The sequence below is a fragment of the Esox lucius genome, chromosome 15, assembly GCF_011004845.1.
Source record: "Esox lucius isolate fEsoLuc1 chromosome 15, fEsoLuc1.pri, whole genome shotgun sequence".
In the NCBI taxonomy this organism is placed as follows: Eukaryota; Metazoa; Chordata; class Actinopteri; order Esociformes; family Esocidae; genus Esox; species Esox lucius.
The window spans coordinates 23,529,850-23,779,062 of NC_047583.1; the positions used below are offsets into that span (position 1 = coordinate 23,529,850).

The following is a 249,213-nucleotide window of genomic DNA, read 5'->3' on the forward strand; positions in this document are numbered from 1 at the left end:
ACCAAGCTCCTGCTTCGGTCGTACAGGGACCTGACAGCCCTTAGCAAAGGACCCAGGACCCCATATTCCCGAAGCACTCTCCACAGGATGCCGCGAGGGACACAGTCGAATGCCTTCTCCAAATCCACAAAACACATGTGGATTGGTTGGGCAAACTCCCATGAACCCTCCAACACCCCGTAGAGGGTATAGAGCTGGTCCAGTGTTCCACGGCCCGGACGAAAACCAGACTGTTCCTCCTGAATCCGAGGTTCTACTATCGGCCGTATTCTCCTCTCCAGAACCCTGACATAGACTTTCCCGGGGAGGCTGAGAAGTGTGATCCCCCTGTAGTTGGAACACACCCTCCGGTCCCCCTTCTTAAAAAGAGGGACCACCACCCCGGTCTGCCATCCCAAAGGCACTGTCCCCGACCGCCACGCGATGTTGCACAGGCGTGTCAACCAAGACAGGCCCACAACATCCAGAGACTTGAGGTACTCAGGGCGGATCTCATCCACCCCCGGTGCCTTGCCACCGAGGAGTTTCTTGACCACCTCAGTGACTTCAGCCCGGGTGATGGACGAGTCCACCTCTGAGCCCTCATCCTCTGCTTCCTCAATGGAAGATGTGACGGCGGGATTGAGGAGATCCTCGAAGTACTCCTTCCACCGCCCAACGACATCCCCAGTTGAGGTCAACAGCTGCCCACCTCTACTGTAAACAGCGTTAGTAGGGCACTGTTTCCCTCTCCTGAGGCGCCGGACGGTTTGCCAGAATCTCTTCGATTCAGAGTCTTTCCACAATATTCATTGAACTGCTATTTTAGCATATTTTTCCATGGGCCCCTTGTTTATCATTGGCAGCATAGCTAGTCTTTTGTATACCTTTTTCTGTCTGCTTTGTGTTACCCATGTTTGTTGTGCCCATGTCTGTCTGTGGTCCTGGGGGAGGCCAATGGCCATGCCGTAAGAGCGTGCAGGACACATTTCCCCGACATATCATACAGCCTAGTCTAAAACCACCGGAGGGGCTACTCCAAAATAAATTTGAGTAAAGTGTTGACATTTGAAATGCCCTCCATTTGAAATGACCCTGTAGGGGCGGGGCTGTGTACTATATATAGCCTTAGGGTCACAGGATGCCTGAGGCGTTCTGAGCAGGGTGTGGCTGCTTCAACAGGCATGATCCCACCTGTAGTCATCAGGTGCACTTTTGACAGGGAGATGATTCATTGGCTGTTTAATCAAATAAGCCCTTGTACGCCTCTCAGGCCACAGTTGTGCTGTTTATTGTTACATCCTGGTTAACACCCCCATTGGCACCCTGTCTAGTGGTGGCCAAATGTCACCCTTCCAGCATGGCTCAAATTGGGGGGTACATGGGGGTTTTCATTGTTGTAAAAGGAGTTAGCTTATGTTAGCTTGCTTAAAATTGTGGCATTAGATAGTCAATAGTAATGGTAGCAGTGGTGAAGGCCCTAGTCAAAATGAAGGCACTAGATAGTCAATAGTAATGGTAGCAGTGGTGAAGGCCCTAGTCAAAATGAAGGCACTAGATAGTCAATAGTAATGGTAGCAGTGGTGAAGGCCCTAGTCAAAATGAGGGCACTAGATAGTCAATAGTAATGGTGGCAGTGGTGAAGGCCCTAGTCAAAATGAGGGCACTAGATAGTCAATAGTAGTGGTGGCAGTGGTGAAGGCCCTAGTCAAAATGAGGGCACTAGATAGTCAATAGTAATGGTAGCAGTGGTGAAGGCCCTAGTCAAAATGAGGGCACTAAATAGTCAATTGTAATGGTAGCAGTGGTGAAGGCCCTAGTCAAAATGAGGGCACTTGTATTGGTCATGGTCCGTTAAGTTGAGCTTCTTTGATTGGGTTGTTAAAGCGGTTTTGTAAAAGCGAAAACAAAAGTGTTTGCTCTGCTCCTCCCTTAAACCTTGTTCTCTTGATAAACTAAAAGTGTGGAAAAAGCATACAATATGACTTTGGGACAGTAGAGGGCGATGAGCTGGTAGTAGGCATACATGGCTTTACCGAGAGGAAGGAACTAAGGTCATTGCCATCCCTTCTGGAGTTCACCAAGCACGATAAGTGCTCAGACATTGGGTGCTAGACTTTGAGTTGCCGTAAGGGAAAAATGTAACACGCACTAACACCCGAAAAGAAGACTGAATGAACCCTATTCCCTACAAAATGTTGTCACAATACATTCACACACTGTTGCAATTGGGAAGGATGCAGTCAAAAGGAGAAAACCCCACTGACCCTTTTACAGGAATCACAGGGAATGAACAAGCTTTATCTCTCACCTCCTCTCTCTCTGGATCTCTACCCTTTATTTTCCTCTCTCCTCGTCCAGTTCCCTCCATTCTATTCTCCAACACAAACACAGAAAGACACAGACAAACACACGCTCTGTCTTTCTCTTTCAAACGCACTCACACACTGTGCCATTAAGCAAATTGCGAGAAGGTTCGTTCTGGCACTCTGAGTTGCATCTCATCTCATAACTCATCCAGCAAGCCCCCCCCCCCCCCCCCCCCCCCCCGCCCCACGCACACCCCTGTGACCCCAAGGCCCTCCTCACATGCACATGCACACACACATGCACACATATGCAAAGCCCGCCCTGCTCATTCATTGATTAAACAACTGTTGTCACAGTAGGACCGTAAACCAATGGTAAGGCAAATAACATTGTTGTCTTCTGATGTTGTGATGGTCGTGGCGAATGCATATGGTCCAGGGGAGGAAATGACCGGTTCAGGAACTGTTATGTAAACATTTAGAATTGTGTGTGTGTATATATTTTATATGGAAGTGTCTTCTCACCTCAGCTGGCATGACGGTCTCTGTTAATCACAGCCAGGAATGTCGCCATGACACTGTCACCACTTAAATTTTGTTATCGGAGGCAGGCCAGGATGGAGGGCACCTTTAAACCAGATTAACATTTGCCTGTGTATTACATAAGCAAACACAGGGCCTTGATCATGATTAAAATAAGAGGAAAAAGATTATCGCTCTGTGCCTGCCTGCAGAACGATGAGCCCTAAGCAATGAGAGGAGAGAGAGGGTGAGAGTAAGGTTTTCTAAACTGTTTTCAGAGGAAAGCTGATTCTCTCGACTTTCTTTGTTCTGATAAATGTGGATGACACCATGTTGTGTGCCTGCTCCAAACAAACACCAAGTGGAGTTTACTTTGTCCTTCAAGGTCACAAGCGTTCTATTAGGTTTCTTGTCACTCAGAGATTCTGCACGTTCCCTTTGGTCCCGTTCTCCTAATCTTACATTTAGGTTGTGTACTTTCCCCTTTCAGCCTCTGTATGGGTACATGTCATTGCCCTCATTGTCAACCAGAAGCATAATTGGTTAATTGATGCATCAGGTGACCATTCCAGACAGCCGCCCACAGGAAGTGAAGCAATCTGGAAGAATGGTGGATCCTTTTATTCAGAACAGCAGCCCAGCTGTGTTTGGTGAGAGCACATGCTTCCGTTTTGATTTCTGTCGGTTTTGTATGTTTGAATTTAGCTTGAGTAGTTTAAAAAAGGAATAGAAATGTACATATAAAAGTGAATTGAAAATGTTAACTATGTGAATATGGAATAATATAAATATCTTGATTGCCATGTTTGAATACAACCATGCCTCGTAATGAATACGTGTTGGAACTGTTCCTTTGGCTGTCTGCCTCCGCTTCACTCTGCGTGATCAGTCCCAGATCCAGAACCTGTTGCTTTCCCAACTGTGACATACATTTTAAAAACCAAACTATGTACACAAAACAACTGAATGTGTCATAATGCTGGCCCACACTGCACAGGCATTTGCGGCGGCGGTCTCCTCGTCCTCTGGGTTTCGGTCTATCACTGACCCCCTAACACACACGACACCCTGCGCTCTCTCCCCTTATGCTACCTAGCTCCAGCAGCGAGTCCCACCCCCGGCCCAACCCTGTCTGGCATTCCCCCACACAGACCCCTCCACCCTGGACCCCTCCAGCAGACACTGCCCCCTCCCTCCACCCTCCGTGTTAATGATTACCCGCTAAGGCTCCCGCTTTGTGAATAAAGGGGATAATTGGCTATCATTGTCTCCCTCAGCCCTGGTGCTGTTCAGAGCAGTCATGGTGGAGGCTGCGGCCAGATGCCCAGCGATCACACTCAAAGCTCCCTAATTAGAGTGAACCTGAGGACCACAGCGCCACACAAAGCAGGAAAAGGGCAATTAATGCTAAAGTCCTCCCCCCTCCTTATTTCTCTTCACTTCCTTCTGCAGCCCACCCCCCGCCCCCCCCCTCTGTCCATCTGTCAGAATGTGCAGGTGAAAGGATGGCCAAGGAGGCTGATCTACTTTTTTCTCACACACACACACACACACTCACAAAAAAGAGAGGTCCATATGGAGAACCGTATGGCCGACAGCCCGATCTCCACCCTTTATCACACACACACACACCACACACACACTCTACACTTAAACACAGCTTAACAATTATTAGGGTAATATCCCATAACTTTCTAACAAACATATCCCTATCCCTTTCTAAATATCAGTCATCCCACATACATTAGATAACGGTCATTGCGTTTGTTTTTTGAAATCCATGTACACGCAAACAACATGCTAACAGGAAGATTACAGATTACTAATTTGCATCTTCCCAATGCAGGGGTCCATTAGGTATTATAATGACTATGGAATGGAGATAGGATATGCCTGGGGGAATAATTGCTATATCCATGAATTAATTCAAACCTCCATAAGGTGTATTTACTTAAGCAATTTAAAAGCCTTAACAGTATGCCATCAGGTATCAGTGATATTCAAATGACCCATTTGTACCTTCTTATTTTTTATTTAAAAAAATTGGGGGATGACGGAAATACACAGAATAGTGACATATTTACCTCCGTACTCATTTAAATGCATTTCAGATTAATCTGTAGGAGCGGAGCACGTTCACCATTAAAAGAACCTTTTAGCATGGCAGCGACGTAGCAAGCGTCCTAAATGTATTTACATTATTCATGAGACTAGATTTGGATAATGCTGTCCTCCACTATTCATTCCCTATGGTGAGTTAACATGTATTAAGAGCGATTTGGGGAGATGTGGGTTCACAGTGAATGGGTTTACATTACCCAGCCAGCTAATAGGGTTGAGTGAACAAATTTCATGCAGTTCATACCCATGTAACAATAATGGAATTCTATGGAGGCACAAGACTTTAAGATCCCTGGGTATTCAGGCCTTTATTGTGAATATCTTGGTAATCAATTTCATTGGGTTTTAACAGAAGCTGATGACCTGTGCTTGAACCGGCCACATTTAGCAGATTTGCTTTAAAGACTGCACTAAACACGTGTCCTGATGGATAAGAGTACAAAGAGGTGCTGATTATTCTCGGTGTTGTGTTGCGGTAAACAGGACTTTTCACAGACTCACGCTAAAATCCTGTGTTAGCCACAGGAAAATGTTGTAGAATGGCTGAGAACTGTAGTGTCTCATGGTACAATTAATGAGCGACTGTGTGAGCATTCCTGATGGCCCCATGTTCCCCTCGAGGCCTTGGTCTGAGCTAGTGCACTTCTCAGGGAGTATTCCGTACATCTGTGTTTAGCTTTGTTGCCCTCTTCATCTTCCTCTCAGGGAGTCTTTTGTCCTTTTCCTCCTGACATTTCCTAGCAAGTCAATCAACACCTCACAATGGCGGCGTCACGACAGCGACGTATGTGCCAGGAAACAACAGCGTCTTTGTGACTTTAACAAGTTTAACAACTCCGCCGCCATCGGGACAGGCGAGATGTGCTGTGATGACAGTCAGTCAGAACAGAAGACCTGCAAACAACGGCGTGTCGTGTGATGCAGGACCTAACACCGGGTACACAATGGATCAAAACAGTCCCATCCCAAGCCTATTAGCTTTCATCATTTCGTCGTCATGACATCTGTATTATCTCGTTGTGTGACCATTACATTAAAACGTCATTTTTATAATGGGAATGTTTTCTGTAAGACGCGCAAAAATAGCAGAATACTGTATTTAATAGCTGCATGGACAATGTGGGAAGCGTTCCCAGTGACACCCAATGCATTACTTTCGACAACAGCCTATGGTTGATGCCATATGCACTACAGTACATAGGGAGCGGAACACGCCCTCAGGCTCATAACACTTGCCTGGACGAGAGCGACTCTTTTAATCAGTCCCTTTGAAAGTGTGGAGAGAGTCCCTAGAAAGGACAGTTGTTCCCTGCCCGCGCCACAAACGGCACTCCATTCCCTCTGTAGGGCACTTCGTTTGTCATGGCTCACCGGGCGATAGCAGTGCCCTACGCAGGGACTAGGGGGAGGTTTTGGATACCAGCAGTGTGCTGTGGTATCAATGTAATCTGCTGCCAGATGCACAAGATCGTTATCTTAATAATGACCATCAAAATTATATTTTAATGCTGAGATCGGCACTGGCAGGCACGCCATTCCACCCCGGGGAGAGAAGGGCTTGGTGCAGACAGACACACTGCTCCTGCTAGATGTTATCGCCAGGCAGCCAGCGCTATCAGATCTGCCTCCGAGGATGAGTGGCTTACCAAAAAATAGAGCTGGCGAGGAACAAAAAACATCGGAGAGGAACTTGCAGGACAACGAGTAGAGGATGGAAACGCTGCGGAAACGCTGCGGAAACACAGCCCAGGCCATGAAGATGTTGACAGCGTCTCTGTCTTCGGCCCTGTATCTCCGGCTGTCTGTCTGTCGATCGTTTTGGTCTCCATCTCTTTCTTGGCTTGCAGGATTTCTTTGTACTATGACTTGCAAATCGTCCAACCCCTTTTATTTGCATGTCTAACATATGAGTCTATAATCTCTGTGTGGATCTTACAAAGAAAATCACACGCACACCCTGATAAACCTGCCAATAGAAATGTGCATTAGTGTGCTGAGAGAAAGAAAAATCCCAATTACACAAGTCTTGACTTGATTGAAGCTGCAGTAATACACACTGAAATATAGGAGTACCTTACATATTGTGTTACTGGACAACTATGTGTCCAATATCATCATCATGATTTTATAATGAGAAAAAGAGAACGAGAATGAACGGGAGAGCGAGATGGCTAGAAAGGGAGAGAATGAGAAGAGGGGAAAAAGAAGGGAGGGAGGCCTATTTATCACTCTAATTACGGGAGGCATATCAGAGGCCCGGTGCGTTGGGACGGTCTGACTCAGGGAAACGTCTTCTGCGGAGGTCGCAGACCAGCCGGGAAGCCTGCTGAATATTAATAGAGGGACGGAGGGAGGACGGCGAGGGAGGACGGCGAGGGAGTAGAGGTGCGGACAGGGAGATGCCTTTTATTAGAGAGACTAATGGTGCACTTGAGTAAACATCCTTTCCAATATCTAGGATGTTGCTCTGACCCCCTCCCCCACCCTCCCCCCACTCCCACCCCCACCTCCACCACCACCATCTATCTCCCTCTCTCCCCCTCCCTCCCTCCCTCTCTCCCTCTATATATATCTCTCTCTCTCTACCTCTCTCTCTTCTGGCCTGTTTTAAATAAAGCGTGGTGCAGACTGGATGTGGGCAGGTCAGGTGGTTCAGAATCCTGATATTGCACGCTGCCGTTCGTTATGACGCGGGGTTAACCCCTCACGTGCCCGGGACTCCGCGACGTACCAGGGAGAGCCTGCCCCTTGTTCCAGCGCTGTTTCAGCGTTCTTTCAGTGGTTGAACACGCGTCGGGTACTGTTGATGTGTTTGTGAGGCGTATGTGCTTTTAAGTCATTTGACTCTTCATAGAGGCATCCATTCTCATACTCAGTCGGTGCTTAAATCTGGACTGCCTTTCTCTTTGTGATGTAGGCAATTTACATAGCAGAAGACTGTCTCAAGTCATGGCAGTACATAGCTTATTCATAATTTAGCTTAAGGAATGGCCCCTTATTCCCTATGGAGAGACAGAGAAATATGTGTTCAACCTGTCTGGCATACATTTGCCTCTGTAAATCAAGGTACCACTGTCTGGTCTTGTTCCACTGGAATGTGGCCGCTTTTACCAGACCAAACGGCATTCATGGAGAGAGGGAGAAAAAAGAAAGACAGAGAGAAAGACAGAAAGAGATACAGAGAGAAGCTTGAGGGAGCCCACCCCTTTATAACGTGTACAGTAATGTCCAAACGGACCTTTTTATTTTTTCATCTACATAGGAATATTGCAATAACCATTCAATTTGATCGCGAGCCGAGATTTCCAAAAGGTCAACTTATCTCGCAGACGCACATACGCAAGCAATGGAGGGAGAGACAGAAGAAGAGAAGTCTGTAATGATAATTCACTGCTCAGACAATGAAAGGAAGAAGATGTTATCATTAAACAACATCTACACACGGGGGGGGGGCATGTTTTTTGCAGGACTGGCAAAGGGGAAAGGCTTATCAAATCCAATCTGCATGATTAAAACCCACCATTCCGGACTGGGTGCCCCCCCCCCATCAGGCCATCACACCTTGTGTCTCCCTCAGCCCAACCTTTCATCGTTGTGCTTGGTTCTGTAAGAGAAGGTGAACAGCCTGCCCCTGTTAGTCTGAACCTTGCTCAAGTGGAGTTGATTATCTGTCAGTCCTGTTTCTCCAGCTCTTTCCCTCTCTCTCTCTCCCTCTCTCTCTCTTTCCTTCAAGCTCTCTCACCCCCCTTTTTCTCAGTCTCTGTCAATCTCTTCTTCTTTCCTCTCTCCTCCCCTCTGTCCTTCTCTCCTTCCATCTACTTCTCTTCTTCCTTATTCTCTCCATCCATCTCCTTCTATCTCCCTCCCTCCCTCTTGCTCTCCCTCTCTCCTTCCCCTTCTGTGAAGCCTCATCTAAGGTCAAATTTAAATGTAAAAAGCCTCCACTCTTCTCAAAGAGTAATGAAGGTCTCAAGGGTGGTGTGGATAAGGGGTTTGAAGGGAGGATGTTTTGGAGAGGAAGAGATGGCTGCTTTTAGAGCTAAAGAGCCTGGCATTGACCACAGGCTTGGGGCAATACCACAGACCCCTGCCAGAACCTCTGGGTGCTGAGAGAGAAGGATTGGATTGCTTTCTGTCTCTATCTCTCTCCATCTCCTCTTTCGCTCTCTCCTTGTCTCTCCTTGTCCATCCTCACTCTGTATCCATCTGCTCTCACTCTCTTCTCCTCTCTTCTCCTCTCTTCTCCTCTCTCTTCTTTGTCCTCTTTCAGGCCCTGAACTGGTCTAGCTGTTTGGCACAGTGAGTTTTCGGATTCTTCAAGAACTGAGTGGTTCTGACAAACGGAACAAGCTGGCAGCTTTAACCTCCACGTTTCTGGACCAGGTGAACCACAGAACAGCCAGAGAAATGAGATTCAAAGAGAGGCTACATGACAGCCAAAATGAATGCCAGATACTGACAAGAAGAGATGGTGAAAGACTAGTTCTATATACAGGAAATACCTGGGCAAGGCCAAAGAGAAGGGCTTTAGCTGGGGAAGGTTCCAAGTTCCTGGAGAAGATAGAAAAAAAATACAAATTAAAGGTAGAAAATAGAGGGGAAAACGAACAGCCAGCTATTGGACAGAACCCCATAGGGAATCCAACATAGGGCGAGACAACAGCAGAGGAAGAGCCAAATATGGGTCAAATGAGTTCTGTAATAGAGACTCCGGAGAGTAAGAGGAAATAAACTGCTATTTTAATCAGAGCAAAATCATAGAAGAACCATCTTAAGAACAATGGACTCCAAAAGGAGGAGCAAGGATAGGAAGGAAGGTTTGATGAGAGGTCAGCTTGGGAAAAGAGCAAAAGGTTCAAAGAGTGACCATGGCTGAGACAGAACCTGAGTGAAACAGAAAAAGGTTGCGAGAAGGACAGTTCATTTAAGATGACAGCTGGCTGAAGGCCAGAGGAGAACACATGCAGGCTCCAGCCTGATTCCTTAGACATAAGAACCAGCGCTCATGTGTGGTCTGGTATTCAAGGTCATTAAGGACGTTTGAAAAGGTTATTGTTAAAGTGGACTGAAAAGAAACTGGGAATGGTCAGAGTGTGAGTACAATGAGCATTTGTAATATTTCCTTATGTGGTAACTTCAACCGCTCCCACCCTATAGCCCTCTGCCAATCAGATATCATATCAGGATCCATATCCAACCAGAACTCAGATTGGTCCTGTCTGCCTGATTCGTCCCATCCATCTTTCCCCGTGAGTCAATAGGTCCCCATGAATTCTGTCTGGTCAAAGCCAGTGGTCACTAAGCGGCTCTTTAGTAACCGGATAGAGGGTTTTCTCTGGGGCATAGCAGGGCTTTTCACAGCAGCCAGATGAAACGGAAAGAGAGCTGTGTGAAGCCGTCTGGAGGTGATGTGCGGCCTGGCCCCACACCGCAGAGCCCAGAGACACCGCGTTCGGCAGGAGCCTGGTTTTACCCCGCTCTTTCATTTTGGTGTAACCCCCATGCATCCACTGCCCTCCAGAGAAACCATTGATTAAGCCTTTTTGGGGGAACGGAAAAGTGCTTTTTTTCCTCATGCTTTCTCTATTGCTTTTTTTGGTAATATAGCTGGTTCCTGTCCTCGATCATACTCGGCCAGCATAGTACACTGGTTGTGGGAAAAGGGTTTTACTAGGCTCAGAGGGTTGGGCACACAAAGCCAGACTCAGATGTAACAGACTAAATAAAGAACAGGGCTCCTTTTCATGTGTTGGGTCATGGTGAATTCTCAGTGACACAGGCTTTTTTAAGGCGGTGATAAGTCGTAATGTGCACCGTAGTGTAGCCAGCTAGCGTGTTTCATAACGAGAGTCTGACAACCTTCAAGTGAAGCAGCGGCCAGCTGAAGCAAAGTCTCCCATTCCACCCGGAGATGCTCGGCGTCCGAAGCGGTAACCTTTTCTCCGCCGTGGCGCACTGCGTTTGACCAGGGCCCGGGCAGGAGTAACATACCACACGCTAGACAGAATGCAGTTTGGGACACAGGCAGTGTCAGGGCAAGTGATAGCGTCACCCATCTCCACCCCCCCCCGGGGCATTCCCAGGATAATTGCAGGCTACGACAATACAATTAATGTGTCTGACTGAGGTCTGAAAAGGAAGGGGAAAAAAAGAAATAAGAAATGTAATATTTTAATTGAGGTGGATTTACGTTCGCCGCGTTTCAGCGGCGGAGACCGAGCCGCTTTCCCTTGACAATAACACTTTGCAGCCCTGACGGCAGAGCTGGAGGCATTCCCATCCCTGACCTCAATTTGCGGACTTCGTAAAAAGGTCTGTGGAAATGTAGCCCTTTAGTGCAGTAGGTAATTACTAATGTTAGGATTTCTCCTTGGGGAAGAATGCAATACCTCTGTCACTCGAACAGCTTCCATACTGCAGGCCAGGCAGAGGGCCAATCGGCTCCTGTGGAATCCAGCGCATTAACCTTTCGGACATGGACTCATCCGGCTGTAAATTAGAGACTAATTAAAACACGCTCATCATTTTGCCGTCATCACACCAGGAAAATCTTACTGTCTCACGTCGCCTTCTGACGTTTGTTTCAGGGCAGCTGCAGATACACTCATCATCTCGCACATGCACACACGCAAACACACACCTACACACACGCACAAACACACTTCGCACACACGCTCATCATCTTAACGCTGTGCAACGCCGATGAGGAAGAAAGGTACATGAAGCCATGGCTGTTACACTGGAGGTGGGGCCAAGGGGTCATGTTTAGGTGTCATTTATCAAGGTGTCATATTTAGGTGTTGTTTTTCAAGGTGTTATGTTTAGGTGTCGTTTATCAAGGTGTCATATTTAGGTGGTGTTTATCAAGGTGTTATGTTTAGGTGTCGTTTATCAAGGTGTCATATTTAGGTGGTGTTTATCAAGGTGTTATGTTTAGGTGTCGTTTATCAAGGTGTCATATTTAGGTGGTGTTAAACAAGACGTTATGTTTAGGTGTTGTTTATCAAGGCATTATGTTTAGGTGTTGTTTATCAAGGTGTTATGTTGAGGTGTCGTTTATCAAGTTGTTATGTTTAGATGTTGTTTTTCAAGTTGTTATGTTTAGGTGTTGTTTATCAAGGTGTCATATTTAGGTGTTGTTTATCAAGGTGTCATATTTAGGTGTTGTTTTTCAAGGTGTTATGTTTAGGTGTCGTTTATCAAGGTGTCATATTTAGGTGTTGTTTATCAAGGTGTTATGTTTAGGTGTTGTTTATCAAGGCATTATGTTTAGGTGTTGTTTATCAAGGTATTATGTTGAGGTGTTGTTTATCAAGGTATTATGTTGAGGTGTCGTTTATCAAGTTGTTATGTTGAGGTGTTGTTTATCAAGGTATTATGTTTAGGTGTCGTTTATCAAGTTGTTATGTTGAGGTGTTGTTTATCAAGGTATTAAGTTCACGTGTCGTTTATCAAGGAGTTATATTTAGGTGTTGTTTATCAAGGTGTTATATTTAGGTGTCGTTTATCAAGATGTTATATTTAGGTGTCGTTTATCAAGGTGTAATTTTTAGGTGTTGTTTATCAAGGTGTTATGTTTAGGTGTCGTTTATAAAGGTGTCATGTTTAGGTGTTGTTTATCAAGTTGTTATGTTTAGGTGTCATTTATCAAGCTCTTAACCAGTTTCAGAGCAGAGGACATGTCATGCTTGAGATTACCTGGGATATAGGGGACTGTGTGTGCGTGTGTGTGTAAGCGCATGTGTGTGTTGGTAGAAAGACAGACCGACAGACGTGTGGATTATGTGTAAATTGTTTAATCCACTGCTATGATGCTCCAGTTCCATCCTAGGACTTCTTATCTACTCCCAGGAGTATATCTCTCTCTCTCCCATGTAATGCCTATGGACTATATCTCTCTCTCTCCCATGTAATGCCTATGGACTATATCTCTCTCTCCCATGTAATGCCTATGGACTATATCTCTCTCTCCCATGTAATGCCTATGGACTATATCACTCTCTCTCCCATGTAATGCCTATGGACTATATCTCTCTCTCCCATGTAATGCCTATGGACTATATCTCTCTCTCCCATGTAATGCCTATGGACTATATCACTCTCTCTCCCATGTAATGCCTATGGACTATATCTCTCTCTCCCATGTAATGCCTATGGACTATATCACTCTCTCTCCCATGTAATGCCTATGGATTATATCTCTCTCTCCCATGTAATGCCTATGGACTATATCTCTCTCTCCCATGTAATGCCTATGGACTATATCTCTCTCTCCCATGTAATGCCTATGGACTATATCTCTCTCTCCCATGTAATGCCTATGGACTATATCTCTCTCTCCCATGTAATGCCTATGGACTATATCACTCTCTCTCCCATGTAATGCCTATGGACTATATCTCTCTCTCCCATGTAATGCCTATGGACTATATCACTCTCTCTCCCATGTAATGCCTATGGACTATATCACTCTCTCTCCCATGTAATGCCTATGGACTATATCACTCTCTCTCCCATGTAATGCCTATGGACTATATCTCTCTCTCCCATGTAATGCCTATGGACTATATCACTCTCTCTCCCATGTAATGCCTATGGACTATATCTCTCTCTCCCATGTAATGCCTATGGACTATATCACTCTCTCTCCCATGTAATGCCTATGGATTATATCTCTCTCTCCCATGTAATGCCTATGGACTATATCTCTCTCTCCCATGTAATGCCTATGGACTATATCTCTCTCTCCCATGTAATGCCTATGGACTATATCTCTCTCTCCCATGTAATGCCTATGGACTATATCTCTCTCTCCCATGTAATGCCTATGGACTATATCACTCTCTCTCCCATGTAATGCCTATGGACTATATCTCTCTCTCCCATGTAATGCCTATGGACTATATCACTCTCTCTCCCATGTAATGCCTATGGACTATATCTCTCTCTCCCATGTAATGCCTATGGACTATATCTCTCTCTCCCATGTAATGCCTATGGACTATATCTCTCTCTCCCATGTAATGCCTATGGACTATATCTCTCTCTGTCACCCAGGTAATAACTCAGGACTATAGCTGTCTCTCTGTCTCCCAGGTAATACCTCAAGCCTAAAGCTCTTTCTCTTTATTTCTCTCTCTCTCCCTCTCTGCGTGTGTAATAGAAAGGTAATAGACAGAGTGAAGGATTACTTTGAAATATGTTTAGAGAGAGAAGAGGAATGAAGAGACCTTCTAGAAGATCTAAAGTCTTAACTTTATGGGCTCTATGGCAAAATGACTGTTATGATTGAAAAGGATAAAGAGAATGAAGGAGATGGACACTGTTATGTATTTTCTGCAAGACAGGTTTGTGCCTATCAGGCCATCTGCTTCTAATAGAACATCAATTGATGTGAACAGGAACAGAGAGCAATTTGTTTTCTCACCAGGGGGCGGGAGAGAGGGAGGGATAAAGTGGGGAGGGGACTGGTTAAAGCCCCTCCCCTTGTCTCCTTCTCTCTCCGTCTCTTTCTTAAACACAGAAAAACACACACTAAAGAAATATATGTACACACAGAATTGCAGAGACCCTCACACATTCAGAAATGTACACACACACACACACCACACAGAAATGTAAACACACACACACAGAACTCCACACACACACACACACACACACACACGCTCGACATTGGCACTGCTAAGAGACTGCAGTGTCTCTGAAATGGCCGAAAGTGTATGTCTGTCTTTGTATGTGTGCGTCTGTGTTTGTCGGGGGGGCGGGGGAGGGTGTATGCGTGTGCATGTGTGTGTGTGTGCATGAGGAAATACGTGTGCATTTGTGCTAATTGCGTGTGCATGCATGCGTGTGTTTCAATGTGTGTATTTGTGTGTATTGGCTACGGCTGGGCTGGCTGGCATTACAGAGGGGGGTTGAGTAGAGGGAGAGGAGAGGGTTAGTCCAAATAGCCTGATTGGGCCAGCTGGCAGACTCAGTCCTTTGTACAGCCCAGCCTCTCATATTGTCTGCTTGGTTTACAAATAAACATGGCAGGCCCAGGACTCGGGCCACGTTTAAAGTCACTTGATTGGTGTTGCGCTTAGCATCTCATGAGGACAAACCCAACCTGGCTATATGTCCATCATCCTTGTTCGATCCTAACCCTGACCTTACCCCCAACCTGACCTCCAGTGATCCTAACCCTGACCTTACCCCCAACCTGACCTCCAGTGATCCTAACCCTGTCCTTAACCCCAACCTGACCTCCAGTGATCCTAACCCTGACCTTACCCCCAACCTGACCTCCAGTGATCCTAACCCTGACCTTACCCCCAACCTGACCTCCAGTGATCCTAACCCTGTCCTTAACCCCAACCTGACCTCCAGTGATCCTAACCCTGTCCTTAACCCCAACCTGACCTCCAGTGTTTCACTGCTGACCCTACCTCCTGGATATATCTGAGCTGCATCAGAGTTCACAGCTGAGGAATTGGCTGGAAACAAAATAATACATTCCATATAAATCTCTCTCTTCCTTTTCTCTCCCATGTTCCTCTTCCAGTCCCATCTATCTCTCACTTTCTCTCATTCCCTCTTTTCCCCTCCTTTTTAAAGATAAATAATAGCTGCCTTATTGCATAAATCCCTCTCTCCCGCCCTGCTCCCACTCCTCCCTCATTCTCTCCCCTCTCTCCCTCCCTCCCTCTGGTCCTGGGAGCTACTTGGTCTTAATTACCTCAGGTTAGCCCCTAAAGCAATCATCTTTGTTTGTTAAAACGGCCGTTATCTGCCACAGTAAGGTCCATAAATAAAACATGGCCAAGATTACAATGTCATGTTCCTAAGGACTTTAGGACCCTGCTTTACAGCTACTGATCACAACATAACCAACTAGCAAATCCTCCCTGAACACCACAGAGCAGAGCACAGCACTGACCCCAGCGGTTCCTCTCTCCCTTGCCATTCTACATCCCCCTTTCATCTCCCACCCCCCCATCTCCCCTCTTCCATTCTCTTCTGTTATCTGATGTGTACTGGTAGGACCTGTCATGGCTGAGTGATCTAGCAGGGGCACATTGTAAGTTCCCAAAGATGTAAATAACCTCCTCCTCTGGTTCAAGGTGGGACGTCAGTTCACTGTCATTTGTTTACTTTATTACCACCAAGGGGAGGACCCACCCCCTGCCCTTACAACCCAGAGGGAGGGGATTAGGGAGGTTTGGGGAGTAGGGAGAGGGAATCAGATGGGGGAAAGCTGTAGGATAGGGGATGATGGCCTAAAACAAGAGAGAGAGGACAATAGAAGGTAGGCAGGGTTAGATAGATATGGTATGAGCAGTAAGTTGGAGAGGGTATGAGGAGTTAGGTGAAGAAGATAGGAGGGGTTAGGTGGAGAATGTAGGAGGGGTTAGGTGGAGAATGTAGGAGGGGTTAGGCGGAGAAGGTAGGAGGGGTTAGGTGGAGAATGTAGGAGGCGTTAGGCGGAGAAGGTAGGAGGGGTTAGGTGGAGAATGAAGAAGGCGTTAGGCGGAGAAGGTAGAAGGGGTTAGGTGGAGAATGTAGGAGGCGTTAGGCGGAGAAGGTAGAAGGGGTTAGGTGGAGAAGGTAGGAGGGGTTAGGTGGAGAAGGTAGGAGGGGTTAGGCGGAGAAGGTAGGAGGGGTTAGGTGGAGAATGAAGGAGGCGTTAGGCGGAGAAGGTAGGAGGGGTTAGGTGGAGAATGTAGGAGGCGTTAGGCGGAGAAGGTAGAAGGGGTTAGGTGGAGAAGGTAGGAGGGGTTAATGGTGGCTAATTAAGAAATGAGGGGATGTGGGGGCAGGGCATCTTGAAGAAAACATATTCTATTAAGAGCATTTGTGTCCACCACATATGGACCCTGCTCTGGCCTGCTACCTACGAACAACCAGGATGGCTGATACATGTGGACAGATACAGATACAAACACTACAACAGCCTAACTACCCAGCTTATAGTCATTATACAGTATGTCTAACATAAAGATGCACTATGATAACTTATGGGAATCTGATAAATGGTCCCTGGTTTGAAGAGAATTAGCATTTGGGATGGATAGTGTGATTTTACTATTTACTTATCAACTATACAAACACTATAATTTAGGCTAAATAGCCTAAATGAGAGAACTTTCATTGACAAATAACCTGCAGAGTCTTTTCAATAACTGGATGAATGTGATAACAAAGAGGAAAGATAATGAACAAGACAGGAAGTGGGAACAGGCGACTAGCAGGGTATGTGTATAATGATTAATACACTGTAAATAAAATCAAAATGAGATATGAGAAAAGAATAAAGGAAATCCACAGGAAGCCGATAAATATTGACGCTGATACTCTCAATGGTTCTATGTTCTCGCCCAATCCTCTCTCTCGCTCTCTCTAGTGTTTTATCTCTTTTTCTCTATCTGTTTGCCTCTCTTCCCCAACTCTCGCCACTCTCTCTCTCTAGGCATATAATCTCCATTTTACACTAACCTCCTCTCTACTTAAAAAGAGAATCGCCTTCAGTGGTCAGATTCTGATCCAATCTGCTGGCTTTAATGTAAGCAGATTTACAATCAGGGAGGAGGAATCCAATCAAACCAAGGGGACAGAAGAGAAGGGAGGCGGAGGGGGGGAGGAGGTGGGAGGAGGGAGGACGCACAACCATCTAGGTCAGTTTGGGGAACAACTGCTACAGGCGATAAGATTAGAAGTGAAAAGGAGGCCCATGCTTCGTATTTCACTGGGAGGAGCAGTCAAAGATGCACCACTAAATCACCCAGCACTGAATACCACGCTCCTCAGCACAGTCTCTTCGTTTCTCTTTTTTCTTAACATACAGACATGCTAATGCTCATTCTTATCCTCCCTCCTCTCTCCCTCTTCACTTTCTTCTTTTGGTTTTTCACTACGTGGACGCCGGAGAGAGAAACGCGCCGCATCGACACGACGCCGGGTGATTTCCAATGAATAAAACTTTGTTTTCATCTTTCCGCGTCCCTTCCGTCTCTTTTTCAGCTCCCTAATTTGCCTCCTCCTTCCCTTCTACAACCCCCCCCTTCCGCAGCCCCCACCCCGATGCCTCCGTCCCCTCCACCCCCTCCTCCACCACCATGGCACTCTCCTCCTCCTTCCTTTCCCATTTCTAAAGCTTAACTTCATTGTCTCAAACCTCCTTTCTTTCATCTTAAGACAAAGATTTATGTAAATCTTTGGGCCTGGCGTTAATGCGAGGCGCCGTGTGAGAAATAGCATCCCTAAATCGGCGTATTGTTGTTGGAAATGACAAGGCTGCCTGCTAATCCCACAATGCGATCATCCAAATGTGTCATAATGCTGTGTGTAGGCAGGCCAATCTGAATATCAAAAAGACGCCGCTCGCCGCCACGCACCTCTCCTCTGCTGCCTGCGCCTAGCTCCCTTCATTCCTTCACTTCTTTACAGACATTGTTTTCCTTTTTTTCCCTCGTCTCTTTTTTCTCGTACAGCACTCGCCCCGTTTGCTAAGAGAAAGGAAACGTGGTCAACTCTGAAGTTCTACTGTTTCTGTAGTTTGTTTACAACAGGATTCATATTAAACGTACGTACTTCTAGTTTTACTTTTTAGACATTTTTTTTTTGGGCCTTGTCGGCCCCAAGAGGTGCAAGTTGAGGGCGAGGGGGAAATAAAGGACTGCCCGTCTTTAAATGTGTCTCAAGTGGCAGCGTATGTACTAGTTATTAGGGGACACACTAACGTCTCAGTGGGTTAAATTACAACAGCAGATTAATCGATCTGTTTACTAAAGTTCAGACTGTCTTCATTTGCATTATGCGTTTGTAATTCAACCACACCAATACCATGACTTCATGAAATGGTTCTAATTACCTGAGTCAGGTTTTCTATAGTTCCAGCATTAGAATTGTAGTGGTGTCCTTGTGCCTTCACTACTCGTTTAGAATGAGTGATCAAAACGAGTAGCATTCAATAGACACATCTGATAAGGGAAATGTGTCAAACTGAATGCCTCGGCTCTCCACATTTCAGGCGTCAAATTCTCTCAGTAAAACTTTGATTAGTCTTGTTGGCATTTTACATGCTTCTGAAACTGTCAGAATGAGAGAGACATGCACACACACACACATGCACGCACACATGAAAGAAGCAACAGTGAGTGATACCAGTGCTGCTTTTGGAAATACCCATGAAACAGGCATGCCAATCAATTGGACAAGGACAAGACTGGTGAATAATAATGTTAATAATTACCACAGAAGTCTGGGGACTCCTCTGATTCGCCATGACACCCTCATTCAAACCCCCTCCACAGAGACAAGCTTGTTCTTTAACCATAATTAACTACAGCCCCTATCTCTTTTCTCTCCTTCCCTTCCTTTCCCGTCTGCCTCCCTCCCTTGCCTGGTCTCCACCGCAGGTGCCTGACTGTGACACCACCTCCCTCACCTCCTTTCCGCCACCTCCTTTCCGCCACCTCCACTCCTACATTATTTGCCGCACACCATGTGTGTCTCCACCCTTCCGCCTGTCCTCCGTCCCTCTCCTGTCGCCGCCACGTTCCGACGGCGTGGTTGCAGTCTTCCCAGGGGGTTTGTCAGAGAGAATAGCCGTGTTGATCTTGAAGCCTTAAGACCTACTGTACCTGTCAACGCCGTGGCTTTACGCTGACGACCCACCGCGGCTTAAGTCATTTGAAGTTGCATTCTAATGAGTGGAGGAGAGAGTTGGAAAGGGGGAGAGAGAGAGAGAGAGAGAGAGAGAGAGAGAGAGAGAGGGAAGGAGAGGGTAGAGAAAGCCTGCCCACCCTGACAGGCAGAAGTGTAAAAGAGGACAGCAGAGCAGAAATAATCCTCCATATCGTCGGTATTACCCAGGGTGTGTGTGTGTGCGTGCGTGCGTGCGTGCATGTGTGTGTGTGTTTGTGCGTGTGTATGTGTTTGTGTGTGTTGTGTGTGTCAGCCGTCTTAATTCCCAGAGTTTCTGATAATGGAAATAACAAGGCCGGTTGTTAAGAGGGAGATGTCAATGTTGTGTACTGACATTAGTATTTGGTTTACTATATCGTACCCAAGGAGAACCATTGATCTCTGTAGTCTGACAATGTTTGGTCCGGTCTGGGTTCAAAGAACCAGGACCGTCTGTGCCTTGATCGGTCTACCCCGGTACCTCTGCATATCTGTCTTAGGCAGTGGATTTAACCATGTCTAGACACGTCTTCAGTTCTGTCAGCGCCGGCCTGCCCGCCTGAAACCATATTTCAGTTTATTAAGAAATACCTTACCATTTTACTGAGGAACAACTTCTTAGTATTTATTTATTTCTCCAATTCACTTCTTGTTTTATCCCCCCGCACCTCTCTTTCTAACCCTCATTCTCTCCCCACCAGTGATAATCCCTCCTGTAGGGGACTTGAAAGTATGTGCCAGTCATGGGTTGGTTTAATTAACCGTTTGCCTTGAAACTGATGCCAACAACCCAGTCAGTCATTCAGTGTCTGTTGCACTAACTCACTCTCCCTTAACCACCAACCTTTTTCAGGCTACATTTATTTGAAACAGAGCATGAAAAATGCCATATTAAATAAAATAAGATTTGGAATTAGGAATATAAAACACTGGTTAAGGAGAATATATAACACATTACTCCTGCTCTGAGGATTGGTCTTGGTCTCTGGGTTTCTGGTGATTTGTTGTTTCCAGGTTTCTGATGATTCTTGTCTGGTCTCTGGCATGTTGATGCAAGGTAATATCTGAGGAAAGTTCTGGAAAATGTTGCGCCGTCAAAGTAATCTGGTTCATGATAATTTTTCTAAATGGGACCTCCATTTTGATGACTTCTTGTTGGTTCGTTGTCATTTCTTTTGAATGAATTCTCGATTGAGAACACGCATAATATAACTAGCATCCAGTTGATCTCCATCATAACCTAGTTTAGCATGACAGTATTGTTTTTCATTGCTTTAACAAATAATGCAAATGCTACGATTTGTTGTTGCAAAACAGTAAACACAACTGTTTACAAAAGTCTAACAAAATTGACACATTTGGTCACAGCTGATACAACCTTCCCTTGAATGTGAAACTCTTGCATTTTTGCAAAACATCTTTGCACAATTGTTTAATTAGCAATCAGTCCTGAGTCATGCATGAAAGAGGTCACCTTTAAGTTGTTAATTGTCAGAATGGACCAAGTAAGAGGCTGAGGGTTAGGATAAAAGAGAGGTAGAGGAACGAAATAGAGGGGGGTTTCAGATGCAGAGTGTTGTAGTACCTCATTGTTGTCAGTCATGTCCTTCCATTTCAGAGGCTGGGCAGAGATCAGGCCTAATGTCAGCAGATACACTGTAGCATTGACTGTTAGAATAATCAAGAATTCCAATGGGTAAAGGCTCACTTAGACCACAACACTTGTTGTGAAAACTATTCAATTGAATGTAATTACAACTTTCCATTCACAGTGTCAATGAGAAATTCTCGCAGTGCCGTAAGGCGCAACACAAATACACGAGCAACTCTTTGCCAAGACCCCTGACCTGGAAAGCATATAAATTCACTGACAATGTTGTTTACCTGGTAACTAACTCAACTCTCCATCGAATAAGCTCTGATGCTGGTGATATTAGAATTCAGTGCCAGTGTGAGATGTTTTTAGTTGCCCCTCAACAAAAATTTTTTTTGCTGGAATGACCATCAGAACTAGCCATCCTGCAACAAAGCATAAAACAACAATGCTTCACCACAATGTATTTCAGTATCACTGTAATGCATACTGTACAATATACAGTGGGGAGAACAAGTATTTGATAACCTGCAAAATCTGGAGTGTTTCCCATTTACAAAGCATGTAGAAGTCTGTAATTTTTATCTTCAACTGTGAGTGACGGAATCTAAAACAAAAATCCAGAAAATTACATTGTTTGATTTTTAAGTAAATAATTAGCATTTTATTGCATGACATAAGTATTTGATAATTCAGAAAAGCAGAACTTAATTTTTGGTACAAGAACCTTTGTTTGCAATTACAGAGAACATACATTTCCTGTAGTTCTTGACCAGGTTTGGACACACTGCAGCAGGGATTTTGGCCCACTGTCACTGGGCAATCTGGACTTTCAGCACCCTCCAAAGTTTTTCTATTGGGTTAAGGTCTGGAGACTGGCTAGGCCACTCCAGGACCTTGAGATGCTTCTTACGAAGCCACTCCTTAGTTGCCCTGGCTGTGTGTTTCGGGTCGTTGTCATGCTGGAAGACCCAGCCACGACCCATCTTCAAAGCTCTTACTGAGGGAAGGAGGTTTTTGGCCAAGATCTTGCGATACATGGCCCCATCCATCCTCCCCTCTATACGGTGCAGGCGTCCTGTCCCCTTTGCAGAAAAGCATTCCCAAAGAATGATGTTTCCACCTTCATGCTTCCCGATGGTGTTCTTGGGGTTGTAGTCATCCTTCTTCTTCCTCCAAACACGGTGAGTGGAGTTTAGACCAAAAAGCTCTATTTGTGTCTCATCAGACCACATGACCTTCTCCCATTCCTCCTCTGAATCATCCAGATGGTCATTGGCAAACTTCAGACGAGCCTGGACATGTGCTGGCTTGAGCAGGGGGACCTTACGTGTGCTGCAGGATTTTAATTCACGTCGGCTTAGTGTGTTACTAATGGTTTTCTTTGAGACTGTGGTCCCAGCTCTCTTCAGGTCATTGACCAGGTCCTGCCGTGTAGTTCTGGGCTGATCCCTCACCTTCCTCATGATCATTGATGCCTCACGAGGTGAGATCTTGCATGAAGCCCCAGACTGAGGGAGATTGACCATCATCTTGAACTTCTTCCATTTTCTAATAATTGCGCCAACAGTTGTTGCCTTCTCACCAAGCTGCTTGCCTATTGTCCTGTAGCCCATCCCAGCCTTGTGCAGGTCTACAATTGTATCCCTGATGTCCTTACACAGCTCTCTGGTCTTGGCCATTGTGGAGAGGTTGAAATGTGTTTGATTGAGTGGACAGGTGTCTTTTATACAAATAACGAGTTGAAACAGGTGCAGTTAATACAGGTAATGAGTGGAGAACAGGAGGGCTTCTTAAAGAGAAACTAACAGGTCTGTGAGAGACGGAATTCTTACTGGTTGGTAGGTGATCAAATACTTATGTCATGCAATAAAATGCAAATTAATCATTTAAAAATCATACAATGTGATTTCCTGGATTTTTGTTTTAGATTCCGTCTCTCACAGTTGAAGTGTACCTATGATAAAAATGACAGACCTCTACATGCTTTGTAAGTAGGAAAACCTGCAAAATCGGCAGTGTATCAAATACTTGTTCTCCTCCCTGTATATGTAAAATACATTCTTTATGCATTGTACAACTTCGCTAAAATCATTTTAAAAAGAATACAGCCCATGCTGTGATAAAGGTTAATTGCCTTTTATGGTACATAACATAATTATACAGAAAATAGGGTTAACCATGTTAGGTTCAATTGATAGTCATAGTTATTATTTATTGGGCCCTTGTGTTATAATTGAAATAACTTTACATGAGATAACAAGTTGTAAGTTTTAGTGCAGTCAGTTGATTTTGTGTCATGTACTTACGGTTTTGAGAGTCATTTTGGCAAACTATGTTAAAACATGTATTCAAAAAATGTGTGCAAATGTGGTCAAGAAATTGAGAAAAACTGCTTTATAAAAATTACATGCTAACATGGTCCATGCTCTTTTTTATATCTTTGCCATTTGTTGATTCGAAAATTATAATATTTTCCATAAAATGCAAGTAAACATTACGACAGAATGGACAATATTCTTTGTCCCTAAAATTATTTAATCAAAGATGCCACTCAAGAGCATTAATATCCAGAAACAAAAAGCTTTAGTTAACCTTTTATCCATTTTGTTCTTTACAAATCTAATGATGATGTATATACAAACAATAAATATGAAATAAACCAAGCTAAAATTTCTGTGCAAAACAAAGCTACTGTATATAGTGCAGTAATACTTAAATACAGTGTGGTATAGCATTGTAGCTATATTAATAATATAAAATAAATATAACTAATTAATTTCATCAAAAATTATAGTTCTATTTCTCTGAGCTACTCCACCACAACGCATCTGAACACATTCTCACTTCTGCTTGCTTGGTCTGTTTTTGCGAATATCAAATCAAAGGTGATCTCTTTTATGCCTGAATAAGGATGGATTGCTTAACAAACAGTTTTGCAAAAACATTGTGCAGATGAGGTTCACATTCAACAGAGAAGTATCTGTTGTTTGGCATGCTTTACTCAATAGAGTTTTTAGTAATTTGTTCAGCAAAAAAAAATGGCTAGCATTGAAATTGTGTGTGACATTTTTTATTGTCCTAGCCATCCCAAAAAAATATAATGGAAGTGTGTTTTTAAGTAAAATATAATGGATTCAGTGTCCGATTGTTTTTATGTGTTTGTACAGTATGAATGTGTGTTGGAATGAGTGTGTTGATATTTGAAGGTGTTGGTATGACTATGTTATGATATGTGTGTATGTTGTTATGATTGTGAGATTATGAGTGTGTATTGATTGTGTGAGTTTATTTTAATCTGTGTTTGTTTGACCGTGTGTTGGTATTTGAAGGTGTTGGTATGAGTCTGAGATTGAGTGGCATGAGTATGCATTTATTCATATAAAGTGTGTATTATTAGTATGACTGTGTGTTTACTAGCATGTGTTGGTATGAGAATATATATGCGTGTTGGATTTTGAAAGTGTTGATATGATTGTGAGTTTATGTGAGGGTGTGTTGGTATGAGAGTATAAGTGTGCGTTGATAGAAGTGTGAGATTATATGATTTGCAACTGTGAGTTCATTTGAGTGACACGTAGAAGTCTCTTTATGGGGACTCAGTGAATTCAGCAGTAACACAAACTAATTCAGGTTAAAGAGCCTTGTTGGGAAACTGGCACCAGCAGTGTTAGCCTTCAGTCAGTCAGCTTAGATCCATCCGTAGGACCGCAGGAGAGGGCCTGTCCCTGTATCCCCCAACATCCAGCGCTCCTCTTTGATCCCCAGCCAGTCCCAAACAGTCAGCAGGGATCAGGCCCAGTGACAGGGATCAGATGCCTTTATGTATTCAGGCATTTTGTGTTTGTTCATAAGTGATTTTTTTTTATGTAATGTAATTGATGGTATTTCATTTGTGTTTTTGAATATGGAATTGTAGTAGCGGTGCAAAAATGGAAAGTGTTATCTCATAGTTCCTCATAGGTCCTCATAAGTATATTAAACCATAGAACATATTACAAAGTGAGGACATATGACCATTCCTCAAAAAGCAAAAAAGGCTGTTTTAGAGTTAGGAATAGGTTAAAGTTACAATTAGGGGTAGGTTTAGATTTAAGGGTTAGGATTAGGGTTTTGGGTGTTAATATTAAGGTTAGGGAAAGTTGTTTATTTGAATGATAATCAATTTACTCAATTGTTGGTCCACAGAAATATGTGACACCAATGTGTGTGTGCGTCACATAACGTGGTGACCGTTCATCTTGGCGATGCGTTTCAAAAAAAGAGAGTAGAGACAGGCCACACGATGTCTGAATGTCATGTTTACTGGAACCAACCAAATGGCACTGGGCTCATTAGGCCTGAGAACGACAGAACGCTGTCCTCACCTCAGTGATATCACAGACAACACAGCCAATCGCAGCCTAAAGAATCAATTCATGTATTTAAATTAAGTGACATCACACACAGCATAACATCCCTAATCAAAGGCCCCAGCCCCTCCCCCTGTATGCCCGGACCCCCCTCCTTTCTAGTTGAACATTATTACATATTAAAAAAATGACAGATTTCTCCATGTCTTTATCCCAACCCTGTATTTGTCTTTAAATACAAACATGAAAAAAATAGATTTAAAAAAAGTCAAAGGATGGATTTTGAAACGTCAAGTGGACAGCAGCAAATACATTTTTCTAAGTTACTTCCAAATTTGTACCTGCGTACTAATGTCTCTCTCTCTCCAACTCTCTCTGGTAAGGGCTATCTGAATAGCCTATTACACCTGAAACTTTGTGAAGGAAAGAAATTAATGTGCCCACAGACAAGGCAGTGTTTTGTGAACATTACTATACAATGTGAACAGCATCAACAGCTTAGCCCCACAGACAGTCCATCTACGGTGCCTATGGATGGACAAACAGTGCAGCCAACAGGACGTTGCTCTCAACACATTTTAAAGCACCAATATTTGAATGGAAACATAAAACCTTTTTTTACTGAAGATACATAAACAAGAGTTCTATGCTTATAAACAGTTAGAGGACAGTTCTGTACTGAGTGAGCAGGTTTAAAATCCACACCCTGGTTCTCATTGATTGATAGGTGTCCATATGATTGTGGTCAGCTACAGTAGCTACTTACTGCCTGTAATTATAGCTTATGGTTTGAGGCGAGTGCAGTTTTTATCGTGTCCAGCCTTGGATGCTCCATGCATCATACATGGATCTGTGAGCTGCATGTATAGGAGTCAAACTACAATTTTAACATACTGTATAATCTCCCTTCACTTTTTTTTCTTCCGTGTGTGTATGTGTGTGTGCGTGTTTGTGTTTCTCTTTTTCTACACAGTAAATGACTGATGGCCTTCTCTGCGATTTTCTTTAGCATGGCCACATCAAAATAATTAGCACTTGCAAGAAACAAAATCAGACAAAAGATCAAGAGATAGGGAATTGTAACGGCTTGTATTTGTGCTCTATTCTTCTCATGCTGAGAAACCTGTGGGGAGGCAGTCAGATGCCTGTACAATTGACACACAGGTCACAAAGTTCAAGGGTCGAAGGGCAGTTAGATGACCCAAAAGAGGGGAGGTCACTGCCAGTGCCAATTAGAACACAAATAATAAAATGATATCAAAAGAAAAACAAAACATATGTCAAGAGTAATCATAGAAAAGTATGTACAACCAATAAAATAGTAAACAAAAACATCTACTTGTGTATTTTGTTGCTAAAATGTTGTCAAACATTGTATTTCCCTTCTGTACAATAAGATTCATTTCAACAATACAAATTCATCAGGTTTTTTTGCACAATTTTATCCTGCCAAATTAAACAAAATATATTGTGGCAGCCTGTGAGTTGTAGCTTGAAGTTGCAATGTTTCCCCCCCTCCCTCAAATAAGATAATGACATACAGGTACTTAAAGTACCCCTTTCACAAAGGATGCACATACAAGTTAAAAAATACAAGCTTCTGTATAAAGACAGCAAGTGCCTACACATGTATTTCAAACCAGCCATGAAGAATATCCATTCCAGAAGAAGAAAACTAGATACAGATCAGGAATGTCAGTATTTTCCTGCAAAGCAATAACAATGTTCCATGGTTTCTAGCAGGGAAACCTTCAGCCATTGTGCAGCTGGCCCCGTCCCCACCCCCCATCCAAGTTTGTTACAGTTCACTTTTTTTAATTCATTTATTTTTATTTTATTACACCCAAGGCAGAATAAAAGTTACTAAAACTTAAGACTTTTACAGTTACAGTGACAAAAACATTTTAAGAGACCCACAATTTAAATTGGACTGCAAAATAAAAAATAAAAAAACAACCTTTTTTTATATTTTTGTAAAATGCCCAGGCATTCTCCAATATTACAAATACTGGTATACTTTTACAGTAAACAAGAAAAATGTAATATATATTCATATATATTTATATATATATATATACTAAAACCCCGTCACCAAAAACCAATATACACACCGCCACTATGGCATTCAGAGAAAATGTATAAGCAAAATTGGAGAAAAAAAATACTCGTTTAAAACACACATACCCACATTATTTTACCCTTGTACTTGTTTCAATACTGTAAACGTATTTTAAGACAGAGTGCACTAAATTATTAATTTTGTTTCTGCAGTTCCTGATTTTCTGTCCAGTCTCTTTCTTGACTATTGTGTGGCATAACAATCCACCGTGGCCATGTTTCTGTCGAGGGATGCAGTCTTGTCCTGAAGTGAAGAATTTGATATATATGGTATCTATATATAGGTTTGTGCCTTTATATGTACATATGCATACATATATACACACACAGACACATCAATATTGTGCTGGGTACTCCTAACCTAAATTCAGCTTTGTTTTAGTTTTAAGAAGAAATCTTTGATTTTCTATTGAAATTTCATTAGCAAATTAGAAACTAAGTCGACACATAAATTTGACACATTGTTTTCATTTCGTTCAATTCCTTTGCTTCACAAAAGTGTTGCATTTGCAAGAGACGGTGAATAGGAAGATCAGTATTCAAGGCACACTCATGTCAAATTGAATGGCAGTACAAAAACTGTCCCAATAAATACATTTTCATTTTTTATAGTGCCAGCATTGGGAAAGCCAAGCCTATAGCAACACTGGCACTTCAATCTCAGCTGATCCAAAACTCTAGAACACTTTACCCAGGCCAAGTAAATCCAGTCAAAGTAATTTCTTGCTCAGAAGCCGTATTTTCCATTTTCTTTTTTCTTTTTCTTTTTTGTGTGTAAAAAAAAAGACAAATCATAAAGTGCGTGTCAACTGCAAAGAGCTGGTTATGTTTTTCTCTTATTTTTTTTCTCAATGACAGATTTTTACCTAAATTTAAAAAAAAATGCTTGGATGTCAAAGGTCAACTTGAGGGGGATCGGAACAGGGGGGTAGGATGGGGTACATTATTCAAAATAGCAGGGTGTGGTGATTTGGGAAAATGTTGGTGCTTGCTGAAGGCCGAAAAATCTTTCCTAAAAATCTCACTCAGCTGTGCATTCTGTGTGTGTCAGAGTTGCTACTTCTCTCAGAATGGGTTCAACTACACATCACAGGGAGCCCTGAATGAGGAAAGAAAGAAAAAAATAGTCTTACTGTTTGGGCACACGCTCAACAGACTACTACAGACACTGGATGTTTCTAGAACTGTGCAATGTACTGGTCTGCATATCACTAACTGGCACTGCTTCTTTCTCACAGGGGAACCATATTAACCAGAAGTAAAAACTCAACATCATAAACATTTTGACTATGGCACACTATACAATCAGACTTTTTAACTATACAGTATAAATTCATTTTTCAAAACGATAGATATTTCTAGAAAAAAATGCATAGGGCTGTTTTCAAAGTGATATCATAAGCATTGTCACTGAATGTTCTGTAAGATTTCTTAACAATAACGTAGAAATTCAATTTAATATCATTCTAATCTGGTTAAAGAGGTGACATCTGCAATGTCTCAGACTACCACTACCCAGCCCATTCCTAAACTGAACAATGCAGTAGATGACATGGACTGATTACAAAAAAAAAATGATTACCAAGAGTAAAGTTACATATGAATGGTGATCAAAACGGAAATAGAGGAAACTGAAAAGATCCCAAAAGTATGTGTCTATATCATGCAGTTTCAGATGACTGCCGGGTATTTGCACTGACTGAGACTGAGGGTGATAAGACTGTAATTCTACTCTGTGCCGAGTGTCCGATAGGGAGTTGGGGATGGTACTGGGAGATGTGATAGTTAGCTGGCAGTGGAGTGGCAAGGAGTGTGTTTCAGAGACAAGGGACTTGGGAGGGTGTAATCTGTGGGCACGGGCGACTGTGTTAAACTCACTCGCGGAATGATAATGAAGGGGTGAATGGGTGAAGGAAAGAGGCCCTATTGCTCACCCTAAGATCTCCCTGCTCTCTCTCGCTATAAAGCTGCGCAGTTTGGCTCGACGGTTTAGCCATCCTACCACTGTGTGATAAAAGACACAACAAACATCAGTACTTTCATTGTCACAGCACACAGGTTGTGTTTAAGATGAGCTAGGGTGAGTTAAGGATGGACTTGCTTACATGTAAACAGTGTGAGAGTACAACGAGAGGCTTTTATGGAAATACACAAGCAAAATGTGGTCTAGCATTGTCTGATAAGGTTGGTACTTGGGTACCACACCACTAAGCAGCTGCCTTTAACTTTTAATTTATTTATTTACTCCGGATGAGGCTGGGTTTCATTCCTCTTTATCCTCTTTAGATTCACAGTCATGAATGACATACCCAATTAGACTGACATGTTCAAAGTTCATTCATGCTATAATGCCAAAGGATTGTTGTCCGCATACGTATATCCTAACATGATTAAAAAACCAAACTAGCTTTGAAAAAAAATTTAAGATTAAATTCGGCTTCTCTTCAAGAAATTACAAGTGTAGCTTAAATATACAATTTCCCTATAAGCAGCGGCCTAAAGAGTATTCAATTGTTTTAGTTAATTTTTTGTCTGCTTAAAAAAAATCTCAGGATATTTTCTGGGATTTTCAAATGAAATAAAATCCCAGCAATTAAAATAAATGCAACAAAATAAAAAATAAAATGACAAAATTAAAAATGTACTGTACCTGCACATGCCAAAATATTACAAAATCCAATAAATACAGAAATTATTGCACAGTTAAAGGCTCCACATATGTTATCATTTAATGAATCCTCTGATCGACCATCAAAAAGGTTCTTTAGCCAAATGAGGCAGTTTAGACCAGCTTCAATTGGTGCTGTTAATATCTGTTTTGTTTGTTTAATAGTTTTTCTCAGTTGGCAGTTAGTTTCTTAGGCAAAAAACATAAAATTAACCCAAAATTCAATATTTAAGAAAAAGAGTATCCAGCTACCCCCTTTTGTATTTTTAGTTTTTTGTAAGTCAATGTGTGGCGAAAGAAGCAAAATTGGAAAATCTGGCTTAGCTTCTCTCGGCTTGTTCAATTTTCACCTCGTTGGAAATCAAATGTTCCCCGTGCCACTTTTTCATGTGTTTCTCAAGAGTGCTGTACACGCTGAAGGGCATTTGGCAAATGTCACAGCGGTACACTTCCTTACCCATCTGGCCGTGGGTCTTCATGTGGCGGGTGAGCTTGGAGCTCTGGGCGCAGGCGTAGTTGCACAGCTCGCACTTGTAGGGCCTCTCCCCTGTGTGGCTGCGCCGGTGCACCGTCAGATTGCTGCAGTTTTTGAACACCTTGCCGCAGTACTCGCATGTGTCGCTTCGCCGACTTTCCTTGGAGCTGGGCCGGCCCGGTCCCGGTCCCCCAAGGTGAGGTGTGCTACCCCCACTGGCTGTCCCGCTTCGCCCCGACAGGCCACCGTCCAGGAGGTCCCCAGGAGGTGTGGAGAAACGCAGGCTGCCGTTTTCGGACGAGTGCTCCGAGGAGGTGCCGAAGGGAGATTGTCTGGAGTCGGTGAAGCCCAGGAAAGGGTCTTTGATGAAGTGTCGCGAGGCGGCGTATCCCACCAGCCACTGGGAGTAGACGTTCTCGGAGGGGATGAGGGGCGCCGGGGGCATGTCCAGGTCCTTCTCCACCTTGATCCTCTTGTTGGAGGAGATGGACAGGCTGGGGCTGGTGATGGGTGTGGGCTTGCGTGGGAACAGGCCTGAGAAAGAGTCGCCGGAGCCGCAGTTCCTGCCGTTGACCACGGGCCTCTGGTGCTCCCTCTCCATCTGGTGATGGTGGTGCTCCCTTTCCAACTCCCCCACCACAGAGTCCTCGTCCCCAGTGTCCCGTTGCCCATCGGACCCCCTCTTGGAGAAGGGCATCCGGTTTTTACGATTGTCGACTATCAAGTTATTGTACTGCTGTATAGTGCTGAGGCCCACGCTCTCCACTATCTTGCCCAGGGATAGGGAGCTCTTCTCATCCGACGGCGGCTTGGAGCCATTCTCGCGGTTACGGTAGAACTCCATGTTGTCCATGCTGAAGTTTGACTCCGGCCGGCTCTCGTTCTCCAGCTCCTCTTCCTCCTCCTCCTCTTCCTCCTCTTCGCCCTCTCCCCTGAAGTCACCGTCCCGGTTTTTCATGCCCTCTCCTGTCACGTCGCTGGTGCCCGGCTCCGGGGAGCTGGTGGTGGAGAGCCCGTCGTCCGACCTCCCAGTCATGGAGCCGGACTTGTGCATGTGCGTCTTCATGTGCCTCTTCAGCTTGCTGGCCTGGGAGCAGGCGTGGTCACACAGCTGGCACTTGTAGGGCTTCTCGCCGGTGTGGCTCCGCCTGTGGACCACCAGGTTGCTCTGGAACTTGAAGGTCTTCCCGCAGAATTCACACGACTTGGCCTTGGTCTGCGTCTGGGGCGGCGTAGTGCTGTTGGGGGGCATGGGAGGCAGAGGGGGTGTGCTGAGGAAGGGCGACTTGGGGCTGGGCTGGAAGGGGTTGGGGTTGAGCAGGCGGTGCATAGGGTTGGACCGGCTGGGCGACAAGGGGGGGGTGGCCACGTTGTTGTTCCCCGCCAGCTCCCGGAGCCGCCTGGAGAAGTCCATGGACTGGGACTCAATGGCCATAGGCGTCAGCCGCATCACCCTTTCAAAGGCACTGGGGTGCTGGGAGATGAGGCCCATTTCCTCGGCGCTAAGTCGCTCCAGCCTGTGGGGGTCCAGGTGGTGGCGGGGCGGAGGGCTGACAAAGGGAGGCGTGTTGGGGAGGCCTCCGCGGTTCTCCATGAAGCCCGGAGGGGGCTCCCGGAGCATGGGCCCGGTCATCCTCAGCAAGTGGAAGGGGTTGTTCTCTCCCAGGAAGTTGGTGAGGGGGGACTGGGGTATGGAATCCTGGCCCATGGGGGGCCCGGGGATGGTGATGCGGGGAGTGAGCGACGCGTTGGATGGGTTGGACTCCAGGTAGATGCGGATGCCGTGGGTGTTCTGGGCATGCTGCAGAAGGAACCAGGCGCTGGGGAAGTGCTGCTTACACGTGGTGCAGATGTAACTGGAAGGCTCATCTCTGCCTCCTGTCACAAGAGAGAAACACAGAGGGAAGACGGTCGTTAAAACACCATCTTCTACACAAAACATTTAGGAATTAAGCAAATGACAAAATATACATGGCCAGTTATTGTTGCGTATCGAAGTATTCGGAAGACATAAAAAAATACAACATTTAGTGTTTTCTTATGATAAAGCTCTGAGGGGGATTTTATTAGGGTGCGTTTGCCGTAGCTTCCTTCCCATAACCATATTTCACATGTATGACGAGAAAATGAAGACAGAGTTAAACAGCCTAAACCAGTGGTTATCTGACAGCTGAAATGTTTCGCGGGTTTAAAGTTGCAGCAGATAAACAGGGTTATCACCCGAGCATGTGTTGATTTATACAAAGAGAGGAACTTTGCAGAGAAAGAGCCGTCGGACACACTTTTGTTATCCGTCTCATATTTGCCTAATACCTCTAGTAGCGGAAACAGTCTTCGCACATCATGTTGTCACATAAATGGGACAGACTTATCAGGCTTTTGACAAGTGCATTTCCATAGTCACTGAGGATTGGCCACCGTGGAGGGAACACTGTACACTGGTTTAAGTGCTCTTTAATCTCTCCTCCGTACAAATCGCTGAATTATTACACCATGTGTGTGAATGTGTGCGTGTGCGTGTGTGCGTGTGTGTGTGCATGTCAATGTTTTAAACCCGGGAAGCCCTCCAAGCAGAGGGACTTTAATAGTCTCAGAGATAGAGAGACGCCAAAGTAATATGGCTCTATGTAGAGAAAGTACAACTTAAAGTGTGATTTAAGAAACCTTATCCCTGTCTAACAAATAAAGGCACTATGCCTCCAGGAAACCAATAAAAAGACAAAAAAGGAGGACAGAAAAATTAAGGCTAATTCGGTGGTGCATCAAGATAAATGACTACTAATAAAGAGACCCCGGACAGAGAGGTTCAAACAGGAGTAAATAATTACTTGTCTTGGGGTTGTAATTTGGTATTTAAAGATGCATTCCGGAATGTAAAGCACAGCAATTCTTTGATATTTTTGTAACATATGAAACAATTAGCTTTTTTCGCGGGGCATAACATCACATATATGATATAATACACAATTGGATGACACAGGTCACAGAAACATGGATCTGTTTTGGCTCATGAGCAACACAACTCCTGACTAAAATCCAACAACATTTCTGCCGTTGATCTTTTTAAGTCGTTGGTATTTATCTCACAACCACATGGTGTTTTTTGTCATTCTAGACACATACATTCCAATCCGTCATAGCTGATGATACTACATACTGTAGGTTTTCAAGGAAGATGTAGCAAAGCTTTAGATTTTTTTTTATGTTTCAGGCCCATGTCCTAAAATACATCTTCTGACTCAAAGTCATTTCCTGTATAAGTGAAGGTTGATTCAAATAAATAAATCCTAATAGAATAATAATTTTTCTATGAGTCTATATTCTTCAGCCGTACTGAAGGAGAGGCATTTAAATGACGAGTCTCTGTTCTCTCTATATAACCAAGGCCATAGTTAACAGTCCTTAACATGTGAGCATGTGCCCTAGTCAGTTACTGCCACAATGACACTTTCCAACCAGAACAGACAGAACTACCGCATATCTAGAAAATCCACTGTAATGAAGGGTGTCTTATTTCGGGGATCTGCAGCGGTTCCGACCATCATTTCTGTGTAAAACCCGTCTGTGGGTCGAAACATCCATTCCCCCATACTCAGTGAAGCAGCCCGGCCTCCCCATTCACCTCCCGCTGTGAGCTTAGCAGAAGAGCTTAGCAGCCGCAACAACAGTGGATGCATCTCGCTGTGATGCTCCGAGGTGGATTTATAGCTCTAAACAGGAAAGAATACTACATATTTTTGCTGAAGCAATACTAGTCTCTCTTGGTCACCGGGGGGACACAATCGCTTCGATCTTAAAGGGGGAAGTTGTGCAGGCAGTTAAATGGTGTCAGTGTATCGCTCTGAAGAAGCAAGTCAAACCAGTCTGTCGTCAGTACCGGAAACGGTTCCAGTTTTGTACTGTTACAAAGTTTGATCATATCTATGTTAGTCAGAAAAAAGGTCAAATCTTACAGTCCGTCATTAGTTTGACCAACTATATTCGTAAAAAAAAAACAACAACACATAATGCCAAGCCTCATTTGTTGAATAGTAAATAAATATATAAATAAATATATGATATTTCATATTTTCACTCCTGCAATTTATTGAGAGGGAGAAAAGAGAGATGGAGGGAGAGGGGGAGTGGGAGAGTGGGGGAGAGAGTGGGAGAGGGGGAGAGCCCAGGCACTTGGCATAGTTGTGTACATGACTAATTGAAGGCCGGGCCTCACAGGTACACATACAGGTTGTTTAATGCATAGGGGACTCGTTACTGTGGCGACACAAACAAGCAAAACATACAGCACATACAGTGGAAATGGATGCCTAACACAGACTGGCATGCTCCTAGGGGAACTGGTGAAAAGCACACACACGCACGCACACACACGCACGCACACAAACGCACACACACGCACGCGTACACGCGCACACACACACACACGCTAGTGGGAAATGGTAATTGTGCTGTTGGAAATGGGTTTCATTTATTTATTAAATGAAAGCTTGCTGTTTTGACCTAAAGCGGCAATTCAGAATGCAGAAGAAAACATATGCTGCTGTTATTGTTTAGGTATTTGACTCAGAGGCTTGTGTGGGTGTGTGTCCATAAATAAGGTGTGAAAAACTTTATACACAGAGGATCAAGAAACCCGTTTCCCAGCTCAAGCATGGCAGAGTTTGTCCCATTGTTTTAGAATGTTGTGTGTGTGTGTTTAATGCTGCTGTCTAATGTGTCTGACCTGTCATTAGTCCACAGAGGGGAGAGTGACTAAAAGGCTATAAAAGGACAGTGAACTCACAGTCAGCATAGCCTGTGATGATATGTAGAACACCAGAAGACAAAGTCTATGAAGGTCACAAAACTAATGGCCAAAATTCCTCAAAGGGTATAAAAGGTTGTAGGTCTGTTGAATTAAACCATTCATATTATTTCAGAATTGAATTACAATTGGTGTTATTCAATTTGTGTAAAGTCATGTGCACTTAGTAATAACTACCAACTAGCGTGCACATTTATTTTGCTTTGACACTGTAACGTCCAGTGCTTTATAAAAAGAAAAACCCCTTCATTTTGTTCCTTTAACACGTTAACATGTACATCCCATCCATTACTGTTCTCTGTGTGCCAGCTCAAAGAATGTCTCAATCAATCCATCTGGACGGAAAATGTTCAGACCCTGCCGATAATCACGGCACTGATCGGGGGGGGGGGGTGGAAACAGCAGCTCAGTACTGAACTCGGACTACTGTAGCCCTTTAAACACTTTGATTTAATTACAGTGAACACAGCATACACTCACTCTCCCTAACACACACACACACACACTTATCAATAATAGATACAAGCACACACAGTCTCCCACCCTCCTCCATGTTGTTTTATGGGCTCCATGTAGGAAAGACAAAACACTAAAGAAACAAGGACCTAGATTTTTACACCCGTCCCCCTTTGCCCCTCCCTTCACCATTTGGATGTACACAACGCCTCCCTCAACTGTCCAGAGTGACTCCTTCAGCTTCTTCTTCCACAAACGTCTTTCATTCTTTTCCAGGCCCACGACCGAGGAGAAGGAGCGTCCGTCTCTCCTCCACCCCTGGGCCGAAGGGAGGGATCGGAGTGGCCGTGGGTTTATTGAGGAGTGTTCAGTGTGTGCCCCCGGGGGGAGGAGTCCAACGCAGATGGCAAATAAAGTATGCAGCCTGAGGCGAGAGCACATTATGCTAATTCTAATGTCAGCTGTACTTTAATATACAGCTCTATTTAATCACCCCATTATTTCACATTTCCATAGAAAAAAAAAGAGAGAGAGAGAGAGGAAAAATACATTGTACCCCCCCCCACCTTCTTTCTCCCCCCTCCGTAGGTGTGTCTGTGTGGGACTGTGTGCGGTTGTGCAGTAGTGAGGAAGACGGTACCTGCACACACAACACACACGTTCTAAACGCGCTGTACATATACATCCATTTGATCAATGACACGGTAACGCAAATGGCCGCACTTGAAGACCTGATTCGACTTCTATGAAGACGCCACTTCCTGATCCGCTGCACTGATGCTGGATCATCATTTGATCGTCCTGTCGTTACGAAACACAAGCTTTTAGTATGTTCAAGGTACATCTGAAATCTGTCCTCCTCCCTTAAAAATGTCAAGTCCTGCCAGAACATGTGTCAGTCGAGCAAATTCTAATTCTCATAATAAATCTACTTTTCCACGGGAATATTTTCCTGCCAGTTGAAACTCTGTCCAATTAAGACACAACATCTGTACTGCCATATCAACCATTCAGACATACACCATGACACCATAACACTTCCATGGACACACTTCTCCATCTCCGGCCAAACAAAGAGAAAGTAAAGAGCAGAAATCCAAGAGAGAAAAGTTCCTTAAGTGTAATGAGTGGAGACGGTGGGCTTCTCCCTGAGCGGTAGTGGCGTTAAAGAAGGAAGTAACGATCTTGTTTTCCACCAGACACACTCCCATTGTGAAACAGCTGCTGCATGGAGAGGAGAGAGAACAGGGAGAGACGGGGAAATGGGGGAGGGTTGGGGGCCAGAGAGGACAACACAGTGTGTCGGTCTTCCACGGACACTGCCTCTCACCAGGCTAAGCCCCCTGATTCAATTAGGCAGAAATTATGGCTAATAACGATCTTAGGTTTCCAAACAGGCAGTGTCAAATGCTGCATGCCAATCTGGGTTTTAGGAGAATACACGCTCACTGGTGCAAACACGTCGTAATACACAAGTGAAAAAGCACACGCACTCCCACACACACACACACACAACAAAGAGTCCTTACAGTCTCAACCCAGATGACTCGCCAGCGAGACATTGACCAAACAGTGTCCGGGCTACTCCGGCCCTCCTTTTTCCCGAAACAGGTGATTGGCCTTGTCTTCTCACGCAGCTAGTTTCCTCCTTTCTGACAAGCCTCATTGCTCTCTCCGAGCATTGAGAAGAAGCAAGAACGTAGCAAGTTGGTTGGTGCATGAATCACAGCGAATTACAGCCACAGTGTTTCACCACTATTGGGGTTTCATTGTTGTGAGACCGCGTTTATGAGATTAAAATAAAAGCTCAGAGTCATTATGCCATCTTGGAGGGAGACAGAATACTTATTTTCAGTGATTTGGCAAATTGGCATTCACTTGTCATTATAATGTGTTGTGTTTTTGTTGACTTGAAAGCAAAAAGATGCGACAATAAAAACAGAGAGAGAGAGAGAGAGAACATATGACAGAAAAAGGGAGGGAGGGTGAGAGAGAAGGAGGGAGGCAACCATATTTTAATGGCTCTTAACAAAGGGGGAAGCACTATTTGCCAAAGAAACTCTCCTGGAATTTGCGATTTTCTCCAACAAAACAATAACTGATCTGGGTGCTGAACTGACGAGGGAGCATCGTAGCGGAGGAGGAGAGGCCTATAGGATCTTCTAATGAGGTGATCATTTGCTGACATTGGTTTTTACTGTGGGGACTTGATTTAGGCTGTCATTAAGCCATTATCCAGGGTAAAGAAGACTGCCGTCCTGTAAGAGCCCTGTTTGGGTCTGGAAGCCCTTTCTCTCTCTATTAGTGGAAGCGTGCCGCGCTGGGCTGGCCCCGTGCCTGTGTTTGGTTTGGCCCGCGTTCACACACATCTTTGGCAGGAAGGCTGTTGGATGGCTTACAGAGAGAGAGAAAGAGAGAGAGAGAGAGAGAGAGAGTGAGAGAGAGAGAGAGAGAGAGAATGAGAACTATAGGCAAAGAGGGAGGGAGGGAAAAGCGTGCAAGAGCAACTTAGAGAAAGGGAAAGAGACTAAGGAAGGGAGGTAGAGAACAGGAGAGAAGGAGAAATGGATTATGTGTGGTGAGCTGATGGATCTATGAGGGGGATTTTTTACAGTATTTTTTGTCACTGTTAAATCAACTGAAATAACTTTTCAAGGGTCCACTTTTCTTCAGTAAATAACCAAAAATACCCCAGACCTTCAAATATCCATTTATTGAATAACAATGTGATTGAAGTAAATTCCATAATTTTTTCCCATCCTTCTAGGCGATATCTTTTTTAGAGGTCATAATAATTCATAAATCTTTTTAATATATTTAATTTATAAATTTAGGCAGAAATTCCAGGAATCTGAACCATTATAGTATATATTGAAAACATTACATTTTATGTAACAATGTAATTATTTTGCTTCAAAAGCAAGTTAATATATAACAGCCTTCAGAAGAGCATTTGGAACGTGATAGTGGAAGGTAATGGAGTGAATTAATGAAGGTTTTTGCCTGTTCAGATGAAGAGAAGAAATGTTCACAGGTGTCTGTAGGGAAGTAACACCTCATATGCGAGCACCACACATATGCTGAGTGTGTGTTTGTGCGTGTACATGTTTGTTAGTGCATTTTATGTGTGTATATTTCCACCTATAACCACCCTATATTTCTCTCCCTCACACACACACACCCACTCACACACACACACAAGGTGGAGTTTCGACACTGTAGCCTATCTGTGTTTACCTCACAGAGCCTTGTGGCAGGGCGAGAGACAGAGACACAGGATCAATCAGGTCCGCATCCCAAATCACACCATTCCTACACTATGTACATGTAGTGACTTCCTTCTCATCAGAGCCCCTGGTCAAAAGTAGTGCTCAGGATAGGGGACAGGGTTTCCATTTGGGACACATGCAGGCTCTCCAGCCCAGCATCCTGCTATGATGAACTCCATCTAATGTTCCGCTTCAGCCGGGAAGGATGGAGGTGGGTGGCTGCCTGCCTGCCTGCCAGCCTTTCTGTCTGTTTGTCAGCCTTTCTGTCTGTCAGCATTTCTGCTTTTCTGTCTGTCTACCTGCCGCACTGCATTATGGGAGCTCCCCTGCTGCTGGTCCCCAGAGTATCGTGATGTGTTTCTCTTCAAAAGGCCTCATCTAAAGGCAGTCTCCTCCCATCTGCATCTCCCAGCACCTAACAGGAGCAGCCATATGTCGTCAAGACAACAACAAAAAAGAAACACGAGATGATGGTGACAAACCCATCCCCCCTCCCTTTCCTTAGCCTGTCAAAAAAAGAAAGAAATCAACATCTGAAGAAGGAAGGAGAAGGGGGAAAGAAGGATAGAAGGGGGAAGAGACGCGACTGGGTTTGGAGAACGGCCGGTACACAGCAAATTCCATCCCCGTCCACACAAATGAAACAAAGCAGCAAACAAATGAGCTGTGTTGGAAATGTTCAGACACGAGGCAGAGGAATGACGATCTGAAGAGAGCAGTATTCAGTATTTGTCCGGAGAAACATGTTGACACCACATTCACAGACCACATCCCAAATAAAATAAGTTAATTTACAATTTTCTAGTTCATACAATTAATCACACTCTATCTCTCACCCTCTACCCCCCACTCCTCTATCTCACCCTCTACCCCCCCACTCCTCTATCTCTCACCCTCTACCCCCCCACTCCTCTATCTCTCACCCTCTACCCCCCCTCCTCTATCTCTCACCCTCTACCCCCCTCCTCTATCTCTCACCCTCTACCCCCCCTCCTCTATCTCTCACCCTCTACCCCCCCACTCCTCTATCTCTCACCCTCTACCCCCCACTCCTCTATCTCTCTCCTCTACCGCCCTCTCCTCTGTCTCTCTCTCCTCTACCGCCCTCTCTTCTATCTCTCAGGAGTCGTCCACCAGCCCTGGCACTGAGAGACGCCTCGCCACTAAACAGTATTCCGGCCATTAGAGTGCAGCAACGAATAAATATGCTCATTACAGAATGATTTCAGTTTTCACTATGATTCAATTTGCAGTAATTACTGTGGCCGGCGCTAATAAAAAAAGGGCTACCAAACGCGAAGGTCAACTACCAGTTAGGAGTGTTCATTTTCATCTCAATGTATTCATCCTCGCCCCGCTAATGGCCCAATTTTCTCTCCTCGCTCCTCAATAAATATTGCTGGAATTACAGGTTAAATAGCTAAATTAAATCACCGCTATTATGGTAGGCTGTAGTGCACCCGCTTGGCTTGGCTGCATGAGGTTGGGGAGGGAGGGAGAGAGGGAGGCAGGGAGGCAGGGAGGGAGGGAGGCATGGAGGGAGAAACGGATGGGGGGGCTAGCCTCATCATGTACAATTACTGGGGAAGTGCCAATCGCCAGACAGTGTGCGATTAATGTCACGAGTGCCGGGGCCATCAAATTATTACATTCATTCTCTCACCGGGCCTTTTGGAAATAAGACAGATATAGAGAGAGGCCTGGGTCATAGCAAGATCACCGGGCTCTATGTGTTACACTTTGTGAGCCGAGGGAGGGAGAGAGGGAGGCGAGAGAGGGAGCTGAGGGAGGTTGTAGGGGGAGGACAATATAAAAGCAAATTATTCTTTGAATCAGACAATTCACAGCCCTTTCCTTTAAGGGGAATTGATTATGTTGTTCTCATGATGTACAATTGGCACTAAACGGCTTTCTTATGCGAGTAGGAAGCAGTTGACATTCTGAAGCTGGAGTTTAACACTGTTGTCACTGGGATACAACGGGTCTGAAGTGTATGACAACCTTGTTTTCCATTAACTGTTACTACACACCGTTCCTGCCACCTTTCGCGTCTACATCCAAAACATTCAACTGGACCTACAGAGATTTAGTTGTCAATAAGAGAGTATTCTGCAAAGGTACAATGCATTTCAATGATCACCAAAAACTCCCAAGCGGAAGTGAATCATAACTCAGCCCCTGTCCATCCTGTTAACCAGAGCTTAGAGAACTTGTCTGTTCTAAGAGTTGTTCTAACCAGGCTGTCTAAAAAGCTGAATGACACCAGGTTCTCACACTAAGGTCTTCTGATACTATCCATTATGTTTCCCTTGGCTTCTACTACCCTCCTAACTCTTACTCTTATGCTTTTACCTTTCTCTTTATCCCCCACCCAATGACACACACACACACATGCGCACGCTCTCTCTCTCTCTCTCTCTCTCTCTCTCTCTCTCTGTCTGTCTCTGTCTCTCTCTCTCTGTCTGTCTCTGTCTCTCTCTCTCTCTGTCTGTCTCTGTCTCTCTCTCTCTCTGTCTCTATCTGGCTCTCTCTCACTCTCTGTCTGTCTCTCTCTCTGTCTTTCTCTGTCTCTCTCTCTGTCTCTATCTCTGTCTCTCTCTCTCTCTCACTCTCTGTCTGTCTCTCTCTCTGTCTTTCTCTGTCTCTCTCTCTGTCTCTATCTCTGTCTCTCTCTCTCTCTCTCTCTCTGTCTGTCTCTGTCTCTCTCTCTGTCTGTCTCTGTCTCTCTCTCTCTCTCTCTCTCTCTCTGTCTCTATCTGGCTCTCTCTCTCTCTCTCTCTGTCTCTATCTGGCTCTCTCTCTCTCTCTGTCTGTCTCTCTATCTGTCTCTCTCACACATGCATGTCGTCCTCTGTAGCATCTATTCCACCGAGACACATAAACAGCAGCACTGCAGCCTAAGACAACACCAAAGGACTGTAAAATCAGTAAGCTGACTACAGTGATATCCTTATCCAACCAGAAGCGCCGTAAGCATCAGTTAATTTACATACAGGAAGTTGAGCCGTCGAACCAACACAGCCAACCGGGCCAAAGTGTGTGTGTGTGTGTGTGTGTGTACATCTGGGCGTCCGTGTTCCCAGGGCATCCTCTCTTGATCCCCCTCAAAACACACACACACACACATGCACGCACGCACGCACACACATTCACTGGAAGGAGTCAATGTCACCACTCACTCATTTGCATTTAGAACAAAGATAACATGGGGCTGGGAGGGGGGACTTCAGGTTCCGCCTCCCAGCAGTCCGCTGTGCTTGTGGAAAGTTTCCTGACATTTGTTCATTATTAAGCTCTGGGCTTCATTACCATGTCTATGATCTGGAGAGGTCTCAGAGCTCCTGCTACCTCACCTTGAATCACTAATGTCTTGTTTAGGAACGTAAACATTCAAAACAGATCATCTCCAGGAAATGAAGTGCGTTTGTGTGCGTCTCCAAAATGTGGAGGTGCCTGCAATGATACACACACTAATTTGGGGTAGTAAACATATGCTGAAGTATGTACGACCCAATCCTAAAGGAAATACATTTCTTCCTGTAAATCTACTCAGTGTCTCCGTTCCCAGTGTGTGGTCGGAGAGAAAGAGTGTGAGACAGAACCTGTGTGTGTGAAATAGAGAGATGCAGGGAGAAAGAAATCGTGCGTCTGAGAAAGACATGGAGGGAAAAGGCGAAGGAGAAGGAGAAAGAGATGGAGGGAAAAGGGAGAAGGAGAAAGAGATGGAGGGAAAAGGGAGAAGGAGAAAGAGATGGAGGGAAAGCAGAGGAGACGTGTTCGTCCTCTGCAGCGCCGAGGGTAGCAGAGGATCATGGGTGATTTACTAAGTGGAAATGAGGCAGAGAAATCTGCCACCAGCTATTTTTTACTTCCTGTTTGACACACTCATCTCACTCTCCGTCCAGAGAGTGAGGTGGACAAACACGGACACACACACACATGCGCACACACACACACACACAGCAGACATCTGCTTCCCATTCTCAAGCCGAGACCAGACCAGCTAAATCCTCCTGTGGACAGCTTCACGTCGGGAGGATCAACACACTCTTGCACTCACACACCCTCTATCTGTCATTTGCACTCTTCCATTTTTCCTTCAGCGTACCTCTCTCATTCTCTCTTTTCCTCCCCTGTCACTCCATTCCCTCTCTCCCTGCCCTAGTTCTGCCTCTCTATCAATATTTCCCTCTTTTAGTAGTATGGGGACAGCCACAGGTTTTTAGTAGTATGGGGACAGCCACAGGTTTTTAGTAGTATGGGGACAGCCACAGGTTTTTAGTAGTATGGGGACAGCCACAGGTTTTTGATGTACTATTAAAGCACTCTGTTGTTTAAAACCAAGGGGTTTTAGTGAGTTAAGTGTGTCGTTTTGAAGTGGCTGTAACATCTCAATTTAAACCCAGCACCACCCAGAAACTTCACTGAATGCATTGTTATTCAACGTCATAAATAAAGCCAATTTGAAATTTGAGCCCAGTAGGTTGTCGATATACGAAATATCCAGGAGCAATGAAAATAAAACAGCATGAAGTAGCCAGCTGTTGGTAAACTTAAATGTAGACAAATTCCCACAGAGACCAAGTCAGACGTCTACACAGCTAGCCACACCACAGAAGCATCTCCAAACCAGAGAGGTTTCACACGACATGCAGGCCTGAAACACTGCTCCTACCCGTGTCAACATAACCCATGTTATAGTGTTACGCCACACATTCCTGGGCGGGATCTTCTTCATGTGCATCCATGTCATCCAGCGAGCGGGGGTTAGGGCTGAGTCTGACAATCGACCTGACGTTGTGTATGCCTGACAGGGACAATCCCCCGTCTCTTCACATGACAACGTAAAACAGCCAACCTTCACGTCTTCTTTTTTTGGCTGTATTTTTGGACACATGCCATGATCGCGTCCCGGAGTGCGTTGCAGTGGCTGGTCCCCATCTCCTCACGAGATTAGTTAACTAAAGGATTAACAGGGTCGGAGAGAGGCGGGGGGGGGGGGGGGGGGGGGGGGTTTGCCCTGGCATTATTTCTTATGAATTTTAAAATAACACTGAGCAGCTTAACGAAATCAGAATGAATTAAATTCATTAGCTGAGGCTGGTGACAGTAAGCAACATGGCAGAGGGCTCAGGCTGAGGCTGGAACAGGCAGCGGTATTAAGACTCGCTCTCCAATAAAGGGCCATCACTCCAACCTCGCCCTAGGGAAAGACGCAGAAGACGGGAGCAAAGCAGGAGAGCAGGGGAGGAGGAGTGGGTGTCACGACTTTTAGAAGTCTAAAGATCGCGGTGTAGACACCTGGCGCCGTAACGCCCACCGTCACCGATGAGGAACTGAGACGGAGAGAGAGAGAGAGGAAGGACTACTTTCCCAGTTTTCCAGTAGTTCCGGTAGGTTGAATCATAACCCAGTGCTAACCCTAAAGCCACACAAACAAGCAGGTTTAGGGTCAGTTCCATTCGAAACGTCAGTAAATCCTGAAATCAAATTCAAAATCACTGAAAGATTTTCAGGGTACTTCCAGATTAGACAGGAACATATATCGTAAATGTGACCCATGTTGAGTTCTCGACTTAGTAGCAGTACAGAAGCGGTACCAGTAGTAGATGGGCCCTTTGTCTGAGGCCTATTAACACATCAGATGGATTAACAGAGTGCCAGGACGCTAATCCCACTCCTGGCATTGAACGGACCACAGGAGGGGGACGAGAGGGGACAGGAAAGGGACAGGAAGGGGCCTGGTTGGGGCGTAATCCCCTGTCCTCCACCACACCCCAGGAAAGGGGTACAGGACGGGAGGTGAACACCAGGGTACCCGTTACCTGCCAAGGCCAACTTGGCTGGATGACATGGCCTATAGGCTGGAGAGAAACTGTTCGTGATATTGGTCAGTGGGCCTTCATCTGTTTAATTAAACGTGTTGTTTCGCGTTAATGTACTGAACTGAAATGTGGGTATTCGATTTTGAATTGGTACTGAAAAACTGATGGAATCACACTGACAATTTTCTTTTTTGCTTTCAACATATCTCTATCGATGACCAGACGCACTGTCAGGTTAGGAAATGGAAGAAAGTCTTTCTGTGTGTTTATTTGTCACTGTAACACTGTCGAGGCAGGCATATAGATTGTGCCATGAAGATGATTTGCACAGGAGCACGATCCAACAGATTTTTGGACAGTCTCTCTTGTCCATCCCTCCCGCCAAACCCCTCCCTTAAGGAAGACTGTCCAAGTGCTGTCGGCCAAGTTTGAGTCTCTTGGAACACACACACACACACACACACGTGGTTGTTTTTCTCCCTCCGAGCTAAATGCATCAGACAAGCCTTTACCCTTCAGACACAAGCACAAACACACAAACAAACACACATGCAGACACAGTGTCCTTTTGAGTCTTTTCCCAGATTGTGATGTAATACCGCTCTTCTGAGTAAGACGTGTTAAACAGACAGACAGACAGACTTTCTGTCTTTTCTTTTTAAATGACAGCACTCACGTCCAATATTAACATACGCTTCCACCTGGTTTTCCGTGATCAGGAATGTTTTAATATTCGATTCATGTGAATTTTCATCTACGCTGGATTGATATAAATGAACATGGCTTCATGTGAACGTACCACAACATAGATGTCCATATTAGCCCTCTCCCTCCCCCCCGTTCCACACCTAGCCTGCTGCCTCACTCACCCCTCCAAGTGTCTCCACAGAGCGCCATGTGAAACAAATTAGGTGAAGAGAGACTCTCCTCAGACGGCGAACAGGGGAGAAAGTTATGGCACTCTTATTTGCACGGTAGTCAGTGGTAATACGATACCGCGACAGAATTTCAGGAATTTCAGGAGAGTAGTCTGTGGAAGGAGGGGGGGGGGGGGTGGTGATGTCATGGCTAAAAATAAAGCCAGCGTTTCTTTCCTGCCTCCTGGTGACATTAATACAAAGGGCTTGGAGTTTTACCCCTAGCTGACGTTAATACTAGAGTCTGGAGTTGGGATCGTGTTCCTGTCATTAGCGGGACCTGTGGTGGATGTGGAAGAGTGTGGGGACAGGACGGAGAGATGGAGGGAGAGAAAAGGAGGTGGGGAGGAGGGGAGAAGGGGGAGTGTAGAGAACGGAGACGGGAGCCAGGCAGGGTCGGACTGTTATGGTCAGGCTACGGGTGTTTATACAGGGATGGCAGAAAGAAAGAGAGAACGAGGGAGCTAGTGAGAGAAACGGCCTGCTTTGGCCTGTAAGAGCAGATCCAGACCAGATGGGGGTTAGAGGGGGGCATGGGGGAAGAGGAGGAGAGGTTGAGGAGGAAGGAGGAGTGGAGGAAGAAGGGACATGTCTGTTCCAGAGGACCTTATAAGGTTTGGATCACCACAAAGGACTCTTCCAACAGGACAGAAGACTCCAGAGGATCAGCTATCAACAAAAGCCTCCACTCACGCTATATCAGAGGAATAAGAATGAAACAACAGTAATACAAGAAATATGTTTCATATCACAGGTTCTGAGTGTTAAAACATCTCTTTAGACAAAACCCTTTTCAAATGTCCTTTTAGGTCTCCTTCACCTGGTTGTTGGGACACTGATTCACAACCATTGAAAAAAAGATCATATTAAAAAAAGAACATAACATGAGTCCCATTGACTGTTGGCTGCCTTTTTAGAGGTGTGAAGGCTTCTTTTAACAAGCACCTGTAAAAGGTAATCAGGCGTACCGAACACAGTCAGTAACAGTACCAGCTGGGGTGTCCCATCGCCAGCTCCAAACCAGGGGAACGGCCCACAAAGATAGACTAATTACACATTCAGCGCCACGCTACCCAGTCCAGCCCATCCATAGACACTAACGTTACTTCACGACAAAGCACACAAATCCCCACCCCACCCCCTCCCTCTCCCTCTCTCAAAAACAAAGGTATTCAAAGGACGTCGCGTAAAGGAGAACAAATCCCACAAAATCGGCGATGGGGAGAGCGCGGGACAAAGAGAGAGAGGGGAAGTGCAGAAAGAAGTAATAAAAATGTGAGGAACAGAGAGAGAGAGAGAGAGAGAGAGGCTGAGAGAGAGAGAGAGAGGCTGAGAGAGCGGAGTGGGATTGAGTGAGGCCACGAGGCCAGGCGTGCTGTTCTGAATGCTCTGCTATGCGGCGAGGGGGGAGGGAAGGGGGAGGGAAGGGGGAGTTCGTTGGGGCAGCGCGTCTGGACAAGATTACACAGACATCTTAACACATACAGTCGGAGGCTCCCACTCCTCTATATGAAGCCTGTCCCCTTTTGGTCAAGGCCACGATCACTCGGCTCGCGTGAGGAACCACAGACCAGGCAGACGGACTGTTCTGAAAGCAGCGTCGCAACGAAAACACACACACACTCTGACTTGACGGTGAGAGCCAGGCATGGCCGTCAGGTGCCTTTCACATCCTTTCGGCGGGGATGGATAAATGGCGGTCATTGAGTGTGTCAAAGGAGTATTAACACTTCTGAGAAGGACGGGAGGTTAGGTCTGGTACACAAACAAAGGGCCCTGCTCATGGCCAACCATAACGTTTCCCTGAGTTTCCCTTTCTGGAAGGAGAGTGATCCTAGGTGGTCTTCTTAGCGATAAACGACAACCCCCCCCCCACCCCCCACAGACCCCATCCCTATTTCTTCCTGGGACGATAAAAACAAAGTGTTTAAGATCACGATCGGATTAGGTTAGGAAAGCAGCGCTCTCTCCGTCGTATTCCCAGGCGGGAAAGGAGAGGTGGCCCGAAAAAGAAGTCAAAGAAAAAAACTTCAGGAGCGAGCGTGAAAGGAAGAGAGTGAACAAGAGAAATGGAGAGAAAAAACCAGGGAGAGAGAACGCGGGAGAGGGAGGGAGGCAAGGAGGAGAGATAAAGAGCGTATGTAGTGGTGGAAAAAGTCTGTCAGGCCTGTAAAGTGCGGAGAGCATGGTGGTAGTGGGGGGTATGGCATTCACACAGCACGGCTGTCTCCACGCTAACTCAAACCAGCCCTACTCCCACAACCAGTCCAATCTGTTTTCATTTGACAGAGTCCCAAAGCCCCCCATTCTGGCATACACACACACACACACACTGAGACAGACACACACATACTCACACACCACTACCCGACCCACCCGCAGCAGAAGAGGGACTTCAAAAATGTAGCTGGCCGCCTCGTCTCTTAAAGAGACAGTGTTGTGCTATTATAACTTTTACACACACACATACACACACACACACACACAAAAGACGCACCTACTGTATGGCATGTCAACTGTAGAAATCCAGATCCATATCTAGGGCATAACCCTATATCCATATTTAGTACAACCCTACATCCACACATATTCTATAGTTCTGTGTCCATATCCACAGTATGAAGTTGAGGTGTAACTTCTCGAAACCCGAGTCCTTGGCACAGTACAACAGAGGAGGCTCAAACATGCAGAGACAAGACCCCTGCTCTCCGTTTACATGGCAGCCTTTCAATGGTGGCCTGTGGGTCAGATTCGGGAAGGTGTCCAATAACAAGTGAAAAGGTGAAACTACAAAAGGGAGAAATGGGTCCCCCAGCGCCTTATCCTGCCAAATATGAGGGTTGTGGGGGAGGGTGGGGGGTGGTGGGTGGGGGGGTGGTGGTGAAGAGAAGGCAGGGGTGGTGAGGAGGGACAATGAAAAATAACTGGAAAAACATCTCTGTCATCTAAAGCTACGACTTTTGGCATCACTCCGGTGAAACGAGAGAGAGAGAGAGAGAGAGAGAAGGATGGACTGGATTCGGAGGGGGGAAAGGTATTAGCAAGCTCTTCATTCTCATTAGGTGAATCATATGTTCTAAGCAGCAGTCCACCGTTAAATAGCTGACTGTGATGGTGGCCCTCGTTGGCACCCTGTCATTCCCCGCACCGCACCAAATAAAATGACATTTGGCTGAGGGGTGCCTTAGAGTCTGGCACAAGAGAGGTGGCACAGAACAAAGGCCCGAAACAGATGAAGAAAAGGAAAAGAAAAGAAGAAAAAAAAAGTGTGAGAGTTGGGAGAATGCAATGCAATGTCGATCCGTTCTTTACTCCCGTTAAGTTTCTATCATCTCCTGGTTTTTCGCTATACATCTAGGCCTGTACACACACACACACACACGCACACGCACACACACACAGTAGAGGGAATTCCCAGCCCAGGTGTGCGTGTGCATGAGCGTGAGTGTTTCTGCGTGTGTGTCTGTGAGTAGTGTATTAATTACATGTGAATATTTGGATGGTCTTCATCATAATAGCTCCCAGCTGGTCTAGTCATCCTACTTCAAACTCGACTATTAAAAGCTGCCTGGGCATCCAGAAAACAGGCTACTAGAAAATGTACCTTCTGATGTGTTGTACGTTTTGGTTGCCCGTGTTTGTGTTTTCTCTTTCCCTCACGTCCCCCTTCCTAGATGCGAGCCGGTAACAACCAGCCCTGTCGCACACAAACAAACACACACCTGTGTCGTCTATCACTGGCTGGCTGACATCACGGGTGTCTGGTCCAGAAGTCTGGTCACCCACACAGACCCATCCATTCAACATTCATCCATCGCTCATTACACTTTAACTATTCCCATTAAGGCCAACGATTCACATCTGTGTGTGTGTGTGTGTGTGTGTGTGAGTGTGTGCGCGTGAGCGCGTACAGCAGACCACTTCCTATCTCTCCGTCTCTGTCTCAGCTGCTCCAATTAGGCCGGGCCGCCGGGCCGCTGGGCCGCTGCTCTGGTGCACTGGCCGCGGTCTGATTAGATTTATCATGCTACCTCTCACTTTACAATTAGGCAGATGGCCAGTGGCCGCCAGAGGACACAGCGCATGCTAGCTCTGCCCGGAACAAACCGCGCCGCGCACACCGGGGCTGAGAGGGACCCTGGCGATGGCCGGGGGGCGTTAACGCTGCTTCCACTAACCAAACCCAACATGGCTAACGGTGGCAGTCGGCGCTAACGTTTGGCGTACAATAGAAGTGATATCGGACGATTGGATCAGTTTTGTCGGGACTATTAAACGTTTCACAGCGCAAAGGGGCGAGGGCCTTCCCCCGCCACCGTTCGGGACGTAGAGCTCACAATGAAAGGAGGCTGTGTCTGTGTTCTGCGCGGGTGGCCCGGCTTTCGCTGTACTGTAGAGCTAAAGCACAATGCCTCCCCTAATACTAGGATCTGGGTGGAAGGAGGAAAAAATGAAATATCCAATAGTAATTAAGGGTGGGGAGAATGTAACCATACAGAAACGCTCTCCAACCTGCAATTTCCTCCGAGGTATTCCTTTTATCTGCCTGATGCCACCGACTAATGCCAGGTGTGTTAAAACACCTCGACATTCACGGTGCCAGCTTGAAATAACATGGCTTTCACCCTTCTCCTTCGCGCTCTCTCTCTCTCTCTCTCTCTCTCTCTTTCTCTCTCTCTCCGGGAGAAGGGGATGCAGAGAGGGCGAGATTTAGAAAAAAGGAGATAATTATATTGAGAGAGAAAGGGAGAGTGAGAGTGGTTGATTCTCCTGTCCGTCTCTAATCAGAATGATGTGTATTGGAGCAGAGTGAGTCTCTGTCTTGGCAAAGTGCCAGCATTGTTTGGCTCCTCCACGCTAGCTCTCTCATTAGCCCGCCAAGGGGCCAATGAACTGCAGGCCCGCAACAGGTACACACTCCAGCCTGGATGCGTGTGTGTGCGTGTGTGTGTGTGTCCATTCTATGGACCCTGGTAATATAAACACTGAAAATACATAGCCTAAATACATGAAGTGGTTTTTATTTTTGTTGAGATAGGGCAAGAAATGCTTTCTCAGAAAGAAGGAATAAGCATTGTATTGATTCAGGGAGAACGAACAGCTCCTCTGGTGTATTTGGTTAACTGTGATGTTGCCTTGATAAATCAATAGAAATGCTGTAGCTAGCCGGGCTTGTTTTCTTTCTGACTGGATAACTCTGGTAGTAGCTAGAGCAGAGCTAGCTTTGATAAGGGCCGGGGTGTGGGTAAACCTGGTCTCAGCCCCCTGCCTCCAAACCCTGGGGACAGGAGATGAAATTGCGTCCAGAGTCTGGTTCTCGGTAAAGGGAGACACACACACACACACACACACACATTTTACAGCGCAGCCACCCAGAATGTCCCTCACATAAAATACATAGAAAAATACAACCACCGAAGTCAGTGCCACCGTCCCGCCAAGAAGGGCGTGTGTCCGTGTGTGTGTGTGTGTGTGTGTGTGAGTGCAAGGGGGACTGTGTTGACTTAACCACACTAACTCACTGGCGGGAGCCAGACAAGACGGGGGAGGGACAGGAATGATCTCATGATACTGTAAACAACACAGATCTCTTTTGCTGACTCTGAGGGAAGAGGCTGATCCTGTCCCTGTTAACATCAGACCATCACCGACTCTAATGGCAGACCTCCGCCTCTCTGAACCTCCACCCGGTCCAAACCCTCCGCCTGGGCCTTCGAGGAGGTTCTAGTCCATGGATTTATGGACCTTATGAGGCTTCCTACAGACTGGAGATGTGCTAGCTTGAGGCCTGATTGCAGATCTGCCATGTCTCTCTAACTGACCGCCTGGGCAGACAGGCACTTATCAGTCCGTTATAAGATCGTTTAACATCGACACGCCAACATATCATACGCTGTGTAGGTCAACTCTTTGTTGTGCAACGTTTCTTTTTTTAGTAGAGAGAGAGAAGGGAAAGAAAGAAGGGAGACAGAGAGTGACAGGGAGAGAATTGGACTGAGAGGGAGAGGAGGGGACTGAGGGGGAGAGAAGGGGACTGAGGGGGAGAGAAGGGGACTGAGGGGGAGAGAAGGGGACTGAGGGGGAGAGAAGGGGACTGAGGGGGAGAGAAAGGGACTGAGAGGGAGAGAAGGGGACTGAGAGGGAGAGAAGGGGACTGAGGGGGAGAGAAGGGGACTGAGAGGGAGAGAAGGGGACTGAAAGGGAGAGAAGGGGACTGAGGGGGAGAGAAGGGGACTGAGGGGGAGAGAAGGGGACTGAGGGGGAGAGAAGGGGACTGAGGGGGAAAGAAGGGGACTGAGGGGGAGAGAAGGGGACTGAGGGGGAGAGGAGGGGACTGAGAGGGAGAGAAGGGGACTGAGAGGGAGAGAAGGGGACTGAGGTTCATTTTAATCAGTCCTCCTGTTTGCACGGGGCTGCCATGTGTTGAAAGCCATCGCAGTGCAATCGATGTCTTGTGTACTGTATGTAGCGTGTGTGTATCACCTCTGTAGCAAGTGTGTTGCTCCTGTGTAGCATGTGCATAGCGTCTGTATAGTGCCTGTGTAGCGCCGGTGTTGCTCCTTTGTTGCACCCATGTAGCGCATGTGTAGCTCGTCCCGTGAACGTTAATATGTGAAATTGCGCAGGCTTAAACCCCCCTAAACAAGGGGATAAACACGCATTCATCAGGCTGTGTCGCCCTTGGCCACATACACACATAGGAACACATACAGTCACACACACACAAACACACACACACCCCGAAACAAACACAACACACACAGCTGTGGTCACAGATGACGAAAGCCCCACCTACTCCTTTAACAACCAGCCTCCCTCGGTTCTTGTAATTGAGGTTTAAATCCTCTCCTAACACCTTCTCCAGCATCCCTCCATCCATCCCTCATCCATCCCTCATCCATCCCTCCATCCCTCCGCAACCAAACATGCATTATTCCAGTGCAGGGCGTCTAATCCTCCCAGTGGTTAACAGAGGGAGAAATTAGCTTTAGTTAAGTGGTGATTTCAGATGGCTAAACGGCAGCGCTCCTATTGTACTGTCAGGACTCCTGCAGGCTGGGGGGGGGGGTCCGGCTCAGCCTAGTTCCAGCAGGTCTGGAGGATACAAAGCAACACTCTCAGAGCTGGACCCAATCCTGGGCACGCTGCAGGAAGAATGGAACAGGGTTCTGGCATTACGTCTTTCCATCCCAGGAGAGGGGAGGAGAGGGGAGGAAGAAAAGAGGGGACGGGAGGAGATGGGAGGAGGAGAGAGGAAAGGAGAGAGGATAGGAGGAGAGGGGAGACGAGGAGAGGCGACAGCGGGCAGCCAATCAGAACGAGAGGCACGGGTAATCCCATTCTGTCCAGCACGCCGGCCTAAAACACAACTCTCCCTCTTTTTCTCTCTCTCTTCCGGTAAAGAGGCTTTGCAGTGTAAATGTGTCCCCTCGCCTTAGCCCTGGCCCTTTATACAGGAGCCGGAGGGGCTTACCATGTGGACTACCTTCCACAAGCTCTGTGTGTGTGTGTGTGTCTGTGTTTATGCGTGTGTGTCTGTGTTTGTGTGTGTGTGTGTATGTATGTGTGTGTGTGTGTGCCTAACGGCACGTGTGTGAAAGTCGCCCCACCTCACCCGACAAATTCTAATATTTTACGGAGACTACTTGTAGAAACAAAGCATGTCAGGTTGCTCCTTACACAGAAGGAGCTTGACTCTAAATATTGCTGGGGATTCAGCTCTCAAAATCACAGAGAGACGCCTGATGCAGAAAAAACCATGTGTCGCCTTTACATTCAAATGTAAAAACCCCTGAAGACTGTTTTAAAATTTCACATAATTCTAAAAGCATAGATTAACCTTCATAAAGAATTTCATAATACCAGAATCTCTGTGACATTACCTCTGTAGGCCAACCTCCACCAGTAAAGGAGAGGAAAACTCCTCGGTAACAGAGAAACTGAAAAAGACAGAATGCAACCAGCGTGTGCCAACATTTTTCGCCAGCGTTCACAGTCCAAATTAGTGTCAACTTTATTCCCCTGCTGCGGTAGGAAAATACCAAATCAGACGCCATGTGACTACCATGAAGGCGCAGGCAGTAGGGTGTTTGATGTCTTCATGTGGGAGACTTTAACTCCATACACATTTCACTTTTTACTGTGCTGTGTGTGTGTGTGTAGACACAATTGCCCCCCCCCCCCCCATAGAAAATGCTTCCCCTCCCAAAAGAACTCTCCAGAAACACTGCAAACCAGATGGGGCCTTTTCAATCCCCAAAACGATGAAGGTGTGCTCACTTTTAAAAGCTCACCTTGGTTAGCTAGCTAACTTTAAAAGCTCACCTTGTTTAGCTAGCAACCGGCAGCATGCGAGCTTCTCAAGGGCCAATTACTACTGTGGTTCGCTGTCTAAATGTGCACTTAAGATCAATAGAAGGCTCAGGTGTTTACAGTGGCAAACATGTGGGGCCACAGTTAGACAGGGCTCGCTGTGCAACTCCACCCAAACACCTGACCAGAGACAGACAGGGAGAGACAGACACACTTAGAGAGACAGACAGACCGAGAGAGAGAAAGAGCGGGAAAGGAGTGTTTCAACAAGTCACCAGTCTCCACCGGGCCTGTTTTCATTTATTTGTCTCTGTCACTCACTCATTCTCTCTTCCTTTGTCTCTGTCCCTCTCTCTCTCACACACACACACACACACCACACTAAAACAAAAAACAACTGTATGGAAAGCCACTTTGGATAACAATGTCAGTTAAATGATGGAAAATGTGACAATCACTAAAGCAAACATTAAGAAGGACTAAGGGATCAAATACAATCAGATATCATCTAATGAATATGATACTATCTTTGCTTTAGTTAGCACAAAGCCATTGTTACCTTGGCAATGCCAACAGAATGTTGTGGATGTTTTAACATTTTTAAACTTTTTTTCACAGCAAAAAAACACCTGCTATACCAGTGGAGGGGTTAGCACACGAAACTATATCACTTCATTCTACCATTTTCATTTAACACAAATCATTTTGTGGCCGACCATAAAACAATATAAAATATGATACTGTATTATAATAACACGTCTAGACGATTAAATAAAAAAAAAAGAGAGAAACGATCCCCAGAATTACCCGCCGAGGCCCTGTGAATTGAACTCGTTTTCAGGGATCAAATTTCATTCGGCACAATTATCTCTGGGCTGATGACAACGCGGTTCGAGTGAGGCCCTTTTAAAATCTCCGAGCCCCATCTTGCCAGAGCTGTCAAGCGCGGCCTGGTTCACTGCTGCACTCCACTCCTGTGCTGCACGTCTGCCGGCGCTGAAATGTCTTTGTTTTGGCCGAGGCCCCAGACTCTCCACGCTGGTAACAGTTCTGGGTTTAATTCTGTTGTTATGTTCACATGACTAGACCCCCAGATTCTCTCTCCCTCCCAAGGAAACACTTTCTCCATCTCTCCATTTCTCTCTCAATGCATTCTCCCTTGCTTTTGTGCATCTAGAAACCCACACAAATACACACACACACACACACACACACACTGCTGTGTGAAGCCTTTGCCAAAGCCACCAATGAAAGGCCAAAATTCCATGAGCAAACGCCTGAAGTCAGAGGGGCTATGAACAGAAATTCAGACCTGAGTAGAGCTGTTTTAGTAAAAGGTGTATGAGGGGAGCTGTGAACCCAGTCAATAGGCCCTGTGGGGCAGTTAAACAGGCTGAGTCTGCAGGGAAAATACTGAAATAAAACCAGGGCGCTTAAACAGCGTTTCTTAAAAAGACTGTTGACTTTACTGAATTATTACCACACTGAAACCAAAGAGAACACTACAAAGTTGTGATGTCACTAACAATGCCCTGAAGAGAATCTAAATTACCCAGAGATTCACTAACTTACAACGCTAAGATGAAAACAATCCAATCGCTGAAAGGTTTCAATATTGACCCGAGACAAGATTCACTCATAATGATTCTCATACAGCCAAAGGCAAAGACAGAAATCACAGAGAGAAAAAGAAATGCAAGATAATAAAAGCCCTATGAAGTATAATGTATTTTCAAGACAATATCTTTTTTATTCAAGGAGATATTATTCAACATTGACAATACCCTTCCATTCATTTTTCATGGAGCCAGTTTCAACCATGTTGTTCCAAAATAAGTGGCTTGTTTCGAGATGAATCAGTGAGCAAAACAATAGATTTGAAATGGCTGTCTTGGAATGCCAGCATTTAGTCAGACTTCTCTCTATTGTCTCATCACACATAAGGCTCCTTGTTATTCCCCAATTAAAGCAGATTTTTTAGGAGAATAGTAGAGGAGCGACACAACGAAAAATAAGCTCCTACGAAACACACACATTTCTGCAATCCATCCATAACTCCGTTCTCTGTCTCTCAATAACACCCCCACCCTCCTTCTGACCCACCCCCCCCACCACCCCCACCCCCCCACACCCCCCCAACCCCCACCACCCCTGCTTTGACAACCGCCCTCTTCCACCAATCACATTCCTGACGCCAGGACATCAATTCTCGCAAGTCGCAGAAAATTACCATGCATGAATGCAAAAAAGCCTGATCAGGAGTAATTAACACGGCTTCATATGCAAATTTTATTAATGCAGAACTACAAAGTCATTATGCAAATGAAACTTTCGTCAAGCCTCTTGACAAATATTCAGAGCACCAGACAGAGAACAGGTTTTCTCCCTCCCTACTCTCTCTCTCTTTCCCTCTCTCTCTCTCTCCTTCCCTCTCCACCCCTTCTTTCTCTCTCCTTCTTGCCATTTTCTCTCTCTCCTTTCACTCTCTTTTCTCTCTCTCCTTTCCCTCTCTCCACTCTCTCACCATCTCTCTCTCTCTTCCAGCCTTCATTTTTCTAGCAGGGAAAATGTATAACAGGTCTGTTAAGTTATTTTAGACTTGAGGGATGGATGGGCTTGTAGTGGAGTTGGAGCGGGTTAGCATGGTTAGCGTGCATGTGAGCGTGTGTGTGCACGTATGTGTGTCTGTGTGAACAGAGAGCTGGCTGTGGCTAATGGTTGTTTGGCTGTTTGGCTCTGGAGCGAGGTAATGAACCTGTGATGTGTAGGGGGGATGGGGAGGGAGAAAATATGAATATGCATGAGGCTCACTGGCTTTGATGATTAAAGAAAATTTTAATATTTAAATGAGTGCACGCAAAGTGATTAACTCGAAAAAAGGCAACGAGGCAAAAATCTAAAAAGGATTTTGAAGATGCTAAGAAGTACATAAGATGCAGCTTTCCCTTTTTATGGTCTATTAATGACTAAAACTGTTTTCTCCGCTTCCTGCTCCATTCTCCCACTGCTGCTGTCGTTCGTTCACCCCTGTATCCTCCCTCTTCCCTGGCTGTCGTTGGAGCTGTTCCAGGAGGCTGGATTTAAAAAGCATTTCAAAACCTGGTATGAAGGTAGCACTTTCCTAGGTCTGGAAGAAGTGGATTAGGGAGGAGAGAGAGGGACGAGGAAAAAGGAAAAAGGGGGGGGGGGGGGGGGGGGGACAAGAAGCTAGCCAAGTGCTCCTCGTCAGAGAGGTCTTCCTATGTTGCATGTAAGACCAGCTAATCGCTGCAGGAGCAACTCTCTACGCATAGCAGACCAGGCTGGCCAATGCATTGCCGATTAGTGTGTCTGAGTGTGTGCCTTAGCATGTTTACATGGGCTTTGATGAAAGCTTACAGGCAGAAAACATGGGCCGGCCACCGACCAGTGCTGGAGAAGACCGGCTCATTATAAAGATAACTAATAGATCAGGCATAAAGGATAACAGCTGATTCAGATCAGAGTCAAATGAATAAAGCCGAGTATCTCTGAAGATCTGGGGGCTATTGACAGGACCAATGGTATTACACTTCATACACAACACTAAACAGTTAGGTCGATGTGATTACGCACATGTGCGTGCGTGCGTGTGTGCATGTGTGTGTGTGTGTATCCTCTACCACTCTCTCAGCTTGGCAACAGCAGCTGGTTAAAAATGCATCAGGTCTACATCGCTCACTCTGACACTATCTGAAATGCATGTGAACAAAACCCCTCTCATCACAACTTCAACAGCAGCACTACAAAACTAGGGAAGAGAGCGAGAGAGATGTTCAGTGTGCATTTGTGTTTTTTCGCGCTTGTGTGAATGGCATGCGGAAGAGAGAGAGAGGGAGAGAGGGAGAGAGAGAGAGAGTGAGAGAAAGAGAGAGAGAGAACGGAACGAGACAAAAGTGGGCAATTACCACTTCAAAGAGGGGCCGCTCGGTTCCAGACACTGGTGGCTTTATTGAAACAACAGAACAACGCGAGCAGCCGCCCTGGTAATGGCACCAGAGCAACACTTTAAATCAAACACACATTGACTTCCAGGCCTAATCTCCACACATCGATCCTGGCAGGGCCACAGCCACGGCCCCCGTGTCACAACAACGCTACGAACCGCCGACAAAGCCTTCGTGCATTTTAATAAATCCGATAGAAAACACCCCCAAAAAACGGTAGTGTTATGGAAACAGGTTTTTAATGTTCTACTGCTTGTGTTGTGTTATTATTTATTCATTGTAGTGTTCTGCACCGTGTTTGCTGCGTGTGTGTATACGTGCGAGTGCGTGTGTGTGCGTGTGTGTGTGCTCAAGGCATTTGATGTATTATCTCGAGAGGCGTTCCCTGACATCTGTGTTGTTTCTGTCCACGCTGCAGCACTCAAACAGTGTTGCCTTTTCCAATATACTCATTTATTATTTAAAATATTAAAGCAGCATATTCAAATACTGAAGAGGTATTTAAAAAAAATAAAGTGAATGCCTGCCTGAGCAGGTGTGTATGTCCTTTGAAACACACACCGCTGTGTGTTTGTACAACTGATGCAACAAAACCACATAGCCCATCTGTGTGTGTGTTTGTCAGAGACAAAGAGAGAGAGAGAGAGAGAGAGAGAGAGAGAGTGAGTGAGAGAGAAAGATGTCCCCCCCTCTGAAAGAAGATGAGTTAGTCTGGGGGTTAAACCAGTCAGAAACATCAGTCAGATGATCTGTGATAGGAGAAGAGGAGAATAAGAGGCTGGCAGGAAGGGCAGACAGCTGGCTTAGGAAGCCTTTATGATGCAACAGCAACACTCTCTGGGCATGGCCTCAAATATATTGTATGTAGGCAGGAAGTGGAACTGGCGGGCCTCTATATGTGTGCGTGTGTTTGTGTGTGTTCATGTGTGTGTGTGTGTGTGTGTGTGTGTGTGGCAAAAAGGCCAGACGGAGTGAGAAGATACACTCTGCCTGCCTGTCTCTCTTTCTGAATGAATGAAGGAGAGTTTAAAATGTTAGTATCAAACACTGTTTGGTGTAGTGAGGTAAGAGTCTTTTTTCCAAGGTGTTTAGTATAGTGAGGTAGGAATCTCCCCTCTTGTCATATCTCTCAAAGCTACAATGGAACTCAATGGGCTCTTAGGTTCCAATGTTATTTTGAGTTGTATTTCCCTTCAATCTCAGTGCAACACCAAAAGTGCTCCCCAAAAGCTAGGTCCTCCCTGATGAACTAAAAACCAAATGTAGCAGGTAAAAACAAGTAAAAATTTCTACTATACAAATTCCAAGACAACACGCCAGCCTAAGCAGATAGTTATCTAGTGAGTCCTCTGACTGATGAGAGCGAGCGACTGTGGCCCATTTTCTGACGGCATGCTTTCTCCACTCCTGTCCAACTGGCCTAAGTTAAAATGTCTGAATTAAACCCTGAATGACAAGTGTTTAAGAGCTGCACACTATAGTGTCAGATGCTGTTCCACCCTCCGCTCTGATGAGGTGAAAGCAGAGGACTGGAGGGTTGTCTCTCCTCACTAGCTCTGAACCAGTGAACACCCTCGTCCAACCACCACTTTCCAACTCTTTCTTTTCCTCCTTCCTCTTGCTCGCTCTCTCTTTTTCTACTTCTACCCTTTCTCCTTGATCCACTCTCTCTCTATACTCTTTGTCAACCTCTCTCTTAGTCCCTCTGTCAGTCTTAGTCATTCATTGCAGGGGCCAAGTCTTTTCTACCCCAACTGTCACCGTGCCACAATCGGGGGCTTATGGTCAAAGTGACTCTGTCACCTGAATGTTCTAAGGCTACGACACTTCCTACAAGATCTCCCAACCTCGTCCTGAACTCTCTCCAGAACACAGTTACATTCACACAGTTGGTGGCTATATGCAGTCCCTCAGCTGTGAGACAGATTATGAACTGCACAACACTTTCATCTCTATTGGATTAAAGACGAGACTATTCTAAGCCTATTCATGAGGGCCACATGAAATGGTACGAATGCACAGCACAGATAAATACCTCTGATTGGTTTCAAGATGGGTAATTTGGTTCCCTTATCCAATGGATTGCCCCTGATTGGACTTACGTCAGGCGAAGTAAGAAATAGCGGCACTCCAATCTGCCCCCATCACCCTCTCTCAAAGACCTCCAATCAATCCATAATTAAATAATGTCAGGACAGGAAGGACTTAAATGCTCTCTCTCCCCGACTCACTCGCTCACCCACGCCACTAAGCGGCGGAGGTGGAGGTGGCGAGGACTTGATATAATTCTCTCACCTTCCCCCTTCTTCCGTTTTGATCGTCTAATGACATGCAATTTGACTCGGTCAGTGCAATCCCACGTCCGTTTCCACAGACAAGAGGTTCTCCTCCGGCGTGTAAACCACGGCTCCAGCCGCAGGGAAGCTGTTGGGAATCCGTCCACCCGCCCGCCCTCCCAAAGGACACCCTAATCCCTACGCGGCGCACTACTTCCCGACCAGGGGCCCCCGGGCCCCTGTCCCCCCCGCTGCAGTGCCCTCTACGGCAGGTGCACCTCTCGCCCGCAGTGCGTGTTCTGCTAGCCCGTGGCTATTGCGGGAATGTCATATTTTATTTAATTAGGGTCTATTAAACGTAATTAAATTGCGAAGGAACTTAAGATGGCTAAGTGGCAATATGAGGCAGTCGCTAAGCAAAGCTCCCATGCCCTGCTGACACGGTGGGGCAGGAGAAGTACTGAATTCTGTCCTGGAGTGGTTCCTTTTACAATGGCCGTCCTACGCACTCCTAGATAATGTTGACTTCCGCTCCCAGAGTCGGGCAGCAGGATGGATTACAATTGATGTAAAAGGGAACACAATACACGGTGTTGCGTGTTTGAGGAACGTTCCCACACAGTGTTATTCCCCTTATTTCTGTCTCTTTTTTTTTTGTTTTGTTTGCCCTTGATATAGATTTTGGAGATCAAAGCGTTTGCGTTTTGTTCCTTTAATCAACAGCCTGAGGAGATGTCGGGCTGTTGCTTTACCCTCCGTTACGGGACATTCTCCGGGTTCCATCTCCTACCCAGGTACACGGACTGAGAACCCAGGCTAGGCCTTCCCAACGCGGTGGCCCGGCGTGCCGCGAACACTCTCCAGGCGGCTGCAGTTTACCACGCGCGTACAAAGGAGAGGAGAAATGGATGGGTCACGTGACAGGAAGTGATCACCGAATCCCGGCCTCTCCCCTTCCCGTGCGAGGGCTTTCAGTCACAGCGCAGGTGTGGCGATGTGATGGGGTCTGACAGCCAGGTGAGACGGAGGACTGTACCGCCTGTTAAAACCACCTTCCCATGTCTGCTAGGGAGCCTCCTCTCCGCCGCTCAGACACACAGCGACTCATCAAACCGCCATTTGGACGGGACGACGTAACAAAGGAGAGACGCGTTCTGCTCACAATCAGCTGCTGCTATTGGTATGGAAAACGCCTCGTTCCCTCCCTCTCTCACTCTCTCTCTTCTCTCCCTCCTGTCTGTCTCCTCACTCCGTATATCCCGTTTCTCACTCACTTTTTCTCCACTGGAAGCGGCCAGATGGACGTATTATATTAAAGGAGAGGGGGGAAAAAACATTCATGAAAAATGATTGGTGCTCGAAGAGCAAACATACCACTTCTATTTTTAAAAAAGCAAGCCGGCTGAGTGTGTATGTTTCTTTTTCTCTCTCTCTCTCTCTCTCTCTTCCATTTCACGTTGAGAACAAATGGCAGTGGAAAGGTTTAGCATAAAAGAATACTTTACCCTGCTGGGAGGCAATTATGAATGGTGGTCGGCTGCAAGCTCGTGTTTAGCCCCACGCACAAGCTGACATTCAAGCTTCTTAATCACTTTCTGAGGACGTCTCCTCCTCTCCCTCTCGCCCTGTTTTCTATCCCTCACACCCCATGCTCCCTCTTTCCCTCCCTCGCTCTCCCTTTCTCTTCGCCCTCTCTCGCATTTTACTCCAAGAAAACCCTAATATAATTGACAAAGCCACATTTCACCTGTACTTATTTTTATCCTGTTGAAATTGGAGTAGATTTTCTAAAATATGCTAGAAATTAAACGCCCGCTAAAATACTTTTTTTTAAGTTAATATTTTTCAGTTTAGTCAAGCACACTTGAAAGAATTTTATGTGTAAATTTAAAAGACTCAGAGGGGAATTAAAAAGATCCAGTCCTATTGCTAGTTTGAATTTACTGTTGATGTGCTATACACGTCCAATTTAAACTCTAATATGTTTTTGCCTTTAATGTGAAAATAATTTCTATGTTCTGGTAATAAAAATAAATATTGTGCAATTAGATTTTTTACAAGCAGAATTTCCTTAAGTGTTGAGCTAATTTCACAAAAAAAATGCAGTAAGATAGTTATTTAGTACAGATGTACACCATATTAAAAACATTGTATACAAATGTGAATATTAAATCTGCTTAACTTGACCTCAAATTAACAATACCAATCAATTAGTGCATATGCCTGAGTACACTTCTCACTGCATGCTGTACATGTCAGCTGTGAGATGTCATTAAGAAGTGGCCTATTTGCAACCTATTATGTTTTTGTCCTTGGAGAATAAGAGCAGAAAATTTTATCGTGGGGTGGGGGGATAAAGCGTCAATTTAAGAAAAAAATGTAACCTCCCAAATTACCATATCAAATATCCAATTGCAATTTTGTGGCTTCTCATGTATTAAAGTGCACTGGGAGTTGCTGTGGAGTGTCAGAGGGGAAGGGCTGTTCTCAGAGGTGTAACATGCTGGTAAAATATTGATGAAGGTCTACTAAACACTAGTGTTTTACAGAAGCAGCCAGCCCACTGAACCACATACACTCAGGAGTCAGTAGCATATGAACACAATTGAAGACTAACCAGTGCAGAATTGAAAATATTGAATTCCCAACATCACACCCCTCAAATGTTTTATAGAAGCTCCAAATCCATTGATTCAAATGAACTACTGCATTGGAGAGCAACATTCAAAACTATATACATCTGTCCTATGTGTCTAATCACAACAAGTAGGAATCAGGAAACAGTGGGGATCGGTATGGTGGTTGATGGGAATTTTAGACACTTTCTGATTATTAGGGGACATTTAAATATGTTACGTATTGTGGCTGTGGGGGTGAGGAATAAATCCTCTGTTGCCGTGGGTTACCTTCAAAAACAACAATTGCAGAAAAGAAGGAATGGAGAGGTAGGACCGAAAGAAGAAACGAAGAAAAGAAGAAAAAATAGCTGTTGTGATGAAGACCGAGTGAGCTGGTGTCATAAACCGTTCCCGTATGTTGGTTTCCCCCGGTAACTTTGTCCATCCCAGAATATTATTTTATGAGAGCCATTTCCTCCGCATTCCCTGTGGGTTTCTTTGTGGAAGACTTGACTTGGTTGTTGTGAAAGATAACTATGAAGAAGAGTCTCTCTCTGTGCCTGTCCCTCGCCATGCCTCCAGCTGGTCTAAACTGCCTCTTTACCCCACTGAATAGGAAACTGGCTCTTTTAATCCTGATATGTTTTTTTCCCTATTTGAATCTTAATGAGCTTTTCACCTTTTAAGCAGATGGCTCAGGCTGGATTTCTCCATGAGAGTAGGGGCAAGTCTCTCTGTCACGTTTTGCACAATTTGTTTCAACTAGCCGAGTCCTTGAGGGGGTTTAGGTCTTTGAGTGGGTAATGTGCTGTTTCTCCCCTCTCCTCACTCTGCACGGCACCCGCCCTGCCCTAATGAAATCAGCTGAAGGAAAAAACTGCTCCTTTCTTTCTTCCTCTTTCATTTTATTCTTTCTCTGTCATGCCTTGTTGCTACAGAGGTAAAATGTTTGTGTGTGTTTGACCTACCGGCCAGGACGCTCTCCTGCTTGGGGCAAATTCCTTTGGTGGGCGTCACCATCAGCCTCTCGTCCTCCTCCTCGGGTGTCACCTGGATTCCGATTTCTACCGGTTCCACCACTTTCCTCAGCTCGCCGTGGCCGTGGCGACCCTGCTGCTGCTGGGGCGGGGAGGGGCTGCTTCGGTCAGCGGCCATCTTGTCGTAGCAACCGGGGCCTTGCAGAAGGGCCTGGCACTGCTTCTTCTTGTGCTCGATGAAGAGCAGGATGTCCCCCAGGGGGAAGTTCATCTGACACTGGCCACAGGTGAGAAGGTCGTGGTCCCCCAGTCCCATGGCCAGGCTGTCTGATAGACTGGGGTCCAGCAGGGCCGGGTGGGACAGCAGCGGGTGGGTGTGGGTGTGGGGGTGGGGGTCAGACACGGACAGTCCGCCGTCCACATGGTCAGCCTCTGCCGCTGCAGGAGAGAGGAGGGGGGGGGTGTTATAATAGTGCGATTTGTTCTGGGGAGGTGTCGGGGTTAAGGACTCTGTGTGCATTGCCGCAGAGTCAGTGCTTTTCTGCTCTCCCTGATTGCAACAACGACCACACACCTGGCAGAGTCCTCCCCGGGTGTTATACCACACATGCACACGCACACGCATACACAGAACAGCAGTGGCTGAACGTTTTGATAAATCTGTATGTGTAAAGCTGGAAGCAAGTAGAAGAGCAGAAAAGTCAGCACTATTTATTTCCAACGGTGAACTGTAGACGATGGAAGAGAGACAGACAGAGGGAGAGAGAGAGAGAGAGAGAGAGAGAGAGGGAGAGAAAGAGGGAGAGAGAGAGAGAGACAGACAGAGGGAGAGAGAGAGAGAGAGAGAGAGAGAGAGGGAGAGAAAGAGGGAGAGAGAGGAGAGAGGTATTTGCCATGATGACCACGAAAGCATGAAGCGCTGCAGATCTGTCGTCTGATTCTGTCACCTAGATAAACAGAGACTGAAAAAAACCACAGAACACCCCCCCCTTCCTCTCTCATTTGCCTCCATTTTGAAATCTCATCCTCCGCTTTCAACATGCAGCCACAATCGGCCCTTTGTAGTCTGAGGCGCTCGTGTTGCCACGCTCAGCGGAGGCGTCAGAGCCCTAACCGAAAGCCCACCGGGAACGTCCCGCACCGATCGACAGACAGACACCGCTGCTGTTCCGTTTGACAGCTTCCCCCCACCGCTCCCCACCCCGCTTGAAAACGTCGTGGTGAACCTGAAATGAGGAACACCTTTGCGAGCACCACTTCTCGGCACACCTCCTGGCCCTCTTTCTGTCAGCCACCTGACGCGTGTCCTCCTCTGCACCGCCGTTGGCCTGGGCTGAGAGCGGGCCGTCTCTGTGGTGCCGCGCAGCCTCACCGGTGTTCAGGGTCAAGAGAGCGGAGAGCATCTTTGTAGATACCCGTCGCTCCTTATGAACTGTGATTCTATTGACAGGGCAATCACAGCGACGATGTTATCCTCGCTCGCTCACACACACACACACACACACAGACACACACCAGGAGCGCAGGGGAAAATGGGAAGGAGACCGAGGGGGAGTGTTGGAGTGACAGAGAGTACTAGGTAGAGAAGGAGACGGTGGTGGGGGAGCCCCTGGAGCTGTGCTCGGGGAACCCTGTTTACATGTCCTCCAGGTCTCTCTCCCTCCTCTACTAATTTTAGATGATGGATCACCGGCAGGCTGGGCATCCTTCTGCCATTTCTCTGCTCTACAGATTATAAATGCAGACAGATTTCTAATGTCAAACTAAACACAGGCCTCTGGATACGCGTTCGCACCTTTAGCGTGTTTCTTCCGCTACCGGAAGAAACAGACAGAACAGACAGACTGAGCTGGAAGCAAATATTGTGTCTCTTTTTTTATTTGATTTGATTAAACATATACATCTATCCTGTAATGATATCAATATGCCCAGGGGTACCTGAAGTATGTGAATTGATTGTATTGTTTAACTGGGACATGAAGTAGCCATTGTCAGATCAGGGTAGGATGACCCTGTTATAGTGGAGATGTGGACAGAAGGCTAACATCATGTCTACATGCACGGCGCATCAATGTTCACATGCGACCGTTGTGTTGAATGATCATACTCAGGAGGATAACATCAGCTGTTTCGTGTGTGTGTGTGTGTGTGTGTGTCATGGCCTGATCCTAATGACCCCCCCCCCACACAAACACACACACACACTCACAAAGGGATGAAGTGCCCTGCAGGCATAGGCAGACCATCTGTGCATCAAATTAGGCTGCAGTGGTTCTCCTATGTAAATGAACAGGCCACAAAGATCAGCCAACACACACACACACACACACACACACAAACACTAGAAACAATCTAGCTATCAGGCACTGCTGACCCAGTTGACCATCTCGGGCCTTTGGTCCTTAACTCTCCATATGATGGCCTGTTTCTATTTAATGAAGTAAGATGTATTCAGAAGTCAAGCGATTCTAAATTCCTTTCTATTTAAACTCCTTTCTATTTTTTCCTTTCAATATATATGGAAAAACTTCACGTGGCATGAATCACTTTGTGGTGGTCACAGTGGAAGTGTGACGCAAATACTATAGATGCACTACGCACCAAGCTTCCACCTGCATTGCATTGTTTCCGGATGATAGTATACCGGTATGTGTGAAATCACAAGTGACAGCCCAACACTGATTTACAATGTCTGTGTTCCAAATGATATATTATTCCCTATATGCACTCCATTAGACAAAGGCCCAAAGTGCAATAGGGTGCTATTTAGGATGACATCAATAGCTAAGAGAGCAAATCCATCATGGAGCTTCTCCTTATCAGAACCTAACTTGATTGAGATAAAAATAGACAACAGGGAGTTTTACTATGATTTTATCAGTGTGTGGTTGCACAAACCCAGCCTTAAGCCAACTCCTTAGCAACTGAGAGAAAATCGTGCAACTTAAAAAAAAAAATACATTTGTATATGTTTAAAAAAATGGGTGAATGCAAGACTATTTGGGATGAAAACATAAATAGGGGGTGTACTGTTGATACCAATATCTGGGTGTCAATTAATAGTATTACGCTGTAGCGGTTTTGGCACCCTCTAAACCTATTCCATGTATTCATTGGCCAAAACAAATGAATGAGGGGGAAATAGCTGTAGAGCCCAGTTTGAGAACCATTGTTTCAGACAACAGAAGGACATCAGTGTTGCTAGAGTGAATTCTACATTAAGAAGTGCATTAAGACGCCCTACACTGTCAGATGGAGTGGGATTGAAACAGTGAACTGTGCTAATATTCTAGGACGAAACTCTAGGACAACACACACACTCACACACACTGCAACGCTTTCCAAAATAACCATGCTGTCACCTAGGTAACATTACGTCTCCTCATTCCCTCTGATCCCTCAACAAATACATCCTATAATTCCATCAGAGCCGCACAAATGTCAAATGTTATTCATCTTCATCCAGCACGCTCTGCGGAGACCTGAAGTCTGTGCCACAAATACCACCCTCTTCTTTTGTTAGTGCACTACTTTGGACCAGAGCCAATGGTTCGAGTAGTGCACTATACCGGGAATCGGGTGTCAGTTGGGACATACATTACAGACGATGGGGTAGGAAGGAGTGAGACAGAGGCAGAGAAGCTGACATATCCATTGTGGGTTTTGAAGACAACATAGACCATATAGTCACTTACATACAATAAAGCAATCTAAAGACTCCTCAGTTACATTGAAGTGAGCGGGACGAAATGACAGATTCTGACAGATTCTGACTGATTCTTTGCGGCTTCCACTCCCCGAGACACAGAATTAGAAGGTATTGATGATGTCACTAGGTTGCCGCCTAGGACGTGGCCTGGGTCTTGTTGCAAAGTGCAGACGTGAAAGGCAGGAAGGAAGAAGCCTCAGACTTCAGCTTAATTTACCTAATAAGGCGTGTTGAAGCTGAAGAAGCCTTGGTCAAACGTACAGCACTATTCAGTCAGCTCAACGTAGCGCAACACGTCTTCTTTAATTTCCGAGAAAACACCAGTTCAATTGTTTTTCTCAAAGGAGAGTGCAATCGTTGTTGACAGGTATTTGGCCAATCAGATTGTCCCAGCTGGCAAGCCCAGAAAAAAAGGGCCTACAGAGTTCTGTTTCTTGCAGTGTTTGGTTATATAAGATTGCCACGGGGAGTGTAGTGTTTCTCAGCTAACTTTCACCATGGTCATCATCAGGCAGAGGAGAGAGTAGGGATGGCGTGTTAATGTCATGAGGTGAAGCGTCCTCGCCGAAAACATTCGCTTTAATGAAGCGAGACGTTCACATTCTAAAACACTGAAAACATGAACGCGATATCATCTAAAATCTCAACCTTTCTCTTTTTTTCGCTCTTTTTGTTTCCTCCCCACTGTTTCAGACAGGTGGGGGGGGGGGGGGGCTAATTAGAAAATGCACGTCATTTTTTACTGATTTCATTTTGTTTTTTGTTTTTTTTACTGGCACCATAAATTTGCCCATTTAAATCATGAAAGCTCCTGTAATGCTGTCCAGATAGACAGACCTACCCTGCCAATTAAGATCATTCTTATTGGTGCTGCTACATATGGGCTTCATGAGGAGTGGGGAGGGGGTGGGGTCTGGGAGGGGCGGGGCCTGGGGGCGGGGTATGGGGGGCGGGGTCTCAGGCGCTGGGGTCTGGGGGGGCGTGGTCTGGGAGGGCGGGGTCTGGGGAGGCAGGGTCTGGGGGGCGGGGTCTGGGCTAGGAATGTAAGACAGAGAAAAGCTATAATCACAAAACAAAATTACATTTTGTTACCATTTCCCACCGCGCCCGTCTATGCCAAGCAGACAGCTCACAACAAGGCTGCATGTTTGTGACTGACAATGCAGACCACACACACACACACACACACTGCGCGCGCGCTGATACGCTTACACACACTCTTGCAGGGACACAAGGCATTCAGACATACACAGACATAGAGAACCCACACCTTCCTTGCTTACGAAACAGATAGCAACTGAAACTCACGAACCTCTCCGACCCCCGCGTACTGTACATTCAGAGACCTCACACAAGGTTCAGACAACTTGACAGCTATTGTACTCTCATATACACACACACACACACACTCACACACACACACATACACACAGAAATTTGGCCTAGATGCACATGCAAACATTAAAGCAAAGAGACACACTTATACCGAATTACAGGAGTTATATGGGCAGAGGGAGCGCACGAGAGAAGCGGCGTGACAGAAGGCGTCGCTCTCACAGCCGCTCATCCAGCGCACAACAAACAAACAGGCCCAGAGCACCGTGGCGAGACCCAGAAGAGACCCCCCCCATCTGGGCACACACCACGCTGGCCCAGGACCACAACCAGAAAAACTAGCATGATTGCACAGTTCACATCGGAGTGGACATCAGGGGGTTCATTAAACACAGTCAACATACAGTACGCTCCCTCTCTTCTTCTGAGGGATTTTCTCTCTCACTCATGCTATTGTCACCAGTCAGTGTGACTACTTCGGTGCTTCTCTAAGGGTCTTGCAGGGATGATGTGTGCTGAGTGATTATGCAGTAATTCAGCCACACAGAAGCTGGGAACATTCGTATGGGTTGGAACATGCACTGTATGTATGTCCAGTATGTATGTCCAGTATGTATGTCCAGTATGTATGTCCAGTATGTATGTCCAGTATGTATGTTCTGTATGTACTGTATGTATGTATGTCCAGTATGTACTGTATGTATGTATGTCCAGTATGTATGTTCTGTATGTATGTTCTGTATGTATGTCCAGTATGTATGTTCTGTATGTATGTTCTGTATGTATGTCCAGTATGTATGTTCTGTATGTATGTCCAGTATGTATGTTCTGTATGTATGTCCAGTATGTACTGTATGTATGTATGTCCGGTGTGTACTGTATGTATGTCCAGTATGTATATCCAGTATGTATGTACTATATGTATGTCCAGTATGTACTGTATGTATGTCCAGTATGTATGTGCTGTATGTATGTCCAGTATGTATGTGCTGTATGTATGTCCAGTATGTACTGTATGTATATCCAGTATGTATGTCTTGTATGTATGTACTGTACATATGTATTGTATGTATGTCCTGAATATATGCCCAGTATGTCTGACATACAGACAGACAGCAGACATGAGTTTGTCTCTTCCTGGCAGGTAAACTGAGATGAACACATAGCATTGTCCATAGGGAGATACTGTAAGCAGGGTTAACCCTCACTGCAATCTCACCAGGGAAACACTACTTCACCAAGAGAGAAACACAGAAACAGACAGAGAGGGAAAGAGAGAAAGAGAGAAAGGAAGGTGGCCTGTACTCTATCTGGTATTCACTTGTAATAAAGGGCTAAATAGGACAATGATGTTTAAGAAATAACGCAAAAGAACATGTGGTATGTGGCCTAAGCTAAGAGCAGTTCTTAGACACCACATTGTGGAGTGCTTGGACACTATTGGCAACATACCACAAACTCCTGAGATGCTTAATTGCTAATATAAGCTGCACGCATATATGAATGGCATTGACATGGTGAAATGGATTGAAGAGAGACACTGGAACACAATACTGTGTCCCGACTGCAGGAGACAGCACACACACACACACACAAAGCCAGAGACAGGTACTTCACACACTCATCTGTATGTTGTCCAGTGGATCCAATCCAGCTGTAGAGGTAGCGGCAATTCACACACTTCTAGCCTGGTAAATCAGCCTATAAAAGCCTGCAAGGCCATCTTGGTCACGGACACGGCTGATACCTAACCAGAACCCTACAGCCTGAACCCAGCGCCACAGTCTTCTGGGACAAGGCCCAAATAAAACCCCTATTGGCTTATTTAGTGCACTGGCTTTTTGGTCAAAAGTAGCAAACTCAACAGGGAATAGTGTTCTATCTGGGCCACAGCCTCTGTCTTCTAACCTCTCATTGATAGACAAGCATGGCCGTCTCATGGAACATCAAAAGCACAGAGCGCAAAAGAGTCAGAGAGGGGTGAGGGATACGGAGAGAAAGGGAGGCGGGGAGAGAAAGAGAGAGAGGCCGAGCGAAAGAGAGAGAGATGAGGCCTTACACCAGAGGAGAAAACAAAGGCACAGGACATGCAGGAGAGGAGGAAAAAAGAGAGAATATGCAAGCGTATTAATCAAAGCGACCAGGCAGACATTTTGTTAAATTGCTCTGGGGAGAATGCCTTGTCTGAGAGAGGAGAGGATTTATTTACACTGCATAAATAACATGCTTCTTGTTAGAGGTACATACCACTTCCACAGTACCAAACTATCTGCTAACATTCTAAATATCATCATCCGTTTACATTACATATGGATCTGGGTTGATTCTAAATGATTATGGCAACAAGGTGACATCGACTCAATGTCATATTCTTTAGAAAATCTAAATTGCTGACTAAAATACTAACAATTCCCCGTTTTAAAAATAAAATGTGTATGACAAGTATGTCTCCTAAATCTTCCATTTAAATGGATCTGACATGCGGTAAAAGATCTATCTAATTTCTTGCTAAGTACCTTATAAAATGGAGATTATTCAAAATGTTTGAAAGAGAGTAGAGCTAAAGGGAGCGAGGGAGAGAGAGGGGAAGGCTTTGCGGATGTTGTAAAGACAGATGCCAGAGAGAGGTGTCGACAGTCTACCCAGAGTGTGATGATGTCCGTATCGTCAGGAACATCCACACGGAGTCGTCCAAAAGACTCTATCTACTACCTAACCCCACCCCCCACCAACAACAACAACACACACACACGCACACACATTTAAGACGGCTTCTCTCTCACTCAAACTTCAAGTGCTGCATGCCACCGGCACACACAGCCTAAGAGCTCCCCCTAGCAGGTGAAATGAAGCAGATCTGGAGAGGGAGAAATGGAGAGAAAAAGACAGGGGGGGGACAAAGTGAGGTTTAGAGGGACAGAGAGAGGGAGACTTCAGTGGAGAGAGAAGTATATAAACAGCTGACATCAAGTGGAAGACGGTGTTGAGAGACCCAGTAGCGACAGACCTTTGACCGTACCTAAAGCAAGCAGACCAGGTCTCTGGCATGCAGGTTATGTAGACGTACGGGCGGGGTGGTGGTTTCAGGGATAGTTTGGGTTCTTCGGGTTGGTATTAGCAGTAGGGAACACAGCGCAGTGCAGAAGCCTTTCAGCTGTGCAGTTGGAGGTACAGTACGACAGGCGAAACAACAGCCATCTCATCAAGAATAATTACTTTAGACGTGCTGCTTTCTGAAACCATTGTCTTTCACTGAATACTGAATTATTCACTACTCTCAAGATGCTTTTTGTGTTTCTCTCTCACACAAACACACACGCAAACTCTCTCTCTCCTTCCTCTTTCTCTCTCTCTCTCTCTCTCACACACACACACAAACAAAACAACATCAGTGACATCACACTTGAGGTAAATAACATTCCTTAATCAACAACAATATTAGGGACTCCGGTCTGACTCGTTCAACCAAGCTCTGGGGATTTTAAGTGCCATTTCAAGTTACCTAAAACTAAATTATAATATTCAGGCCATTGATGAAATTCAGAAATTAGAGCCATGTAGGAATTTAAAAAGTTTGGGTCTGAAAATAGGTTTTCAGGCTTTAGACTGATTGAAGGAAAATGCCCACAGCATTCATAGAAACACATCCGGTTTTTATTTTATGTGATAATGTGTTTCCTTTTATTCAGCTCCATACAGATGTTCCTTTTCTCAGAGACACAGTAAGACGAGCAGCGACACCTCCATCACACCTTAGAATGAATACTGTCCATTCCTCTGCCTGTCAGTCTGTCAATCGGTCAGTCTGTCTGTCTGTCTGGACTCTCTACTAAACAAAGGCCAGTACAGAGGTGTTCTCCTCTAGTTCCCCTCATTCTCAAGTAGTGTCAGCTGCAATTACATGATTTTTCACACACCGTGCATGTGTGTGTGCGTGTGTGTGAATGTGTGTGTGTTTGTGTGTCAGACGCTACAATAGGACATCACCTAGAAATCCCAATCACTAAATACTTTTAATGGTTGCCAAATATTTTATGACAAAATGATATACCTTAAATTTTAATGGTTTAGGTTTAAACACAGTAAAACGACTGGGAATAGCTTGTTGAAATAGTGTAATTATTTTGCGTAAATTGAATTAAATAATTTTAAAAAGATACCATTTTTTTATTATATTATTTCTTGAAGAAAATAATTTATCAATTAAATGACACATAAATATGTTTTTGACTCCACATCAACATAGAGTAAGAAAATCTCTCAGCGATAATTGACCTCCGAAACTAACACACCTTAAGTTAGTGTTTTAATATCCCTGTCTGAAAACAAGCTTAAATTCAAATGTTCCTAACTTAACTCACTCAAACAAATATATCCATGTAGTGCTTGGAAGTGTTTCAATGTGTCCCACAAACAGAGCAGCAGTCTGTCGTTAAGCTTACAGAGAATGCGTGCTATAATGTGGCACACACAACCCCAGGCCTGCAGCCCAGCCAGTGAAACTATTGAAGTGCAACGCTGCAAAGTTTGCACTTTTCCCTGCCTTCTTTTGTGACAAAGAACCCATCTGAATGATCTAGTGCAACTGAACCTGTAGAAGCCGACTGTCTCTAAGGCAGGGCTAATCCAGAGGAAGACCTACACTTAACTCCAACTGAACAATATGGACTACGTGTAGATTAGCAGACAGACAGACAGACACACACACCCACACACACACACACATACACACACATTTTTACTGCTTTCTCGAGACCTACCCTTGAGTCAAAAATGAAGGGCGGTAAGAAAAGGAGTAGCTGACACATTATTTCACCGTCATACATCACAATCATTAGAAATGTATTCATGCAGGTAAACAAAGCACCAGAATCTAGTGGTAAATATGTTTAATGGATAAATCTCCTTTTTGCAGCATGAAATGTGGGTTACTTACAATTTATATTGTCTTATAGTGCGTAAAAATATATATGTAAATTGTGGCGATCATCATATGTGCATGTTCATTTGCATAAACTGTACATGCTTGTATTGTATGTGTGTGTGTGTGTGTGCGTCCGCGCATGCACTTGCATTCAACCATAAATCCAAAATAAATGTTACGTCTCTGATCCATACATTATTAAATGTATCCTTCCATAGCCATGCCTTCTGTAACATACAATCATCATTTAGATGTGAAAATCCCCACCAGACAGGTTTCACCTGTTAGATATTCAGACTGGTCGGGTGATGGTGGTCTTGGGGTGTAGCGTACAATTCTACTGTACCTTTCACAACTCACACCAACACTCATGCTGTATCTGTAATATGAAAATGTGTTTTGCACATTCACAAAAAAACATACACACACACAGACACACACACACACAAACAGACAAACGTGGATTCAGAGCAGCTACTGTTAAAATGCAGGGTCATTAGGCTGTGTGTTTGTGTGCATGTGAGTGTGTGTGTGTGTGTTCGATAACAGAGAGGCAGGATCCACTAAGAAGCCGTTTGCATGTTCATATAAACTAAATGGTTCTCTTAAAGGTAGATTGACACTCAGATTGCCATTCAGACACCAGTTTCCTTCCAAAATGTGTGTGCTTGTCATTTTTCTTAAATCCCCTCAGTTATAGTCTACATTAGATCTGAAGTGGAGACAACACTAAAACAGCCCTAACTCCAACCCTACTCCTCTCACACACACACACACACACACACACGTACAGACACATAGACAAACTCGTCCTTGCAATTAGATCTAGGTCTGATAACTTGGAAAATGTCCAGAACGTCCACCATATGAGGAATGCCAATATAAGTGTGTATCACATAGGGCAATTTGAAACGTTTAACAGCCTAGTGGCCTGCAGAGTTTGGTCAGGGTGAGATGGCCGGGCTTGCCCCTCTGCAGGCTAAACAAAACATTGCTGTTATTTGAATCAACGTGTGTGCCAACGACAACACTGGTGGATGAAGACAGGATGGGATGACTAGCAGAAGGAAAAATCTCTGCGTGTGATAAATGATGGTAGGATGACTGGAGCTGCAGCCATCACAGACAGAACTGAGTCCAGAGGACCGACTCAAGAGCCACACTGGTATAGACACACACACACAGAGCAAAACACACACAAAGATAGAGAGAAGAGAGAGACACGCAAACACACCATGCATCACACACACAAATAGACATACACACAAAGATCAAGACAAACACAGACAAAGATTGGCATGCCTGTGCATACACACGCACACACTAAAATGATTAGGCCATAAAAGTAAGAGTGGTGTGTGGGAGAGAATGTGCAGAGTACACAGTCCTAACCCCAAACAACACAAAACATATTGGACTCAGATGACATCACTCTGGAAGGCCTCTGTTCTAAGTTAGCTGGCTGGATTAAACAAGACTTCAGAACACCATAGAAGAAGAAAATGTAGATTATTTAATTGTTTTGAACGTGGTCTCTCATATGCCGACTTTTTAAAATGTGACCAGGCTATCTTTGTTTCACAATACTTCTTGTGCTTTGTAGTTTTCTGGGTATCTGACTCTAGTTCACGTTTAGAAATGGTTGTGAATAACACTAGGCGATTAGACTACCATAAGTTAATTACGTAATAAATAATCAATTATTAGGTGCCCCATACACGCGAAAATAGACAAATAGTAGGATAATTATTTTCTCATAAAATGTCCGCATTTCCTGCTAAATCATTTCTCGGTTCTAGTCTACCTTGACACGACTCTATGCAGGCTGCGTTCCTAAAACACTGTCGCCCCTTCTCCTAACTGCGATGTTTCTGCCAGCCAATACACTTGTACTGTAGTGCTGGTCGTCTATAGTATCCTAGGCTAAACGTATCTACAGCTGTACAAGTCAAAAACTAGAACATTTGCAATACATTGGTAGAAGACATTAAATAGACTACAAAGACGTGTGGCCACACACTTTTTACAAACAGAAATGTTTTGGGGAACTCGTGCTGAATTCAACATCTTGAATTTAGAGTAGCCTAGGCAAGCACAAAAAGCAACGGAGATGTCCACCAATCATAAGACAAAAACGACAGCATGAAAAGCAGACCCTAGAAAACGAAACCTTCAGATAAACATACATATATAGCCTGCCAAAACAGAAAGTAGGCTACATACTTTCAATTATCTCATCCTATCTTGAGAAGTGTTTAAAAAATTATAAATGACTGGAGGTTACATACATCATGTCAATGTTTTATTAAATGAAATAAACTCTCAACATTGCTTTGTAATAATGCAATTCAGATTAAAAGGCGTGAAAACAGAGACAACGAGTACGGTGGCATCCGTTGGCTTACGTAGATGGCACGAGGATGTCTAACTGGTGCCCCAGCAACCGGAGAAGAAAACTATACAATATTTATATATTTAAATCATATTTTGGAATTAAACATGTGCGCCTATTCAGTTTGTTGCATGAAAAAATAAGTCATAACAGTTTTGGATGTTCGGTAAAAGTTTGGGTGGTTTTGTAAAATGTTATGTTTTTCATTTATTAGTAGACTAAATTAAACGCATTTCTCTGTTTTGGTAGGTAACACGATTTTCGGCTTCAATCATGTGTCGTTTCATTTTAAAATGGTGTGTCAATGCATAACCAATCATTTCTAATTATTATTATTTTCACTTTCTTAGAAATGCAAGTCTTATAGCAGCAAGTGTATGACTGGGCTACTGGAACATGAAAGCGTGTTGAAACTGAATAATGTTACTATACAATGATACTTAGTGAATTCCTCAGTTTATGCACTAATCGATATTTATAATCTTTTTAAGTACAGAGTAAGATAGCAATTGTCCCAAAGATGTCAGAGGTCCATCCCCAGACGCAAGGTTGTACTTGGCATTCTACTTGGCTGTGCAGCCAGATACAGTACCTGACGGCCTATAACTTGCACCAACAATATAGCACGTACACTAAATTTACACAGTTCAAATATCTGTTCTGAAAAGAATACTTGTAATGATGACATTTCAGTGAAATAACATGTATTTAATACACTTTTTAAAATGGGAATGCTGTTTTAATTCAAGCAGCTTTAGCCTGTTCAAACTATTATGTCATGCATAAAGTCCAGGCAATTTAATTTAAATGTGATAGGCCTACATAAAAGACGTGTTAGCAATATAACATGCTTACTTTTAAGTATTAATTTTTTACATTGAATTTAATTTATTCGATTAATTACAGTTTAAAATGTAATTCTTTGCTAACTACTAAAACGTATCACATTTGATATAGTTTTCCAAACGCTAATTAACGCAGTTGAAGAGTTGACTAGGTACTCTCACTGAAGTTGTTTAAATTAGCCAACTGTGAATAAAGACAAAATGACAAGAACTTCCGCTGAATGTAAAAATGAAAAAAAAATAGTGTGGAATTGTCAGTAGACTAATATTGAAAACAGGTAGGCTACTTACGTGCTATTAATTCTCTTTGTGACACGTGCTGTGGGTTCCCCTGCTTGCGACGGGACATTGCCCTGGCATTTACACTGGCATTGCCCGGAGACCAGCACTCTGAAGGATGGGCTCGCTTCCCTCCTATTGCCTCTTCCTGCTCCGGACTCAACTTTTCCCGAGACCTCCACAAGACGGAGGCTCCTGCGCTCGGACCGCCGGCCGGGGTGGGTGGTTGATCGGGCGTCGTGCTGTAGGCTAGTGTTCCCCTCGTTTGGAGATGCGAAAATGTATTTTGCGTTTCGCCTCGTCGGTCCGCTATGCCCTTCTCTTTGCGTGGAACAGCCCGGGCTATAGCCTACCTTCAATTCACCTTCTCACTGTAGGTTACTCAAACCATTTGGCAAGAAGTGAGAGAAGTGCGATCTGTCCGAGTATAAAAAAAAGACAGAGATAAGCAGTGGGGAAAATATCCTTGGATGTTTGACGGTTGTTGTGAGTGACAGTTAGGATCAAACCCTAGCGACTGTCCCTCTACCTAGCGAAAGAAGAATCAGAACGCGATGGTCAGTGCGCGCGCTGACAGCTCGGGTACGCTCGGTATCACTGTGTCCAGTAAATGGCTCAGCCTTAACTGCGATTTATTTCGTTTCTTCTTTTGGAAAAAAAGAAATGAAAAAATTGCTATGACATACAGTTGCAGTAATTGTTGATTCAATTTTACAAAATTATGAATCCATTTTTTCTTCTCTGGAACTTGGGTATCGCCAAGTGATGGGCACTTCTGTTGGTGCAGCCTTGAGCATGCAATGCCAGGCAGGTACTTTTCAGTGTCCTCAACTCCAAGTGTTCTGTCCCTTTGTATGGCTCTGTGGAGACCGGGTATACAGGCTGCCACCTCCTTTCTCAATAAACCAAGACCTACACGCTTTTTTTCTCCCCTTTCTCAGTGTAAGTGTGAAGATGGCGGAGTGAGTCCTGCTTCCCCCGAGCTCTCTGTCTCTCTGTGGCTAGTGCTGCCTCCGTACAATGGGATAAAATTCAAGTTCAAGTGCGGACGTGACGTTAAGTCTACAGTGAGAAAGAAAAATTGGAGACTGCAAGAGCACTGGGGGCGACTAGTGGTGGCTTTTCACAACTATCGGATCACCAACAGCAAGCAATGGACAGCGCGCCGTCACCGTCTCAGAGAGAGCAGCAGTGGACGGTGCGGTTCGCTCTCAATGCCTCAAACAGACACGCGGAAGAGAAACTCGCACTGTTCAGAAAAAGTCACGTATTATTTGATTTATTGGAAATAGTATTCAACAAAAAAATATCTATTGACCCAATGACTCATGACCTAATTGCCTGAGACATTTACATCGTGGATTTTGTTTTTGCTCAGACCTGCTGGACAGTAAAAATGACCATTTGAAATGCGTCTATTTTCACCAGTCAAATAACAATTATTGTATATAATTTTGGATGTAGTTTTGTTAACATATAAGGGCAATTATTTTGTAAGTGGATGGCCCTTGTTAACATGTGGTCACAAAGGTATTTATTTTATGTGCGTAATTCTGTCTGAGCTTTTCACGTCTTATTCCAGTATGACATATTAAGGGGTGGAGGCACTTGTCAGACGAACTGATATTCATTTAAAGTTCTTAGAAACATAATTTATTTTATAGTCTATCTTGCTACATTATCCATTTAGATAACATTTTACCCATTTTCTGGAAGGCGTCCCTTTGCGAGGTAATTTGACGGTGGAATGAGACATTTAAATAGCTCTTAATTTGTTCAGATATGCTATCATAAAATACCAGAATATCTTAACTCACTGGGAATTTAAAAAAGAAAAAATACTGGATGTCATTTTGAAGTTGATTAGTCATAACTGTCTACAACATTTGTTTAACGTTTTAACAAAAAAACGTTGCCTAGTGCACATTATTTATCTTAGAACCTCAGTTCTTCGCAGAGATTAATTGATATACGTAGACTAGATTTCGATGTATTCAGAGTTATAGTATCTTCCGTTATAAACGTAACATGACCTAGAAGACGCAAAGCAAATTCCAAGCATCATATACCAATCAGAGGCCGATCAAATACAAAATGTGTCTGTGCACATTCTTGCGGGGTTACAAGACACCTGACAATAACTGTTTCGTTATTTACAGGTTTTTGCCTCCTCATGATTCCGGTAGCCTAATGTAAAAAGTGTCAAATTATTGTAATATTAATTAATAAATATATATAAATATATACTTTAAATGATCCGGTTCGTGAACTATTCATAATAATATGAGCCATTCATGATTCCTTATTTATGAGTTCCAAATCGGAATATATTAGCAAATGTCCAGATATTATTTCCAGGTATTATGTGTTTGGTATCACGCAAGCATTTCATATTAAACAAGCTCCTTTGCCCTAATTCTGCACACTGGAGTTCATTTCCATCACCAGGGCCTTATCAAACTCATTATGCCCAGAAATTAGAGAAAAACACTTCCAAGTGAAATTAATGTCAAGCTGAAAATGAGAAACAGATACTGGGGCCAAGAATGAGAAACAGATCCTGACCAAACTGTGTTTTCAGTATGTCATGTGCAATGCAGATGATCCAGTCATCATACTCTGCTCTGCACCTCCACTGCCTGTGTGTGTGTGTGTGTGTCATTTTTCTGGTATGTGTGAGACTTGGAGACAAAGTAAAGTAGTGGGTTTTAGCAGAGTGTCTCCCTTCTCCATACACAGGGCTGTGGTGCTAATCTCCTACATGTCTTAGAGGGAGCAGGCTGACAAGACAGGAAGATAGGCAGTAAGGCAGGCGGGCAGCCAGGTATGAGAGTGAATGGAGAGAGACAGACAGTTACATCATTGTTTAGTTCTGATCAAGATCTTTGGGATTTTTTCAAACAAATTAATTGAATTTAAAATGATGGCAAATAATTGTAATTCTTGTCGCAAATTAAAAATATTTGAAACAGTACAGGGCAATGTCTGCTCATATTCAAATAAGCACACCTGGGGAATAGATTGAAGGTCAACTCTTAGACTACATTTGTGCTGTAGCATCACATGCATCTTGGTTTGATCCATTGTGGCTTAACTGCATGTTTTAACTCAAACGCCCCTCTACTACCAACCCAAGCATGTTATCAACCTAGGCTTTCAAAAACATTACTCATTCTGGTGAAATGGATTCTCTCTGACAAAAACAAAACTTTGCACATTATTTTCTAGTGGAGGGAATCACAAGTGAGGATTTCTTTCTTCTAGACACAAAAGGTCTCAATCAAATCGGCTGGCCATCCTTTGCACCACCCATTTCTATCACATTCATTGGCTTAGCTGATGCCAACTTCTATAGCTAATTAACAGCCATCTTCACATCTCAGTAGCTGGATTGGTGACACTCTGCACAACCTCTTCATCAACTTCCCTATCCTCTTCCTTTGGCTGGGGTTTTAATTCGTACATCACGGCATCCCACCACTCCGTCTCAAGATGTTTATGCATATTTATCTCCATGTGTTGCCAGGTCAGGTATTCATCCACCTGCATCCATCAACATCTTCTCCATCTCTCTGTTGATCGTGGGGGAATCCAAAAGGCCTGCTATTCCAGGGTTTTATCCCCGGTGCATTCATGATGTTGCCTATTGGCTGAGCCTCTCTCTCACAGCTAGATTAGGGGGAGAGAAGAGTTTGTTCCTGTGCCAGGTGCTGTCTGCCCCACAGATCTTCCTGCTGAGGAACCATGAAATATGCCTCTTTAAGCCTTCGATGCCCACGTACTGCTCAGTGCTGGCTGAGAGAGCCGTTACCCCAAAGCGTCGTGTAACACCGCCACCACGACATGTTGAATGGACTTAGTTACTTTGTTCAGTCCTCCACACTGCCTTGAGTGCTCTTCCATTCTCCGCTCTCTGTCTATCTCTGGGTCTCTGTTTCTCGATACCAGTCCCTTCCCTTTCCTCTCCTTTCTTCACGGCTCAGTTTGGCTGGGGCCCTTAGTTTCAGCTGTCTTCAGTAGCAGCTTGACAGACTCTGAGCCAAGCGCTTCCCTCCTTCTCCTTTACCAGCAGCAGTGGGAGGATATAAATAGACATTTTCATGCTCATTTACAATAAAAAGAAAGATTGCAGGTTCTTCCAAATTATGTTTTTGTTGTACATATAACAGAACATCCACTTCCTTTGTCCTCACATGACTTAGCTGAAGGCATTAAGTTGAAATGTAAATCATTGTCGTGTTTAAGACTTTAAGTATATGCAAACAGTTTTCGGTTTTATAGAAAGTAATGTAAGGGATTAAGATTAGTGTTGATTGGTCGGCGGATCACTGTGGTGGAGGCAGTGGTCAGAGAGAAGTATTAATTGTAATGGACAGATGCAAACAATCCTGTTGTCTCATTAAAAGTGGAATGGTCACCAACTGTCAAGCAAAGAGAAACGTTCTCATCATCAGAACATTTCATAATCATCATCAACCAGTTTAAAAAGAAAAAGTCAATTTGTGAGTTGGTTAGCAAGCATGGTTTAGTGGGGCTCTCGGAATGTGCTCCTTGTCCTTCTGCTTTCTGATTGGCTCATTAATCAGACACACATTGGGCAGGTGCAGTCCCCTCAGTATTGCATCATATCCCCCCATTCCTCTCTGAGTTGTGGACCATCAGTGTAATAAGTTATGGGTACGACGTCGCCACACCGACACTTCCTGGATGTAAATGTTGTGTTTTTGCCCCCTCATTTCATTTGCATATATAGTATATGCAGTGTTTGGGTTTTATGCTAATGCTAAATAAGCCATTTCTATGGGCTAATGATTCTAGCTAGCGATTAGAGGATAATTAACGGGATATAGAGATGTCCTTAGGATTCTTTAGATCACTTGGTTACTAAAGACCAACTTTATAAGGACTTGTTTTCACTGTCTGTTGTTTATGCAATAACAATGTATTATCATCAACTTTCTGTCTATTTTTACTCAGAGGACTTGACGTTCCCTCCAGAAAGTAATATGAAACAGTTTGATGTTGGCAGACAGAGGGAGAGACAGAGAGAATGGGGGGAAGGAAATACGTCAGAATTCATAGCTCTATAGTTTTAGCTTGAGGGACTACTTAAATATTAACCCCTATTTGATTTTTAATTGAACTGGTACCAGTGCTGGGAGATATGAATGTGATAGTGCTAATTCCTCTATAGCCCTGTAACGTCTCCAAGGCAGACTTGTAATGCAACAGTACCCTCTGTTGGCTAATAGCTGCCACATGCAAATTCCTGGCCTCTATCTACACACCCACTGCTCAGAGGCTTCACTCACTCATCGCAATTTGGGCCCCTCCTCTCTACCCCCTTATCAACGTTCCTGGTTCCACACACCCAACGCCTTCTCTCTGGAGACGTGGGAAGACGAGAGAAGTCTCGTGTCGTCTTCCGTAGAGTACCACTGTTTCTTTTTGTTCTAGAACTGTCTGACTGTCTCAGTCCATTTGAAAGTCAATGTTAAGTATGATTGATCACTTTCATTTGTCTGTGTTTGCCTGTCTGGTCTGTCTTACAGCTACATGTCTTTGCATAGGCTCATAGCCCGTCTCTACGCTCTGGCCGAATGAATATATTAGGTTGATGTTAAACATTACCTGCCCTGAAATAATATTAATTCAAGGTGGCCTGATTTGGGTGTGTAAATGCTTCATTAAAAAAGTTCATGTTGGCTCTCATTGTATCTTCACACCAAGCTTTTACAATAGATGTTGAGAGTAAAAGGCAACATTTAAAGTGCTGAAGAGTTCTCTCAAGACGTTCTCCACATGGTTGTAACTGAGATTCCCAAGTGTTTGAGGGGGAGTGAGCTAGCAGCGAGCAAGCCCTTAAGCACAATTAAGAATATCAAAGTTGAAATTATTCCTTTTAAAGGGAAATGCTAATGATAGGTTTATTTAGAACAAGTTAACCCATTCCCAACTCTGCACTGCTGAAGCACAGGCACTCATTATGAGCTCACATTGCTTCTTCCCTCTACTCTTTATCAACAAGGGTTAGGGTGTTTTTCATTTTTGAAAGAGAACCTTATTGTCAGAATAAATCATGTTTTTACAATTAATGCTGGCATCCTTAGTTTTCAACAAAATTTTTCTATTTATAAATGAATGATACATAAACATTGATTCTTGAATAATATAACCTAAAAATGCCACACAAGCTTAGTTCAACTGTTACTACGCGCCTGAACGTAAAAAATACAGATTTCTTATACCATTGCTTGTATTAAAATGCAAAAGATTGAAACGAACACTGTATAGCTTTAAAGTATTTGCTCTTATTTGTGATGTCTACTAAGCTAAAAGAAGTTAAGAAGTTAATATGGATCATTTAGCAATTACATTTTGAGTTTTAGGACCCATGAAGATAAAAGTGCATTGGAAAAGTATTCAGACCCCAGACCGATTGTCATATTTTATTGGATTTTATTATCTGGATTCTTCCTAAAGACTTTGAACACAGCCCACTTGTTCCTCCACCTGACTTTACTGACCCACTGGTCATTTGACTTGTGTAAATAGCGTGTCCTTAAAAACTCACATAGTCATCTAATCAATTTTGCACAGGTTCCGACCTAACTAGGTCGTTTTTTCATGGGTATCTGTATAAACTCTTTGTGACAACAGCTGATGTCAAAATTGCTTTATAAATTACAGTACATTTGACTGATTCCATTTATCCAAGTCCACAGTTTCTCATCTCTCATTTTACAATGGATGTAGACTACGGACTATCGGTAGATAAACCCCATTCACAACAAGAAACCAGGCAAGCCTAGTTCAGCTGGCCCGTAATGAAAAACTTTGATTGTTGTTGCCCTCCCAAGATTCAAACTCAGAATGCCCATGTGAATGTCTGTGGTTTTAACCACTACGCCACTAAGCTATTCATGACATTAGCAATTGAGTCTGTACATTTTATTTTTAATGTCCGCTACAATGGTATTCTTGTCTGTTTTTTTTTCACAGACTAGATTGTTAATTACATTGCTTTCTACATTTCAATTACGGCTTTTATTGTGATAAAGAAAATCTGAGTGATGCCAGCATAAAAGTCATAGAAATAGTTGCAATACTGTATAACCATAAACATTTTTAGTTGAGGCTTACTGTAACGTAGCTACTGAATGTTGTAGCCAGCTAAGTTTTTTTCTATCCTGACCCAAAAAGCATGCCTGAATGTGTCCTTTAAAATCTACAAGAAATAGTCACACTATAACCGTAAACAGTTTTTCTTTCATTCATGAATGACATTGATACAATAACTAAAAGCTGAAGATAACTGACTTTCTCGTCAAGTGAAAAGATGACAGAATCGTGGAAACCCCAACTCTTTTACTGCCCATGGGGTTTTGAAAAAGCCTATATTATTAACCCCAAAAGCATGCACAGATGCGTACCTTTGAAAATCGACCAGAAACAAACGCAATATAACCGTAAATGTTTAGGCATACTACAACGTAGCTACTGAATGTTGTATTTAGCAGATACATTTTTGTCTATCATGACCCAAAAAGCATCCACAGATGCGTACTTCGAAAATCCCCAAGAAATAGTCGCAATACTGTACAACCGTAATTTTTTTTTTGTTTAGGCTTACTATTTGGTAGATACTGAATGTAGTAGCCAGCTAAGTTTTTGTCTATCCTGACCCAAATCTAAATGCATACTTTGTTTTGACTGTGAGGATATTAGGTTGTGGAACCTATAGCTTGCAGGTCCGCTTCTCTAACCACAATGCCATTTAACAAGGTAAGTCAGTCAGTCACGAGACATTCGCTCTTCTAGGCCAGCTCCACTTACACGGTTCGGCAAAAACCTTGAGATATGTCTATAAACTTTGTTTCCTGAGGGAGGGAACTAGGTGCCACAATGGGGACATGCAAGTTATAAGCACATCAACGCATAAAAATACAATCAGTCCTGATAAGGCCCTACAGGTGTGATAGCCCCACCTCCCCTGTTATAAAATACCCAGCTACACTTGTATTTACTGATTTCAGAATCGCTTTTTATAACGACTCAAACGGTGTGGGGCCCAAAATGTGTGCCCACTCATTCCCACCCCCAGTGAAGAAGGTTATAGACATAAACCAAGATTCCCTTTCAGTAGGTTCCACAATGGAGACAATACACAGTGCCGGTAAGCCGGAATACAGACGTGAGATGCAGAGGAAGCCGACCCAAAAAGACAGGCCATAGGAAAACAGATCCGATGGGCAAGGCTGCCAGGCCATCCGTCCCAAGCTGAAAGCACCAAAGGCACCAGGCCAGAGGGGTTAACATAAAGGTGCACACAAAAGACATGAAAGGTCCACACAAATATCAGCCATAGATAAATCTACCAAGAACACCCAGGGGCAAACACCCCAGGAAGTGGCACCTGTCCCTTGCCACTGCCATAGAAATTAAGGTAAGGAGGGCAAACTCCAGACCCGATAAGGAATACGGCACTATAGTTAAAAAAGAAAAAAAGATTGCTGTGATACCATGGAGTTACCAATCACGACAGAGAGCACGATGAATGGCTCGAAAGCGTGTGGGAAAACTTACACACCAGTCCAAAGCCAGGGCCACAAAACAACACTGTCCAGAAGATAGAACCAACAACCAGTACCCGACAGCGAAATGCTCAAGTGGGGCCCGCACACGGTGCATCAAGCACCACCAGACATTTTCATGAGAATGACCAGCAACGGTGGAAAAAGAATGCTCCCCACCCCGAAACCCCTGCAAGAAAGCAAGCACATCTGCAACAGACCTATGAAGAGCAGACATCCCTGCCCCTGCACCAAGAGTCAAAGGCCTACTGCACATACACATAAAGGGACCTCACAGAGGGAGCCCCAGTGGCCTGAAGCATAGCCAAGACTCTCAGGAGGCGGCCCTACAGTTTCACTCCAGAAGAGGCACCCGATTGCTGGGTAGGGACCAGAATGGGCGTTCCTGCCACAGGGGCTGCAAAACGAGGCCAGGTGTCACCTGAGGGGAACAGCTGCAAAGTGACCGGATGCGGACATCACACTCTCAGGGGGAGATGCTGAAATGGGAGTACACCCAGGGAGGCCTACTCAATCAATCAATCAAATGTATTTATAAAGCATTTGTCACAAAGTGCTTTACAGAGACACCCGGCCTTAAATCCAAAGGACCAAACAACAGTAGTGTTGGATTTCAGTGGCTAGGAAAGATTCCCTAAGAAGGCCGAATTTTAGGAAGAAACCTAGAGAGGACCCAGGCTCAGAGGGGTGACCAGTCCTCTTCTGGCTGTGCCGGGTGAGATATTAATTTCTCTGGGCTAAATCCAGAGTCTATTTGATTCTAGACTAGATCAAAAGTATGACCAGGTGGACAAGGACAGGGACAGCAACGGGCCCCCCAAACCAGGTACTCCGCAGGTGTGGACCAGAACCTCATCTCCTCCTAAAATGTAAAACTGGAGGAGAATGAGAAAAGTTAGAAAATGTATTCCTCATATCCACCAGCACAATAATATAGCAGCGTAACACCTTGGAACTGAGATGGGGGGGTCCGGCAACACTGTGGCCCTACCCGGGGGAGGCCCCGGAGAGGGCCCAACAGGCAGGAAATCAATCCACCCACATTACCAGGTATCAACCAAAGGGACACCCACCAACCGCAACCTACTCCCACTGATACTCTCCCATTTATATGCCTGATGCATGCACATTCCCGTTGTGGCACCTAGTTTCCTAACTGACTGGCAGAAAGGGAACCGAATGCTCCTCCAGACAGTGAGTCACATGGCCTTTGCAGGCGAGAATAAAAGCATCCAGTTACTTTTCGGGGTTCTCAGAATGTCTGAATGGACCAGATGAGCAACTTAAGAGTATGTCCAGTCAGCAGCAATCCTTTGGGTGAAAACAGCTTGTTAATGAGAGAGTTTGATGGAGACACATGAGAATCGTGCAAGCTGTCAGGCAAAGTACGCATAGGCACAGTAAAAATAATAACGACGCAGTATAACAGTGTTTTGCAGACCAGCATGTCAGAACCCACATCTCGTTAGTCCTTCTCATGGATGGCCTACTGTAACAAAAGACCACATTGGGTTCCAATCCTAGTCAGTAAAAAAAGCACAAAGTCAGGATGTGGTGTAAGCAACATGCGTCAATAGACACCTTATTGCCTTCAGTTGTACAGGTTGGTATCATTTGTATAATGATCTGCAGTGTCGGATCACACCTTTTTCGGGGCCCTAGGCAAAATTTTATTTGGGGCCCCCTCTCCCCTAGCAGTAGAGGTCTCCCTAGCTGTCGGGGGCCCTAAGCGACCGTTTGTGTTGCTTATGCCTAGAACCGGCCCTGATGGTCTAGGTAAGGTTTTCCTGGCCCACAATAGGACCCTTGATCGAGAAACGTTTCAAAGGTGAAACGGATTTGAACATTATGGTTGGCCATGCGCATTCTTTCATGGCTACAGTTTACACTTTATATACTTCCAGTAGGATAATGTGTCATGTCAAATAGCACTTATTGTCTCAGATGGTTCCAGGAAAATGACAGCTAGCTCAGTTTGAGCAGCCAGCCCAGACCCAGGGGAAGATAGGCTTGATTTTTAAATCCAATTAAGCAAAATCTGAAGAAAAAAAAATACTTGTTTATGTTTCACAATGTGACATTTAAAGGCATCAAAACTGCATTACTCATGCGCATATGGGCAATATGCATGATGGTTCTGATTTACTATGCATTTCTGCATTGTCAAAAATATGAACACTACCAGCACCAGGAATTTTTCACGGGTGGAGCTAAGATTGGGCAAGGTTGAGGCCAGGGGGCACCGTGGACACAGGGCATTCACATACAGTGAGGAGAACAAGTATTTGATACACTGCTGATTCTCCCCACTTACAAAGCATTTAGAAGCATGTAATTATTATCATAGGTACTCTTCAACGGTGAGTGACGGAATCTAAAACAAAAATCCAGAATATCACATTGTATGATTTTTAAGTAATTAATTTGCCTTTTATTGCATGACATTAAATATAATAAGTATTTGATACATCGGAAAAGCAGAACTTAATATTTGGTCTATTTTTGTCTCATCAGACCACATGACCTTCTCCCATTCCTCCTCTGGATCATCCAGATGGTCATTGGCAAACTTCAGACGGGCCTGGACATGCGCTGACTTGAGCAGGGGGACCTAGCTTGCGCTGCAGGATTTTAATCCATGACGGCTTAGTGTGTTACTAATGGTTTTCTTTGAGACTGTGGTCCCAGCTCTCTTCATGTCATTGACCAGGTCCTGCCATGTAGATCTGGGCTGATCCCTCACCTTCCTCATGATCATTGATGCCCCACGAAGTGAGATCTTGCATGGAGCCCCAGACCGAGGGAGATTGACCGTCATCTTGAACTTCTTCCATTTTCTAATAATTGCACCAACAGTTGGTGCCTTCTCACCAAGCTGCTTGCCTATTGTCCAGTAGCCCATCCCAGCCTTGTGCAGGTCTACAGTTGTATCCCTGATGTCCTTACACATCTCTCTGGTCTTGGCCATTGTGGAGAGGTTGTAGTGTGTTTGATTGAGTGTGTGGACAGGTGTCTTTTATACAAGTAACGAGTTCAAAAAGGTGCAGTTAATACAGGTAATGAGTGGAGAACAGGAGGGCTTCTTAAAGAAAAACTAAAAGGTCTGTTAGAGCTGGAATTTTTACTGGTTGGTAGGTGATCAAATACTTATGTCATGCAATAAAATGCAAATTAGTAATAAAAAAATCATACAATGTGATTTTCTGGATTTTTTTGGGGGATTCTGTCTCTCACATTTGAAGTGTACCTATGATAACAAATACAGACCTTTACATTCTTTGTAAGTAGGAAAACCTGCAAAATCGGCAGTGTATCAAATACTTCTCCCCACTGTACCACGTTTTGGACTCGAGTGACATGTGCTCATCTACCTATTGTTGGTCAACGGATAGCCGTCTACTCAACTGATGTACATCGACACGTTCCTGAATCCTTCTTGGGGGTGCGAATTGGGCTGCTAGGCATATTCTCATTGGGGCTTTAGCCCCGGCACCGCTATTAACTATAACCAACTCCATTTTTGCTAAAGCTTAAATATCTGTACCTGTATTGCCTGAAATTAGCCAGAGATCCATTTCCACCTCAACTATCTGAGAGCAGGCAAATGGACCCAAAACAGATAAATGACCAATCCATCCTCAAAAGCAGAGGGCGACTCAGTTTGTAATTGCACTGCCTTAATGTTCTTGGTCTCAAATGATATCCTACTGACTTTATGGTGGACATGTGAGACATAGACCATGCTGCGGTTTTAAAGCTTTGTGAAATAAAGCTGTCAGGATGCTCCAAGAGGCTCCAGGATGCTTCAGGCTTTCAGCTTTGTGTCAGTATCCGGATAATCCACACTCAGACCAAAAGGCCGAGAGGCCAGGGCAAGGAGCACTCTGCAACCCCATTAAATGAGAAATAAACTGGGTTGGGGGTGACAAGGGGCCCCTAGATCTCTTTAGGAAGACCCCCGCTCCTTTAGGGGAACCCCAAAGGGACATAGCACAGTGCTGAGAGGCATGGCCCGCATATAGAGCCTGACTAAATGTGATTGTTGAAGAAGAAAAATGGCAACGAGTGTGACTAAATCAGTTAGTTTGGCAGTTGCGAAGTTGGAAGAGCAAGCTTACTTCCAATGCTCCCATGACAGAGAGGAGAAAAAGGGGAGAAGGAACGAGAAAGGAGAGAACTTGTGCACAGCCCCCAAACAAAACAAGCAAACGACCAATGCTGAGGATATGGATTTTAAGACCACACTTTTATTAGCCAAGCTTTTGCTTTTTCCATGTGACGTGTGTGTTCTCAGCTCGACAAGCATCCTCTCCTGTCTTGGAATGCTGGTTACATGAACACAGATGAAGTCTAGCCCGGGACAACAACAAAAATCAACCTCAATGGAAATCCTGTGCTAACGGGCTAGTTTAGTGTATTATGGCTGCACAGCAAACATGTGGGGTTTGACACAAGATAGCCTCTTAGCTAGTCAGCTGGCATCTACAGTAAACTGAAGCAGATCTGATTCTAAATTGATTTGATTACCAAGTTAAACATGTTGACCATGATCAAGTGTAAACAAGCATCCAACATCAATCCAATGAACAACTACTCACTTTCTTAAAATGTGATAGTTGGCTAGCAAGTGTGAAGAACAGCCAAATAAGTCTTAGAAATTGAACTTTGTCCAAAATAACTGTCTGGATCAAACTTAAACACAAAACGTGAATAGAAATTGATGTTTGACATGCTAAAAACTGAAATATTCCTTTAACTCTACTACATGTGCGTGTGTGTGCAGAAAGAGACCGATTGCTGCATCACCGGTATGTACAGTGATGGATAGAATTGCCAGCAAGTCTAACGCAAAAGTCACCTATAGTTCAACCTAACACTTGATAACAGTCACCTCAGAGCTTAATATGGACTTGATTTACATGGAACAGAGCTCTGTTTGTGGGTGTGTGAGAGAGATCAAAAAGTGTATGCCATTGAGTCAAAGCATCAAAATGAAATGATAAGCAATCATTTCACTTCCATTTTAAATCTTGTTTTATTCAAAGAGACACACAAACACACAGTCTGTCAAGATGGCTTTGTTCCTACACTTAAATTCTAGATTCAATTAAACATTTCATTGTGAATTTCACCAGTTCCAATTCAACAGCCAATTCCATTTAGTAAACTCCAAATTATTACATTAGTTCGTTGCCCTCTATAAATACACTGTTCCAGCAACCCTTCTAAACAGGCTCTTGGCATTGATGAGGAATCTTATTGTAGTTCTGGAGACCCCAATATGCAGAGATGTTCTGCAAATGTGTCCTTTGTTTCCCAAACCATGTAGCTTGTGTGATCGGACGATCGCTTCGATACCGTGGCTTGGTTTCTGACATGCACTGTCAACGGTGGCACAGGAGTGTGCCTTTCTGAATCCTGTCCAATCTCTTGAATTGACCATAGGCCAGGGTTTCCCAATCCTGATCTTAGTGGCCCCTTGGGGTCCCAAGGACCAGGACTGGGAAACACTGCATAGGTGGACAAGTTGTAGATACATTGCAAGGATGCTCAAGTGTCATATCAAAGGATCGGGATATTATGTAAATATAATATTTGGTGCGGGGGTTTACAAACTCTAAACATTTTGGGTTATTGTTCATACATTGCTAACGAAAAACATTTTTGTAATCCATTTTGGAATAAAGCTGTAATGAAACAAAATGGGACAAAAGTGAATTTGTTTGAATACATTCTAAAAGCACTCTAAATTTCTCATTTTCCTCATGTTTCAGAGCCAGTGAGTCTTACTCTACCTAAAACATTATTCCTACATTTTGTCAGGTCTTCCTTATTGTTTTCCTCAACTTACCAAACCATTTTGATGCATTTTATACCATACCATACTTTATACAAATATCACTTCTTGAACATATATTTTTGAAATGGTGATACCAAAGTTGGGTAATGGGTCCAAAAAGCTTAGGAGACCCTACTCTAGCAGGTATAAAGCAGGTTAAAATTGGATGTGTACACGGATCTGGTACAGTGGCAGTCCTTTGAATCCCTTCACCATATGTCCCCAGTGGCTTACGCCCTAACATGACTTCTCTCTGTACTAATATATTTCCACTTTCATTTTTTTCCACGGAGGCATAGAAACTGAATGGAGAGGCTGAAGGGGGGATGTGATTATTTTAGGGGTTTTACCTTACATGACCTGGCCTGCTGCTGCTTCTGTTCGGACAGGATGATTACCACCAAGAGGTAGTGAGGGACAGTTTAAACATGTACACACACACATACACACAATACCAAAACACGCACACGCACGCACACACACACACACACAATACCAAAACACACACATGTACGTACATACGTACGCACACACACACACAATACCAAAACACACGGATGTACGTACGTACGCACGCATGCACACACACACACACACACACACACACATATCTGATGGTGAATAATGGTGTTGCCATAGGAGACGGGCAGTTTCAGCGCTCTCCGAACCTCATCCAGCACCATCAGCACTTTGGAAGATTAAGTCTTCCTACCTTTCCTTATCTCATTCCCCTCCATTCCTCTCTCTGTGTCCTGTTCTCAGTCTCCCCCTCCATACCTCTCTCTTCCTTTCTCCCTTCACACAGCCCCCCCCCACCCCCCATCCCGTCTTCCTGTCCCGCTCTCTGCCCCCTTCAGCCCCTATCTGCTTGTTTCACATTTCCTCCACTCCGCTTGCTACCCCGTCTCTTGCCGACCCCGCGATTCATCAACAGCCCATCGGCTGGCAGCGCCAACAGCAGCGCCACTACGGCAGAGGGGCCAATGGCGAACGGCCGTTCTGTCATTGGGTTTTATCTAGCATCTCAATGTCACTCCTGCAACGCTGCTAACCATGGCCTGAAAACCACGCCACTTAGACTGGATTCACCAGGCACAGACACACGGCCCACAGCCACGCCATTTAGACTGGATTCACCAGGCACAGTCACACGGCCCACAGCCACGCCATTTAGACTGGATTCACCAGGCACAGTCACACGGACGCAAAGTTTAAAAGTTGGTCCCATACAGCGAGCAATTAGTGTGTGTGAGTGGTACAGTGTGTGGGTGAGGGTGGATGAATAAACACATGTAGTTTACCTGCCCGGTAGTGGGACCAGATTCTCCCTATCTCTGGGAGGTGTATGTGTGTGGGATAGGGACAGGGAAACAACACAGAGACAACCAGACAGACAGGGATACAATACAATACAGACAGACAACCAGACAGACAGGGATACAACACAGACAGACAACCAGACGGACAGACAGACAGGGATACAACACAGACAGACAGACAACCAGACAGACAGGGATACAACACAGAGACAACCAGACAGACAGGGATACAATACAATACAGACAGACAACCAGACAGACAGGGATACAACACAGACAGACAACCAGACGGACAGACAGACAGGGATACAACACAGACAGACAGACAACCAGACAGACAGGGATACAACACAGACGGACAGACAACCAGACAGACAGGGATACAACACAGACAGACAGACAACCGGACAGACAGGGATACAACACAGACAGACAACCAGACAGACAGGGATACAACACAGACAGACAGACAACCAGACAGACAGGGATACAACACAGACAGACAGACAACCAGACAGACAGGGATACAACACAGACAGACAGACAGACAGGGATACAACACAGACAGACAGACAGACAGGGATACAACACAGACAGACAACCAGACAGACAGGGATACAACACAGACAGACAGACAGACAGACAGCCAGACAGACAGGGATACAACACAGACAGACAGACAGACAGCCAGACAGACAGGGATACAACACAGACAGACAGACAGACAGACAGACAGACAGCCAGACAGACAGGGATACAACACAGACAGACAGACAGACAGACTGACAATCTAACAGACAGACAGACAACCACACAGACAACCAGACAGGGATACAATACAGACAGACAGCCAGACAGACAGAGATACAATACAGACAGACAGACAACCACACAGACAGAGATACAATACAGGCAGACAGACAACCAGACAGACAGGGATACAACACAGACAAACAGGGATACAATACAGAAAGACAGGCAATCAGACAGACAGGGATACAATACAGACAGACAACCAGACAGACACCCAAACAACCAGACAGACAGGGATACAACACAGACAGACAGACAACCAGACAGACAGGCATACAATACAGACAGACAACCAGACAGACAGGGATACAACACAGACAGACAGACAACCAGACAGACAGGCATACAATACAGACAGACAACCAGACAGACAGGCATACAATACAGAGAAGTCACTTAAACAAGCCCCGCCCCTCATAGTGCTGCATCAGTCAGGGAAGAAAAAGTGAATTCAGTCTGCAGTCTGTAATGACATGGACAAATGGACACTATACACCCTTTGCTAACCCCTCTCCCCTAATACCCCTCTCTTTCTCAACCTCTCACCCTCTCTCTCCTAACCCCTCTCTCTCTCAGCCTCTACAAACCCCCCACTCATCTAACCCCTCTCTCCATCTCAACTCTCGCCACCCCTCTCTCGTCCTAACTTTCAACACGTTTCTCTCTTTCTGCGATAATCAGAGTTACTAATTAAAGCTATGACTCCATAACTGTCCACCGCTGCCCTCTCCTGGCCAAATAAACCCTTCTTGTGAGTCACAGCACTCACCCTCTGGAGAGTAGACCTGGAGCAAATACAATCACACTGGGATCGGCATTCTCATAGAACAAGTTACGATTCAGTGTTAAATATTAATTACATAGTGAACAGTAGATTAGTTGTGTGTTTGTGTGTGTGTGTGTGTGTATCTACAGTTCAGCAGCCTACCTGGAAAACTAATCCTATATGTCAACAGGACCTTGGTTTGCTGCCATATCAGAAAGCATATATTGGGAGAGAATTAACCAAACAGTTCTCTATGAAGAGTCTGAATGACTTAAATCCACTCTCAATGTAATTACACTTCAATAAGAAGAAATCAAATATTCATTGAAGACAGTAGCGAGAGTGGTTTGGATTCCATTATCATAACTCAATCACCTGAGAGAGTGTGTGTGTGCATGCGTGCGTGAACAGGTGATATACTCTAGTCTGTCCATTGGTCTGGCTAGCCGACCGCTGCAGAGAGTTTTCTCTCGTCCTGTCACTCTGGGAGAAAACAAAATCAGCTTCCATCAGGCCTGATCCCCTGACATCTCCGCTCCTCAGTCCAGGCTGTACTCTGTGTCTCCTGGGCTGTGATGTTCCAGGGCCAGGCCTTCCATAAAGGGCCATTGCTGCCCTGGTGTCCCTGCACATCTCCATCAGACCCCACACTGGTCCCTGACCTAGAAACCATAGACCTGGCTGCCACCAAGCGCAGCGCTGTGTGTGTAGGCGTGTGTGTGTGTGTGTGTGTGCAAGAGGCGGCGTGTGTGTCGAAGGCCAAGGAGGTGATGAGATGACTTGTGGCTCTCCTGCCCGCCCAACAGCCTGACTGTCAGGCCCAGTGTCTGATCCCAAGGAGATGGAGGATGGAAGGATGGATGAAATGGAGGGAGGATGTCGGGGGGACACAGCGGAGGATAGGTAACACGTGAGAAATGGAGGTCAAGGGACAGGAGGGATGAAGAGTGAAGGTGATGGGAGGTGGAGGATGGAAGGATGGAACTGAGAGCCCGAAGAAGAGTGTACCTGGTATATCAACCTGACATCACCCCCTCTGGCCACTGCCCCACCCCTCCCTCGATTTTACCAGGCAGTATGAGTATGGCCTCTGGAAAAGCTGCAACCCCTTTAGAGTGGACACTAAGACACCCAACCTCCTGGTGTTCCACTGGAACCGGACTGAAACACTCCATGGGGGGGGGGGGGGGCACTCCCAGGGGGACAAATAGGGACCCCAACTACTCTCTACATTTAGATACATGTTTTTTCTGGTCCAAACATCGCTCAGACGGAGACCCAATTCAGTTTTATTTACAAGACAATTACCCTTTGGTTATTACAGAAACAGAGTTTAAAATAAATGCTCACACACACAAACACACAGTAATTATATTACAGCAATCCTGCACCAGATACAAGGAAGTATTTCCAGGGGATCATGAAGCAACAAAGTCTATAAACTATAAAATGCTATCAATAAAAGATGGAGGAGCATTTTAAGAGCATTAGAAGTTTGATCTGCTTCGGGTGGGACCGCCAGGGACTTCAGGATCTGGAATTATTTATCAAAATGAAATGTCATATTAGTTTGTCTCCTTCTAATTAGATTTGGGCTTTAATGGTGGGTTTGTTTCATCTTGGCGTCAGTTTCAGTTTTATTTGGGCGCGAGCGGTGATATGTAAATTACTCACTGGTCTTATGCAATATTGAGGATAAACATTGGATTTAAATAATGTCTTGGCTTAAACACGAGACTCAGGTGACTATTGAGATGATCACTGCCAAATGTGTACACACACACAGACACAAGTTTGTACAGCTACCCTCATTGCATGCTCCCTTGCCCTAATCTTAACCCTAAACCTAACCCTAATCTAACCCTAAAACTAACCCCTAACCATAACCCCAATTCTAATTACAAAAAATAAAGTTTGACCCTAAACCTAAACCCTGAGACCGAAATTGTCTTTTGCCTCACAGGGACCGGCTAAAGGTCCCAATGAGTCAAACATTTTCTGGTTTTACTATACTCATTGGGACATCTGGTCCCCATGAGTTTAGTAAGACCTAAAACACACACACACACACACACACACACACACACACACCACTAGTGTCCCTGTCTCACACACACACACCACCAGTGTCCCTGTCTCACACAAAGACACACACACACAGGTTGCCCTTGCTTTGCATGTGACTCTTGTGTTTGGCGGCGGCTGGTGACTGTCTGTTTGATGGATTTGGTGAGCTGGGGTTGTGGTCCAGGTTTCTACCACACACAGTGATAGCCATGAGCAGAGTGCTGCTCTGTCAGATATGCTGTGTGTGTGTGTGTCTGTGTGTGTGTGAGACAGGGACACTGGCGGTGTGTGTGTGTGTGTGTGTGTGTGTGTGTGTGAGAGAGACAGGGACACTGGCAGTGTGTATGTGTGTGTGTGTGTGTGAGAAAGGGGCTCTGGCGGTGTGTGTGTGTGTGTGAGAGACAGGGACACTGGCAGTGTGTGTGTGTGAGAGACAGGGACACTGGCGGTGTGTGTGTGTGTATGTGTGTGAGACAGGGACACTGGCAGTGTGTGTGTGTGAGAGACAGGGACTCTGGCGGTGTGTATGTGTGAGACAGGGACACTGGCAGTGTGTGTGTGTGTGAGACAGGGACACTGGCGGTGTGTGTGTGTGTGAGACAGGGACTTTGGCGGTGTGTGTGTGTGTGTGTGAGACAGGGACACTGGCGGTGTGTGTGTGAGACAGGGACTCTGGCGGTGTGTGTGTGAGACAGGGACTCTGGCGGGGTGTGTGTGAGACAGGGACTCTGGCGGGGTGTGTGTGTGTGAGACAGGGACTCTGGCGGGGTGTGTGTGTGTGAGACAGGGACTCTGGCGGGGTGTGTGTGTGTGAGACAGGGACTCTGGCGGGGTGTGTGTGTGTGAGACAGGGACTCTGGCGGGGTGTGTGTGTGTGAGACAGGGACACAGGTGGTGTGTGTGTGTGTGAGACAGGGACTCTGGCGGTGTGTGTGTGTGTGAGACAGGGACTCTGGCGGTGTGTGTGTGTGTGAGACAGGGACTCTGGCGGGGTGTGTGTGTGTGAGACAGGGACTCTGGCGGTGTGTGTGTGTGTGAGACAGGGACTCTGGCGGTGTGTGTGTGTGTGTGTGGACAGGGACACAGGTGGTGTGTGTGTGTGTGAGACAGGGACTCTGGCGGTGTGTGTGTGTGTGAGACAGGGACTCTGGCGGTGTGTGTGTGTGTGTGGACAGGGACACAGGTGGTGTGTGTGTGTGTGACAGGGACACGGGTGGTGGTAAGGGCAGACCCAGATGTCCTCTGAAGACACACCTTGTTAAGGGTATTAGGATCAACACAGTGATTGATCTACATGTCAGGTGCTTAAGTGGAGCGCCGGGGCTGTCCCCACACACCTTGTTTTACATCACAGGGTCAATTAGGACCAGCTGAGCTAGGGGGTGGGGTGGATAGAGGAGATGGGGGGGGGGGCAGAGAGATAGGATCCGGGGAGAGAAGGTGACAGGATACCGGAGAGGCGAAGCAAGGCTGTTAAACATACCGGAAACCCAAAGGCTGTGAGAGTGTGAAGAGGAGGGCTTTGTTAATCAGTAACCACAGAGAAAGAGAAACGCATTGTGAGAGATGGAGAGACCAAATCAGAAATAGTATGAAGTAGTGGAAGAGGCAGAGAACGAGAGAGAAGAGCGAACAACGTTCTCTACCAAAACACTACCGCAGCAGGACTGCTAGAGGTGTTGTTAGATGGGCTAATGAACTCCCCATCACTGACTCAGTCCCAGATAGTTCACAGTCATTTCTCAGTGATATCCGGCCAGCTCTGCTCTCCACGGCTGTGCACAGGAATCTACTTCACAGACACGCTGTCACTCCCACACATCTCTATTCTCAGAAACACACACACACAGCAAACCTCCCACTCTTACGTATCCAATTGTAGAGTGCGCCTGGTGCCGGGTGTTAAATATAGATGATGTTGGAAGAGAGGGTAGCGTTATGAGAAAGCATGATTAATGTAAGATTGGACTGGATATTGGCCCCTACTTATTCCATCACTATTAGACTAATGGCCTTCATTTGATACTGATCATCCCTTCTATTCTGCTCCATTATCAGCACTTCCACTCAACACATACTACAGAGAGAGACAGCAGTTGTAATAGCTTAGAATTACATAGAATACACAATGTTACAGACTCACTTTACAATTGATTAAGTATAGTTTTTTTTTGCACAATACCGCATAATGACAAAGAAAAAACATCTTTAGAAATGTGGGCTCCTACAGTGGGGTCCATCGTTGTGAAATTGAAGAGGTTTGGAAGCACCCCGACGTCCAAGAGCGGACCGCTCTGAATTCCAGCTGCTACTCCTGGAGAAAACAAGGTACAGCCTCATCGCCTGGCTAAAACCATCACCATTGGTGAAGCATGGTGGTGGGTGCATGATGATCTGCTTCTCAGCAGCGGAGACTGGGAGAATCATTATTCAGCACGACAACAACCTAAAGCACACTGCCATGACAACAACCAGAAGCACACTGCCATGACAACAACCAGAAGCACACTGCCATGACAACAACCTAAAGCACACTGCCATGAAAACACTGGATTGGCTTCAGGACAAGTCTGAAGCAGCTCAGCCAACTCCTCGAATCCTACTGAACATCTGTGGGGAGAACTGAAGATCACAGTTCACCCACACTCCACACTTAATTCGGACAGAGGAAGGATAGCGGAAAATGCCTCAAATCCTCATGTGTAAAGCTGGTAGAGGCATACCTGAGAATACCTGAAGGTGTGATCACTGCCAAAGGGTCTGAATACTTCTGTACATTATATATACATTTTATTGACTTAAAACCTTTTATTTAGGGGCAGTAATGGCCCCATTCCAAGGGGAAGAACTGATGATTCATATAAAAATCTTCAGATTGTTTACTCGGGGTAAATTCTAAGGGCTACTGAAACTAGAAACATTTCAAGAGGGAAATCTGAAACATAAGCTAGTTACAATAACAATAACTGGGCGTTTGAGTAAAGGGCCAGCACCGTTCTTGTGTTGCCCCACATCTCCGGGACAGTGTAATCAGCCATGGCCAGTTGAGCACTGTTATCTAGAAGATTTCTTGATTTCACAGCAAAATAAGTAGCTTATTAGCGAGAATACCAGAAGTAACTACTCTTGCCATAACATTAACAGTGGGAAAACAATGCTCATCAGGCATCTACAAAATATACATGGTGCCAGTGTTCTAGATAGCCTCACTCGTTATGTGAACTCTTCCCAGTTGGGTAGCCACACATTCAGGACCAAAGCAGGAAGCATTCTCCATTAACACAAACGAACGAACCTCCTCTTCTGGGCCGGTGGGAGCTCTCCTCTTCCTCCTGTCTCTCTCCTTTCTCCTTGGAAAGAAGGATGGAGGAGGAAAGGGCTTGGAAAGGGTTAACCCAATCCCCCCCCCCCCCCATCTTCCCTTCCCCCTCACATGTCCCTGACTTTCACTCTCCCGTTCTCTCTCGCCTTCCCCCCCATCTCCCTCGCTCTGTCTCCCTGCATCCATTTGCAAATGATCTCGCTTGTCTGCATATTGTCACTTGCAGCCTGCCCGGCCATTCATCAGCTGTCGGCCAGCTAGCAGTCCGCTCCCCCCACCTCACCCCACCCACCGCTCCTCTGCAACCCTCCAACCACGCTCCCTGTGCCCTACACGCTTAATTGTTCACTCTCTGACCTGGGAGAATAGAGAATGATGTTTCCCTCTCTCCCTTTCTGTCATCTCTTCCTCTGTCCCGTTCCCTCTCCCTCGTCCTCCTTCCCTCTCTTTCTCCCCCCCAGCAGGATGGACAACTCCGTAGGGATGGGCGGTCCACAACGCGGTCACACTCTAATCCGGTCTCTCTTTCCCATCCTCTCCGTGGCGTTTCTGGGGATGAGTCCTACCCTGTAATGAAGGATGGAGGAATCTTGGAGAGGAAAATAGAAGCAAATACATTTTGGAGTTTAGATTAGGTATGGTCCCCCTCCCGCCTTTACAGCAGAGCCCTCTCGGTCCCCCGTGCGGGGGCATTGCTGCTGGGGAGGGGCGTGTACAGACAGCTGACCTGAGCGTGTTTCTGTCGGGGTGGGTGTGCGAGGACACATGGGGGAAATGGTATAGGGAGACATGGGGCCCTGGATTTATGGGTCTTATCAGCATGCCATTTGCATCTGCGTTCAGCTGGGCTGCACAGGCCCATTTTCTCCCTCTACCTGCTCTCTCTCTCTGCTTATTTTCTCCTTCTCTTTCAGTTTACATTTATCTCCCCCCTCAATCTCATCCCGTTTCCCTCCCTCTTCCTCTGCTCATTGTATCTTCCTCCAATCCACCACTCTTCTTTACTTACCTTTCTGTCGGTCCCCATCCATCCCTCTCTCCCAGTGCCCATTTACCTTTGTCTCTCCATCTGTCAATTTGTCCTTTTCTGTTGTCACGCCACCGACTCCTCCCTTGCTCCCTCCCTTCATTTCTCTCCCCCTCTCCTCACAGTCTGACTGGGTGACCAGCCCGGGTCTGTGTCCACTGGGTCCTCCATGCATCACACTGTCTCTTCATGCTGCTGCGCCAAACATTCCCACTGCATTAGCCAAGACAAGGCATCCATTATACATGCAGTGGTTTATATGTTGAAAAATACTGGTTTCCAGCTGGCTTAAACAGGATCAAAAATTAAATGGGGCTTGCTGAGGAGGAATACCAAATCAGCTCGAACTCCGGTGACTTTGGGAGAACAGTATTACTTTACGTGTGCGAGCTTCCCGGTGTCCACATAACACAAGGAGGTTCACGGCGCAATAAAATGGCACCCAGTTGACACGTCTATGAAGCAACGGAGTAGCATACTTACAGTGCGTCAGAGGGACACACCGTTTTCACTTCCTTCGCTTGTCAATCACTTCCCCCGAATGTCGCTTCCATGAAGCAGGCCGGTGGAGACCATAGCATGGCCGGTCACGCTAGGCCAGCGCCCCTCCCACCTCCCCCCTCTTCAATAATAAATGGACCCTCCCATTATGAGCTCTGATGCTGCCTGCAGGGTTAGACAGGTTCGCTTATGCTACGAAGCAGGGGGTCGGGGGGGGTAAAACTAAACTCTCGAGGAGGACCGGGCCAAATGGGCCTGTATATGCTTTCACCAGAGTTCACCCACCAGGTGGGATTTGTAACATAGATCTGGCTGGCTAAAAACATTTATAAGGGTAACATTTTTCACTTTTCCCGTATATGCAATAATGGCACCATTAAATGTGCAAAACTAACAGGAGTCCATGCTTCTACCTGACGAGCAAACTGTTCAGCAACAGCAGCACTAGAATTTTTTTCCTCCAAAAAGGCCCCTAAATCATACCAGATATAATATGGATTGTATCTAATAACTTTATAACAAGTAAGCCAACAGTATAACACGTTACTTTGACAATGCAAGGTTGTGATAATGAAGTCCTCCAGTATCATACTAAACTGGTTCTTCAAAGGTGTCCCACAATTCATAATTATGAATTATATTTCTTTTTGCATTTTTATGCTTTACTGCACAGGAAGTGGACAGGAGTAGTGACAGACTGGAGCCCCCACTGAAGGAGAAGGCCAGATTCAAACCCACGCCACAACACGTACATACCGGAGACAGAGACCCACAGATCTGGCCACTCCAGGCCACTCAAATCATTTTTTAAGTTACTTTATCCCCTTTTTTCCTCATCTATTTCAGGATATCCAAATCAGTTCTGTCTTCTGAAGCATATCTGATGCAATTCTTGTTCCTACCCCTCTGCTCACTCAACCAGGAAAGGTTGGCATCGAACCAAAGGTGTTTAAGGAGTAGTTGATTATTTTACAACATGATGTTAGACGATTCCTCACTTCGTAAGCAGTTGTTTAAACAACAAATAATAAAAAAAGCAAACATGCTGGGTCATACACAACCAGTCGGGGTCAACAAAACCAGTCGTTGTAAAATGATTTTCCAAGCCTCGCTCCTCATTGATACTCAACGTCAAAGAGATTAATGTTAGGATATATTGAACACATTTTGAAATTGTGAAAACACCAGACCACTTACACCTTCTCCCTGCCCCCACAAATACAGAGGGTTTAGCTCACGGCCAGGGGAAACACCCTGCAGTCCCTCAACGATTGATATTTGAAGTTCTGGCACACGTACAGCTGTTCTGATCCGAGCCGGGGTCTGAAAAGCAAGACCACTAGTGGGCTCCTTTCAACAGACTCCTACTGCGATAGGCTGTGGCACATCCCGCAACAAAATCTGACTAAACGTGCAGAGTTGCATTTGTTTTCATGTCGCATTGAAAAGTGATTGCTAGCATTTTGATTCCAAAATAAAATTTAAAAAAATGTAATGTTCTACACAAACTAATAGGGAGACTTCAGTGAAGGTCAGTGTTGTGCATCCGCATGAGCTGGCATTTTCCAGGGCAACAACATTAGTGACATTCTAGCTCTTTTAAATAAAGTTTAACTCCTGGAAAAAAACACTGTTAAAAAAAAATGAAGGGTACACTTAAATCACACAACGGGTCTCGATGAACGGAATATATTAAAGATCTTTAAAGTGCATTGTGTAATTCGTTGAGCATAAAAGGAAGCAACAACGGTCAATGGAAACCAAAATCATCAACCGATTGAGGGCTGGATTCAGACTCACACCGAAATCCAAAGAAAACAATTGAAATCACAGGCTGTTCCAACTTGAGTGAATTTCATCACAGCAACTCATTATGTCACTCAGTAGTGTGGACAATCTGTAGCGCTACTTGGCTGCATGATACATAACTTACCAGAGGTTCTCAACTGGACTTACGTCTGGGGAACGTAAGGGCCAATCAATGGCATCAATGCCTTTGTCATCCAGGAACTGCCTACACTCTCAGGCCACATGAGGCGTTGTCCTGCACCAGGAGGAACCCAGGGTGCACTGCAACAGCGTAAGGTCTGACGATGGGTCTGAGGATTTCATCCAGGGACATAACTGCAGTCAGGGTACCGTTGGCTAGCACGTGGAGGTCTGTGCAACCCTCCAAGGATATGCCTCCCCAGACCATCACTGACCCACCGCCAAACCGGTCATGCTGGATGATGTTGCAGGCAGCATAACGTTCACCACGACATCTCCAGACTCTTTCACGTTTGTTACATTTGTTCAGTGTGAACCTGCTCTCATCTGTGAAGAGAACAGGGCACGAATGGCGGACCTGCCAATTCTGGGGTACTCTGGCGAAAGCCCATTGAAATGCACGGTGCTGGGCTGTGAGCACAGGTCCCACTAGAGGATGTCAGGCCCTCATGCCACCCTCATGGAGCATGTTTCTGACAGTTTGGGCAGAAACATGCACCCCATTAGCCCACTGGTCATTGTATAGGGTTCTGGCAGTGCTCCTCTGTTCCTCCTTACACCAAAGAGCAGATACTGAATACTAGAGGTGGGGGGCCCTAAGCGGCTGTCTATGTTGCTTATGCCTAGGGCCAGCTCTGCATTGCCCTATATAGACAAACAGATGTAGCCATGCTGCTTCCACTCACAGTTGTTCAGCTCCTCTTGATCTGAGAAACACTTCAAAGAGACAGACAGCGATAATGGACAGACGGCCTACAGAGAAAGTGTACTATTTACTATTGTGGCTTGTGGCACAAACATGACCGTTGACTGACTGTAAGACATGCTGCAGTCATCTTTAAGGTCCCCCATAAGGGCCTGCAGTATCCACCGAGGTTGGGGGGGGGGGGGGGGCGGGAAACCACAAGACTGTAGCTGTTGATCTCCCACAGAGCGCTGTCCCACACATACTATAAAACATTTTGTGTGTGTGGGCGCTGATGTTAGACTACTATTACGAACAAGTTAACCTCTAGCCAAACTGCTGCACCTCTGAGCGTGGACAGAAAACGGTTGACAGAGTAGCGTAGCTAGTTATAGCAACGTTCTTGCCTGAGGAGTGTAGCCGCTGGTGCTTTTAGCACTACGCAGTCCGAGCCCCTCCAGTTCATGTGGTCGAATAAGCTCACAACCACGGTGAGCTTGTTACCATGGTGAAGTCGAATGTCTGGGTGTGCGATACCCCACTGCACAAGCGACGGCTCGTCTGTGTACGCGTGTAAACATGCGTGTCTGAGTGTTGAGTGTCTCCATGAATTTCTGTGTGAGAGTGTGTGTAGCAGTGCTCCGAAGAACTTATTGAATAAGAGCAGCCAACCTCATCTCCAAACTCGGCAATCACCTGACCCCTCCAACCCGCCAAACATCATCCAAAATCTCCTCTCTCCGACCTCTACTCACATCAGCTCCGCTGACGAGGTTGGGATGCTACTGGTAAACAAACACTTGCATAACAATCGTCCGTTGCGTTGGGCCGGGGCTGCCATTGTGTATTAATAAAGGTGAGTTTATAATTTATGGGAAAGGATTACGTCGGAGTCGCCGGTCCCCGGCGTGCTCCGCTCCAGTCCCTCTCACGCTTCCCTCCTCTCTACAGTAGGCTACTGACACAGCCACTACTAACAAAACCGGACATGTGCAGGACTGCTCCTCTCTCCACTGCCCACCCCCACGCCCATTATAATAATATATTCAAGGATTAAAGGGGTTTTATCTTGGCGCTCCCATGCATTATGAATAGGGAATTTCAAAATTTAATTGCCCCGAATTAAATGATTCAAGATAATGTTTCTTTTATAAATTCGTAATCGGGCCAGGGGGCAGAGAAGGGGGAACTACATTTAAAAAAAAAAAACGTTTTTCCCCAACAAAGGCGAAGAGAAATAAGGGCTAGAACAAGAGAAGGAGAGAGGAGAAAAAGGGATGGTGACCTTGTGTCTCTCGAGTAAGGGCTGATCTAAGAAAATCAAGACAATGAAAGACTTGTCAAAAGAAAGAAATAACAAGCCTGTACACGATTAGGTGGTGTGAAATAAGAGGAACTTTAATAATCTATGGTGTTTCCATGTGGACAGTTTTAGGTCTGTTTTGTCCTAAGTGCTCATATGCACTTCAATCTCCCGTCTCTTACACAGGAAGAACTCAACCCAAACTGCAGCATACGCTAAAGTGGACTGATCCCAGATCGGAATTATCTGTTGTACTTACATTGTATTTATGCTAAAGGTAAGGTGAGTATCTGTCGGAATGACAAAATGGGAGCAGCCTGAGTTGGCGTTACTGTTGACGTGTACACGAAGGAGGAAGAATCATCAGTTGTTACTGTGCTTACACTTATCGTCACAGAACACTCAAATCAAAGATGACCACCAACTAGCAATGTCAGAGGAGTTAGCTCGACCACCGCTATTCCAGATCCGAGACCAGGCTACAGAGTAGCCTGAGTACCAGTCTGTTTGTGGCCTTATGCCGGCTCCTAGACAATTACGGCGGTTGAGATGACAAAAGCACAAACAGACGTGGGCCCAGGCTAAAAGGTGAGCTGATAAAGGTACTCCACTGTGGGTGGATACAACAAAGTGCTGTGAACTGCTTGGATAGTGTAACCGTTTCAAGCCATTGATAAATTCTCTAAATATACAGTAACTATAAACAGTCTTTAGAAAAGCAGCAGATGTAGACTAGTACAGAATGGTACAAGTGACAAGTACAGGTTTAAGATCTTCATTTGACCAGTGTTGTTGCTGCCAAATAATCCTGTAGCCACGTCATTTGTAACGTATAGTCTGATCATGCGATCGGTGGTTAAGCAATTAGATGGCCAAAGTTAGGCTACATGAAAACTGCAATACTGTTTCATGCATTAATAACATGTGTTCAGTGTGAGGTCAGTAGATTTATGTCAATCACAAAGCTCATCTATATTCTCGGCAGCCTAAGTTTGGGCAAATGAAGATAGTAGATCTGTAGCAGTAGTCTATGATGAGTAAATCAAGAACTCAAATCAAACCAAAAATGTTGACACTGACAATATAACAATGCAACATTTGCAGCAGAAAACAACATGGTTGTACCTCAGCAGCAAGAAAGGTACAGACTAGCCCCATTAGTTACATTATACATTTGAATAGGCTCCGAAATGCGCTTCATTTTGAGGTCATTAACAGCATCAACAGATGGATTCTAAGAAGCAGCGTTAGCTAACACCGTAGTATACATGTAACACATCCTGCTGGTGCATTGTCTCGCAAAATGGCCCGTCATATTTCCCATCGATCATGTGGCGTATTTACATGGAGGAAAAGGTGATAGACACTACAGTTCCGAGTTCGCTACCTCCCTGTCCTGACATGAACCTGTGCTAACGGATGAAATAACAGCTACGGAACTGGAGCTATAAGGGCTTATTTGACAAAGGCTTCCAACAGAGAGCTAGCTACAGATTCTTTTCATCATGTTTTGCTGCCGTGAAATGTTAATACAAAACAAAAGTAGGCTGAAAATACATATCCGACATCATAGAGAAAGAGTTACCTTGAGAATTAGCGCCTTGATCAGAGATTGCATTACCAATGTTTTGTCTTGTTTCTTTTGTGGTAGAAAGACGATTAACGGAGGGAAAACAAAAACAAGATTGGTTTGTTTAAGGCTGTCCAACAACAAAACCATAATCTAAGTGAAATGAGTAGTCCTTTGTGTGAATCAAAACTTGTCTTGTCTTGCCGATGAAGAGGTTTGAACTCACCTCCATTGGAACATATGGCTTTCGCATAATATGGACTAGCATTATTCATTCTTCATTACAGCGGCAACACATCCTTGGATGACTCAACTGCAACTCTGGGAGCTGAGATACATTCATAATAAAGTTTAACATTTTAAACTTTTACATTATTCACACTTCTCAAAAAAATTTACCAAACCACCTGCTTTAAGTCATCTCAAGTCACTCAAATGCACATATCCTAACCTTCAATCATATTTAAAAGGGTACATTATACTCTGTGTAGAAATAAAATTACTGATTGTTCCCAGAAGTGCACAGGACATTTGTTCGGCATTTGGTGTCGGCAGTTTCCTTCAGTTTTATTTAAAATGCTAGTGAATGAAACCAGGAAGTGCAGTGCGGTGATGGTCGCAAAAAAAAAACAGAAGAACAAAAAAAAAAAATCCACACACCAGAGAAAAGGATTGTAGAGTGAAATGATAGCAAGCGTATACTGAGACAGATGTAACAGAGTCCGAGAGGTAAGGGGCATAGGGTTAGGACGAGATGGCGGCTTGCTGGAGGGAACATTCAACTAAATTCAATCTTGTTTCTTGCTGTCCACACTGGTGTAGTGGACCTGAAACCAGCACCGTCCCCTGCCTGGGTTACACCCTACCATTAACTCACAGCGCGTATGTCAGTGAACTCAATGTAAACCAGTGAAGCACTATTAGAAACTCAGAAAAGCCATAAAAATGTCAAAGTTTTACTGCTCAGGTTGAAGGCCGATAGGAGAGACACAGACTGTCACTGTGCAGTCTGCAGCCGTAAGATGGTAGGACTAGCAAAGCCATGGAAGGGACATACCAGCGAACGGACAGCGAAAAGTTCTGCTATTTTATTTTTTATTATCAAATTCGGTTTAGTTTTCTTTATTCTTGGTTCCTTTATTTCTGTGAGTCACTTAGGAGAGACAAAAATAAATAAATAGCAACAGGGTGCCTTGGCTGGCTGGCTGACTGGTGCTTCTCCTCTGCAATAAGGGCCAGCTAGATGATAATGACTCCGTCTAGTCACTCTTTACTTTGGGCTCGCCTTCAGTTCGTTCTGCCATGAAGTCCTTGAGAGAAGCACTACCTTTACCTCCTCCGTTCTCCACTGGGCCTCCCTGTTCCGGGGTGGTTGCTGGGATAGCAACATCCACAACATCAGCTCCCTGAATCAGGCTAGCGTCCCCATCAGCCTCCAGGACTGGGCTAGCGTCTAGGCCATTCCCGTTAACCACCACCTTCCCGCTATCCCCGTTGACTATGAGGGGGGCTAGTTCCCTGGCTCCGTCCGCTCGCCCCAGCTGCTGTACCTGGGCCAAGACCTGCTCCACAGCGGCTTGATCTCCCTCCTCATCCTCCTCTTCCTCCTCTAGTTTTCTCAGAATCAAGGGCAGTTTGGCATCCGCCTCAGCATTCTCCAGCATGGCGATGTCGCTCTCCTCGTAACGGGGCAGCGGCGCTCCCTCTTCCCGCTGCTGCTGGAAGTGCAAACGTTTGGCCTTGCCGCTGGCAACCACCCGCTCCAGGATCTGCTTCTCAGCCAGGCGCAGCTGGATGGCAGTGCGGGAATGGAGGGAGAGGTCGGGCTTCTCCAAAGCACCCTGGTCATCCTGAAAGACGGAGGGAGGTCGAGGGACATTGGGCAGAAGGGATTGGGAGACAGTGACGGAAAGGATTAACATCCAGGAAATAACAATAACAAGAAATCAGACAACGTGTCAGAGGCCTGGCCGTTTCCGCACAGACCTGGGAGCTGGTTTTGTAGGTCTTCAGCAGTAGGGCAGCCCTGGTCTCCAGGAAGGTCCACAGTTTGATCTCATTGTCCCAGCTGACCGGGAATTCTGTGTTCCCCAGGGTGAAGATCTTATTGATGGCATGCTCCCCTACCAGGTAGTCCTTCAGCTCCTCTGTCCATAAGAAAAAGATGGTTAACTTAAATGCCAGGACCGATAGGATTGTTAGGACCACCCATTCCTGGTCAATACAGACAGGAATGTACAGCAAAACAGGTTACAACAGCAAATAAAGACACAAATGTAGTTCAGTCAGATGAAAAGGTGAAACCTTGAACATCACAGTTAGACAATGTTCAATGGAACTGAAAGTAGTCTTCACGCCAACAGTGATCCATTCTTAAGGTTTAATGAAACAGACACTAGAAACCTTCTTCAGTCTAATTACAGTTATTACACGTGAAGCCTGGTCTGCCTTACACAGGCCCAACCAACCCTGTTTCTGCAGAGCCACCATCCTGAATCAAGCCTGGGGATATACCTAGGCCTAGACGAATTATCACAACTAGTGTCTTAGTGACATCAGGTGTCCTGCCTTCAGCATGAGACTGGTCTTGAGGCTGGGTGGGAATTGATTCATTTAGGCTATTGTGTGTGTGTGTGTGTGTCTCTTACCCTCAGTCATGCAGAAGACTCTGAGGAAGGCTAGTAGCTGGGCAGAGATTGGAGGATTGCTGCAGTGCAGGGCAAATATACTGGACCTGAAGACGGGGACAGATGAACAAGGAAGTAGCAACAGTGAACCCCCGACCACCATACAGTCACAGTAACTTCTCCAATTCCCCCTTGCACACATACGACTTCAAAAACTATACCAGTACACAACATTGGGTTAATCGTGTGAAGTGAAATGGCAGGTATTGTATAGTAGGAATGAATTGCAACCAGTCCCCCATGACTAACTCCAGACCTCAGTCAGTTTAACAGTTGTGGTTACCAGACGAGGAAAGTGAAAGATCTGGTGCCCCCTCCGAGGCATCATCAATGGCCACTACATCCATTACAACATCAGTCATTACCACAGGATATCCCCGGCGCAGCCGGGACCTAAGGCCTGGTGGGCTGATGTAGGCGCGGCCTTTTATTCCAGCCAAGCAGAAAAACTGTTTCTTCATACTTACTACTAATTTGATATCCACCCAGGATAAATGTTTCAGCACTGTGTCATTTGAACAAGAAGGGAAGCATTCTACCTCCGCTGCGCATGCACAAACACAAACACCATTCTATCCCCCTACGCTGACACTCCCATCACCATGAAGCTTAATCATTTTACCATTACCCTTACATTATGCAGCCTTCCCTCCCTGTCATTTTAATAAGGGGCCTTTTAATGTCTTATTGATGGAGCATTCTAAATCAAAATGAGATTACAGATGGCCTGTTGTGTTGCTGCTGTTTGGGGCTGTGTTGTTTCCCTGACAGATATAGTGATGTATGGTGTTCAAAGGCACACAGAGACAACGGCGCGCTCCCTGTCTGCCTGACGCCTCTCGGCCTGTCTGTCCGTCCATCTGTCTGTCGGCTTCTCAAACACATGAAGGAGAGAAGATGAAAGGAGCAGTACGCCACATGAAACTCTGGTCAAATGTGCTCCACTATAAATGTTATAGACAGCGATCCTGAAGAGGTCTCCCTGGATTAGTGTCATTTGAGATGGTCTCCCAGTGTAGGCTTTGTTTTAAGAGTAAACTGTCCTCTACTGGACTCCCTACAGTTGTAGCGATTGGAGGGGGGGGGGGGGGGGTAATTGAATAGGAATTCTGCTAGACTAGAACAAGGCTCAATAATGCGTTTCCAGTGTAATAATGTCAGCCATGTCCTGCAGATTGTCACATTGATCAATTCACTGAAATGCAGGAAAATATTGCCCTCCTGAAATTACCTCTGTCTCTGACATAATGGAGAGATAGAATATATTTCTTTCTCCCTCGCTCCACTGCTTTTCTCCCCTCCCTCCCCCAGGATGCCAACGGGGGCCAGTACCTCCGTTTTCATCTCATTCAGTGAGTGCTCTGTGTGTGTGTGTGTGTGTGTGTGTGTGTGTGTGTCTGTGTGTGTGTGAGAATTTCTCTGCTTACGAGGGGATGCCGGCGCGGGCCAACACCTCAGCCTTCATGGCGTACAGCCGCTCGCTCTTGGAGACGCCCAGCTTAATCTTGACCCTGTCGTGGGCATTCTCCGGAAAGAAGAAGCCGTTGTGGATGACAAACTCTGCGTTGGAACGCGTCCCATAGAAGATGTAGATCTGAGACGGAGAGAGGGCCAAAATGAAACAGGGATGTTCAGGACACTGCGACAGCCGCTCGGTGGTTCCTCGCCTCCACGAACATGCACCGCATAAAACGGTCGTCGGAAAACCAAAACGCACGGGTCCAAGAAAAAACAGCGGCAGGAGTTGCGCCTGACCAACTCAACCTGTAGGCCGAGCGTACAAGGCCACGCTAGTCCTGAAATGATTTAGTCAGTCACTGATCGAGCGGCTCAGTCGGGCAGAGGTGGTGCCCTGGAACGGGGTTCCCTCTCCTTACTCTGGAAGGTTCCAGTAAAGCTGGATGGGTGAGTTTATATAGATGGGAGGAACGCAGGGAATTAACCTCCCCCAATTACCATTCTGGTATCAGTCCAGACCTAAGGGGAGAGTGGCCACACTGCATCACTGACATATGGCTGCAATACATCACCTCCACATCTACAGATAGCACAACCAAGCCAGGGAGAGGAGATGGGGGATTGATAAAGCTTAGCAGGGAATGTAGCTTAGTGGTTAGTGTCCCCGTAAGCTCAGGTTGGGTCAGTGTCCAAAAAGGGAACCTATGACACATGGTAGTGTACTAGTTTTGACGACGGCCTATTCGGGAGACAGGATAATGGAAGACCTGACGTCAAAGCGGAGGTCTAGACATTATACCACTGGACATGGGCCTGTCAGTCAGGGCCTGTCAATCGTAAGTGATAATGCGTCTGGGACGATAAAAGGACACACCTACAGCATTTGGTGTGACGGTCATCCCACAGACGGGGCTAAGGAAATGGAGACCGGCCAAGAAACAGCTTCTCCATCGCAATTCAGGTATTTATTCAGATGAACTGGGCACCTGAAAGCGAAACCGCGGTCATAAAATCAATGACGCAAGGATTCTGCAAATTCCCTGGATGAGCAAGCGGTGTTAAAAGACGCAAGCCCCGATCTTCAACTCTCCCAAGCATGTTGGGAGTTGCGCTAGAATAAGGTCATAACTGGAAATGGGACATTAGGAGGAAGTTACGTATAAATCGCTTTGTCCAGCAGCTTATCGAGTTTGTTTAACAACCAAACATGGCAGAATACGACAGTGATCGAGGTGATGAACACAGCCTTACCTGTTGGTTCTCTTTGTAGTCCTGCAGGGCCACACACTCACACCGGTCGTCCTCCAGGTTGTAACCTGTGGTGATCTGACACACAGCAACCAGTCATTGAAACTAACTGACGGGTTAGTGACAGTTGGAAAAGCTCATCAGGGTTTGTTGTGGGCTGGTTTAAATTTAACACAAAGTGCATGTACAATGTTTTTGGTTGTTTTCAATGCTGCACATTCAATTCTGAGCTCCTTCACCATCTGACTGACAACACAATTTACGGCCCGTTTACATACGTACATAGCATTTAAAAATGCAATCATACATAGCATTTTTTAAATGTATCTTTTTCCCCTCTAGGTATTTACAGAGTTGTACATCAGTTGTACATCCATTCCTTCAGTAACAATCTCTAGTGACTGAGAAAACAATAAGCTAATGCCAAAACAATAGAAAAAGTATATATTTAACATACAAGGATGTTATGAACAATCAGGAGTATAACAATAAATCGCATCCGCAGATTCTGAGTTAGTGTGGGGTTTACAAATTGTCTGAAATTAAGGAAATTTAATAAACCCACACATCTCTCACCAGTGAGTCACAATGCAGGAACTGAGGTTGAAGAGCAATAAAATTAGGAAATGTGTCAGAGGAAGTTGTAACCCATTTTTATTAAACTAAAGCCAAGGGAATACACAGGAAGACATTTTATTATGCGGTTTTAATGACTCGCTTTGTATACGTATCGGGCATTCACAACTGAAATCTCATTTTAGGGGCGTAAATGCAGTTTACATGCATATGCAAGTAGGCAAAATTATTGCTCTGTTCCAATCAGCCACTGAACACAATCAAAGCCAAATGATTGCGATAAAGAAGAGCCCATGAGATTAGCGTAATCAACTGAAGAACACATTCAACAGTGGAGTTTCCTTCAAAACGACCATTCTCTGCAGCACGTCTTGACATTGTTTGTGGGTTGATCTTTTGATGAAAACGTTACGATTTGAAAACTTCTTAAAGCATTATTTTACAGGAATAATTGAAACCTTTTGACAGCAGGAGGTTGACACAGGAATTGGCCTACCGGGCCCTGCGGGATTCTTTCAGGAATGGGAGTGGAATTCAAATAGTGTCCGGACGGGACAGGGTCAACCGTGAAGAGGAACGTTCACTACAGGAATAATTCAACTTTTGTATATTATTTTATACATTAAATATATATTTTATCTGATAATAGTTTGTTGGACGGCAATCTCCCCCTCAAGCTGCTGTTTGTACTTTCTCTAATGGAAAACGTGACTGAAACAAGGGTTTAAATTGGTTTACTGGTATTAGTACTATTTTGTAGAGTTGCCACTGAAAAGTGGACTTCACACACATATTAGAGATGTGAAAAATTTCACAGATGTTCAAATGGGCATTTTCGTAATCCAATTTCTGTTAAAACAATAAGAAAATCATAATTAATTCCCGCGTGCAGCTTGTAGTTATGGTCCAATCACAACATCAAAGAGGCACGGAACTAAGTTCACGTTAGAACCTCAGTGTGGTAATTAGGAGATATCTGGCTACTGAAACTAGTTGTCATCTTAACATCATCAAGTTAAAATGAGAAGATGCAACAGCACTAAACAGGTAGCCTTGCTATTTAGCTAATCATCTCAATGTAGTTCGAGGGTTGAAAACACAGTTTATTCTTTCTTAATTATTTCACTTGAAGTTACTTAACAAAACATTATTAAGATTTAAATGAGATCCCTTTTTTTTATTAAAAGGGATCTCACTGTTACCACTCAGACCCCTAATACATCACTTTTCCCCCCAAGTGGAGATGCACACAGGACGGGAGGCATTTATCTGGAACAGGACAACAAACTTTGGCGGTTATATAATCTTTGTGAGATGAGGACAGTAAATATTTACAGGACGGGAATGAGACTCCCTTGTCAACTAACCAATAGCGTGCAGTAGCATTACAGCCATGTAACAGGCATGTTTAAGCCATGGACAATACGTTCAATCCATAGGTATTCACAACCGTTGAGTACTCACCAGGCCGTTGGTATGGTTACACATGTCCCACAGAGGGATGAGGGCGAGGGTGACACGGCTACCATCCTCCGTGGGGATCTGGTTCTGACGCGTCATCACTGAGGAAACCGCCCACCTACAGGGATCAACACTTAAGTCAGTTAATCAGAACTTCAAGGACTTACCCATGATGCATTTCACCTGGAGGTGTTAGTTAATGCTTTGTTGTATGGACAATCATTCAACTTACAAAAGGTTTCAGGAAGCACCAGTGTTAATTTCGTTAACGAAAAATACCTGTCAACAGCCCTTTTCCCCAAAGAATGACAAGATGAAAATAGAGCTTGGAGGATAACTGCGACTGAATGCATTTCGATTTTTGTTAATTAAAAATGATGAGACGTAAATGTTAGTCACAGACTAAGGAAAGTAACATTGCCATTAAGATGTTTTTCCCGTTTCCCCTCGGCATACAATCATGTGCATTCATGGGCCTCTTGTCACTGCGTGTCCATGTCATTGTGGGGATTTACCCACTACACCTGCATACACACACAGGCCCTCCCTTATCTGGAACCAAACACACCAGACATTCAGAAATAATGACGCTTACAAATAATTCTACATTCTGGCTTCAACTTCAACACGTGCCTAGTGAAGAAAAGTATTTGACATGGACCCACTCAACCTACAATGCAAAATGAGAAACACTATTGTAATAACGGAGGAGAAACTTGCAGATACCATACCACAGGACCCGTGTGCTCCTACATCACATCACTTGGTAATGTCACTGGTAGCCATTAGTTGAATTAATGATTAACATTAGCTGCATAAAGCCACTTGATGTGGGGTTATAAATGGCCGATTGCACAGGTGCCAATCATCAGTCCATACGGCCCATTGTAGACAGCTGTATTTTCACCCCTTTCTAGTCCTTAACACTGTAGCTAGTTAGCTGTAGTTCTAGAAGTTTGCTAAAATGATTGCACAGCAATTCACCCAAATTACGGTGAGTTTGATTTAGCTTTGTGCTTTGAGATGGGAAATAAAATGGGTCGAAAATACATAAAAACCTTATTATAATGTCCTTAATATTCAGTGACTAAAAAGTAGACAAACTAAGGAGGGTCAAAATCTGGTTAGGAGAAGAATTGTTTTTTATATTGGTCTGAAGGTTGTTCTATTGGTCACTAGGTTGTTCTATTGGTCACTAGGTTGTTCTATTGGCCACTAGGTTGTTCTATTGGCCACTAGGTTGTTCTATTGGTCACTAGGTTGTTCTATTGGTCACTAGGTTGTTCTATTGGTCACTAGGTTGTTCTATTACTAGATTGTATCCTGAACATTCTAAACATTTTAAACTGGACTAAATGGTAAATGAGGTTCTCCCAGAAAACCTTGGCGCACAGCGCCCCTGCATCTTTGGTCTCAGAGCACGTTGCCCAGTGGGAGTGAAGGCTTGCATCACACTCAACACATTGGTAAGATAAAAGGAGGACGCAATAAATTATTCCCTTAAAGATAATTTGGCTCTAATGAAAGAACAATGAGAACAAACGCTCTGTTTTAACAGGCCATCCTGGATGCCGGCAGTTGTTCCACATTCTGTCTTAACACACACACCCACCCACAACCGGGGGCCGACACACACCAACCTGTAGTCATCGAACGTAAAGGCGTCCTTCAAGGGCAGTTTACTGGTGGTCGGATGAGTCTGGAGATTGAAGGAAAGGAAAAGAAAAGGAGAAAGAGAAATTGAGTGAAGGGGCTGGGAAATAAAAAAAAAGAAATCAGCATGTGGGATTTCATTATGTGTCTGCCTAACAGATCTTAACAAGAGAGTGAGTGTGTGTGTGTGTGTGTGATAGTGTCCTCGGTGTGAGGCTAGGATCACAGTGGCGTTAGCCCCCCCATACATCACTGTCAACTTAATTTGTTGTGCCCAGCAGCCGTCATAAATCTGCTTCATCAATTTGGGTGACAGAGAGCCACCAGTGCCACAGAAATCTACATTTAAATCCACACACTGGACGCCTCCAAGGGCTCATTTACAACCAGCAGGAACTGGAGGTAGAGGACTATACAGAGTGAGAGAAAGAAAGACAGAACGAGAGCCGGGGTGGAACATTTGTGCTTCCCGCGACCCCTTGTCTCAACATGCAAAGTGGTCTGTAGTAAGAATAGACTGGAGTACAGTAGGAGGCCACGTCAGACACAGACACAGCTTTATTCCAACCACACCACAGGGTCCGGGGTGCTCTCCGCAATAACGCCATCCACCCAGTTTGTTTAGAAACCATATGATAAGCCAGCATTTACCACAAGTATGACATTTTCTACGCTGCTAATTCGGTTGGTAACCGGTTTATAAATGCAATACGGCACCTTTGGGATCTGTGGTAAATACACCATGGCTAAGAGCTATATCTAGGCACTCATCCAGGCATTTTGTCATGCCTACGAAAAGGGCATTTTGGGCGTACACCACACCAATTCATTACTAAATGATAATAGGGAGTGTTGGGTGAGACGACACACAGACATATTGGCCAGAGTCGTGGTGAGAAGAGGTCACCATATTCCTGGACCTGGGCGGACGAACGGTGTGGCAGGGCCGTGTGTTGCTTAATTATGTCAAGGTGTGGGGCCAGGCATTAGGGTCACGTTATTAAAGTTAAGAAAAAGTAAAATAAATACTTTCTTTCTAGGCAATCAACTTTGGTGTCTATTTAAATAGCTATGTAAAGGTGCTTTTGTAACACAGAAGTGACAGTGATTCATCCCTACAGTAAAGTGAGCAGAATCAAGCTCACTAGGCCACATCACACGGTACGTACAAACACATAAGTATGGAACCAAAATAATATTTATGCCTAAACTTTACACAGTCCTAATGCAACCAAAAAGGAATATCAATTCTAACAACCAAACTCCTAAAACTGACGGTTCTCGTGGAGATCGGCAAAAGGTACACACACACACACACACACACACACACACACACACACACACACACACACACACACACACACACACACACACACACACACACACACACACACACACACACACACACACACACACACACACACACACACACACACACACACACACACACACACACACACACACACACACACACACACACACACACACACACACACACACACACACACACACACCACTTGGATGAAGGTCAACCAGGAGTTCCAGAACATTGAGGAATAGGGGAGAGGATTATATACTAGGTAGAGATTGCAGTTTGACACTCCACTCCTCTTGGTGAAGAGAAGGTGGTGTTGGTATGGAGAATGTGTTGAGCCTCGTCCTGCTCTGCTCTGACAGCCATTAAAAGATAAGAGCCCAGCACAGCGTCTGGTTGCTACAGGAGAAGAGGCGTGGGTCCATGTCGAGCCCAGCAGCCAGACCTGATCCGGGACAGGGCCCTGCCGGCTGCCTGTCTGCAGTGGTGACAGGGGACCGGGACAGATCCCCACATGGACGGATATCTGCCCCATCCTCCAACCCAAGTGTCCTTCGGAACAGATCCAAACTCCTTACAGTATTCATTACAGAACAACAGTACTGTCGCTTAAACCAAACTTAAAATTGCACAATGGTAAGTCAAGTCCTGTCATCAAATCTCTAACTAAGATTGTAAATAAGCATGCATTGAGAAATAGATCATTCTTTCATGCTGTGCCAACACAGAGGCCTCCCTCATAGTGAGGCGAATCCATCTTCCTCATCTTCCTCCTTGGAGGAGGAGGTTCGACAGACAGGTAGGTACGTGAAGCCCCTCAGAGGGAAAGGAAAACGATATCACTGGGACACTAAACCATATCTCATCACGCCACACAATCCAAGGTTACTTTGCATTCGCTGCATACAGAGGTCACAATATGAGATCTATGAACACACCACAATTACAAAACACACACAGTCAGTTACATATCAGAAGACCTGCTACACTCAGCCTATCACATCCTACCTGAACAAGAGGTTAATATGTATAGGACGCCCAGAACCCGAGGCCAGAACCCACTGACAGTCTTCCCAATTCCAAGTAAACTTGTTGTCGTATGTGTATATACATATATACACACACACACACACACACACACACACACACACACACATCACAAAGGGAAGGGCTGTGGGATGGACAGGAGAAAAGGGAGGTAGAGGGTCGATTCTATTTTGTCAGTCTCCCAGCCACTCAACATGTACGGAAGGTACAATCAGGTCAATTCAATTCAAAGCCAATGCGACAAGCTAATTTTCCAGCCCGGTCATCTGCGGCCGCCTGCCTTGGAAAAAAGAAAGCGAGAGGGATGAAAGCGGGAGAGGCTGACATTGACAGTAGTCATTACACTGACACCAGCCCCCACCTGAGTGGAGGACAGGAGAAAGGGATGAGGAGGAGAGGGCCACAGAGAAGAAGGGATTTGTAAGGGAAGAAAAGAAAAGGGAAGGAGTTGAGGGTAAGATGACAAAATAATGAAAGAGGGAGGAGATGTGAAAAGGAGAAACACATACAGACACCTTTCACGACCATGTCCGGTTAAGAAAACAGTGCTCAAATCAAGCCAAGGGGAGAGTTGACAAGGTGAGGAGTCATCCCCGAACCTAACCTTTAACTGTCCAACTCTAGATGGTCACAGCTATGAGAAGTCTTCATGACCACATGGTGGAATAGAATAATGGGTGAGTTGGCTGTCTCACTGCTCAACATCCATTCACATGATAAAACTACTTTGTTTTCAGATGATTCCCTTATTACAGAGCGTCTTCAGGTTTAACCACCGTTAGTATTATACAAGGGTAAAATAACTGGGCTCATGTTATACATATTACATGGTAACAAACACCTAAGAACTATAAATATTACCTTCATAACACACAACTCACCACTACCACCTAGAGGACATTGATAGCATTTGTCAAGGCCACAAAACAGTGCATTGATATCAAGTAACGGTCTATTCAGTCCAGTGTAAGAAAAAAGACAATGAGAATAAAATGTGGTAATCGAATTCATAGAAATGCTTTAAATAGTTGGGGATGTGTGTGAATAATTGATTACTAATAAGTAATTAGCAAGACAAATGTATAGGTCCTGACAAGAATGTGTGTTTCTCATGAGGTATATAAAGCACAGTAAACATTAAAAAATCTACTTCCTTGAATAGTCTAAAGAATGGAGGAATTGGGCTAGTAATAAAACATTCTAGTTCATTAGCCATCTACCTTCAACTGAAAACTAACAAACATTTAATCAAAAACATGTCAACATGCACCAGTCCAGATCTGCCAAGAGACAATGACAAACATTAACTATTGCCAGATGAATATTTAATATTTGATGTCTTATCTTGACAGTAATGTGAAATTTGAATGTTTTTTCTGCCTAATTGACAGTTATTTAATGACAGACAGAAAGCCTCCCAAACAAAGAATGGGAAAATAATTTGCAGAAAGAGATTATCTTTATTGCTCCTTGAATCCCTTTGATAACAAAGACTACAGACCCTAAAGAGAGTTGTCTACTCAGTGTCCCAAACAGCACCCTATTCCCAACAGAGTGGACTACTTCTGACCAGAGATTGAAGGCTCTTAGGCACTATATAGGTTATGGGGCTCCATTTGGGACACACACCCAGTCTTCATTGGTTTGATCAAAGGAAGAGCTGCAATGAATACCTCATTTCAACATGTCAGTTAATAACTTCAAATTAGCATACTGGCAGAGAGATTTGCATCACAATATCGGTTTTGAGTTTACGCCATTTCATAAACTGTAATACCACTGTCTCTCCGTCTTCCTCACTGAAGGTACAGCTGTCCACTGATAAACTGGACCTATTAAACTAAACGGCATTGGAGGGCGGATGTACTGGCATCAACCTTTAAAACAAATGCACTGGTTGCCAATTCCAACATTTGAAAGTTTAGTGGCACATTGCAAAAAACAATAACGCTCCTCCAAAAATGTGACACCATCATGTGGTATATGCTGTGGTAAATATGGCTTACTACAGTTTACATCAACAAAAGCTGTCATCTTACGTAATGATCCATAGACACACAGGAACAGTGTTTTTTGGAAAGCAACAACAGTGTTGTTGGTTATTGTCTGGCTGATTTATTTTTATCTGTATTACATTTAAAACATTTTAATTTACAGTTATCCAGAGCACCACAACGGTAAGTGCATACAATTTCATAAAGGGTATGCGTTCTATTTCTTTGTTATCCAGAAACACACCCCAGTCAGGGCCAATGTCAAGCATCCCCACACCATGATGCAGCCACCACCATGCTTGACATTGAGGCACTTAATCAGTGCTGTGTTTGACTTGTCCTGAACATAGGGCATTTAGATCAAATTAAGTATTTCTGTGACTTACAAACTAGGTTGCCATTTTAAAATAAGCAATGGTGACACCCCTAAAATGTTTCCTTCCTGACCTGCACCTAAGTTCAGAAATACAACTAGATTGATGTGTGAGTGGTTTAATACATCATCCGCAGCATAACTAAGACATTTTAATGGGGAGAGAGACAGGCAACAGACACAGAGGACGTGTTTAGGGCCCTGCTGGGTTTTTAATTAACAAAAACCAAAGTGCAGGGGGGAGGCAAGGGATAAATCAAAACCAAAAGACAAACCCTGTTTTGGGGAGGCAGCCTACCGGTGAGGGTTCGGAAGGATTGGACAACTGCGGTCATAATTTCAGCAGCCTGTGCACTCTCCATCTGCTAGCCATCGTCCTACACCTCAGTCTTCTAGCCCTACCTTTTCACCTCTGTATGTTTGGCCTCGGCCCTGAGCTGATCTCTGGGAGCCCTCAAATACATCTCCAAACGAGGTCCCAATTAAGGGCAGGGTAGGCACTGCAGGCCGACCCAGGAAGATACTAGCATTCTCTGTTGGGGGGCGTTGATGCAACGCGGATCCATGGGGTGCGGACGTGTTTGCGCCACAAAATAAACGCAGTATAAAATGTGTTCTTGTTACTCACCTAAAAACCACTCTCCTTGTGTGAGGATTTTAAATCCTTACAATAGAAATGCATGGAAGGGAGTCAGTTACTCCTGAATTGGTCTGCCATATATATATATATATATATATATATATATATATATATATATATATATATATATATATATATATATATATATATAATATAAATAATATAATATAATATATATATAATATATAATATAATATAATATATATATACACAAACACACACCTCTAAGGCCATACTGGTTAATAAGTATATCCAGGATACTACAGGGAGCAGGGTGGGACATTTCACCAGTGTTCATCAGACAGAGCAGTAAGAGGTGAAACTGCTCCCCCTGTTGGGCATGCGGTGGTCCAACAGGACAGGTTGCCCCTCTATGGCATCACCAGCTTATCAGGCCCACAGAAATTGGGTGCAAGAGGCCATGCTGAAGCTGCTCTCCTATTCCCCTACAGCTGGAAACCTTTTAGAAGAGCAATGACTGACAGTTAAACATAAACCAAACGAATCCAGCTCAAAAAGTTACTTTTTACCTGGCTTCAAGGTGAATGTTATACAGCTGTAGTAAGACATTTTTCTTTAGCAGATAAACCAACTTACAATACCGGGCTTTAGATGAGGGAGTTTTTAAACACTAAGAACTGGGCAATGATTGAAGTTTCCAAAGTTCAAATGAATACCACCTGGCACAAAGACCATACCACAGAAATCTAAGAAATAATGCCCCTCAGTGACAAATTACACACTTTTTAAATGAATTTTGTGGGTGTAAAACCTGTGCTAAACCGTGCACTTCAAATAACTGTACATAAATGTCCTAAATAAATTACGTTGAAATTGAAAAAAAGTATTTGGTCGCCTAAATTCTTTATTTCACTTTTAGGTTTACAGAACCTTTGTTTTGAAAAAATTAGAACCCAATATATCCCTTAAAATTACAATGCATTTAAATCATTTAAAACTTCAGAACAGTCCAGCAATTTCTCTTGAACCATTCAAGGCTGCTTTTTTAATGAACTTTTAGGTCATCGCCCCCTGGAACCCATGGCCTTTACAGGAGACACAGCTTCCTGAAACTAGGTTTGATATTGGCATGATACTCGCCAGATTTTATGACATCTACATTTTCAAGGACCCCAGTGCCAGAGGAAGCAAAGCAACCCCAGAAGATCCCTCAACCTCCCCCATATTTGACAGTGGGGACGGTGTTCTTTTCTTTGAAGGTTTCGTTTGGTTTTCTGAACATAGAAACGGTGGGCTTCTGAACATACCAAACGGTCCTAATTTGGTCTCTTCTGTTCACAGGAAATTCACTCAAAAGGATGGCACAATCTCTTTGGGCAAACTGCAAAAGCAGTGTGACCCACCTAAGTCTCATACTACACAAACCCCTTTCATGGAGTTGACGAGAGGACGGTGCAAATTAAAACTGTGGTACCCTGCATCTGAAAAGCAGTTAGAGTTTTTCTGGCAGTCAAATTACATCCTTTCTCCAGTTTTGAACAACCCTTTGCTGCGACCTTCCATCTTCCATCAATTTAGTTTTTTTACTTCTACATTCTCATTTTGGTACGCGCAGTGACACGAAACAGGATAATGACTCGTTTTCTGTATTCAAACTGCATTGGAGAAGTGATTTACCACCATAGGTTACTTCAATTCCAAAATACAGGTGAATCGCCCGCCAAAGTCTTACTTACACCTAGCAGGTGGCAATATAGGATTTCATGGTGGAAGAACTTAAAATGGGTTACTTCAAACCAAAGGAATTCATATGTGGTGTTGGGGGTTTAGTGATGGGTCGGAGGAAGACGGCACGGCAGCAACCTCTCCAGGGGTTGGGTGCTCCACAACCACAGTTGAGCCCGCTGACTACTCAGGCCTCTCCCTCTATTTAGTTGCAGCTTGACGACAGCTCAGTCGCTTAGGAGCAGATGAAGGAAAGAGCAGCAATGACAGGTCACTCAACAGTCTTTTGCCTATAAAACCACCCAGTATAAGGCCAGGGATGAGTGATGCAGCACTCCTTTTACAGCGGTTTCCATCAATTTAGGCGAACAAGCCTACGCACAAAAAGTGTAGTTAGTTATTTAGTCGGCCACAGTCTTTGACCGGTTGTTTCTGTTTGCGCACTGCTGGGAGACATTGAGGACTACTGTAGAGGGCTATATGGATTAATGTTCCACCTCACAGAACCAGAAACACAGTTCTCTACAATATACCTAAGAACACTGCCTCTGGTCTCGATTTTGTTGCTGTCCCGTTTGTTGCTTGGGTTGTGTGTTCTGAGCCATGCCGTTTTCTAGTGGAAACAGTGCATCATATGAACGAAGTGCAAGGGGACCAAAACCTTTGTACCTGACCGTAGGTGCAATGAGACAACTTATTATGTGCAGGGACAGAGCGCTGTCCTTCGGCAGGGTGACCGTGTACAGGTAGGATATAGAATAGGTAGGTACAACACGACTGGTTCTTCAACAGCCCCAGAAGGAGGGAACTGGTGACGAAGCACCGTCTTACCTGGATGATTTTGTAGAAGTATGCGTACTGGCGGGCAGTGTTCTTATACTGGCTGAGGACATCCTGGATGGCCTGGGTGGACAGCAGGTGGCGTACCTCCTCCTCCTCATAGTACAGAGGTGTGTCATAGTCCCCGGGCAGGGTCTTAATGTAGGGCAACCAGGGGGACGATGGGTCGGCCCGCTCACACAGCAGGTGGAGGGCCAACGTCACGTTCCCCATGGCCTGGAGAATACGGTCCTGGACGTACAGGGGACCTGCGGGAGACAGGGGAGGTTACAGAGCACTGTAGTGTGTGTGTGTGTGTGTGTGTGTGTGTGGAGCCTATGGAAAGACAGTGAATATAAAACCCAGATTGTATAAACGTTTTGCAAAGCAATGATGTAACTATGTATTTTTTTTATTAAAAACATTAGAATAACTTCATAGACAAATCAAACACGTCTGCTAGTCCTGTTGTCCCAAGAAAAAGCTAACTAACATCATTACATACTAGCTTCATATTTGTGCAGTACTAACATGGATCAGGTCAAAACATGACCAACCACGACCTTGCTAGTTATCTAACTGAAACAGATGATGCCGTTTTGATAGTTTTGGGAGAGAGCATCATTGGCAGTCCTCCGCTAGTTCTTTCAGGTCAGCAGGCCTCCAATATCATAGAATAAGTACCTGTGACATATGCATTATAAGTCATAGTGTAACTACTACAGAAAAATGTCATGTGCATTTTAAAGAATTGCATGACGATGTTTTGTAATCAAGCGCTCATTGAGCAAAATGCTGATTTAACGTGCCCAAGAGTTATTTTAAACAGACAAAGGCCCACATGGCGCACCATAGTTCAACAAAAACCCAGAGTGGTACAATGCCACTCACTCAGAACAGAGTTCTTGGCGGATTCCACAGTCATCAGCATCTTCCTGGGGATCCACAGAAACAGCTCGTCTGCCTGAACAAACCAGGGAACCATCAGATTTTAAACTGACTGTTTGTATTAAGTGTTCTCTGTAATACAATACAATATTGTAAGATTTTTTTAGGTAATACAATGTTAACATGTTGCCATATAGCTGAGAAACATTTTGCAGTTTTACACGCATCTAAACATCTGGACATAGTTGATTTCTTTTGGCCTCCACGGACAATCTAAGAGGGAGACAGATGAAGGCTGGAAGGTTGCGACCCACCTTGATATCCTTGGTGGCCTTGAGGCCAAAACCCTCGCCGGGAAAGTCAGCAATCTCAAAGCCCTCGCAGGAAGCGCCACTCTCCTGGGCCCATGCCATCAGCTCAGGGAAATACTCCTCTCGGCTACCCTCAAATATCACTGACACACCTGGGAGGCGGACCACACACAGGTATGATCCAAGGTTTTAAACAACTCGGTGTAGCCCCGGATCCAGCCAAGTTCCAACCCACCTTTCTGTTTCTTCCTGATCTTCTCCACCATGCCTCGTATCTGGACATACTCCTCCCACTCCTTCCCTGGAGAAGGGGCAGCGTTGCTGCACTCTAACCGGACAGACATGGGATGGGGTCACATACTGTAATCAGACAGCTTGTTTCACAGATTAAACCGTACAACTGTTTCATATGAAATATAACACAATATTGTTAAGCAAGTCTGCAACTTCCTTCCCTATAAGTGGATAACGTAGCTAGCACACAAAAATCTTTGGCCGAAGTCAGTAATTTTTGCCATAACGCAGTGGATAGGTGAAACACTACAAGACATTTTACATGAATTAAGGCGTGGCAATAAAACTATATCAATTTCAGATAACTGACGTGAAAACACAGCAACGCATTATTCCTATTCCAATATTTATGGATAGACTGAATATGGTGAAAAAATATTGTGATGATTTTTTTTCCTGCTCTATCACCCAGCCCTACTACCATTAATAACACATGTAAAACGACTGCCTAAATATATTGCTATTTGTAATGGGGGGCGGGGGGGTCAATTTTTATGGTATTTACATTGTTTCGGTGGAGTTAGTGCATCTATGTCAAAAAGTAGTCTGAACATGCTTTAGTCAAACACACTCTATTACAGGGCGATATTGGGAGGCAGCCTGGGTAATTACTCTGTAGGAGCTCAGATATGAGGCTCATCATCTCTTTGGGCGAAACAACAGCCGTGGCTCCGGTCCCCGACTTCTGAGTCTTCACTCGACTCTTCTTACCCATGGTGCAACTGGACACAGAGCTAAAGCTGAGAAAAGAACGACAGACAGGAACAAACCAGTCACTCACCTAAAACAGATGCTTTGGGAAAAGGGAGAGACAAAAAATTACTTGAATCAAATTTCAATTGGAATAATATCCCAGATGGTTGTAGTCACTCCACGCCAGCAAATACAATGAAAAGTAAGAGAAACAGCTAAGGAAAGGCTATTATCACTTCCGGCACAAACAACAGCCAAATTGAGCTGAACATCCGTCTCCCGCGGCAGGTGGCTTTTTTCCATGTTATTTTCGACCCACCAAGATGAGACCGAGATCTGACCGGTCTTTCAACAAACCGTTGGTCATACATATAGTTTTCATATACAGTCACTCCAAAAATATTCAAATAAAACGGGGAAGTTTCACAGTTTTGTAATGCCCAGACATCCAGGAAAAGTCTCACGCAGGAGTCTCACACCGCCTCACTCTTCACTGAAGGCAAGTCCGTTATTAAACGGTTGTATACACCCAACAAAAAACAAAAATGGGCAGAGTGACATATTTCTGTTTCCGCTTTTAAAGACAATCCCAATTGTTAGGACTGAAAGTTTACCATCGACAATATAATTACATTGGTGATAAAAACCAGACGACAAAGTAAACCCAGTCGATTGACGACAAACACAAGCTGTAGTTAATAGTAATAACCACTAGAGGGCAGGAAAGACAGCATTATAAAAACTCCCTTTAACTCTTTTTCTGAGGAGTTGATGTAAAAGCTCCCGGGCATATTTCATATGGAAATAAAATGCATGTTCAGTGACCAGCTATTTTTAGGACACTATCAACCTCCCATTTCCTCACCATTCTCTTGGTCGATAATATAACAGTTTGGTATATTAATCCATGATCTGGGGTTTTCTTTCTGCAGGTCAACACAAGCCTTTCCTGAAAAACTGAATTAATTCTCATGGAAAACTGCAGTGACATTGTGTGTGGATGATGCATTTTAAAATGAGTTTGCAGTGACAGGACCCCGTGATCACCCTGATCAGGGCATTGTGCTCAAAATTGGCTTGGCTGATAGCCTCCTCTTCACTTGGGTTCATTATAATATGAACCACTGTCTCCATTGGATGAAAAGATGTTGATTCTAGATGCCAACCCTAAACAATAGGCTGTCTGTCTAGGTGAACATCCTAGAATGCTGTACTTTTCAGTCTAACAGCGACCAACGTGGCCATCTTATGTAAAGGAATACCAGTAACGGTATTGCCGTGGCAACCCGTGGTTTTGCCTGGTTAACACAGCAACTAGGAGCAGGCCGCAGAAACAAACATGGAGTCACAAACAGGAAACACAGGACCACACCAGAGGACATGCCTGGTCTAGTACACTGAAAATGCAGAGGAAGTAAAACATCTCTTTAAATAATTCAAGGATTCATTTGACCAGAGGCCAGGACACCAAATGTCACCCTTTTTCCTTTAACTGCGCAGTGTTCGGCTGCCCAAGGCTTTACACAGTTGTACTGACGGCTTTAAATAGTTGGGGTAGTAGAGTCGACAGTCAGTTAGCATTACATATCTGGACCTTTGACTATTTGCTCCCAGCCATCTTAGGAGTCATGTTTATTCCCATGTTCACTATGCAGCTGCCTCACTGCTTCTATTCACCCAGCTTTCTCTACCCACTCCTCCACCACCTCTCGCTGTCATTCTCTCAATCCTTTCTGGTTCTTTGTAGAACAATCCACCTTCCTCCCCCTCTGTCTCCTCTCGCTTTTATTGGCAAAAGCTGAAGTTCGGCCAGTCCAGCAACACCGCGGTGAGTACAGGAGCTGTCCGCCTCCCGGCAACACATTCCCTCCGGAGGAAAACGGATGGCCAGTTAGCGCGCCTGCCTGCCTGCCTGTCACTGCACACGTGTCAGTGTAAATAAGGTTGAGCTGCCACACCCTTTGGCCTAAGTGATATTGGGAGTGACTGTGAATGACAGAGAGTGGGACAGCTGCTTGTTGAGGCTTTCAACTACAGACCGACCAACAGAACAAACTGCCCCTCACTGGGTCACGTCCTAAACATCTACACTGTGTACTACATATGCCCACAGCTTCATAGGCACCGGAAAAACAAGTGTACTATATGGGGGGAAAGGATGGGACATTTGAGACACTCAAGTCCATTCTAGACAGCTCTGTGACTTAGCCAAGAGCTCCCAGCAGGGTTCAGGGTCAGACAGGGAGGGAGGACAGCTGGATCACAGTACGATGCAGTGTCCAGTAGAGTGGAATCCTGGTCCTGAAGCTAAATTTACACACACCATGTGAGAAAACCTTGTACCAAAACTGACCGCCACTGACTTTGTAGGCTGTAGTCGCCGCTTTTTAAACCAAGTAGCGTGTTTTCACACATACAACCAGAGGGGAAATCTGAGGCTAGATATAAGGGGAAATCCAGCCTTCAGGAGCGATTGGGATTAGATATTAAACAGTACGCCTACATGAAATCACATCACTAACAGGTTACATCTTAAACATGTTACCAAATATTCTGAAGTACCAGAATACTGAAGAAGTGCATCTCTAATAGAAAACCCATTGCAGGCGATACGAGGAATTCACAAATCATGCTCAAAAACACAGCACCAGGTCATGTCACAACAAACAAGTTTAAAGTTTCAATTTGCCAGTTCCACATGGTTGTAATGACGGTTTCAGTTACATAGGACTATGTTGCAAATCTTGGTCGCTTTTAGAAAACAAGAAAAAACAACCAAGCAAAAACAATTTCACTACTACTGAACTGATCCGTTAGGTCTGCTTTGCAAACATTCCCAGAGTTGCCCCCATGTCGCGACTCTGGGTTTAAAACACTGTTTGAATGGAAGCCAAGAACACTCCACTAGCACAATCAAGTATAGACTCACCAGACCAAACAAGTAGAAGTATCGATACAGTACAGCATGATGTGGGCAGTCAGAATTGGCTTTCTCCATTGGCACATTGGCACTTGAAAATAAAGGATCTCAGTGTGGAATTCCGATTGGGTCTCTGCGTGTCTAGAAATATATACTTAAATAACAACAGTACACCTCAGATAAGCGCATTGAGCAATAAAAAAAAAAAAACTAACACGTGTACACCATCACGTGTTTGACTATGTTGCAGGTAAAGTTGTGCAGGAACAACTGGTTGCCTACCAACCAAACTATTGGTCAAAGGCAGAGGCAGTTGGTCAATAGATTTTATTAGTCGAGCAGTCACATGGTCATGTGACACCTATCTGATTTCCACCTGCGCCAGCTGAGGCGTCCATTGATGAGGGCATGGTGACGACAATCATGAATAAATAAAAAAGTACTACTGAAAATGTTCTTGTGTGAACACAACTATAGCCAAACATTTCTGTCTCTGTAGTACACAGTTCCCCACTAGTCTGGCAGTATCGTACGGGCACGTTCTCCAACATGGTGAAGTTCAGAAAGAGCATTTCCACAGTTGCGGTCGTCGGTTCTAAAATACTAGCCTCTAGTTCATGCATTTAGTGTTTTTGGCATTCAGCAATATCAGGGCAGACATGAGTGATATAATAGCAGCTTAATCTGGGAAGGCTGGCAGCTACAGCCAGTCAGGTCGGAAACATGCCTTTATATTTACCTCCTCAGGCTTTGGGACTGCTGGTTCGAAAAGATAACTACAAAAACAATGATCTGTACTGAAACATGTCATCTCAATACCCCTAATATATAAGATTGTTTTTTGACGATTGTGTTTAGACCCAGTCAGTCAGCTAATCAGCTGTTATAACTTAAGTTTCCTTGCATGCTAGGTTTGTTACCTATTACATAATTTTAATCAACTTAATTTTTATTAAATTTTTTTATTAAAATGGAACAAATGACTATAGACATATGGATTACTAAATCATTGGTAAGAAAAACTACAAAAGGTAATTGGTTTTAAGATAAAGGAACAAATGTGTTGCTGTGATGCTCTTACTAGTGAAGACAAATTCAAATTGTACCAGTAAATTGTCTGTATTGCACTATAGTAGGGATCACACCAATGCCAATCTGAAAATGTATTACTCAAGATTTCTTTTTCTTTTCTACATTTCTCAATACTTAAAAATAAACTCTATATGTATCAATTTCTAAGATTTTACTGTATTAGTTAAAAGAAAATCAATCTATTAACATGAAATAAATTAAGCAAAACCACTAGACAGGCAATCCATATATATCCATATGAAATCATCTTGGATCTTTTCTCACGAAACACAGGCCCATTCTTGTTTTTTGTTGGGTGTATACAACCGTTTAATAACGGACTTGCCTTCAGTGAAGAGTGAGGCGGTGTGAGACTCCTGCGTGAGACTTTTCCTGGTAATATTGTTGTGCAAATTTTTTGAACAATATTAAATAAGCGGTTCATGTGTTGTTACGTGCATTATTTGAATAATTGAGCATATTATGAATAGAATAATCGTTTATTAAAATAACTGACAGCTACATTACTACTACTTGTTCACTGCAACGACAATGTCATTGGTTGTTTTAGCACTTCCTCTACGAGACGAAAACCCGTTGTACATCCTGAGTTCAAGGATTTGAATAACTCAACCAAGATAGCCCACATGCCGCCGTTTCCAATCTGAGGCCGATTAAGTAGTGTGGGCAGAACTAAAGGAAGTGGGCAGAGACAAGCACACCAGTTCATACTGGGTTCGTTCTTGCGTAGTAAACGCCTGCTCTGCAAAGCGCGCTTGTGTAACAGCTCAATTCGCCCTGCAATGCTTAACAATGCGATTTTACGGGTAAGTGTAAATGTACTTTTGGGAACAGAAATATACTGAAATCTGAGGTCGATAGAAAATCGTCGAAATATGGGCCTGTCCTACGATTATCCCCTCTGCCGTAGGGAGGTCGTAATAACGACCTGATGCTTCAGATATAACAAACATCCAGTGCAGGGCTATCTGTGAGTAGTCTGTCTAAAGGCGATATTAAGTTGCATTTACAAAATAAATCGCGGTGAGACCTGGACTGATCTTCAGTGAACATGTCCGACAAACTTTGATTATGAAGACAAACTAGCACAATTTGGAAAATTTACTAAATGGGTGACAAAGTACTGAATAATTTACTAATTAGCTACCCAACTATAGCATGTTTTAACTTCGGTAAAATAAGACAAATGCTTTACAGTAACGTTAAATGCCATTTTGCGGTAATTGTAAATAAGTGAAAATAAAAAGGGCTATATCAGAGCATAGGTTCTGTTTCCAATTAAATTTGTTACACTTAGCTATCTCGTTTATTTTAGAAGGTTGTGAGGTACAGTAATTATCTTACAGACACTTAGCTAGGCACAGTAGCTAGTTTCCCTGTTAGCTGAATCACGCCCATCAAACAAGCAATCTAATTGGACTATCTGGCTAGGCTAACGGTCTTGGTTGTAGTAAGGAACGGAGTCCATTCAAAAACATGTAATGGAACGATATTAGCAAACCAGTAAGCTTTTGCAAAATTATGTATAGTAAACTTTGAATAGAGAACAAACAATTAACGTCAATCTGGTTTAAACAAGGCAAAATTGTAACGCACAATTGCTAGCACGTTTGCTAACTAGTCTCGTAAATTTTGCAAGCGACGTTCGTCCGCAATGCAGGAATGTCAGGTAAAGTTTTAAATGGTAAACAGAATGTCTAGTAATATCAACCAGTAACTGCATGCCAATATTTGTTAATAACATTGTTTTTCAAAACTACCTACCTTATAATTGAGTGCACTAGTTTCTCTCCTGTCAAACTGGAATTCAATCCTAACCTCTTCTCCACAAGGTAAGGGTGTAAAACCTAACATGTTGATTTGGGCGAGCCACGCCTGTTACACGGTATTCTAACTGTTTGATTGGAGCCCAAACGTTTTACACCCACGTTACTTGGAGTACACCCACATAAACAAAGTTCTCTTTTTTTATTCGGATTGGCTGGTTGGAATGATGTGCTTCTTCAATTGTTTGACTATTGGTTCAAAATCTATTTTACATTTTTTTCACGGGTTGTTCATGCGGATTGGTTCAAATGTCAACATACCATTGGTTACACGATAAGTCAGTCAGTCACTCGCGAATAGCAAGTTCGGCTTCACCACATAAACACAAAACCCACCCCATTCGTGGTATGTGATTGGTGGTTTACTTTAGGGGTTTACAATGACCAAAAATGGTTAAGATATTTGCGACATGATTTGTTGAAAAGGATGCCAATCGACAATATGAAATTGAATAAGGTGCCCGCCCCGATGTTTGTGTGGTGAATTGTTATATATATATATATATATATATATATATATTACATATATATATTATATATATATATTATTTTGTATATATGAATTAGATAGCTATGGTTCCTTACACTTCAATTCGAGTGTATATATTTTAATTAAACTATTTTTGTGTATTTCTGCCGCAAGCTTTAGCTATATAAAATTGTTCATATAAGAGAGATAGCATCGCAGTGTTACTACTAGCTACATCCTTTAATCATTAATTATTGTCTTTAGAGGCTGATATCGGGGTACTGTAGTGTGTGCAGTGGCTAGCTAGCCAGCTATTACAATCTAGTATCGTTAGCTAATGAAAGAATACAGGGAGAATTTGATCCCTGGAAATCCAGCTGCAAGTCTGGATCACATCAAGCCATGCTGGTACTGGGACAAGAAGGACCTGGCTCACACCCCCTCCCAGTCCGAGGGCCTAGACCCGGCCACCGAGGCCCGGTACCGAAGAGAGGGGGCTCGGTTCATCTTCGACGTGGGCACGCGCCTGGGACTGTATCCTTCCTTTTTCATTGTTTAGCCACAATTTATATTTAGGTGTAAAGCGTAGCAGATGAATGTTCAACCGGCCTGGAATTTGCAATACTTTCCCCATTCTCGATTCTGTCAAACATAAACAGTATGTTGTCTAAAGCCCCGTGTCTAGTTGCAAGCATGTTTTAAAATATTTTTTAAGCAAACCTACAAATAGTCCAGAAACACAATGTAACTTTGCCTGTTGGTTGTTTGGTTATTTGAGAAAATTGATGGTTCTGTTTAATAATTAGTACGATCCATTAGTCAGGTTTATCAGTTAAGTATGAATAATTATCCTTATAAATGTTACAGTAACTCTTTAGATGCTTAACTTTGTGACCAGACACTATGACACATTGGCTACAGGGATCATCTACTTCCATCGATTCTACATGTTCCATTCCTTCAAGCAATTTCCCAGATATGTAAGTATTCACACCCTGTAAAACTTGTGCTTTTGAACCCTTTACAGTGGTAATTGTTCTTTCAGGTTGAACAGGGTATCCAGTATTCATCATGTGTATATGCTTTGTCTATACAGGTGACTGGGGGTTGTTGTCTATTCCTGGCCGGTAAAGTGGAAGAGACCCCAAAGAAATGCAAAGACATAATCAAGACCGCACGCAGCCTTCTGAACGACATACAGTTTGCCCAGTTTGGAGATGACCCAAAGGTGAGAGTTTAGCTTGGTGCCTGGGGAAAAATGGCAGTAATAAATGCATACCACATGTTGGTACCATATGCTAAGGAAAACCTTTTCATGGGTTTACTTTTTTTAAAGCCTCCCACTTTGGTCTTGATGTGTTCATTTGTAGTTCATAACATGTCTTTTTTAGTATTGGAATGTCCCCCCTTATCATTTAAATGTGTAAGCTCTCAGGCCTACTGTCACAACTCACGGCTGAAAACGGAGCAAATATTTGTATTTAGTTCATTGTAAATTGCTAATACAATGCTTTGTGACCCCTGACCATGTCGTTAATTATATTTCCCTCCCTGGGAAGGACAGTCTGTTTCTAAAAACACTTGTTAGTTACAAAATTTTTCATGACTGTGATTCCTGTACAGGAGGAGGTGATGGTGCTGGAGAGAATCCTGCTGCAGACCATTAAGTTTGATCTGCAGGTGGAGCACCCATACCAGTTTTTGCTCCGCTACGCGAAGCAGCTCAAAGGTACATGGATTGAGTATGCCTAATTCACACTACAGGGTGAGCTGGCCTGGTCACCTGTTCACAGTAGTAGCTGGAACTGTGCTGAAAAGCACAACAACAGAGATGAAATATGAACCCAGTCAGTACAGAGTCACGGGTCGACCATGTAGTGTGAATCAGGTCCAACATTTAATCTACAATAATGTAAACATCAAGTCTAAGATTTTACACGGTCTAAATGTGTACTACCCCTGCACTCATACACCTCTTTCTGTTTACAGATCTGAAGTATTTCCGATCTGTTTCAGGTGATAAGAACAAAGTCCAGAAGCTAGTTCAGATGGCCTGGACATTTGTGAATGACAGGTAAGAGTCTAACTTACATAATTACAAGGGATGACAGAGTTCTTGGCCAATAATAGCCGATATTCATATAGCACAATCGTCCGATGCCAATACCGATGTTAGGTCATTCGGCATGCCTTGGCATGAATTAAATAAAAAATGGTGGTTCTGACAATGCTTCTAATTTCAACAAACATAAATGTAATCATACAAACAGTTTGCTACCTTAAAAGCCCTTAATTCCTCTAGGCAGGGTGTTAACATTAACATTTTGGTTCACTAGCAAATGTGCCAGGTAGATTCAAAATCGACCAGCCACTAGTTTTGTCAGCCAACCCCATCCATTTACACCATAAAACACAAAACGAACGATTATGTGTAATGACACAAAAAAAGAATAAAAGTATACTCTAAGCCAAAAAAAAAATCTGCTTTGCCTGAAACAAGGTTACCGTGGCAACGGAGACAACAGCCCTTCCCTGTGTCTGTCCACTTGCTAGTTGACCAGAATCGGACTGACCTGTAGTCATTTTACGTCATTGCCAGCAGTCGCAGTCTAAATTCAAACTAACATCAAAACAAGGAAAAAATCTGAAACTCTGACTTCAAGAGATTTTCGGGTGAAAATGATCTTGCGCTGGAAATGTAATCTTCCAACAATTCACTTCGGTACTGCACATGTTGTTGCTGCGCTGTCTCTCTCTCTCTCTCTCCCTCTCTCTCCCCTACTGAAGAACATGCACACTCTGAAGATGCTCACACGGCATGTCTGCTTAGTGAGCTGGATGCATTGGCTTATTCAGACTACAAGGAGAATGTGCTCTGTGTTTCCCAAGTTGCACATGAATACAAAAGCCCCAAGAGCTCAATAAATGTAAGAACAGTGTTGTAACTGGGCACATTACCTATATACCAAGAAAACGCAATTAATGTGTCAGACAAATAGTTAACATCGGGAATTCATTTTTTCTTGCTGTGGCTTCTGTTTATTCCATGCCGGAGCGCCGCGGTAATATGGACCCAACAGAAAAACACTGGACATTTTTAAATTAGCTGCATTCTCTGAATGACCCGCAGACTTTTCTCAAATTCCATTTAAGCAAGAAGTGCTAGTGCTCCTCTTCGGAAGGGAAAGTTGTCATCGGTAAGCTTTATACAGTTAGGAACCTTACACAGATCCAACCACTGTTGTTGCCCGCGCTCTTCTTCATTGTCGCAGAACCCGATTTAAAAAGTGTCTAATTACCGTATCAAGTGGAGTTCCTGTAAATACTATTTACCAGGTAGATGTACTCCTTATATGGGCACAGGTTTACTAATTCACCTGTTCAAACTCCGGTTGTAATTTCCACTCCCCACAGGAACAGGGGCAGTTGAAGCCTATTGGCACGGCAATGAAACACTATTGGCAGGGCAATGGAAGCTGACTGGCAGGGCAATGAAACACAATTGGCAGGGCAATGGAAGCTGACTGGCTGGACAATGGAAGCCGACTGGCAGGGCAATGAAACACTATTGGCAGGGCAATGGAAGCTGACTGGCAGGGCAATGAAACACAATTGGCAGGGCAATGGAAGCTGACTGGCAGGGCAATGAAACACTATTGGCAGGGCAATGGAAGCCGACTCGCAGGGCAATGGAAGCCTGTGGAGCGGTTTCAGTACCCAAATTAAAATGTTACAATCATAGTGGACTACGTCTATTACTTTATCCATTGCCAGAAAATCTTGCATTGTTTAGGTGTGCATTGCAAAGCAGAGTTATTGCATACAAAGTATTGGTTTCCTAACCAAAATCACGCAAGAATGTAGCAATATTGCAAAATAGGATATTTTGCTTTACCCAATTACTTCCCTAGATTCTGCACACTCAGCTTTACTAGCCGTCTATTGGAACCAACAGCTTATGGACAATCTTGAATAAAAAAATTATTGATAATGTCACCAGTCTGAATTGTAGTAGGGAAAGTCTTCTTGATTTGAGCTCATTTGGACCGAATTCAGAGTGTAAACAAGGCTTTAAATATGTTTAGAGTTCTCCAACCACCAATTGGTGATAGACAAAAGTCTATCTAAGAAATGTTTACTACAGCCACAACTTGATGCACCATTATAAATCTCAACTAGATGGCGCCATTGCTTTTACAATTACAAACTGTAAAGGTAAAGAAGCGGTTCCACAATATACCGCCTTCACACCACTGATCTTCTCATTTGTAGAAATGCAATCCTACAATCAGGCCCCCCCTCCCTGTTAAGTACAATTTAAAAGACGTGAACTAATCCTAAATCAGCACATTTTTACTTCTGAGATGCTTTTGGATTATACACCCTTGTCCCTTGACCCACAGCCAATCTGACTGACTCTATCCTACCCCCAGTCTGTGCACCATGCTGTCCCTTCAGTGGGAGCCAGAGATCATAGCGGTGGCAGTCATGTACCTGGCTGGCCGGCTGTGTAAGTTCGACATCCAGGAGTGGACGTCCCGGCAGTCTTCGCGGCGGTGGTGGGAGCAGTTTGTCCAGGATGTCCCAGTGGAGCTGCTGGAAGGTAGGCACTGGTTTGGGTTTGTCATTTCTTTAGGTGAAAAACCATGTGTATGTAGAAGTCTTTCACCCCTTTTCACCTAATTTTCATGACTGTTTGTTTATTTTAGCGTCAACTGTATTTGGACCCATACAGTCTAAATTCACCCCTCATTAATCAACTCCACCGCTCCGCAGACATCTGCCACCAGATTCTAGACCTGTACTCCCAGGGCAAGCAGCAGATGCCGCAAACCCCCAGCGAGAAGACCCCCACTACCCCCATCCCCACCCCCCAGCAGCCACTCACCCAGCAGCCTCCGCTCCCAAGCCCCCCCGTCCTCCCACCACTCAGCAAGAAGGCCTCGCCACAGACCAGCCCTCCCCGCCACCTCAAACGAGCCCACGTGAGTCAGACGCCCAGCCGACGCTCCTTGTCGGCGAACGCGCCGCTGTCTTGACCGAATTCACTGCACGGAGCAGTTGTGACGCCCGTTTTCCTTGTTGTTCACTAGGTGACATCTCCTGAAGAAGAAAGCAAGGCACCAGGTGAGCAAAAGGCCCTGTCCCGGACAGAAGCTGAATCGATGGAAGCACACGGCTGACGGTGATTTGCATGAATCCTAACAGTGTGTTTGTGACTGTTACCTCTCCTCCTCCTCCAGAGCCGCTGGGCTCCAAGATCCCTCGACTGGAGCCTCCGATGCCCCCACCACCCACCTCGCTACCTCCATCGGGTGAGTCCCTGTAAAGGTCCACGGGCCCTGGTCCAGACTTTGTAGTGTGTTTAGGGAAATGGGTGTTAATATCAGACACACCCTGGTCCACTCCAGTGCTGCTGGTATATACATGGGGTTGAGAGGCGGAGGGGCGTTTGGCCTGGCTTTAGATGCACATTTACCGGTCGAATCAAGAAAACACTCCATTAGTCCATAAAATACCAGGCTTAGTCCATTGATTTTTCTAATTAAATCCCAGTGTTTCATGCAGGATGGAGGCATGTACACCCAGAGCTCTGACAGACACCCCTAGCATCTAGCTGGTTGTTACCTGTATATTGGCGAGGATGCTTAATAGATTGAAAAGGATCAGAACACACAGCCGTTACAGAATGAGCTATTTGTCTGGGTCTGCTGAGGGTTCTTCTAGGCGTCACAACCCCACAGTGAATGGGGTCCAAACCAAACTCGCTGACCTCTGACCTCTTATTACTCTACTGTTTCCCTGTTCTCCCTACAGACCGCAAGCGTCCAGCCCCCCACCTGTCCGCCCCTCTCCCAGGAGACGTCGAGCAACCAGGGGCCGGAGACCCAGCTGAGGCCCCGGAAGGACCCCCGCCGCCCCCGCACTCGGCCTCTCTCCACCAGCCCCCACCCCTGCCCCACCGCCCCCCGCCCCCTCCCCCGTCCAGCTACATCATGGGCATCCCGACGTCCAGCTCCTACATGTCAGGGGAGGGCTTCCAGAGCCTCCAGTCCATGATGAAGACGGAGGGGCCATCGTACAGTGCCATCCCCCCGTCCTACGGCCCTCCCCTGGCCTACCACGGCCATGTCTACCCCACCAACGCCCCGCCCCCACCCGGCCCCCCCGCCCCCCACTGCCTACGCTCCGCCCAGCCTCCCTCCACCGTCACCCGCCTACCCCCCGCCAGGGTACAACCACGGCTACCCTCCCCCGCCCCCTCCACGTATGCCCCCGGGGCACGGAGACTACCCGCCCGGGGTGGGCATCCCCCCTAGCAGCTATCCCCCGCCCCCTGGAGGACAGAGCCAGGTACCGCCCCCGCTGCCCCCTGGGATGCCCCCGATAGGTGGCATGAGTCGGGGAGCTTGGATGAGGTGACCAGGGGGGAGTCTGGATGTGCCACACCCCCAGTGTTACTGACAGACAGACAGGCGATGTGATGTGATGGGAAGCGGACAGATGAATGGCTTGTTGAGGATCCTGCTTCCCTCTGGTTCTATCAAGCTGTCGTCTACTCACACATTATTCTTTTTCATGGTTTTTATATAATAGTTGATGGATTCCTGGAATTTTGAGGGAAGACCCATGAAGTATTAAACCGGGATTTCTGTAAATCGAGCTATGAATTTTGGGAATGTTTCAGGCTTTCTGCAACTCTATATATTCAGACAGACAAACACAGCACAGCGTTGCCTAATGAAGAACCAACCATTAACTTTCATTGCACATGTTTAGTAGTTAGTGTTAAATACGTGTAGTTGTGTATTGTACTATTGCTGTTTTTACATTAGTCTTTTAGTAACATGTTTATTTTTTATATGAGACATTTGTGATTAGCTTGCTGTAGGAAAGAATGATGGGACCAAGAAGAAAAATGGCAGCTACCTTCAAACTCCTCCATGGCTTTAATATATCTCCCACATCCAGTTATTTATTAGTTTGAAACATACTACTAAACCAGTATTATATTTATAATGTCAATGAATAGGCTTCCATTGTAGCATAATGCATGGGCTGGAAGATACATGTGCCACTCAGACAAACAACACACACAATAAACAAACATCTTTTATGGGTGTTTGAACATTTACATAAGCTGAATAAATGTATGACTGTTTGATGCATGCACCACTACCATGGATAAAGGGTTTAAAGTAATGCATTTTACGTAGTTTTTTATTACACCATGTAGATTTTCAACCTCCAATAGTTATTTAATTGGTAATGTAGACTCACTGTAAGCAATGTTTATTGGTGTGTTTAATTATCAATGCTCCATCAGATGACTTCAACCTTGTTCCTAGAGAGCAAGGTTTTCTCCGACTCTAATTCAATAGATCAGATTCTAATAGTATGCTGAATCAGGTTAGTTACCGACTGGTAGGGGTACAGATTTTGAACCCTATAAACCAGTGTTCTCCAACCTGGATCCTGGAGAGTTGCCCTCCTGAAGCTTTTTAGCACATCCTGGGGGTAATTGATTTGGCTCATCAAGCAGCTACAGTAACTAATAGAATCAGGTGCCGAAGATTAGTGTTTGACTGGAACCCTACAGGACCATATCAATCTAGGAACAACATTGAAGAACCCTACTGTGAACTTTCACACACGCTTCATGTCATTAGATGAACTAGCCTGAGGTGGGGCTCCTTGTTAAGCTGTTTAAATGTGTCTGAACAAATGCTTTGGTAAATTCATACTTCTTTATTACTAGTTAGCTTGATGGGGTTGATCAACATTCACAATTGACACAAGCAGATGAAGGGTTTAAAAGAAAGTATATTTCAATGATATTTACATTTTATTTCAAAATCTTCTAAAATTGGCATTCATTTTTCACATTTAAAAATTTGCTAAATATTTTAATTTTTTTAGCTACATCTTGTGAAAAAAAGTAAAGGCATGCTAGTTCCAGATATGCTACAGGAGTAGGTACTTATGTCCATAGTGCTGTGTGTATATCTTGGGATACGTCTTAAACTGTAGCAGAGAAAGAGGCTAAAAAGAGAACAGCATTTCATCACAGGTTCCACTAGAGACCTCCTTCACAAAAGAAGCATTGCATTTAACATTAGGAAAATAGTCAAATTTTGTGCTGTCAAATCAACAAATATAAAAGTCAGTAGTTGCATGTAGACTATCTGCTTAAGAAAAAGGTCACTTTTGCAAATGTTGAATTTGTGAAGACTGAATGTATGGACACTTATTTGTACCGCCATCATCAATCTCCTTAGTCATCAGTGTTTAAATGTTGCAAAGACGTCACTGTACAGAACAGTCCTTGATTTAAACAGAATTATGCTCATATCAGGAATATACCTCATATATATATACACACACACAGTATATTGTAAGTTTTTCAATGCTCATTTTGTTCACACAGCTCTTCTTTTAAGAGGCAGGTCACAGTTTGTGACTGTTCAAAATCAGCTGCTGCAGACTCCTCAAAAATACAAACACAGTGGATGCCTCCCAAATCACACTCTATTCCCTATATAGTGCACTACTTTTGACCAGGGCAGATGTCTATGTAGAATGCCATTCAGGATGAGGTCAGCCACTGTTTTGCTATCAATACCACCAAATATTTTCTCCTATGAGAACACATCTTTTACCAAGAATTCCTGGGAATGTGTAAACATGCATTTCTACACAAAAGTGGAGTATACATATTCTTTTATACCCCTATATATATTGACAATGTGTCAACCTAATTTTAGATTCATTTACCAATATGACAAAAAAGCTTTAGTTCAGATTTTAAAACACAAAACTGAGAATGCAGCAAGCGTCTTTAAAACAGTTAACTGCCTATTTCAACATCACCATAGCCAAGGGAACGCATAAAATTGATAAGACTCCTATGAGTGCTCACATGGAGTATTGACAGGCCTTACAGAATTCAGCACATCCGTAAGACCTCATTCATTGTACATAAAACTCCCTAGAAGAGATCATATACATAGATGTTATAACTTAACATCTGTCAGTTATGTTGTTGTTACTCGATTGCTTCCATTCTTTTGTCAGCCTTATGACATTGGAACTCACCATAAAGAGAATACTGAGATGACTCAACTAGTAGAGTTTGGATATTAAACAACATAAAATGGGACCATAGAAAACCTCATTGTCCACAGTGATCAGCTATGAGATTTCATAAAGCATACATAGGTTTTGTGTGAGACTTGATTGAGTGAAAGCACAGTGGTCTATGAGCCTTCATACAGCATACACTGGGCCTAACATATCCAGGAGCCAGCTAAGACAGCTTATAAAGTATACCTCAGGGGTATTCAGCTCTAACCCTCCAAGGTCCACACCACTGCTGGTTTTCTGTCCTACATGTTAATAAATGACATCCACCTGGTCTAAACCAGTCCCTGGTTAAGTGGGAACAATAAAAAACAGCAGCAGAACTGGCTTCCAGGTCTAGATTTGAATGGCAGGAATAGATGGTTTCCATAAGGTATACTTATTTCTAAAAGAGCTCATAAAAAAACAGTAGTTGTTTTCAAAACTTACTAACGATTGTCATACATATAACTGCAAATTTAATCACACATTTCCTGTCTTCATAATCCATAATCACTCATTAAAAGCAACAGTATTATGAATGAACCATTCCCCTGCCTTGAGGTAGGCTAAGATTCAATACAATTAAAGGTTATATAGATGGCAGCTTTTAAAGGCAATAACAAATACATTTAAGAGCTGCAATGCCTATAAAAAGTGATTGGAGCCAGGACTTAAAAGGTTAATTGAATAGTATAACACGCTAAGCTTTCTAGCCTGGTCCTCAATCTGTTTGTGCTGTCATGGGGTAATTCTACAAGGAGTTTGTAGGAGAATACAGACAGGTATTCAGGCTAAACATGTTCTTGCCTTGGGAGTACACGTATGAAGCATCTTTGAAAGTAAACTTAGTGTCACCTTCTGTAGTTCTAAAGCAAAGGACACCCCATGTTTATAGTCAACTACTCTGGTGAAATGTTGTGAACTAAATAGGGAACAGCCTTCCACTGAAAAGGTGAAACAAACATGGTGAGTGCCATGTTTTGTTACACATCTCTGCCATTTTGCTGAACACTGATATTATTTCTGTCTACAGTTGAACACATAACCTACACCTCTGTCAGGCAAAAGGAGACTACCTTAATCAACAGTGGCCTAAAGCAGCTAGGTTTCACGTCATATGCCTTGTACTGGCTATACAAAGGAGGACATTTTGTCTGACAATTTCCATCAAATCTGATTAAAAGTCCCTATGAAAATGAAGTTGTCTGTCGGTCGTCTCTGGAAAAAGTCATGGAAGCAAAGAAAAAAAAAAAAAAAAAGACTCTTTAGTAGAAGTGTCCGTTCTGGAGTGGTTGTCAGATTTGAACATCTGGTTGCGTAAGCATTTACAAACACAAACAGAATCTGTTGCTTGGCAATGCCAGGTAACTGTCGTATCTTGGGGGACGTGAATGTCTGGTTCTGGAGTTGTAAGCGGCAGATCAGTTGTAGTTGTTAATGTTCTTTGTTCTCCCCCATTCCTCCTATTTCAAGACAGAGACACAGTACGCAGCGGGTCCTATCTGGAAATCCACCAACAGTGGTAATCCAGCATGTGGAATTGATGTCAGGAAATCACCCAGAAACATACAGAACATTTGTTTTGGTACGCCACGTACCGCTTTCAACGGCACGGCCTGTTTCGTTCTTTAGATTCATTCTTTAGATTCATTCTTTAGATGGACTGGGCTCACTTTCCGGGTCGGCCTGCATGGCTTGTCCACCAGGGAGCAGTGTTAGCCCAGGTTAAGCCAGACATTACAGGAACAGAGGAAGCAGTAGGATTGGGTTAGTGTCTGGGTGGATCCTCACTGCTGAAACAGTGTGAGAACCTCATTTGTTTTCCCAGTCAGTGTTGAGGGTTCATGGTTGTGGTGGATGTTTATGTGTTAGTTTTTTGCCTCGTGTTGGATGCTGCTGCGTCCTGGTTCATGCGGACTACAAAGGCCCTTTGAACTGGTTCCCGGAGAGATGTTGGCGGATGGACGGCTTGGAGCCCGCGGCGTCACCCAGTTTACGCCACACCACCTGGGAACACAGGATGGGGGGGGGGGGGGCAGAGACAAAACACTGTTACAAAACATTGTCATATAACAACAGATATACAAGCCACAGCATGCGAGATGAGAGGCTGGGCTGTGAATGGCTGCACTGTGGCTCGGTTCTCTTTCATGTAAAGAGCTCTGTACGGAAAAACAAACCGGCATCGATTAGTGCTGAAAGGCTAACATTAGAAGGGCCCCGGGGGTCATTGCTGCCTGCCAGAAAAGTGTCATTTGCCCGTGTCTTGTAGTTCTGCACTCCACTCCCAAAGGGCAACCTATTCATTTTATAGGGCACTAACCTTAATGAGGACTGGTTAGAAGTAGTGCCCTATGAAGGGGAATAGGAGGCTAGCTAAATGAGTGGGGGTGGATGCGATGTGATGAGAATAGGGGCACTGTAGCTTCTACCCCATAGTCATATCCTGCCCTTGGACGGGTTGGTTTATATAGCTGAGAGAACAGCTCGGAGGCTTAAAAAGGCTCCAGTAAGAGCTGCCATTGTTTTCCTCAGCGAAGTTATTTTAATTGCTCCGACAAGTGCGTCGTAAACACTAAGCCTCCTTTATGGGAACTCCCAATTAAAGGAGGGTGAAATGGGGGGTGAGGGGGTGAGGTAATAGTGTGGTAATTGAAACGCTGTCCTGCGTTAAAGGCGAGCCAAGCTCGCGATTCAGAAACGAACAGAAACGAGAGAGAGGGAGACAGAGAAAAAGACATGAGATGGAAGGAGAGAGAAAGGCTTGCAGCCTACCAGGCCCCGCGTAACCTCATCAAGCTCTTATTATTCGTTTTCTGGGATTAGAAGAGGGAGATACTGAAAAACGAAAGGACAGACAAACATAGAGAGGTGAGAGAGATGGAGATAAAGCGATGAAGAAAGATAGGGAGGCCAAGTGAAGGAATGTTGGAGAAAGGAGAGGAAAGGCCCTTACGTTGCACATCTCCCTGACGATGGCCTTCTCCTTCTCACTCAGGTTCTCATCGTAGTCTTCAGGGAGCTTCTTCTCAAGGTTCTCATGTACCTGCAGCACTTTCATGGCATGGGCTACAGCTTCAGGTTTCTGGCCCACAGACAGGTACCCTGCAGGGGCGGGTGGCTCACGATTAGAGGTCCTAACAGAGCCCTGGAGAGAGGAAAGGAGACATGGTCAGAGTGGAAACCCAGACATAACCACACACAAATGCACACACTCTTTATTGCAACTTTAGTTCACAGAACTCGGCTCCTAAATGAGGTTATTTCCCTGAGATAAATCAGCTCTTTAAATCTTCCCAGTCTTCAGCTGGTGGGGTCAGATCTCCCTGGTCCTCTCCCGAGGGGTCACATCTCCCTGGTCCTCTCCCCAGGGGTCAGATCTCCCTGGTCCTCTCCCGAGGGGTCACATCTCCCTGGTCCTCTCCCCAGGGGTCACATCTCCCTGGTCCTCTCCCCAGGGGTCACATCTCCCAGGTCCTCTCCCCAGGGGTCAGATCTCCCTGGTCCTCTCCCGAGGGGTCACATCTCCCAGGTCCTCTCCCGAGGGGTCACATCTCCCAGGTCCTCTCCCGAGGGGTCACATCTCCCTGGTTCTCTCCCGAGAGGTCACATCTCCCAGGTCCGCCCCTGGTGGGTTACTTCTCCTGGGTACACCCCTAGTGGGGTCCCATCTCCCAGGTCCGCCCCTGGTGGGTTACTTCTCCCGGGTCCGCCCCTGGTGGGGTCACATATCCCCTGTGTCTCTCCTTCTCTGGGTCAGAGCTGATGCACAAAGAAGCCTTTGAGGGAGTTGAGCAGGGGACCAGTCTGACCCTGCTTTATTCTACCCTATCTATGCAGCTCAGTCCCAGCACTCACTGTCCAAGCCCATAGTTATCCCTGCTCCTGGCCCTGTCCAAGCTATTCTCAGGCACTGCCTTTTGAGCACCGCTCTAGCGTTAAATCCTTTACAATCCAACCGACATTCCAACACATGCACCTCCGAGAGAGAGAGAGAGAGAGAGAAAGAGAGAGAGAGAGAGAGAGAGAGAGAGAGAGAGAGGTAGAGAGAGAGAGAGAGAGAGAGAGAGAGAGAGAGAGAGAGAGAGAGAGAGAGAGAGAGAGAGAGAGAGAGAGGTAGATAAGGGAGAGAGTAGAGAGCAGAGAACGAAAGAAAGACCAAGAAAAATGGAGGGACGGGAGAAATGGAAGAGAAATAAAAGGAGAGAGAGGAAGGAGACAGAGAGAGAACAGCAACGGGAGGAGAGGGGCGGACTCATACACACCCACCATGCACACACACTCCTACACACACACACCCACACACACACAAAGCTGAGAGAGCAATAACAGCAGGCCCATAGTCAATGGTTCTGTGGAGGTCTTCTAGTAGAGGAAGGATATGAAAGTGATCAGTCTGTCAGTCTGATGATACCCAGTATCAATACTCAGACCACACAGAGACAGAAAAACAGGTTCACCACCATATGACCAGGCCTCTGGTCAACAGTAGAACTATGTTGAGAATTGTGTGTGATTTGTGATAAAAACCTGGCCAAAGATGATGAAGAAATTCAAAAAGAATACAATGAGGGGCTCTACAGGACACATATATAAAACCAACCATTTTATAATCTGGAGAATGACTGACTGAGTTGGACATCAAGTGTGCCACAGTATGTCAGATATAATCTTGATCGGTTGCTCTTGTTGGTTAAGAGAGTCTGGACTTTGCATTAATAAACACAACAGGGGCTATGATGGCTGAGCTCATTTTAGCACGTGATGGATGTTTCGGTGTGTAGGGAGTTTAAAGCGGGTCATCAGGAGTTGCGGCGAAGCCTTCACGTATATAGAGTATTCATTTCTCCCACCCTTGACGCGGAATAACGTGTACATCATGCCATGTCATGGTTTGAGTGGAGTGTGACATGACAGGAGAGAACAAGAGTGACTCTGCATTATTCAAAACATCACATCCTTTGTTTGAAGTGACTGTTCAAAGCCATGCTAATCAGGACAAGAGTCTACAGTGACCGTCTCTTACTCCACACACCACACATGCTTCATTATCTTCTCCTTCCTGTGGCTAAGGAGTGCCTGATTGGTTAGTGGTTACCACAACAACCCCTGAGGTCTCTCTCAGGACCAATCAGAACATCATTTAGATTAGGCGTGCTCTTCAGTGTCTCTCTCACTCTCTGTTTCTCTCGCAAAAACACACTTGGTCCCTCTCCTTCAGTCCTTTTCCTTTCTTCTTCGGACCGCTAGTCTCCTCTCCACTTCTCCCCTCACCTTCTCTCCTTCCCCAGAGTAGTGCAAGGCAGTGAGGAAGAGGAGGGGATGATAGTTGTGAAGAAGACGGAGGATAAGAAGTAGAAGAGAGGATGATGGGGGATAGAGGATGATAGGAGAGGAGGGGACAGAAAGGACAGGATGAGGAGGAGGAAGACAGAGGGTAATAGGACAGGATGAGGAGGAGAGTGGATGATGGGAGATAAGGGAGGGGGGGGGGGCATGACAGGAGAGAAGGGGGCAGAGGATGCCCCCAAGGTGAAAGCTGGAGAGGGAGAGAAAAATGGAATGAAAGAGAACGAAAGAACAGAGGGTGTCTTTGCCCTTCTAAAAGGATGGAAGCTAATTTCATTAGTGCTCTCAAAGACATCCTCTGGTAAACTTGGAACCAATAGAAAGACACCAGGCAGTGGTGGACATAGGGAGAGAGAACAGAAAGGAAACAGAAAGAAAGAAAGAAATAGAAGGAAAGGGGGAAAAAAGCAGATGTGTGCAGAGGTTAGGGTGAAGTGAGATATTCCTGTTGGAAGGTTTATTTTACTGCCCTGGTTACTGGGTCCAGTCTGAGCTGTGTTGACATTAAAGAGCTCAGGTTATTGAGTCTTAACTGCGACTCTGAGTGGAATACGGAGATGACCTCACAGAGACAGGGCTGGCCTCACAGAGACAGGGCTGGCCTCACAGAGACAGGGCTGGCCTCACAGAGACAGGGCTGGCCTCACAGAGACAGGGCTGGCCTCACAGAGACAGGGCTGGCCTCACAGAGACAGGGTTGGAGTTGAGCTGCATATTACTAAAGACTAACATTCAATACCGGGAATATGTTTGGACTAGCTTCAACTCTTTGTAGTCTTCCAGGATCAGGAAACGCCTTATCAGAGTTTTTGGAAATCTTTCACACCCTGAGTGTGACCTGCTAGTCAGTCTCCCCTGCTAGCTTTGATCCATCCAGGGTCATGACCCCTGACCCTGTCCTTGACCAGCTGGAAGGAGGACCTGAAACAATCCCATTCCTCCGGTGATCTATGCTTCAGTGACTGTCACCATGGCAATGCCTTGATTGTTGTTCAGTTGAAATCTGTCGCAAATCGGATCAAAACAGACACATCTATTCATGATCAAGAGTCTTCTGGGGAACTAGGATTGGTCCCCAGAGCAAAACAGGGAGATGGGGCAGCCTCAGGTGACAGGGTACACGCACACGCTAACACACACACACACACACACACACACACACACACACGCTCACACACACACACACTCACACACACACACTCCAGGAGGGGTTTAGTTCCATACATACATTGTTGAGGGTGTCCGGCTGATACTTGGTGAGAGAAGAGAGCTGAGACTCAGAGTGGTAGAGAGACAGACCCTTCCTTAAACTCTTCAGATCACCACTGTTGGCCTGCTAAGAGACAGACGGACACACAGAAAGATAGAGACAGACAGATGGGGGAGGAAAGAAGAGAATGTAAGTATCAACGTGCCGCTGATCTCAGAACAACAGAGAGGCGCACAAACAGCACGGCATTGTGGGTTGAAGATCAGAATCGTCAACAGGGCATTTTGGGACACAGTAAGAAAGCAGTTGTCGGTTCAGTTCATTCATTAATTGCATATCACATTAATGTATATTGCCAGCAGGTCATTTAATCACGCCTGACATACAGTAAATGGCATCCCTTTGCTTCAAGTCACTGCAACGTCAGATGGGACCAGCAAATGCCAATGAACACCCCCCCCCCCCTTCACAAATGTCACAAATCCGTGTTTATCTCACGGGATCAGGCAACACGACAGAGTCCAGACAGATAGTTGTTTCTGTTGAGCTTTGGAGAGGATTGGCCCCTTTTTATGGAGTGATTTACTACGATGAGCTCATTGTAAACTGTTGCGCTGACGACCTAAGACGCTAAAGCAAACATCGCTCTGCATAATCGCGATTAGCACAACTGATTGCGTTAGAGTAATTCCAGTTTCTGTAGGAGTGACCAGGCTATTGCGCACGGTTCATGCAGGGCTGGTTACAACAACTGCTCTATTTGGACCTTGGTGGGAGTAACCAGAGAAATCTACTGTTGGCCGACCTCTGTACTTGTTTGTGGTTGTACATTCTACTGTCACCTGACGCCATAAAGCGTCTCAGGAGGAGATTCACTGATCTGGGTTTTGTTTATCTTCTCAGAAAAAGAAATGTGTGGATAGAGCAGGTGCAACTGATCCCAGACCTGCACTCCCCTGAGACGCCCTTTCAACACGAGCCCTGTTAGTTTAAGAGTGTTAAGGGACGGCCACTTCATAAAGAGGGGTATTAACCCAGGGGGAGCTACGGTTAGAGGACCAAGGTCTGTTCTCCCTTCCAGGACTAGATTACATAACAACCAGACGTGGAACATTTACAGTGACCTGGATACCAATACGTGCTATAGTGTTCTGTGTTTGGTTGGTGAGGATGTGGAAACCCCATCCACAGGAGATCACCATTCTGTCAGCCTAACACAGAACAGTAGCATGTAATCCGTGTCCCCACACAGCCCGAGCAGTGTGCGTGTTTATGTGTGTGTCTGTATGTGTGCGCGCGTGTCAGTTTCAGTCTCTCTGTGTTCTGATTGGTGTGGTGTGCTAAGAGCTCATATGGGTTGGGTTGTAGTGGGATTACAGTACTATGCCCAAAGTGAAGCCTGTTATGAAAGCTTATTGAGGCGGTTATGGGAGGTTATGTAATCAGAGCTGTATGGAACAGGTCTTTGTTACTAAAACACGCATTACATGTCCCAAATGTCACTTTATGCAGTGCACTGCTTTGACCGGGGTTAAGGCCGTCTGGTTTGAAACCAGTGTGCTCTGAGGTAACTCTGTTTGTTACGATGTTAATAAAACATTTTACCACTCTGAGGTAACTCTGGTTGTTACGATGTTAATAAAACATTTTACCACTCTGAGGTAACTCTGTTTGTTACGATGTTAATAAAACATTTTACCACTCTGAGGTAACTCTGGTTGTTACGATGTTAATAAAACATTTTACCACTCTGAGGTAACTCTGGTTGTTACAATGCTACTAAATTATCAGGCACTTCTCGAAAGCGTCCTTCTCTTTCTGGGATGAACTACTTTGTGTGTGTGTGTGTGTGCACATTCGCGTTGTTGCTCCTCACAGATCCCTTTCATGTGAGATCTGACCCTAGACAGAATGACAATGATAAGCCATGAAACATTCAGGCCATGTGCGATGCGTCCTGCCCTTCCATCATGTTGCCCCTCATTCATTATTAACGAAAACTTTCACAGCGAGGCTGAATTATTCACTTAACCCTCTCATCGCAGCAGGTGTAAACAAGCAATCTCACCCTCTATACCAACCTCAATCCCTTCATCTTCCCCCTCTACCTCCCCCCCTCTCTCTCTCCCCTTTCCCTACATCACATCATATTCCCTGTGTACTCAATGACATTGCAGTATTCAGCTTTCACCTTTCTCTCTTTCATGTCTCTCAACGCTTTGAACGACACATTCTCATCCCTGCCTCTCCCGCCAGAGAGGATGGATTATAGGAATGGAAAGAGGAGAACGTTAGAGGGAGAACGAGACAGAGGACATGGGGGCAGTGATGGTTTTCACTATGGTGGGCCAGGTACGGTGTGGTACCTGTGATAGAAGCTGCTTGTTGTCCTCTTCTAGGATGCGGACCTTGGTCTCCAGTTGCCTGATGTAGTTTGAAGACACATCTGGAAGGATGAGAGACAAAAGACCCATGTTAAAGAGCACTCATCCCAGACCTGCTGCACATCAACAGCAGTGTGTGGCAAACAGCACCCTTCCAGCACATACTGCACTTTTTACAACATGGTCCATGTTTAAAGGGAATAACTGGGAATCTTGTTGACCACTCTAGCTATGAATGTTCACTGACATTAACATTTACAAGGAGTGGGTATTTCTGATCTGCTGGTCTCCAAAGAGGACTGCCCCCCCCAGAGTCCGGCTCTAGGTTTCTTCCTAGGCAGTTCTTCCTAACCACCGTGTTCCAAACTGCTTGCTCCTTGGTGGGGGTTTCCGTACAATCACTTTGTGACAACTGCTGACGTAAAAAGAGCTTAATAAAATCCAGGTATTTGATTGATTGCTGTACCGAATAGGCCATTTGATACAGCTGTCGTCACATCTGAACCACATTTCTAAAACCGTGACAAATTCCTACCCCTCTCATCAACACATCACAGGTCTCAGTTCCATTTCTGAAACCCTGGATGTGAACAGGTCCAGACCCATGTGGGCCCACAGCTCCAGTCTAGCCTCTGTAAATTCCTATTAGCCTGTGTTTAATGTATTGTTGTTTGGGCTGTTTATCATGTATGTGCTCAGCTGTCCTCTCTGCTTTAATCCCCCAGCAACCCTGCAGTCCATTGATGAGAACAGTCCGTTCCCATGGCAATTATTGTTGTGGCGAAAGCTCCAGTAATCTGAAAATTGCTTTTTTTCTACTGTAAGCCCCTGATACCCAATAGTGGAATGTACAGCTCCTTTAGAATAAATCAAATCCTCACCCAGACCACTGGAATTCTGGGATTATTTTAGTGGCATGAAAACTTCTTTGTCTCTATTATTTCACTTTGAATGGAGGGCATTTATAATAGCAGCAGTTCTCAGGCCCCCTAAATATATGCAAGTACACGTGCACACACACACACACACACAAACATAATGCGAGTGTGTCCTGTCATTGCCTTAGCAGTTATCCTAACATGGGGACAGGAGCAGTAGAGAATGAAGTGCGTGTGTGCGTGCGTGCGCAAGTGTATGTGCGCGTGCATGCGTGCGTGGATTGTGCATGGTAATGATTGATGACTAAAACTCAGTGAGAACAGATCTCTTCACTCAATCCCTCTATTCTTTAGGAATGGTCTGTCTGGCCAACAAGAAACACACCTGTTTCACCACATCTCCTTCAGAAGGAAAAATACAGAGGAAAGAATGAAGGATGAAAGAGACACAGAGAGATGGTGAACTCAGCAGTGGAACCAATGCCAAGAAGACAAATGGTCTAGTTTGTCATATTGATGTGAGAACCGTGACACAGGCCAGACTTCATCTCCTTAATCACATCACCTCTGACCTTATTGAAAGTAAATAAAATAAAAACACATTACACTCCCTATTGGACAGGGGTTAAGTCCCAAATGGCGCCCAGGCCCTATATAATGAACAAATGAACAATTTTTTTTTTTTACCAGAGCCTATTTCCCAGAGCTTTATGGGTCCCGGTCAGCCTGAAGAGCATAATGTGGCACTTGCGACAGACAGCGCATTAACTCCACCACCAGGGGTCAGCACATTACACAGACCTAGTCAATACCGTCTGTCTCAAGCGTGCCGCACAAGCCCTGAAAAGTGAAGCCAAAACGTCTCGATCGCCCCCTGGTGAGTGGTCCCAGTATAGGTCATAAACCCCGCCCTCCCCATGTTATTCAATGGGACGCGAGACCAACTAAACAATTAAATTACCCTTCAAATATATTTTTTCCGAAGCTGGTTTCTGTCATTTACTGTAGTTTGTATCACGCTAATGTAAATTCAAGAGTTTGTTTTTAAAATAAGTTTGTTTTTAGTTAGTTATTTAATGCTCTAAAAACGGTGGTGTGACGTCGTGATTCACAGCTGTGATTGACAGCTATCTGAGCCGAGGAGCCACTGAATCTTCGGAGGACTGAGGAGATTGGAACTTTACATTTAATCTCTAAATTTCTATAATTTCACACGGACATAATGGGTTGTTCTGCAGTACATTGTGCTAACCGATCTGGCATTTCCAATCGATCTTTGAATTTTTTTCGGTAAGTTACATTTATAAGCTATTTAATTAGTAAATACATGTAATGGGCTAGCTAACGTTAGCTAAAAGACAACAAGCCTCGTTAATAGCCATGTTAATAGCTAGCAGGTGATCGTTAGCTAGAAGTTACCAATTATTTTTGTATTAGGCCTATTCTAAATTAAGGTTAAACATGATGTAAGTTAGGCTATAACATATCGTCTAGGTTTAACAAGCAAAGGTTGTACTGTACTTGGACTTGCGATTGATTACGGTATGCGCATTCTGCGAGGGAGAGTGAGGGCGGGGCACAGGGGTGGGGCCGTTGATTTCGCGGCTTTAGGGCTTTACTTCCTTCTCGCTACTGCGCATAACTACTGCGCAGAACTGGTCCCAAGATCGCTATCTGCGCAGACGCAAGTCCAAGATGTCAGCGTCGTATCAGGACACTGGTGGCTTCATTTTTCACCAATGGAAAAGAGCGAAAGGGCGTCGTCCATTATATATACAGTCTATGGTCTGTCTACCTGTCTGCCTGCCTGCTCGCCTGTCTGTCTGTCTGTGTGTCAGCTGTGAGGACATGAGGAAAAGACCAACTGATAGTCATTAACTTGATTCCGCCTTCAGTGAATTGCGCAATGTGTTCTATAGTAAAATCACAGGAGAGAGAATGAAAGGAAGAGAGAGGAGGAAAGAGGGGGAAAAAGAGAGAAAGAGGTGAGGGAGATGGAGGAAGAAAGGGATAGACAGTGAAGTAGAAACCCAGGAAAAGGACAGGGGGAGAAAGACGGAGGGAGAGAGGAGAGAGTCCCTGGCTAGTCTCCTGTGACTACAGTAATCCTCTTAGCCTTCCTTGTGACCCTCTAATCTACCAAAAGTACGTTAGAGCTGCTCTGGTCAGCTGACCTGACCTGTACCCTGCAGACGGGCAGCAAGCCCATTACTTAACCAGGCCGGCAGCAGGACCTAGTCGCAAGGGCTTCGTCCCAAATGGAAGCCAATTCCCTGTGTAGGGTCCGACTTTACTCCCTAGGCCAAAGTGTGTCAGGAAGACAGGAAAGTCCTGGGAACAGTCTATTCTGATCATCCTGACGGTCAGATGTAATCTCATCTGGCTGGGCTCCAGTGTCACACACCAGTGTTACATGGACAGTCATCCAGAGAGTCATCCGGAGTCATCCAGACTTTAGTGTCTGTCAAAGGTCTGGCTAGCTGGCCTTCTCTACCAGACAGGACTCTTTTTTTCCTGTCCCGCAGTGGTTCACAAGAGCGTCAGGCAGAAAAAGGTATCCTCTGAGCTCAAACACCTCTTCCATTACCAAACGGGATTAGAGTTGGTGACAGAAAGAGAAGGCCATCAGACTAGGACTAGAGAAAAGCCGGTAGAGAACAGTAGACATGTATTTCCATGGGATGGAAGAGGGTTTCCCAGCGACACAACGACAGACAGACTCACAGGTAAGGATGGTGTGTGTTCACATGGCCGTGGATTATGACAATGACCTGCTTGAGTTGACACAACTTTGAGGGGGACATCTGAGAAGATCCGTCTCGACAGACTAGCTGGAACACAGGACTAGTTTCTGAATGTTCTGTGAGGTGGATGAATGGGAGGGGAACTGGCGGGACTCCCATTATGGAATCAATTAAAATGAAATCAGGCCCCACCCCCCCCCACCCCCCCACCCCTGTGACTCCTGTCATTATAAAAACACTAGTTTAAACACACTCCAACTCTAACTCTGAACACGCATGCCTGTATGCACACACACACACACACACACACACACACACACACACACACAGCCCCATATGGATGTTATACACACACCGTACACTCCCCTCATAGCAGCGGCCCTTAGAGCGGTACAATAAAGAGAGGCTCTGAGCTGTGTGAGGTGGAATCACTTACATTGGTCAGCAGGGGAGGTAGAGCAGGGGCCTCGCGCTCACACAAACACACGCACGCACGCACGCACGCACACGCAGCTGCAAAATAAACCCAGGAATGATTTCAATTTTCTCGGAGGTAGAGAAACTAGTGGGGAGGGGTAAGACACACGGGAGACGTTAGGGCAGGCAGACAGTGTCGCATTGTTCTACATCCCTCTGTTCCGCACTCCGCCTGGGGACCCTATATAGTAGCCCCACCTGACCAGGGCCGCTATAGTAACCTGAGCTGTCCCATACGGGTCTGATGCACGCCTAAAATGAACCGCCACATGCAGGAGATGTGAGAAACCAAATTGCTCACCGACGAAAACTACAGGCAGTACAGACCAAATAACAAGCAGTCACAGCAGTCACGTTCGTTTATAACAGTAAACAAGGAAGTGGAGCTCCGCATCATGGGAATACAACGGCAGAAGGGAGAAAACGGGTGTGTGTGCGTGGGGGGGGTGGGGTGGGGGATGGGGGCTTGATTGAGTACAGCCCCACCTGTTGTCAACAGAAAGAACTGCAACAAAATGTTCATTAAAGATTACTTCCAATAATTTATTATCTATGAATATAGCATCTTCCTAAATTGCATATCAGTTGTGTTAGGATTTTATTCTATGTTCATTGGTCTCTGCCTTGCTGCTTCAGACTGCGTTCTGCCGATTTGAGTTTGCAGTAGTAGGCCATAGGCTAAGCATGAATGTGGGGCTAGCCCCTCTCTCACAATGCAATGTACATTGTACGTGTGAAAATATTAATACACATGCTCAGAATGTTAGTGTGATCCATGTAGATCACACAAATCTGATGCCAAGTGAGGCTGCCAGCCAGTAGCCCCACTACAGCGTCATTTCATATTTCAGACCTGATTGGCTGCCAACGTCGGCAATAAGAGTGAGAAGTGTAGCTAGCTTGTTAGCATCACAAACGCCAGATAACGGGAGAAAATGAATAAAGTAGATTTCATACTAGAGCACTAGTTTGGAACAATTAATTTGGAGGAGAAACTTGAAGTAAAGCGGCTTGGTGCCCATCAACCACGGGATGTTGTCATCACTAAAACTACTGGTAAAAGTAACCGCAGGTTTAACGTGGGGTGGTTAGCATACAAAAGAAGGCACCCTTCTGTTTTCCATGTCTGCTATTTGATGGAGATGGCACTTGGTCGAGGACTTTCTGAGTCATCTGGACAATGCTGTGAAATTGGGCTTACTTGGAAGGGTAAATGTCGCAGCCCAAATTAACAGTGCATACAGGCGCTCCATTGATCAGCATAACAAACAGGTGGAGGAAAACAGGTACGTTCTCAGTCGGATCATAACATGTATTAAACTGTGTGGAAAATGTGAAACCGCACTGTGGGGGCACAACGAGTCAGTGGACTTCCTGAATCCTGGAATATTCAGATTCATTTTCGAGTGTGAGGGTGATTTGAGACTTCAGTGGCACTATGACACTCAACCCATCTTCAAAGGGACATCTAGCACTGTACAAAACGAACTGTTAGACTGTAAGTATGAGACATCATTTGTTGCCATACAGGCAGAAGAGACAACTGATGTCTCCTGTAAATCACATGGTGGTTGTGTTGTGATAAATGTTGCCTGACAATACAGTGACAGATAGGTTTTTGGAGTTTGTGGAAGTCAAAGATAAAACTGGACTCTTCTAATTTTCTAATAGCATAAAGGGTGTGCTGGAACCACTGAATCTGGGAGAAAAGCTGATCGCTCAGACTTATGATGGTGCAGCTGAGTGGAAACGTCCGAGGGGTACAGACGCTAATGAAAGAGACATACCCGCATGCCCAGTTTGTTCACTGCTATTCTCACCAGCTGAACCTGACCTTGCAGCAACTTTGTTCAGCAAGGATGAGCATCCTGAAGGTGTTTTTTGCAGATTTAGCTGCTTTTGCCACCTTTTCTCTGGCGCTCCAAAACGTGTTGCAGCACTTGCTGAGGCAACGCAGAGACGCATTCCAAGGCCACCCGCTGTACGATGGAACTTTAAAAGTAGAACTGTCAATGCAGTTTGGGAAAACCGTGCTGTGCTGCTCCTGTGTATGGAGGACATATGCACACAACCAGGATGGGATGAGGCCACCATAAGTGAGGCATACGGCCTGTCAAAAAACTCAGGGACCGCGCCTTTCTGCAGCTGCTGGATTTTTTTTTCTTCCTTATGCCAGAAGTTGATGTTTTATACAACACTGCAAAAACAGAGCATCGATGCATCTGGGATTAGCAGTGCGCTCCCCCGTTTCAAGGAGAATGTCCAGAATATGCAGAAGCAAAACTGATGAATGGGCTGCCACCGTTCACGATAGAACAGACGAGCCAGGCCAATGAGTAACCAACACAGCGCCGGTGATGAAGGAGGCATGCGACACAGTCATCTCCCAAGTGGAGCAGAGGTTTTCACAAAGTGACCACCTGATCGCTGCCAAGCTGGTTGACAGCTCGCTCTTCCCAGAATTTGTCCTGTCATTCCCTACATCTGAGCTTGACTGTACGGTGAAACTATGGCCTCTAGGAAACAAGGAAAAGTTGAAGTCTGAGCTGACCACTCTACTGCCACACTGAGCTTCACACTGGTAAGATGGCCCTGTCTCTGTTAAGATCCATCAATGAGAACAACCTATAGGAGGCTTTTGCAGAGACCGTCATTATCATAACAACACCTATGACGACATCCGAGTCAGAGAGGAACTTTTCCACCTTGAAGAGGGTAAAAACCTTCACTCGCAATACCATGGGACAGCCGCGACTCAACACATTGGCCATGTTGTCCATCAAAAGCCAGCTGATTCAGCAGCTACATGACTTCATTCCCAAAGTCATCAAAACTTTTGCCCAGAGGAAGAAGTGTCAGTGTGTCCATGCTTATCTATTAAGATTGTCATAGAATGGATCTGTATACCTAAAAAGTTGTCTTACTGCTTCGTTGTGGCCTTCACTGGTGTTCCGCTCATTGCTGTTCGTGTATGGCCCTGTAGGCACATTTTGTTCTGAGCTTGGTTGCATTCCTAATTTAGGTTTGTAAATGTGACAGTGGTAAGGAGAGCAATTACACAAGAAGGTCTCTCTCTCTCTCTCTCTCTCTCTCTCTCTCTCCAGTATGTGTACTACAACACCTGGTAGAAGCAAGCCGCTCTGTGAGCCACACTGTTTGTTGATGTGTTAAATAAACACATCAGTAGCAAGAGGGAGTTTTGTAGCTTTACTGGTATGTATCCTATGTTTTGAAATGGTTTGTGCCCCACCAGTGTTTTACATATAAAAACACCCCTTGTCATTCCATTTATGTAAGGACCTGAACATTGTACCCTAAAGACTCAGGAAAGATGCATTGTTTGTCCTGATGAATTACCCTTTCACAGTTACATAACCATAGTTCTCTACTGGCCTTCACACACACAAACACACACACACACACATGCAAACACACTCCAGGAGGGCTCATTAGCAAGAGATGGAGATGGACCTGCACACACAGAGACTTCCATCAAAACACACAGGCAGACAACCATCGACACACACACAGAGACACACACAGGCATCAACACACACACTTCCATCGACACACACAGACAGACCGACATGCTGCCATCGACACACACACACACAGACAGACATGCTGCCATCGACACACACACACACACACACAGACAGACATGCTGCCATCGACACACACACACACACACACAGACAGACATGCTGCCATCGACACACACACACACAGACAGACATGCTGCCATCGACACACACACACACACACACAGACAGACATGCTGCCATCGACACACACACACACACAGACAGACATGCTGCCATCGACACACACACACACACAGACAGACATGCTGCCATCGACACACACACACACAGACAGACATGCTGCCATCGACACACACACACACAGACAGACATGCTGCCATTGATACACACACACACAGACAGACATGCTGCCATCAACACACACACACAGACAGACATGCTGCCATCAACACACACACACAGACAGACATGCTGCCATCAACACACACACACACAGACAGACATGCTGCCATCAACACACACACACACACAGACATGCTGCCATCGACACACACACACACACAGACATGCTGCCATCGACACACACACACACAGACAGACATGCTGCCATCAACACACACACACAGACAGACATGTTGCCATCGACACACACACACACAAACAGACATGCTGCCATCGACACACACACACACAGACAGACATGTTGCCATCGACACACACACACACAAACAGACATGCTGCCATCAACACACACACAGACATGCTGCCATCGACACACACACACACACAGACAGACATGCTGCCATCGACACACACACTCACACACAGACAGACATGCCGCCATCGGCACACACACACACAGACATGCTGCCATCGACACACACACACACACAGACAAACATGCTGCCATCAACACACACACACAGACAGAGATGCTGCCATCAACACACACACATGCTGCCATCGACACACACACACATTCAGCCATCAACACACACACACACACAGACAGACATGCTGCCATCAACACACACACACAGACATGCTGCCATCGACACACACACACAGACAGACATGCTGCCATCTACACACACACACCCACACACACAGACAGAGATGCTGCCATCGACACACACACACACATTCGGCCATCGACACACAGACACAGACAGACATGCTGCCATCAACACACACACACAGACAGAGATGCTGCCATCGACACACACACATGCTGCCATCGACACACACACACACACATGCTGCCATCGACACACACACACACACATGCTGCCATTGACACACAGACAGAATTCCATCAACACACACAGACAGACAGACATGCTGCCATCGACACATAGACAGAGACAAGCCCAGTCCCACAAGGAACATTCTAGAACAACATGAAGAACAGTATCAGATGTGTGTTGCACCAGAGCCTGGTAAGGACTTATCACCAAATATGTTGGAAGACAAAGACAATACAGACATTCTAAAACACACACACACACACACCCTAACACATACACACACCCTAACAGACACACACACACTCCAAACGCAGAACCAAACAGGACACAGGAGAGAGGAGAGGACAGGAGAGGAGAGTGGACAGGAGAGGGTAGGAGTGGAGAGGCTGGCGTCCTAGAATTACAGCCTGTCAGCAGCTGGCCACTTCCTGCTACGTCCTGTGGAGGGGCTGTGCCCTCCGCTCAGACACAGGCAGAACCAGGAGACAGACAATTGGTGTCTCGGAATCAGACTGCACAGGGGAAATACTGTATGGCAATAGGATTCTGGGTTTTGCAGAGTCAGACCTACCAACCCACTGGCTCATCATTCATTACATGCAACGTATAGAGACAGAGAGAAGAATGGAGGGAGAAAGAAAGAGGGAGAAGAGTTGCTCAACTGTGTAGGGGAGAATCCCCATGCTCTTTGGTTACTAGACACCGTCCCACCAACCCAAGCTGTGGATTTAGCTGGTTGACAGAACATCCGCTTCCATTTCACGGCCCATGGCTACGCCCATGTCAACAAACACTTTCCCTCTAAGCTGCTGTACAGCACCGAGAACCAGTGAAGGTTGGATGATGGATAGAGCGTTATTAAAGGGAGGGCGAGTGGGAGAGACCAGATATGCCCAGGCCTCCCTTCCCAGAGCCTCCCCTGTCGCCATCAATTTCTGTTTGAGCTGCAGAGAGAAGAGTGATGAGACAAAGCACTGAGAACACACACACACCAACGCAGCATTGAAGGTAAAGGATATCAACAACCAGACAGCATCTTGTCTTTAAGCACCTCCCCATTATTTATAAGTAGTCACTAGTCCTACAAAACAACTGTGATAGTCTGCTATTTGAATAGATTTCCACGAGGGAAAATAACTAGTTAATATAGATAGGTCTCCATCTTCCGTGTTTGTGCTGTTTCAGGGAACATGTACATTTCAGCCTGACTGGCTTCATGGTAAAAGCTTATTATCATTTCCAACCAAGAGATGCGGTCTTCCCACTTTGGCAAAACAATGCAGCTCTTTTAGCACTATGATTTATTAGCTTGACTGCATTCATTTCGTAGTTAAAATTGAAACCAATTTCCTCTATGTGGGCAATGCAAACCATCTCTACTTCGTTTGTGTGTGTGTGCGTGTGTACGTGTGGAGGTGTGTGTCTGTGTTTAATTGACCTGAGTACATCCGTTTTTTGTTGTCTTCATTTATCCCCCTGGAATGACGCCATCAACACTCAAACTCCAGATCTCTTTGTTCTTGCCGGCAAGTGACTTAGACTACATTGGCATTCACAACACCCACAGCAGAAATTTCTGTGTGACCATGAGTGGGATGATGGTAAAACACTGTATGACCCCCCTGACCATCCTGACCCCACTGACCACCCTGACCTCACTGACCATCTTGACCCCCCTGACCATCCTGACCCCACTGACCACCCTGACCTCACTGACCATCTTGACCCCCCTGACCATCCTGACCCCACTGACCACCCTGACCTCACTGACCATCTTGACCCCCCTGACCATCCTGACCCCACTGACCACCCTGACCTCACTGACCATCTTGACCCCACTGACCACCCTGACCCCACTGACCACCCTGACCTCACTGACCATCTTGACCCCACTGACCATCTTGACCCCCCTGACCATCTTGACCCCACTGACCACCCTGAAATCACCTGGACATCTCTAATCAGCTGGGTCTCCCTAATCTGCTGGGTCTCCCTAATCTGCTGGACCTACCTAATCAGCTGGATCTCCCTAATCAGATGGACATCCTTAATTAGATGAAACACCTTAAACACCTGAAGAAGCCTGACCAGCTTAATCACCTGGACAACAAAATAATCATATTTCTGTTCTCAGGGTATACAATGAAAGAGGACCCTTCAGAAGCATGCAGTACAACACCATCAGCGTGTAGCATACATTTACACACTGACATACATGTTGTAGGCTAACTGAACTATATAATCTCTGTTTGAATCTGCACAAATTTCCCCAGAGGATGTGCATAGCACACTTCAGATAGTGTGATTTAAACGAGGTCCAATTCCATATTCCCCTCAGAATGGAGATAGCTATTAACCTGACCTATATCAGTGAAAGACCCTGTAGGGAAACAGTAGTGCTAAGTGCTATAAAGCCACATGAGATATCTAATGGCTTCGGTGCTAGGCTAATTACCACACAGGATAAAACAGTTCGATAGCAACCACTAGGTTAGGCCTCCCTACAGAGGGACTGGCTGTATTTCATTCCATCCTCTCTGCTACAGTTCACTCCACATGGTAGATCTGACAGAACTATAGCCAGGGGATGTGATAGCCAAGGGGTATTGCAGAAACTAGGCCTTTTGCTAGTACCTACACTGAACAAGTCCTGTGTCTATGAAGAGCTTTTAGGCTTAGCTACACATCTAGGATCGGCTTCAACACTCTGAATCCTTACCTTAACACTGAGGTAATGAAACACTAAACTCCCTTTAGATCAATGTCCATGGGCAATGTAGCCTATAATATACCTCTGTGTTCCAAACAGCATCCTGTCCCATAGCCTGCACAACTTCTGACAAGGGTCCATAACAAATAGAGGCCCATTTGGGACACAAGTGTCAGCATGGTCTTGTCTCCAGGGTCAAGCTGTAGGCTAAGGCTAATTGGCTTCAGATGAGAAGGATCTGTTTTATCTCGCCGTGTTTTACAGACCCTGGCTGAAAGCTGGAAGCATCTCAAAGAACAATGCATTGGAAATACTGGCAGACTGATCAGAGCCACTGGCTGGTGCAGTTCGACCACCACAAAGGTTTACAGCACTCTACGGGCCAGGCTCCGCAGCGGTGTGTGCCGTCTTGCCAATTCCCATGACAGTGACCAGATGTTGACCGAGACGGCACAAACACATCCAGGCAAGCGCTCCGTTACTACGACAAGGCCGAAGAGAAGCACGCATCCACACTAAACATCTGACTAACTATTTTGTTTACCTCTTCCAGCGGGTCAATAAAAGAACGTCTTAACTCATGTAAACTGTGCCTGAAGCCCTGCTGGTGAAACCCTGCTGATAAAGCCCTGCTGGTGAAGCCCTGCTGGTGAAGCCCTGCTGGTGAAACCCTGCTGGTGAAGCCCTGCTGGTGAAGCCCTGCTGGTGAAACCCTGCTGGTGAAGCCCTGCTGGTGAAGCCCTGCTGGTGAAACCCTGCTGGTGAAGCCCTGCTGGTGAAGCCATGCTGGTGAAACCTTGCTGGTGAAGCCCTGCTGGTGAAGCCCTGCTGGTGAAACCCTGCTGGTAAAACCCTGCTGGTGAAACCTTGCACTGACCACACTGATAAAACAAGAAGCAGGATAAGCTGCAGTTTGAGAAGGTATGTGACCTGTAGACACGTTGTTTAGTAAGTCTGTCCTAACGGCATCATTAACACACGCCAAAGTCAACACACAGATACCGTGTCCAAAGTTCAAAGGTAGCTCAGGGATCTTTAGAGCAAAAGTGAAAGTCAGAAGGGAAAGACAGGCAGGGACATACTGCTTTGGAATTTTGTACACTGTTATATGATGCCAATAAAGCAAATTTCATTGAACTGAATGGAGAGATCAGATAGAAAGTGGGGAAGAGAGAGAAAAAAAGATGTACAGAGGGAAACGGAGACAAAAATGGCGATGGACAGAGAGGCAGAGAGACAAAATCCAATGAGGGGCTTTGACCAATGAGATGGCTTCCCCTCCGAATGTAATAAACAGATCAGGGGAAAAAAGTGTTTTACCCCCTGCTCAGATTTCATTACATTCCTCTGTACCCCCCCACCACCCTGCCCCCCACCAACATGTGCCTTGATCCCCTCCCACAAACACTGTTCTGAGCAAGGGAGAAACTGTCTGTCTGTTTGTCTGTCTGTCTCACACAAAATGACTGCGTGTCTGGTGGATCCTTCCAAAGTTCCTGTTCAGAGGTGTAATTATGTCAAAATCTTTCAATTACAAATGCCAGGACCTGTTATTTTAGTCTGCTGCACTTCCAACCTCAAAGGTGTTAACAGGACTACAATAACCGGTTCTGAATTGTCCAAAACTGTGATACATCAACGACTAGAGTGGATTAAAGAACTGCCTCAAGGTCTTCTTCTACCTGCCAGCGCATTAAAACACAGTTAAACAGTCCTCCGACGGCCTGCCTCACACAAGACTTAACTTGATTTGAAAATAAACAGTGGAAGAAGGAAGACGGCCGGGCAAAGAGTGATCAGAAGGGAAACAGCGTGTAGAGGGGACAGACAGCATACCAGGGCATTGATAAGAAGTTCTCCTAGCAACCCCCCCACACTGTTTGACTCCAGGGCCTGCCTGTTCTTTAGTGTCTTATTGTCCCAGTGTCTGCTGCTGTCCACATTGATTCACTGTTTGTCCGTGTGTTTTTGGATCCCTGCTGGATAGAGGTAATGTCACTTAAAAAAATGCTAGCCCATCATCACCAACAGGGAGTCGATGATCTTATACATGAAACATTGCATTTTAGCCTCTGAAAATGTACTGCATAGTTTGTGGCTAGCATGGGTTCATCTGATACATAAAGAACAGCCATCAATAGCATTTTCTTTAAATCCCCAAATTTGAAATGATGAAAACAGATGGGGAAAAGGCATTTCCCATAAGTTAACGTCCACCGAGATTCACGGAATTTGAAAAACAAGGGTTATCATTACTGTAATATCGATACGGGTGACAGGACATTGCGGTCATAACTGGGCAGAGACCCGGGAAAATATTACAGATCCCAGCACCGATTAGAACCAAAATGAGAGACAGAGAAAAGGAGAGGGTGAAGGAGAAGAGAGACAGAAAACGACAGAGGGAGAGTGGCCCATTTCTATCAGAAAATATACGTTGATGCTCATGACCTATATTCCCAGTCACTGTATCTCTCACAGAGGTATGTCCATTTAATCTTATTTCCAATGAACAGTACAGATTACACCTCGGTTTTCTGTGTGTGTGGGGGGGGGGGGCTGAAACAATAGATTGGAACAACATTAACGGCTTGCGAGGGCATATTTGCCAATCCCGTTTCTGCTAATGGAAGGAATTGTCCCACAGAGAACGAGAGGAGGTCAGGGTCTGGTCAGAAACACAAAATGTGTGTCTTGGGGTCACGGGACAAGAAGGTAGCACTGGTCCTATCCCAGATTGGACATAAGGTCGACATGGGGTGTAAGAGATGCAGCCTGATACATACTGTTAACACAGACGGTTAAGGGCAACGAGGCAACCAGTGACATCATGCCTGATGCGTGTGTATGTTGCGTGTGATGGGACAATTTACATAGCTGACTATCACATCTTCCTTTTCCCTCTAAATCATTAATGAGGAAATGCTTTGTTTATTTTTGAACCACTTCTTTCATTCAGGCCCCGCGAAAGAATGATTTGCCAGGTGGGTGGAGTTAAGAAAGGAGAGAGAGCGCCCTTGATTGACAAGTCAGCGTGATTCAAAATTAAAACGACCTGACCTGATAATTGTTTAACTAGGTGGCCTCACATTCCAGAGATGATTTCAGAGCTTTTGTTTGAAGCATTGCCAGAACAAACCGGGCTGTAGCTCAGGACATATCACCTTATAACCACATACAGGGATGAGGACACTACGGGAACAACATGAGTGAACCCTGGTCGCTTTGAAGTTTAACATGAATGTGCTAACACCGGGTAGAGGTCGATAGGTGGCAAGTTAAAGAGTGGGACTGAGGTAGAGAGAGAAACAGATAGGGGAAGAAAGAGTAGAACAGAGAGGTAGAGAGAAATATAGAGGAACAGAGGGAGGTAAATAGCACTGCAAAATTCTGATTAGACAATAAGATTCTTTCTAAAGTTTCAAAATAAGGATATCAGCCATATTCAGAAGTGTTTTTGTGGCTGAATTCTTGTTTTCAGTTGTTTTTTGTTACAAGCAACATTTTCTCCCTATGTTTGGCTTAATTCAAGGCTTTTCAACTCCTTTTTTATGCTTATTGTTGTGGAAGAATTACCTGCAGTGAGAGAGAGATATGGAGAGAGAGAGTGTAAGAGAGGTAGAGCGAGTTAAAGCATGTATTAAACTTTCAAACAGATACACTAAGCAGTGTCATAAACCTCAGGCATTAGATTAGAGGCCTTGGCTTATTTTACACAGAGAGACCTTTGGCCGTGACCTAAAATTGCAGCACAGCCCTGTCTGTCTGTCTTATGAGTGTGTGTTTCTTGGAAACAGTAAAACCCTGCAGACTAATCTTACCTAGTCGTACCTAGGGATTTACAGGCAGGAGAGATTTGCTCTCAGATCTCACAATGAACCTTGACAGTTGGGTAGTCATCTCCAAAAATACTGTGACAGACCCCGACATAACTCTGGACCCTGATCTCTCTTTTGATGAATATATAAAAACATATTTCAAGAGCAGCTTTAATACATCTCCAGAATATTGCTAAAATTTTTGTCTTCAAAAACTCCCTTATAATGAAAAACGTTAATCCACGCTTTTAATACTTCAAGATCAGTCTTTCACTCTTCTCTCCAGCTACCATGATAAGACACCTACAGGGGATTACATAGACCTGCTCCTACTTATCACATACCTATAAGTAAGTTACATCCACAAGATGCAGGCCTCCTTAATGACTGGCAGGGCTTTCACCCACAGAGCTCCATTATTGTGAAATGATCTGACGATACATGTGAGAGACACAGATTTCGTCTCACCTATAAGTGTTTAATGAAGACTCATCTCTTCAGTACGGTCTATGATTCAGTGTAATCTGGGTTCATGCGTTTTGTTGGGAGGCCTGTCCTCTAAGCCAAACCCAGGGGAGGACACCTCCTAGCCTTTACAACACCCTCAGACGGGGCCACAGCGAAAATGCTGGTTATCTGAAAATGCAAAATACTGATGTGGCCAGAAAGAAAAAAGGGGATATCCTTTTATAGTCTTCGGCATGCCCAGTCAACAGAGGACTGACCACCCACTCTCTACGCCTCTTCCTAGGTTCTGACCGTACTAGGGAGTTAGTCTAAGGCCTTTGTGAACGAGGTAAAAAGGGCCTAATAAAATAAATGTCATTTGATTTTGGTTAGCCTGCAAGGTTAGGCTGATGTCCTATATCAGCTCCTGTGATAATGAGGCCCTCCAATGTAAAATGCAGGGGAGTGGGATAGAAAAACAGCAGCCAGTAAAATGAGTTTACGTTCGCAATTCACCAGCGCAAACTTTCAAGCGCTAGCGAACATAAATTACACTCAAATATAAACATATGTAAGTCATAAAGTGGAAAACAGAACTTTGGCTAGCTCCTCCAGTGTGTGTCAGCCTTGGCGTTAGCCAGCCTATTCCCGTCCTGTAGGGCTGTAGCTGCGCGATGCGTCATTCACCACAGTGGTTCTTTGAAGAGCCCCCAACTCCTTTTGTCTGCAAAACAATAGTGTCGGACAGATGGCCCAAATAAGATTCTCACACACACACACGCACACAACCCCATTCAACCCGGTCCAGACAGTTACAGGGTAACCCGCCCCCCAGAATCACTGCCTGTGATGAAGTAACAGGCTTACAGAAACACACAGAATGGTAAATATTGTAGCTAAAAGAAAACAGAATAACTAGAGGTTCTGAAAATATGTATAGTATTTCTATTCTGATGCCTCACAGAGTGTGAGACATCATACAGAGGGGGGTTCATGTGAGGAAGAGATAAAGATACAAATATAGACAAGAAAAATGTGAAAGAAACATAGCTAGAGAAATAAACTCAGATGGACAGAGAGCCAATAATCAATTTGAATTTAATTAAACTAAAAAAAGAGTGAGGCAGAGACAGAGGGAGAGAAAATCTGAAAGAATGAAACAGAGTGGAAAAGATAGAAAGAATGTGAGAGGCACAAAAAGAAAGAGAGAACTAAAGAGAGAGATTAAAATAGTCTAGGATTTGGGAGAGTGATAGAGCTACTGGGATTAAGAGATTGGTCAGATTTAACCAAGATGCTAACTTCAGGCTCAGCCAATCAGGCTTATTTGTTGTTATGGTCATATTAACACCAGACACATGCCTGCTCCTTGCAGGAAAATTTCAAAACATGTCCCTAAACAGTGTCCAGAGTTCAAATGGATTGGCATTCAATTAGCTACAAGCTAAATATAGTCTACATTTTCACTATAACAAGGGACTGGGGTTGGTTGATTGTATCCGATCTGTAGATTAGTATTTTGTATAGAATGGATTGGGATCAGTATTAAACTCGGGTAAACCTGATTGTCCCACACCGATGAGAGGACAGTGCAACAAGGTTTATTTGTTCACAGGCAATTTCTCACAGGCAATTTCTCACACCTGTGTAAATGCTAGCCTTTTTGTATATGGAACATTAGCTTGTCGCGCCAAGCTGATGCATAGCCCAGCAGTCAAAGCAATTCTGTATAACTTAGGAAGATATAAATACATACCCCCATGAAACTGTTTGAGAATTTTTTTTAGGAAAGTAGTATGGTTAAAACCACAAACCCGGGGGGCAACATGTTTACTTGTTCCATGATGAATTGGTTCTTCCTCCAACTCTTACCCTCCAAAAACGACAGTTGGAAATGCCCCAAGTTACTAAGAACATGTCATCCTTCAGCCACTGTTGGAATGCTTGGCATCTGAAGCAAATCAGACTGAGGTAAAAACACATTGAAATATATACAACTTAACTGACGAGTCTGTCACATGACTGAAGACATAGTGGCTGCCGAGCTCATTCACCTCATTGGTCCTGCCCTGCAAATTACTCAGTCCTGCAAATGCTGACACAACAGGTTTCTCCTGTACTGCCTTGACCTTTGTCTCAAGTCTCGCCCTGCATGTGTGGTTGCAGTATCTTGTAGGAAGGCCATGCTGTGACATTTCTCTCACACTCTCTTTCTCTCTCTCCTTGTCTCTCATTCTACCAGTCCTCTGGAATCAATCAACCGAATGATAATCCTCTGTTGCTATGGTGTTCCCACGACTACCACCTCCTGGCCATGAGGCCAGCCAATCCCGGCCTCCCACTCCCCTTTGACCCCCTTTTAGCCACCAATGGGGTGGATCTGTCCACAGGGCCAGGATACAGGGAGAGTGTGAAGAGAGCGAGGATATAGAGAGAGATGGTGTGAATGGGTGATGTCGGTTATGTAGAAATGTGGATTGAGAAAGCGATTGTTGGAATAGAGAGAGATAAATATAGACTATATATATTTCCTCATATATATATATATATATATATCCTCATATATATATATGACTGTGTGAGAAACAAAGATACAGAAAGGAAATGCATTTGTCCAAAGCAAAAAGAGATGGATAAGGAAAGAAATGCCATAACGAAATGTACCCCATGAAACTCAATGCCTCCATATGAATACCTAGCTAATTCATTCAATCTGAGCAGTCCACATTGTACTGCTAGTGAGCACAAAGCCAACGTGGAAACTTCCATAGGGGCGTGCACATATATGCACACACAAATCCATTTATTTATTTAAAGGGTCCATATGCAAAAAGAAATCCAGTAATACTAGCAGAAATACAAGCAGAAAAAACATTTTAAGTTAATGCTTCAAATAATGTTTTCTACAAAACGCTTCAGAGTGCCTCAGATACTCATCTATCAGTTTGCATTGATCCTCATACTCGCAGTATTATCCACCCCATGTTAAACTAGTTAATACAATTGGACTAGCTAATACTATTCAGGTTTCTTTCGGTAAGAGAAGATGTGGTTGAGACGAGTAATTCAGTCTGGTGAACGTTACAGTCAGGACTCTACGCATTGTCCCATTAATTAACTCTGTATATTCCCTGTAGGCCCTCTGCAGTACTGAGGCTGCCTTTAGCAAAGTGAGATGTGTCACACTACAGGTGTGTTCATACAAGAAAATGCTTGGGGCTTCCTGTTCTAGAGTGACACTAAGGAGTGCTGTCCAAGTTCCGACACAATGCTCTCTTTTGATATGCAGGGTGTGGCCTTTTTACACAGTAATACCAAGCAACAAACAACTTCCTCTACTGTCTATGGAAGAATGTGGTGTATCCTGACCAGGAAGTCTTTTGAGTACGTACACACACACGTGAAATTCCTTACTGATAATTTCTCCCTACTGTTTGTTGACAGACCAGAACTCTTTACCTAAGCGTGGCTAGCTTGGTGCCATATTTCTCTGTGTTTCAGCCAACTCCTGAGAAACCACATGAACATAATGACCAGGGGAGTTCAGCTAAGAAGCACGTTCAAATCTAGGATGAGACTCACCTTGTTTGTTTTATCAACATTCTTGCGTTATGACTTTGCTTAATGTGGCTCTCAAGATCAATAGAGTTTCCTGCCATAGCGCAGACCAGCGTTACAATAACACGAAATAATCTAACCGGCAATTAGGAACGCATCACCAACACAGCTATCCAGTTATTACAGAAAACGCCTGAGACAGAGAAATATGCAATGTGAGAACGTAGTTATATCTGGGGAGTCATGTTTGGATTTATGGGCTTCAACACGATACAAATCCATTTCAATATCTTTATATTGCTCCTGCCATGCCCATTGTGAGTCAGAAGGATATTAAGAAATCATGCAGTTTCCTGAGTTTGACAGCTCTGGGAAAATACATGAAGCAATAGTAAAAAAAAAAAAGCTCCAATATGGATCTGTTCTAAAAGTAATTCAAATCTAAATGTTGTTTGGCTTAGCAGAGGAAGAGTTCCTCTGGGATGGCCTTCAGCGATGCACGCACACACAAATAATCCCACACCTCATGGTTTTCAGTAACACTACAAGTGTTGAGGCCAAATCAGTGAGCATATGGTTTTCCTCTTGTTTGTATCATTGTCTCTCTGTTAGACTTCTCCAAAGGTACTGGGACCATGAACACGGTTTTCTTCTTTTGGCTCTTGACTTTAAAAGTCTAAAATTAAACAATTACCATATATAGCTCCGAGTGGCTTTAGATTATCCTAGTTGAGTATTCCTACACTGAGAAATCCAGATCCTGTTGATCACTGTCATTGCCTGCCTGCCTGCCAGCCTGTCTGTCTGCTTGTTCACCCATCTGCCAGCCTGTCTGCTTTACTGACTATCTGTTTGTCTGGCTGCCCCTTTGCATGTTCATCCATTTATCCACCTGCCTATCTGTCTGACTGTTTGTCTGTCTGCCTTGCCCGTCTGGTCTGGGTCGGTGTCTAGAAGAAACCCCCTGGTAATCTGAAACCCAACCCTGTTGGCTTTGGCTTGATGTCCATCTGTCCAATTCAGATCCTTTACACTGTGGGATGAGACCTGTGTGCGTGTGTCTAATTAATGGCCAAAGTTCATGGGAAATCCATCAGCCAATACACAACCTTGTGTTCTCCATCTGCCCTGTTCAAATAGAATAGTTTCCTCTGCCTTTACAATGGAAAAAAATTTGTTACCAACCAGTCAAATCTTCACACAAAGGTCTAACTATGCAGTGTTTAATCAGAGGAACACAGTCGAGTGATTTTCCTTCTCTCTGCACTGTAAATCAGACAGGCTGAGCACTAAACATGCTAGTGGTATAAAACACACACACACACAAAAACAGGGCCAAGAGGCAGTCCGTTCGCAGAAACATGAGGTTAAATCTCAGGGGAGGAGAACTGAAAGATGAATGAATGGATGAATGAATAGCCTATCTATTCAGGTGGTCGGGAAACCTCCATCCACAAATACACAGCCTTCCTCAATGTAAACCAATGATCCAACTGTGTTATTCTTCCTCAATGTAAACCAATGATCCAAGTGAGTGTGTTATTATTCCTCAAAGTAAACCAATGATCCAACTGAGTGTGTTATTCTTCCTCAATGTAAAGCAATGATCCAACTGAGTGTGTTATTCATCCTCAGTGTAAACCAATGATCCAACTGAGTGTGTTATTCATCCTCAGTGTAAACAAATGATCCAATTGAGTGTGTTATTCTTCCTCAGTGTAAACCAATGATCCAAGTGAGTGTGTTATTCTTCCTAAAAGTAAACCAATGATCCAACTGAGGGTGTAACTCTTATCAGTCTTATCAGTAATTCTAACAAGCTATGATCGGAGCAGACAGACAAAAAACAGGCTTTTCATTGGAGGAAATAAAAAAAGAGTGATATTTCAAGTCTTTGCCATGATGATGCAAAACTCTCTATAAAAACCCAGGACATTGGGTCATAGGGCATTCAGTTGCAAGACATTAGGTTTGTAGGATATTCAGTTGCAGGACACTGGCTTGTAGGATATTCAGTTGCAGGACATTAGGTTTGTAGGCTATTCAGTTGCAGGACATTAGGTTTGTAGGGCATCAGTTGGAGGACACTGGGTTGTAGGACATTCAGTTGCAGGACATTGGGTTTGTTGGACATTCAGTTGCAGGACATTGGGTTTGTAGGACATTCAGTTGCAGGACACTGGGTTTGTAGGGGTCAACACCAGACCAGCCAGACTGTCTGCATCCCTTTTAATCCAGAGCCACTTTGAGTTAGTGCATTCCTCTTAGGACAGGTAGGTCGGTCAGCCACATAACTTAATGAGCAAATTTTCCTCACTCAAACAGCTATCGGCCAAGTCAGTTTTCTAGAAAATAAAAACACTAAAACGGCCCAGTCTGGCCCCTGTGTGTGTGTGTGTGTGTGTGTGTGTGTGTGTGCGTGTGTGAGGGAGGGAGTGAAAACACAAGATAAATAGATGATTATCTTCCACAAGACGCGAGGGCTGAACAGCAGTCAGCTACAAGTGGGAGAAGCTGAGAGTCAGCTATAACCTCCAGGCCTCCTCCACTGTGATGAAGCATGTCTACAGTTACTGTGAGTGCCTGCTGGTTGGCAGTGTGTTAGTGTTATGAGATGTTTCCCCTTCTCTTCTTCACATTCACACACCAGCAATAACATATTATATCTTGGACACACGGACACACACACACACACACACCACTCAAGAAAGAACCGACAAAGGTGCTTAGGCTGTTCCTGTAGGAGTAACACGTTTTTGGTTCCAGATATACCCTGGGTACTACATGGCACCCAGAAGAGCTCTTCTCAAAAGTGAAAGCTTTTCCCTGTAACAAGTAAAAGGGATCCTACTGGGACAGTCAAAGAACTCTTTTGGAACTCATTTCTAGATAAATAAGCTTCATTCAGGAAAAAAAAAAACAAGCACTGCATGTTCCGATTCATTTATTCAGGAATAAGAATTCAGAGAAAACATCTGCTTTTGGTTTGTTCCACTGGTTCCAGAACGTTCCATAGATGTTTAGAAGTTTGGATTAGCTTTGATCTGTGAGGGAGTTTCAAATTACTGAAAAAAAGGCATGACTAAACAAGCAGTGACACGCAGGATTATACAACCCAGAGACACAGAGGTGACCTGGCTACGGATGACCTGTTCAGTACTGGGGCACCTAGTGGGGCATTCTCCCACTGAGAAATGGGGATTATATAGTCACAGGAGATATATGACTCCTGGGCAGATGAATACAGAGCCAAAGTGCACTAAATAGGAAATAGGATGCCATTTGGGACATAGACAGTAAGTCTGGTTCTATAGGATCACAGGTGGATCTTACCACAACATGACAAACAGGCTCTGTAAATGCTGGTTTGGTGGACACAGATTAATCCTAGTCCCAGACCAAAAAATATCAAGCTAAATGGAGATTCTTCACATTGATGGGAGAGTTGAAGCAGGATGTCCATTTTGCGCTTGGAACTACAGTAGTATTTCACCATGAAGACCTAAACTCCTGTTCCAGTCAAAAGGCTGAGGATCAAGCCTTTTCAAGTCTCCAGATCGCCCTGCACCTTGAATGGCCTGGTAGAAAACATCTTATCTGGGGTCTGGAGTACCTTGTCGTAAACCAGGATCAGTGGTCGCCAGGACAGTGACCTGGACCTCTCTATCCCTGATGGGAACCCCAGGAAACAAAACACTTTGGCATGACAGACGGCACTGTCCAGAAGGGCATCCCAAATCTCTCTTTGTGTCTCTGTGTGTGTGTGTGTGTGTGTGTTAGGAGGTGGTTAAAATGTAATCTGACCCAAACCCCAATAAAATCCCAAATGGTAGATGGAGTACCATCCGTCCCAAAGTAGGATGGCTGGGGGGGTCTGGATGTTCATGGTTTTCTGGACCATTCTGCTGTTAGAAATGTGCATGCCTTTGCAGACCAAAAGACCAATAGAGTAAGGGGCCATAGAGCGCCCAGGGCTGCCTGTAACTGCTGATTCATTCAACAATGACATAGGAGCAATGAGACTGTGAAAAAACAATGACACACACACACACGCACACACACACACAAAAACATCAAAAAGGCTATAACTGTTATAGCCTTTTTGTCACTAGGCAGGCTGGGTGGATAGTGTGACAGATTTGAAAAGCTTTTCATTTTATTGCTGTGTCTGGATGTGTATCGACTTTCCCATTAACCCTAATCACTGTCGGTTTAGGAATGATTTACCGCACTAAATGCTAAAGCGAGCTACATGAGTCTGGAAAATAACAGACGGTTAAATTCCAAAATCAAATATGGACAAACAACTAATGAAAATGTGTTACATCATTCCACTAACGTATGTGGAGACAATAAGCATGGGAAAAAGGCTTATCTGATGGCTTCAGCTCAGAGGTTGAAAACCAACAACTCTGTTTAATAACACACACAAACAGACTTAAAGTCTTCCACTTTAATCAGTGCGACCACGTTCATCATGTTCGTACAGAGGATCTTATTTCATATAATGATGATTGTCATTTGGCTGGACAACAAAAACTGTATTTGAGGCTAAAACCAGTGTGGAAAATAACTCTCAGCTGCCAGTTTATTAGGTATACCTCGCCGTTCATGAAAATGGATTGCTCATATAGACAGTGAGCCATGGCCGTGGCTTGCTTTATAAACTAGCAGACACCGTTTAAGGCATTCAGTTCAAATGAACAGTAGAATGGGCAAAATGAGGGACCTCATTGTTATATCATTGTTCAGGCACACTGAACAACTTCCCACAGCTTTACTGCGAGGCAGTGACTCAGACAACTTTTGTATGCCGTTCAATCTGCAGCAAGTCTGTGATGTCATCTCATGAGCCTGGATCAACATCCCAGTGGGATGCATTCTACACCTCGTAGAATGCATGCCCCAATTCAGAATTCAGGCCGTTCTGGAGGCAAAGGGACTACCCATGAAACTGGCCACTGAGTATGTATGTTTTGCCACAGATGTTCTTACTTAATTTCACTTGCCAAAGAGAAATGAGTGAACGCACAACTATAGCTAAACAGTCTAACTCAGGCTGTAGGCCAAAGACAGGTTTCTTATATTGTCTTCCAAAAGTGAACATTACTCTAACAGAATGTAGCAAAACTGTCGAGCTACCTTACAGCATAATGGAATGTGACCTAGATGATTCCATTTCAGACCAGAGGTTAGTTGTTTCAAACAGACACATTCCAGGACTAACTGCCTCCTGTGTCGACTAAAAGAGTTACATACAGGGAATGTCCTCAATGTGAGGTATGTGTGTTAACTGAAGCTAGTAGTGTTCAAAACCAAAACGCTGCGCTAACAATTGTCTGTCACCTCTCTGAAAAAGTTTATGAGGGTTGGGGGCGTGAGCTTGGAGCTGCACAGATTGCCTGAACTCACCAGGCCATATATATGGTGTAAAAAACATCCAGGTAAAAGCGGTGGATTAAGCTCCCTCCATCCCCAGAGAGAGACAGTCACCACACAGGCCTCGGAGGTAGAGCCACACGTCACTGACAACCCCCCTGAAGTCAGGCCTTTGTCTCCCCCTCCACGTCCCTCTTCTGTTCCGCAGCGTTCAGGCTGTGGGAACTAAAGAACGGTTAAGGGGGAGCACAGGAGAGGTACTGGGGGGGGGGGGGGGGTCAGAGTTTGATGGAGTGAGAACGAGTGCAACAGGAAGAGTGAGGGCAGGTGAAAGAGGTGGGGTGAGAGAGAGAGGACGAGGGTGAGAAAGAGGGAGTCAGGAAAGCCTGGTGGGAGCGAGAACAAGTGGAGAAGAGAAAGATGAGATCTAGAGAGAGGGAGAGACTAAAAATGAGTAAATTAGCAAGCGTAAAAAACAGAGACCCGCTGATAAAAGTTTGGGGGAGGAGGAGGGGGAGCAGCTGGGAACCAGGCCACAAGTTGAACACAGAGACGGCTGAACAAAGACCTCCGCAGCCCCACACACAGACACACAGTGCCCCACACACAGACACATAGTGCCCCACACACAGACCCTAAGTCTGGCTCTCCACTCCCTGATTAAACACTGTCATCAGGCAGGCGATGAGCCTGGGCTGAAACAGGTCAAAACCCAACACACACACACAGTACAGACATACCACCAAGCACACAGCTACAGGCTCATTAGAAGCACGATAACCCAGAAGACCTCTGGAACAGGAGGCCCTAAACCAGAAGTAAGCCAAGCTAACGCACCACAGTGAGTTCTAACACCAACCAGAACCCATGCCCCAAAAAATATCTATATAAAATGGCTTAAAATTGTTCCTGAATAGCGGTGATTCTGGGCTAATGGAGGTAAGGTCATCAGTCACCACCCAGCCGAAACGCGCTGCTCTCAGCTCCACACTTCCCCACAGCTCCACTGGTGTCTCAGCCAAAGTCAACATCCCCCTTCATGCCCTCTCCAAACAAGATAAGTGGTATCACTGCACTGCAAACTATTCAGGCTGTCTAATCACTTCAGGGCAGGATGAAGTGCAGGGGTAGTCCCCAGGGAAGAATATCTAGACATCTATCCATTAGCTGGACCACAGAGTTTCCTCAGAGGCATTGCTATTATGGACAAGTGTATTTTCCCTTGTTATTAATGTGATTATTATTAAAACAAAAACAGTACAAGTATATTGGAAATCTGTATAGCATTGAAAGATGGGAGAGCATAACAAAGGGCAATCGCCATAGTGCAGAAACTTAAAGGAAGGAAGAGAGAACCTTTTTCAAGTTTGGTCTTGGAAACTATAAAGACACACACACACGGAGAAACACACACACGCGAGACCTGGATCCAACTTTATCATTAGAGGAATGTACATCAAACTCTTTTCCAAGTCATTTTACGGGAAACAAAGGAATTCATCCTGTAAACGTACAGCAAAATTCAATGTCAACAAGCGAGCTTCCTCTCACGTACATATCCCCCCCCACACAAGCACGCAAAAAAGAGAGGCTGAAACTGCGACAGACACGGCCTCCCACATGGGCCGGGCGATAAATTAAAGCGACGGGTAAACCCAACAGAGGCACCTCATTCCCCTGGCCTTATAGGCTGATTTAATAGGCCAGAGAGCACAGGGAACCAATAAATAGGCTATAACTCTAACACCACCATGAACTCTATATCAAACACAGACAAGAAAATGCTGGAGGACACAGAACTATCTTTAGTGTTAGAACAATGCAAGTGACTAAAGGACTAACTCCTGACTCCTGTCCAACAGCAAATGAAAACAGTCGCTTTCAGTGGCTATCAAGCCACTTTAAAGGTGATGATACGGTCAGAACAAAACAGCCAGCCAGGAACTGAACAGCTGGCATCAACAACGGGCAGAGTTATTATTGACACGACAGCGCACTGCGATCAATACAGTTTGTCCATCAGAGTATTAATAAACTAAGGCCACTGGCCACAGTAACAATAGCAATGTCACAGCGTCCATCCGAACAAGGTCAGGAGCCTAGTCCCAAAAGGAACCCTACTTTCTAAGTGCACTAATTTTAAACAGAGCTCTATGGAACAGTAGTCGACTAAGTAGGAACTAGAGCGCCATTTGGAGCACAGAACACTGATTAGCCTTAACCACATGGACAAAAGAGACAAACATAAGGCACTAATGACTCAAGCATTGTCTGTAGCTGTTCTGATGCATTGTCCAGCCAACTGCCCGTACGCTAATCGTTAGCATATGGACCCCAGAGTTAATCACCTGCTGAAAAGAGGGTTTGAGGAAGTAAGAAGCAGTGGGCAGATAGGAGAGAGGAGTGGAAGGGAGGGGATGGTGTTAAGAGCATGTCTACGATAAGATAAAGACCTTTAGGATCCATTAGCAGACTGGTTACTTCCAGTAAAGACTTGGTTTCTATTACATTAAAATTAGTTTGTCTAAAAATGGAATTGACTGCGGGGTCGAGCCAGCTTAAGAAACCAGCCTATAGACAGTTTGCCAAGCTCAGTGGGCTCTGTTTCCATTAGAACAAGGTGACTTACTGAGGCGATTTAGCGCCGCATCGCCCCAGCCGTGCTGGATGCTGTGAGGAGGGCAATAATTAGTGAGTGCCCCAAATGACCCCCTATGCCCTGTACAGTGGGCAGTTTTGTTCTTCTCAGAACCTTCTGGACTCTGGTCAAAGGTAGCGCACTATGAAGAGAATAGTGTTTGGTTTGAGACGTGGATTTAGATAAATAATCCCCATTAGTTCTGCCATGCAGCAGAGTTGAGGTAATTAGGGGCACGCCATCTGTCTAGGACAGGACACTGTCACCACCAACGCGGTCAACAGCAATGCGGTCAACACAACGGCGGCCATCTTTGCCGCGGAGCACCAAACACTGTGGCTGATATGACAGCTAAGTCTGTGACAGTATCCGACACCTTTGTAACAACATCCCAAGACCCCGTAGACCGCCTATGGATGAAAACAAATGAACAAAGTCCGTCCAGACACACTGGCGAGTGTAGAGTCAGTGTAGCCGAATGCTTCATTAAGAAACGACCTGCTTCAGTGACTGACAGGTGTTTTATTGTGTTGGTTTCTTGGTACCCACTCAGTACCCAGCAGGCATGTGTTGGAAGTGAGCGTCTTCCTCTGACTATGTCTTTCCAGCGGGTTTGTATCTGGTCCCCCTGTCTCCACAGGACAGGCAAAGTGCTGTGCTGGCATTTCACACCATGTGTTTAATGGTTTCCCTACAAACCACAGAGCAAACATTCCCTCACGCCGCACAGTACACACACACGCACCCCTGGCAGACTTCCCACCACACAACTCACACACCGCCTGGAAGGCCCAGTGTGTTTCTGTGTGTGTGTGTGTGTGTGTGTGTGTGCGTATGTGTGTGTAAACATGAACATTGAGTCCTTTCAGTAAATAACTGTACTGATGCCTCCAATACTTCTATCTTGACCATGTGAGACGATTCTGACACTCTAGTTAAACATCGACACACTGACATGGAAGATGAACTGAAACGAATAACCTACGCATCCCCATCCACTCCACAATAACCCTTGCTAAAACTCAGTCAGTAAAGAAGAGAGAAATTACAACTAAACAGTACCTCCCTTTTTCCCTGTCCCTCTAATGACTGGCTTCTATAAAATCTTCCCATTTTCTTTGAAGTACCTTGGTGGTCAGGGTTTTTGCAAAAGAGTGATGGTGGTGAATTAAACCACATCCAGTGGCATCTTTCCTCCTCCCTTATCTGCCACTCACCACTGACAGCAGTGTGTTCACGCCACCTTCAACCAGCCACTGATGTTTATGTCTAGAATACTAGCTAACCACATGGACAAAAAGAGAAACACATAAGGACATAATAACTCTGTGTTGTCTGTAGCTGATCTGAAGTATTTTCTAGCCAACTGTCCGGATGCTACTAGTTAGCAAAAGGGCCTCAAAGTGAATCACTGAGAGGGGCTGAGGAAGTAAGGAGAGGTGGGCAGATAAAAGACAGGGGTTGTTTATTAGAAGGAAGCAGGGATAGTGTTTAGAGCATATTTACGATAAATTAAATGAAATACTTTAGGATCCATTATCAAACGGCCTCCTTCCAACAAAGAACTTGATTGCTATTACATTCAAAAAGGAGTTGACTGCCACAAAATAACAAATAAGCCTCTGTCTTTACTACACTGGGAGACATCACTATCTGGCGATAGAAGACACCATGAAATATTCGGTTTGGTGTGCCAAGAAAAAATTTAGGTAAGAGGGACATTGTTTTGAAAACTTTCTGGTTTCGGGGTTGATAGGTCCTTATCTGACTTTCAGTGTCTACAATCAGTCACAAGGTCATGACTTGGGCGTGCCCCAAACCTGCCGAACTCCTTTCTGATAAGACTGATGTGATGATGATAATGGGTCTCTGATATCTGTCAAGTGTGAATGAAGAGCACATATAAGGTGGTTCAATTCTACGTTGCATCACAAGTGCCCCGCACGACTCCGGTCAAAAGTATATATTTGGCAGATGCCATTTTCAAAAGAAACTTAGTCATGTACAGCTTCTGGGTTTCAAGTAAAAAACACTGTTTCATTGACCTAAAAGTAACTATTGTCCCTGGCTATAGACCTATTTAAATCACATTCACCTTCTTTACTCGCACACCCAGCAAGGGCAGATTCAGGGCGAATAGTGTCGCAATGACTGCAGAGTCACTGCAAACCTGCACAACTCTAGACCAGCTACCACACATTCATACAGTGGAAGCCTATAACATATAAATTAAACATGCATGAGCTCATGATTTTCATTTTTTCAGCAAATTCTATTCTTTACTGGACAGGGAAGCAGGGAAAGAGAGGTTCTTTGCCGATAGAGCAGCGGTCCAGAATTGAACCCACGCTGCGGCCGGACATGTGCACTGGAGGCAGTGGCCTAGACAGCTGGAGCACCTTAGCACACTAGATCCCATGGCTTCATAGGATTCTACAAGTAATTATTGGACTCACCGTTCAGTCCATTGTGGATGTGAGGCACCGACAGGTCGTCCATAGACCTCCGCAGGGATGCCGTTTTCTCCTCGCTCGGCTTGTGTATGTGGTTGTGGTGGTGGTCAGGACTACCAGCGCTGCCGGTGCTTGAGGTACTACTCCCATCCCCCACGTCCCGTACCGTTCCTGTCCCGCCGTTCAGGTTTGTTAGGCTGGACTGGGAGTCTATGGAGCTCCGTGACCCAGCTCCATTCCTTTCCTCGTCCAGCATCAGAATTATCTCTTTCAATTCCAGGTTCTCTCGCATCACGGAGTCCTGATTGGCTTCTAGCTCTTTCAGCTTCTGCTGGTACACGCTGACATCCTTCCACATCACGCCAGCAGTGTAGCGGCCGAAACGCTGCCACTCCCGGGACAACTTCTTGCCCTTCTGTCGGTCGTCATCCAAGAAACAGCAGAGCTCACGGAGCTCTAGGTTGTCGTCCTGGAGCTTCTGGTTTATCTCTTTGAGGCTGCGGATCTCATGAAGGTGGACCTGTAGTCTTCGATTCACGTCTTTCATCATGTTCCCGTGCTCCACCATTAAGTTCATTTTCTCGTTATCCGCTCTCCGTAGTCTCCTTATCAGCTCTTCTTTGCCAAGCCTGGAAAGCTCTTCGTCAGAGAGCCTATTCAAGTCATCCCGCAAGAGTCCGTCCGAATGTTTGGCCATGATCCACTCCTGATGTTGCGCTGCTGGGTTCGATGGTAGTCGGTAGTTTCCTAATCTATAGGATGTCTAACCGAGCATCAACTGTGATTTTTTTGAGAAAACCTGATCCATGTTAGATTACATTATTCTTTATGGCAATGCACCGTGCAAGAAAATACGAATTAAACACGCCAGTAACGTGTAGACTAAAAAAAGCGCGTTGGAGCTGAGCGGGTGACCCAAATAGGTAAGCAAGCAGGCAAGTAGCCGAACGGTCGATAATCCCCTTGTAAAATTCCGAAAATACTTAAAATGCTGTGTTTTGTTTTCATTCCGGTATAATGTTGCTTGTCGTTATCACTCCGGTTATCACAGTGAAGGTTGGAGAGATTCCGTGACCGCTTTTACGCACAGGGCAGAAAGGGAAAAAGTGCATTCGCCGTGAACGCCAGATTCACAGAGTGACCGGCAGGATCTCCCTTTCACAGCCAAGAGCTAGCCTCTCTGATCCTCAGCAAGTGCTGCGTAAATCCGTGATGTCAGAGCTTTTGTGTGCCGGCTGCAGGCTTATTTTCAGCCAGACAATATTAATAATACCGAAATATTCTTGTCGAACAAATAAAGTATTTCGTCCATTTCGGCTACGACTGACCAAGTTGGAATCGGAGTGTGGTTGAATTTGCTTCAAACCTGATTCAACCTACTCTAGATTAGTCGGCGAACCAATCAGGAACTTTGTTAGGTTAGGCTACTCGAACGAAAGTTAGAGCAGGTAGATAGAACAGGCTTGCGCATTGGTCCCACATTGTTAATGGCAATCCAGCCAGATTGCATATTATAACTTTTTAAGACAACGCTATAACAGTAGCCCTACCGTTGCACGATGTTGTGTAACTAAGTATTTTCTGGGAATGTAAAAAAATTGGCATGCATATAAATCCGACTGTTTGCTATACCCAAAAAATTATGTAATGTAATAACACGATATAACGCGTGTCATTGAAAAATATAAAATAGGGATTCTAAAACCTACGATTATCAATGGCCAGTAATAGTATTAGTCTATTAAAACACTGTGGAAGTTGTTGATAGTTTCCTACATTCTTAGAGAGGTGAATGGGTATTTCCTGTGCGTCTGTGCAACATGTCGTGTGTTACTGCATGGGCTGCCAGGGCCACATCCACTTTAAATAATTTAATTTAAACGTGTTTGCGGATCCCTTGTGCTGACCCATTTGGAGTATCTGGTTATCAAAGAACAACTACGCCAACGGGGGGATCAGCTACTGACTCACTGGGTCAGCAGGAATATTTAGCCAATTGCAGTGGAAGTCAGACCTAGTTGACTACATTAAAATGGCGGATCCCGTCAATGGCAATGTCCATGGTAGAACACATCCTCCCGACTATGTCCTCCAACCATCTCTATGATTAAGGTTTTGGCGCAGGTGAGATTTGTGGGGGAAAATCAAAGCATGGATAGGTCGCCATCTAGTGTCAAATGTAAATTTGCACCAAAAACGGCAACATTGTTGCAACGACCATCCATTTCAACCACGGTTTAAATTCTATTTTGCCATTGTATTTGACAATGGTGCAAACCTATGAATGCATTGAATGCAGAATCAACTCTAAAAGTCATAAAACATATCAAGACCAAAAATACATGTTATATAAGCAAATTATTATATGAAATAAGTCATCTTTTTGTTTGGATAGTTTGATATTAGAAATTCATTATTCATTGAACATAATGTTATAAATGAACTAATTTCACTGTCTAAATAAAATAACATAATTGATCCTATTTAATTGACTGACAGATAATAATAGCCCAGGGAAAATAGGCCTCAAGTCATATTTAGTATCTACTAAGAACAAACACCAACTGATGTCACCCAAGTGGCATAATGTAACTCATGTGTTTGACTTCTTGAATCTATGGAGAATGCCATTTACATTGTTATACCCTAAACCACATCAACAGGGCTGCAACTGAGATTGTCAGCAGTTTAAAGTTCCTCTTGTCATGGACTATCAAACAATGTTGTCACAAATACACAGCTGCAAATGTACTCCTGACTAAAGAGATGAGGCATGTCACCCAGGATCCTCTCTAAATACTACTGCCACACCATTGAGATCATCCTGACCAGATGCAGTGTGACATGGTATGCAAAAAGTTCAGCACTGGAACACAAGGACCACTACTCAACAAAGAACGTGGACCATGAATCACCAATCATTTACATCCCAGCCACGTGCTATTCTTTCCTTGACCATAGGTCAGACAGGGACCGTATTGAAGCATACTTGCTACCTGCACGCCATCAAATTACTGAACACTTTGACCTGGTCTGACCGCCAACATGGAGACTTTGCTTAAATTGGCAATCACACAGCCATCTTAATGTACACACCATTTACATATTTAAGACAGAAAATACCACATATTAGTTAAACCGTTTATTATTATTATTTTAACTATGCAGAGCAATGTATACAGTGTCTCGTTACTTGGGGTAACTCGTTGCCATCACATGGCAGTGTATACCACAATAACATCACCATAACACTGTTAACAGCAATCACCATAGGCAATGAGCAAAGTACGCAGTACAGACCCAGTGAGCAAAATAATACGAAAGACAATCCGTTCAACATCCTTTCTTTTGAACCAGGAAGACGTCTTTTCAACATCCTTTGCTTACCACTCCCCACAAAAGGAAACACAGAAGCAAACAGGTGGAGTAATGGTTGGTGGGTGGATTTGCACCATCAACAAATCAGATTGAGTAACCTGACGATTAAATAGACAGGTTTGAAATCTGATATTGTGATAGGAGTGATGTGACATCAGTATCGCTGGCCAATTACCTCTTGGGTTTCCTTGCTGAACTGGCTATGTTAATTTATTTATGTACGATCACTATGTCATTAGTGTTGATACAAGTTGCTATTATTATTACTTATTGTTATCATCGAGCAAATATTGGCAGCAAATATGTTGTTCTGTGGTATGCCTGTACATAATAAAAACAGAAATGTGACAGCTGTTTGTAAAACGTAACCCAAAGTAAAGTCTCATGGAAATACGTAATATATGTTACTCAATACTATGAGGCCGAGTTGGATTTGTTCAGAGTTCAAGGAACATAGGAGTTATGATGAAACTTGAGCCGAGATTTGCTTCTGATATAAAGCATGTTTACCAAAATGTACTGGCCTTAAAAAATTTTTAGACTTGGCCCGGACTTGTGTCATGCGGACAAAAAAGTACCCGATACAAATACGACGTGAACGTATTGTGGAATATAAAAGGGCTTCTACATTCGACCGGTTGCAGGTCACAGTAACCGGATCAAAGTTGATTATTAAAGTTGTAAAACAAAGTGCAGCGAACCGAACGCTCTCTCTCATATATCTCTGACACACAGACACACGACCACGGGACCATCGAACCGGACGGAGTCTATTTTTTTCTCCAGTTTGCATAACTTTCGGATCCATGAAGTTTTAGCGGAACACGAGGTGACTAATACGGTAATATGTGGTATTGTTGTGACATCCTCGGCTGTGTCTGGCACTCACCGTTCATTCGTTTATGTTTGCTGGGATTTTGGATTGCACCTGTGTTCCTACACCCGCAATGCTTGGATTTTAAGCCCCCTTTTAAGCCTCAAGAGGACCTCCAGTTCTGCACAATGTACGGGACCTTCGGCTGCTGTGATTCTGTGAAGGACCAAGAGTTAATGACGAAATTCTACAATATAATGGACAATTTTGACTATTATGGATATGCCAACTGCGCTGGATACGTGCAGGACCTTCTCTGTCAGGTAAATAATAAGCTCGGGTAAAGGTCGACTGGTTTGAGCTTTCAAATTACATCGATCTCCTTACTACATTTGGCTTGTCTGTAGCTTGTGATAAAACAGCATATTGGTCCAAATTACATTTAAAATCGTCTGACTTAAACGTGTCTCACTTCAGCGCGCATAGCGTAATATCATTATGTAGCGCTCTGGCCAACCACTGCATAATGCATTTCGTAATTACAAACATATCTCCTCACATGGACAGTGAACGTGCGTCACAGAACTGGAAAAAGTCTGGTTCGTCCCCCATCCGCTTCTCCTGTCTCCCTTTCTCCCTTCCTTTAGGAATGCTCTCCCTATGCAGCTCACCTATTCGATGCTGAGGACCCCAGTACTCCCACCAGAACCATCCCTGGCCTCTGCCCAGACTACTGCTCTCAGTTCTGGTCCAAATGCCGTTCCACTATCACTTTGCTTTCAGACCAACCGCAGCATGCCGAAACCGAGCAGGACCAGGTCCGGTTCTGCCAGAACCTGCAGCTGGAGGACCCAGACTACTGTTACCCACACATCCTCAGGTGGGACCGCCGCCAGTTTAGCTTGGGTTTGGGAGTTGAGCAAATTCTCCTTATTGTAATTTTCAATTCTAATGGATATGTCCAGTAAAAATATAAACAAACCCCTCAGGAATGAGCAACTGACCCAGAACCTGGGCCGGGTCGTGGCCAACCCAGAGGGCTGCCTACAGCTCTGTCTAGAGGAGGTAGCCAACGGGCTGCGGAACCCGCTGGCTATGGTGCACGCCAACGATGGCACACACCGCTTTTTTGTAGCGGAACAGGTGTGTTTGTGCTCAATTTCCTGAACTCTTGCATTGCACTGTGGTGTCAAAGGGCCGATTCCTCAAACCCAGATTGAATTTATGATCCCCGACTGAAAAGCTCAATGGATGGAATAACGTGTAGCCTGTAAACGTCCCCATAAGGTGTTTGTAGTGTACATTTTAAACAGACTATAACCTTACGGTATCACAGGTGGGTTTGGTGTGGACATACCTGCCTGACCGTTCCAGACTGGAGAAGCCGTTCCTGAACATCACAGAGACCGTGCTGACGTCACCCTGGGAGGGGGACGAGAGGGGCTTCCTGGGCTTGACCTTTCACCCTAACTATAAGCACAACGGGAAGCTGTACGTTTACTACTCGGTGGAGGTGGGCTTCGACGAGAGGATCAGGATCAGCGAGTTTCGTGTCTCCTCAGGTGACATGAACGTAGTGGACCACGCTTCCGAGAGGTAGAGTTTTGACTCCCAAACTGCACTTTGAGGCCAGCTCTGGTCAACAGAAGTGCCCTATATAGGCGGAGGAAAGTGCCATTAAGGGGCACAACCAACGAGTAGCAACAACCTTCATGAAGGTGAGCAAAGGGAATGCCAAAAAGAACACAAACGTTGAGTCATGTTTTGGGCTCAAACATCAAGGGGAGCCATGTACTTCCAATACAACACAATCATTTGTCAAACACAAATGATTGTGTGGCATTTCTGCAAATCATAAGTTTGAAACCTTTTGGCCCCCATACGATCAGTGTTTCCTGGATCCTCCCACTGACAGCACTGAGCCTCATCCTGTAAAGCCTGACAAGGTAGGTGCACACTTTGGGAGGGATGTTGGAGCACTCTTCCATGCTGCACATTTCAAGATCCCTGACAGCCTTGGGTTCGTGCTTGTAGACTACCCTCTTCAATTCAGATGTCCGTGCACAACCAGGTCTCCCCAGTCAGAGGCAGCCCTGTTTTGGGTTAAAATATCCAGGTATTTATTGTAAATCATTGTGCCATCTGTCGTAATAAGAGTACCTAGAACACTACTACCAAAACAGCCCCATTCATCAATGATCCACTTCCATATTTTACCCTGGGTGTCAGGTGCTTTTTCTTGGATGCAGTCCCCTTGTGTCACCAAACATGCCAATGATGTGCATGGTCGAAAAGTTCAGTTGTTGTCTCACCGAACACACGATTCCAGTAGTTTAGGTGCTAAAATGTGTGGATTGAGCTTATTAAAGGCTTGTTTCTTTCAACCCTCCCAAAGAGCTTGTTGACATGGAAGTGGTGTACCACAGTGGGTTTTAAGACTTGATAAATACAAGATTCCTCTAGACTGAAAAATAGTTCTGAACCTGTGATCCTTGGATTCTTCTTTGCAACCCTCACCATGGGGCCAATATGCACGTGTCTTTTACTTGGCAAATCTGCAACTGTTCCAGAATTTAGATTATTGCTCTGAGTTTACTTAGTTGTATGCATTTTCTATATCCTTTACCTGATCTCTGTAGGTCGACTTAGTTGTATGCATTTTCTATATCCTTTACCTGATCTCCATGTGTCATGTTTCTGCTCACAGCTCTTTGGTTTTACCCATGGTGATAGATGTCATAGGGATTTTACTTGCATGCGACCTCATTTATACCCCAGGGAAACAGGAACAGGTAAAAGGCATGAATACAGTTTCTTGAGAGACCGGCCAAAACATAGAATTTCATAACAGACACCACTTTGTTTGGTTGGATTTTATATCATTTTTAGGGGTGCCAAAACTTTAGAAAAATTTATTTTGCAGAAAAAAGTTATTCTACTCAATAAATATGTTGTGTTTGAGAAATGATTATGTTGTAATGAAAGTACACGGGTCCCCTTTATGTCTGAGCCTAAAATATGACTCACTGCTTTTGCTGTTTATATTTTGCATTCACGTTTGCTAAATTTCATTAAGGGCGCCAATACTTGTTTACTTCACCGTATGTGTTATGTTCTGGCTTCAAAATGGCTCCTGTGGGTCCCATCACCAAGGAAGTCTGGCTTTAAGGTTGTTATGATGACTGAAGGGTTGGGGAATGCATGTTTCTCAGAGAGACGTTTCAGACTTTCCTGTCGTGTGTCTTGTTCCAAACCCCATCTCAGGATCATTCTAGAGGTTGATGAGCCGGCCTCCAATCACAACGGTGGAATGGTGATGTTTGCCAATGACGGGTATCTGTACATCTTCACTGGAGACGGCGGCATGGCCGGAGACCCGTTTGGGAAACACGGAAATGCTCAGAACAAGTAAGGGCAGGTGGTTACATCTCAAACCGCTGAGTCATAACACTGTCAGCATAATGAGACAAGGGCTACGTTCTGTTCCTCTGGTTAATAGGTCGGCCTTGTTAGGCAAAGTGCTCCGTATCGACGTGGATGACAACGACCGGGGTCCCCTGTACCGGATCCCTTCCGACAACCCATTCGTGTACGAGCGCGGCGCACGCCCTGAGGTCTACGCTTACGGAGTGCGCAACATGTGGAGGTGCCCCTTCTCTCCCCCCCCCCCCCCCCCCAACAACTCTGAGTTAACACGGTTCCCCTCGGGAAAACAAAGCGGTAGTACTATTACAGCGCCGGGCCGATAGCTTGTCAACTGCTGTTTTATTGGTCTGCTTTCTCCTCCTTCTACCATGGAGGTGCTCTGTGGACCGCGGGGATCCCCTGACTAAGGAGGGGAAGGGCCGGATCTTCTGCGGGGACGTGGGCCAGAACAAGTTTGAAGAAATCGACATCATAGAGAAGGGACGGAACTACGGCTGGAGGGCCAAAGAGGGCTTCTCCTGTTATGACAAAAAGCTGTGCGCCAACAGATCTCTAGGTGGGCGCCCTGGTGACTCATTCCAGATGAGTTGCTGTATGGCCAACTCCTGTACTCGACGTTACAACGATATCCTGTAACTGACTGAGAGATTTGATTTACTTTGTATGCTGTTCTTTATTCCTCCTTATACACTAATGGGACTAGAGTGGAAAGAAATCAGGGATCAGAATTTGCTTAGACGGGAAGTGCTCAAGAGGGAATAAGCAGGAAATCCAGGAATCCTCCAACCAGGATGTCTGGAAAATCACACTATGTTTAAAAAGTTCTTCTATCTCCTTGTTTCCTTTCCTTCAGATGACGTTCTCCCGATTTACGCCTATCCTCATAAAATGGGCAAATCTGTGACTGGAGGTTATGTGTACAGAGGCTGTGAATATCCCAATCTGAATGGCATGTACATATTTGGGGACTTTATGAGCGGGTAAGGTTATTTGTTCATATTTAGTCCATACAGAAGGTGTTAACATTGGTATGACCCCACATAAAATGAAATGTTGTTTCCTGCCAATAGGCGTATGATGAGCCTCCTGGAGAATAAGAACACTGGTCAGTGGGACTACCATGAGATCTGTATGGGCATTGGTTTGACCTGTGCGTTCCCAGGTCTCATCAACAACTACTACCAGTACATAATTTCCTTTGCCGAGGACGAGGCCGGTAAGACTCACAATACACAGCATTTTGTTTGCCTATGGGCCTAACCAACAGAAACGTTTTTAGTATCACATATGTGGGTTGTGTGGATTTAAGGCTAGTTTTATGTTGATGACAATAAATAAAATTATAATAACATATACAGCACTGTGAGGAAGTCTTAGGCCACAAAAAAATGAATAAAAGCCATTTCTCTAAACGGTAGCTTTTTTTTTTCTGTTTAGTATGCAATGTATAACATTGCAGTACACACAAAGATACATTCATACAAATTAAATACAAAAAACTGGAATTGTAAGTTAATCTAGCCTTTAGACCAGCTTGAGTTTCAACTGACATGAAATGCTTCTTTTTCTGTTTGAACAGGCGAACTTTATTTTATGTCAACTGGGGTGCCCAGTGCCACATCTCCCACTGGCGTTGTTTACAAACTGGTAGATCCTTCAAGGTAAAGTCACAGCCTGCCATTTCAAACGCCTGACACTGTTGGGTGTGGTGAGGCAAGTCAAGTGGCCTACTCTTCTTTCATGGCAGAAAGACTAGTTTCATACAGTCTAATAGTTTGGAGACAAAGTCAAACCAAATCAGTAAAACATTTTGAACATCTGTTAATGATTATGCATTTGTCTTTGTTTTAAGTCCAAAGAATGTGCTGGATTACAGTTGTGTCTGCAGTAACTAATCTAATTGACTTGTTTGACTCAGTACGTTCTGTGTTCTTGTAGAATAGCTGCTGATGAAAGGCGTTCTGTTCTTTGTTTTGGCTACGTTTTCTTACACTCTACAGATGTTGACTCCCCCCTCAGGGGTTTCTGGGTAAAGAAGAGTACAGAGGATAAAAAATATCCAGGGTGTTGACAGGGTTCAAGTCATCCAAATCTCTCTCCCTCTGACACAGGTCCAGACAGCCTTGGCCGCAACCTCATTGTCTCTCTAACATGCCCTCTCTCTCCTCCCCTCTCTCTAACATGACCTCTCTCCTCCCCTCTCTCTCTAACATGCCCTCTCTCTCCTCCCCTCTCTCTAACATGACCTCTCTCCTCCCCTCTCTCTCTAACATGCCCTCTCTCTCCTCCCCTCTCTCTAACATGACCTCTCTCCTCCCCTCTCTCTCTTGCTATCAAACCCCCTCTCTTTAGCTCTCTCTGTGCAACATCTTTCTCTCTCTCTTTCTCTTTTGCTTCTTCTCTCTCTCCCTCCATATTGTTCTTTCTCTTGCTCTTTCACGCTGTCTCTCTTTTGCTCCCTTGCTCTTTCACACTCCCTCTCTGTCTTGGTGTCTCATTTTCTGGCTTTCTCTGTTGGCTGCAGCAATGTACTGTCAATATATTTATTCCACACTGACTGATGAAGCTGATTTGAATTACCTTCAACTACTGGAGAAGTAGATGAGGGCTTTAGCCTCCTTATCTGAAGGAGACAGGCTGAAGGCCACTGTGAACCTATGACTTCTCACCCACTGGTTTATTTTTTCTCTAGTGAGCTGAGGACCTTTTTGTGTTTACAGACGGGCACCGCCGAGACAATGTCACTATGACCCCCTCCCTGTCAGAGTGAAGAGCAAGCTCATCAAGTTCCAACCAAAGGAAAGTGAGTAGACTGGCTGTCAACATGAAACCTTGCCTTTAGTTCATTAATTTGACCAATCAAATGCTCGTCAGTAAAATATAAACTAGATCTCACAGCTTCACCTTGTTAATTAAAGTCAGTTTAAATTTACATGATTATTTAGGCAAAAGACGTCTAGGTTTTCCTTATTCCTATTACACTATTAACCACTGTACATGCTATTGTCATTTTCCAAATCTAACACTTTAGGCCCGTCAGTGTAGATATCCCACATCTGATTTAGGATAAAATTAAGTATAAAATGGATTTGGACCAAAACGTTTTGAAGTTTGGCTCAGCAAAAGGTCGTTATCACAAGCAGAACCTCTGAGATTGCGTTAAGCGAGATGTAAGACTTCTCCTGCTTTCACAAACAGCACCGGCACATGTGCACTGGTTCGCTTCACCGGTTGGCTTCACTGGTTGGCTTCACCGGTTGGCTTCACCGGTTGGCTTCACCGGTTCGCTTCACCGGTTCGCTTCACCGGTTCGCTTCACCGGTTGGCTTCACCGGTTGGCTTCACCGGTTGGCTTCACCGGTTGGCTTGGCGCTGTGTGCAGTGTAGTAGCCACGGAACCAACAGTCCAAAGGTTCAGCATTACTCATCAACGTTCTTAGTTGTCCTGTACTTTGACACACTTAGCTGTTTACTTGGTTACATTTTCATCACACTACTGGACCTACCGCTGACATGACAAAACTACAGACATTCAAACAATATATATATCTAACCTGAAAAAGGACCACACGAAGACAAATATTGGAATAACATGTCTAGGTATTTGCCATTAACACGTATTGAAATAAAAAGAAGCCACCATCAGAATGCTAAAACAGACAATCGATACAAGTGGTCTCCCTTTATTAGGGCATAATGGAGAAAGGCCTTGGTTTTACACTCTATGGCGAAGGTCATTTTAATGGAACGGTAATGTCTTAGCATTTCTGGCACAAAGTCCTGCTGCTGCTGTTGGTGTTTTTACCCCATCATATTTCAATCCTCCAAATATCTTTTTGGATGAACTGTGATGCGGAAAAACATCCTTTATAGATGATTAGATCATGATGTCCTGGGTACCTTGCCTGGGTATGGACAGATCTCTCAGCTCCACATGTTTTCCGTATCGTGGAAATAGTATGGTCGAACTACAGAGTTTCCCTCCAATCCTGTGGGCACCAGCAGATCAAGTGTGCTTGATCTAAGAGAGGTTTCGGTTCACCAGATTCAGTGCACGTTCCAGTAGTCCCACTACAAAGTCAAGACACAGGAACTTCTCCAACACCGTGGCCACCTATCCCTTGTACTGCTTAACCTGCTCTTCAAGGAGCATGACTGTGTTTGAGGGCGGTATGATAGTGTTTTGACACCAGCACAGTGTCAAAATCAGACATCACGGTGTCAAAGGCATCCAATGTGCAGTGAAGCCAGCTCGGAGGGTCGCCGTGATGTCTGATTTAATTAGGTGCTTAACATGCATGATGGTATTCTTGATGTGTCTCTCCAGAGAGAGGTTACAGGCACGTCCAGAGGAGAGAGTATAGCGAAGGTCTCTGCAATATGGGTCTTCAGTGACGCTACTGATTTCACTCTTTGGACGTTAGAAACAGTGATTACCTCAGGTAAATCTGGGCTTGGTGTGCGTGCTGCTGGGTCTGTATGCAGGGTTTCTCCTTAAATTTAGTCAAGCTTCTAGCAAATCCTTTTGTGTATCTCAGGAAAAACCCTTTCCAGAGGTTGAGACAAACTCAACAACAAGCAGTGTTCTGGTCTTAATTTACCCCCATATTGATTTAGAGTGCTTTGTTTTTTAATTTGACTGGGTTATCAAAGCTGCCTGGGTCCTGTGAGTGTCCTTATTCTTCCATTATCCTACATCTGACCTCTTCTTCTACTCCCCAGCATTAACAGGAGTTGAACTACCAACCCAAAGTCCTAAGCTCTCCCAGCCACAAGAACCCGTCAGGTCCCGTCCCACACTTCCCTTCAGGTCCCGTCCCACACTTCCCGTCAGGTCCCATTCCACTGCTGCTCTACCCAGCAAAAATGTTAAAATAATGGTTTCAAGGTTTTTTAATACTAAAGGAATCAAATGAATTCTAGTCAGGTCTCATGGAGGTGATCTGTGGTCATACTATGACTTTGTTAGTTATTCATATTGTACTCTAAACTTCAGATGTGACATTTGACCCCTAAACAGCAGTTACCGCTTTTTTCTTCCATGAGATGACATAACAAATTGTATGGTAAAACCACTTTTTTTTTTATTATGTTGGGTATACTTCTAATTTATGCAATTAATAAAATAGTAAAATTACTTAGTGTAAATTAGCTTTAATTGCATTTTTCACTAAAATACCAGCTGCTGTTATATGGAGATGAACTATTTGGTTAGCTGTGTCAGGCCCACTGACATTACATACTGCCCATGTCTTGTTCCCAGAGTTCATGTCATAAGCATTACTGCAGTTACAGTTACTGCAGTTGCATTACATTCAATTATATCCTAGTTGTAATACATACAGTATATAATGATATGCTAGAACATAATACAAGTATGACAGGGTAATCCTAATTTTATAATATATTATTAAAATATTGCAATTTATCAGTTGAGACAATCTTGAATAATTGACTGCTATATAATTCATAATGATTTTGAAGACATTTTAATGTTCATAAGACAAGTTAACCTGTCAGAAATGCATTTGAACTTGTTAAGGGCTATTACCAATCACTTATCCACGCAGAGCCCACAATGCACTTCACAGCCATAGCATTCTGGAACTACCTTCCATTTTCCAGCATCAGAAGATATCTATTTTCTTGAACCCTTTGGTGTCTCCACAGAGCATTCCTCTATGACAGTCAAGCTTTTTCAAGTCGTTTTCTTCATGGGAGACTTGGTAGCCTGGATCAACACCACACCTGAAACTCGGGCATATCTGCCAGCTGTAGTGCAGATGCCAACTTTTAACAATGCAATTGTTGCATCGGAGGGACTCCATGATGGCCACGGGCAATGGTAGTCCCTTAATGCAGTGTGGTAGTCCCTTTATGCAGTGTGGTAGTCCCTTTATGCAGTGTGGTAGTCTCTTTATGCAGTGTGGTAGTCTCTTTATGCAGTGTTTTGGGATCATTAGGGTGAGATTATGGCCAAAGACACAGAGTATAGACTTTGACCTGCTGGCCTAATGTCATGTCGGTCAGTACGCCCTGCGTTTCTTTACGAAAAACGTATTTGCCTTTTGCTGCTTTTTGAAACTACATGATTTCTTTTCAATAAACATCGCGAACAAACTTCACTGTAAAGACAAATATGCCAAATGAAAGAACTCCAGAAATATCAGTTCAAGAAATACAATGCCTTTGAAAGAGAACTATCTACACTTCCACAGCGCAAGGTGTCAAGAGCTCTACACTTCCATAGCGGCGGGTGTCAAGAGCTCTACACTTCCATAGCGGCGGGTGTCAAGAGCTCTACACTTCCATAGCGCCGGGTGTCAAGAGCTCTACACTTCCATGGCGGCGGGTGTCAAGAGCTCTACACTTCCATAGCGCCGGGTGTCAAGAGCTCTACACTTCCATAGCGCCTGGGTGTCAAGGGCTCTACACTTCCATAGCGCCGGGTGTCAAGAGCTCTACACTTTCATAATGACAAGTGTCAAAAGCTCTACATTTTGATGATGGAAAGTGAAAAATGACAGACCATTTGGAAGCACTTACCTATCAATCAACCTTTTTTCACATCAGCCGTTGTCAAAAAGTGCTTTTACAAACACCCAGCCTGAAACCCCAAAGAGCAAGCAACAACAGGGCGCGCGCACACATTTTTGCTGCACACAACTCATAGCTGATTGCTGCTTACATAATCTTTCTTACTATTCATTATGGCTCAGTCTGATCAGTTTTGATTTAAAAAATCCATTCTGTTAACATTAGCATTTTTTTTATAGCTTCAAATAAAACATTTGAAAAAATCGGGAGTATTATGAGTCTTGATTTGCCATTTGGTAATTAGAGACTCCCGTAATTGTCTTGGCTTGTGAACACATGAATCTTTAGACTGTATTTTCCCATTCAGGAACGTTTCCAATTTTACTCTGATTCGGGACTGGTTATCATGTATAGTTTTCCTGTTGTGTTACAAATGAATCGTTTGCTTGTTTTGCTCAGGAATGTGACATGCTCCTGACCTCACCCTCAGGCTTTTGTTATCCTACTACTGACCTCTTCTTCTACTCCTCAGCATTAACAGGAGTTGAACTACCAAACAAGAGTCCTAAGCTCTCCCAGCAAGAACCCTTCAGACCTCATTCCCCGGAGCCTCCAGGAACAGAGTCCAACAAGGACTGGCTTCAGGAGCTCATGGACATGTTAAAAGAGCAAGAACCGGCTGCTGTCCCTACCACGCTGCCTCCAACCACCACAACAACAACCAAGCCACCCAAACACACACGCCGGAGGAACCGTACGAGGAAGGGCAAGCACCGGCCGGCGGCGCCACAGAACGGGGCCGTCAGACTAGTGGGGGACGAGCAGGGACGGGGCGATCGGGGAAGGGTGGAAGTCTTTATTAACGGAAAATGGGGTACGGTGTGTGACGACTTGTGGAATACAAGGAATGCTGAGGTGGTTTGTCGGCAGATGGGGTACAGGTTTGCTTTGAAGGCATCCAAGCGCTCGGAATTCGGAGAGGGGAATAGTCTCCGGATTCTTCTGGACGATGTGCAGTGTGAGGGGACAGAGGAGAGCCTGCTGGACTGCCAACACGCGGGCATAGGAATACATAACTGTGCCCATCACGAGGACGCAGGGGTGATATGCGGGAACTCGGACTACGGAGATGCCTAAAATGAAGAGCCAATTAAATGTATTCCTGGCTGGGTTAATTGATTGTAACTAAAACCAAGGACTATTGCTGTCTAATGGTTGTTTAATTGTTGTTGGTGTTGACACTTATAGGTCTACCTCTTTCATTAATGCTGATTTAAAGTCTTAAATGTTTCATATTTGAACAGAAGATTTTTGTAATGTAACATTGCTTTCGCTGTAGGACATTTGTATATTTCTTTTTTCTTTTTTATTTGTGCAATTGTTATTTACAAATAATGTTGAATGTCAGACCCCAAGAAGACTAGCTGTTGCAATGGCCAAATAAAGAAACCTCTAGTAATTTAATGAATGTATAAGGAATACCAGGATATTTAAAACTTACTCATCACAATGAAATAAATGCTCCACCCTGACTCGCAAGATGTGCTTATTTCACATGTAACAACAGACACAAATGGTGGATTCCCGGGAGAGGATTAAGAGTGAAAGTCACAGGCAAAAGCATACAGTTTGTAACCCTGATTCAAACTGTAAATCACGTTCAGTGTACTCCAGGCTAGCTAACTACACAATGGCACCCTGCTTGTATCTGGTGTCTGAAACAGTCATTCTGGACTGATGTCATGACTAGCCAGGAAATCAAGTAAAATAAAATGTCTGGTAAAAACACATTCTCCTTTGGTCCAAAAACATCATAGTATACTGGCATTGCTCGACTTGGACTGAAATAGGCGTCAGTACTAATTTCAAGTGCAGGGTCTATTTATTACATGTGGGATACACAGTCCATCCACAATACTTGGGCTCATGCAGACAGTTTAACCCATATTTACAACTCCTTGTATCCATACTTATGTCACTGGGGAACGCTGTTAAGAACTCACATTGGTGAACAGCTATAACCGTTTCCCTACAACCACAAGTTAGGGCTTCGTACTTTGGAGTACAAAATAAAAATCATAATTCTACCTCGCAGACTTGCACTAACAGTTGTATTTACAGAGTAAAAGCAGTAGTATAGAATTAAAGGTAGAGAATTGAGATAACCCATGTCCCACTTAGGAAACCCTTCAGTTGATGACATCCTGCTCATATGAATCAGTCTGTCTTTGTGAGAGACCTCACTCCTGCTTTGACCATGTCATTGATATGCTAAACTGTAAATCACACTGCTTGTGCCAGATTTCCCCTGCCAGATTTCCCCTGCCAAGAGCGTATGGTTTTCTTTACGCAGTGTGTATGGTTAAAGACACTGAACATGGAAGACATTTGTCTGTACATTAGGCACACAGAGTAAAGGAAACTTCCAAAGGAATAATCAATTTCTAACTAGACAATGGTGTATGCGTGGTGAGTCAGTCCATCTGTAGTGTTGTTTTTATGTATACACGACCCCTTTCTGCTGGCTCTGATTCAATGGCAGTCAGTCACAGAGCTTAGTAATCCTATGATAGGTGGGAGGTTAAACTCCTGAAATTATTTTCTTCCAATAACTTTTTTTTCAAATGTGTACAAATGTGTCTGAAATGGTAAATCTTTTTCTACTTTCTTTTATCCATTAATTTACGTTCTGTGTCCTCAAGGACTTGACAATAATTAAAACGTGTTTCCCCCGTGTTTTTCCTTTCTTGTCATTATTGTGACATGTGAAATGTCTAATGTAATAAACCAAATGTTGTGAGTTTGACCTGGTTCAGAAAGGAGATGACATAGAGATCACAAAACTGACATGTGCACTAATCAATACACCAAAGCAGGGTTATCACAGTGAAGTAAAAATTAAACGGAACAAAGAAATATGAACGCAACGTTGCAGTAAAAGATTCTTTCAAGTTAAGATATTTAATGGTACCAACTGAACACTCAATGGCGTGAATAGATTTTTTCCCTCATTAATCTACACACAATACCAGAAAATGACCAACAAAAACAGAGATTAAAGTCAAAATGACCTATATCACTTTTTTTTATGTGACCTTTCTGGATGCTGTGTGGTGACAGTTATATCACTGTTGACTCTGTCCTACTGGGGCCAGCCTGATAGCATTTCAATATCCAGCTAATGAGCTTCAGGCCTGCACTCTTTGAGTGCCACCTGGCATGTGTTTTCACATCATCAGGTTTTGAAGGAACATTATGAGTCAGAAACCCTGTTTTCAGGTTACGGTTGGCCTAATCGAAAGACGTAACAACACAAAGAGTCATGGAAATAGCAGGTACAGAAGTCTGTGTAGAAGTCTGTGTTTTCAAAGGTTAAATAATGGCTTTTAATCATCTGCCTTAAAAACATTTTTTTACATTTGACAGAAGACAGAAAACAGAAGTTGTAGTTTTCTGGGTGTGCACCATGGCGTAAGATTATGTCCGATTAGAAAATAACATGGTGGATAGGTGGGATGTCAGATAGGGGTTGCCTTGTCATGTTGCACTCTAGCGACACCTTGTGTTGGGTGACTACAAGCGCAATCCTAGTTGCTGTTAAAAGAATGCACTCTGCTTCAAGCATGTTGGTACTTGCAGATATATCCTAGTTGAGTGAGCAGTGTGGGTGGAAACAGAATGCGAGATGTGCTTTTGGGGGGTACATGTATTGACCTACGACTCTCCCAAACCAACTGAGAATTGCCACAATGACACAAGGCCAATATCGTGAACTGGACCTCTTGAAAATATGAGAGAAAAAGCTTTTGCTGCAGACGATGTCAATAATGGTGAGCATTATTGCATTTTTGTTTAAAAGTAAAAACTATGTTAATTTAGGCTATGTTGAATTTGGTTTATTTACAGGACAACATTGTATCAATCAAAATGAACAAGGATAGAACTGAATTAAAAACATTCTCTGATGAAGAAGTTCGTTAAACATTATCAGAGAAAACATTTCATCAAGTATTTATCTCAAATCTCCATTGTGAAGGATTCTGAAAGGTCAGGCTTGCTCTGAGTCCCAATTATCCAGCCTTCTCCCAAAGCATTCACTTGCCCAATAAATAAAACGGGAATGGTACATCGGCTGTAAAAAACATTTTAACTTTGTTGAATATGTGACCAGGGGAGATGGGTAGGGAACAGGGTATGACCTTTCAGGAAATGATGTCATTGATAGAAGTGCTGCTGTTTTGACATCGCCGCTGCAGCACCTGTTTGGAAAGTCTTTCCACCTCTGTCACCTGAGCCAAAAGCTGAACCACACCGTTGTTCTGAGGAACAGACAGAGAAAGTATAAAACAGACAGTGGAGTACAGTTAACCAGAAAAGCTGCTGTTATTATAACTATTATCATAATTATAACTTCATCATTAGTCATTATTATTAAGTAAGATGTGGGATTTTACAAGATAGGAATACATCAAAGGGCTGCATGAAGATATAAAGCTGAACAACAGATTCTTACAGAAGTCTAAGAACCTGAGGGTAATATCAAGAGATAAGAGATTCAATAAAAGACTGAAAAGTATCATCTTTCTGTGTCATTTGTTAAATTAGTATCTGTCAATACTGTTGAGGTGAAGATTACACATCCATATACCCAAATGTTTTTTTCCCAGGCTGCGTAATTTTTACATGACTGATGAGACCCACTGGGTGATGAGCATGTACAACAATGGGTTATGAACACTGATTATATAATATACAGCTCGGGAAAAAATGAAGAGACCACTGCACCTTTTTCTTTCCTTTCCAAAAAAGTTGAAAAGGAAAGTTTTGAATGAGGAACAGAAGCGTTCAATTTGCAGTGGTCTCTTAATTTTAACCCTTCTGTTCCTCACTCAATAACTTCCTTTGACTTATTTTGGAAAAGTAAGAAAAAGGTTCAGTGGTCTCTTCATTTTTTCCCAAGCTGCATATTGATTTGCATCCATATTAACCATTTACAAATACATTCCAGTGCATCCAGGTGCAGTTTTGAGTGCAGAATAGTGCCGATGTTTTGTTAACAGTTTGGAGCTGGTTTGACGTGGAGAGTCTTTATTACTGGGACTGTTCTGTGTTTACTGAGGGTCTCAGCACGGAGAACAAAACTGTTCAGGTGCTGGGATTTTGGGGATATGATTGACCTGTACTGCCCGCTTGCTCTTTGCTGCAGATGTTTTGGAACAGTTGGTGACAGGTTGGGAGGGAGTTAGCAGTTATCTTGCCACAGCATGAGTTTTTTTCCCTGGAGTCATAAAAGACCTGGATGGACAGTGGACCATGCCTATACCACTGTAGCAGCCAGACAGAGACCCAAACCAGATGTGGATGGCGGAAGTGAGGATGGACGGGTAAAGCTGGATCAGGCTAGACAGAGATTTCTTTGTTTATGCAAGTGACTAAGTCAGCATCGAAATTGAGTTAACGGCAAACAATACCTTTAAAAAAGTTTAGTAATTCCTGTATATGCTTCTAAAGGGAATGTAAATTTCACATTGAGTCATCAAGTAGGACTATGCCTATTGGATAGGAATACAATCATAAAAATATAATGAATAAAAAAAAGCAGTCTACATTCCAGTCAAGGATGTATTTGTCCATTTCTGTATACTGTATGTCTCAAAGATTAAATCTGAGTACATCATTTGTTTGAAGATTGCCGCAGAATTTACAATTTTTTATTTATTTCATTTCATTTATTTTGTCCAAATTTCGAACATTCATAAATTCATGAACATCAGTGGGTCAATTGATCACAATTAATGACAAAAAAGGCTAGCATGCATTTTCACAAGGCCTCCTGTGCCGTTCGTTATCCAACATGAATTTTACAAAAATAAAAAGTTGGAAGAAATCCCAGTAAGTGTTCAGTTGGGGGAAATCATTATCGAAAGGACTGAGGTTTTCAACTTCTCTACATTTTATCAACTGAATATCACCCAGGTCTGGATTAGATAGATAGAAGAACCTTCATGAAGTCCTCTGGGCATGTGTTTTTTAAAGCACTCACCAAATTACTAATGGATTCGTCAATGGTAGGAATAGTGCGAACAGTATTAATCTTTGCCTCCAGGTTCTCAATGTAGTCCACCACCATCTTCATGACCTCCACCACATATCTAAAAAAAAAACAGCCAATAAGACATCATACACAGCATGGTGACACCCACTAATGAATACAAGCACGTCCCTCACCTGTGAAGATCTGCCTGTATAGGTAAGTTAGTCTGGCACAGTGGTTTCATCAGCCTCTGCTGCAGACTGGCCTGTTCTCTTAGCAAGTCTTGCAAATGGGAGGTAAACTGCTGCAACGAAGCAAACCTCTGACCTACCAGAAACATCCCATGAACCAGTCAGGCTGTGGCTTTCCAAAGGGTAACTAAATGTTTTTATCTGAAAATTCAGAAACATATGACTAACTTACTCAGATAGAATTTGTGGGTGACGTCTGCACTTTCCTTCTCCAGCTTCAACAACTCCATTTCCAGATTGATCTAAAACAGAGAAGTTAGGTACATAGACATAGCACTGCTGCAGATAGGTGCACTAAAGAATACACCGAGTGTAGGCATACCTTGTCAAGTTCACGGTCCATAGTGATGAGCTGTTCAGCTTGTAGGAGATGAGGGGAGAAGACATTGGGTTCTCGAGGGACCGTATCAACGTCCTCCTGTAACAGAGACTGTTTTCAGTGTGACGGCTTAGGTAACACCAGGGGTTGAAAAGCAAAAGACTACACTGGGTTCTAGTGATACCGCCAAGCAAAACACTGTAGTCAAACAGAGGCACTATGGACAAATGCAGGTGGACGTTTTGTTTTGCGGAGTGATGCAGCAAACCGAGTTACAGAACTGTGGGGAAAAAATCTACAAACATCAACATCGTTCTGTGTACTAAGAAATTAGTTTTGGAGAAAAACCTAAAATACAAAATGAGTAGCTGAAGTTTATCCATAGTCAACTATGAGGAGCTTCAAATGTGCATAGTGGCATACTTACAATCTAATTACATAAGCTTACCAAGTGTGTATAAAAAATTAAGAAATGTGACCTATTTATTAAGATGTTTCTATAATATGGTAACCAAGGTAATAATCTACATTTTGTTCTCAATGTAATGTTGCCGTCACCCCCCCCAAAAATACATTATTTGCTAATTGTCTAATAACCGAGAATGAAAGTGAATTATTTTTAGAATCTCGTGGATTATTTCAGATCAATCAAAGGGGATTATACACTGACAGTGAGTGAGGAGGGCATGTAATAATATTGTAATTTACAGCTCACTGTTGACTAAAATAAAATGTCCTTTCAATCAGTTATTTCACTTGAATAGATTACATGACATGCAGATAAAGGACATTAAGAGCCAGTTGCTGACAGAGATTAACCCTAGTACACACTAAAAAGCATGTTCTATGTAGAATTTCCATTAAACTTGCTTTTAGGTCCATGACACCAGTTCTGTGGTGAATCTATGACACCAGTTGCGAGGAGAATAATATCACATTTATTTTACATTTCAGATAGGCAGAGGGAAAAATAAGGGTGCAACTTTACCCAGAACATACACAGTTCTACCAAAAATCTGGTTTAGACTGTAGACTTTCTAGACCAAACATCGTCCTGCCTACAGGCAAATGTACTTTTTCTTATCAGAGTATTTTATGAGTAAAGATGTTTTTTTTGCAAGAACACAATGAAGGAAGTGGAATCAGTAGCACTGACCTGGAGTAGTGTGAGTATGAGTGTTATGTGCCACAGGAAAAAGAGAAGACAATGTATGGCTCTACAAACTGTTAACATACGGGAAAAGCAAATCATAATTTCAGTAAACCACCACAAAAACAACAAGAAATCTCTGGTGTTTCACTGTATATAGAAAAGACCACATGCTTGGAGTAGCTAATGCTCATCGCTTAACCCACATTCTGAATGGAACGAGGGAGGAAAATGTTTTGCGTTATTGAGGTTTGATGAAGTGTCTTCTGACCATGTAAAGCTGGAATAAGAAATGCTGTGCATGTGTTAAAAAGCCTCTGCAATGTTACAGAGACAAAACCTTGAGCCATATGGCCAGTGTTCGTAAACCTGTTGGGCCTTGCCATGTGATGCAATTATTATTTAATTTTTTTACCTATGTTTTGAATACATTTACGGTATCTCACAAAAAAGTGAGTACACCCCTCACATTTTTGGACATATTTGATTATATATTTTCATGTGACAACACTGGTATGACACTTTGCTACAATGTAAAGTAGTGAGTGTACAGCTTTATAAAAGGGTAAATTTGCTATCCCCTCAAAATAACACAACATGCAGCCATTAATGTCCAAACCGCTGGGAACAAAAATGAGTACACCCCTAAGTGAAAATGTCCAAATTGGGCCCAATTAGCCATTTTCCCTCCCCAGTGTCATGTGACTCTTTAGTGTTACTCAGGTGTGAATGGGGAGCAGGTGTGTTAAATTTGGTGTCATCGCTCTCACACTCCCTCTGGCTGGTCACTGTTCAACATGTTTGGCACCTCATGGCAAAGAACTCACTGATGATCTGAAAAAAAGAATTGTTGCCCAACATAAAGATGGCCTAGGCTATAAGACGATGCCAAGCCCCTGAAACTGAGCTGCAGCACGGTAGCCAAGACCATACAGCGGTTTAACAGGACAGGTTCCACTCAGAACAGGCCTCGCCATGGTAGACCAAAGAAGTTGAGTGCACGTGCTCTGCGTCATATCCAGAGGTTGTCTTTGGGAAATAGACGTATGAGTGCTGCCAGCATTGCTGCAGAGGTTGAAGGGGTGGGGGGTCAGCCTGTCAGTGCTCAGACCATACACTGCACTCTGCATCAAATTGGTCTGCATGGCTGTCGTCCTAGAAGGAAGCTTCTTCTAAAGATGATGCACAAGAAAGCCTGCAAACAGTTTGCTGAAGATGACAGACAAAGGACATGCATTACTGGAACCATGTCCTGTGGTCTGATGAGACCAAGATAAACGTATTTGGTTCAGATGGTGTCAAGCGTGTGTGGCAGCAACCGGGTGAGGAGTACAATGACAAGTGTCTTGCCTACAATCAAGCATGGTGGTGGGAGTGTCATGGTCTGGGGCTGCATGAATGCTGCCGGCACTGGGGAGCTACGTTCATTGAGGGAACCATGAATGCCAACATGTACTGTGACATACTGAAGCAGAGCATGAGCCCCTCCCTTCGGAGACTGGGCCACAGTGCAGTATTCCAACATAACGGCCCCAAACACACCTCCAAGACAACCACAGCCTTGCTAAAGAAGCTGAGGGTAAAGCTGATGGACTGGCCAAGCATGCCTAATCAGACCCGTTTTCATTCTGCACATTTTGTGGTGTTAAAATAAAAGTTTTAAAATTTGAGGACATTTATTGAAAATTAAAAAGTTAAATATCCAGATAAGTACTCAGAAACTTTGCCATGACTCTCCAAATTGAGCTGAGATGCATCTCTTCATCATCATTGAGGTGTCTCTAGAACTTTTTGGAGTCCACCTGCAGCATATTCTATTGATTACACAGGAAAGGCACACAGTAGGCTCCGTCACTGTGAAAATGAAGATGTTTGAAACCACCAATGCAATTTCTAAAGCTGGCCATCAAGCTAAAACTAAGTAAACAGGCAAGAAAGGTCTTGGTAAGAATATTATTGGGTCTGATGAGACCAAAATCAAAGACCTGAAAGCAAGCACAACGCATTGCAAAAGCATATATCGCTACTTACATTTATGGTGAAGCATGGTGGTGGGAGCATCACGCTGTGGGGATGTTTCTCAGTGGTAGGGACTAGTAGAATGGTCAGGATTGGGAGAAGGGTGAATGGAGCAAAATACAGAAGCACATAGCCAAGCCGACAGTGGAATGGTTTTGGGACATGTCTTTAACTGTCTTTGAGTGGCCCAGCCAAGCCTGGACATGAACCCAATTAATCATTTGTCAGAAAAGCTGAATAACACAGTTCACAGACACAACACACCAGATGCAATCTGACAGAGCTTCAGAGGATCTACATGGAAGAATGTGAGAAACTTCTGAAAAGTGTATTATGCTGGTTTAATCCTTCCCAAGAAGTCTCAAAGCAGTGATCAGGTTGACTCCAATCATGTTCTAGAGAAACCCCAAGGGTGATCAAAAGGATAACGGATGCATCTGGAATATTGAATGAGTGGATGATTGGGTCGGGTGGCCCATTTGAACACTGCATCCCTCCTAGGACAATGTCCCGCCCCACGGTATTGGGATTTTTTTTATTAGAACAAAGAGTTTTTCCTATTTTAGCTAAACAAATACTTTTTTCATAGTTTTTGTCTAATCTTTACCAAGGGAACCAGGTATTTAAAATGGCACTGAAAAATGCATTCGTTGCGGAACAAAGTTGACACTCACCTGAGACAGTACACCCGAGGTCACGCATTTGGTCAAAAGACTTGCAACCGGTGTTACTGAATATGGAGCAAGGTCCCACGGATTCATTTGTACAGGGTAGTGATGTCAGAACTGGAAAAGATAGCCGTAAAACGTTTCCCTGGCCACATCAGCAGACATTACTGTATCCTGTTTTCATAACTAGTAATTTTAAAGCTACGTACAATAGAATTGTTTAAATTAACGCGCCAATAAGCGTTCATTTACCAATTGCTTCTTTATTCAAATGTTACCCGCCGATGTTGTTACTGGTTGCAACGCCTTTGCCAACGTCTTACCAGAAACACTAAAAAGTACTTCCAGGTCATAACATTTCAGAATTAAAGTCGAACAGTGAACAAATGTAATACATGTATTATTAATATTTTATACAAATGAATTGCATTTAAACGTTGAGACATACTGTTATTTGTTCGTATTTAAGTCACATTTACATTTTTTAATAATTGTCCCTTCATTGACTCTTAAGCAATTTATAAATAAGAGAAGAAAATGTACAGTGAATTCCCATCGGATTTTTCATGTATGGAAAGGGTAAAGTTAGAGAGGGAAGAGCTGAACTGAACCACCGGGGGGGGAAAACAATAAGGATAAAAGTAACATAGACATGTGTTCTTGCATCTCCAAAAGTATATACTTTTCTGTGCATTTGACACATTTAGTATACATTCTATAATACCACGTGTAAGGGAAGCTGTCTTTTGTAGAACATTTACGGGTTCGGGTACAGGGATTTGGGTGTTTTTCCTCCGCTGAACAAATAACATTTACATTGACAAACCCAGAAACTTAAATTCAAACTTTAATAAAAGGCCACACCTTACTGGTACTGCAAGCTTCCGGATCGAATGAAACAGCAACATACAGACATGCGCATTAATGTTTAACTGCTAGACCGTAGCTTTCCATCCTTTTAGATAGTTAGCGACGTGTTTGTTGTTCAAGAAGGCGGATTAACTATGTCATAGACTGGTAAGTGTTTTAGTTTTGACCAGTCCGATAAACCCCATGGTTTTGTTACGAATCTGTAGGCACTAGTAACTGGTTGTTACATTTCGAATTATTAGCTAAGTACCAAACGTTTAAACAAATCTACTCTCACAGCTGAACTGGTCTAGCTAACTCGCTACAACTAGCTACCTACCTACCTACCTACCTATGTTAATATTACTTTTAACATCTAATACTATTGCTAGTTACCTTCTTTGGAAAACTGTATTTGAAAGTACATAGTCTGTATTTTACTTATTGCTGTTACTGTGACCTAATGATAACAATATGCATGGAGACAGTATCACTTGAAGCTTCCATTGGTACTATAGTAGGATAGTTAACGTTAGCTAGCTAACTTCCTAACGTTAAAACCTCACGATTCTGAGGTTTGATACTTACTTGTCAGTTAACGTATAAACTCATAAGCTATGATTTATTTGTATTAATTATCTCTTTTAGAGACCATACTGAAACACTTGGAAGTATTTATCAACACTACTGTATCTGGCATCAAATTCACATTAGCCTAGTTAATACATAAGACCATCACTAGGAGAACCACATCAGTTGGCAAACAACAAATATGGGGAACAGTGCAATCAAAGCCCACTTGGAAAACTCACAGAAGACCGGGATCTTTCAGCTCACAGGAAAAGGACTCCCTGAGGTAAGTCTCTCTCTGTCTCTCTCTCTCTCTCTCACACACACACACATAGCGCTCATCATGTAGTCTCCTATTTATAATGCCTGCAAGCCACATTGACCTGCTAAATTGTTCTTATTATTGGATGGTTTCACAATGTATATTATTTCCCACTAATGTATTTCAGTTCCCGGAGGAGCTGCAGAGGTTGACAGGAAACCTACGGACTGTCGATTTGTCCAACAACAAGATTGAAGTGCTACCTGCTGCCATAGGAAACTTTCTTCAGATGAAGAGCCTTACATTAAACTGTAATAAACTCAGTAAGTGTTGCGGAATCGCCTTTGTCCTAAAATCTGTAAACGTCTATAATGGTACTATCTGTTACATCACAGCATCTGTTGACCGATGTAATTGGCTTTGCTTTCACTGAATAATAAATACCCATTATGATGCAAATATTATCGATGTAAATTCCTCTGCTTCAATCTCTATAGCTAAGTTGTGTGTGTGTTTTTGTGTTGGTGTGTGGTGTTTTTGTGTACACAGCAAGTCTCCCAGATGAAATTGGGAAGCTGAAGAAACTAGAAACACTCTTGCTGAATGGGAACCTATTGACACGTCTCCCCAGCACTGTAGGACAGTTAAAAGCGCTGCGCACTCTTAGCCTGTCAGGGAACAACTTCCGTGAGTTTCCTGCCGGCCTCGGCTCCCTACGGCACCTGGACGTCCTGGACCTGTCCAAGAACCACATCCAGGCCGTGCCTGCTGAAGTGGCAGCCCTGCAGGCCATCGAGATCAATCTCAACCAGAACCAGGTAATCAGGAGGACGTATGAATCTCATTGGAAGATGAGAATAGAAGAATATTGTAAACCACTTCTGCCTGGCAGATGAGCTACCAATCAGGTTCAGGTTTCTATGTGGCATCATGCGTTTGCTAAACTAATTGTTTCTTGTCAGAATTTATTTTCTGCAAGGACACGTTACAGGAAGTCGAATCAGTGAGAATGACCGATTCACTTATTGAAGGAGTGCGCTATCCAGAAAGATTGAACCAGTATACATGTTAATCCGTATCAATGATGTTCTAAGATTTCAGTAGTCTCTGCTGAGGTGTCTGCCTGCCAGAGACTGAAGGTGCTGAGACTGGAGGAGAACTGTCTGGAGCTTGCCTCCATCCCTGTGTCCATTCTCACCAGCTCGCAGGTGTCACTGCTCTCTGTGGAGGGCAACCTGTTTGAGGTGAAGAACCTGCGGGACCTGGAGGGGTATGATAAGGTGAGTTGTAAATGCTTATTATTTTCATGTGTGTATGTGCTGTGCCCTGCCCAATTAACAGTCGAGGTTGATCTGCGGCACGGTCGAGCGGCTTCGCTGAACTGTTTTTGTATTGGCTGTAAACAACATCTCTGATGCGTTTTCAAGTCATTGGTTTACATTTTTCTCCGCCCCCACCACTGGCGTCATTTGATTAACTCCTTAGAAACAAAACAAGTGACGGGCTAGCTCAACCAGACTGGAGGTTCGTGTTCAGTGTAAGAGAGAGGGATCAGTGAAGAAAGTTGGGGCTCAGACAGATCTTGTATTCTTTCCCAAACATAATCCCTGCACTTGACTGAATAGGTGGTCTGAAATAGCCTCTAACCACTAAATGCTTCTATGGTTTGACTTTTCAAGGTATTATCACAGAGTTTAAATGGTGTTGCGAAGCTTGAAATAGCGTCTTATTTCCCTAGCTTGTGATAATGAAGGTGTAATCAGATATGACCAAATGCCTATTAGAATAGCCTGAACATGGAGCCCTACTTTAATGCTCACTGAAACAGTTAATCTGTTTAATCTCATGTTGCCCCTGAGGTGTCTGGCGATGGATCTGATTTTATGTTTACCCTACAGTACATGGAGCGCTTCACTGCAACTAAGAAGAAGTTTGCCTGAAGAATAAAGAGAGTATCCCGTGTGAACTCCACCAAATCACCCTCCCTGAGTGGTTGTGGCTTACTGCAGTATATGTGTTTGGCTTCTGCGCTGCTGCAGCTACAGGCTAACGACCACGGTAGAATGACTGACAGAGGTCGTGTTACAGGACTGCAAATGACCACACCAGGATACAATGGAAGTGAACAGTGGACAATGGTCACCTATGATAGTCATACGAATTGCATCTTTAATATGTTGCTACTGATTTCAGACCATAACATTGTCTTCAGATATTAACCTAAACGGGTTGTAAGTAATACAGTGTCTCTACAAGCTTTCAATTGCATCTAAACCAGGGATTGGCGACAGATTCCCTTTAATGGACCGCAAGTCATTTTAGTGTTTTTATATATACAGTACCAGTCAAAAGTTCAAGTGAATGGGTCAGTGTGCAAACATTTGACTGGTACTGTATATAAACTTAAATCACAAGGGATTCAGCTACGTATTAGTTTAAACATCCGTTTCCTACTTTTGCACAAATAAAGAGATGTGATCACGATTTAGTGTAATCAAGTAATGGTGTCGAAATTGTTCTTTATAGGTGCAGCCCCCAACAGAAATGGCAGGATCTATTTGCCTACCTGTGGTCTAAATCATCCAAAACACTACAATTAGGGCAGCAGACAAACCCAAAACACTACAATTAGGGCAGCAGACAAACCCCCCAGCTCAGCGTAATGCAGTATAGACAAGTGCACAAGTCTAACTGTTTTGCCTGTTGGAGAGGATATCTTTGGAAGTACCTTCAGCAAGCAAATGAAAAATCCAGGACAAAGTTTGAGAAGTTTCAATCTGACAGCTAACATCTGTGGCTTTGTGTTGGACCGGAGCCGGGAGTTCGCTTACCAAGGCACGGAATGTCAAAGTTGCACTGCCACTGTCATCTTATTCTTATACTTTTAGAACTTATTCATGTACGGAGACTTGAAATATGCAGGCACTTTTTTTTGTGTTGTCCTGAGTGTTTGTTTTTAGTTGAAGGTTCACCATCAACAGGCTTTTCATACCACCCTGGACCAAAACTATTTTGTCTGGTGCTGGGAAAGAAGATGAGCACTCCCTTAATATTAATTAATCTATTGGCTTTTCAAAAGCCAAGCAGACTAGTATTATTATTATATGTTTAGCAGTGTTACTAGTAGGTCTTTATTTGTATTTATGTATTATTTATCACCAGTTGCTGTTTATCACATTGTCACTATTTCAGTAATTTCTCTGTAAATAATTTGTATGCATTAAAAATGTGATTGTATCTGATAAAACCCTGGAAGGTAAACAACCATTGTGTCCATGGATCCTCTGGCAAGGGCCTCTACATTTAAACCTGTTTTACTAGATATTACTACAGTGATGAAAGTCTCACAAGGAGTCTTTTTTTTTAGCACTGTTGCTGTTCTTTGGTGCACCTTCTATGAAAGGAGGAGTTGCAGTAAGCTTTCAACAGCAACATGTACAGTCAAGTTATTTAAAATGTTGTGTTATGACGTGTGATTAAAATTGATTTGGTTTTAGTCTGCCAACTTTGCAAAACATGATATTTATATAATAAATATATAAAGAGGATATTTTAAGAAGATATGTATGAAAAAATATGTATAGTCTATATTTTAGTTATGTTTATTAATTGGTAGAAATTTGTATAATTTTATTTTCCCTTTGAAATATTTTATGTAGATCAGTAAAATAAAGGCACAATTAAATCTATTTTGCTCACTGTAATGCAAAAAAGGTCCAATGAGGATGAATACTTATGCAATTTACTGCATAACTTTACGCTGGTGAGAAGCTTGGTGAGAAGGCAACAACTGTTAGCGCAATTATTAGAAAATGGAAGAAGTTCAAGATGACGGTCAATCTCCCTCGGTCTGGGGCTTCATGCAAGATCTCACCTCGTGGGGCATCAATGATCATGAGGAAGGTGAGGGATCGGCCCAGAACTACACGGCAGGACCTGGTCAATGACCTGAAGAGAGCTGGGACCACAGTCTCAAAGAAAACCATTAGTAACACACTACGCTGTCATGGATTAAAATCCCAATAGAAAATCTTTGGAGGGAGCTGAAAGTCCGTATTGCCAAGCGACAGCCCCAAAACCTGAAGGATCTGGAGAAGGTCTGTATCAAATAATTATGTTTATGCAATAAAATGCAAATAAATTATTTAAAAATCATACAATGTGATTTTCTGGATTTTTGTATAATAAAATTTAAATTCCAGACTTCTACATGCTTTGTAAGTAGTATTTTTAACAATACTCTCCATGGGGTTTATCATTGTACTTCTATGATTTAATTTACAACTACTTCAAATGTGCTTGTATAATTTTTCATTTGTTAATTTATTTGTGCTTGATTCAAATGTAGTCATAAGTAGGCTAGCTCGGCTTATGTTTCTTGTCCTGTCATTGTGCTCCAATATAATGCAAACCACATTAAAATGTGCAGACTTACACATGAAGCATACTTGTTCTGTTTTTTTTGTTCTAATTTTGTCTCGACCAGTGTTCGTTGAATTTTCTTGCAACAACAATAAGTCACCAACAGTCAATACTTGAAAAAATACATGTACCTGTACAGCTGCTGATTTATACTTTTAAAGGGGCTACATCTAGAATATTTGAATATAAATATCAGAATATACCCACAATATTATCTTAAGTAATTGTTTTTTTATTTTAATTCTACACTGTTCACTCAATTTCTGTTCAAGTGAGAAAACAAGTAGTGAATATTGTAGGAAATGATTGTACCATCTAAATCACTTACGTTCATTTTTAATACCAAAACAATGTTTTACTGCTTACACCAAATGTGAGACAATGTTCATACACAAACAATTGTTGGTTTAATTCAGAATATCCAAAACATATTAGCAGATTTAGGAAGATATTGACATATTATTCAAGCTTACAAAAAGTAACGCTTTTATTAAAAGTAAAAATTGGAGGAACCCTCTAAAAGTCGGCATTTGTACAGGACAAAGTGTTTTCAGAATGTACTTTTTCAAAGTGCTGTATTTGCCATGACTCAATGTTGTTGCTAGCAAATTCCAGTAACATTGATTATTACATGCATTAACCTAATTACCACGCACCTCATTGCATTCTCTTATTAAAAATACGATCCATGCAATTGCTTCCTCCTGTTTAGGTCAGGGTTTCTCACACCTCTCCAGATGTTTTGCATGTTTCTTTTAATCTGATTAAATTATTCAAGGACTTTATTTGCTGGCTGATTAAATTAGGTATGCCAGTGTAGTGTTAAAACTAAAATGTGAACCATCTTGAGGAGGCAGAAAGAGAGGCTTAGGAAACTGAACACAAACAAATCAACAGTACAGGAATTCTTACAAATAATTTAAGGTTAATGTTTAGGAACCATATTTAGGTGGGACTTCATACGGTGATACCAGCCAACTACAAACCATGGGAGCATAAAAATTAGCTCCACAGCATTTGAGGCAAGAAGACAATCCTCCATCCAGAATCAAGAGAAAAGCCTGACACAAACCCTTCCCCCAGCACCATAGCTGAATGCAGAAACACTAAGCTAATCTCAAGTGGTATGCAGTCACGGAGGCCCAACACCACGTTTTGAACATTGCTGGCCACACTGCCCTCCACACCCTCCTCCATTCCTCCCCCACAACTTCCTTCCTACTCCCATCGCCATGGCAGTCCCAACTCATTCATGCAGAGTGCCATTAATGCTGACAGTGTGTTGACAACAGAATCATTGTCAGGTACTTTCTGGTTCTCACTGAGATCTGGGTAAATGGTTCGATTTAGGATAAGGAAATGTATATGGCTGATTACAAAATGCATGGGTGATAGGCAACAAAAAATAAACAGTAATCCTCGCTGATTAAACACATTTCAAAATATAACCCATAGAATAGTATTTTTAAACGTGTCCTCAAGTCAGTGATTAGTGTCCAAATTCCTGAAACTGACACTAAGCCAATTTTTGGGATAAATCTTTCTCTGAGTTTTCCTGAATCAGATGCCTGTCTCACCCTGAATTGGCTTTTCAATTATGTTCTTCAATTTGTGTATATTTGGCAAACAAAGCTGCACCCTTTAAATGCATTAGAATTTAAAATGTCTCTCATTCTTAGCACTCCAAAGACCTGTCAAATCTCATTTTGAAGAGGAAACAAACCTGGGCTGAACATCTTAAAGGTTAACCCTAATTGCTCCAATAGCTGTCTTTGGACAAAATTAGTCAAATGTTAGGTATATAATATATTTTTTTCTAATTTACATTTGGAATAATCTCGGTATTTGTTTATTTATATTCTGGTTTGCTTTTAGTGGAAATATTTTGCATATCGTGTTTTTCTATGCGTTAGTGCATGGCTGATCAGTTAAATAAATACATGATCATGTTTCTGAGACTCATATTTCCCAAGCTTTCACTAGGTGGCAGTCATTCACATTGACATTCTTTAAGTGAGCGCTTCATCCTGGGGTGTATTTCTTTTGCAAATCGTTTTCAACGGATACCTCCTATTTCAAACGGAAAACATTTTTTTCTACGAAATCTTGAGTTTCTATTGGACTAATTCACGTAGATCCTTCCCAATTGCGTTCTGTTTGATACTGTTTGGTTTTCTAGTGAAAACACCACAGATTAAGTAGGAGACTAAGAAAAACAAAGTGTAAATGACACTGGACGGAATCTGTATTGCGTTATGTAGAGAACTGTAGCCGGTTATTCATGAGGGGAAGAAAACAACATTTAATCATTTCGGCCAGGCTGGATCTTCGGATTTCATGAATTTAATCAACACAGTTGGGTGAATTGTTGTCGACAAATCTCAAGCCCTCGTTCTTTAATTCAGAAACCTGCTCTGGAACCCCGGGATACTGCGAATGTTGGGGGCTCGTTTATTTGCGGAACAGAGCATCATTTTGTTAACAATATAATGAAAAGATGAACATTTATCACTGGATCATAATCTTCTTTGCACAGAGTACCGCAATCCTTGGTAAGTTTGAATTATCAGTGGACTTCACAACTAGACTTATTTTCAAATGGCTACAGAATATTCTCTGTTAGGATGTTTAACTCACTTTCAACCATAGGCGTTTGTTGTTTGACGAGTTTTGTTTGTCAACATTAATCAATGTTATGTCAGGAGTTGATATTCCCCCCAAAAGTCCGCGTTTACCGCAGTTACTGCTCGCAATTGAGGTCAATAAGGTTTTCACTTAAAATATAATAAGACTGACGTTGATTTATTACTTGTAAACTGTTTATATATGAGAAGGACACCGCCATGTCATTTTTCTCCAAATGTATTTTCAAATGGCTACAGTATATTCTCTGTTAGGATATTTAACTCACTTTCAACCATAGGGGTTTGTTGTTTGACGAGTTTGTTTGTCAACATTAATCACTGTTATGTCCGGAGTGGATATTCCACCCAAAAGTCCACGTTTACTGCAAGTACTGCTCGCAATTGAGTTCAATAAGGTTTTCTCTTAAAATATAATTAGACTGACGTTGATTTATTACTTGTAGGAAACCGCCATGTCATTTTTTTCGCCACATTTTGTTGAGTTGCAATGTGATTGCAATGCATTTACTTACGCGTTTTGTGATTTATATATGCAATATAATGGAAAAAAAACTAACAATTGTGTATAAAGCAGATGGTAGGAATCCTGAATGCTGATTGGCTGATAGCCGAGGTATATGTAACCATTAAACCACGAGGGGATGTAGTATATGGCCAATGCCTGCACACAGTGCTTAGGTGTAGTATATTGGCCATATATCACAAACCCCCGAGATACCTTGTTGCTTATCATTGAAAGTACAGTAAAATTAAATACTGTTAGCATCTAACCAGAATGCTAACTTATTAGAAATGTGTGATATGGACATGGATAATATATTTTTTTGTGTTCAGGATGTGAGTTTTTCAGATGTGCACTGAAGAAATCTGTGTACAGAATGAAACATATTCAGATGATCAAAGACATTGGTGTACAGCAAATCATTGTTTTCATATATGCCCTGAAGGAAGGAAATAATGTAATAAATGTTGGATACGGGTTAAGCTTACGGTTGGGGTAAGAGTAAGGGTTAAGGTAAGGCCAAACTAAGAACAGGGTCTAATGTTCTTGCTTACCCACTTGCACTGTATACTCTGCCCTCTTATTGGCTGAAGTTTAATTTAAAGTTTATTTAGAATTTAAAGTCAATCAATCACATGCCTTTCTTATAACATTTGAAGAAAGTCCTTTTTGTGTGTGTATATATCACATTTCAAATAAGTATGTAAAATCTGAAAAGAAAGATCAAAGTGCTTTCTTGAAAGTCTCATGAAGAAGTGCACTGGATGGTATTGTGTTAACAACATACATTTAGTATTGATTTAGGCAAGGTCAAGAAACTAAAGTAATACAGAGAAGAAGGAAATTATCTGTTGAAGAAATACACCTTTTGGCCTAAATGTAAAGCTTTCGGTTTAAGGACAAATTCAACACATCACTGAGTAACTGCATCTTTTTTCAAACATGGTGTTGGCTGAATCATGGTGTGGGATGCTTGACTTTAACAAAGAGCGAGACGTTTTTATAGATGAAAATAAACAACATGCTTTAAAATCTATGGCAAATAGCTTTGTGGCCATGGTCCTTAATACTATGAAAGAGACCAGAGGATTTTTTTAATAGAACAATAGAAAAACGAGTGCTTAATTCAGGTGTGCAAATCTTGTAGATACTTACCCTAGAAGACTCAAATGTAAACGTGGCCTAACACGTATTGACTTGCAAGTGTAAAATGTGTAAGATAGTCCACAATGACTATTTTCATTGTAATGAAATAAGTATTTGACACCGTGTACCCTATTAAACCCAACTTCTCTACCAAGCTCCAGCAATAAATTGGAAATCAACCAGGAAATCAACTAAATTGCAACCTTCTGTCAAATTCGAGGTGGGACAAGGGTGTGGGAGAGATTGGCCCAGAGAACATTTAGCTTGTTGACATGATCCCTCCCCTGCCTCTGAGCAGTCCTGAATAACATGGTCATTGATGTTACTCCTTTGGCCGTTGGTCTGTTGCAGGCAGCTAAACCCAGCAACAGCTGTAGTTCTCTGCAACAGTGGCGAGCTTTCAGTCTTCTGCATCCTTGTATGACGGGCATTCTGCCGACCTTTGGCCAAGTGGCAACAATAGACACAAACTGTTCTAAAGACAAAAGCTTTGTAGAAAAAAAAGCTTTTATATGTTGCAATTGTCTACCTGTAAGTGTTTCATGACTGCCTGGCAAAATACATAAAAATATGTGATTATGAAGGTTACCTTTGAGGGGTAGTGGAAAGACCTAGGGTGTTGTATGTAAGATACTGACTAAGAACTGAAATTCTCAACAGCAAAAAGAATCTGTGCACAGACTGTGGTCTGGTGAACATGCTCTTGGTTTATACACATATAACCCCACTCCCCATTGGGGAAAGGGTTTTAAATTCCCACTCTGAAACCTTCAAACTGTCTCCCACATCACTGTATCCTCTCTGTGTTTCCTGATCCGACTCAATAAATAAAGTGTCAAAATATCCCCCCAAAAAATCTGTCTGAATGGACTACATCACATGAAAAATCAGTCTGAATGGACTGACCATATTCTACATCACATGAAAAATCAGTCTGAATGGACTGACCATATTCTACATCACATGAAAAATCAGTCTGAATGGACTGACCATATTCTACATCACATGATTTTGAATACTGGACCCCTAGTGAAGAGAAATCACAGTGGACAGTAACCCACTGAATTCTAGTGTATCCTGATCTTTTACTTCTAGGTCTCCGGTTCACCAAGAACCCTGCCAACCTCACGGTAACCCAGGGCAACATGGCTCGTCTGGGTTGTTCCATCGAGGGTCTGAGTGAACCAGACATTGTGTGGATGAAGGATGGGGAGAAGCTGTACAGCACAGATCAGATGTACATCACTCTGGAACAAAACCACTGGGAGACCTTCCACAGGTTTGCACTTTGGTTCCATCTGCGTTTGTTGTGAAGTTTAATGGGCGACCTCTATGTTTTTAACTGTTACTCGGTTGGGGGTAGGGCAGGGGTTGAGTAATGTTCCGGTTGAGATGGTTTTTCTTACTGTATCCACTGAGATTCAGGAAATTAGTAGCTAACTTGGCAGATAGCTGAATCACATATACTGCAGGAATGACATTGTTGTAGCTTAAAACTTTCTAACATTGTTTTTCAGACTTCAAAAGTTCTTGCACCAGCTGAAATTATACAACGTTTTCAGTCTGCCATAAATATGTTGTGGTTATATTTTGTGGTTGTACAACACTAATGATATAAAACAGGTGTGTGACAATCAAACAAAAAATATCATCTCAATTAAGATTGTCAAAACAAGTCTGTAATAATTTACCATTCTTTTGGGTTGTAGTTTAGCATTTAATTTAGGGTTATAGTAGTATTTCTTTTAGAGAGATTTCCACATTGAAGAAGTCAGAATACACATGATTTTGGTAGAGGATGTTAAATTTTTTCAGAAAGTTACGTATGGTTACAGGAGTGGTATCTCTATTAGATGTATATAAGATTATACATATACAGATTCATTTTATGCAGTTTTGTTACCAGTTTGTCATCAAACTCCAAGTATTTTTGTTTGATAAAGTGAGGATTTACACAATTTAGCTTAGATGATCCAAATGTATTCAAATTGTATTCAGTAATGTTTTTACATTTCTCTGTGGTTTGATATTCTAGTGTTCTCCCTATGTAGTCATTTAATTTGTCTTTCCAGTGTTGTTTGTCAGGATTTATAGAATGGTGTGATTCTATGGTCACATGCTTTAAGTGTTTCCCACAGTTAAAGGTTGGAATGTATCTCCTTTGTCATTGCTTTGGAGGAAAAGTATGATTTGTAGTTTTCCAAAAAACTACAAGTCTTTTTGAGCCTCCACACCCTTTTATTTTACCTGATGTGATGAAATGTCAGGGAGGCAGTAAAAAGGCTGTGATCAGAGATTGCAATGTGCTGCTATCTCATATTCTTAATACAAGGGAGTCATTTGACTTCCACCTGGGAATAGTTAAATCAGGTACAGACATTGTGAACCTGAAGGTAAAAATGTATAATCCCAGCCAGAGGGATTAACTATTCTCATTAACATCAAGTTGATGACTATTATTGAGGTAATTATTCACTAACTCCCTTGACCTAGATGTAGGGGAATGGTAGGTTGAAGACCTGATCAAGGAGGCAATTCAGATTAGTCTGAAAGTTGACCTGAATCAGGGTCAAGACCTTTTTAAAGAAGTGGGAGTATTATTATTGAGTGGATCTCTCCTACTCCGATCCTACAGCAACCTTCTACATCAGCTTACGTTTGTTGTCCAACCACGGTCTGCTCAACATGGCAGAATAGAAACTCACTGGCTGTAAGAGAAGGAACATATACAAGTGAGTCCTTTCGTTAAATCTCTACAGAGGTATACTGATACCATAATCTAACCAGCAGATAAACCAGGGTGGAAGCAGGCTATGACCCTGAATTATGTTAATCTTTAGGTGGACTGCTGGACCTGATTGTTAAGTGAACCTGCATCGCAAGGGTGGCAGCCATTCCTGTTAATCTCATACACATGCGCCGGGAACTGAAGCTCAAATGTCTGCAGTCTGAAACGTCTTTCCTGTGTCCGGCTGTTGTTTACGCTTATCCTCACGCACACAAAAATGTCCTAAATTGCTGAGACATCCACTGTATGTTGTGTTCAGTCTACAGAACGTAGTTGACATAATATAATTATTTCTGTCAGATTGCTATGTCTTAGTTGCTAACCTTTTATAGGCTGTTGTTTGGAGTGGTAAGGCTGGAGACAAATGGTTATATAAGTGGGATAGTTTACCTGAGTGAGTCTTTGAGACTTGTGCATTTATGCAAAGTGTACTTCTGAATGTAATTTGCCCCAAGCTCTTTTATTGCGGCAGTTACATAGTGTCCTGCTCCAATGTTTTACGTATCCTCACATGGTTCTTGAGCTTAAGAAACATAAAGTTTCTAGAACTACGGTTTATAGAACTGCAGTACAACCCTGTTTCCAAAAAGTTGGGACGCTGCGTAAAATGCAAATAAAAACAATGCAATGATGTGGAAATCATTGAATCCCTATATTCCATTGAATATAGTACGAAGACAACATATGAAATGTTAAAACTAGGGATGTAATGGTTTCACGGTGCAGCCCAGTTGTAAAAACAGCCAGTTCTCACACCGTTGCCTTTTTGTCATTCAAGGTTTTTATTGATTAGGTCAAGTCTTCAACCTACCATTTCACTACATTTAGGTCAAGGGGGTTAGTGAATAATTAGCTCAATGAAATAAATGAAACAAGGTCATTTATATGAATTCATGATTTATTTTCTGAATTTTTCTAATCCAATCCAAAGGAATTGATATTCATATTGTAGATTTCAGTTCAATTAAGAGATAGTCAGTCAGTCAGTCAGTCAGTCAGTTATATTTACAAAGAATCATATACACATCACAAGATAACATCTCTAAATTGAAAAGTCCTCAGCTTTCGTTAGACAGTCACAGAGACCGCAGCGCACCGATATGACAATGTAGGAACAGTTTCCCCACATAAGTGGCTGAAGTCCGCAGTCTGGATATTTTAGATCTTTAAAAGACCCAAAATGTTGATGGTAACCCAATATGCAAAGCATGTCGGGGGAAAAGTGTTGGCCCGGGAACAATTAGAACCTGCTGCAAACATAGTTAAACGCGTAGGCGATGTTAGACCAACTGAATGTTCATGCGTTCATTTGCTTGAGTGCAGCGCCACAGTGCAATAAGTTTAATACTACTTCTAATATGTTTTGTTAGCAATTTTTTTTAAACAAGGTTTGCAAAGTGCTTTAGGCCTACAGAAATAGGACAGTAGTTGCAAAAACACCAATCAATAAACTGCAAATGAATTATTTTCTTGATCATAATTAGGGTCTTACATTTTGGGCATTGCAATTCAGTAACTATCTCCTAGACAGTCTCTGCAGCCACTTTGGTTATAGTAATACATTCTCAGTTAAGGAATTACCTAATGTTGTTTATCAAACATTATTTATACTTTAACAATTTAATTGCTAATACTATTAGCATTAGGCCAACACCATAATACCCTAGCACCATAATACCGTGATCGTTTTTGGATACATTTATCATACCATGAAAATCTCGTATGTTACACCCCCTATTTGAAACAAAGAAATTGTATTGTTTTTGTAAAAATCCATGCCCATTTTGAATTTGATGCCAGCAACACTTTTCAAATAAGTTGGGACAGGGGCATATTTACCACTGTGTTGCATCATCTCTTCTTTTAACAACACTCCGTAAGCGTTTGGAAACTGTGGAGACGAATTGCTGTAGTTTTGATAGTTTTGAAATGCTGTGCCATTTTTGCTTTATATAGGACTGCAGCTGCTAAACAGTTCAGGGTCTCCTTTGCTCTATTTGTCATTTCATAATGCACCAAAGGTTTTCAAATGGGGACAGGTCTGGACTGCAGGCAGGCCAGTTTAGCACTCGGACTATCACTACAGAGCCATGCTGTTGTGATATGTGCAGAAAGTCGTCTATGTTGCTCCAAAACCTCTATATATTGTTCAGCATCAATGGTTCCTTCACAGAAGTGCAAGTCACCCATGCCATGTGCACTAATGCACCCTCATACCATCACAAATTGCCTTTTGCACTGTGCGCTGATAACAAGCCGGATTGTCCCTCTCCTCTTTAGTCCGGAGGACAAGGTGTACATGATTCCCAAAAATAATTAACATTTTTGATTTATCAGACCACAGGACAGTTTTCCACTTCGCCTCAGTCCATCTTAAATGAGCTCGGGCCCAGAGAAAGTGCTGGCGTTTCTGGATGTTGTTTACATATGGTTTCTTCTTTGCATGGTAGAGTTTCAACTTGCAGCGATGTACTGTGTTCACAGACAGTGGTTTTCGGTAGTGTTCCTGAGCCCATGCCATGATGTCCAGTTTGTCCATGATAGAATCGTGCATGTTTTTAATGCATTGGTGCCTGAGAGCCTACGGAGTCTTTCACAGCGTTGTTAACCCCTCCCCATCCTCACTTCCCATTTGTAAGTGCTTTGTAAATGCTTACAAACAAATTTAGACAATTCTTAGACATATATTCAGGAATTCCCAGCTAGCGGTCGTACATTTACCATCCTCTCTGGAATGATCTTTTAATAACCAATCATGTTACTGACCTGTTGCCAGTTGACCTAATTAGTGGTGTGATATTCCACCAGGTTTAGTTTTTTAGGATTACACAACCTTTCCAGTCTTTTGGTGCCTCTGTCCTAGCTTTTTTTAAACGTGTTGCTGGCATCAAATTCAAAGCGAGCATGTTAATTCCAAGAAACAATAACATTTCTCAGTTTTAATATTTGATATGTTTTCATGCTACTATTTTCTATTGAATATAGCATTTAAATGATTTGCACATCACTGCATTCTGTTTTTCTTTACATTTTACACAGGGTCCTAACTTTTATGGAAACAGGGTTGTACAACATGTTCTGTGCAGCTCACTTGGTAAGAATATGGCTGTTGAGATGCCAGGGTTGTGGGAGCACTTCCCACACAGGGGTCTGGATAAGAGCAGAAATGTGCATGATGTAATTTCAAGTACTGGGGTAATCTGACTGTCTGTTTCAGTGTGAAGTCCGTCCAGCAGCATGATGCAGGGAAGTACTGGTGTGAGGTTGAGTTCTACGGCTTGACCATCTCGTCTGAACCCGCCTGGATAACAGTTGAGGGTACATGACTCAATAAATAAAATCAATATTTGTCTTTGTCTTTGCCTGTACACCTACCTGTCACGCTGTGGCATATTCAAAAACTTGTTACAACTGCCTTTCCTAATCCCTTGGTTCTGTTCTCTGGTTCTTTATCCAGGTGTCCCCCACTTTATCCTTGAGCCCCAAGATGTAGCCACTCTCCCCAGGGTACCCTTCAACCTGACGTGTGCTGCTGTGGGGCCCCCAGACCCCGTGGTGATCCACTGGTGGCTGGGGGGAGTACAGCAGGGCGATGTGACTTCTTCTCCGTCAGTATTCCACGTTAAAGGTAAGCCTCTTTCTTTTCTTTTCAACAGTCTTTCCTTCCTTTCCTGTTCTCTACCCTGCCTCCTCTCTAACAGATTTGGTGGGTTTTATCAGAGGTTTCCTTCTTAAGGGCCCTCTCCTCCAATGACAGAGGAAAGATCATTTCAGTAACCTTGTAAAGATTGCAAAAAAAGAATATTCTGCTTATTGTCACAATTTGGATCAGCTGAGCACGTTGGACTGCCCACCAGCTTATGGTATTATGGCAGAGATGGCCAAGAGATCTCCGTGTGAATGGAAAGTAAATCTGTTGGAGTTGGAGAACTAACTCAAAGGTTATTCCCAGTGGGTGGAATGCTTCTGAATGGCTTTCTTGCTTTCATAAAGGTTTTTGTTGTTTCTATGCTGATGATTATCAGTAACCACAGAGAGCTTCTTTACAGGCACTGAAGGTATGACATGTTTTTATTGGATGTGGAGAGGGACATTTTTGCCCTCACCTGTAGTATGTGTTATGAACCCTTTGGCTCTAGCCGTCTAGACCCGTAACATAAAACTCATGCAAATTAGTCTAGTGTAAAGGCACAGTGAGAACAAACGACACAGACAACCAAAGCTACTGTCAAACGTAAAACATTTATAAACACACGGTAAAGGGGCTAGGGAAAAGGGGCTGAAATGGACCCAAGAAATGTAATAATATAGTCCAAAACTCCCCTAAACTGAACTTGCCTGCCTCAAGAACCGCTTGGCTGACTACTAACCAATACAAAAATAAAGTGGGTGGTCCGCTCAGTTTTAACTATTGTTTTACGGCTTGTGTATGCCCAAGGGCGACTTGCTAAGAACCCCTTTTTCCCAGGGACACAGGGACAAACAAAACACACAGGTTAAACAGCAAACAATTGACTAGACAACACCAAACAAAACACCACAGTAATACATACATCTCACTTTGTCCTGTTTCATGTGAGTATGTGCTAAACTAAGTGATGTATGAATGAACAAAGTGTCTGTCTATCAGAAAGGGTATGTATCTCAAGAGTGTCCATGTGGGGAAAGCAAAAGAGTCTCTCTGGGAGAACCAACTGACTGGGTTTTTAAACCAGTAGTCAGGCGATGCACCCATGACTGCCAGGTGGGAAACACCAAGGGGCACAATCAGGAACGTAAGGAACACCTGGGGAAACGGCAGGAGGGGAAAAACACAAACGCACATACAGGGTACCTGCATGCGTAACAGTATGACATCTCCACTTGAGGGAGAAAATGCCAAGATTTGGTAAAGGAAATGTCACGACTTGATGGAGGAAATGTTAAGCCTTATCATGACTTGAGAAGGGAAATTGCAAGTCATGAATTCACATAGGAAGTGCTATGTCATGACTGGAGAGAGGGAATGCCACGTCATGACCTGAGAGAGGAAACGACATGTCATGACCTGAGAGAAGGAATGCCAACTCATGTGGGCCTGGCCTTGCTTGATCAATACTTGTAGTCACCAGATCATTATATTTCAAATTTTATACCTTTCTTGTGTTGTGATATATTTAAGTTGCTCTCCTCCATTTCCTTCTGGCGTTTAGCTGGTTCCATTTAATAAGGAGCCTTCACTCGACGCTAGGTGCTGCTCCATAGTCTACAGTTACATTAGTGGTTTGCACTCAATGCGTCTGACCAAAACCTCAGTGTAAGGCTTAGTCTGAAACGACTCTATTGACCCTATTTTTTGCACTACTTTCACATTTATAAAAGTTTTGAGCAAGTGAGCCACAGTCATATTTACATTCAGTACATGGTTAGGGGATCTGATTAGAGTCCGAAAGGTCTATGTTTCAGTTCCCCCGACCACCAAGATGAAAGCTATGTGGTTTTTTCAATGAGCAAGACAGTTAACCCTAATTACTCCCCCTCTCCCTCGTAACATTCCCTGTAATTTGTTGCTGTAATTAAAATTTGGTTCATAATCAACTTGGCTGGATAAATAACTGTGAAATATCTAAAAAAAAAAATACAAATAAATACCATAAATCAACATGAATACTGACGCTCCTAACACACACTACACACTCAAAATATGTCGCTGGTGCTACTGCTACTGTTCATTACTAATCCAGCTTCCTTTAATCAAATGTACAGAAACCTAAATGACCCGTACCTCCACAGAACGACCCGGTAACGGTTCTCCCTCTAAATAGCCAGTTATGGTTTTCCGATGATGTTTCCCATTCTTTCTTTGTTGTTGGTATATCATAACACTCTGGATGTATTTCTTGTGGTAATACCTTCTATTTTTGTTATCTGTTTTATTTAATTAACACCCCAGTTTGACAAAAATAATTAGGCTATTCACCAGTAGTCGACAAAGAACGTGATAAATACAACTGTGTTTGGTACCATCAGGGGAGCTCATGGTACATACAAACAAAAGTTAGTGCCAAGTCAGGAATGCAGCGCCCAGACGCGTGACGTTTTCCTGTCATATCTGGTTACCAGAGACCGTTTCCCTACAACGTGACATTAACCAGTCACGTTTCGGCCCAGCTGAAACACTCTCCCTGTCTTGGTTTCCGCTCATGGCTCTGCTGTCCTGTGAATGTCAGTCAGTAGATGACTAACCGGGCTGTGGCCCTCTGTGCCTGGCGGAGCTGCCGGTTATCAGCACGCACGTCACAATACTATTTGTCGTTACGTATTAGATGAGGAGGGAGACGCCAGAGGAATAGAACAGGCTTAACAAGTCTGTCTAGGTTGATGACGAATAAACGGCCAGATCTGTCGATGTGGCAGTCCTTATCCGTCGCTGCTGAGGATGTTGAAGTCAAGATTATACGTTGCACTGTTTACTTCACAGCCCTCTAACTGCAATAGTGAATGGGTGGCACTACAAACACTCTCACAGCACATAGTACACAGTGTGCTCTGCTGTTGGATGCATGGCGTACTGTCCACAGTGTGTGAGGATTACCAATTAAGATGGAATTCTCCCATGGTTGTTCAGGAACGGGGACCGGGGTCTGATGTAATCCGCTGTGTTGGCATTGACAGGCAGTTTACGGTTACGGCCTCTATGTTGCCTTTGAATACGTCCCCTAGCACCCCTTAACCTCTCGTTTATCTCCTGTTCTTGAAGGCGTGAATAACAGCGTCAAGTTCTACTGCGAGGCCAAGAATGCCCGGGGTATCTCAGTGTCTCGAACGGGAACTGTGCACATTAAAGGTGAGAGGTTCAGCCGACAGTACACGGGACGTGAGGTGTGACTGATTAATTTTTCTAGAATGCGCTGCCTGATTAAAGCTGTCCGGTCAGTTTAGGTGCAGCTGAATGTACATCTGTCCTTTCATTGCCTGCAGTTCTCCCAGCAGCCCCTAGTAGTTTGCGGGTGGTCCATATGGTGGAGGACAATGTCACCCTGGCCTGGAGCCCTGGCTTTGCTGGACACTCTGATCTCGCTACCTGCACCATCCAGGCAAAGACTTCTGTTCTCTTCTAACACTCCGGTCCCACTTATAAACATGAGCCCAACCCAACACACCTGAGATGTCTGGCCTCTAACACTGCCGTAAACCTGGCTTGATGCCTTTAGGGCATGAATTTAATGAAGCATTCATGCGCAAACCTCCAGCCTTCCTGAAGTGATTTACTGATTTGTGGTGTTTGCTCTTGTTGTTCATTGTTTGTTATTTAGGATGGGAGCAACAACCTTTAAATGTACATGAATGTTTTGGATAAATGGTTAGTCAAGACTTAAATAATGATTAGTGTATTATAATTTTTTTTATTATTAGAGGAGCTTGATTATTCTTTCAGTTAAATCTACCAATAATATATATATATATATATATATATATATATATATATCTACCAATAAATAATTTCACCTCAGTTAAAAGATTGTTTGCTCTCACATTAATCCCAGGAAACGTAATCCTGGAATATTTTCCTAAAAACCTTTTCCAGGTGTCTAAGACTTCTGGGAGGAAGGTGAAACGTCTAGACAAATGTGTGAAGGTTCCACCATTCCGACAGATCCTCAGCGGGCTGAGCTGCTTCTCCAACTACAGCGTCAGGGTGTGCTGTGAAAATGAGATTGGGACGTCCCCGTTCTCCGACTGGCTGGACTTTCAAACACCAGAAGCAGGTGCGCATCCACTTGTTAGAACAGATTATGACATGGTCAGTTATTCTGTTCATCAAGATTCGTTTTTTTTTTTGTCATTGCCTTGGTGACTAATGACGCCCTTTGCCCTGTGTCATTCCCTGCTTCAGAACCCTGTTCAAAATGTGTGAGCCAAAGAGAGAATAGGGTGTTCGTTTAGGGTACAGCCGTAGTCAAACAACTCCACACATATCCAGCTGGCCATCAAAAGCACACAATGATTCATGCGGACAATATTGAGTATGACGAGCTTACAACAATGGGAGCAGAATGACGTGTTTATTTGTCCTCTGTGCTTCATAGCCGAGCTGTCAGACGGGATAATCTGTGAAGGGACTGTAACGTGAACCAAACGCTTTAACTTTCATATACAGTCCAGTCTAAGGTGATTTGTTTTTAAATGATGTTTGTTTTTAAAATGAGAGAGAACCCCAGGGTTCGGTACTTGGTTATGGGAGGGTGTCTGATGAGGGAGCAGTGAAGTGGGGGCTTCTGCTGGCCACGTTGTTTGTATGTTTGTTAACCGTCAGTGCTGGACACCGGCCAGTGGATTCCAGTCCTGCTGGTACAATAAACCATTGTGCATGCCCTCAATCCATATCAATGTGCTGCGAGGCAGAACTAGGGCCTGTTGCCTCAGTGTCGCCACACCCTGGCCAGAGGCAGTGCAGGGTATCATCTGAGCGTGGATTCACCATGCTAGACCAATGGGTGCTTTAGTGAGTACTGTTAGGTCAAAGACACTGAGTGTTCGGTGATTCTCTCTTGTGACTGTTTCCCGAGTGAATTAACGGATGACAGCAGCACACGTCTACAGTTCGAGCACTGACGTGTAGGTCTTCATCAGGTACCATTTAATTAGGAGCTTTATGATAAAACATAAAGGTGTCCCTAAGGTGTTAAACACTGTCTCACTGTTATTCATCCCCAGTGCCCTTTGCTGCCCCACGGAACCTGACCTTTGACCTAACGGAGCAGCAGTTGTCCCTGAACTGGGCGACCTTAGAAGACGAGGAGCTGCAGGGTAAACTGATGGCCTACAAAGTCCAATGGAACCTGGGAGGAGAGGGACAGGTACGGACCCATACACCTGTAAACACTTCACGACACCCTCATGTACTACCATACACAATGACAAGGTCAGCAGTGATTTAGAAAATAGAACATTTCATTTGACTATTGGAAATAACAATGTTTAAGTTGGAGCCATCGATGATTCAATTGACATGATTCACCTGAAAACACTACACGACAACTTAAAAGTACATACATTATCCATGGAAAACTGTCAATGCTAAGGGTAAAGCTCACAGTTTGAGCAGCCTAGTTATGTATGGTATGTATTGAGCTGCATTGGTAACTCTTGGTTCATTTTCTGACCATTCCAATCCCTTATGGTATTTGTGTTGTAATGGAGTGTGGTACATTGGTTTATGACTGCTATGATGATGACGTTCACATTCCTATGGTTGTACCAAGGATTTATGGCCATAGTAGGGGTTCAGTCGTTTTTAATAGGGACATTGCTACACAAACGGGTCAAATGGTTTTATCTTCCTTTCTATGAATCACTTGTAATCTGTCAGACGTTCAGGTTCATTTCAACATAATGTGACCCAAGTGGCACTTTAAGATATACAATGATTAACTTAAACAGCTTATCTAACCATATGACATTTTGGTGACAGTGGCCTTAACAAAACAAAGTTCAAGACTATTTCTCCTGCTTGTGGCTGCTGCTGAAAATGTTACATCCAAGGAATGTTCAGAATGTACTCCTGTTGCATGGCCTCCAATGTAATCTCTTCTCATAATGGGAGAATTCTTTACCAAAATATTTTATCTGAAAAGGTTCCATTCACATGTTGTTCCTGAGGTTCCTAAGAAAAGTAACCAACTGATTTCTTCGCAATCAGGTGTCTAATAAATCCTCAAAGATTTGATTTTCATCTTTGGAGCAACCCAGAATGTTACTGTCAACCTCATATTTTGTTGATGATTCCCTTTTATGGCAGCCTAATCTCAGGCTTTAGCAGTGATTGCCTGTTCGCATGTGATGCCTGGATCCTTACGTAATAATGTGTCTCCACTTGAGTTACTTGTGATGTCATCATTCAGTGCACTTTCAAAGGCTCAGACAAGCTCAGTGTATATAGCTGATTTATAACACCACCAGATATATATGGACAAACACAGTTGAAAACGTCAACCAATCTATAGGCCGCGCACATCAATGGACCAAACTTTGACCCACGTCTGGTTTCCAGGAGGCCCTGCTCTTTAAAGAGAATGTGGCCCACCTATCCGGTGGAGGTCGTTTCTTCAATGCCACCTTCCAGGTGTCAGCGTGTACCGTGGCCGGTTGTGGGCCATGGAGCCAGCCGGTACTGGTAATGCCTGCGGCAGGTCAGTAGGTCAGACACTCTTAGCCCATTGGTCACTCTAGCCTGGCCCCCATCCATCTAGTGATGTAGTTGTTTTAGAACCTAACCTTTGGATGTTTAAATCACTTGTGTTGTATTTAAAGACTGCCGTGTGTGTGTGTGTGTGTGTGTCCACACAGCAGTGTCTGCCCAGATACAGAGAGGCCACATGTGGGTTGGTCTACTGCTGGGTCTGCTGGTGGCCACCATAGTAGGCCTTCTGCTAACAGTCCTGGTGCACCGCAGAGGGAAGGAAACACAGTTTGGGTACGCTACTTTGGCCTTGTGACTGCCATTCATGTTTCTGTAGATTAGATTTTCTGGCCAAACTGATCTGTATGGGATTATTTGACTGTCTTGGACTGCAGTTGCCAAGTAGGTTTCCCACGACTTCACATTTATTTAGGGCTACTGTCTGCAGTGTCTGCCAGAATCAGAGGTATTGTTTTATAACTTCACAACTGTGTCCTCCTTTCCGTCTTCCATTTGGTTATCTCTGAGCTGACAGGATTGGATAAGGGAAAGGAAGGGATCTACTAAATTATTTTTCCACTGCCAGATCAGTGGATTACCCCAATGATCGGAGGAAGCAAGGATGCATTTTAGAAGTCTTCAATTAGAAGCCTTCACTGCAAGGTTACACAACCCAAGTTGGAATTACATTTTTGTCATAAAGTTTCAGGCATGGCCTTTGATTCTGGTAGAGAAGGCAGATAGTAGGACTCTGTGTCTACATGGTATTTGAATGCATTATTCTGCTTATCCTTGCAGTTCTGTGTTCAAGCCTCCAGGGACTGAGAGCACAGTCTCATTCATTGCTGCCAGGTCATTCAACAGGACCTGTGCAGAGTTCCCAGAATCCAACTGTAAGTGAAATAGTTGTTTGACTTGTGGCCTCTATTGACACAGTCCTTAATGCTTGTAGTTAGTAGACGTGTGTTTTGAATAATGAATTGTTTCTTAGAGAGACTCAATGAAACAGTGCATGACTGACCATTTTTACTCTTTAGCCTTTGTAGATGGCATTTAATTTCCTATCTCTCACCAGTGGACAGCCTGGGTATCAACGATGATCTGAAGGCCAAACTGCGGGATGTCCTAATCCCAGAAAGACTACTGACTCTTGGACACATGTTAGGAAAAGGTTAGTGGGATTTCCTTCAATTGTTTTGCTCAACTGAAAGTGTACATTTAGTTTGCGAATCAGTGCAGATTCAACCAGGATGCATTTGCTACTTTGGTTTATAGCCACTGGTTTGTAGAAGTGGCTCTGTTTAGTCAAAACTCAAACTACGGCTCAACTGAGAAACAGGATTATAGGGATTCTACTTTTAGATTTTTCACATATAAACAAAAACAGCCCTCAGTTTGAAAAAAAATCGGATGAAGTCATGGAATGTCTTTAAAGGTACTGATTAGAAGAAAACGTGGAAACATTGGTGTACGGTGGCTGCTGCAGTAGAGGACATTTGCGCACACGTAACAACGCCTATAACGACTGCAATGAGAAAAAAGATCTGATGTCTAAGTTGTGGTGTTTTAGGATATGTTGTGTTGTTACAGAAGTCTTACACAACACAACATTTGTAAACTATGCATTGTCCCAGGGGTCATGTGTCAGCTGTGTTTCTGTATAGGTGAATTTGGCTCAGTGCGTGAGGCCTTTCTAAAGATGGAGGACAGTGCTGTACAGAAGGTTGCAGTAAAGGTGCTGAAAAGTAAGACCTCATGTTTCATAACTGTGTGGAGTTACTGGACATTACATTGATGTCATTTTGATAAGACATTTTCTCTGTCCTCCCATTAGCGGATATCAACTCATCATGCGATATTGAACAGTGCCTAAAGGAGGCCGCTTATATGAAAGACTTCCATCATCCTAATGTCATCCCGCTTATTGGTTAGTATGAACCCATGACTTCGCCCAACTTTTGAATGATTTAATTGGTCACCTTAGGGAATGATTAAGAAAGGAATTGTCAGATTACTAATAATACATTCCACGTTCTAATAAAACCGGCCTGGAAGAACTAGTAAAAGTTCTGAAAATGATCTGTTAGATTACAGTGCAGACCGACTGGTTCTGCTGAGTGGTTGATTCTAGTTGCATGACATCTACTTTGGTTGTCAGGGGTGAGTTTACACAGACGGCCACAGCAGCGGTTGCCCATCCCGATGGTCGTCCTGCCCTTCATGAAGCACGGAGACCTCCACACCTTCCTGCTCATGTCGCGCCTGGGAGACGATCCCTTTGTGAGTGTCTCCTAGAAATGTTACACATACTTGTATGCACTCTTAAATAGACGCCTTATTCAAACCAATTGTAATGTTGAACAGGTGTCTGCATTGGAGCTTCCAAATACTTACTTGATAACACTTATCTATTAGGAATGTCTTTGCCTTGGTTGTGTCCGATTAAGAACTGAAAACCTTCCGCCGTTAAACTAGACAGTTTAAATATAGAATGTTTTTAAATCATACCTTAATTTCCTGTTATTTCTCAGTAGAAGAAAGAGTAGGGTAACCTGGTAATCCTTGTGTCAAATGTTTGTGTTATTTCTTTCCCCCAGGAAAATCTCATTGATACCAACAAATGTTGATACCTAAATCATGTTTTGACAAAGTTATGTTTCTGTCACTCCCTCACACAGACAGTGTCACTGCAAATGCTCATACAGTTCATGCTGGACATCGCTCGCGGAATGGAGTACCTGAGTAACAAAAGCATCATACACCGAGATCTAGCTGCACGCAACTGCATGTGAGTGAATGTACCAGCACAGTACATGACGGCTTTGTCCCAAATGACACCATTCTACCCCATAAAGGTCCAAACTAGTGCACTAAATAGTGAATATGGCGACATTTGAGGAAAAACTTGACTCCATTTCTGTGCTGGAACTCCCTCAGTGGTCTACAAACTGACGTGATTGGAGTTAGAATATGACCATCTCTCCTTTATCCATAGGCTGAGTGAAAACCTGACAGTCTGTGTGGCAGACTTTGGCCTGTCGAAGAAAATCTACAGTGGCGACTACTACAGACAAGGATCTGTTTCAAAGCTGCCTGTCAAGTGGATTGCACTGGAGAGCCTGGCTGACAATGTCTACACTACTCAGAGTGATGTGGTACATACTGCGCAGAAGCACCTTAATAGGCATCACATTACACACACTGATAATGTACCATCACATTTAAAATCATGTTGACACCATAAGACAGTAGCCTTTGAGTTGGGCGTCCCCTCTAATCTATTCAACTGCATGTTATAGCGCCTCCGTCTGCCCAGTCAATTTACTTTTGTTTTGATTTTAGAATTTCAAATAGTTTATTGGCCTTGTGAGTTCACGGCTTAATACATAAGATTTCAGTTGCATTTTCAGAACTGTAAGTGCATTATCTTGAGATCTAGTTTTTCCTCAAGTTAACCGTTTTCCCACAGTGGGCTTTTGGAGTTACCATGTGGGAGATTATGGCCCGGGGACAGACCCCATATCCTGGGGTGGAGAACTCCGAAATATACGAGTACCTCATCAAGGGCGAGCGCCTCAAACAGCCACTTGACTGCCGAGATGACATGTGAGTGATCGACTAAGCATGCTGAACAATACACTTAAAGATATACTTGAGAGATTCTGTAATTTTAGCTTGTAGGTGTTGCTACATAATCTATCATGTATATGCTATGACCTGCATTTATTTTTACCTTTGGAATTTGTAGAAAATGTCACATTTGTTGTCCTTGTGTAAAAAGAACATGTATCATTTGTGCCAGATACATTTAAGTGTTATTTGACTGCATGGTTATGGTATGTCACTGTTCTGACAGTCTTCCTCTTTTTCCAGTTACGAGATAATGCATAGCTGCTGGAGCCCTGTTCCTAAGTGCCGCCCCAGTTTCCAGCACCTGATCAACCAGCTGGAGGGTCTGTGGGCCAGTCTGTCACCCAGGCCTTGTTCTATGAAAGAGGCCCTTCTCTATGTTAACCTGGAGAGCGACGAGGGGGAGCAGGGGGCTGGGGCGCTCGGCACAGGAGAGGACCGCTCCAGGTCAGCAATGCCCTGGCAGTGTATGGGGATGGAAGAGGATGAGAAAGACTGGCTCATGGTGTCTTCTGGGGCAGCTCTGGCTATCGGTGGAGACTACCGTTATATAATTAGCCCTAGCTGCAATGGCAGTGAAGAAGAGGAGGCTGGAAGGCAGGGGGACTTGATGGGTTCCCTGCAACAGGAAGTCAGGGATGAGGAATATGAAGACACTGTCATTAATGTGTGATTTCCTTCATGATTGACCTCCATGTTGCCTCTGGCTTGTCCTTCTGAACTGACCTTGCCTACAAGTTTCATAGACTGGCAAGTTGGTTGTGGAGGGTTGGTCAATCACTACTGCCTTCCAGTGACATTTCTGGGAAATACAACGTCTGCTCTCCAGACATTATGGAGCCAACGTGATCTCACTTTTCTACTCATGCTATTGCCAGTTATTCTGTGACCTTTTGTACTTTAAACTAAATGACACACAATCAGCCTTACAGTGATGAAGCACAACAATAATGTTTCTGATTATAATAACAATACATTTAGATAGGGATTGATATACACATAGTTGACCATAACAAAACACTCACTCAGGCATTATTTAGTTACTTTTAGACAAGTCTGTTAAACATCATGTATTCAAAATTAGCTAGAGCAATATTTACAGAACAAAAGTTATACCTTAATGGAGTTCTCTTGAAGAGTACCAATAAGAATCCAGGAAAATATGCAGAATATAGTCCATATTAAAAAAACTTACCAGAATGTGAATATGGATATGGTGATAAGACACCAGCCTGATAAAATGAGTCTATTGTTCAATGACGTTCAACATGCAGACACACCCTGGATTTTACTTTCTGGACCATTCCATGTATGGGATATCAAGGGACAATTTGTTTTAATTTGTATTTGAAATTATATTTTTTTGTATATTGTTATACAATTGTTTCCAGAGAGATAACCTGGATCATTAAAAACAGAGAAGTTGATGCGTTACAATACGCTCTCTGACCAGTCCATCCTTACGGGTCTGTGTCTGGTTGAAGATGTGTACATAGAAATTCAGTGTAATTCTCATTTCAAGTGTAAGTAAATAAAGTATTGCTTTTTTCATTATCAGGTTGTATGTTTCTATTTGCACCTTCTGGGAGGGCCTTGCTTAAGACAAGCGCAAGAGATGGCATTTAGGGTTTGATGGCTGGAACCCTGCAGGTACTGGCTTCTATCCCACCACATTTCCCAGACAGACCTGATATTAGAACTGGCCTGCATCTGTTTTAGCTGTCTCTGATCTCAAAATATGTTTTGTAGTAAATTACAGTCTTGACTTCTGTTTCATGGTCATTTCAACATTGAGTTTGTCTTAGTTTTAGACTTCATGTAAAGCCACTACTGTGTTGTTTATTAACAACGTCCTGGGCTGTCAATCTGCATCCTTAAGAGCGGGAATGTATATATGGTGCATGTGAAATCCCCAGCCCTTGGTATTTGGTTATAGCAAGCGGCTGTAAAGATTGAAATATTATTTGTGCACTGGCACAAAGTAGGAGCACACAAAAGTCATACAGCCATATAAATAGAAATACCAAACCACACTTGTATGCAGGGGTGTAGCAAAGAATTCTGGGCCCTGTACATAGTCTCTGAAGGCCCCCCCCCTTTCTTCAAGATTCAAACAAATTTGAGGGCCCCTCCTCTACACATTAGTGCCCTATCGATTAGTACCCTATTTCCCCCAGTCCAACGTCACTGCTTGTCTGTCATAACACATTCAAAGGTGATCACCCCCAACAAAAGACATGGTTTTCTAAAAGTTGTTTTGACAAAAATGAAAACTTTGCCTGTTTCACATGGTTATAGTTATGAGTTTTAGGTATATGAAAAGCCAGTAAACTTCACTGAATTATTATATATACCAAATGTTCTGCCTCTGCTGGCATTTCAGTTGATAATATGGTGTTCAGTTAATCCTCATAAATATTAAAGTCACACAAACAATCGCACCTGGCAAAAGTTTTTTTTAAAAACCCCAGCAACCTCAGTGAATCCATGTGCATTGCAAAACGTGGCACAACGTTAATTTGCCTTCTCTCCATATCGGAGTAGTGATGGGTCGTTCACTAACGAACGGCTCTTTCTGGTGTATGTTTTTGAACCGAATGGCATTGGGGAATGAACCCGTTCATTTGGCATTTTGCCTCCGTAATTTACTTACATTTTAAGTTTAAACAACGATTATTTGCAGTAACAATAGACTTGGTGCTCTACATGCATTTTTTTCTGTAGGATAATGTCAAAACAAAAAAATGCCGGCGATCTAATAAAAGGCTTAGTAAGATTTAACCTGTTTGAAAATGGATTTCACGCTCTAAGAATGTACCCAATCGTTTCCCATTTTCATCAGAGATTTGCACCCTTTATATTATTTGGTCCTTTTGGAGCATGTCCGGATATTTCAGGTGAACAAAGCCAGATCGAAGAGAGCATTAGTCAGCTATGCAAAAATACAAAATAGACTGACGTAGCTATACGATTAGCACTAACTACTTGGGCCTATTGTTTTCAGGACAATTCTATAACAATTTTCTTAATTTAAGCGTCAAAGAATCTAATTTAAACAAGCAAAAGCCCTATTGGCGTTCTATAGAGCTGTCCTATAAAGACGTCGAGGGAAATGTTTACAAACTCAAAAATACTTTATCATATCGACAGTGCACAAAAACGAATTCCTACAAACGTCATTCAGGTTAACTTCTATCACTTTAAAAAAAAAAAAAAAACTTTTCGTCAAATAGCCCTCAAGCTATATCCATGTTTTTACAGTAAAAAAGCAAGACCAGATGCGGTGAAATCCGCGATACGGGCATCATTTATTATCTTCAAAGAAATAAACAAGTCGGTACATAAACCAGAGAAGTTTATTAAATAAAACAATCTCCGTTCATTAAAATGAAACTCACTAAAAGACAATGGAGGGGATTTGAGCGAATTTCTTTGCTATAGCCCCCTGGCAGTTCAAGAAAAACCAGACACAGCAGCCCCTCATTAACGCACTTGGGTTCGTGCCATATTTTTCTAAAATACGGCTAGCAAGTCGTTTATATTTTATATTGATTTAAAGCAAAATATTAGCACTAATAAATAAGTATTATATATTAACAGATCGTGAGAATCTGTAGGTCCGAGACTCTGAGCAATCCTTAACCACGCTATTTTTTTTTATATCGTCTCGACAGACCTTGAGGGTAGCGTTTTCCTCTTGTTCTTGTAGTAGTAAAACTAGCTGTTAGTCCGATGCATAGACTGTAAAAAGGTCCGATGTGTTTGGGTTGGCGTATGTACCTCCTACAAGCTTTCCAACAGGTTTTCCGCTGTGCTCTGATTGGCTTTCCGCGACGGAGAAGGAAAACAAAATCCGCCATGGCCAGCGCTGCAGTCCCACAACAAGGAGCAGGAGCGGAAGCCTTTTTTAATGGCTAGCAATGGAGCGCTTCCGCTTTCAACAGCCGCATAGATGAGAAGCAGCTATAGGTCACTTTCCCCTCTTCCGAACGACCACGACCCCTATTGGAAGACAGCTTGCGTAGAAGACAGTGTACAAGACAACGCGCAAAATTTGAAATATTACTGGTACCATGCCTGCCAAGCTGCGTCGTTGTGTTATGCGAGTCTAATAAGAGAAAAAACGCTACTATTAGAAGTAGCATTAGTAGCATTAGAAGAGATCTGTAGCTTCAAGCCATCCGCAGAGGGTTAAAATGGTCAACTCTTTGACCCGTCTTATCAACACGTTTATGTCTGTGGCAAACACTTCAACATTCTAAAAATGTACTTCTCTTTTACAGTTTGCATACCCTGGCAGAAATGTAGAAATATTGGTATTGATTTTGAAAATATGACTGATCATGCAAAAAAAAAAAGGCTTTTATTTAAGGATAGTGATCATTTCAAGTCATTTATTATCACATAGATGTTTGGCTCCTTTTTAAATCATAATGATAACAGAAATCACCCAAAGGGCGATCAAAACTGCCAGAAGAATTGTTCGGGATACAAAGAAAAACCCACAGGTAACCTCAGGAGAAATACAGGCTGCTCTGGAAAAAGACAGTGTGCTTGTTTCAAGGAACACAATATGACGATACTTGAACAAAAATTAGTTGCATGATTGAGTTACCAGAAAGAAGCCTTTACTGCGCCAATGCCACAAAAATGCCTGGTTATAATATGTCCGACAACATCTAGACATGCCTCACAGCCTCTGGCACACTAATTTAGAGGGAAGAGACCAAAATAGAGCTTTATGGTCACAACCATAAGCGCTATGTTTGGAGAGGGGTCAACAAGGCCTACAATGAACAGAACACCATCCCCACTGTGAAGCATGGTGGTGGCTCACTGATGTTTTGGGGGTGTGTGAGCTCTAAAGGCACAAGAAACCTTGTGAAAATGTATGGCAAGATGAATACACCATGTTATCAGAAAATACTGGCAGACAATTTGCATTCTTCTGCACGAAAGCTGCACATGGGACGCCCTTGGACTTTCCAGCACGACAATGAGCCTAAGCAAAAGGCCAAATTGACCCTCCAGTGGTTACAGCACAAAAAGGTGAAAGTTCTGGAGTGGCCATCACAGTCTCCTGACCATAATATCATCGAGCCACTCTCTGGAGATCTCAAACATGCAGTTCATACAAGACGACCAAAGACTTTGTATGACCTGGAGGCATTTTGCCAAGATGAATGGGCAGCTATACCACCTGCAAGAATTCGGGGCCTCATAGACAACTATTACAAAAGACTGCAAGCTCTCATTGATGCTAAAGGGGGCCATAAATAGTATAAAGAACTAAGGGTATGCAGACTTTTGAACAGGGGTCATCATTATTTTCTTTGTTGCCATGTTTTGTTTTGACTGTGCCATTTTGTTATGACCTACAGTTGAATGTAAATCCCATAAGATATAAAAGACATGCGTTTTGCCTGCTCACTCATGTTTTTTTTAATAAATGGTACATTACCAATTCTCCAAGGGTATGCAGACTTTTGATAATCACAACTGTATTTCATGATTATTGTCATAATAATCCCAATTCAATGTGTGTCTAAATGCTTTATTAATGCCATGATAAGAAAATAATAGGGAATTGAATCTTCAAAAATTAAATTAAGCAACACTTGTAATTATTTTTGCAAACTTGTAGCAATACACATAATTCATTTGTAGCCTACACCCTTATAGTTGCAGGGTGCTAGCTAGTTAGCTTGCTAAGCATGTTAGTGATTTAATTAATTTACAGTAACTTCACATTGGAAAGACAAAATCAACAAAATAAAATGCTGGTGTCATAAATACATTACCCGGAGATTCAATAAGGAAGTTCTCTATATATCAGCAACGACAAAAAAATATTGTTTGCTTGGCTGGCCATAGTGTTTGTGCTCCTAATAGCTAAAAAGCTATTTGGTTTTCTTATTTTGTATGAATGAATGGGCAAATACGTCGGATTTTGTATTCACCGCCAGTCAAATTAAATGGAATGCTTACCCCCAAAAAAGGTGCGGAAGCATGACGCGAAAGCAAAGTACCCGTATGGGCTGCTCTCATCTATGCCGCTCATGTGTGATTGAGGGGAAACGAGAAAGAAACCAGGCGACGAAAGCTTTGAGGAACGAATTGGAAGAGGGGTAGTGTGCTCAATATGGGCGTAGCTTCCTTAAGCGGATCTTCCCTGCCGGCGGGCCGCAGACAGACCCTTCTGTACTTAGCCTACCTGAGAAAAACAGTTAAAACAAAACATTATATATCATTAATTTTGACCCACAAAAGCGTTACATACTGGTCCGGGTATAGATTGTCACTGACATTTCAAGGAGGCCATGCCCAGCGTTTGATAAAAAAGTGCAGGAACTGACAAATCGCCCATAAGTTCATCAACATTTATTTAATAAAGTAACCTATCCCAGACTGCTCTTTCGCATAAAAGGAACCAGAAATTTGTTTGAGTAGAATTAGAAAAATTAGACCCTAAACCACCCTAGTACGGGTTCCCTCGTTCGTTAAGGAGAGGAGACAAGTCGCGTAATTGTTTAAATTCAGTCTTGTAAACGTTTGATGCCGCGTTCCACACAGTGCCCCTTTAAAAAATAGCAGCATATTGTGCTACTAGCATTATAACCTGAATTAACACATAGTTAAAACAGCATAGCTAGCCAACGGTATAATTCACTGTTTGGAGTCCTTAGTATTGTGGAGTTGACTGTAACTACGAAATAAATTAATCTGTTATTACAACATAGGCCCTACGGACATGGATTTTATACATATTTAAAAAGTTTAAATATATATGTATTTATTGCTTGAAGTCAGGCTTGGCGGCATTGAGTTCATTGGAAAGGATTACTTCCATACCTTATTGTGCATGTGCTCATGAAAAACATCACTGTGCCATAAGATTCTTTAAAGACTGCTTAGAAAGCGTTCTCAAAAAGATTGGACTTTTGTGTGTCTGATTTTAAAACCTCTATCAGACAGCTGCATCATTTTGTAGCCAACTACTAGCTAGTCACTTACTAGCCAAACGAGATGAAGAGTGATTTCAAGGTCGTTTGTCTAGTAGCAAACTAGCTTAATGTGTATTTATTTATTTACATATAAATATACAGAGAAATGAACGGAGACCAAGGTCTCTTACAGCTGAGCCTTATATTTCAACAATAAAAATACATACAAAACTGTAATAAAACATACATTAAGAAAAACAATCACAGTTGTCAATAAAAAGATAATTCATAAGAAATGTAAAATGTTTTATAGGCACTAACAATGTGACTTAAGATCACACTGAACGATTGTCAAGATGATTTTACATTCACTGCTCTACATGAAAACATCAACCACTGTTTTGCCCTTCTAAATGTACTGCAAGTGACCCCCAGGTAACTGAAGCATGTAACAGTGATGAGTGTGAAAATTTGCACCTCCACAGACCATCCCTGACCCACCACCAAACCGGTCATGCTGGATGATGTTGCAGGCAGCATAACCTTCACCATGGCGTCTCCAGACTCTTTCACGTCTGTCACAAGTGCTCAATGTGAACCTGCTCTCATCTGTAAAGAGAACAGGATGCAAATGGCAGACCTGCCAATTCTGGTGTTCTCTGGTGAATGCCAATCAAGCTGCATGGTGCTGGGCTGTGAGCACATGTCCCTTTAGAGGACGTCAGACCCGAATGCCACCTTCATGGAGCCTGTTTCTGACCTGTAGCCCGCTGGAGGTCATTTGTAGGGCTCTGGCAGTGCTCCTCCTGTTTCTCCCTGCACAAAGGAGCAGCTACCGGTCGTGCTGCTGAGTTGATGCCCTTCTACGGCCCTGTCCAGCTCTCCTTGAGTAACGCCCCGTCTCCTGGTATCTCTTCCATGCTCTTGAGGGTGTACCAGGAGACACAGCACGCATGGATGTGCCATCCTGGAGGAGCTGGACTACCAACCTGAATGGGTTGCAGGTACCGCCTCATGTTAGAAGACACTAGCAAAAGGCTAAACTAGAGAATAATCAATCATGAAGGATAAGGAGAGAGCAATTGTCTGTGGCCACCACCTGCAAAACTATTATTTTTGGGGGTTGTCTTGCTGCTGCCTCTCCATTGTCACTTTCATTTGCACCAAAACAGGTGACATGGATTCACAATCGCTTATGCTTCCTAACTGGACAGATTGATAACCCTGATGTTTAACTGACTCAGTGTTATTCTGTGATGATTTTGTGTAAAAAAAAATTTGGCCAGAGTAGGATATCACCATAATCTGGTAGCAACAAAAGTTGCTTGCACAATATTTTTTCAATGCTGATGTGACAAACATGATTTATTCCTATAAATTATAAAAGATACCAATTTTTATCTTTAGTTTTTTTATGAACTGACTAATGTGTTGGAAAGGCACATCCAAAGGTATTTGTACAAAGTATTTAGGGTGGTGACTTTAGGCTCATCCAAAGCAAGGTTGTGACCTAGGAAACAGCATGTACTTTGTTTTATTTACATTCAGTACCAACCTACAGTCCAAAAGTGATTTTGGTAACAGTTGAAAGGCGTCCAACAGTTTGTACAAGACAGGGAGCCGTAATGTATAGTGCTGTCTTCAGCAGGAAAAGGAAATGCACAATTTCTTAAAGAGTAACATATTTCATTAATAGGCCTATACCTTGTACACTTTATTTTTGCAGCAAAACAGGCAGCAAAAAAAAAGGTTTGCTGTTTATCCTCCTGGGTTTTCCTTCAAAATATTAACAAAAATATTACCTTCATTTGTAAAACGTTACAAAAATTATTGATTTTCTCCCAAACGTGCCACAATTATTGGCACCGCTAGAAATTGAGTGACTGAAGAATATTCCCATTGATATTTAATGTTTTTAAGTTCAACTGAGTGATGATGAAGTGGTAAGCCACGACTTCCTGTTTCATTTAGGTATAAATATGAGGTGACACAGGCCAAATTCCCATGGTCATCCATCATTATGGGAAAGACCTGAGAATTAGGGATGTCACAATACCAGAAATGTTGTAGTCGATACCAATATCAGCAAAATTCCATGATTCAATACCACTGTAAAAAACGGTAGCCTTTCGTGGTCAGCCATTGCAAACGTCGTATGGAACATAGTTGGCTAGGTTACACAGCAAAGCCAGCTGTCTCAAACAAAAATAATGGGACTGTGTATTTCAGGATAAGGATATAACAAGGATAATACTTTGGATACGTTGTTAATGTGACGTTAATTGAAACTCATCTTGAATTCTTTAAATACATTTGCATGTCTGTGTTCGGGGTGCTTCGCTAAGTTAAGTGTTTCATCCTTTAGTTTCGAAGGTTTGCAGGCACAGTTTGCATAGTGGTTTTTGCGAATTTATTACTCCCTTATCATCCGCCTCAGACGCAAAGTTTGCGAATCATACTCAGGGGCGACTGGTCATTATGGGCACAGCCCCACCTGTTGTCAACAGAAAGTTGTTATTTTTATTTCTCGAAGATTACTATAAATGTATTATCTATGAATATAGCATCTTCCAAAATTGCATATAATTTGTGTTAGGATTTAATTTCATGTTCAGTCGTCCCTACCTTGCTGCTTCAGACCGAGTTCTGCCGATTCGAGTTTGCAGTAGTAGGCCATAGGCTAAGCGTGAACATGGGACTAGCTTTCTGAGAGAATTGCAAAACATGATAGCAGCAGGAGTCATCTGGACAATGCTGTGAAATTGGGCTTACTTGGAAGGGTAAATGTCACAGCCCAAGTTGACAGTGCATACAGGCGCTCCATTGAGCAGCATAACAAACAGATGGAGGAAAACAGGTACGTTCTCAGTTGGATCATAATATGTTAAACTGTGTGGAAAATGTGAAACCGCACTGTGGGGGCACAACGAGTCGGTGGACTGGAATATTAAGATGCATTTTTGAGACTATGTGTGAGGGCGATTCAAGACTTCAGAGGCACTATGACGCTCAGCCCATCTTCAAAGGGACATCTAGCACTGTACAAAATGAACTGTTAGACTGTTTACATGAAGTGTACAGGGAGGAGATAGCCAAGCAAGTGGACGAGACGACATTTGTAGCCATACAGGCAGATGAGACAACTGATGTCTCCTGTAAATCACATGGTGGTTGTCTTGTGATAAATGTTGCCTAACAATACAGTGACAGATGCGTTGCAGCACTTGCTGAGGCAACACAGAGACGCATTCCAAGGCCACCCGCTTTACGATGGAACTTTAAAAGTAGAACTGTCAATGCAGTTTGGGAAAACCGTGCTGTGCTGCTCCTGTGTATGGAGGACATATGCACACAACCAGGATGGGATGAGGCCACCATAAGTGAGGCATACGGCCTGTCAAAAAAACTCGGGGACCGAGCCTTTCTGCAGCTGCTGGATTTTTTTTTCTTCCTTATGCCAGAAGTTGATGTTTTATACAACACTCCAAAAACAGAGCATCGATGCATCTGGGATTAGCAGTGCGCTCACCCGTTTTAAGGAGAATGTCCAGAATATGTGGAAGCAAACTGCCACCGTTCACATGCGACAGTCATCTCCCAGGTGGAGCAGAGGTTTTCACAAAGTGACCACCTCATCGCTGCCAAGCTGGTTGACAGCTCGCTCTTTCCACAGTTTGTCTTGTCATTCCCTACATCTGAGCGTGACTGTGCGGTGAAACTAAGGCCTATAGGAAATGAGGAAAAGTTGAATTCTGAGCTGACCACTCTGTACCGCCACACTGAGCTTCACACTGGTAAGACGGCCCTGTCTCTGTTAAGATCCATCCATGAGAACAACCTAGAGGAGGCTTTTGCGGAAACCATCATTATCATAACAACACCTATGACGACATCCAAGTAAGAGAGGAACTTTTCCACTTTAATAAGGTAAAAACCTTCACTCGCAATACCATGGGACAGCCGCGACTCAACGCATTGGCCATGTTGTCCATCGAAAGCCAGCTGATTCAGCAGCTACATGACTTCATTCCCAAAGTCATCAAAATGTTTGCCCAGAGAAAGAACCGCCGTGCCACCTTTCTCAAGTGAGCCCTCAGCCTTGGTGAGTGAAGGCATATTTTATCATCCTGCCTTTGTGGTGCTGCTCCGTGCATTGGTCATATTTTTGTGCTGGATCGATTGATATAGATGGTGACGAGTGTCAGTTTATCCATGCTTGTCATAGAATGGATCTGTATCCCTGAAAATTTGCCTTTCCGCTTCGTTGTGGCCTTCAGTGGTGTTGAGTTGTTTGCTGTTTGCGTATGGCCCTGTAGGCACATTGGTTCTGAGCTTGGTTGCATTCCTAATTTAGGTTTGTAAATGTGACCGTGCTAATTTTACATCTGTGTGAGAGAGTAGGAGAGCAATGACACAAGAAGGTCTCTCTCTCTCCAGTGTGTGTACTACAACACCTGGTAGAAGGAAGCCACTCTGTTGTTAGTAGCAAGTAGCAAGATGGAGTTTTGTAGCTTTACTGGTACGTATCCTATATTTTGAATTTGATTTGATTTGTGCCCCACCAATTTTCTTACATATAAAAACGGCACTACTCATATTGTTTTTCTTTTCGACAAGTCAAGGCGGAGCTGCACTTGCCGCAATCTGTCAGGTTTTGGATCCCCGGTACCTACATGTTTTCAGAATTTTGGCATCGACTTGGTACCCAAGTATTGGTTCTCATGACATCCCTTCTGAGAATACAGAATGTGAGAATGTGTGACAAAGGTTGTTGAGCTGCACAAATCAGGAAATGGCTATAAGACAATTGCTCAACAGTTTCCCATGTTCACTATCAGGGCAATAATTCAGTTTAAAGCAACTGGAGACGTTAACAATTGGCCTGGAACAATATTGACCAAACACAATGAGGAGCACGGTTGAAGTGGCCAAAGAATCTCCAAGGATCACAGCTAGAGTATTGCAGACATTGTCTGACTTCAACACACATTCTCTGAAACTCTGATTAGATGCCACCTACATAACCACACACTGTTTGGCAGTGTTGCCATAAAAAAGCCTTTCTGGTCATCAAACAAGAAACTCAAGCGCCTACAGTTTGCCAAATGTACTGGAACCTTCAGCTGTTCATGGTAAACCATCACAAGAGGTGGGTTAGGTGTAGATAGAAAGATAGCGATGCAGAAAAGTACCTCCTCCCCACTTTGAAATATGGTGGTGGATGTTTAATGTTGGGGGTCTGTTATCCTTCCAAAGGCCCTGGACAACTTGTTAGGATACATGGAATTATGGACTCCATCAAGTATCAGCACATATTAAATCAAAACCTGACTGCCTCTGCCAGGAAGCTTAAACTGGGTCATGATTATATCTAGGGATGTCGCAATTATTATTATTACATAATTGCCTGATCACGATTATTTGAGGCTGGTCGCAATAATTTTTTATGACAACCATGTTTTTGCACAATATTTTGATTCCAAAACCATGTTTCCAATCTGAATAAGGGATTTTTACGCAAACGTTAAAACGTCTCAACAAATACCACTCGAATTATGTCCATTTCCATCTGTTAGGTTGTCTAGTAAATGGGTGCAGACGAGCGTTTGTAAAGTAATATGCGCAGATAATTTACTGAAATGTTTTTGCTTATTAGTTTCAGTATGTTTAAACCTAGTTAAGAACTGTTTTGCATCAATGTACCGTTACGAAATTTTGCGACATTATTTAACAGACAAACGCATTTCAGTCGCGTATTTGTTGCATCAACTGATTGACAAAATAAAATAAAAAATTGGGTGTAAAATATTTTTACTAATATTGTAAGTCGATTTTTTTTATTTCCCTCCATATTTCCTAATTAGAAAATGCGAATTAAAATGCTTGGATATAAATATCTGTTGTCCCATGGCAACGTTTGAATATAAAATAAACCAATTAATTGAGCGTTGAAACACATTTAGCTACGCGAGGAAGGCCTTTTCAAATAACTACACTATCACATTTGCAGCAGAGCGAGAGGTTAAACGTCACGATATGCAGGAAAATGTAATTGACATTGCTTTGCGGTTGCGTTTTGTGAAAAGCAATCGTTAACATTGATTTTGTAGTAGTTCGAACGCCTTTTGACTTTAAGCTAAATGAAAGAAGTAAACCCAATTATTTAGTGGCGAACTGCTGGATTCTGAAAGAAAACTGGCGCTCAAAAGTGAAAACACCACAAATCTGTAGGACCATCTCCGGATTCATACACAATTTACAATATCAACAGTTAAATCGTTAATCACAATTATTTGTGCGAAGTCAACTACAATGTCATAATCGTGACAGCCCTAATTGGATCTTCCAGCAGGAAAATTATCCAAAGTAAACATCAAAATGGTTCACTGACCACAGAATCCAGGTTTAGCCATGGCCATCCCAGTCGCCTGACCTAAACCCATAAAAAAGCTGTGGGATGAGCTGTAGAGTCCAGAAGCATGGACTTTGGAATTTGAAAGATCTGGAGATTCTGTAAGGAGGAATGGTCTCAGATCCCTTGCCATGTGTTTTCCAAATTCCTCATGCATTATAGTAGAAGACTCAAAGCTGTTATCTTGGCAAATGGAGGTTGCACAAATAATTAAATGAAGGGGTGCCATTTATTTTTTCTTTCAGTTCTTTTACTTTAAATAATTTGAATGAGCAAGAGTGTAAACAGTAAAGATACAGCCTCATTTGCTCATATTTACCAAGGTTGCCAATATTGGATGTAGGGCACTGTAGAGTGAACAATACAGGACCCAAAATTCAACCCTGTGGAACTCCTTTGTGGAGCACCATTTTTTTATTCCATCAGCTACAAAAACCTGTGTTCGTCACTAAGGTAATTTTGTATCCTTGGCCAGTCCCAATGAAGACAGCTTTTTCGACAAGACTTAGTGATCTATTATATCGAACACCTTTGAGAGGTCAACAAACAAAGGAACACAAATTAATTTCTCATCTAAGGCTTTGACAAAACCATTTACCAGCGCAATTGCTCTGATAGTACAGTGCCCAGTTCTAAAACCACAGCATACATTTATATCTGTTCAAAAAGCTATTTTACCGTTTGACTGTCCAGCACATCAGCCCCTGTGGTTTTCTTAGTGTCTATAACTGCAATGAATCGAGGACCTCTCTTTCATTGAACAGACTCAACAAAAATATTTGACTCCTACAATCAGTCTTCTTGCATAATTACTCCATTTTCATGCATTCCTGTATCATTAATTCCTGTCATTATTGGTTGGTATAGATGGTAGAGTTTTTTCTAAAAAGATTACCAGCTACAATAAAGCGGCAATTAAGGACATCAGCAATTGCATTTTGTTCAGTAATAGGTCCAAATAGAGTCCAAAACTACATGTCCTAGCAGTGTGGAGGTAGCATTTTTTGTCAGCTTATATATATATATATACACACACATATATACATACATACATACACACACATACTTTTTTTCTTTTTACTGCTTTCCAGAACTTGGAAGGACATCTGTTAGAGTTAGGCAGCGTATGCACATAGACGTCTGCATTTGCTTTTCCAATGTTTTATACAAATGTTAGCAGAGCTAAAATAAGGACTAACTTTAATGAAAACATTTCTTGAAATAGAAGTCATTGGCAGCTAAAACAACAAACCATACATTGGGATGTCACCATTTCATAATGCATTTAATGTAAAACCAATAAAAATAAAAATGACCTAAGCTTAACCGAACAGACCTAAAAAAAACACTATTAGTGCTCCCAAATGGGGCTGCAATTACATCATTGCCTTACAGTAAAGTGACATCCCATGGTTGCAGTACATCGACAGTGCATGTTGTCTGGCTCAGCAATTTCCGTGGATGCTGAAATTGGTGTTGGACAGTTGTGGCTTTTCTCTCACGTTCTAGGAACTCCACGTGGGAGGTCTGGCGCTTGCAATCTTAATCTTTGTAGTTGCTGCAATACGCCTAGCTTCCACTTGGAGAATAAATTCTAAATATTGCTCCCTTAAGATGAACAGTCTAAAAGTTCTGGATAAGGGCATCTTCTATTACAGGGCTGCTCAATTCTGTTCCGGGAGAGGTACTGCCCTGTAAGTTGTCTTCAAACCCTAATTTTGCACACACGATTCTAATAATGAGGTGGATTAAAAGCTAAGTCAGGTTAGTCACAACTGGGGTTGGAAAGAAAACCTACCGGATGATCTCCAGGACAAAGATTGAGCAGCCCTGGTCTATTAGAAGGACATGCCTCTGTTGATGACTCTCCCAAGCCTGCTGAGTAGCTCAGTTGGTAGAGCACTGTGGGTAAATCCCACAGAGAGCAGTTAAAAAAATGCATGATCCAAAGATGTGTTTATTCTTGTATAGCCTACACTACAATGGAAAAAAATAGCTTGCTTGGCACTTTAATTTCTGTTTACTGTTCACGTGATAGTTTTCCAGAATGCTGCTCCTTCAGCATAAAGTAACTTAACTGGCAATACAAACTCGACAGCAGACCTATTCACTATCTAATTCCACTAAATCGGCAATTCCAGTAGAATCACTCATATTGCCTATATTTATTTTGGTCAACACTCATATCAGTCCACTGCTGCCAATTAATATAAGGAACTACTAAAGGCCCTTGACACTCATCTCCCCCTATCAAAAAAATATTGAGCAGCTAGGGATAATTTTACTTGCTAAATCCCCCAAACATATCTGCTTAAACATCCCATTGTATTAACTGTATTTTTTGTATTGATGTTGTTTTGCATACTGCAAAACAAATGCCTTTTGCCAGGTCATAATTTAATATTGGATTTGGTTCTCAATGAACTTACTTGGTTAGAAAACGGTGAAATGAACTAAAATGTATAAATTATTTATTTAATTTGAGTAGCTAGAGCACTTAATTTGAATGTAGACTGCCTGAGAAAACTCTTGTTTACAGCAATGACCCTGGAGCAAATAGAGTTACTTACCTTCCTCAGGAACAGAACAACAGATTTTTCACTTTGCTGGCTCAGGAATTTGATTTAGCAACATTTTGGTTACTTGTCTTCTGACTAGCTCTACTTACAGGGGTATTTAACTTGGCGTCCAGAGTTTGCAGACCTAGTGCAGTGGGCCATTGGGAATATCTCCCAAAATGTTTTTGATTCTTTTATAATAACATATGAACATTATTTGTCTTTACTTTGAAATGGGATAGTAAACCAAAAATAATAATGGATATATAGACAGAGATTTGTGCTGAAATAACTGTTCCTGAATGGTGGTGGGGGGTATAAAAAGGGGATTAATTGAATTAAAATGTCAACCTGATAATATGTAACACTATTTCTACACAAACATTTATTTTAAGATGTGAATTACATTAATGAATAGCACATTGTCATATTGCCTTTAAATAGATAAATGGAGAGATTAGTGTTAAAAAAAAATATTTACAAATCTAGGAGACACTCATATTCAGAGCAACTTACAATAATGACGGCATACATTTTACATGCTCCACATGGGAATCAAACCACTCAAGTGAGCATGTGACAACATATGATGAGGTTCCTAGAAATTATTAATGGCTTAAGCTTTGTGTTTGTCATTTGTTGAGACACTCACCAAGCAAAAACAGCTTCCTGCCCAATTACATTAAATTACATGACTAGGCTTCCAAAACTTTGTAAAATTATTCAGTTTGTACAATTACATAAATAGTTGTAGCTGGGGTTTTCATTATAGAATTGTAAAAGTAATTTAAAAAACACTCAGTAAACAGTTCA

General features: G+C 43.7%; 8 protein-coding genes across 16 annotated transcripts; 4 read left to right on the forward strand and 4 right to left on the reverse strand.

Moving 5' to 3' along the window:
- Positions 1-25,475: 25,475 nt before the first annotated feature.
- On the reverse strand, positions 25,476-78,767 carry bcl11ba (BAF chromatin remodeling complex subunit BCL11B a). 3 transcript variants are annotated; one of them, XM_010894836.5, is made up of 5 exons: positions 77,722-78,766; positions 64,217-64,663; positions 30,788-32,683; positions 29,597-29,666; positions 25,476-28,761 (listed from the first exon to the last, which is right to left on the reverse strand). In XM_010894836.5, exons 1-5 carry the CDS (start codon positions 77,777-77,779, stop codon positions 28,743-28,745), a joined length of 2,490 nt encoding a protein of 829 aa, XP_010893138.1. In that variant the 5' UTR covers positions 77,780-78,766; the 3' UTR covers positions 25,476-28,742. The 3 variants fall into 3 exon arrangements, with proteins under 3 accessions (XP_010893138.1, XP_010893139.1, XP_019909973.1); XM_010894837.5 differs by lacking the exon at positions 29,597-29,666 and having other exon boundaries at positions 77,722-78,765; XM_020054414.2 differs by lacking the exons at positions 25,476-28,761; positions 29,597-29,666 and having other exon boundaries at positions 30,284-32,683; positions 77,722-78,767.
- A 27,241-nt stretch (positions 78,768-106,008) lies between these two features.
- setd3 (SET domain containing 3, actin histidine methyltransferase) lies at positions 106,009-132,535 on the reverse strand. Its single transcript, XM_010894834.4, has 13 exons — positions 132,424-132,535; positions 126,567-126,694; positions 125,896-125,988; positions 125,664-125,812; positions 125,353-125,425; positions 124,474-124,730; positions 116,575-116,633; positions 114,938-115,052; positions 112,901-112,975; positions 111,619-111,785; positions 110,153-110,238; positions 109,491-109,651; positions 106,009-109,354 (listed from the first exon to the last, which is right to left on the reverse strand). Exons 2-13 carry the CDS (start codon positions 126,667-126,669, stop codon positions 108,764-108,766), a joined length of 1,929 nt encoding a protein of 642 aa, XP_010893136.1. The 5' UTR covers positions 126,670-126,694; positions 132,424-132,535; the 3' UTR covers positions 106,009-108,763.
- Positions 131,338-140,071, forward strand: LOC105024736 (cyclin-K). Its single transcript, XM_029125581.2, is given in 11 exon segments — positions 131,338-133,488; positions 133,853-133,934; positions 134,051-134,182; positions 134,578-134,683; positions 134,971-135,028; positions 137,388-137,557; positions 137,731-137,939; positions 138,048-138,081; positions 138,198-138,269; positions 138,772-139,118; positions 139,120-140,071. Coding segments are annotated over 11 exon segments (1,665 nt in total). The 5' UTR covers positions 131,338-133,291; the 3' UTR covers positions 139,378-140,071.
- A 617-nt stretch (positions 140,072-140,688) lies between these two features.
- Positions 140,689-182,313, reverse strand: ccdc85ca (coiled-coil domain containing 85C, a). Its single transcript, XM_010894835.4, has 5 exons — positions 180,918-182,313; positions 151,003-151,082; positions 148,655-148,762; positions 145,034-145,225; positions 140,689-144,084 (listed from the first exon to the last, which is right to left on the reverse strand). The coding sequence occupies exons 1-5, from the start codon at positions 181,609-181,611 to the stop codon at positions 143,995-143,997; spliced, it is 1,164 nt and encodes a 387-aa protein (XP_010893137.1). The 5' UTR covers positions 181,612-182,313; the 3' UTR covers positions 140,689-143,994.
- A 2,418-nt stretch (positions 182,314-184,731) lies between these two features.
- hhipl1 (HHIP-like 1) lies at positions 184,732-196,601 on the forward strand. 4 transcript variants are annotated; one of them, XM_029125428.2, is made up of 13 exons: positions 184,732-185,429; positions 185,754-185,986; positions 186,096-186,249; positions 186,443-186,702; positions 188,371-188,514; positions 188,606-188,752; positions 188,907-189,088; positions 189,386-189,512; positions 189,603-189,748; positions 190,112-190,193; positions 191,253-191,335; positions 192,860-192,974; positions 195,602-195,635. In XM_029125428.2, the coding sequence occupies exons 1-12, from the start codon at positions 185,139-185,141 to the stop codon at positions 192,925-192,927; spliced, it is 1,917 nt and encodes a 638-aa protein (XP_028981261.1). In that variant the 5' UTR covers positions 184,732-185,138; the 3' UTR covers positions 192,928-192,974; positions 195,602-195,635. The 4 variants fall into 4 exon arrangements, with proteins under 4 accessions (XP_028981261.1, XP_028981260.1, XP_028981262.1 ...); XM_029125427.2 differs by lacking the exon at positions 195,602-195,635 and adding an exon at positions 193,255-193,335; XM_029125429.2 differs by lacking the exons at positions 192,860-192,974; positions 195,602-195,635 and adding exons at positions 193,255-193,318; positions 195,663-196,601 and having other exon boundaries at positions 184,743-185,429.
- A 1,437-nt stretch (positions 196,602-198,038) lies between these two features.
- haus2 (HAUS augmin like complex subunit 2) lies at positions 198,039-206,423 on the reverse strand. 3 transcript variants are annotated; one of them, XM_010894829.3, is made up of 7 exons: positions 205,763-205,827; positions 205,517-205,627; positions 201,677-201,772; positions 201,527-201,596; positions 201,298-201,430; positions 201,113-201,221; positions 198,042-199,388 (listed from the first exon to the last, which is right to left on the reverse strand). In XM_010894829.3, the coding sequence occupies exons 2-7, from the start codon at positions 205,601-205,603 to the stop codon at positions 199,272-199,274; spliced, it is 612 nt and encodes a 203-aa protein (XP_010893131.2). In that variant the 5' UTR covers positions 205,604-205,627; positions 205,763-205,827; the 3' UTR covers positions 198,042-199,271. The 3 variants fall into 3 exon arrangements, with proteins under 3 accessions (XP_010893132.2, XP_010893131.2, XP_010893130.2); XM_010894830.3 differs by lacking the exons at positions 205,517-205,627; positions 205,763-205,827 and adding an exon at positions 206,375-206,423 and having other exon boundaries at positions 198,039-199,388; XM_010894828.4 differs by having other exon boundaries at positions 198,043-199,388; positions 205,517-205,827.
- A 10-nt stretch (positions 206,424-206,433) lies between these two features.
- On the forward strand, positions 206,434-210,880 carry lrrc57 (leucine rich repeat containing 57). The gene is made up of 6 exons (XM_010894827.4): positions 206,434-206,527; positions 207,008-207,215; positions 207,379-207,514; positions 207,741-208,009; positions 208,286-208,471; positions 209,090-210,880. The coding sequence occupies exons 2-6, from the start codon at positions 207,132-207,134 to the stop codon at positions 209,129-209,131; spliced, it is 717 nt and encodes a 238-aa protein (XP_010893129.2). The 5' UTR covers positions 206,434-206,527; positions 207,008-207,131; the 3' UTR covers positions 209,132-210,880.
- Positions 210,881-213,693: 2,813 nt separating this feature from the next.
- tyro3 (TYRO3 protein tyrosine kinase) lies at positions 213,694-234,040 on the forward strand. Of its 2 annotated transcripts, none has more exons than XM_010894825.4 (19): positions 213,694-214,165; positions 217,002-217,185; positions 221,912-222,012; positions 222,152-222,322; positions 225,434-225,520; positions 225,655-225,770; positions 226,262-226,442; positions 227,392-227,534; positions 228,728-228,866; positions 229,024-229,150; positions 229,655-229,749; positions 229,932-230,027; positions 230,521-230,601; positions 230,691-230,783; positions 231,015-231,136; positions 231,535-231,644; positions 231,852-232,011; positions 232,326-232,462; positions 232,730-234,040. In XM_010894825.4, the coding sequence occupies exons 1-19, from the start codon at positions 214,111-214,113 to the stop codon at positions 233,157-233,159; spliced, it is 2,628 nt and encodes an 875-aa protein (XP_010893127.2). In that variant the 5' UTR covers positions 213,694-214,110; the 3' UTR covers positions 233,160-234,040. The 2 variants fall into 2 exon arrangements, with proteins under 2 accessions (XP_010893127.2, XP_010893128.2); XM_010894826.4 differs by having other exon boundaries at positions 229,027-229,150.
- The last annotated feature ends 15,173 nt before the right edge of the window (positions 234,041-249,213 follow it).

Coding starts and splice junctions, on each gene's coding strand:
- bcl11ba (XM_020054414.2), bottom strand. CDS start 77,779: ATGTCCCGTCGCAAGCAGGGGAACCCACAGCACGTGTCACAAAGAGAA. Junction 64,664..77,721: donor ACAAAGAGAATTAATAGCAC/GTAAGTAGCCTA, acceptor TCTCTCCTGCAG/CGGCAGAGGCTGACCATGTG. Junction 32,684..64,216: donor GCAGGAGAGCGTCCTGGCCG/GTAGGTCAAACA, acceptor CTCTTGTGACAG/GAGGCAGAGATGAGCCTTCC.
- setd3 (XM_010894834.4), bottom strand. CDS start 126,669: ATGGGTAAGAAGAGTCGAGTGAAGACTCAGAAGTCGGGGACCGGAGCC. Junction 116,634..124,473: donor ACTTCTACAAAATCATCCAG/GTAAGACGGTGC, acceptor TTCAATCTCCAG/ACTCATCCGACCACCAGTAA. Junction 115,053..116,574: donor TTTACGTTCGATGACTACAG/GTTGGTGTGTGT, acceptor TGATCCCTGTAG/GTGGGCGGTTTCCTCAGTGA.
- ccdc85ca (XM_010894835.4), bottom strand. CDS start 181,611: ATGGCCAAACATTCGGACGGACTCTTGCGGGATGACTTGAATAGGCTC. Junction 151,083..180,917: donor CATCCACAATGGACTGAACG/GTGAGTCCAATA, acceptor TCATCCTTCCAG/ATGTGTCTTCAAACTACATC. Junction 145,226..148,654: donor AGCCGGACACCCTCAACAAT/GTATGTATGGAA, acceptor TCCTCTCTCCAG/GGCTCTGTTAGGACCTCTAA.
- hhipl1 (XM_029125429.2), top strand. CDS start 185,139: ATGTGGTATTGTTGTGACATCCTCGGCTGTGTCTGGCACTCACCGTTC. Junction 185,430..185,753: donor TGCAGGACCTTCTCTGTCAG/GTAAATAATAAG, acceptor CCCTTCCTTTAG/GAATGCTCTCCCTATGCAGC. Junction 189,089..189,385: donor GTGCGCCAACAGATCTCTAG/GTGGGCGCCCTG, acceptor CCTTTCCTTCAG/ATGACGTTCTCCCGATTTAC.
- haus2 (XM_010894829.3), bottom strand. CDS start 205,603: ATGAATCCGTGGGACCTTGCTCCATATTCAGTAACACCGGTTGCAAGT. Junction 201,597..201,676: donor TGGACCGTGAACTTGACAAG/GTATGCCTACAC, acceptor TCTCTGTTTTAG/ATCAATCTGGAAATGGAGTT. Junction 201,222..201,297: donor ATACAGGCAGATCTTCACAG/GTGAGGGACGTG, acceptor TTTTTTTTTTAG/ATATGTGGTGGAGGTCATGA.
- lrrc57 (XM_010894827.4), top strand. CDS start 207,132: ATGGGGAACAGTGCAATCAAAGCCCACTTGGAAAACTCACAGAAGACC. Junction 208,010..208,285: donor TCAATCTCAACCAGAACCAG/GTAATCAGGAGG, acceptor TGATGTTCTAAG/ATTTCAGTAGTCTCTGCTGA. Junction 208,472..209,089: donor ACCTGGAGGGGTATGATAAG/GTGAGTTGTAAA, acceptor TTTACCCTACAG/TACATGGAGCGCTTCACTGC.
- tyro3 (XM_010894825.4), top strand. CDS start 214,111: ATGAACATTTATCACTGGATCATAATCTTCTTTGCACAGAGTACCGCA. Junction 226,443..227,391: donor CTTTCAAACACCAGAAGCAG/GTGCGCATCCAC, acceptor ATTCATCCCCAG/TGCCCTTTGCTGCCCCACGG. Junction 231,137..231,534: donor GCCTGGGAGACGATCCCTTT/GTGAGTGTCTCC, acceptor TCCCTCACACAG/ACAGTGTCACTGCAAATGCT.